The 288358-nt window shown below is 37.9% G+C and overlaps 1 protein-coding gene and 1 pseudogene across 4 annotated transcripts in view; one reads left to right on the plus strand and one right to left on the minus strand.

Moving 5' to 3' along the window:
- Positions 1-6334: 6334 nt before the first annotated feature.
- LOC118927642 (protein DEK-like) lies at positions 6335-135382 on the plus strand (annotated as a pseudogene).
- A 39929-nt stretch (positions 135383-175311) lies between these two features.
- Positions 175312-288358, minus strand: part of PRIM2 (DNA primase subunit 2) — a 343351-nt gene continuing 230304 nt past the window's right edge. For all 4 annotated transcript variants that reach the window (XM_057493690.1, XM_036916298.2, XM_036916299.2 and 1 more), the window contains 6 exons: positions 279395-279467; positions 274588-274773; positions 236336-236462; positions 222038-222120; positions 181884-181952; positions 175312-175882 (listed from right to left, as the gene is read on the minus strand). In XM_057493690.1, coding sequence (XP_057349673.1) covers positions 175658-175882; positions 181884-181952; positions 222038-222120; positions 236336-236462; positions 274588-274773; positions 279395-279467 — 763 coding nt within the window. In that variant the 3' untranslated portion in view covers positions 175312-175657. The remainder of the gene's footprint in view (positions 175883-181883; positions 181953-222037; positions 222121-236335; positions 236463-274587; positions 274774-279394; positions 279468-288358) is intronic.

Genomic DNA, 288358 nt, shown 5'->3' on the forward strand with positions numbered 1-288358 from the left:
GGCATATAATTTTTCATAGAGTTCTCTCTAGTAATTCTTTGTATTTCTTTGATGTCAGTTGTAACTTTTTTCATTTCTGATTTTGTGTCCTCTCTCTTTTTTTCTTGCTAAGTCTGGCTAGGGGTTTGTTTATTTTGTTTATATTTTTGAAGAACCAGCTCTTGGTTTCATTGATTTTTTTCTGTTGTTTTCTTATTCTGTATTTTATTTATTTATGCTCTGATTTTTATTATGTTCCTCCTTCTACTAACTTTGGGTTTTATTTTTTCTTCTCTCATTTCTTTAGTTGAAAGTTTAGACTGTTTATTTGGGATTGTTCTTGTCTCTTGGGGTAGGCCTGTATTGCTATGTACTTCCCTCTCAGAATGGCTTTTGTGTCATTCCACATATTTTGAACTGTTGTGTTTCTGTTTTCATTGGTCTCCTTGTATTGTTTGGTTTGTTTTAATTTGTTTATAGATCCATTGATTGATTTAGAAGCCTGTTGTTTAGCCTCCATGTGTTTGTAGGTGTTGCTGTTTTCTTTATGCAATTTATTTCTAGTTTCATAAAATTTGTGATCTGAAAAGAGGCATGGTACAATTTCAATCTTTCTGAATTTATTGAGGCTTTTTTTGTGTCCTAATATGTGATCTGTGCTGGAGAACATTCCATGTGCCCTTGAGAAAAATATGTATCCTACTGCTTTTGGGTGGGATGTTTTGTTATGTATCTCTTAAATCCATCTTGTCTAATGTGTAATTCAACCCCTCTGTCCTTATTTATTTTCTGTCTGGATGATCTGGCTATTGATGCAAGCGGGGTTTATTTCTCCCTTTAGAACTGTTACTATTTGTTTTATATATTTAGGTACTCCTGTGTTGGGTGCATAGGTATTTATGTCTGTTATATCCTCTTGTTGGACTCTTCCTTTATCATTATATAATGCCCTTTTTTGTCTTTTGTTACTTTGTTTGTTTTGAAATCTATTTTGTCTGATAGAAGAACTGCTACTCCTGTTTTTTTCTCCCTATTAGTTGCATGACTTATCTTTTTCCATTCCTTCACTTTCAGTCTGTGTATGTCTTTAGGTCTGAAATGAGTCTTTTGTAGTCAGCATATAGATGGGTCCCATTTCTTTATCTCTTCTGCTACCCTATGTCTTTTCGTTGGTGCATTATTTATAGGTATGTAGTTATTGGCATTTTATTAATTATTTTCTGGTTGTTTTTATAGTTCTTCTCTGTTCCTTTCTTCCTCTCTTATAATCTTCTCTTGTGATTTGATGGTTTTCTTTAGTGTTAGGCATGAATTTCTTTTTTCTGTGTGTGTATGTATCTATTATAGGCCTTAGGTTTGTTGTTACCATAAGATTCATAGTTTCCTAAATATATTATAATTTATATTCAGATGATGGCCACTCAATTTCAAACACAATCTAAAAATACTGCGTTTTTGTTCTTCCTCCTCCTCCACACTTCATGAGTAAAATATCATAATCTGCATGTTTTGTGTATCCTTTAACTGATTTTGTATATAGTTGATTTTACTACTTTTGTTTTCTTTAAACTTCATACTCACTTAGTAAGTAATTGTTTTACTACCTTTACAGTCAGTTTATTTTCACTGATAAAAAATATTTTGGCTTTCATATCGAATTTACCGAGTATCATAATTCTTCCAAGTGGTAAAGATACCTCAAGACAAATGCTGGGCATAGAAGCCACAGGGCATAAATATGCAAAGTAAAAAGCTAACCTTTTCAAACAATAAGGCTTCTCTCTCACTTACCAACTTTACATTTCCCTGTATGGCCCCGGAAGATGACTGGTTAGCAAGAGACGGGTAAGATTCCTCAAGGGAGGAACAACCTAAGACAGGCACAGTCACAGGGGGCTCATCAGGTGAGAAATTGGGGATCAACAGAGGTGAGGCTTAGAACCTCACCCCCCCTGTTCTGAGAGAAATCTTCTGCATCCGTGGATGTTTTATTGCCCTGGTCTAGCTTGGATTAACACATAGTCTACAGGCACACACCTGATCATCTACATTTGCTCTCTTACAACACTAAACTATGTTTTCTACCTTTATCTTGCATCTACCTACCACTTCAGCATTTTATTAAAAATAATAATAATAAAGAGAGAAATGTGGTATCCACATATAAATCAAGTATAAAAATCAAAGGAATATTCATATTTCAACTGATTGTTTATAGTTCATAATGCATGAGCAAAACCGAAAGTTTCTGTGATGACTGCCCTTGTACTGTTCACCATGTAACTTATTCATTATGTAAGAATTTGTTCTCCCTGTAAGAACTTGTTCGTTATGCTTCAGAAGATTGGAGATTGACGAAAATTAGGCTTGGGGTGGATTAATGATTGTGCATTGAGCATTGAGCATTGACCCCCCTATACAGAATTTTATTTTTATTGTTGTTAACAACCATTTGATCAATAAATATGAGAGATGCCCTCTCAAAAAAAAAAAAAAAAGTACAGACTTCCAATTGTAAAATAAACAAGTGACCGGGATGTAATGTATAGCATAAGGAATATAGTCAAAATATTGTAACAACTTTGTATGGTGATAGCTGGTAGCTAGAATTATCATGTATATAAATGTTGAATCACTGTGTTGTACATCTGAAACTAATGTAATACTGTGTGTCAACTACCCTTCAATAAAAAATAATTATCTAAAAAAAAATATATATATATATTTTGCCTTAAGAACATTTCCATCTACAAAAGTCTAACATATCCTATAAAGCTGGTTTAATGGTGGTGAATTTCTTCAGTGTTTGTTTATCTGGGGAACTTTTAATTTCTCCTTCAATTCTGAACGATAACCTTGCTGAGAGTAGAGGATTCTTGGTTGTAGGTTAATCTCTTTCAATACATTAAATATTTCATGGCAATCCCTTCTGGCCTGTAAAGGTTCTCCTAAGAAATCTGCTGATAACCTTATGGAGTTTCCCTTATAAGTAACTGTCTGCCTCTTTCTTGCTGCTTTTAAAATTCTCTCTTTATCTTTAGTCTTTGCCATTTTACTTACTATATATCTTGGTTTTGTATTCCTGGGGTTCCTTTTGTTGGAGGTTTCTATAATTCCAGGACCAGAGTATCTATTTCCTACCCAAGATTAGGGAAGTTTTTAGCTATTATTTCTTCCACAAGAGATTCTACTCCTTTGTTTCTCTTTTCTCTTTCTGGTCCCCCTATTAGGTGAATATTGTTTCATTTAGAGTTGCCACACAGCTCTCTTAGTATCTTCTCATTTTTAGATATTATTTTCTCTTTCTCTTCCTCATCTTGTTGTTTTCCTGTTCTTATCCTCCACCACTACCATCATCCACTTTCCTCTACTGCCAGCAGTCCAGTGTGCTCTTCATTCTCTCCACTGTGTTTTCCATTAAGTTACTGGATTCTTGAGCTCTGAGTGCTCTTTTTCAAGCTTTCCATCTCTTTTGAAGTTCTCACTCATCATCAGTTCTTTTCCCCAGGTCAGGGAGTATATTTATGACTGTTACTTTGAAATCTTTACCAAGAAGATTGCTATCTCTGTTTCATTTAGCCCCTTTTCTGGTATCTTGTTCTTTTGCTTGGAACATATGCCTTTGCCTCCTCATTTTGTCTGTGTTTCTGTATTTCTTCCTTTATGTTAGATAATTCAGCTATGCTTCCTGGTCTAGAAAGTAATGGCTTTATGAATTAGGCATCCTGTGGTGTCCAGAAGCTCAAGTCTCAGCTCACCAGTGCCTGGTTCTCCTTTGTGGTGGAGTCTCAGTTGCTTGGTGGCCTGTGGGCTGGCTACCTTTCTGTCTGTCTGCCCACAGCGACTGACTTCTGTCAGCACGGGCCCTTTGTTGAGCCATCTAGTAGCCCTTCTGTTGGGATTGTGTGGACAGGGCCACCCTCTGCTGCTGGCCAGCTGGGGTGGCTATGCAGGGGAGCACTGCTGTGGGTCTGGAGAGTTTGGAGCTGGCTCACGCAAGTGCCCCACAGAGAAAAGCCTACAATGTGTCCTCCATCCACCTGCCAGGCAGAGAAGTTGGACTACTCCTGGGCTGAGCAGGCTGGGCAGGGCAGGTACACAGGGAAGTACCACCACGGGGCTGAGCCAGCAGCAAGGGAGACGGAGTGCCTGGAGCTAGCTCCAGTGAGTGCCCAGCCGGACGAGCTGGGGGAGGGCCGGGGAAGCATCTCCACCTGTCCTTTCTCGTCTGGAGAGCGTTCCCGCTGACCCCCAACATACGGGCACACTTTCCAAGGTTAACAAATCTTTCAAACTGCTACCTCTGTGTTGTGTCTCAGAGGGAGTAACAAAACACACCAGCCCTCCACAAGTGACATCTCTCTGATCTTGTCTTTTTCACCAGTTGTAGACAGTCTGTCCTGCAGTCTTCAGGTTGTCTCAGAGTTAGTTGTATTAGAGGTAGTTGCTTCTTTGGTGTGTACATGGGAGGAGGTTATCACAATGACCTATTCTGCCATTTCCTCCACTCTTAAAATCACAACCTTTACCCTAACGCTTTATTTTTGTAGTTATAATATTGTACCAAACACACTAAAAACTAGGTGAACAAGAAGAAAACTATGTTTACATGCAATATGTATATTCACCAACATCACAAAAATGTTCATTTGGTTGGATGCACAGAAATCAACTTACTGAATCCATTAAAATAGAATTAACTCCAGGGAATGTCTGACAGGTGGATGGCGTGAAGGATATATTTCCAAGGAAAGAAGAATGACCTTTCTGACTTGGGAACTTTGGAGAAGGTGCTAAGCCAATGTCATAAGACTCTTCTGGGTTCTCTTTCCTAACTGGCTACCTACCGACAGGGTGAGTCTTGTGTTCTTCCTGCCATGCAGTTAGACCCCCCTCTTTGTGGAGTGTAGCCTGGGGCCGTCCAGCTCTTCGAGCCGTGGGCAACTAATCGGCCGACATCAGCAGTAAAATATTAAAATACAAGCAACCACACATTACTCATGTCATCTGATTGAGTTTCCAACAGCAGTAAAGCTGATATCCTCCCCAAGTGTCTGACTGCTATGTTTTCCTCTCAATACATTTGAATTTAGGAAGGGGAAAAACATGGTTACCCATTGGCCCCCTAAAAACCTGTCTACTTTTCCATCCAAGCTTTACCTGGGTCACAAGCTTATGTGTTCATAAGATTGTCAGTGCAACACTCAACAAATATAAGTTAATCCTCCAAAATTGTAGCTCCAACCCCACCTTCTTGAACTTGTCCTAACTCTTCTAGCTTTAGTAATTTTTTCTCTGCTACTCATTTGGAACCATCAACTTACTCCTGCTAAAGTTTATTTCCATTTCGTATACATACATGTATTTCTTACCTGTTACTATAAATACTTTAGGGAGAAAGATATGTTTTACATATCTGTTTTGTTCTTTGGCTGCTTTCTTAGTGCCATATACAGAGGAGGCAGTCAATAATTGTGGATGGCCGAGCAGTCCTTCTATAAGCAGTTCAGACATCCACAACTGAAATGGTCTGTGAGTCACATTACTCTCAGTCAACAAATAACTAACTTCTCCTCTTTTCCAGTTTGATCCATGGCAGGATATGAAGCTTATTGCTGGGAATTCCTGCCTCACTACAGGGCCACTTTGCTACTTTAATTTAGGTTCCAGTGTGCCCTTGAAGCATTTCTTTCTGTCCATTTCACTTACAATTACATCCCTTCAGTTCACCACACACCAAGGGCCCTGGCATCCTGTTGTCATCCATTCTCATTGCGTTATTGGCCAAGCGTCATGGAATTGTGATAAGCTTGGCATGAATGCCTATGGAAGATCTCTGTCTCCGAGCCTCTTTACTAAAGACCATTTGAAGTGAAATAAAGCAAGCAGGTGTGGCGACTAACTGTTTCCTGAATCCAGAAGAGTATTGGCTGCAAAAAAGTCCAGATGTCACACCCATGCCCTAAATAGAGCAAATTCTGCTTTGTGGACCTTTGCATTCTTTAAAGGCTGACCTCTCTTCTCTACTATAAAATCTGTTAGAAAATTGCCTCTTGGAGCCAACTTTAAAAACCAAATGTTTCTGTGCCATGTGGAGCCTAGGAAGAAAGTGTTAAATAATTCCAACTTTTTTATTCCTCCTAATACGTCCCTAATATTCTTCTTGTTTTGTTCGGGGAAGACGATTAGAGAGAGAAACTTCCAGCTGAACTGCAAAGGCATCAGGATGCAGTATATAATTTAAGACGTCCAATAAAGCTGACAAGCAAAGGCACTAATGGAGACTCGGGGTTCAATGAGCTGGTGGACACAGAAACATCAGGATCCAGCTGCCAAGTAAACATTCAAGGTCAGGATGCAGGTCGAGGATGATACAGCCTGTGGACTCACAGAGCACGGTCCACCGGCCACAGAGAAGTCAGGGTAATCAGAGGTTATGTCAGGACACAGTCTCTTTTTGGGGCTCAGAGCCTGCAAGAGAAAGGCAGGTCAGCAGGGGAGCCCCTCTCACCTCTACTACTCTTCTAGATAAAGCCAGCCTGAGATACCAACACCAGCATATACGTAGCAATGCTTCTTAAATGTTTAATGCCAGTAGGACTGTTGTAAAAATTCAGATGATGATGCTATAGATCTGCAACAGGGCCTAGGAATCTGCCTTTCTAATAAGCTGATGCTGATACCAGGGTCTCCAGACCACACTTTGAATTGAACTCATGCCAGATATTGCTTTTTGCTCCTTGAATATGTTTACTCATTTCATGCTCATTATAGATACCATGCTACCATCTTCCTCATCTCAGAGGACTCAGAGAGGTTGCAAATGTATGCAAATTCTCCTTGCTGGTAAATGACAGAGCAGGATTTGAACCCAGGTAGGCTGATCCCACAGTCTGTGCTGGGGTATCCATCAGGCCACACTGCTCTTCAAGGCTATGCCATGCATACTGCTCCTCAGTGTCCCTGGGTAGAGCTGGTGCTTAGCCAAATCTGGATGCCTTGACAGAGTTAAATCATTGTAAACATCACTCTAGTGTCCAACTTAATAGAACAGGAAGAGAAAGTGATTCTAATAATAGTCGTTTGGTTGAATAAGAGTCATATGATCTGTAGTATGCTGGCTACATGCTTGTTGCACAAAATGGTATATGTTTGCATATATTTTCTCCCATCATTTATTTATTGTATTATACCTAACTGAATCTGTCCTTGAAAATTGAAAATAGCAGATCAGCACAATGAACAATACACACAGATTTGCTTTCATGTTTTCCCCATAAGAGAATCTGGCTTAACTTCCTTCTCAAGACTGTATCTGACCAGCCTCTGTGTTTATACGAATTCCTTGTCTTTGTAAGGCAGAGAAATGCTGGCACCTCCTGTGGATTAAAATAACTGTAAAAACCCTGATTTGAAAGGGCCTCTGAGCCTGCTGCCTGGCTGTTCTGGGCAGCTAAAGATTTGAATTCTATTGAGTTACAGTTTACTGTGGTTGGAGGCAGCATCGGTGAGGAAGAGAGCGCCAGGCCGGCCACCTGATAGCGCAGCTGCCCGGAGCCTTTGCACAGGTTCCCAGCATCCCTCCAGCCTTCAGCAGCAGCCACATTAACCAGCCAAGCAAGGGCTCTGTCTCCGAATTGGCAACCCTCATCAAGGAGGCTTAGCTCGCTCCGTGGATTCCCAAATGCCCAGAGGGGGTCGTCTCAGTCAAATATATGCATGGTTGCAGAGGGATAAAGGGGGGCAGCAACAGTGAGATTATGCTGTGTGCTACCCTGGAAGGGGGAATAGAAAGGAATAAGATATGCCCTTATAGAATGAGGCTCTCCTCACCCTTATATGCGAATATTTCCCCTCTTTAATATTTATTGAATTTTTTTCTGAGAAATTTCCATCCTGGGCACAAAGTAATAACATGTAGAATAAGCAGAAATCCTAAGTGTGGAGAATAGCATGTGACTTCAGTCAATGTTAACTGCAAAAAATATACAGTGATTTGCCTTCTTCTGTGATACTATCAGTTGCCCATAAAAGAAAGCAATTTCCCTATAACAATATATTTTTTAAAGATATATTTGAATTTTTAAGGTAAATGAAACTATTATGTGTATGTTAAGTCAGCCTATGGAGTATATTATCAGAAAGCCTAGAGAACGTCAATTTATATCTCTGCCAAATGTTAAGATATAGTGCTTTTTACTTTATTTGATTGATTGCTTCAGGATAAGTGAATATAAATATATATACATGTTTGGATAATACAGATATTTTCCAATTAGCTGAGTTTGAAATGCAATAAAATTTTACGTGGTTTTCATTTTTTATTTTCTTTTCATTTTAATTAATTAGTCAGTGCAGCAGGATAGCAAAAATTTAATTCACAAATCAATTCAGATGTGTAGAGAAAATGTAATTTCTTGATTTGTTTATAATCAGCCTTCCCATCAAGCTAGTAAGCAAGAAAAAATAATCTACATGTCCAGTCTGTTTATTTAAGGTCTGATTCTATAGTTTAAATAGTACCTTAAAGTATTTCTCAGTGTCTCTTGGATGAAAATTCTTCTCAGAAGCATTTCTGATCTGCTTCTCTGCTTGAGTTTGCTTTTGGGTGTTTGCATAAAGGGAGATAAAGGGCCTGTTGGCTTTGGGGCTAGTTGTGGTCCTCGGATCCACACTGAGTCTTTCATTACATCGAACTCCGGTGCCTCTGACATGCCTTCTCTGGCTGGACATCACTGGCTCTTCTGTCGTTTAAAGCTGATCCTGTGGCAGGCGTAGCTGTAGTTTATTTCCTTGAGCTCAAGCCTGGCTGTTCCCTGGGTGATCCAGCCACTCCCCTGTCAGCACTAACGGTGTGGACTCGGACTCCTTTGAAGTCTGAACTGGACTTTGAGCTCAGACATTATGCTACATGAAATAAGCCAGCCACGGAAAGACAGATACTGCATGATTCCACTTACATAAAGTATCTAAAATAGTCAGACTCATAGAAGCAGAGAATGCAGTAGTCATTGCCAGGGTGTAGGGGGGAAAACAGGGAGCTGTTTATTCAATGGATATAAAGTTTCAGGTATGCAAGATGGGTAAGTTCTAAAGATCTGACATGCAACGCGGCCCCTGTATTTAGCAGTGCTGCATCATACACTTAAAATTTGTTAAGAGGGTAGAACTCATGTTGTTCTGACCACAACAAAAAAACAAAGACATAGAGACACAAGGAAACTTTTGACGGTGATAGGTTATTATCCTGACCGTGGTGATGGTTTCACGTGTATGTTCAAGCTTATTAAATTGTACACATTAAATATGTACAGATTTTTTTATATAAATAAAGGTTTTTAAAAATTACAATAATGGCCTCAGTTCGGGTGGTCCTTGCTATAGCCCTCCTTGGCATGGTGCATATTTCAACTGGACTTTTTTTAGCTACTTATGCATCTTAATTATGCCATACTAAAACCAAGAGTAAATTGGGAAATCAAAACAAGACAAATCTCCAGAGTACAAATACAAAAACCCAGAGGGGAGACATTACAGCACATACCTAACCAACTCCCATATTTCTTTCACCTTTCTCTTCCACAAATCCCCTAAGGTTTGCTTTGAAAAAATTTCCCCTTCCTCCTATCAAGCAACAAGACTTGTGGTTTTTCTGTCCTTGACAAAAATGGTAAATTATGACAGAATCCTATGCACATGGGTCGTTCGTGTTTGTTATTAGATATTTTATAACAAATGATAAATAAATTTTTTAAATAGCTTCATTCTGTAAATCCAAGATTGAAAGTTAATCATTACCTAATTCTTTCTCTTTGTATTCTCTCTGTAACAAATACTGTACTCATCATATAGGTAGCTTGGACTTGGGAGAAGGGCTAATCTTCAGAACTTAGGGGAAGGTCTAGTTCTCAGAAAGGCAAAAGAAAAGAGGACAGTAATAAAATGCTTTTTAAAATCCCATTTATGGCCCAAGACAAACTGAGATTGCATTTGAAAATCATTGGATTTATACTCTATATCTCTGCTGTTTTATGTGATTAGTATTGACTTATTAAGTTAATAAACACATTTATGAGCAGCCACTTTGTTTTAACCACTGAAAGAAAGAAAAAAATCGAGTTCTTTTTGGAGAAATAAAATGTACTCTTTGTCTTTAGAGACTCACCTATTATATGAAATAAAAATAATATAAACAGGATTCTTCAGCCCTATCCAAAAGCTACATGAGAGAAGGCTGCTGAGAACTAATCCTCCCCTAGGCCTCTGCTATAAATGGAATGTCTGTGTGCCCCCAAAATGTATATGTTGAAACCCTAACCCCCATATGATTGTATTATGAGGTAGTGCTTTTGTGAGGTGATTAGGTCGTGAGAGTAGACCCCTCATGGAAGGGATCAGTGCCCTTTATGCAAGGTACTCTAGAGATCTCACTCCCCACCTCCTCCATGTGAAGACACAGTGAAGAGACAGCTGTCTATCAACCAGGAAGTGGGTCCTCACCAGACAGTCTGCCAGCACCTTAACGTTGGATTTCCCAGCCTCCGTAACTCTGAAAATTAAATGTCTGTTGTTTGTAAGCCAGCCAGTCTATGGTATTCTGTAACAGCCACTCAAAATGACTAAAGCGGACTCTTCAGGTTGAGTTTCCCCTAAGAGCTGTGACTACGGAAGCTCTTCTGGCTCCACATCCAGCCACTGTGTATTAAGGCAGCACTCACTGATTTCTTTTAATTACAGGCAGACAAAAGCCACAGTAGAAAATACATGTAACTTTAATCTAACATCCTTGCCATAAAACTGAATCATTAGGAGCTTCTGGTTTGCTAATTCCTGGAAGCTGTTGAAAGTATAGCAGAGACTGCTTAGGGCCCATAATATCATTTTTGCCTCTTCTGGGCACCCATCTAAACTACATTTTCAACTCTTTTACAGTTAGACTAAGACCATATTTCCCGTGCAAGTGGTCAGCAAACTACAGCCTGGTAACTACACCCAGCCTACCACGTGTTTCTGTTTTAACTAAAGTTTTATTGGAACAAAGCTATAACTACAGCTGCTTTTCTGTTATGATGGTAGATTTGAGTAATTGCACAAAACCATGTGGTAAACAAAACCAAAAATATAAATTATCCAGCCCTTTATTTAAAACGTTTGCCAACCCCACTCTAGTCCCTCTCTCTTCCCATTATGTAATGATCTTAGAGGCCATATTTGAAGATGTTGTCCCCACAGTATGAAACAAATCTGAATTCTTGAATTAGAGCATGTAACAAAGCTCTTCTGATCCATTGGACCTCACGAGAGTGAAGATGAGTTTTTATTGTGCATTGCCACAGAAATTTTAGTATTGTCTGTTACAACAGCTAGCATCACTTTCCTGGAAGAGCCAAAAGCCATCATGAATATATATGGGTGCTTCTGATTAATCATTGTAGCTCTTAATTGGCTGGCAAACTGGAAATATGTCACTTTGTAATGGAATCTCTCTGAGAATATCTTCCTTATCAATGCCCATGACAGTACATTAACTCTCTCCTAACCTTCAGCTGTACAAAATCCAACCTAGCAGGTGATTCCAGAAAAGATACAGTCATCTCTGTGTACTCTGTCACTGTAAATGTCTGAAGTTCTACTGGTTTAAGATAGGACTAAGAGGACAGGTGACTCTCAAACTACAGCTGTCAGTGTGGACTCATAGTTTCCACACACTGAATGAAACTGTGGAAGTGCATATCTCTCAGCAGAAGCACTTCACAACACATTTACCAGAAAAGCTGTTGACCTGGAGGCCACATGGGAAAAATGTTGATGGCTGCTATCCACTATCTCCCACACAACACCCAAATGTGATAGGCAAGGAGAGAACCCTTGCAACTATTGCATATGGATTTCCCTAGTAGGAACAACACATGTTCTCCTTCAGCAAGGCAGAAATTTCCAAGATTTTTGGTTCTATCATCTGATGTACACTTTAAACACTACAATTTGGATCCTAAGAGTAGAAGAGAGAGCATCTTAATGAAGACCCAGAGGTTTCTTGACTTGGAGAACATGGAAAAGTAGACCATAAAATGACTCTTTAAAGACTTTCATTACCTCATTTCTGTTCAGCAGCTGTAGCCAGATAAACCACAAAATCACTCTCAAGGAAGCCAAGTAAATCTTCTGACAGTGGGGCACCAATAAGAAGTTAGCCTTGAGAATGTGTTCTCAATAGGACCCATGTGTCTTGATAATGAGAATAAACTTCCTTGTATAATCCAGGGCCAGGAAAGTCAGAAGGGTGAAACAAAGCAAGGAAGATAAACACATTCCAGTTTTAAGTTGTCCTTTGTTGGGTGGTTTTGGCAAAAAAAAAAAAAAAAAAAAAACAGGAAAGATGGCAAACAAATCTAAAATGGTGCAATACAAAAAAAGAAGGAAGAAGTTCCAGATGCTCCATAGCCTATGCTACTAAAAACCATTACATTATTTACAAACTCTCCCCAGGCCTGGTTTTCAGCAAGAATGGTATATTGGTATATGTTAGGTACACATCATTATCTTTGAATTGCAGTATAAATGCTAACCTAAGCAAATTGGTTTTTAACAAGAATTGTACTTATGAAAGGACATATGAACATTTATTCCCAGTACCAATGTCCTTATATGAAATGTCTTTAATATATATTTCTTTGTACAGAACATACATAAAGAACAGTAATAGTTTACCTGCAAAGTTTCCGGGTAATGATTCTCAAAAGAAACCATCAGTATCTTTTATTTTTTTATCAAGGTATAACTGACATACAACATATTAGTTTCAGGCATAAAACATAATGATTCACTATTTGTATATATTGTGAAATGATCACCACAATAAATCTAGTTAACCATTATCTTTTAAGCTTACTAGGACAATGGTCATAAAATCATGACAATGCAAAAAACAGATAAATAAGCACCTTATATCAAAGCATACCCCCACTGTTACCCTCCCCTCTTGCAAGCATCACCTCCCTCTGTTGTTGTATGGGGAGAAAAGAGGTGGGTTCTCTATAAGTCTTTCCTGTACTGTCTGCTCCACAGTCTCTATCACCAACAGGGGCTACCCCTGATACTTTAAGTTCCAGCATGGACCCTGAGATTGAGGTTGTTCCTTTGTTCCATTTCCTGAGAGCTGATATGGGACAAGTCACATTTCCCTTTACTCTCACTTTATTCTTAACAGCACCACCATACACAGCTATACAGAAGTATTCAACTTTGCTCAAGGGTTGGAGAAGTTAAGGAGAATTATGCATAGGAGAAAACTGAAACTGTAGAGCAAACATGACTTTCCTGATAGTCCAAAGGAAAAACATCCAGAGAAATAAACCTTCCCAGGACTCCCCACACAGTCACATCCCAGACATAACCTTTCCCTGCTGTCCTGAGCTTTGCACTTTTCTACATCCTTCCCATTCTGCTCCCAGCCCTGCATGTGGCTGGAGACCCACCTCATGGCAAATCCCACCGTATGCCCACAGACAGTTTTCAAACCAGATTCATCTCTTTCTCCCAATTAATACACTTCCCAAGATCGGATTAATTTGGCTTAGAATAAAGTGTGGAAGGGCTTGAGATGTTTACTTGTGCAGTCAGTGGTGGCATTTGGCATTCTGCATCTGAAGAACAAGCTTGAGGAAGGAGGCATAATATTCATACTTCGAAGTCCTCCAGGAGAAGACACTTCAAGCCTGGTGCCCATCAAAATGTCTGCACAGGTAACTTTCAACAATATCTTCTTATTTTCCCAACCACTGAAACACTTCCTCACCTACATACACAAATACATACACAATCACACACATACACAGTCCTCTTCACAAGACAAGCACTTAATTTTCTGATTAAGTACACACTAAACAGTATTGAGTCATTTTTCCTACCTTTAAAAAAAATTATCCTTGATATCAGATTATGTCTGCTCAGACCTGCTGAGAATATAAAGTAGTCATGGCTCAGCTATTCTTCCCTTAATAGCTGCTCCCTTAATAACACAGTGACTGGCACTGGATCCGTTTCCAAGTTGGACGCAGCAAGCTAGCTGGGCCTGATTCACCTTCACCAACCTTCCAGTTAAAAGACCCATGAAAACCGAACAAGATGTGAAGCTGCAAACAGAATTTAAATTAAGAATATCAGTGAAGGAATCTCTAGATACAAAACAAATTAATGGGCCTGAGAAATAATTAGCACCTAAATCCTGTCCAAAGCACTTCCCTATGTAGAGATAAGAAAAGGCCTCTGCTACTCCTAAATTATATTCAAGACATCTGAGAGTCACTAACTGACACCCATGTCCTACAAAGGAGCTCTTCACCCAAAGGAGCTTTTATTCATGCCTATTTATGTCTCCTAGCCATGCAGAGGACCACAGCTCCCAGTAAATAATACAGGTTAGTGGTGCAGCATATCCTCATTTTGTGACACCAAGAGAACAAATCTGTTAGTCAAGAACCATAATTCATTGCATTGGTGTTTCATTATGACAAAGGCAGTACAGCTTAAACAGTGAAGATTTTGAACACTAGACTCAGACGTGAATTCTAGTATTGACTCTTCTACTTCCTGGGAAAATAATTGAAACTTCCCGAGTCTTTTTTCATTTAATGAAACTACTACTTCATATGATTGTTTTGAAGATAAAATAAGTTAATTCAAGAACATGTCACAATGTCTAGCACGTGACAAGCACTTAATAAATAATATTCAAAAGCAGACAGCAAAAGAAAATAGTTTAGAACACCGAGTTGAGAGCTGGAGCTTCCCATTTAACTAGGTGTGATTAGATTTAGCTAGGTGTGACTAAGTTCAAGCCAATAAGGTGTGAACAGAAATAAAATGAGCAGCATGTGGATCATTTACTTAAATGGCAGTCCTTATTGTTCCCATTTCCTTACGGCTAAATAAAACACAGAAATGGTAGTAAGTCATTTTAGGCTCACAGATTGGGGTAGCACAACAATGAATCAACAAGACCTCTCTCCTGCTCTTAGACTGATTACTCTCGAGGCCTGTTCTACAGTTGTCATTCTGAGACTGCCTACATTTCTCTCCTTAGTTGCTTCCTTTTGTTACCAGATATCAGGTCCTTCTCTTTATTGTATTCCCTCATTTTGCTTCATTAAAGAAGAGTGCATGGGAGGTAAACCTCCTATGTCCCTACGTATATGAAAATGCATTTTCTCTAAATGTTGAGTGACAGTTTGGCTAGGTACAGAATTCTAGGTTGGAATTCATTCTCCATCATAATTTTTAACATGTTCAACTGCTTTCCAGAACCTAGTATTTCTCTAGAAAAGTCTGATATATTCTTTCAACTTATTTAGCACTTAGTAATCCTCCTCCACCTAAAGAATCATGTCATTCTTGTCATGAGAAACTACATGTTTTTATTCCTTTTATAACTTTGTTAGGTCTTTCTGTTCTCTTTCTGGAAGGATTATCATGTGTGAAATTTTTGAAATTCTTCTTTATGTCTCTGAACTTTAGCTCATATTTTCCCTACATTGTCTTATTTTATACGTCCTGAATGTTTTCTTCCAAATATTCTATGAAATTTTATGTTGATAAACCATAGTTACCAGAACTCTTTATTATCTAAAAGTGCTCTTTTTGATTGCATACTGTTCTTGTTTTATGAACTCAGTCCTTTCTTAAATTATCATATTTTGCCAAACTCTTTACAAAGATTATCTTATCTTATTATTTCCTGGAATCATTTTGGAATGAAGAATAATTACTGTTATTTTACAAATGAGAAAAAGAAGCTGTCTTGCCTGAGGGTTTCAGCCCCAGGAAAGTTCACTGAATTTGGTGACACCAAAAAATGACAACTGAATGTTGGGGGTAAAAGGGTTTGTACCCCGCTTTATTCTCCTGGTGGCAGGACAAGCAGCTAGCCTCCCATCTGCCTCAGGGCCAGTCTGCATGCAGCAAGCCAGTTCCTGCCCTAGGCCTCTCCCCTGCCTCGCAGCCCCTGTCTCCACCCCTGGCTCTCCTTGTCCTCCTCTCCAGGCTCTCCCTCTGCTCAGTCTGTGCCCTGTGCCCCAGGCTCTGACTTCAAGCACCGCTCTGCCCCAAGCACTTCCAGAGCTCTTTATATAGCAGCATAGGCAATATGGGCTCACTGTCAATGGTGTGTAAACATGAGCCTAGCAGTAGGCCAATTATATCATCAAGTAGATTTGGGAAGGTGAGCATCCGGCCATGGGAATTTCCATTTTCCCTACACTCCACACTGCCAGGATTCTTGACTCACAATCTGTGTGCCCTCAACCTTCGGCAGTGGTCCCTGTGCGAGAAAAGTGGGGCATTGAAACCAGATTCCACAATAGCAATAGAGACTACACCAACATACAGATAGCAAAAATTATAATACAGATAACAACAGAAATTATAATAATCTCCAAGACTGAGGAGATCAATGGCGACCAAGTGGTCATCCCGGCTGTATTCAAACTGGTTCTCAGATGAGTTAACCAAAAGGACCATGAGTGGGCCTTACAATACCCACCATCTCCAGCCACAGTTAAGTCAATGGAAATGGAGAGAAGGAGCCAGAGAGGTGCTAAGGGTTGAACTGACAGGAAATCCATGCCTTCAATTGGGCATAAGACAGATTCTGATCTGATCATTTGTACTGAAAACAGTTAGACTTATATCAGATAATGGTGATATAAAACTCAAAGTTACCATTAAAACAAAACAACCTTCTCCTCTGAAATATCTGGAGGCAGATAACCTCTGGTTTTATTAGGTATTCTCTTCCCCAGTAGACCTCAGTGTTAAAGCAGTGTCTCATTAGAGGTGCTATACAGGGAGGGGGAAATGGAGGGGAGAATGAGTCTTGGAGCCAGCAAACACAGAGCTGGAGAGGAAGACACCTGGGAAGAACCAGGTCTTCCTACACTCAACAATACCAACTCCTGGAAGCAAATTACTCCTCTTCTCCCCTCACCCCAAACAATCATCAGCCACCATATCATTTCTGAACTTCCCTAGGGAGGTAAGACTTTCCTTACTTCTTACTAAACCTCACTTAAGTTTATCCAAAACTTTGTCAGAGTTGCCATGTATAAAAATGGTGAGTTGCTCTTCATCTTTTGAGTACCCATTACTTTAAAAGCCAAAGATAAAGAACCCATCTCAATAACAAGAAGGATATCCAAGATAAGATAAATAATATGCATTGATTAAGGGGAGAGCGGGATTACAATTTGTTCCTTTTTGGGTCGTAACTCACCTGGTGGGAGATTGAGATAGATCAACCTCAACATGCAATCAGGGGTAACATGAGGGACTGAAAGGTTTGAATATAAAAGCTCTTGCGTTAGATTTTCCCTTGCCATGCTAAATTAAAAACTCACACACACAGTCTCTCACAGCCCCGTTTTAGTCTGCTCATGTTACCATAACAAAATTCCATAGACAGGATGGCTTAAACCACAGAAATTTATTTTTCACAGTTCTGGAGGCTGGGAAGTCCCAGATCAAGGTGCTGACAAGGTAGGTTTTGTTCCGAGGCTCCTCTTGTCTTACAGTGAGTGGGCCATCACCACAAGGTATGCTCATGTGACTCTTCTTTGTATGTAAAAGGAGAGAGAGAGAGAGAGAGAGAGAGAGAGACACAGCTGGCTCCCTGGTGTCGCATCTTACCAGGACACTAATCCCATCTTGGTGGCCCCAGTATTGACCTCATCTAACCTCCCACAGTCACCCTGTCCACACACCTTCACACTGAGGGTTAGGGCTTCAGCATGCAAATTTTGAACAAGACCTTCAGTCCCTAACAGCTCCCAGTCCACAAAATAGCATCGAATACCTTGCATGACTTGAGTTCTGACTCACAGATTCCTCACTGGAAAGTATACTGCTGTTACATACTACTATTTCAGTTTATGTTTATATAATAAAAGATTGCTATATTAGCCATAGTTCCTTTTATATCATACATTGTTTTTCCATTTACTGCTGTTTGCTAGATTTATCACACTGACACTAGTGTGGATGTTTCCTTCAAATTAAACACTACCACCTCTCATTTCTAGTTACCAGCAGACTCTGTCTACTGCCGTTTGTTCACAATTACCAACACGTCAGTTGAACTAGTTCAAATAATATCTCAGTGGATATTTATACCTTGAAAAAGAAAAGCCAGTATTTGAAGAAACTCTTCACGCAGATGTTAGGAAAAAAGTCCACCTGAGAGAATATGTTATCTTCCTGAGTATTATACAAATGCATAGTACTCTAAGCCATTAAAACAAAAGGCGTAAAAATATTCTTATATGGAACAAAATTGATTGTTACATAGATTCTACAGGGATATTTTTATTGTTATTTTAATGTACTTTTTTTAATACCTTGAAGCAGAAAGGTAATTTTTGTGGGGTTATTTCAGAAAGGGAAAACAATTCTTAACTCCTGTAACCACCCTGAAGAGACAGGATGGAAAGGAAACTGGTGAAAACAGGATGCACAGAAGTACAGCCCTTTGAACTAAGCAGAGGAACAAATCCCATAGTGCTGCAATATAAAAAGAAAAATCCATTATTGACAAAAGATACTAAGGACACTGGTCCCCTTTGAAAGTCTGCAGCTCAGAATAACAATGATGGCCATTGCAATGACTACAATTTATGCATTACGAATGATATGTTTTTAATAAGCTCTTACATTGATATATCTCTTTGTTAGAAAGATCTTATTTCTCCCCGGGTCATTTTTCATGTTATTCTCCCTGAACATAGCCTCCTTTTTCTAGCAAAACAGCAATGCCCATATTAATGGTATAAAATGAATCTGAGTAAAAAACAGACTGTGTTACATAGCCGTAATAGCTCTGTCCCTGTCAACCGAACTGCAGTTGACCTTGGAAGGAAGGGTAGGTGTTACATCCATAAGGACACTTTTTCAAGCTGAATAATGCCAACTATGGAGGTGACAACACACTTAGGGAGACAGAAGGAGTGACAGCTGTTCGTTCCACCAGTACAGATGCTGGGTAATTTGAGGTTCAAATAGTAATGTCAACTCCCCATGGCATGAGCCATGGAATGGTTTTTCCCCTTGACAACAAACCATCTCTCTTACACAAGGAGAGTAACCCATCTTTATTCCCCAAAAACTTTGTAAGTATGAGTCACTATGACTAGTACTTTCACATATCTATGATGTATATATCCAAATGTGCATTGTTTTTCTGAAGAGTCCTTCAAGTCCTTACTGTTTGTTCTATTACAGATACCATTATTCAAATCATTTCACAATAAAATGAAGCAAGGCATTCCAAGTAGAAGGGAGAATAAGTGAGCCCCATTATTTAGAGAGCACAAAGGCCAACATACGCAGAGTGAGGCTGGGCAGGCGCAGGCAGCGTGACGTAGTACACACCCTCTTGCACCTGATTGATCATGAAATAGAGTTCAGAATTTGTTTGATGAGAAGACATTACATTTTTTTAACCAAGGTAGTCTTAAGATACTGTGGAGTAAAATTGCAGAATTTCCAGAATCCCCCACTTGGCCTTAGTCCATTTGCATACCAATATGTGTTTCTTTCTGCAGCCTCTCGAGGCAAGGGCTGGAGAGAGAACGATTGTTCTCTCGCCGCTCTGTTCCTGGTACTCAGTTGGTCTGGTACCTGTCAGTCACTGGGGGACTCGCCTGTGGAATTCCTCCCGGAAAGGGCGGGCAGAGAGGTAGGCGTGCCCTGTGTCTGGAGAGACGGGGATAGCGAGCAGCAGCTGGAAGGGAAGAATGGAGCCTCATTGTGGGCAATAAACAGGTTTCTCCCAATCTGCCTTTCCTTAGATTGATTTCGGTCACACCAGTTTATCTGCCAAGGAACACCAACTCCCCCCAGGGCTACAGGTACATTTAAAAACTACTCCAGCAGAAGAGACGATAAGTGGGCAAGAGTAGACACAGGGAGACCATTTGCTGGAGTGTAAATGAGGTCATGATGGTTTCCAGTAGGGAGGCAGTGACGCAGGCAGTGGGAAGTGGTTACAGATCGTGTTTGTGATTTCTTTGTGAATGGGAAGAAAAGGAATAGTAGATACAAAAAAACATGTAAAGTGGGTAAAACAATAAATCCTTTATGACTCTTTTCAAACACTGAAGTTACAGGGAGGCTCTGATTCCTGCATTTCTTTATTTGCTCCTGCTTTACTTAAATAAATACTAAGAAAAATAATAAGTTAAGAAAAATAGTGCGGTTTTAATTTAAAGTTAGTATACCTTAGTTCCAATTCTTCTAAAATTCAGAGTATCCATTTGTGTTTTTATTTACCAATTACTACTTTACATGTAGTGCCATGCTAATACAAATTCAAGGGTGGATAAGACACAGTATTGTTCAATGTCAAGACCACAAAGTTTTACAGCTCAAAAGTATTAAACAGAGAAACTCTTGAGTGTCACTTCCAGGTCACAGTATATACTCAAATATGTATTCTTGCCATGTGATAAAGCTATATACATTGTAGTAAGGGAGATAAACATGTGAGCTATTCGTTTAGGTTCAGTGGACTTCTAGTTGTATGAGAAAGGAACAATTATGGGGCCTCAGGGAGGGTGTGGTCAACTCCACCCCAACATTGGGGAGGTATGTCTTTGAAGAATCCATTATTTTTCTCACAAGATTTGACGTCCTCATCTTTAAAATGGAGGTAATAATACCCATGCAAATACCTCAAGAGGTTGTTAGATGGCACATCTCCTCTTTTCTATTTCTGTATGATCATCCTACAATATTCTAATTATAGAAATTTGCATAATGTATCTCCTCTCATAAATCTCAATAATCATTCCTTTCATTATTATGTTGCAGCTTGACTATCTCACTTAAAGTCTCAAAATATGAAGATTAAAGTTCCAGCCTTGTACACTTCCACGTTAGCTATCCTTGCCCACCTACATTTTAATCTGATTTGAATTCCAATATTATGTGTCTTTTGTGCCATTAGATTTCAAGTTATCAAAGCAGGGATTTGATAAATTAAAATATAGCTATGGTGCATATACCTAGAAGGCTTAACCTATATTAAATAATAATCATTTCAATAACAGAACAAATTAAAGGATACCCAAACTATTAACATTGCACCTTATGGTAAATTATCTACATAAACAGAAATGTTAAACTGAACTGTCTCCTTATGTACATCTTAAAAATATTACTCATTCTTCTCTAAAAATAGAAAGCTTAGAAAGTTAGTTTTTGGAGACTTCCACCTCTAGCCAAGGTGAAGTAATGCCTCAAAACAACCAAAAAGCAAAAACAAATTAATAAATGAAGTAAGGTTTCAAGACGCCGGACAGAGGAACGAAGGACAGTCATCTCTGAGAGATGGGGAACAAATGCAGTAAGGCCCTACAATTGCCCCACCTTACTACTTGAAAGAGTTTCCAGGCCTTGATACAGGGAGAGTGAACCAAGACCGAGTCTAAAGGTCTCTCTGATTGGAGGAGACATGACAGAGAGTCCAGGGAGACCAAAGAGGGTGGAGTTCATAATAGGACATCAGATAGGAAAGAGCTACATAGAGAAATCCAGAAACCGGCAGAGGGTCTCCACTGATTATTCAGGTGAATATTGATCAGCACTTGTGTAGAGGAAACTACCCAAAGCTGGTGAAAGAACCGTCTGAAATGATTAGAAGGAACAATGCCAGACGTTTGCACAAGCCTGGGATTAGGGCCTATTCACAACAGCCAGACTCCAAAACCCCATTAATTCCTGGGGCACTGGGTAGACTACTCAGCAGGCTCTTGTCTCAGTGGTGGGCAATTAGTCCTACACTGAGCATTATTCCAGATCAACCTAACAAATCATAAAAATAAGACCTGAAAGGATCAAACTGATTCTAAGTAAATTAACTGCAGCCCAGAACAAAGCTTAAGAAGATTTTACAGAAACACATAAATATCCAACACTTAACAAGATAAAATTCACAATGGATGGCATCCAGCCCAAGATTACCAGTCATGAAAATCAGGAAAGTACGACCCATAACAGAGAATCAATTGACTCAGAATTGATATAGATGTTGGGATTATTAGACAAGGAAATTGGAATAGTAATTACAGTTATATTCCATATGGTCTGAAAGTTATATAGAAACATTGAAGATATAAAATAAGATCCAAATCAAACTTCCAGAGATGAAAACAACAGTGTTGGAGTTGAAAAATATACTGTATATGATTTAAAGCAGATTTACATTATAGTATAAAAGGTAAGTGAACTTGAAGATACAGCAATAGAAACTTTACAAAATGAAATACAGAAAGAAAAAAAAAAGTTTTTTAAAAATGCAAAGTTAATCAGTGACCTCAGAACAACTTCAAGTGGTCTAATATGTATGTTTAATTGGAGTCCCCAAAGGATAGAATAGTGAGTGGAAAAGGGAAAACATATTGAAAGAAATAATGGCTGTAATATTTCCAAATTTGATGAAAACTTTAAACCCACAGATGCAGAACCTCAAGAAACGTCAAACATAAGAAACATAAAAAACTACCATATGTTCATCACAATCAAATTGTTCAAAACCAATGATAAAGAGGAAATCTTAAAAGCAGCTAAAAGAAAAAATGTACATTACTTGTTGGGGAACAAAAATAAAGATAATAGCAGATTTCTCTTCTTAAATGACACAAGAAAATAAAAGGACAAACCAAAAACTAGGAGTACTTATTTGCAAAGCCTAAATCTGGTAAAGGGCTTGTATCCACAATATATTTTTTAAAAAAAGAAAGAGAAAAAAACCTCTTAAGTCAATAAGAAAACAAACAACTCAGTTTTAAAATGGCAAAAGACTTTTAATAGAAACTTTACCAAAGAAGATACATGGGTAGAAAATAAGTACATGCTAAGATACTCAACATCATTACTCGTAGGCAAATGCAAATTAAAACTACAATTGGATACAACAACCCACCTACTAGAATGTCTAAAATTAAAAAAAACTGACCATACCAAGTGTTGACAAGCATGTAAAGGAACTGAAACTCTCTATTATCCACACTACTAGGTAATATAAAATGGTATAGCCATTTTGGAAACAGTTTGGTCAATTATTATAAAGTTCAATATATATGCACCACATAGTTCAGCTATTTTTCTCTTAGATATTTTCCCAAGGGAAAAGAAAGCATATGTCCATACAAAGACTTGTACACAAATGTTTATAGCAGCTTCATTTGTAATTGCAAAAAACTGTAAACAACCAAATTTCCATAAACAGGTAACTAGGTAAACAAACGGTGGTACATCCATACGATGGAATACTACTCAGGAATAAAAAAGAAATATTGATAAATGCAACAACATGCATGGTTTTCAGAATAATTAATGCTGAGTGAAAGAAAACAAAAAGGTTAATACAATATGATTCCATTTATATAAACTTTACAAAGTGCCAGTTTGTCTATAGTGACAGAAAACAGAAGAGTGGTTATCTGGGAACTGCGACTGGGTAGGAGAGGAGAAGGGATTTCAAACGGGAATAAGGAAACTTCTGGAGGTAATGAAAATGCTCACTATCCAATTGTGTTGATACTTACACCAGTGCATCTGTATGTCAGAACTTACCAAAATCTACACTACAAATATGTGCACTTTATTCTATATCCAGTATACTCCAAAAGCTGTCAATATTTTAAATATAAAAAAGAAGAGAAAATATTTTTAAAATAGATTTTATTTTTTAGAGCAGTTTAGGTTCTTAGAAATGACTAGCAGAAGGTACAGAGATTTCCCAAATAGTCCTGCCCCAACACATACCCTGTCCCTCACTATCAATATCTGCCACCAGAGTGGTACATTTATTACAATCAGTGAACTTACAATCAGTATCACCCAAACTCCACAGTTTACATTACAGTTCACTATTGGTGTTGTGCATTTTATGGTTTTCAACAAACATATAATGACATGTACCCATCATTATATTATCATACAGAATAGTTTCAATGCCCTAAAAATCCTCTGTTCTCCATCTAGAAAGTGAGTTTTTTATTTAACTTCAGTACTTTAATTTTTTTGTGAATCTTATGTGATAATGATTATAAATAACATTTTTATCTCTTTTATTAACTGTCTTTTTGAAAATGAGTGATTGAAGAATATATATCTTGCTTCACTTGGAAAATTCATCTTTAAATGATATATATATATGTTTAATCACATTATTAGTAAAACTTTATAGGCAAGAGTTCAGAAGCTCATGTTTCTTTCTACAAATTTTGTGATTGCTTGGTTGATTCCTACATGCTTTAGGCTTTTTTGACTCAGTATTGAAATCATTCTTGATATGAAAAGATTTCATACTGAGACTCCCTGGTGGACACAATAATGAAAGTTGTTTAGTTGATATGTTTATTTTTTCAAACTTTACTACTGCACTGACCCCAAGCATTAAATCTCAGCATGAAGGTGTTTCTAAGTTACATTTATACAACATAGTCATCCGTAACACTTCAGGGTTTTTATATTATAGTGTCAAGGTTATCTTCTCTTAGCCACTGTAGTTTTTCATAATCATTGGGCCCTAACGTTATGGCTGCTGCTTATAAAAACAGTGCTTTTAAAGATTTTCCTTATCAAGGTTATGTCCAACATGAATATTCGTGCAAATTTTGTGTCATTATAAAGTAAAAATCCTTTTTTACCTCATTTTTCCCTGACTAGTTGGATATCTATAAATGCTGTGTATTATATAACTCACGGAGTTTTCCAAATACACCATTTACTGATTTGAGAATTTTAGAAAAAATTTAGAAAAATTGTCCCTTTGATCTTTTCATTGTATTTTGATCAATATTTTGCTAAACTGGTTTAATATACTGGATTTTATTATGTCATTTTATATATGTTAAACAATGATTCTTCATAATCCTCTACCCAATGAGAAAGGAATGAAGGTATTGTCTCACAAATATCATACAACAAATTTATAAGCACAAAACCTATTAAAATTCAAAGGATCCTAGGCTAACACTCAAAAGTAGAAAGTCACATGTTATGATAATTCATTTGATTTCTTGTTAGAAATAAGGCAACACAAGTTTTAAGACAGGAAAACTGTTTTGATTGCCTTTTCCTCAGTGTTCTTGTTCATGTTCCATTTTTCAAAGTTTTGGTAAAAGTCACAAAGGATAAATAACCCATGCCTTCTACTATTCGGGAGGGCAGGTGGAAACAGGAGGCTATACAAATGTTTGCATGATTAGGGCTGCAATAGCATCTGAGTGACATTATTTTATTCTTGCTATGAAGATTCTGTAGTTTGTGCAGTTAGAACTCATCCAATAAGCCAAAGAATGAATTTCAACAGGAAACTCTTGTTTCACTTTCCAGTAAAACCATAATGATCCAAATACATGGGTTTAGCATATAGGTAAATGTTTTTAAAGGGAGAGTCTAAAGAATTCCTGGGCTAAGATGAACTAAGAAACAGCACAATGGATTGATACCACTCTTTTACTTAGACCCAATTATATATCAAATCCTTGGTATTTTTAACCATATGGTAAAATGTATTGCTTCATGTTGCCATTCCTGGTTGGCACCAGCTGAAAGTAGGACAACATTAAATGGCACAATGCATACATTAGACAAATTTTATTGCATAAGAAATCCAGAAGTCAAAAGTAACTACCAACATTAACCTATAAACTTGCTTATTGGTCTGGTTAACTGACGGTGGTTTGTAGGAAACTTTACAGGGAAAGCATGCTAAGGATTCTAGGGAATAGAGGCTTTCTCTGGATGCTGGAAACTTCTGTGCTCACTGATAGTTAAAGGACAAAGCAGGAAATATCTGGGAAATAGACAACTTCATACAAAGAAGAAAACCTGGGGACTACAATTAAGGAAATAGATTTAATCCCTGATTTTATCAGCCAATGTTCAATACATTTAAGTTTTGGATTCCAGAGTAAGTGAGCAAAGACATAACTTAGGCAGCCAGGAACGACACGTACCTGGACTCCAGGAAGCAGCAACTTTTGGTATCAGAGCATGAGTGTCAGGAAGACCTTCGGGCCTTTGGGGAAACTCGGATGAAAACACTTCTTACATGTTCAGCCATCATAAACAGTTTAAAAGTGTTGGCAATATGCATTTCACTGTATCGCTCGTGATAGAGAAACAGATTGTAACAAAAATGAGATACCACAGGTCATGTCAACTTGGAAAAAATTTGAAAGTTTGATGCTTTGGGTTCACTGCTGATAGAAGTATACATTTCTACAACTTTTAGGAAGAGCAATTTGGCAATATGTGTCAAAATTACAAGTATTCATGCCCCTTGACAAAATGATTCCACTTCTAGTAATTTTTCCTACAAATCTACTCAAAAATGTGCAAAATTACTTAATCATTTAACAAGGACTTAGCACCAGATGCATACCAGCTGCCATTCTAGGCACGGGGGACAGAGCAACACAATGAGTCTCATGAAGCTTACATTGGTTGGGGAGATAGGCTGCGAATAAATAAATACATAGCATGTCAAGTGGTGGCATGGAGGAAAACAACAGGGTAAGAAGGATAGTAGATAATAAAGGAGTGATGCTATTTAAATAAGGTAAGTAAGGAGGTGACATTTAAACAGATCTAAATGAAATGAGGAAATGAGATCATACAGATACCTATGGGAAGAGTGTTCTAAATACACATTATTGCAATATGCTTATAAAATGTATATATAGTATATATGTTATAAATATGTGTGCATATATGTATATGCATAAAAACGTACGGAAGAAAGTGATAAAGTCATTTCAGAGGAATACTGCATGGCTTGGGGTACTGACTTGTTTCTGGTGAATCTCTCTTTGTGCCTTTCACATTTGTACCACATGCATGCACTCTCAGTTTCTCATGCAAAACACCATATGACATGGTTTCTGTTGAAAAAATAACTAAATTTGACTGACATAAAAATATCTATCCTGCTGAAAATATTTCTGTGAGTTCTGGAAATCCCAAAGATAATATTCTGCACCTTAAATGCCTGGGGAAATCTATATACAAATGCATGTCACATGTCACATGTATTACAGAAATATTTCTAGACTTTCTGAGAAAGCTTGGCCCTCAACAGTGGAAAAAAAATGTACCTTTGGAAAGAGCGCTATGAACAGTGTATAATCATCTATATCACCAAATGAGATGGAATCTCACAGATCCGTAGTATTTTGTCAAATTTTTAAGAATCATATTACCACTCTCTTACATGAAAAAAGATTCTGTATATTTTCTCTTCCCCATTTTAATGAAACAATGGTCATAAAGCAAAGGCCTAAAACTGAACACAAATTCAAGCCAAAAACCTAGCACCGGCGCACTGAATTCAGGGTCCTCATGAAAACCAATGCTCAAATAAACTCGATAAATTCAATTTATCAGGCTTTTCCTTGATTTTTTGGGAGGAATATGAATTTATTGGGAAGCCATAGATTGGCTTTAGACAGATAAGTTAAACAAGGTATTTTAATTATAGGACAAATTTCCACTATTTAACTGATAAATCTTCCTTCTGCTGACTTACTCTGACTGACCCAGTACACCACACCCTGACAGCTGTAATCTCTGCCACAATTGGTACCAGCAACCACTCAGGTGTGAGGGTGGCAGTGTGCGCAGAGGCTGAGCCCAGGAGAAGTACCAGAGGCACAGTAAACAAACATGGGGGTGGCTACACACCGGTGGACTTCGACGCTCCATTCTCCAGCTCCCTTCACCAGTACCTGATCTCATCCTTCCCCTATTGCCAGTAACCGGCCTGAAAAAACTGAATTTAACAGCTGTGGTAAGCAGAATTTCTAGGATTCCACTCATTTTACATGATTATATTCAAGTCCATGGCAAAGAATGATAAATTCTACAGATGATGTTGAGGCTCGGGTAGGTTTGGCAAGGGGGTCATTTCCCCAAAGTACGTTATTGCCGTTTGGGATAGCATTATCTCCTGAACTATTCCTTTGCGCTAGTCAATGACTGTATTAAGTTTTTTTGGAGGCAAGCTCAGAATTTTCTGCTTTTACCACTTCAATTTTTTTGTTATATACATGTTCATCTTTCTTGGTGTTTTAGCAAATGAAACATTCCTCCTGTGTCTTCAAATCAATATAACGACACATACAAGTAGCTACCTTTCACATGGCGTTCCCTGTAACTGACAGCAGTGTTGTTTATATTGGTCTCCTCATCTTAGAACATTCTCGGCTTCCCTCAGTGACCTCAAGCCCCACCAAAATAAACTACCAAAATCAGTCTGAGATATCTTAAAATAGCATCTTTTGTATCTGTTTTCAAGCACAAAGTATAGTTACATAATAATTATTTTCTCTAGCCTGGTAGCCGCAGGGTACAGACAAGGGAGTGATACGCTCTAGTACAGATCTAAGCCCAGATCCTTCTCAGATGCCAGAGAAATCCGTGAATCATCAATGTCATGTATAACTGCCAGCTTGTACATGTGATATACATTACTTCATCATAAAATTAGCTGAAACTGCTACAGTATTTTTATTGTATTACTACAGTAATATATAGCAATACAAGACTTGTGTATTGTATTGAACCGGGGTAGCAGACAGAAACTGACAGTGATTGGGAAGGGAGAAGTGGCTTGTCTGGAAGCAAATAGCTCAACATTAAAAAGGCTCTTCTAACAGCATCCCTTTGGGAGCCTTACAGTTTCAGTGATGGCACCAACATTGTGTTGAACATTTTACCCCCAAAATTCCTTCTCAGACTGTACTGCACAGCCAGCAGATCTGAACACAGGGGACCAAAGACAAGGGGACCCTCAGTCTTGCCTGTTGCTCCTGGAAATGACAGCCCAGAGAGCAGATCTAGCTGAATTGCAAGCACAGCATTGCTTCTGTGGAGTCCCACATACTGTTTCAGGATTTGGAAACTTGGGCTGTTCTGGGCCTTTTTGTTTCCTGCACAGATGTAAGTACATGTGGTGAATAATAGTAATCTATAAAACTGAAATTGTGGCTTTTTTCAGACTGCATTCTACACATTTGTTTCCATGGCAATTGGATTTTTATATCTCAAAACTCAAGAACATGTAGTAGAATCTTATTGATGGAGATTTTATCTTGGGTTCAAACTTTGAGGTCTTAAAAAGCACTATAGGATGTGTATTAATAAAAGATCAGGATAAGCTTATTGGGCAAAATTGAAACATATCTGTGGTTAAGATCTAAGCATGCTCTCTGTTTATACCAAAGAATTTATGATAGTGATACAGGGAAGGACAATTGAGGAAAAAAGAATGTAGAACTCTAAATAATTAAACTGTGGCTACTGGAGAGATGATCAACCAGGTAGTTGAAGCTTCTATGAATGTGGCTGTTACAGATTAAAACACTGGAAACAACAGACAGTTGCTCTCACAGACAGTTAACTATTAAGTGTATGCAAGGAATGCAATGAAAAATAGGTGCAGTTTCCAACTATAACACAGTAAATTCTGACCATATACCCAGCAGCCTGCTTTTACCAAGCAGAAATAACATGAGGCCAAGTGTAGAGAAGAAAAATACAGAGACCCTCTGTCAGAACCTAGTTGACATGGAGCCCATCATTTCAAATCAATTTATTTTTCTGTAAAATAAAAACTCTCCAGAATCTTTTTAACACTCTAAATTAAATTGGATTTAAATTAAACAGTGTATCTGAGGATGTGGATTATAGAACCAGAAGAACCTTAACTTATTTGTATATCATTATAGGAAAAGTAGCAGTCTATTCTTCTGGGTTATGATGCCTGGTTTGTGCCAGACAAACACAAAAATATTTTAAGAGTAATCAAAAGAGTAAATGCTGAGTACTTTACCTTTTACCTTCTCAGAGGACAACTTAACTTTCCAAATAAGATTTGCCTGCTCTTATTATCTCACACAAGGCCATCACTGCTTTAAGATTTTTCTGAACAGAGAAGCAAAAGAAAAGCATTCGTAGAGCAAGAGGAACCTTATTGTCCCCCCAGCACATTCTCTGGGCTTCTCACTTTCCCATCCATGAGATGTTTCCATTGATTTGTCACTGAGGGCTCCCTGGAGTCCCGTGAACGCATGGAAAATGTGACCATATGTTTCAGCTGTGCGCTTGGCCGGGGAGCTGCTGACACCTTCATTGTCCAGCCTTCAAGATTCTTTAGTACATCTTATGTCTTAGAGACAGGAGTTATTTTTAAGTGATTGACCGAAGCAAAGTTTGGGGAATTAGAACAGTTGTGATTTGCGTACACATCTGTTCGGTCATAAAACACTGGCAAGTAGGTGGGATATCCAGGTTTGCAGCCGCTTTCCAGAAGCCCCACACTGCAGGTGACACCCCTGTGCGACAGCACGAGTGAAGAATGAAATACTCTGTCGCTGTAAATAGCAAAAATTAAATGATCCATGTTTTGTGTTTAATTTATCCTATTTTTGAATTTTTTTATTATTGTCATCTGAATTCATTGACTCTAATACATTCCTTTCTTTTAAACTGCCCATTCTGTTTCTCATAGAACCCATACGCAAAGAAGTAAATATTTAATGAAACAAACTATTTGAACCACACATCAATGTTCCCATTTGCTTTCATTCCTTTAGAATAAACCTCTGAGAGTAAGTATAATCTTTCTTCTTAAGAGAGAAGACTGTCCCTAGAAAACACACACATGCACACACTTAGATCCAATTCGTCTGTTCCACTGATATTGTTTCTCTTCTTTCCTCTTTTGTAATGATATATTTTAATAATGTATTGACCAATTTTGAGATGGAGGTTTTAGGAATACTTTATTAATGTATTCAGAAAGTTAGACCTTTGCATTTTAGTAGTAATATATTATATACCCAGAGAAAATAAATTTTAGCTCTGCTTCTATAATTACCCTTACACATTTATATGCAAATATTTCCTCAGGCCAGGAAACAAACTACCAAAGGAAAAATCATCTTGACTTTCACATCCAAGATATAAGTTCTCCTTAGTTTCTCTCTCCACAATGCCAGTATTTCCATTGAGATAGTGTGCTTATGGCAAGTGTCATATTCATTAGAATCATGCCTTGAAGGTTATTTTCATATATTTGGCACCTTCAAGGGAACTCAGCCCATAAGCCGTTTGATTTTAAGTAGTTGAAGGCAAAGGAAAATACCTAGCTGTCACTATATACCTCAAATGTTATTCTTTCACTGTAAATGTTTGTTCCCCAACTGTCAGCCAACCCTAGCGGCCATCAAGACCCTGACTGAAATTATCAGATGCTTAACACTGTAATTCCCTAGCAGTTCTGAGATGAATATAAAGTACTTAGCACAGTGCCATATGTAAGTCAAGCTGGTCTAGTGCCCAAACAGAACTATTGAAAGATAAGGCCCTCCCTGCCCTCTCTCAAAGGTGACCTAATACGGCTGTCCACAAGAAGGAAAGAGGCTGGCAAAGGCCCACAGAGAAGAAGGCGGGAATAGGAATGTGTTAAAGAGAAGCTGATCTGCTCGAAAGCTCAGCTTGGGCCTCAGATGATAGAAGAATCAAGAAACCTCTGAAGATTGATTTCAGTAACTAAAACTCTCTCCTTCGTCAATTCAGTTTGAAGTGGACTGCATTAAAATTCATTATCCATGCTGTCACAAGGACACATTACTGAAATGTCCTGTAAGTCAAGTTGGATACCAAATCAGATGACAACCATCTCCCCTTGCTCCCTGGCCGACTGAGAAGATGCAACCTTACCTTTATGCCTGCTCCCATGCACCTGCCCCCTGAGCCAATCATTTGCTTTTGACTTCAACCCACTGAACCATGCCTGTTCACAGCTACAATACAGGGTGTGAGCGACTATAGTCAGCCTGCACCTCACCCTTCACTGGATTCAGTTACCCATAACCTCAAGCTCTGATTGTGGGACATTATGCCTGACACATAGCTGACCTTCAAAAGGTGGAGTTCCTTCCCCAACACACAACTTGGATGTGATCAAAAGTTTATCCACAAAAGCATGTGTGCTCCTCCACCAAACTTTCTGCTTCCACTGTATCCCCCATTGACCTGATGAATCCATAAATCACAAAGATTCTGTTGTCTTTCCATTTGAATATGGAATGTTCTTCATGATTATATATGCCCATTATATTTCCCCAAAAGGTTTGAAAAACACCATGCAGTGAAAACACTGAGAATGAACCTTTGAGAGTTACTTAGGCAGTACATTTAATACCTTATCAAATATTTTCCAATCCAGAGTCATTAGGCAGAATAGGTGACACTGTGGCTCTTCCCAGACCTGTGTCTGGCATTGGGCCTACCTAACAATACGAAACATCTTGAACATATAAAACACAAATACACACATTAAGGACATATTATGCTAGAATGAAGTCCTCTTAAATTTCATCACTACTTTTCTGTTGCCTTTCTTAGCTTTTTTCCTTGCCTGAATCAATCCTTAGGCTCCTGTTCTTAAGTTTTTAAACTCTTCACTATCACTAATGATAATGACTTAAAGTTCTGTCTCCAACCATGAGTTTCCGTGTGTGTGTTCTACTATTATGATAAATACAACGTGCCTGGTATGATCCTCCTCAGAAAAACTAAATGCCGGCCATATTTTTATCAGATGTTTCTGCTTCCAATTTCTTTTTCCTCATCCTTTCAATTACACCAATACATTTTAAATTCCATAGAATATTCTTCCATCAAGTTATCCCACAGCTGAACATCCTTTAAATCTTCCTCTTTCTTTTGAGCAAAATACATGTTATTTCTAGCTAAGATGCTCTATAATCTCATCTCCACACTCCCCATTTCTGACTTCTCCCCCAAGACCTACTCTATATTCTCCACTGCTTATTATTTTATTCTTTTGACATGTGAACCTCAGTCTCTATTCTAACCTTTTGGTCACATGGTACTTTACATAGAGAATGCCTTTCCCTTCCCTTCTATTTCAATTCCTGCCTATCTTTTAAAAAGTAACTCATTCAGCATAAATAGGGGGATCTTTCTGCTCACTCCTGACTTTAACTTTTATCTACTTACACCACTCATTTTGACCATTTATGTATTATTATCTATTTTAGATACATGTTTATGTGTATGATTTATATTTGTAATTATATTAGTTCTTCCTAGAGAACAGGTGCTATTCCTTGCATTTTCCCCTTAGCACTAGGCAAGCAGGCACTTGATAGAGACTTACAGAAGGATGAATAAATGAGCTAACGTGCAGTTGAATTTTACATTGAGTAAAGAGCTGGGAAGAGGTCGGAACAGGAGTCTAAGCCAACCCAAATCTATGTGATTTCCCGTGACCCATTAGTGCCATTGCTAAATACCCATGTTGACTCCAAATCCTTAAATACATTGTAAAAGCCAATTAAATGTCAAATTACTTCACAGGAAATCAGCCAGTTTCAATCAGCATGTTTGGAAAAAACAAACAAAACTAACTTTGGCTTATATGTGTCAGGGTAATATTTCCTGGTATTATATACAGGAGGGAAATATATATGAAACAATTGCATGTGACCAAAATAAAAATCCTGGAAGTGCAGCAGATACATAAATCATGTTGTTAAATGTATTTCTAGTTGAGTCATCTTAATATATAAATATGAAAAGAGAAAGGTCAGTAATACCTGTAAAGTATAAGTTACCTCAAACTCCTCAGTCATTTGAGAAAAATTTAATTGACAAGATAGCACTTGATAAAAAAAATGACTGTGTCTACTATGTACAAAGCCCTGTGCTATGAGATTCTCATTGAATCTTCTCAACAAATCTATGAATTAGATACTATTATTATTCCCATTTTATAGCTCAAGAAAAACTGAAGCCAGAGGGCTAAGTACCCAGTCCCAGGTCACACAGCCAGCCGGAAAGGAGAGCGATTTATGGCTCCAGGAGTCCAGCTGCACTTGGGGAACGATCCATGTGCCAGTTTCCTTTGTCCAGGCAGATGGTACTAATAACTATGTTTGACATCATCCACAATAATCCATGTTTGGAAGTGGAATCCCTGCTTAATGCAGAGGAACAGAAGATTTTGTCCATTTTTCAAAATACTAAATCTTTGGCTAGAATCTGTTTTAACACTCTTGCTTTATTGTTCATTTCAGCATCATTATCACCTTATTCAATAGCACTAATGACTTCCAACTGCTTCACCAGTCTATGAAGAACTTGGTTAAGAAACAGAAAGCATCCCTACTGATAGTTTAATCCCTGTTGAAATGTGAGAGAAAAGTATCAGATTAAAAAAAAAATCTTTGAAAGGTCTGTTCTCTCTGATAAAGTGTAATACAATGAACCTCCCTCAAGCCAACAGCCTGGAAAGAAAATTTCACATATTCAAAGGACCATATTTGATGTTAAGTTGCAATCTAAAGCATACAGAAATGGAATCTTACACACATTAGAGTATGACCTACGGGAGTTCATTTATGTCTTCATCTGTCCAATAAAGAGCTGTTTCTTTGGTTTCTACTTACATCATTTATTCCTCAATGTATTTGAATATTTATTTTTTGCATTTACTTTAATTACAAAGAATTTGAAATAATTGCATGATCCATAAATATTCCTTTATGCCTAAACAATGATTAAGTGACTTGAAGGTGAATTGTTTGTCTTTTATTCCTCTACTTCTTATTTTGAAAAAATGCAAGGCTATAAGAAACTGAAAGAACCGTTCAATCGACACCATATATCCTTCACCTAGAGCCACCAGTTAACGTCTTTCCACATTTGCTTTATCTAGCTGCCTCCCCTTCTCTCTCACACAGAGACATACACAGTATTTAACAAAATCATTTGAAAGTAAATTATAGATATCATGACACCTCAAAACTAACTACATCCCATACATCTCTAAAGAACAAGAACGTTCTCTTACAGAAACACACCATTATCATACCCAAGAAATTTAACACTGATACAATATTGTTTAATATACAGTCTACATTCAAATTTCTCTGATTGTCGACAAAGATGTCCTTTCTAGCTGTGTTTTTTAAATCCAAAATACAATCAAGGATTTCACATTTCATTCAGCGTCATGTTTCTTTAATCCCCTTTAACTCTTTATCTTGCCTTTTTGTTTTTCATAACATTGACATTTTTGCAAAGCCTAGATCAGTAGTCTTAGAAAATGTCCCTCAATCTGGATTTGTCTGATTGTTTGTTATCGTTTTTTTTAAACATTCAATGTGCTATAGTCCATTATCATTATTATTCTTTCTTAATGTTCATACTATCTCGGGTTTACCCAGTCCAGAGGTGGTCCCTGTGCTCCTTAGCCATGTTCCCCCTGCTCTTTCAGCACTTCCTTGCTTTCTGGCAGAAACTGTTACAGGTTTATCTTACGCTCTCAGTGTAAGACGTGGAGTCACCCAATACTCCAAAGAATCCTGGTCCCTTTTAGTAGAAGAGTTTAGAAACTAATATGTCAGTCCTTGCAAGATATCAGTGCATCTTGATCCCTTCAGTGGTCAGAGCTAGGAAAGAGAAATTATTAAAATCACAATTTCATTAAAATAGAGAATCCATTTGGAATTTATTATAATGTATGTTTTTAATATGAACTCTATTTTCTCCTTTTTCAAGATTATTCAATTGTTCCAACACCATTTATTTGAAAGTCCAGCTTTTCTACCATAATTTAAAATACAACTTTATCAATTACTTTCTGTATTTTCTTAGGTCTAATTTCTTATACATGCTTGGGTCGATTTCTGAACTTCCTATTCTTTTCCAGTGGTCTATCTACTCATGTACCAGTATCATAAACTTTATTTTATTGTGAAAAGAACTCTTAACATGAGCTCTACCCCTTAATAAATGTTTAAGTGTGTAATACATTGTTGTTGACTATAGGTACAATGTTGTAAATCAAATCTCTAGAATTTATCCACCTTGCTTAACTAGAAATTTATGTCTGCTGATTACTACCTGTTCATTTCTCCCTGCCAACAGGCCCTGACAACCACCATCCCACCATTTGAACCTATGAAATTGACTATTTTAGAAACCTCATATATGTTGAATCATGCAGCATTTTTCTTTCTATGACTGCTAATTTCACCTTGAATAATATCTCAAGGCTTATCCTTATTGTGGCATATTGCAGACTTCCCTTCTTTTTAAATGGTAATAGACCCAACAATATTCCATTATGTGCATATACTACATTGTCTTTATCCATTCATCTGTCATGAATATGCAGGGGGTTCTCACATCTCCACTATGGTGAACAGTGCTACAGTGAACATAAGAGTGCTAATAATATTCCTTCCAGATTTTGATGTCAATTCTTTTGGCTAAACACCCAGAAGTAAGATTGCTGGATCATATAGTAGTTCTATTTTTAATTTTTTGAGAAACTTCCATACTGTTTTCCAAAGCAGCTGTACTAACTTACATTCCCACTGACAATGTGCAAGGATTCCAATTTCTCCACATCCTTGACAACACTTGGTTTTTTTTGTTTTTTGTTTTTACTACTGTTGTATTAGCCATCTTGACAAGTATGAGTGCCACTATCATATTCTTTTTTCTTTTTTTTCTTTTTTTATTGAAGGGTAGTTGACACACAGTATACATTAGATTCAGGTGTACAACACAGTGATTCAACATTTATATACATGATAATTCTAGCTACCAGCTATCACCATACAAAGTTGTTACAATATTTGGACTATATTCCTTATGCCATACATTACATCCCGGTTACTTATTTATTTTACAATTGGAAGTCTGTACTTTTTTTTTTTTTTTGAGAGGGCATCTCTCATATTTATTGATCAAATGGTTGTTAACAACAATAAAATTCTGTATAGGGGACTCAATGCTCAATGCACAATCATTAATCCACCCCAAGCCTAATTTTCATCAGTCTCTAATCTTCTAAAGCATAGTGAACAAGTTCTTAAATGGAGAACAAATTCTTACATAGTGAATAAGTTACATGGTGTACAGTACAAGGGCAGTCATCACAGAAACTTTCAGTTTTGCTCATGCATTATGAACTATAAACAATCAGTTCAAATATGAATATTTGTTTGATTTTTATACTTGATTTATATGTGGATACCACATTTCTCTCTTTATTATTATTATTTTTAATAAAATGCTGAAGTGGTAGGTAGATACAAGATAAAGGTAGAAAACATAGTTTAGTGTTGTAACAGAGCACATGTAGATGATCAGGTGTGTGCCTGTAGACTATGTGTTAATCCAAGCTAGACAAGGGCAATAAAACATCCACAGATGCAGAAGATTTCTCTCAGAACAGGGTGGATGAGGATCTAAGCCTCACCTCTGTTGATCCCCAATTTCTCACCTGATGGCCCCCCTGCGACTGTGCCTGTCTTAGGTTGTTCCTCCCTTGAGGAATCTTACCCGTCTCTGGCTAACCAGTCATCTTCCGGGGCCATACAGGGAAATGTAAAGTTGGTAAGTGAGAGAGAAGCCTTATTGTTTGAAAAGGTTAGCTTTTTACTTCTTTGCATATTTATGCCCTGTGGCTTCTATGCCCAGCATTTGTCTTGAGGTATCTTTACCACTTGGAAGAATTATGATACTCGGTAAATTCGATATGAGGCACGAATTCCATATAACGGTTGTAATTAGGAAGGAAGAAGAAAAGCTATAGAGGTAGCAGACGGAAGAAAACATGGGAAGATTGGTTATTTCTTTGACATATCTTCTTGTAGAGTAACTTAAGCAAGTATAGGTTTTAAAATACTAATTAAATTGCACACACACATTAAAATAATAGGAATATAATTACATAACCAAAGCAGACCTACAATTACCAGCCATATCCAGTGAAACCAAGAAAACCAGTTAGGCACCCTAAGCATTTGTGAAAACTTATCTATGATATGGTGGATATTGTCCAACTGAACTTGAACAGTCTGAGAGAAATCAGACAAATTAAAACAACCCATTCCTGGGGACTGTTCACATCCCATATGTTCTTTTAACAGTAGATAGTCTGTAGTCGTAAGATTTTGGAGTGCTACAGTTTGCATTTCTCCTAATTCTTGGTTGAGTTCCAAAGGTATAGATTCAGTCAAATTTGTTGTTTTACTGTATGCACAGGCCAGCTTAGATATCTCCTTCTTCATTCCCATGGCAAGTCCAGGAACTGGTGGGATGAGTGCATCTACACCTGTAGCAGTGCTTGGATCTTTGTTGGGGTTTTTTGATGATCATCTTCTGGTATGACTCTTCCAGAGAGTGCTGATGGTGGAAGTTCTTTTTCATATCATATCTTAGTTCATTCTCTGGGTAGCCAAATTAGGCTTTGATCCTCTGTATAAATACAAACAGACCCTTTGCCTACACTTTTATATGCCCTTTATACCATTGTGAAGAACTCATTGGAGGTCACCAGACAGGAACTGCTTTTTTGTTGTTGTTGTTGTTATCATTAATCTACACTTATATGAAGAATATTATGTTTACTAGGCTCTCCCCTATACCAGGTCCCCCCTATAAACCCCTTTACAGTCACTGTCCATCAGCATAGCAAAAGGTTGTAGAATCACTACTTGCCTTCTCTGTGTTGTACAGCCCTCCCCTTTCTCCCACCCCCCCAAGCATGCTAATCTTAATACCCCCCTTCCTCTTCCACCCCTTATTCCTCCCTACCCATCCATCGTCCCCAGTCCCTTTCCCTTTGGTACCTGTTAGTCCATTCTTGAGTTCTGTGTTTCTGCTGCTGTTTTGTTCCTTCAGTTTTTCCTTTGTTCTTATACTCCACAGATGAGGGTAATCATTTGGTATTTCTCTTTCTCCGCTTGGCTTATTTCACTGAGCATAATACCCTCCAGCTCCATCCATGTTGCTGCAAATGGTAGGATTTGCCCTTTTCTTATGGCTGAGTAGTATTCCATTGTGTATATGTACCACATCTTCATTATCCATTCATCTATCGATGGACATTTAGGTTGCTTCCAATTCTTGGCTATTGTAAATAGTGCTGCGATAAACATGGGGGTGCATCTGTCCTTCTCAAACTTGATTGCTGCGTTCTTAGGGTAAATTCCTAGGAGTGGAATTCCTGGGTCAAATGGTAGGTCTGTTTTGAGCATTTTGATGTACCTCCATACTGATTTCCACAATGGTTGAACTAATTTACATTACCACCAGCAGTGTAGGAGGGTTCCCCTTTCTCCACAGCCTTGCCAACATTTGTTGTTGTTTGTCTTTTGGATGGCAGCCATCCTTACTGGTGTGAGGTGATACCTCATTGTAGTTTTAATTTGCATTTCTCTGATAGTTAGCGATGTGGAGCATCTTTTCATGTGTCTGTTGGCCATCTGTATTTCTTTTATGGAGAACTGTCTGTTCAGTTCCTCTGCCCATTTTTTAATTGGGTTATTTGCTTTTTGTTTGTTGAGGTGTGTGAGCTCTTTATATATTCTGGATGTCAAGCCTTTGTCAGATCTGTCATTTTCAAATATATATCCCATACTAAGGGTTCCTTTTTGTTCTATTGATGGTGTCTTTTGCTGTACAGAAGCTTTTCAGCTTAATATAGTCCCACTTGTTCATTTTTGCTGTTGTTTTCCTTGCCTGGGGAGATATGTTCACGAAGAGGTCACTCATGTTTATGTCTAAGAGGTTTTTGCCTATGTTTTTTTCCACGAGTTTAATGGTTTCATGACTTACATTCAGCTCTTTGATCCATTTTGAGTTTATTTTTGTATATGGGATTAGACAATGGTCCAGTTTCATTCTCCTACATGTAGCTGTCCAGTTTTGCCAGCACCATCTGTTGAAGAGACTGTCATTTCGCCATTGTATGTCCATGGCACCTTTATCAAATATTAATCGACCATATATGTCTGGGTTAATGTCTGGATTCTCTAGTTTGTTCTATTGGTCTGTGGCTCTGTTCTTGTGCCAGTACCAAATTGTCTTCATTATTATGGCTTTATAGTAGAGCTTGAAGTTGGGGAGTAAGATCCCCCCTACTTTATTCTTCTTTCTCAGGATTGCTTTGGCTATTCGGGGTCTTTGGTGGTTCCATATGAATTTTTGAATTATTTGTTCCAGTTCATTGAAGAGTATTGTTGGTAGTTTCATTGGGACTGCATCAAATATGTATATTGCTTTGGGCAGGATGGCCATTTTGACGATATCAATTCTTCCTAGCCACGAGCATGGGATGAGTTTCCATCTGTTAGTGTCCCCTTTAATTTCTCTTAAGAGTGACTTGTAGTTTTCAGAGTATAAGTCTTTCATTCTTTGGTTAGGTTTATTCCTGGTATTTTATTTTTTTTTATGCAATTGTGAATGGAGTCGTTTTCCTGATTTCTCTTTCTGTTGGTTCATTGTTAGTGTATAGGAAAGCCACAGGTTTCTGTGTATTAATTTTGTATCCTGCAACTTTGCTGTATTCCGATATCAGTTCTAGTAGTTTTGGGGTGGAGTCTTTAGGGTTTTTTATGTACAGTATCATGTCATCTGCAAATAGTGACAGTTTAACTTCTTCTTTACCAATCTGGATTCCTTGTATTTCTTTGTTTTGTCTGATTGCCGTGGCTAGGACCTCCAGTACTATGTTAAATAACAGTGGGGAGAGTGGGCATCCCTGTCTAGTTCCCGATCTCAGAGGAAATGCTTTCAGCTTCTCGCTGTGCAATATAATGTTGGCTGTGGGTTTATCATAGATGGCCTTTATTATGTTGAGGTACTTGCCCTCTATTCCCATTTTGCTGAGAGTTTTTATCATGAATGGATGTTGAATTTTTTCAAATGCTTTTTCAGCATCTATGGAGTTGATCATGTGGTTTTTGTCTTTCTTTTTGTTGATGTGGTGGGTGATGTTGATGGACTTTCGAATGTTGTACCATCCTTGCATCCCTGGGATGAATCCCACTTCGTCATGGTGTATGATCCTTTTGATGTATTTTTGAATTCAGTTTGCTAATATTTTGTTGAGTATTTTTGCAGCTACGTTCATCAGGGATATTGGTCTGTAGTTTTCTTTTTTGGTGGGGTCTTTGCCTGGTTTTGGTATTAGGGTGATGTTGGCTTCATAGAATGAGTTTGGGAGTATTCCCTCCTCTTCTATTTTTTGGAAAACTTTAAGGAGAATGGGTATTATGTCTTCCCTGTATGTCTGATAAAATTCTGAGGTGAATCCATCTGGCCTGGGGGTTTTGTTCTTTGGTAGTTTTTTTATTACCGCTTCAATTTCGTTGCTGGTAATTGGTCTGTTTAGATTTTCTGTTTCTCTCTGGGTCAATCTTGGAAGGTTGTATTTTTCTAGGAAGCTGTCCATTTCTCCTAGGTTTCCCAGCTTGTTAGCATATAGGTTTTCATAGTATTCTCTAATAATTCTTTGTATTTCTGCGGGGTCTGTCGTGATTTTTCCTTTCTCGTTTCTGATTCTGTTGATTTGTGTTGACTCTCTTTTCCTCTTAATAAGTCTGGCTAGAGGCTTATCTATTTTGTTTATTTTCTCCAAGAACCAGCTCTTGGTTTCATTGATTTTTGCTATTGTTTTATTCTTCTCAATTTTATTTATTTCTTCTCTGATCTTTATTATGTCCCTCCTTCTGCTGACCTTACGCCTCATTTGTTCTTCTTTTTCCAATTTCGATAATTGTGACATTAGACCATTCATTTGGGATTGTTCTTCCTTCTTTAAATATGCCTGGATTGCTATATACTTTCCTCTTAAGACTGCTTTTGCTGTGTCCCACAGAAGTTGGGGCTTTGTGTTGTTGTTGTCATTTGTTTCCATATATTGCTGGATCTCCATTTTGATTTGGTCATTGATCCATTGATTATTTAGGAGCGTGTTGTTAAGCCTCCATGTGTTTGTGAGCCTTTTTGCTTTCTTTGTACAGTTTATTTCTAGTTTTATGCCTTTGTGGTCTGAAAAGTTGGTTGGTAGGATTTCAATCTTTTGAAATTTACTGAGGCTCTTTTTGTGGCCTAGTATGTGGTCTATTCTGGAGAATGTTCCATGTGCACTTAAGAAGAATGTGTATCCTGTTGTTTTTGGATGTAGAGTTCTGTAGATGTCTATTAGGTCCATCTGTTCTAGTGTGTTGTTCAGTGCCTCTGTGTCCTTACTTATTTTCTGTCTGGTGGATCTGTCCTTTGGAGTGAGTGGTGTGTTGAAGTCTCCCAGAATGAATGCATTGCATTCTATTTCCTCCTTTAGTTCTGTTAGTATTTGTTTCAGGTATGTTGGTGCTCCTCTATTGGGTGCATATATATTTATAATGGTTATATCCTCTTGTTAGACTGAGCCCTTTATCATTATGTAATGTCCTTCATTTTTTTGTTACTTTATTTATTTTGAAGTCTGTTTTGTCTGACACCAGAATAGCAACACCTGCTTTCGTCTCTCTGTTATTTGCATGAAATATCTTTTTCCATCCCTTGACTTTAAGTCTGTGCGTGTCTTTGGGTTTGAGGTGAGTCTCTTGTAAGCAGCATATGGATGGATCTTGCTTTTTTATCCATTCTATTACTCTGTGTCTTTTGATTGGTGCATTCAGTCCATTTACATTTAGGGTGATTAGTGAAAGGTATGTACTTATTGCCATTGCAGGCTTTAAGTTTGTGGTTACCAAAGGTTCAAGGTTAGCTTCTTTACTATCTTACTGTCTAACTTAACTCGCTTGTTGAGCTATTATAAACGCGGTCTGATGATTCTTTATTTCTCTCCCTTCTTATTCCTCCTCCTCCCTTCTTCATATGTTGGGTGTTTTGTTCTGTGCTCTTTTTAGGAGTGCTCCCATCTAGAGCAGTCCCTGTAGGAAACCCTGTAGAGGTGGTCTGTGGGAGGCAAATTCCCTCAACTTTTGCTTCTCTGGGAATTGTTTAATCCCTCCTTCATATTTAAATGATATTCGTGCTGGATACAGTAGTCTTGGTTCAAGGCCCTTCTGTTTCATTGCATTAAGTATATCACGCCATTCTCTTCTGGCCTGTAGGGTTTCTGTTGAGAAGTCTGATGATAGCCTGATGGGTTTTCCTTTGTAGGTGACCTTTTTTTTCTCTCTGGCTGCCTTTAATACTTTGTCCTTGTCTTTGATCTTTGCCATTTTAATTATTATGTGTCTTGGTGTTGCCCTCCTTGGATCCCTTGTCATGGGAGTTCTGTGTACCTCTGTGGTCTGAGAGGCCATTTCTTCCCGTAGTTTGGGGAAGTTTTCAGCAATTATTTCTTCAAAGACACTTTCTATCCCTTTTTCTGTCTCTTCTTCTTCTGGTACCCCTATAATGTGGATATTGTTCCATTTCAATTGGTCGCTCAGCTCTCTTAGAATTCTTTCATTCCTGGAGATCCTTTTCTCTCTCTCTGCATGAGCTTCTCTGCGTTCCTTTTCTGTTTTCTAGTCCATTAATGGTCTCTTGCATCTCGTCCATTCTGTTTTGAAGTCCTTCCAGAGCTTGTTTTATTTCTGTATTCTCCCTCCTCCTTAGTTCTTGCATATTTCTGTGCAAGTCCATCAGCATGGTTATGACTTTTGTTTTGAATTCTTTTTCAGGAAGACTGGTTAAATCTATCTCCCCAGGTTCCTTCTCAGGGTAAGATGTAGCAGATGCTGAAGCTGTCTGGGTTAGTCTTGTCTGGGTCATATTTTTTTGCCTTTTCATGTTGACAGGTGCTATTGACTGTCAGCTGGGAGGGCCAAACTTTTCACTTGCTACTGGCCTTTCTTTACTGGGTCAACTGCGACCCCTAGTGGCTTGTGTTGTGTAATTGCGTGTAGACTGGTTCTTTGTGTCTTGCCCGTCTGATCTGGAGGGATCTCCCTTTCTGAGGCTGTGTTCTGCCTTTGGCTGCTTCTCTGCTTCCACAGTGCCCAGAGGGGTGATTGACGGGGGGGCTGTTTGGCTGTTTAACTCCGTGAGGGGTCTGAGAGCTGTTGCCCAAGGGGTTAGTGCGCCCGATTTTCCCTGTAATTTCCAGCCACTGGGCTGTGACCTGTGTTGTTTCCATCTCCTGTTAAATCCCTGTCCCTTTAAGACTTTCAAAAAGCACTCGCTTTTCTTTGTCACAGGGGCAACAGCTCCAGCACCCGCTCAGAGGTCTTGCTGCCCTGATTCCCTAGTTTCCCGCCCTCCATGCATGCACTGTGTCTGCGCTCTGGTGCAGGTGGCTTGGGCTGGGTGTTCAGCAGTCCTGGGCTCCGTCTCCCTCCCGCTCTGCCTATTGTTCTCCCGCCGGGAGCTGGGGGGAAGGGCGCTCGGGTCCCGCCGTGCCGGGGCTTGTATCTTACCCCTTTCACCAGGTGCTGGGCTCTCGCACATGTGGATGTAGTCTGGCTGTTGTCCTGTGTCTTCTGGTCTCTCTTTTAGGATTAGTTGTATTTGTTGTATTTTCAAAAATATATATGTTTTTGGGCGGAGATTCCCACTGTCCTACTCACGTCACCATGTTGGCTCTGCCTCTATCATATTATTTTAATACAGAAGTTTTGAACATGTTGTAATATACAATTCAATAATTCTCTCCTCCATGCTCTTATTTTTTAGAATCTTTGGTCCACATTTACTTTTTCCTCATGAATAGTTTACATTTTATTTTTAAATCATTTCATTTCATATGTAAGTTGCTGAAATCATACAATGCTCTGAGCTGTAAGGGTTCTGAATGATAGCTTATTCAGATTCTGATTGCATTATCAGATCAATACTCACAGACCATGGAGTTCTTACTATAATTTTTCAGTGAATGTGAAACACAATAAAAAACTGAGAATATGACATACCATCATTAAAGATAATTTTTAAATATTCATTGTCAGACTGCTTTAAACAGAAACATTATTTCCATTTTTGCATATTACTTTCAGTCCTTGCTCTTTTATTTTTCAATGTAACATAATATACCTCTAATTTGGACTATTTTTTCACTAATCATATCAAGGTCTTCCTCCAGATTGTATGTAATGTCTGTAATTGTTATTTTGGGAGACTGAAAATATTCTGAATTGTGTCAACATTTATTACATTATTACCTACCACCAAACACTAGTTTTGTACCATGTGTGTACCCCACAACAGTATCATCTCTTCACACCCCCAGAAAAAGTATTATTCTAAATTTGTGTCAATCATCCTCACACATTTCCTTTTTGCTATGAGTGTAGAAATGTATGTATGTATTGCTAGGTAGTGTTCAGTATTGTTTCAGATGTTTTTAAGTTTTATAGGAATGGTATATTGTATGAATGCCTCTACAACTTAACACTTTTCATTAAAAATTCTGTTGTAAGAATCACCTGGGTGAGCCACCATCCAAAAGACAAACAACAACAAATGTTGGCGAGGTTGTGGAGAAAAGGGAACCCTCCTACACTGCTGGTGGGAATGTAAATTAGTTCAACCATTGTGGAAAGCAATATGGAGTTTCCTCAAATAGCTCAAAATAGAAATACCATTTGACCCAGGAATTCCACTTCTAGGAATTTACCCTAGGAATGCAGCACTCCAGTTTGAAAAAGACAGATGCACCCCTATGTTTATCGCAGCACTATTTACAATAGCCAAGAAATGGAAGCAACCTAAGTGTCCATCAGTAGATGAATGGATAAAGAAGATGTGGTACATATGCACAATGGAATATTATTCAGCCATAAGAAGAAAACAAATCCTACCATTTGCAACAGGATGGATGGAGTTAGAGGGTATTATGCTCAGTGAAATAAGCCAGGCAGAGAAAGACAAGTACCAAATGATTTCACTCATATGTGGAGTATAAGAACAGAGAAAAACTGAAGGAACAAAACAGCAGCGGACTCACAGAACTCAAGAATGGACTAACAGTTAAAAAAGGGAAAGGGACTGGGAAGGATGGGTGGGAAGGGAGGGATAAGGTCGGGGGTAAAAGAAAGAGGGCATTATGATTAGCATGTGTAATGTGGGGGGGGGCACGGGGAGGGCTGTGCAACACAGAGAAGACAAGTAGTGACTCTACAGCATCTTACTACGCTGATGGACAGTGACTGTAATGGGGTTTGTTGGGGGGACTTGGTGAATGGGGGAGCCTAGTAAACATAATGCTCTTCATGTAATTTTAGATTAATGATACAAAAAAAAAAAGAAAAACCTAGGTGAATATGTATTGCTCTAATTCTGTAATTTTCACTGTAATGTAACATTCTACTATTTGATTCCACCATTATTTATACATTCTTCTCTTATTGCATATTTAGGTTGGTAATTTTTGCTATTACAAATCTATTATCATTCATGTAAATATTATCTCGATATGCCTGTATGGGAGCTCCTCTAAAGTGTGAATATAGAAGTGGACTGATGATCCCTAGGATATTTATCTTAGTTGTCTGGTTACTGCCATATTATTATCCAAAGTAGTTTTGTTCCATTTGTTCTCCCACATAGGTTCTGGTATTCTATTAATAGGTGCTGTGATCTGAATATTTGTGGACTCCCAGAATTCATATGTTGAAATCCTAAACCCCTACTTAAAGTGATGGTATTAGTAGGGAGCCTTGGGGGTTACTTAAATCATGAAGGTAGAGCCCTAGTGAATGCAATGAGTGCCTTACTCTAGAGAGCTCCCTTGCCCCTTACACCGGGTGAGGACAAGTCTGAGACCCGAAGAGCTCCGTGGACAACATTGTCATCCTGATCTAGGATGAAAGCCTCCAGAACTGTGAGCAATAAATTTCTGCTGTAATAAGCCTCCCGGTCTGTGGTATTTTGTTACAGCAACCGAAATAGACTAAGACAATAGCTTTCTTCTGACTCGTAATTTTTGCCAATCCAACAGATATTTCACCTTGGCTTTACATTACAATTTCCTAATCACTAGTGAAGTTAAGAACCTTTTTTTTTTTTGCATATTTATTAGCTACTTATGATTCCTCTTCTGCAAGTTGCATGTATTTTTCCCATTTTTCTGTTGGGATTGTTTTTGGCCTATGAAGGAATTCTCATGTTTTTCTCCCCAGAGCCCAGTTTGAGACCAGCAGTGGCTTTTTCACCTCGCTTTGCTATCAAATGGAGATTTCTAGCACACTCTTTTCTCACTGAATTTCTACCACACGAATTGCTCTATTCAGAAGCCTCAGTGACAGCTTCCCACTCTGTACAGGCCTAGGATCGTGTCCCCTATTTCCAGTTTCTACTAGAACCACATTCCCTTAGAGCTTTTTTGGGTTTGCTTGACATTCTTGTCTCCTAATTCTTACTTTCTTGCAAGTTAAACTATGCCTTCAAGTGGATGTTTGTAGCATTTTATCCAGGAAGGGGTTTTTCATTATTTCTAATTTTTCATTTGTCTGGAAGTTCAAGTCCTACCTCTTATATGGTATCCTGTAGAGTGGATGTACCATAACATAGTTAACCATTTCCCTGTTGATGCACATTTAGATTGTTTGTAGTTTTTCAATATTAACAGAAATGCCTCAATAAGCATTCCTGTGAACATAATATTGTGCCTGCTTGAAAGTATTTCTGTGTATAAAATAAAGTATAAATTTCTAGAAGGAAACTTGCTGTTTCAAAGGGTATATTGCATTTTAATTTACTCACCAAAAAGCTTCATAAATTAACATTTTCATGAACATTAGGTGACAGTGAAAGCGTTTCCATAGCTTAACAATACTAAGTCATCTCAACCTTTATCAGGCATTGTATTTCTTCTGAACTGGCTATTGACATGTTTTCTTTGTTTTTCTACTGTATTATATGTGTTTTGTTTTCCTATTACTTTGAAAATGTGATTTATCATTCAGTATTGGTCATTTTCTAGAATATGAATCATATTTTCTTCCAATCTATTTTGTTCTTCAACTTTATTCATAATGACCTTTTTCAAACAGAAGTTTGAAATATATGTCAATTCAAATATGACATTTTTACCTTTATTTCTTTTTATTCCAAGATTATAGAAATATCACATTGTATCATACACATTGAAAGAAATTTCAGTACTCTATAGAAACCGACTCAAATTTTTGTGTGATATGAGACAAGCAAATATCAAAGTTTTTTCATCAGTAACTAATTGTGCCAATATCGTTTAATTGTCCATGTTTCCCCCACTGACTTGAAATCTTATATATACATGAGTATGTGTATGTATATGATAGAGAATTTTTCACTGTATTCCTTTAAACTATCTGCTTTTTCCTAAGCCAATGCCATGCTGTTTTGGTTACTGTGAGTTTATAATATGTTTTGATACCTGGTCGGGAAAACCCCAATCAAAAGAGGAGCTGCCTTGCAAAACTCTCTTAGTTATTATTGTGCCTGACCAGATGAATTTTGGAATCATTATTTTGTCAAGAACCTTCTAAAGGGATATCATTTTCTTCTATACAGACACACACTTTCTTTAACCAAATTGGGAACTTAAAGGATCCTTTATGATTCAATTAGAAGTCCTGAAAATTGAAATCGAGGGAAGAAATAAAAAGTAGTAACAATAAAAACATCCAACACAATCACTTTTCTTTGAAATGTTTAATAAACATGATCTCATTTCTTCCTTTTAAGAACCCTGCTAGGGATTGTTAAGAAACTGAGGTGTAGGCAGCTTTATCAGCTGAGAGCTGCCTAAGTAGAAAGGTGCTAAAGCAGGGATTATAACTGACTCTCGAACTAGAACACTCGACCCTTTTAGTTCCTCTTACCTCTAGAGCAGCGGTTCCCAAAGTGCCCTGAACTAGCAGCAACAGAATTGCCTGGAAATTATTAGAAATGTGAATTCCCTGGCCTCACACCAAACCTATCAACTTTGGGGATGGAGTCTAACAATCTGAGTTATAAAAGCCCTCCAGATGTTCTGATGCAGGTAAACTTTGAGAACCACTGATCTACAATCTAAAGATTGAGGAGTAGTAAGAGGGTACAAGAAATACTATGTCAGGGGAGAAAAACAGACATGAACATCATTCACTAACATCAACGAGAAGAAATACTACAGACATTCCAGTTTTTTAGTAGATGACTATTGTGTGGGTGATAACAACCATCTATACATGACTCAGAGGACAAAAAGTAAAACAAAAAGTGCTTAGCTACAGGGGTCCCTTGTACTTTTCAGATCAGAAAAACTGAGAAACCGTTAAACTAGAGCACATAAACATCTAAGATGTATCATCCCCGTTCTCTGAGATCTGCATTTGAGAAATACATTAGTAACCTTTTGCCAATGCCTGTGTGCATTTATTTTAATCTCATTCAGAGGTCAGACCATAAACAAATCTGGGACCTGAGTGAGAAAGAAATTTGGAAAAACCCTAAGAACAGAAAACACTGACAAATAAACAGTAAGGGCACGCAGAGCAGCATGGAGCAGCAGTGAGGGCCGAGTGCAGGAGTGAAGACTGCCGGGGTGGCCAGTGGGGAGGCTGGGCCGGCAGCACCATCTGGGGTGGGGAGGTAAGCCATATGCCCTCCACACTGGGGGCCGTCCACAGCTGCCTCTGTCATTACAAAGGGAACACAAAAACCTTTTTCATTATTATTTTTGAGTTGGATACATTTACCATTATTTGCAACAGCGTACAGTTTGGCCAAATTCTCATTTAGTGAAATTAGCACATCCAACCAGCGGGATTTGCCCATGCAAAGGATTTGGTGGGTTCAGGTGTTTAGCCTCTTTGTAGGAATTACTATTAGTTAAGTGATTAAAGATAATTAGCCTTTCGCTGGGTATCCTGTCAGGATTAGGGATAAATTCTTGGAGAAAACTGATTATAAAAGAACAGGCTTGATTTGAATACACTTAAAATATTCCCTGGGTCTTTTAGCCAGTAGAGAGATGCCTGCTTGGCTCAGAAAAATTCAGGACACAAGGATTTCCAAATAAACCTATGAACAAGAAGACTGTTACTGTAGCATATCTTCACCACTCTCTTGGAATTTAAAGTAGCATTTTCAAGGTTTATTATTTGTATTTGTTTTAATAGGATCCTTTTATGAACCAGTTTAATGAGGAGTATTCAATTATTGCTTCCAGAAAACACTGCTGTAATATCATACTTCGTGCTGTGAGGCCTCTTTCGGGAAAAGTATGTGTGATCTGAATGGAAAATAAAAGAACTATTAAATAGCCATTGCTTTCCTTTACTGTATCAAGCTTTCTGCAGCCATTGCAGGTGAATGGTGGATATATGCAAACGTTCCATCTTTCTAGTTTGGTAAAGCCACTGCACTTAAAAAGAAAATGCATTTATATCTTAAAAGCCATATGATGTGACACTTATCTGATAAGGACTTTTTCAGATTAAGACCTGGGAGGATTAATTGGAGAGGGGGCCTCAGGCAAAGCTCAAGAATCCAAAAACAAACATGCACTTTTAAAATCTAAAGCTCAATCTGGAATTTTAAACAGAATCTAGCAACTTGGAGCATGTGCCCCCAGGCATGGCTCAGAGACTCAGCTAAAGAAATGAGACTGATAGCCCTGAAGGAAGAAACCCGAATTATTAATCCACGTTTAATCACCAATCAGGAGACCCTTGGCAAATGCTTGGTAAAATAAACAGGCAAGCAGCTTCAGCTGAAAGTGTTACTTGCCTTTTATGCATATTTAATTACAGCTATGAAAACTCGCAAGAGCTCATGTACATAGTAGATAATATTTCACTTTTAGGAATGATTACTGGGAATGTTCACAACCAGTTTAGGAGGTTCTAGAATAAGGCCATCATTGACGTAATGCTTGCACCAGGGAAAATATATTTATCCTGACCAAATAAGCACCATCTTTATCCAGCACCAATTACCAATGTGTAATAGTCAGATTTTGAACTTTCATGTAGATGAAAGAGTATTAACCCCTTGTCACTGAAACATCTGTTACTTGATATTAAACAATTTCATATATGATGTGAACCTTACAAAAAATTCTTATTAACTTCCATGGAGACCTTCCTTTGACATTTCAGTCTTAAACAGATTAACATCATCCTGTGAGAGGATTCTCTCATGATACATGAAATTACATTCATACAGATACATACGGACATGATACAGAAACTACAGAGCAAATAGCACTTGCTTTGAACAAACAAGGATTATATCTGCAACAGGTATATTGATGTGAACGAATCACTTTGAGTTCTGCAAAGGCAAAGCACATGCCTGAGCCAAGATCAAGAAGCAGCTTATGTGAAATGAACAGAGAGAAGAGACAGCTTGACCCCGCCCCACCCCTGGGATCTCTCCTCCCCACACCTGCCCCATCCCCACTCCGGGATAAAATTTTAACAGTTGTCATTCTGTCAATCTTAGGTGAAGTGCCCTACCAATACAACCTTACGGTAAGTCCCGTAGCCCCACCATCAACTTCCAGCTAGATTTCCCCTCTCATCCTACATAGAATGTCTAGCTCTCGTATAGTATATATGGTAAGTACTATTGGTTTTTTTGCTGTTATTATTGTTACTATGATTATTACTGTAATTGTTCCCAGGTGAGGTTGAGGAATCTCAGATCTTCCTGTTGTAGTTCTCTCCCTCCTGCTGAGCTGGAGATTACCAGCCCATTATGTCAAGTTTTTATTCATCACCAAAGGGATATATTGGTATGGGAATATTTTTATTAAAATATTTTTCATAACAGCCTGATGATTTGGTTAATATGATTATCCTACTTAACTGAACAGCAGGAAAAACAAGCAAAGAAATAGCAAGTACTTCCCTAAACTTAACATCAAGTTAGAATTTATATGCCCTGACTTTCTCCCTAGTAGTCAAGCCAGTTATAAAATAAAAAAGCACTGCCACTCAAGGAAGTGCTTATCATGGGGTAAAGCAAATTGATATAAATAAACTCACCTTGTTAGTTCACCAGAACACTACTGCACCTTAACATGCATTCATCAGCTTTTAGACAATTCTACTATTACTGAATAAACTTAACAGAGAGAAAAGTGTCCCATTGTGAGAGAGTGAAGGTTCCTATGGCCAGGATTCTCACTTGGCCCTTGACTGCTTGGTCACTACACATGGCGACAATATATTGTTACTGACTCTATATAAAGACCTCACTCAGCCCAGTGCTTTGGGCTGCTACACAGCTGCAGGGCTACAAGGCTTCAGAAGAGTAGAGACTGCTGAAGTGGTGGCAGCGCCAAGGACAGAGACTGAGGCTGTGGAGGCAGAGAGGCCCAGAGGCAGAGACCAGCTTGCTGCAGGTAGACTCACTCTGAGTGGATAGGATTCTAGTGACTGACCTGCCACCATGGGAATAAAGTTGGGTATATACCCATTTACCCCAAGAACATTCCACTGTGATTTTTTCAGGCTCATTGAATCCATAGTGAACTTGTTCAGGGCTGAAACCCATTGGCAAGACACCCATCATCAAGAATATGGCCTAATTTAACCAGCCTTTGTTATGTACACTCCAGTAAAAAGGTACAAAGCCCAGGAGCTGTGAGAAGTTCAGAGAGAAACAAAGCTTGCCCCTACCCTGAAAGACTCCCATATGGTCTCATGCTTTTTTCCCTTTATTGGAGCAATTCCCATTAATTACTGGGTGTGTTGATACCTGGTACAAACAGGTTCTAGGTTATGGGATTCTTACAATCCCCTGCTCAGTCTCTGGGACCCTGAACTTTATCAAATTTGATCCCTGAGCTCATCCTTTTCTTGATAGTGGATAGATAAGTAGGTAGGTGAGAAGGTAGATAGATTATAAGGAACTGGCTCATATGATTTTGGAAACTGACAAGTCCCAGATCTTCAGTCAGCAAGATGGTAATCCAAGAGAGCCAATGGTTCCAGTCCAAGTCCCAAGGCCTGAGGACCAGGAGAGCCAATGGTTCCAGTCCAAGTCCCAAGGCCTGAGGACCAGGAGAGCCAATGGTTCCAGCCCAAGTCCAGTTCTAAAGGCAGGAGAAGACCAATGGCCCAGCTCCAAGAGAGCCAGGCAGAGTGCTTTCTCTCTTACTCAGACTTTATTCTATTCACGTCTTCAGAAAATTGGATTATGGCTCAACCACACTGGGAAGGGCAATCGGTTTTACTCAGCCTACTAATGTTAATGCAGTCTTACCCAGAAACACCCTCACAGACACACTCCATTAATATTTAACAAAGTATCTTGGCACTCAGTGGCCTAGTCAAGTTGACACATGTAATTAACCATCACTAAGACTTTTAGGTTCATCCAGGTTTAGAGTTTACCAATTCTGCCCCATCTGTGTGTTCTGTTCTCTGAAGACCAGTACAGCAGAAAGTCCCCAAATGTTCACATTACAAAAAAATTTTACATTGAATTAAAATCAAGCATAAATAGCATCAAGATGTGTCTCTTCTAAGAAGTCTGCTCTGTCCTGTTAAACTCCACAAGTCTTCCCTTTGTATTCTGTGATGACTCTCTTCTTCACCATTCTAAAAATCTCAAGTGCCTTAATCTGTTTTAATAATCTTTAAAATCCAATATCCTAAACAGAGATTGGCATACACTATATGCTGCAACATTAGTTACACAACTTTTATGTATATAAAGTGTATGTGTATATATATATGTGTGTGTGTGTGTATATACATATACACATATACACACATGTATACCATTAAAATAGTTTTTCTCCTGTGGCATGTAACATCTCTCTTACACTTTAAAGACATGGCTTATATGTAGTATTAGATTATAAACTGCCTTGTAATTGCTTCCCTGGTTATTTTTATGGAATTGTTGTCTCTCCAGCAAGATAGTAAGTTCCTCAAATGTCAAGGATGATGACTTCCTCTTCTTTTGAATCATGTTTATGAGCTAAAAATACCTACTCAGTAAAAACAGGATGAATCATACAACTTTCCATTATTGAGTAAATGAAAGAGTAAATGACTGCCGAATCTTCTGACATATCTATCTTCTAAAAGTGTACTGTATCTGATCTTCTAAAAGTGAAAGATGGGGGAGGACATATCAGGACCAGCTATAAAGAAGCCACTCCACTTTACAGAGCTGAAAAGTAGAATATGGCGGCATGAGTAGGACAGTGGGAATCTCCTCCCAAAAACATATATATTTTTGAAAATACAACAAATACAACTAATCCTAAAAGAGAGACCAGAAGACACAGGACAACAGCCAGACCACATCCACACCTGCGAGAACCCAGCGCCTTGTGAAAGGGGTAAGATACAAGCCCCGGCCCGGCGGGACCCAAGCGCCCCTCACCCCAGCTCTGGGCGGGAGGAGAGGAGTCGGAGCGGGAGGGAGAGGGAGCCCAGGACTGCTGAACACCCAGCCCCAGCCATCCGGGCCAGAGCACAGACACAGTGCATGCGTGGGGTGCTGGATACTAGGGAAACAGGGCAGCAAGACCTTTGAGCGGGTCCCGAAGCAGCCGCCCCTGTGACAAAGAAAAGCGAGTGCTTTTTGAAAGTCTTAAAGGGACAGGGACCCCACAGCTGGATGGAAGCATCCCGGGTCACAGTCCAGTGGCTGGAAATTCCAGGGATCTCCGGGCACACTAACCCCCTGGGCAACACCTCTGAGACCCCTCATGGAGGTAAACAGCCAAATAGCCCCCTGTCCATTACCCCTCCAGGGCCCCGCCATAGCAGAGCAGCAGCCTGAGGCTGGCAATGCCCACAGCAAGGGAGCTTCCTCCATACCGGCCGGGCAAGATACAGAGACCCAGTCTACACACAATTGCCCAACACAAGCCACTAGGGGTCGCAGTTGTCCCAGTAAAGAAAGGCCAGGAGCAAGTGGAAAGCCTTGGCCCTCCCAGCTGACAGAAAGTCAATAGCTCACCATTGCACCTATCAACATGAAAAGGCAAAAAAATATGATCCAGACAAGACTAACCCAGACAGCTTCAGCATCTGCTACATCTTCCCCTGAGAAGGAACCTGGGGAGATAGATTTAACCAGTCTTCCTGAAAAAGAATTCAAAACAAAAGTCATAACCATGCTGATGGACTTGCAGAGAAATATGCAAGAACTAAGGAGGAGGGAGAATACAGAAATAAAACAAGCTCTGGAAGGACTTCAAAACAGAATGGACGAGATGCAAGAGACCATTAATGGACCAGAAAACAGAACAGGAACGCAGAGAAGCTCATGCAGAGAGAGATAAAAGGATCTCCAGGAATGAAAGAATTCTAAGAGAGCTGAGTGACCAATTTAAATGGAACAATATCTGCATTATAGGGGTACCAGAAGAAGAAGAGACAGAAAAAGGGATAAAAAGTGTCTTTGAAGAAATAATTGCTGAAAACTTCCCCAAACTACGGGAAGAAATGGCCTCTCAGACCACAGAGGTACACAGAACTCCCATGACAAGGGATCCAAGGAGGGCAACACCAAGACACATAATAATTAAAATGGCAAAGATCAAAGACAAGGACAAAGTATTAAAGGCAGCCAGAGAGAAAAAAAAGGTCACCTACAAAGGAAAACCCATCAGGCTATCATCAGACTTCTCAACAGAAACCCTACAGGCCAGAAGAGAATGGCATGATATACTTAATGCAATGAAACAGAAGGGCCTCGAACCAAGATTACTGTATCCAGCACTATTATCATTTAAATATGAAGGAGGGATTAAACAATTCCCAGACAAGCAAAAGTTGAGGGAATTTGCCTCCCACAAACCACCTCTGCAGGGCATCTTACAGGGACTGCTCTAGATGGGAGCACTCCTAAAAAGAGCACACAACAAAACACCCAAAGTATGAAGAAGGGAGGAAGAGGAATAAGAAGGGAGAGAAATAAAGAATCCTCAGACCATGTTTATAATAGCTCAATAAGTGAGTTAAGTTAGACAGTAAGATAGTAAAGAAGCTAACCCTGAACCTTTGGTAACCACAAACTTAAAGCCTGCAATGGCAATAAGTACATACCTTTCAATAATCACCCTAAATGTAAATGGACTGAATGCACCAATCAAAAGACATAGAGTCACTGAATGGATTAAAAAAAAGCAAGACCCATCCATATGCTGCTTACAAGAGACTCACCTCAAACCCAAAGACATGCACAGACTTAAAGTCAAGGGAAGGAAAAAGATATTTCATGCAAACAACAGAGAGAAAAAAGCAGGTGTTGCAATACTAGTATCAGACAAAATAGACTTCAAAATAAAGAAAGTAACAAAAGATAAAGAAGGACATTACATAATGATAAAGGGCTCAGTCCAACAAGAGAATATAACCATTATAAATATATATGCACCCAATACAGGAGCACCAATATGTGAAACAAATACTAACAGAATTAAAGGAGGAAATAGAATGCAATGCATTCATTCTGGGAGACTTCAACACACCACTCACTGCAAAGGACAGATCCACCAGACAGAAAATAAGTAAGGACACAGAGACACTGAACAACACACTAGAACAGATGGACGTAATAGACATCTACAGAACTCTACATCCAAAAGCAACAGGATACACATTCTTCTTAAGTGCACATGGAACATTCTCCAGAATAGACCACATACTAGGCCACAAAAAGAGCCTCAGTAAATTTCAAAAGATTGAAATCCTACCAACCAACTTTTCAGACCACAAAGGCATAAAACTAGAAATAAACTGTACAAAGAAAGCAAAAAGGCTCACAAACACATGGAGGCTTAACAACACGCTCCTAAATAATCAATGGATCAATGACCAAATCAAAATGGAGATCCAGCAATATATGGAAACAAATGACAACAACAACACTAAGCCCCAACTTCTGTGGGACACAGCAAAAGCAGTCTTAAGAGGAAAGTATATAGCAATCCAAGCATATTTAAAAAAGGAAGAGCAATCCCAAATGAATGGTCTAATGTCACAATTATCAAAATTGGGAAAAGAAGAACAGATGAGGCGTAAGGTCAGCAGAAGGAGGGACATAATAAAGATCAGAGAAGAAATAAATAAAATTGAGAAGAATAAAACAATAGCAAAAATCAATGAAACCAAGAGCTGGTTCTTGGAGAAAATAAACAAAATAGATAAGCCTCTAGCCAGACTTATTAAGAGGAAAAGAGAGTCAACACAAATCAACAGAATCAGAAACGAGAAAGGAAAAATCACGACAGAACCCACAGAAATACAAAGAATTATTAGAGAATACTATGAAAACCTATATGCTAACAAGCTGGGAAACCTAGGAGAAATGGACAGCTTCCTAGAAAAATACAACCTTCCACGACTGACCCAGAAAGAAACAGAAAATCTAAACAGACCAATTACCAGCAAAGAAATCAAAGCAGTAATCAAAAAACTACCAAAGAACAAAACCCCTGGGCCAGATGGATTTACCTCGGAATTTTATCAGACATACAGAGAAGACATAATACCCATTCTCCTTAAAGTTTTCCAAAAAATAGAAGAGGAGGGAATACTCCCAAACTCATTCTATGAAGCCAACATCACCCTAATACCAAAACCAGGCAAAGTCCCCACCAAAAAAGAAAACTACAGACCAATATCCCTGATGAACGTAGATGCAAAAATACTCAACAAAATATTAGCAAACCGAATTCAAAAATACATCAAAAGGATCATACACCATGACCAAGTGGGATTCATCCCAGGGATGCAAGGATGGCACAACATTCGAAAGTCCATCAACATTATCCACCACATCAACAAAAAGAAAGACAAAAACCACATGATCATCTCCATAGATGCTGAAAGAGCATTCGATAAAAATCAACATCCATTCATGATAAAAACTCTCAACAAAATAGGTATAGAGGGCAAGTACCTCAACATCATAAAGGCCATCTATGATAAACCCACAGCCAACATCATACTGAACAGCAAGAAGCTGAAAGCTTTTCCTCTGCGATTGGGAACAAGACAGGGATGCCCACTCTCCCCACTTTTATTCAACATAGTTCTGGAGGTCCTAGCCATGGCAATTAGACAAATAAAGAAATACAAGGAATCCAGATTGGTAAAGAAGAAGTTAAACTTTCCCTATTTGCAGATGACATGATATTGTACATAAAAAACCCTAAAGACTCCACTCCGAAACTACTAGAGCTAACATCGGAATTCAGCAAAGTTGCAGGATACAAAATTAACACACAGAAATCTGTGGCTTTCCTATACACTAACAATAAACTAATAGAAAGAGAAATCAGGAGACAATTCCATTCACAATAGCATCAAAAAGAATAAAATACCTAGGAATAAACCTAACCAAGGAAGTAAAAGACCTACACCCTGAAAACTATAAGACACTCTTAAGAGAAATTAAAGAGGTCACTAACAAATGGAAACTCATCCCATGATCTTGGCTAGGAAGAATTAATATCATCAAAATGGCCATCCTGCCCAAAGCAATATACAGATTCAATGCAATCCCTATCAAATTACCAACAGCTTTCTTTAATGAACTGGAACAAATAGTTCAAAAATTCATATGGAAACACCAAAGACCCTGAATAGCTAAAGCAATCCTGAGAAGGAAGAATAAAGTGGGGGTATCTCACTCCCCAACTTCAAGCTCTACTATAAAGCCATAGTAATCAAGACAATTTGGTACTGGCACAAGAACAGAGCCACAGACCAGTGGAACAGAATAGAGACTCCAAACATTAACCCAAACATATATGGTCAACTAATATTCGATAAAGGGGCCATGGACATACAATGGGGAAATGACAGTCTCTTCAACAGATGGTGCTGGCAAAACTGGACAGCTACATGTAAGAGAATGGAACTGGATCACTGTCTAACCCCATACACAAGAGTAAATTTGAAATGGATCAAAGACTTGAATGTAAAATCATGAAACCATAAAACTCTTAGAAAAAAACATAGGCAAAAATCTCTTAGACATAAACATGAGTGACCTCTTCTTGAACATATCTCCCCGGGCAAGGGAAACAAATGCAAAAATGAACAAATGGGACTATATCAAGCTGAAAAGCTTCCGTACAGCAAAGGACACCATCAATAGAACAAAAAGGTATCCTACAATATGGGAGAATATATTCAAAAATGACAGATCCGATAAAGGGTTGACATCCAAAATATATAAAGAGCTAACACACCTCAACAAACAAAAAGCAAATAATCCAATTAAAAAATGGGCAGAGGAGCTGAACAGACAGTTCTCTAAAGAAGAAATTCAGATGGCCAACAGACACATGAAAAGATGCTCCACATCACTTTTCATCAGAGAAATGCAAATTAAAACCACAATGAGATATCATCTCACACCAGTAAAGATGGCTACCATCCAAAAGACAAACAACAACAAACGTTAGTGAGGTTGTGGAGAAAGGGGAACCCTCCTACACTGCTGGTGGGAATGTAAATTAGTTCAACCATTGTGGAAAGCAATATGGAGGTTCCTCAAAATGCTCAAAATAGAAATACCATTTGACCCAGGAATTCCACTTCTAGGAATTTACCCTAGGAATGCAGCACTCCAGTTTGAAAAAGACAGATGCACCCCTATGTTTATCGCTGCACTATTTACAATAGCCAAGATATGGAAGTAACCTAAATGTCCATCAGTAGATGAATGGATAAAGAAGATGTGGTACATATACACAATGGAATATTATTCAGTCATAAGAAGAAAACAAATCCTACCATGTGCAACAACATGGATGGAGCTAGAGGGTATTATGCTCATTGAAATAAGCCAGGCGGAGAAAGACAAGTACCAAATGATTTCACTCATGTGGAGTATAAGAACAAAAGAAAACTGAAGGAACAAAACAGCAGCAGAATCACAGAACCCAAGAATGGACTAACAGTTACCAAAGGGAAAGGGACTGGGGAGGATGGGTGGGAAGGGAGGGATAAGGGCAGGGAAAAAGAAAGGGGGCATTACAATTAGCATGTATAGTGTTGGGGGGGCACGGGGAGGGCTGTGCAACACAGAGAAGACAAGTAGTGATTTTACAACATCTTACTATTTTGATGGACAGTGACTGTGAATGGGGATGTGTGGGGCACTTGGTAAAGGGGGGAGCCTAGTAAACATAATGTCCTTCATGCAATTGTAGATTAATGATACCAAAATTAAATAAATAAATAAATTTTTTAAAAAAATGAAAAAGCTGAAAAGTAATCTATTTTATTTAAGTAGATTTTATCCTTTTTTTTTATTTTGGGGGGTTTGATGATAAAGTTTTACTTTTTCATAATCTTTATTGAATATAGTTTATATACTATATTATATTGGTTTCAGATGAACTTAAAGATTCATCAGTTATATACATTATTTAATGCTTACCATAGTAAGTGTAGTTACCATCTGTTACCAAAGCTATTACAATATTATAAACTAAATTCCCTATGCTCTACTTCTATCCCTGTAACTAAATTATTTTGTAATTTGAAGTTTGTACCTCTTTATCCCCTTCACCTATTTCATCCACTCTTCACCCAGCTTCATGGTAACTAACCATCCATTCTGAGTCTTTGAGTCTATTTGTTTTATTTGTTTGTCCATTTTGTTTTTCATATTCTACATCTAAGTGAAACCATATGGTATTCATCTTTCTCTGACTGATTTATTTCACTTAGCTTTATGCCCTCTAAATCTATCCTTGTTGTTGCAAATGGCAAGATTTCTTTCTTTTCTTAAGGCTGAATAATATTCCATTATTTATAGGCAACCCATCTTCTTTATTCATCTATTAATGGATATTTTGGTTGCTTTCATACATTGGCTAATATAAATAATGGGGCAATAAACATACAGGTACATATATCTTTTTGAATTAATTATTTTGTTTTCTTTGGGTAGGTTCCCGAAAGTGGAACTGTTAGGTTGTATGGTATTTCTATTTTTACTTTTTTGAGGAACCTCCATACTGGATTCCATAGTGGCTGTACTAATTTGCAGATCTACCATCTGTGTACACATCTTCCCTTTCTCCACATCCACACCAACATTTGTTATTTCTTGTCTTTTGCATAATATCAAATCTGACTGGTGAGAAGTGGTATCTCATTGTAGTTTTGATTTGCATTTCCCTGATGATTAGTGATGTGCAGCATCTTTTCATGTGTCTATTGGCCATTTGTATGTGTTCTTTGGAAAAATGTCTATTTAGGTTTGTTGCCAATTTTTTAATCAGATCATTTTTCTGTGGGTTTTTTGGGTTTTTTTGGTGTTGAATTGTAGGAGTTACTAGTATTTTTTGGAAACTAGCTCCTTATCAGATATATCTTTTGCAAATATATTCCCCCATTCAGTGGGTTGCATTTTCATTTGCTGATGGTTTCCTTTACTGTGCAGAAGGTTTTAGTTTGATGTAGTCCACTTGTTAGTTTTGCTTTTGTTAACCTTGCCTATGGAGACATATCTAGAAAAAAATTTCTAATGTTGATGTATAAGAGTTTACTGCCAGTTTTCTCTGGATAGTTTTATGGTTTCAGGTCTATTTAGGTTTTTAAATCAATTTTTAGGTTTTTTTTGTGCATGGTGTAAGACAATGATCCAATTTCATTCTTCACATGTAGCTGTCCATTTTTCCCAGCACAACTTATTGAAGAGAGAGTCTTTCCCCCATTGTATATTTGTGGCTCCTTTGTCATATATTTGTTGACCATACAGGCATGGGGTTTATTTCAGGGTTTTCTATTCTGTTCCATTGATCCAAGTATCTATTCTTGTGCCAGTACCATACTGTTTTGATCACTGTAGCTTTGTAGTACAGTTTGAAATCAGGAAGCATGATACCTACCCCTAGCTTTGTTTTTCTTTCTAAAAATTGCTCCCACTACCTGGGGTCTTTCATGGTTCCATACAAATTTTAGGATTATTTCCTCTAGTTCAGTGAAAAATGTCATTGGAATTTTGAGAGGTATTGCACTGAATCTGTATGTTACTTTAGGTGTTAGGAACATTTTAACAATATTAGTTCTTCCAATCCATGAGTACAGAGTAGCTTTCCATTTATTTGTGTCTTCTTCAATTTCTTTCATCAGTGTCTCATAGTTTTCAGAGTATAGGTCTTTCACCTCCTTGGGTAGGTTTATTCCTAGGTCTCTTATTCTTTCTAATGGAATTGTAAATGGGACTGTTTTCTTAATTTATTTCTGATAGTTCATTATTTGTATATAGAAATGCAACATATTTCTGTATATTGATTTTGTATCTTGCAACTTTACTGATTTCATTTATTCTAATAGTTTCTTTGTGGAGTATTTAGGGTCTTCTATATATAGTATCAAGTCATCTGCAAATCTTGACAATTTTACTTCTTTCATAACAATTTAGATGTATTTTATATCTTTTTCTTATCTGACTGCTATGGCTACTACTTCTAGGACTATTTTGAATAAAAGTGGTGAGAGTGGGCATCCTTGTCTTATAACTGATCTTAAAAGAAAAGGTTTCAGCTTTTCATCACTGAGTATGATTTTAGCTGTGGGTTTGTCATATATAGACTTCATTATGTTGAGATATGTGCCCTTATACCCACTTTGTTGAGTTTTTATCATGAATAGATGTTGAGCTTTGTCAAATGATTTTTCACCATCTATTGAGATGGTCATATGTTTTTTATCTTTCCTTTTGTTAATGAGTATATCACATTGATTAATTTGCAGATATTGAGCCATCCTTGCATCCTTGGGATAAATCCTACTTGATCATGGTAAATGATCTTTTCAATGTATTTTTTAATTTGGTCAGCTAATAATATTTGTTGAGGATTTTTGCATTTATGTTCATAAGAGATATTGGTCTGTAATTTTCTTTTTTTGTAGTATCTTTGTCTGGTTTTGGTACCAGTGTAATGCTGCCCTCAGAATGAATTTAGAACTTTCCTTCTTAAGTGTTTTGAAATAGTTTGAGTAAGAGAGCTAGGAACTCTTCTTTATATGTTTGGTCAAATCCACCCATGAAGCCATCTCATTCTGGATTTTTATTTGTTGGGAGTTTTTTTATTGCTGATTCAATTTCATTATTAATAATTGCTCTGCTCAAATTTTCTATTTCTTCCTGGTTCAGTCTTGGAAAATTATATGTTTCTAAGAATTTATCCATTTCTTCTAAGTTGTCCAATTTGTTCATAATACCCTAAAAATAATTTGTATTTATGTGCTATTGGTTATTACTTCTGTTTCATTTCTTTTTTTATTTGAGTCCTCTTTTTTATTGATGAGCCTAGCTAAAGACTTATCAATTTTATTTTTCAAAGAACCAGCTCCTAGTTTCATTGATATTTCATATTTTTTTAGTCTCTACTTCATTTTTTTTTTAGTCTCTGAATCTTTCATATTTTTTTAGTCTCTAATTCCCTCTCTGATATTTGTTATTTCCTTTCTTCTACTAACTTTGGGCTTGCTTTGTTTTCTAGTTCCTTTAGGTGTTGAGTCAGACTGTTTATTTGAGAATGTTCTTGCTTCTTGATGTAGATCTGTATTACTATAAATTTTCCTCTTAGGACTGCCTTTCCTGTGCACCAAAGATTTTGAGCCAGTATATACCTATTTTCATTATTCTCCAAGTACTTTTTAAACTTTTTGATGACCTGCTGGTTCTTTAGTAGCATGTGGTTTAGCCTACACATGTTTGTGCTTTTTCCATTTTTTTTCTCTACTCAATTTCCAGTTTCATACTGATGTGGTCAGAAAAGATACTCAATACAACTGCAATCTTCTTAAATTTATTGAGACTTGTTTTGTGGCCTAACATGTGGTCTATTCTGGAGAATGTTCTATGTGGTCTTGAAAAGAATGGGTATTCTGCTGTTTTATGTAATGCTCTGTATATATCCTAATTCCACCTGGTCTTATCTGTCATTGAAAACCTATGTTTCCTTACTAATTTTCTGCCTGAATGAGCTCCATCCATTGATATAAGTGGAGTTTTAAAGTCCCTACTATTATTATAATACTACCAACCTCTCCCTGTAGGTCTGTTAATATTTGCTTTATATATTTAGGTGTTCCTCTGTTAGGTGTGTAGTAATTTACAATTGTGATACCCTCTTACTGAATTGTGCCCTTAATCATTATACAATGTCCTTCTTTGTCTCTTATTTCAGTCTTTGTTTTAAGATCTGTTTTGTCTGATAGAAGCATTGGTACTCCAACTTTGATTTTTCATTCCTTTTTGCATGGAATGTCTTTTCCATCTCTTCAATTTCAGTCAGAACATGCCATAAAGCAAGTAGGAAAATTGTGGGAATGCTGCCAAAGTTGTGCTTAGAGAACAGTTCCTGGTCATAAATGCTTTTATTATTTTAAGAATAGAAAAAAGTACCAAGAATTTGACTCTAGCCAAAAGAAGATTATAGATAAATTGTATAAAAATAGTAGAAGATTAAAAATAAATGCAGAATTAAATAATTATAAAACAAAAATAATATTCTAAGATGTAATAAGTTTACTTGAGATTAAATTCAGTAAATTTGAAATATTGTCAAAAAAATTTTAATAAAGTATCAGTATCTGAGTGGTAGACTTACAGGTGATTTCTACATTTTCCTTTGTGGTTTTGTTCTTTTTTACACCCTTCACAATAAATATGGACTACTTTTTCAAATAAAAAAAAATGAAACATAACTAATTTTCTATTTTCAGTATCATAGGGATTCTTTTCCCCCTCCGCAGGCTCAGATTTGCTCTGTCTGTGTCTAGATGGAAGGCAAGGTCATGAAGTCCCCAGCATCCTGTACAGCAGCAGAGTGCAGGGCTGAAGACACAGGCTCTAACGCCACAATGCCTGGCGTCGAGTGCTGGCTATGCCTCATCTCTGGACTACCCTAGGCCTAAATTTCCTTATCTATAAAATGAGAATAACAGTGGTGCCCATCTCATGAGATTCTTAAAATTAACCCATTTTATATAACTGTTAAAAGTATTAATTGAGTGTAATATAGGTAAAGTACTTGAAACAGTGCCTGGCTGTTCGTGAGCAATGTGGTTATTAGAAGGGTGCCTGGGAAATGTGGTCTTCATCTGGCTGACCATGGGCCAACTAACAACAAAGACCTTATTTTTTAAGGGAGGAAGGAGAGAATGCACATTAGTGTTCTGGCAGCAGTCCTGGCCTCAATCTACAAACCAGGTGAGATGTTGCTAGATAATCCAGAGTTATTTCTTCTGTGATGAAGGATTTTCTTCTCAAATTTGATTAATCCAGAATTGATGTTTACAATTCCCATTTTACATGTACAGTAATTTAGATTAAATAATTTACCATATATTACAGAGCCAGCGAGTAGGAGATGTGGAATTAGAATCTTCCTCTTTCAGATTCCTGTGGTGATGACAAGTGGAGGCATACTTTTTTTTTTTTGGTATCGTTAATGTACAATTACTTGAACAACATTATGGTTACTAGACTCCCCCTATTATCAAGTCCCCACCACATACCCCATTACAGTCACTGTCCATCAGTGTAGTAAGATGCTATAGAGTCACTACTTGTCTTCTCTGTGCTCTACTGCCTTCCCCGTGCCCCCATGCCCCTACATTATGTGCGCTAACAGTAATGCCCCATTTTCCCCCTTATCCCTCCCTTCCCACCCATCCTCCCCAGTCCCTTTCCCTTTGGTAACTGTTAGTCCATTCTTGGGTTCTGTGAGTCTGCTGCTGTTTTGTTCCTTCAGTTTTTTCTTTGTTCTTATGCTCCACAGATGAGTGAAATCATTTGATACTTGTCTTTCTCTGCCTGGCCTATTTCACTGAGCATAATACCCTCCAGCTCCATCCATGTTACTGCAATTGGTGGAGGCATACTCTTTAAAAGCCTGCTGGCAATGGCAGCATCAACACTGGCAAATGACATGTTCTGGAGAAGGCCATTTTTTCCCATAGGAAGTGAGCATTAACTAGTATAAACTAGTGTCTGTGCAGCTTTCAGAGGAAGAGGGAAGTGGTTTGGACAGATGCCCTAAAAATGCATCGTTAGAGTGGAATTTTTAAATTAAATACTGTAAAGTTAAAAAAATAGGTCAAATTCATATTCATTTTTATGAAGTAAATAAGTAAGACAGGGTTATTACCAAACTAAGGAATAATAATTTGCCTGAAGTTCTTTTTAAAAAAGAAAAAGGCCATAATACGAAGTGCAACACTAGGGGCTAAAAGGACTAAAGAGGCAAGTCTGGTATCCATAGTGATTTTCAACATCAGCAAGCTTCTTCAGTTGTGGAGAGCCAGCATGTAATTACAGGAAAAAGCCCAGGATCATACAAAGAAAGGAAAATAATTCTCATCTCTTTTTCTACTTTTTGACTTCTTTTTTTTTAATAGCACAACAGCTGCATTAAGCTAGAAAACCTTTTGTAGTATTCAATGTCTAGAAATAGAAACAGAGAAGAGCTTTTCAAAAAATAAGGGACCTTTCATAGCCTCTGAAAGGTATTTCCTACCCAATTTGTTATCAGTTTCTGGTTGTGATGAGTATGTTAGATTATTATCTTGACTGACTCTGGGAAATTGGGACAAATAAGAAGACTATCATGTCTACTGTCCACATGTGTTAGTGGAGGATTAATCAGATGGTCGCTAGGAATTGAAGTATGGTCCATAGAATGGGAAAAGATTCTGCCTTCATTATCCATAGATGACTTCACTCCCTAAAAGAGCTAGTAGGTTTTCTGAAATGAGATATAGCTTCCAACTTTTGTCTTAATTTATGAAAACTAGAGAAACACTTTAGTAGCTAACTGATATGTCATCTGTAGAGGTGGTACCAAAAAATGGTGTGGAATAATGTTGTACTTTACACTAGTCTCAGCCAATGGTACCTTACAAAGTAAGAACTGATAAGCACTGACAGCAAAGAAATGTATTATACGGTACAGTATATTTTCTGTAGCCCTTATTTTTGTAGCCATCTCCAGATTTTACAATTGTCAGAGAAAGCTCTTCTATTGGGAACCTTTTGTGGACCACTCTAATGGTTATTAAAAATGTCTGAGTAATAAGCCTTGCAACTTCCGTCCACAGGTCTGACATTATCCTCTGTGCAGTCATTATATTGAAACAAGACTCCTAAGGTGCAACAGAGAATAATTTTATTTTTCTTTCCCCCATTGCCCATTTAAGCCTGCACTGAGGGACTAGTTCTTTCTTTTTCCTGCCCCATAAATCCCCATGAGTTTTCTCTTTATATATAAATCTATATGTTTTTTTGTCCAGAATAAGCAGATACCAGCTATACAAGAAGCATGTCTAGCTCTCCATAGCAGTCCACTGAAACTCCTTTCCCTGGACTTGAGAAGAGAGCAAAGCCCCCTCTTTACTCCTGCCTCATGTCGCTAAGGGAAGGGAGACTCAAAGCACAAGAGGAGCCCTTACCAAAAAATCATCTTTAAGATTCCAACTCAACCCTTCTACACCCTTGATAAGGAAAAGGAGCTAACAGTTTCCTGGCTGGATCTTAGGGGTCTTTCACAATGATTTTCAAATGCACTGTAGCTGGCTGCCCATGTGTGGGGCTACAGCTGAAAGTGAAATTGATCAATTGACCAATGTAGGGGTTAAGGGCACTGACCACCTGTACCGTTAAAAATCCACATGTAATTGACTCCCCCAAAACTTAAGTACAGTACTAATAGTCTGTAGTTAACCAGAAGCCCTATAGATAACATAGAGTCCATTAACACATATTTTGTATGTTATATGTATTATATACTGTATTCTTACAATGAAGTAAGCTAGAGAAAAGGAGGTATTTTTTTTCAAATTGTAACAAATCTCCAAAAAGTTTTCCAATACATTTTTTTTAAATCCACATATAAGTGGGCCCATACAGTCCAAACCTTGTTCAAGGATCAACTATAGTTTCATTTTAAATTGTGCTACCCATGGGAATACAGACATGGATGATGTTTCTTCCATTAGAAAGCCTAGGAAAGGTCCTTTGAAAAGACCCTCAATGGTTAGACTTTTCAGGTACTTTACATCCATCTGGCAACTGAAAGGATGAACACTAAATGAGGCCCCCAAAGAGGTAGAAATAACTCATCCTGGAAAGTACTTCTGACCACAAATTCAGGGCCCAACCACGAGCCAAAAATATTTTGAAGCAGGTGGGATTGTCTGGTAAAATAGAATTGAAAGCCCAGTTGTTACCGAAAATACTGCCACCCTATCTACCAGACTATGAGGAGCTGTTGAAAAAAATAGCTTCCCTAACATGGTGATTCCTAGTGGGATGTTGTCTGTCTCCACCCGGAACACTCCCCAGGGAACACCAAGAGGTCTGAGGATCATGGTGGTGGTAAATTAAGGTAGTTAGCCAAAAACTAATTGAGATAAAACAGTATTTGCATTGCAACCCAGAAACAACTAGTTGCTTGGACCCATAGCCCAAATTCACCTGCTGATCTGTCAGCATTGCCCATCTATTAGGCTGGAAGATGTGTAAAGAATGGAGAACCAAAATAAAAAGGGTCAGAGTCCGTGGAGTGGCTATTTATCATGATATACTCAAGTATCAAGCACTCTATGAAGTATTGCATACACTCAACCAAAGATAAACTGGTAGATGCCTATGATCTTTCTCTTGTCCTTGTATTTAATTTGCTTTTGTTTTTCTCCTTCAAGTTTTTCCTGTTAAGTTGCAGCATAAAAGAGATTGAAGGAAGTAATCCTAGGAAATAATTTAGGTGTAAACAATTTTATTTTACTTAGGGATTGTTTCACGACATCAATCTTTTTTTTTTAATTAAAGTCTCATTGATATACAATCTTCTGACGGTTTCAAATACACAACACAGTGGTTCAGCATTCACCCATGTTATCAAGTCCTCACCCCCTCCACTGTGGTCCCTGTCTATCAATGTAGTAAGATGTTAGAGAGTCATTAATTGTAGTCTCCGTGCTGTACTACCATCCCCAAACAATGTAAATGTTAACTCAGAATATTCAGAAAGCATGATCACTGTAGCAGAAGACGCAGGAGAGAGAATGAAAAAGGCTGACTTTTTAATTTTTTGTGTGTGCAGTAGAGACCATATCAAATTTGGGGGGAGATAGGTAGGAGGGAATGATGTTGGTGATTATGCATTAAAAAGAAGATATATAAGAATCTAGTACCCGGAAGGGATGCTGCCCTAACACAAATGTAAAATATATGCCACTGGCGGTGGGAGTAGGTAACAAGCCAAAGCTCAAAGGGCTTAGGGAGACTGTTGGCGAGAGTTTGAAGGAGGTGAGGAAGATCATATAATGTAGTAGTGGAAAGTTTGGCAATGCGCTAATACCTGTGGTCATATGAAAAATAGAAAGAATACCTAATGAACACATGGATCTGGCTGGGAATATTGACAGAATGTATAAATTACTAATTGATTCTAGATACTTTATAACAATGTATTAGAAAAGATAGGTGAACTTTTAAAAGAGCTATTAAGTTTTGAGGCAGAATTCAAAGAAAAAAAATGAGGAAGCCAGGACCTGCTTGGTTTGAAAATAATTGTTTCAGCCTCTCCCAGCAAAATATTCTCAAAGAAATAGCTTCAAGGCAAAGATCACACCAGGGTCCATCAGTAAGGCATGACTTTACACTAGGATTTCAAGGCATAGCTGTAAGACTATTTGTTAAGACCTCAGAAATATTTAAGAGTGTGCCTAGGAGAACTACAAGAATTTTAAGTACATGCTTCCCAGACCTTCTCAGTTAAGCAGTAGGGCCTTTGGAATCCTGAGGGTATTCCCTCATAGCAGCCTCACAGGAAACCAAAGGGAGAGAAGGGCCTAAGAAAGAAATACTGGTGTGGCTTTTGTCTGAAGAAGTTTCTTATAAATTGATACCTAAGAAACCCAAAAAGTTTATAAAGAATTTCAAGTTTGAACTAAAAAGAGCATATACAGTTCAAAATGAAAAGATATCTTTGCATTCCAACCTTTTATGGTCAGTAAGCTGATAGAGAAAACTACTCAGCTTCAAACACGGGCTCCATAGAAAAGGAGGATAATTTTGGCAGAATCCAGATCTCAGAGGGTAGAGGCAAAAGCCGTGGAAGAGCTTTCCCGGGGAGCAAGGCTGGACCACAGTCAAGGAACTGGCAAAATGTGGTCACTAGATTGTGAAATTACAGTAGACTAGTGACTGCTCTGTGCCTCCCATGCCTTCTTTAATGGGAGTATTCGTGGGGGTTACCCCACCTCTGAGCCACCACTGTGTCTTACAGATGTGTGGGGGTGCTAACGTGTCTCTTGTGTTCATGCATCTTCAGATAGAACGTACCTGTACTTGAGGAACTGCACTTGTTAAAAAGCCTCATCTGCTTTTTGCCCTAATTTATAGATGAAGTCCTGGATTTTGAGCTAATAGCAAGGGTTGGCCAGGTAGTAAATATTTTAGGCTGCAGATCGTAAGACCTCCATCACAAATGGCTGTTGTAGTATGAGAGCAGCCATAGACAATATACAAATCAATGGACATGGCTATGTTCCAATAAAACTTTATTTATGAAACTAGGCAGTGGGCCATAACTGGACAAGCCCTGATATAATAGGATAAGACTTTGTGAACCTAGACAGGAATATATTGCATATAAGAGGAATATAAATTATGACCAAACTAGGGAAGGGGGGGAGATGGGACTGGGATTTGGGGGATACGGACTATAGCAGATTAAAGATGGCCACAAATTCTTTGATTCTCCTTCCTGAGAATCTGAATAGACTCTGTAACTGCTTTGACCAGTAGAATACAGCAGAAGTGACATTGTGCCAGTTTTCTCACCCCCTAAGACTAGCAACTTCCACTTCCTACCTCTGGGAATTTGCTCTTGGAGTTCTGAGCCACCGTTTAAGAATTCCACTTACCTGATGGAGAGACCAGTGTGGAAACCCTTAGACTGTCTGGTGAGGAAAAGGATCAGTGTAGCCATCGAGTTCCAAACTCCAGGCGTGGGAGTGAAAGTATCTTGGAACCTCCAGACAAGGCTAGATAATCCTAACCAAGTGACCTCAGTCAATAATACTACAAGGCACAGAAAAATCATTCTGCAAAGATCTGCCCAAATTCCTGACCCACAAAGTCATGAGATATGATAAAGTGGTTGTTTCTTTAAGCTAATAAATTTTAGGGTTTTTGTTGTTACACAGCAACAGATAGAAAACACACACACACACACACACACACACACACTCACAAACCAGTATTAGGAATATTATAGGGATTATGAGGAATTCAAGTTTGTAGTTTAATCTTGCTTTGTATTTCATGATTTATTTTTTGAGTTTTAAAAATAAGCCTGAAAGATTTCCCCTGACAAAAAAAAAAAGCAATGGAGAGGCAAATCCGGACTCAAATAAAGAGGAATGACCTCGTCAAAATGATGGTTAAGAGAGAACAATTATTGCTGTTGCTCCCAGAGAAAGGACATGCAGGAGCTGACACAAGGGCTTTCCCAGAGCCTAGAGGCAAGGTGACTGAGCTCTGCCCGTGAAAGTGGGGGGAAAGAGGGAGATAATTCTAAATGTTACCCTAGAGTAGATGCTCGCTCTTCTTACCCTTCTGCATTTACATTCGTAGACATGTGAAAAGGTCACAGGAATTGTGCCCAATAACAAACAGCAAGACTATCTCCATCTTTCTGTTTCCATTCTAAACTTTTCTAAGAAAATGAATCAGTGAATATAACAACTGGAACATTTTTTATTTCTATCAGACTTATGGGGACAATATTTGTGTTTTGTTTTGTTTTTTCAAACTAATTCCTTTATTCTAATACTCTTCGAACACTAGAGTGTCCTAAAAAAATAGGCCACCTGCTCTTGATCTACCACAGCTCTCACTTCCACTCCCATTTGGCCTTTGGATTCAAACACAGATGCCAAACTGAATTTTTTTTTTACAGTCACTTAAGTATTTCTGCCACATAATATCAAAGGTTACAGCCTGCCTTGTAATAGATATTTTAGGGACATATTGTCTCCAAGGTGTTTTTCTTTGGCGAGGGAAGCAAACTTATTTTCAGCAAAATGTCCAGGCAAGCTGTATTATATTCTAATAAGCCATCTAGGACACTTGTCAAGTAAGTCATTTGCATTCTAAGACATTAACTTTTAAAAGCAAATGTTTGACCCAGTTTGCAGCACCCCAATTTTTTCAAATGTTGCATCTCTTTTTTTTTCCAATCTGCCCTCACACAGCAACAGTTTGAAGAATCTGTACAACGGGTGGCTTAATTATGTGCCCTGGAAGTTTAAATTCTTGCTTTGATTCTCCAACGAGATCTGAGACATCTTAATGAAGAACTGTAGAACATACACATAGAGAAACTAATGAAAAGAACACAATGATGCCCCAAAGGTGCTAATACATTGTGAATTCCATTATAAATAAAACTGATGATTTTTAGTTTCTTATCAGGTGTTTCCTCTGAGCTTATCTTTCATCCCTGCTGCAAGAAATTCTTTATTGACACCGAATGGGAGAAGTGATTATTTTCTCCAACTCATAGCTTTGTGTGTCTGGAAAGATGACTTTCAACATGCAAATTGGATACATCAAAAATCATTCTAATGCAAGACCAGAGCCTCACAACTCTTTTTACAATTTCAAAATGAGTTTGCTGCCCAAAGGAACACATAAAACACATGAAAGTTAGGGAGAGAGAGCAACCACTCTAAATAGCTTAGAAATTTCTCCCTGCCTGATGAATTGCTTTTATTAGTTTAGTGTCTTTTTCCCAATTTTGAATGGATGTTTCTAAAACTGGATGAAAGGTGAGAAGGCAAAAGGGAAGAAGTTGACAAACGTGTAACCAGTGTAGTTTCCAGACTCAAACAACAAACAATGGAAAAATAAACGAGGAAAGATGCTATTGCCATACGATAGTGAGTAATTACATAGTGCTTCCTGTGTGCCAGGACTGTAAATCCTGTATGTAAACAATTCATCTAATCTTCATAACAGGAATAATTGTAATTTCCATTTTAACAGGTAGGGAAATTGATCCACAAGAAGGTTAAGCAAGTTGCCCAAGTGGTGGAGTCAGGACTTCAACAGAGGCAGCGATGACCCCAGATTCCAGGCCCCATCACCATGTGACACTGCCTAGAATATCCAGCTGAAGACATCTAACTTTTCCTGTGGGTCTGGAAAAAATTGCTGGACTATTTTCTCCAGACAGGAATGCTACAGCGAGAGGGAGAATAGAGACTTCATCCTTCTTTATCTCTTCAGAAGACTTCCCAGTTTCTTAAGAGAAGTGAAAGAAATGTTTCCCAGGGTAACCTGGTGCCAGAGGAACAATAAAAACAGCAACTAAAGCTCCATCAATCATCTCCCAGGAATCCCTTAGGAAAGCACAGCAATGGACTGGTGTCCACCATCCCTCCTGCCACTTTAACAAACCAGATGTTTATATATATATTTCTCTCAAGTTCTTAGCACCGCTGGGTTTATTAATCATTTTGCTGGCAGGGGTTGGGGGAATACCAACAAAAAAACAATCCTGTGTTTCAATTGTAATGCATTTTTAACTGATATGGGAATTTTTTTCATTAAGAGTCAGTAGAGAACCCATGAAAGTTATTCAATATCCAACAGGTCCACTGAGTCATCATATAAAGCTGCAAGACGTCAGGGCAGAGTAAATGTGCCTAACTGCGTACTGTGAGTTGGTTTTTTTGGTCGACATGATGAACTTAGAAAAATGTCTTCCTGAATAGATTTTGTTTTCAGGGCTGAATAGAAGTCACAAGTTACTGCAAAAGGAAAATATCTGTCTTTTCACATGGAAAATGTTTTTGCCAAGATTTCATTCATTTCAAATTACTACTTGTCTGAGAAAGAGGGATATGAAATCTGATACTATATTGTAGAAACAATGCTTTTTTCATTTTATTTAATTCACTCTATTCAAAAATTTTCAACCACTTACTTCTCTGCCTTAGGTTTATTATAAAATTTTAGTAACTTTTGAAATGAATAGGGAGTATTCATTCCCTCAGGACATTTTCATTAAGCATCCACCAGGTGTCTGGCAGAGTTCTAGGGGCCGGAGTCCAGTCTCCACCTCAGGGCTGGGGAAGTGAGAACCAGAGAGCGTGTCAGCTCCAGGTGGCAGCTGCAAGACTAGATTTCCAAGGCAGGTTTTCTCATTCTCCTGACACCGTCTCACAAGGGAACATTCTGCTACGTACTGTGTAAGACAGAGAGCATTCAATAGACCCTTTCCTCCAAAAATCTTCTAATGTAATTGCAGAGACAAAGGGACATTAAAAAAAGTAGTACCAGAGTCAACTGCCAGGCAAGGCAATAATATGGAGAAGAATTGTCATTTCACCAGGAGTTGACCTCACTCATTCTACTCATTCCGTCTGAAGCCTCCCAGGCATTAAGGAAGATGAAAATTTACATTTATTGAGCACCTACTCTGAACCAGGCACCATGGGAGATGTAACACTTATAAAATACTTTGTTCTCACAAGGATATTATTATTCTCAGCTTACATTTAGGAACAGACGTTCACAAGTAATAATCTTTTCCAAGGCCATAGAGGTGACAAGTGTCAGAACTGGAATCCAGTCCATGGTTCTCTGATAGCATAGCTCAAGCTCTTTCTACCACAGGACACTGCCTCCCTTTACACCACATAGAAACCAACTGGCATTCGCCTACCCTGGTCACAGCAGACAGGTTAGATGGAGGTTGCAGAGAAATTGGGAAATGGCGACTGCTATGCACTGGATCCTTGGCTTCCCCAGAACCAGGGCAGTCTGGGAAATAACACTAGGCACCATGTAATACTGTGGTTGGCACTGCTCTTCTCTGTGCTGTTTAAGCACAAAGCAAAGGTGAGTTTATTTATTTGTGATACTTTTGATTATTGTTCAGAGATATTCAGTCTCTTACCCCCCCACCACTTCCAGGGAGGTGTATTCTCAGTTAATGTTCCCCTTAGTCATGTGACTTCCTTTGACCAGTTTTCTTTGTTGGCACATTTGATGTCAGCGTGTTAGACACAGAGACCTCAAATGTGCTCACATGATTGGGTTTGTTCTCGTTGGCCTCCCTCATCACTCTGAGATGAACAGGACCCAGCTAGGGCATGAGAGACACATGACCCTCAACCTGGAGCCCAGATCAAGAGTAAACCATGTTATGTTGAGCTACTGAGATATGGGGATGGTTTTTATGCAGCAAAACCTGATTGACTCACCACATTAGGCTAACACTCTATCCTATTGAGAGTTACCTCTCAAAAACTTCCCTTGAACAGTCAGCATTTATGAAGTTGGATTTTCAGTTATAGGTTGATAGTCCAAGGTACCTTGGGCTCTGGGCCACTAATCTCAGATACTAACCCTGCTACAAAGGCTGTAAAAATAAACATAGTTTAGATAGGTAGATATGATAGAAAGAGACAATAATACAGTTGGAGGTGAGGTGGTAATGGGTTTTTTCTGTATGCTTGTGTGTGTGGTTTTAACAAAAGCTGTAGCATCTGTAAAAATAATGTCTGCCTCGCTTATGTGAATAGCACACTTCACTTGACCATTAGGAGCCACACTTGCTGATATTTAATATATTTATGATATTTCTGTGAAAGAAAATAATTATGATGTTTATGATATCTCCTGGGACATAGCTTTTTCTAATAGTATCTGATGAATTTTATTCCTTGCATTTGTACCAGAGAACTTCCCACCAGAGATCTCAGGTGCTGTTTTGGTTCTCTCTTGGTCCTTAGATGGATTTTAAAATAGAAAGCCACTTAGCAGTCAAAACATGATGTAGGCATATCCAGGGAACATTTGAGGCAATTATTTTCCTGTTTTGCATCATTTTATGTTATTTGCCAATCTGATGTCATTTCTCCATAATAGCTGGAGAAAATTCTACTTCCCTCACATAATGGTAAACAGGCTGAACCTCATAATGTTCACAATTACTTTGACTGCAGTTCTACTATGTCTTCAATCCATATTACAACTTTAAAAATCCATGAATAAGGAAGGTCATTACTTAGTCTCCCCACCCCCTCTCTCTTTTAGATAGAGAATTTACTGAAGCATTAGCCTATAGGAAATCATGGTTAGAGCCCATTATTGTGACTAAGAAGAATTTATTTAAAAAACATTTTGGGAATACTCTATTCTAATTACAGCTCGTTCATTCTCAGATATGCAGTTATAAGACAATATGAGAACAGGTAAAATAAAGAAAAACAAAGTTTAACTAAGATGATGACCATCTGGCCCTCTTGTCACCCAGGCTGCCAATTTCTACTCATTGAATTCTTCCTCGTCTCTTTTGTCAGCTATTTCTTGCCATCCATCCTTCTGTGATTGCCAGTATTTCACTCTAGGCTTTCAACCTTGCCAGGCAACATTTGTCAGTGTTTCAATGCTTACATTGTAAATGAGCAGCTCAAAAAGTCAACATTAGCCTGATTTTTACAGAGATAACTCCAGAGCAGTTATGATACAGCAAATCTGTATTTTCTAAAAACCATTGGTATCAAACTAAAGGGCAAAAAAGAATTTCTAAAACACTCCCTCCTTATTCTTTACTTTTCCCCCACTCGGATCAATATTTATCCTATTTAAAATACAATGACTGATTCAACATTAAAGCACTTTCTAAAGAAATTTTAAAATTCCAACTTTTTAAAGATTTATAAAATATTCATTAAAAGATTTTTTAAAAACAGAAGTTCTTTCTAAGAAGGCAGTTTATCACTATGAAGAAATGCAAAGAATACTTGCTTAGATGTCAAAAGACTGGCTGCTATCACTGCAGATCTGCTCAAAGTTGTGATTTTGAGTAAGGCACTTCCTTTTCTAAATGTCAGCTTTCTCTTTTATAGTGTAAAGTTAGTACCAGATATGTCACCATCTGGTACTGTCTTTACACTATAAAAGAGAATGCAAGCAGCAGCTGGTAGAGGAAGGGAGCGGAGTCTCCTTTAGAATACCCAGAGGGAACACCGCTCTGCTGACATCTTGATTTGGGCCAGTGAAACTGATTCTAGACTCCTGGCCTCCAGGATGGTGAGAGAATACCGTTCTGGTTTTTTAAGCCACAAAATGTATGGTAATTTCTTACATCAGGCTTAGGAGACTAATCAGGTACCTTAGCCCTACCTGTGTAGGGGGCAAGAAAGAGCTGCTTTATACAAAGCTATGCTTCATAATAAGTATGTCAAGCAGCAGGCAGAGAGTAGGTGCTCATTAAGTATGTCTTTGTTCACCCATTCTGTTGAAGAGTGTAACAACAAAGTTTGGTCAAATGGCTAGCTTTTACTGAGAATTTACCACATGCCAAGTACTATTTTAGATATTTATGTGCATTAACGTTCATCCTCAATATTATTACTCTAATCCAAGTTTTCGGATGAAGACTTCAAGACACGGACAGCTTATATACCTTGCCCAGGTCACACAGTGATTGGCAGGGCAGAGCTGTAAACCAGGCAGTCTGGCCCAGTCAGCTTTCTCTCCATTATAGGACACTGTGTCTCAGTGTAACAGAGCAAGTCACAAACGTGATTCTCAAGGGAGATGCAGTCAGAAAGGATCAAGAAATAAACAATGTAGTTGCTTCATCAATTTAGGTTATATAATATCCTCAGGTTTCTGCCCAAAAAAAGTGACATTTAGTCACCCTCTTTTCAGGAACTTACTCAGTCCAGAGCCATGTGGGTAGCAGTGCACTGACACATCCTGGCCACGTGATACAGTGACTGCATGTCCGCCCTACCTCTCCCAGGGGGTAAAGATGCAGAGATATTGGATCTGTCCACAACTCCACATGGCATATTTTACAGCCCTAATTAAGATGTCCTGAGGCTTGTCCCCTATCAATGCGGTCAGTAGTGTCTTTTGCTCATCCTTCAACAGGTAGTTATTGAGCACCAATCATACAGAGTACAGTCCTAGAACTCCTGCAGCTGATACGAAGGTGAACAATACATACCACCTGCCCTGCAGGAACTGACAATGTGGCAAGAAATCCAGGCTGTCATTCTGTGTTCCAAAGCACTGATGACCCAGCACCATGCATCTAAAATCCACTTGGTTCTCATTGCTTACCAAAGGCAAGATAAGCTGTATTTGGTGCTATTTAAATTACTCTTATTTGTAAGCATGGCCAGAAGTCTTACTTCCATCATAAACAGTTTTTCCTTGGAACATTGAGAATGATATTCTAAGGACCGCTGTTCCAGGGCATTCTGATCCTGTTTTGTATTCTACACCACAGGCACTGAACTATGAAGGTGACCCTGTGGAAACCAAGAATGCATGTCATCCTAGTCACATACCGGTGAGCATCTGAGTTCAGAATTCCGTGTTCCTCCTGAAAGTGTCAGGGACATTAGAAGCACCTAAAGCAGTTTTCTGCTGCACTGTCTGTGAGTCTACAGATCTTGAGATAACAAACCTAACCTTGTATCTTTTTCCACCTAAGAGAGAGAAAACTGGCATCACAATTTTTTCTCAAGATAGTCTGGTTTCCTCTTTCTCAAAGCAATGTCAGAAAACCTTGACCTGTTTTGTTGGAAGCGACTGCATCAATCAAGATCTTGTTTCACTTAATATGTGGAAACAGCCCACCCTGTACTGGAGAGAAGAAAAATGCATTTCACCTCTGCAGGTCATCTTTTATCCAACTTTACAAACAATACCAAAAAGTTCCAAAATGTTGTTAAGAGAAATAAAGGAAATCATTGCATGCAATATTCATGAAATTTGAGAAACTCTTCTCTCATGTATGGTTCCATTTTTCAAGATATTTAATCATATCAATTTTTGAACACCAATACAAACTTTTTCTTCTCACAAATATTGCACACACACAAAGCAGATTTTTTAATTGAGAGACTTTTTGTGACACTGTATTATAAACAAGGTCTAGAAGCAGCAGCCTTTCTTGATGGATCATTGGGAGTTTCTCGTACTGAAGGAGCGTTATTCACAGTTGTTTATTGTATGCCATGAAACGATACATGCAATATACAGAAAATGAATAAAATTCTATTTTTATATCTGTCCACAAAAATAAATATGGAGCACTATACATAGTACACTATGCTCAGTCCCTGCAACATGTAATAGTTTATTCTTAGGATAAACACCCAAACAGATATAAGCCTTTTTTCAAGCTCCTAGTATATGCCAGGCACTATTTTAGGAGCTTTAAGTACATTATTTCCAATTCCTCAACATTCCTAGAGGTAGATATTATCATTCCCAGTTTATAAATAAGATTCTGAAAGGTCACAGGGTCAGTATATTGCAGGATTAGAACTCCATTCTATGTTTCAAAATTCTTGCTGTTTCTCAGTATGAAAGCATGAAGGCAGTGTGTTACAAGAAGCTAGTGGGGACTACTGTATCTGTCTAGAGGTCTCTTCTAGACTCTTCTAATGAACTTCATAAAGTGGAAAGGAAAGCAGTAGAATTACAGAGGTATAATTGATTTGAACAAGATGGACCAGGTACTGTGTGTACTTTGATAATACCATTTCTAAAACTCCTTGGGACAGGTTAAAAGTCACTGTATTCATTTGGCCAGGACTCTCCAAATAGCAATTCACAAATTCATATACACACACATTCACATCCATACATATATTGCCTATATATGTGCATGCACACACACATACCTATTACATCCCATCCTTTTTCAGAACTAGACTAGCAATAACTAGCAATAAAGATAATAGAAATTACATTAAAGGAATCATAATAACCTTTCCCCATCCTAGGCTGTTTATCTTGGTAGAACCCCTTGGGACCTTGAACACAGAAGTATGGAAGTCCTAAGTTCCTAGTTCACCACAAAAATCTACCCTAAAAATGATACTGGCATTTTTCATGACCAGTAGGAAACACCTGGTAACTCTTCTCATATGAATGATATGAAAATGTGTTCATTTACAACTCATTTGATGCATTCATATAACCTCCTTCCATCTCATCTCTAAATGATATTATTTATATAAGAAGATAAATATGAACCTTTGCTGAGGTACTAATATACTCAAGAATGACAAGCCCAGTATCTCAGACATGAAAGATGCTCAATAAATTAAATATAATAGTACCTGCAATTACACTACTGCAAGTTCTTCCCAGTGACCCTCAGTATTTCCACCTATGTCTCAAAAGCCTATTCAGCCTTAAGAGAAAGTAGCAGTTTATTTAAATATCATTTTGGATGTACCTGAAAAGTACCATTACCTTTAATTCCCCCTAAAGATCCATTTCTTTGAGTTCTAAAACCTCTTTAGTCTTTAGAAGACTCCTATTAAAATGCACATAGGGCCTCTGTTGCCTGACAGAGGAGGGAATTCATACTAGTTGGTGTTTCTACTCAGACAGCTGGCAAAGAATAACATTCTCCAGAAATAAGGTGCAGACTTCTGCCCTGGGGTGACTGTATAGATCTTGGCATTGAGTGGTGTAGAGGGAGAGAAACAAAGACCAACCTTGTCTATTCCACAGTATTGCCCAAGGCCAGCCCTGGTAAGTGATTTTAACATAAAGATATTTTGCTTGACAATTTCAAATCCTTTGACATGCTGCTATGTAGTACTTAGTACAGCTTTCAGGCTACTAGTCAATTACTGCTTTAGTGCCCTGAGTGGTGTGCCAGTTGACTGAATAAAAACTGCAATTCATGAAGAACACTTCTCATTCCAAAGACATTGTTTTATACCCTAGTAGAGCCCAACTCAGTAAGTCTGTCTTTTACTGATCCACAGAAAGTTAAATACTAGTCAGTGTATTCCACATGTGGGTGCCAAAAATGACACGTGTTCTATCACTGTAATAACAACATGTTAATTACCTACAAAGCCAGGCATTTTACTTGCACACTTTAAATTCTAACAAAACTTACAAGTATTATAGTGCCCATTTGGAGATACTGAAATTGAGGCTAGAGAAACATAAGTCCAGGTCACAAAACTACTAAGAAATAGCTTAAACTTGATGACAGGTCCAAGCATGTTCTAACACACTACCTTGCCTATCAACAAAGGGGGAGCTTGCTTTCTCATTATTTAGTACTGCTGATTATCGTCACGTTATCATCAGACAAAAATTGAGGGCCTACTAGTCACCAACCAACCAGAGCACAGAGTAGTAGCTCCTTAGAGTACACACAACACTTGGACATAATAAAAGATGATTAACAACAGTTCAGGGCAACATGTACTGTTGCTTAAGAAACAATATAAAGAAGAGTTCCAAAAGTTTTTATCACTAAGAACTATGATGATCAGAATCAAAAACTTTAGAAGATGATTTTATTAGTGCCCACTAAAATTATTAGTACTGTATGAGTTATTTATATATTTTAGATATTAGCCCCATATCAGATGGTCACTAAATAATGTTGTAGAAGTTTTTTAACCTTGACACTGTTGGCGTTTCGGGTTGCATAATTCTTTGTTGGTTGGGAGCCGTCCTGCATATTGCAAGATGTTTAGCAGCATCCCTAGCCTCTACTCACTCAAAGCCTGTAGCACTCTACATTCACGACAAACAAAAATGTCCCCAGACATTTCCTAATGTCCCCCAAGAAAGCAAAATCACTCCAGTTCAAAACTTGTTGTAGAAAAATATTTAAGCATATGCAAAGTTTCATAATATATTGTTTTTAAATGAAAAATACTTATATGATCTAATTGTATTTTTAAAAAATATATGTGCATACAAGAAATTGGACTTTAAGAACATCAGTGTTAAAGTAATCAATCTGGTGTTGAAATAATAGGTAATTTTTGTTTTCTTCTTTGTGTATTTTCACAGCTTTCCACATTTATACAATAAATAAAAATTTCTTTTGTAGCATATTATCACAATGTAGGAGTTCTAGGCATTCAATGATTTTAAATCTACATAGTAAGACATCAGGGAAACTTGTCTAACTCTGAACTCAAATAGAGAAAAAAGGAAAGAAAAATATTCCCTGATTAATTTAAACTCCGTATTTGTAGGTCACACAGTTCTCTTATCTTAATTGCTTCTATCTTTGTGGTCTGGGGACTGCTAAACTGAGAAAGTACCACAAAAATCAGTCCTGGATCAGCTCCTCCCTGGATTATAGAACAAAGGGAAATACAAAACTGTTCTGCAGGAATTAATCCACATCCTAGACTTCAAAGAGGAATTTCCACCAAAAAAAAAAAAAATAGAAAAAACAAACAAACAAATCTCACATGAATTTAGTCACAATCACCTGGGACAAATCAACCATTAGAAAGAGTCGTTAGATACAAATTATAGGTCAAAGTTGCAAGACCATGAAATGGCTGATTTATCAGATGTATCATTTGCAAATATATTCTCCCATACAGTAGGTTGCCTTTTTGTTTTGTTGATGGTCAATAAAGTTCTTAATGGCATTTAGAAATGTGAACTCTTTCCAGAAGATTTTCAACTTACTTTTTCCAGCTCCATTAGGGAAATCATTACCTATGGTGCTATATCCTCATAGAGAACATTTCTCATTTCTTAAAGAATAAGACTTGAGAGTCAAAATTACTTCTTGATCCATGGGCTACAGAATGGATGTGCTAACAGTCATGAAAACAATGTGAAGCTTGTTCATCTCTAACAGAGCTCTTGGGTTACCAGGTGCATTCTTAATGAGCAGTAATATTTTGAAATATAGGAGCCTTTTTTCTAAGCATCAGGTTCCAACAGTGGGTTTAAAATATTCAGTAAACCAAGTTACCAGCTACATTAGCCCTTAACAAGAGAGTAAGCCTATCCTTTGAAGCTTTGAAGCCAGGCAATGACTTCTCCTCTCTAACTGTGAAAGTCCTTGATGGTATCTTCTTCTGATAGAAGACTGTTGCATCTATATCGAAAATCTGTTGCATAGCATAGCCACCTTCTTGAATTATCTTAGCTGGATCTTCTGGATATCTTGCTGCAGCTTCTACATAGGCACTTGCTGTTTCACCTGCATTTTCATGTAATGGAGATGGTTCTTTCCATAAACCTGATGAACCAACCTCTGTTAGCTGCAGACTTTTCTACTAACCTCTCTCAGCCTTCATAGAATTAAAATGAGGTAGGGCCTTGCTCTGGATTTGGTCTGACTTAAGGGAAATTGTGGCTTGTTTCATCTTCTATACAGCCCACAAAAACTTTCTCCTCAGCTATAGGGCTCTTTTGCTTTCTTATCATCTGTGTGTTCACTGGAGTAGGACTTTTCATTTCCTTCAAAAACTTACCCTTTGTATTCACATCTTGGCTGACTCTTTGGGACAAGAAGCCTAGTTTTCAGCCTAGCTTGGCTTTCAACACGCCTTCCTCACTTGTTTGACCATTTCTAGCTTTTGATTTAAAAGGAAAGACTTGGGAGGGGGCGGAAGATGGCGGCGTGAGTAGAGCAGCGGAAATCTCCTCCCAAAACAACATATATCTATGAAAATATAACAAAGACAACCCTTCCTAGAATAAAGACCAGAGGACACAGGACAATATCCAGACCACATCCGCACCTGAGAGAACCCAGCGCCTCGCGAAGGGGGTAAGATACAAGCCCCGGCCCCGCGGGAGCCGAGCGCCCCTCCCCCCAGCTCCCGGCGGGAGAAGAGCAGGCAGAGCGGGAGGGAGACGGAGCCCAGGACTGCCGAACACCCAGCCCCAGCCATCCGGGCCAGAGTGCAGGGCCCTCGATACTGGGAAAACAGGGCAGCAAGAACAGTGAGCAGGCACTGGAGGCTGGGCGACAGAGGACATAAGAAAAGCGCGCGACCATTTTTTTTTTTTGCTTTTTTGCTGCTTTGTTTTGGCGAGCGCTTTTTGGAAGTCTTAAAGGGACAGGGACCCCAATATTAGGGAAACAGGGCAGAAAGACCAGTGAGCAGAGGCCTGAGGCTGGCACCGGAGAATAAAGAAAAACGAACGACCACCTTTTTTTTTTTTTTAATTAAAAAATTTTTTTTTTTTTTTAATTAAAAAAATTTTTTTTCTTGTTTTTTTTGTGGTCGTTGTTTTGTTTTGGCGGGTGCTTTTTGGAAGTCTTAAAGGGGCAGGGCGGGCCACTTAATCCAGAGGTAGGGAATCCGGGATCTCTGGGCACCCTAACCCCTGGGCTGCAGGGAGCAGGGAGGCCCCTTACAGAGATAAATAGCCTCCCAGCAGCTCCTGCTCCAACGCGACTCCACCATTTTGGAGCAGCTGCCCGAGCCAGGCCACGCCCACAGCAACAGCGGAGATAAACTCCATAGCAGCAGGGCAGGAAGCAGAAACCCTGTCTGCGCGCAGCTGCGCAGCACAAGCCACTAGAGGCCGCTGTTCTCCCAGGAGAGGAGGGCCACAAACCAACAAGAAAGGAAGTCCTTCCAGCCGTCACTCGTCCCAGTTCTGCAGACTATTCCTATCACCATGAAAAGGCAAAGCTACAGGCAGACAAAGATCACAGAGACAACACCAGAGAAGGAGACAGACCTAACCAGTCTTCCTGACAAAGAATTCAAAATAAGAATCATAAACATGCTGACAGAGATGCAGAGAAATACGCAAGAAAAATGGGATGAAGTCCGGAAAGAGATCACAGATGCCAGAAAGGAGATCGCAGAAATGAAACAAACTCTGGAAGGGTTTATAAGCAGAATGGATAGAATGCAAGAGGCCATTGATGGAATTGAAATCAGAGAACAGGAACGCATGGAAGCTGACATAGAGAGAGACAAAAGGATCTCCAGGAATGAAACAATATTAAGAGAACTGTGTGACCAATCTAAAAGGAGCAATATCCGTATTATAGGGGTCCCAGAAGAAGAAGAGAGAGGAAAAGAGATGGAAAGTATCTTAGAAGAAATAATTGCTGAAAACTTCCCCACACTGGGGGAGGAAGTAATCAAACAGACCACAGAAATACACAGAACCCCCAACAGAAAGGATCCAAGAAGGGCAACACCAAGACACATAATAATTAAAATGGCAAAGATCAAGGACAAGGAAAGAGTGTTAAAGGCAGCTAGAGAGGAAAAGGTCACCTATAAAGGGAAACCCATCAGGCTAACGTCAGATTTCTCAACAGAAACCCTACAGGCCAGAAGAGAATGGCATGATATATTTAATACAATGAAACAGAAGGGCCTTGAACCAAGGATACTGTATCCAGCACAACTATCATTCAAATATGACGGTGGGATTAAACAATTCCCAGACAAAAAAAACTGAGGGAATTTGCTTTCCACAAACCACCTCTACAGAACATCTTACAGGGACTGCTCTAGATGGGAGCACTCCTAGAAAGAGCACAGCACAAAACACCCAACATATGAAGAATCGAGGAGGAGGAACAAGAAGGGAGAGAAGAAAAGAATCTCCAGATAGTGTATGTAACAGCTCAATAAGCGAGCTAAGTTAGGCAGTAAGATACTAAAGAGGCTAACCTTGAACCTTTGGTAACCACGAATTTAAAGCCTGCAATGGCAATAAGTACATATCTTTCAATAGTCACCCTAAATGTTAATGGGTTGAATGCACCAATCAAAAGACACAGAGTAACAGAATGGATAAAAAAGCAAGACCCATCTATATGCTGCTTACAAGAAACTCACCTCAAACCCAAAGACATGTACAGACTAAAAGTCAAGGGATGGAAAAACATATTTCAAGCAAACAACAGTGAGAAGAAAGCAGGGGTTGCAGTACTAATATCAGAAAAAATAGACTTCAAAACAAAGAAAGTAACAAGAGATAAAGAAGGACACTACATAATGATAAAGGGCTCAGTCAAACAAGAGGATATAACCATTCTAAATATATATGCACCCAACACAGGAGCACCAGCATATGTGAAACAAATACTAACAGAACTAAAAGGGGATATAGACTGCAATGCATTCATTCTAGGAGACTTCAACACACCACTCACCCCAAAGGATAGATCCACTGGGCAGAAAATAAGTAAGGACACGGAAGCACTGAACAACACAGTAGAGCAGATGGACATAATAGACATCTATAGAACTCTACATCCAAAAGCAGCGGGATATATATTCTTCTCAAGTGCACATGGAACATTCTCCAGAATAGACCACATACTAGGCCACAAAAAGAGCCTCAGAAAATTCCAAAAGATTGAAATCCTACCAACCAACTTTTCAGACCACAAAGGCATAAAACTAGAAATAAACTGTACAAAGAAAGCAAAGAGGCTCACGAACACATGGAGGCTTAACAACACGCTCCTAAATAATCAATGGATCAATGACCAAATCAAAATGGAGATCCAGCAATATATGGAAACAAATGACAACAACAACACTAAGCCCCAACTTCTGTGGGACACAGCAAAAGCAGTCTTAAGAGGAAAGTATATAGCAATCCAAGCATATTTAAAAAAGGAAGAGCAAACCCAAATGAATGGTCTAATGTCACAATTATCGAAATTGGAAAAAGAAGAACAGATGAGGCCTAAGGTCAGCAGAAGGAGGGACATAATAAAGATCAGAGAAGAAATAAATAAAATTGAGAAGAATAAAACAATAGCAAAAATCAATGAAACCAAGAGCTGGTTCTTCGAGAAAATAAAGAAAATAGATAAGCCTCTAGCCAGACTTATTAAGAAGAAAAGAGAGTCAACACAAATCAACAGTATCAGAAACGAGAAAGGAAAAATCACGACGGACCCCACGGAAATGCAAAGAATTATTGGAGAATACTATGAAAACCTATATGCTAACAAGCTGGGAAACCTAGGAGAAATGGACAACTTCCTAGAAAAATATAACCTTCCAAGATTGACCCAGGAAGAAACAGAAAATCTAAACAGACCAATTACCAGCAACGAAATTGAAGAGGTAATCAAAAAACTACCAAAGAACAAAACCCCCGGGCCAGATGGATTTACCTCGGAATTTTATCAGACATAAAGGGAAGACATAATACCCATTCTCCTTAAAGTTTTCCAAAAAATAGAGGAGGAGGGGATACTCCCAAACTCATTCTATGAAGCTAACATCACCCTAATACCAAAACCAGGCAAAGACCCCACCAAAAAAGAAAACTACAGACCAATATCCCTGATGAACGTAGATGCAAAAATACTCAACAAAATATTAGCAAACCGAATTCAAAAATACATCAAAAGGATCATACAACATGACCAAGTGGGATTCATTCCAGGGATGCAAGGATGGTACAACATTCGAAAGTCCATCAACATCATCCACCACATCAACAAAAAGAAAGACAAAAACCACATGATCATCTCCATAGATGCTGAAAAAGCATTTGACAAAGTTCAACATCCATTCATGTTAAAAACTCTCAGCAAAATGGGAATAGAGGGCAAGTACCTCAACATAATAAAGGCCATCTATGAAAAACCCACAGCCAACATTATATTGAACAGCGAGAAGCTGAAAGCATTTCCTCTGAGATCGGGAACTAGACAGGGATGCCCACTCTCTCCACTGTTATTTAACATAGTACTGGAGGTCCTAGCCACGGCAATCAGACAAAATAAAGAAATACAAGGAATCCAGATTGGTAAAGAAGAAGTTAAACTGTCACTATTTGCAGATGACATGATACTGTACATAAAAAACCCTAAAGACTCCACCCCAAAACTACTAGAACTGATATCGGAATACAGCAAAGTTGCAGGATACAAAATCAACACACAGAAATCTGTGGCTTTCCTATATACTAACAATGAACCAACAGAGAGAGAAATCAGGAAAACAACTCCATTCACAATTGCATCCAAAAAAATAAAATACCTAGGAATAAACCTAACCAAAGAAGTGAAAGACTTATACTCTGAAAACTACAAGTCACTCTTAAGAGAAATTAAAGGAGACACTAACAGATGGAAACTCATCCCATGCTCGTGGCTAAGAAGAATTAATATCATCAAAATGGCCATCCTGCCCAAAGCAATATACAGATTTGATGCAATCCCTATGAAACTACCAGCAACATTCTTCAATGAACTGGAACAAATAATTCAAAAATTCATATGGAAACACCAAAGACCCCGAATAGCCAAAGCAATCCTGAGAAAGAAGAATAGAGTAGGGGGGATCTCACTCCCCAACTTCAAGCTCTACTATAAAGCCATAGTAATCAAGACAATTTGGTACTGGCACAAGAGCAGAGCCACAGACCAATGGAACAGACTAGAGAATCCAGACATTAACCCAGACATATATGGTCAATTAATATTTGATAAAGGAGCCATGGACATACAATGGCGAAATGACAGTCTCTTCAACAGGTGGTGCTGGCAAAACTGGACAGCTACATGTAGGAGAATGAAACTGGACCATTGTCTAACCCCATATACAAAAGTAAACTCAAAATGGATCAAAGACCTGAATGTAAGCCATGAAACCATTAAACTCCTGGAAGAAAACAGAGGCGAAAACCTCTTAGACATAAACATGAGTGACCTCTTCTTGAACATATCTCCCCGGGCAAGGAAAACAACAGCAAAAATGAGTAAGTGGGACTATATTAAGCTGAAAAGCTTCTGTACAGCAAAAGACACCATCAATAGAACAAGAAGGATCCCTACAGTATGGGAGAATATATTTGAAAATGACACATCCGATAAAGGCTTGACGTCCAGAATATATAAGGAGCTCTCACGCCTCAACAAACAAAAAACAAATAACCCAATTAAAAAATGGGCAGAGGAACTGAACAGACAGTTCTCCAAAAAAGAAATACAGATGGCCAACAGACACATGAAAAGATGCTCCACATCGCTAATTATCAGAGAAATGCAAATTAAAACTACAATGAGGTATCACCTCACACCAGTAAGGATGGCTGCCATCCAAAAGACAAACAACAACAAATGTTGGCGAGGCTGTGGAGAAAGGGGAACCCTCCTACACTGCTGGTGGGAATGTAAGTTAGTTCAACCATTGTGGAAAGCAGTATGGAGGTACATCAAAATGCTCAAAACAGACTTACCATTTGACCCAGGAATTCCACTCCTAGGAATTTACCCTAAGAATGCAGCAATCAAGTTTGAGAAAGACAGATGCACCCCTATTTTTATTGCAGCACTATTTACAATAGCCAAGAATTGGAAGCAACCTAAATGTCCATCAGTAGATGAATGGATAAAGAAGATGTGGTACATATACACAATGGAATACTACTCAGCTATAAGAAAAGGGCAAATCCAATCATTTGCAGCAACATGGATGGAGCTGGAGGGTATTATGCTCAGTGAAACAAGCCAAGCGGAGAAAGAGAAATACCAAATGATTTCACTTATCTGTGGAATATAAGAACAAAGGAAAAACTGAAGGAACAAAACAGCAGCAGAATCACAGAACTCAAGAATGGACTAACAGGTACCAAAGGGAAAGGGACTGGGGAGGATGGGTGGGTAGGGAGGGATAAGGGGGGGAGAAGTAGGGGGGTATTAAGATTAACATGCATGGGGGGGTAGGTGAAAAGGGAGGGCTGTACAACACAGAGAAGGCAAGTAGTGATTCTACAACATTTTGCTATGCTGAAGGACAGTGACTGTAAAGGGGTTTATAGGGGAGACCTGGTATAGGGGAGAGCCTAGTAAACATAATATTCGTCATGTAAGTGTAGATTAGTGATAGCAAAAAAAAAAAAGGGCAGTTCCTGTGTGGTAACCTCCAACGAGTTCTACACAAGGGTATAAAGGGCATATAAAAGTGTAGGCAAAGGGTCTGTTTGTGTTTATACAGAGGATCAAAGCCTAATTGGGCTACCCCGAAAATGAACTAAGATACGATATGAAAAAGAACTTCCAACATCTGCACCCTCTGGAAGACTCATGCCAGAAGATGATCATCAAAAAACCCCAACAAAGATCCACGCACTGCTACAGCTGTAGATGCACTCATCCCACCAGTTCCTGGACCTGCCATGGGAATGAGGAAGGAGATATCTAAGCTGGCCTGTGCATACAGTAAAACAACAAAATTGGACTGGATCTATACTGTTGGAACTCAACCAAGAATTTGGAGAAGTGCAAATTGTAGCGCTCCAATGTCTTACAACTACAAACTATTTATTGTTAAAAGAACATATGGCATGTGAACAGTCCCCAGGAATGGGTTGTTTTAATTTGTCTGATTTCTCTCAGACTGTTCAAGTTCATTTGGACAATATCCACCATATCATAGATAAGTTTTCACAAATGCCTAAGGTGCCTAACTGGTTTTCTTGGTTTCACTGCAGATGGCTGGTAATTACAGATATGCTTTGGTTATGTAACTATACTCCTATTATGTTAATGTGTGTGTGCAATTTAAGTAGTAGCTTAAAACCTATACATGCTGAAGTTACTCTACAAGAAGATATGTCAAAGAAATTATCAATCTTCCCATGTTTTCTTCCGCCTGCTACTTCTATAGCTTTTCTTCTTCCTTCCTAATTACAACCCTTAAATAGAATTCGTGCCTCATATCAAATTTACCGAGTATCATAATTCTTCCAAGTGGCAAAGATACCTCAAGACAAATGCTGGGCATAGAAGCCACAGGGCATAAATATGCAAAGAAGTAAAAAGCTAACCTTTTCAAACAATAAGGCTTCCCTCTCACTTACCAACTTCACATTTCCCTGTATGGCCCCGGAAGATGACTGGTTAGCCAGAGACGGGTAAGATTCCTCAAGGGAGGAACAACCTAAGACAGGCACAGTCGCAGGGGGGCCATCAGGTGAGAAATTGGGGATCAACAGAGGTGAGGCTTAGAACCTCACCCCCCCGTTCTGAGAGAAATCTTCTGCATACGTGGATGTTTTATTGCCCTTGTCTAGCTTGGATTAACACATAGTCTACAGGCACACACCTGATCATCTACATGTGCTCTCTTACAACACTAAACTATGTTTTCTACCTTTATCTTGTATCTACCTACCACTTCAGCATTTTATTAAAAATAATAATAATAAAGAGAGAAATGTGGTATCCACATATAAATCAAGTATAAAAACCAAATCAGTATTCATATTTGAACTGACTGTTTATAGTTCATAATGCATGAGCAAAACCGAAAGTTTCTGTGATGACTGCCCTTGTACTGTTCACTATGTAACTTATTCATTATGTAAGAACTTGTTCTACATGTAAAAACTTGTTTGTTATGCCTCAGAAGATTGGAGACTGACAAAAATTAGGCTTGGGGTGGAATAATGATTGTGCATTGAGCATTGACTCCCCTATACAGAATTTTATTGTCGTTAACAAGCATTTGATCAATAAATATGAGAGATGCCCTCACAAAAAAAAAAAAAAAGGACAGACTTCCAATGGTAAAATAAATAAGTAACCAGGATGTAATGTATAGCATAAGGAATATAGTCAAGATATTGTAACAGCCTGGTAGGGTGATAGCTGGAACCTAGAATTATGTATATAAATGTTCTACCACTGTGTTGTACACTTGAAACTCATGTAATGTAATACTGTGTGTCAACTACCCTTCAATAAAAAATAATTATTAAAAAAAAAAAAAAAAAGAAGGAAAGACTTATAACTCTTCCTTTTACATGAACACTTAAAGGCCATCATAGGGTGATTAACTGACCTAATTTCAATATTGTTGTGTCTCAGAGATTTGGGAGGCCCACTGGTGGAGTAGTCAGAGCAAATATTTATCAATTAAGTTCTCAGTCTTATATGGGAACCATTCATGGCACCCCAAAACAAGTATAATAGTAACCTCAAAGATCCCTGATCACAGATCACCATAACAAATATAATAACAATGAAAAAGTTTGAAATATTGTGAGAATTACCAAAATGTGACACAGAAACACAAAGTGAGAAAATGCTGTTGTAAAAATGGCACTGACAGACTTGCTTAATGCAGAGTTGCCACAAACCTTCAATTTGTAAAAAGCGCAATGTCTGTGAAGTGCAATAAACTGAAGCAAAATAAAACTAGTTATAGCTGTGCTAAAAATATAGTTTAGGGAAAAGGGAACTGCAGCCAAAATGAATGAATGGCATGCAAAATGCAAAGATGAGCCATAGTATTGGTAAATGTGTGGGTAAGTCTAAACAGGTATTGCTGTGTAAAACTCAATAACAATAACTAACTTGAGGAATACAAATAAAAATGGAATTAAAATAATGGACCGTTTCTCTTTATGAGGACATATACATATATTTACACCTAAAAAGATATGATGTCTGGGATTTGCTTTAAAATATCCAGTGACAAGTCAAAGGGGTGAGAGGGAAATGAAGAGATATGGATGAAACATGGTGTATATACTGATAATTACTGAAACTGAGTGAAATGTACATGGAATTTATTATACTTTCCTCTCTGCTTTTGTGAATATGTAGAAAATTCCATTATGGAAAACTTTAAAATAAAATTCTGGAAACAGTATTTAAGATGGAAGGGAAGATTAGAGTCCAAGCATTTTCTGTCCTGATATGTTTTAGGAAGAATAGAGAAATACTGATTACCTATAGACTTTGTTAATTCACATAGGGTATATTACAGATATAAGGGTAACTACTAAAATATATATATATATGTAAAATACATTAATTTCCAAAATCGTAAAGAAAGATAAGGGAATAAAGTATTAAAACAGTAGATGGGAACAGAAACAAAAGAAAAACATGTTCTGCAGAAAGCACAAAATAAGATAAAAGAAATAAATAACACAAATAATTGTAAATGTAAATAGACTAACCTAGTAAAATTTAGGAGATCTAAGTCTGGATTAAAAAATTAATAAATCCAGCAATTGGCTGGTGAAAGAGGCCACCAAAGGTTAAAAATAAAAGGCAAATACTTAAGAGCACTAATTTATTTTATAGTAGACTTTATGGCAAAACAAATTATTGGAGCTACAAAGGGATATAACATAATTTTTTAAAATTGTTTTTTAGACCAAAAACCTGAAGACATCCTTGACATTTTGTTCTTTTACAATACAAATCCACACCACCAGCAAATTCTTTTGACTCTTTCTAATAAAGAAATCTCTGGAGTCGTAGCACTTGCTCACTACCTCCACCTCTCATCTTAGTCCAAGCGACCGTCTTTCCCCTCTATTAGACAATAGCTCCCCAATGCTCTCCTGCAAAGCCTTTGCGCTTCAGGCACCAGAGTACACCTGTGAAAACAGAATATATCATTCTGCTGCTCAGTGAATTCGCATTTCACTCAGAAATCCAAAGGCATCAGGATGTCTGTCCAGGCATTTCTCAGGCTCTTGGCCCTGCTCCTGACTCGTCTCTAACAGCTTTCTCTCCCAGCCCCACTCTAACCACAGGGGCCTCCTTGCTGTTCCTTGGAACACGCCATCTAAGGCTCTGCCCTTACTGTGTCTTCTGCTTAGAATCTTCTTCCTCCAGATAACTGCATGGCTTACACTCTTGCCAGTTTCAAATCTTCGCTGAAATGTCACTTCCTAAGTGATGCCTTCACTGATCTTTAAAATCGCAAACATCCCCCTCCAAAATATCTTGCCACCACCCTTCCTAGAAATTTTTTCTCTAAAGTATACTTAACACTACCTAACAAATGCCTACGTATATACATTTACATAAGTAAACATATGTGCCAATATACATATATGTATATGTGACCTATATGTATATAAACACATATACAGGTATTTAGTATATATGTGTGTGTATATATATATACATACAAGTACACATATTACTTTATATTATTTATTGTCTTTCTCTGTCAGTAGAATGTAAGCTCCATGTAAATAATTTCTTTTCCTTTTGTTCACTGCTATATCTCTAATCCCTTAATCTCTGATATTGAATAAAATGTGTTAAGTGAATTAAGGAATTAGTTCACCTAACTGTTCCTCATTAGAAGAATTAATTAATCCTGGCATGTTTTTATAATGGAATAGTGCACAGCTATTTAAGGAATGCAGTATCTATATGGATAAATCTTTTAAAACAATGTTAAAGGAAAAAAAGCAAATTGCAAAAAATATATATACAATATGGTGCTGTTTATGTCAACTTTCAAAAACATGCAGAGTAAAGCAAATATTGTTTTAAGCAATATTAGCATGAATAGGAATGCTATCCAAATTCAGGAACAAGACTAGTTCTGGGAAGAGAAGAAGTGGGATGGCTGGGCTTTAGTTGTATATGAAAAAATGTATTTGTTTATAAAAGAATGAGAAATATTAAATTGGCAAAAAAAAGATCTATGTAATCTCAGTGATGATTATGTGGATATCTGTATAATTTTCTATAGATTTCTATTATGTTTGAAATGTTTCAAAATAAATTCCAAAAAGAGGGTTTGGATTAGAAAACACTGAATAAAAGATCCAAATCTGATCAACTATAAGTGACTCTCTCAAGAGGTGCCAGTATATATGTAAAGTTCCATCCTAGTTTTTATGTGACAGAGAAGTCAGTTTAGCAGTTAACATAATCAGTAGGGGTAAAGAATTGGTAAAGATATAAAAACTGGCACATTGAACCTAACTTTCTCATTACATAAACTTGAAATTTATTTAAATTGTGTCTGCATTCTGCAACCAAATCGATAGTTTAATTGGACATCTTAAGAGCTGGTTAAATACTTAGATTAACCAGTTTTGTGCATTGGATTCCCAAAGTTTTCTTTCTCTTTCTGCTTTTAAACTCTAAATATTGAATAGATCAAATTGACACTACAGGTGGATAAAACATTAGTCTTTGTATGAGACTGACACAGTATGCATGACTTATATTTACTTATGTTCTCCACTGAAAAAGTTCAAGCAGGTGCATTTTTGCATGAAATTCTCATATTACAATTTCTCTTCTTGTACTACATAACTTCTGAAAAACTTGCACGACCCATCAAATAACAACACCCTTCATAAGAACTCAACTTATGGAAAAACAATGACAAAGCCTTCAGCAATCACCTCTTAGACTTCTGTCAGAATAAAAACTTGGCCCTTAAAAGTCTGTTGTCCATGTTTCTGCCTAAACCTGAGTAATGCCCAAATCACATTTTTTTTAAAGCAATAATCCATGTAGAAGATTGGGAAAAGGCAAGAGTTATTATAGCAAGAACAGGAGCTGCTTTAAAACAAAGCTTTCTGAGTTAAGTGAAATACTGTTTGTTGTTTAATATGTGTGGAAAAAATTTCAGGAAGTAATTACATTTTCTAATAGTTTCAATTTGTATTTGCACTTAGGAATCAATAACAGCTACTGAGTATGTTTCAACATTGTGCTGGTGTGACTTTTTAAAATCCCTTCATAATTGCTAGTGAAACTTACACATGAAATTGGTGGGGAGCAGAATACTTGACCCCAGAATCTGCCACTTCAGCATGTGCTTTACTTTGAGCTGAAGTCAGTCAAGGCCTAAAAGACTCAGGAAGATTTTTTTTCACCTCTGCCTGAATCCTGTGCCGGCAGCTGCACCTGGGAGGCCTAGCCCCGTGCACCAGGTGAAACCTCAACCGAGACGGGGACAGGTTCTTGACTGTGCTCGAGAATTCTCAGCTGTTTGCTGAGACTCATTTATAGATGCTTAGTATACTTCCTACCTCTATTCCTTCATCTTCATCTCTCTTTTATTTCCTCTGATTTAGAACTGGGTAAAGTTATAAGAAAATCAGCAAGCATTTGGCCAGGAAATTAGGCTACAGGTGAGGGAAATTTTCTCAGAGCTATAAAAGATTCTCTACAAATTGTTGGACAAAAACACACATAATGAGACAACTAGAAAAACAAGGCAGTTAATGATAGGAATCAAATGACGAGATACATATTTGTATATCAGAATTAAATGAAAGTTTTCATATAAAACGCTCAGCCTTTTTACATAATGAATGCTCAATAAATAGCTTTAAAATGGAGCCCAATTCAGAGATCTGGTCTAGAGAGGTCAATTTGGTACTTAAACTTAAAAACTTGAAAATCTCCTAAGTCCTCACCAAAGAGGCTACAGAGATTCTAGCAATGTTGTGATTACCATACCCATTTTCAGTATGAGCAAACAACTTCAGAGGGGTTCAGTAACTTTCCCAAGGACACACAGCTAATTTTAACAAGAGGATTTGAACTCAGGTCTGTTCGACTTGAGAGCCTGTGCATTTTTCCCATCATCCTGCACTAACTCCTTTTTATCTCCCACTCCCCTCCTCTCTGTTTTCACAGCATTAGTCTAGGATTTCATCCTTTCTTGCCTAAGCAGTACTCACAGCATATTAACGTGGCTCCCTGTTCTAGCCACAGAATGACACAGCAATCGTTCTAACTTGTAAGTTGGATCGTGTCATTCCTCTGAGTAGAAGTTTGCGATGACTCCACATCACCCAGGATGAAGTCTAGCCTTCTTAGATTACACATCGTTTACTCTAGGCATTTCAATCAATCATAATTTCCCCAACAAGTAGGTCTTTTTTGTTTCCATGTTTACCCCGGTTGTCCCCTGACGGCATGTCTCACCTCATTCCTTCTCTTTACCTAACTAATCCCCGCAGTCCCACCGAACCCAAGCTCATGACGCCTCCTGACAAAAGCCTTCTCTGACTCCCAGTCCCTCTCCATACTCACTGCCGGTCTCCCCTAAACCACACCTTCAGGAAGCCTCTGCCATGATCCCAGCTCATTTGTCCTCTGGAACCCTAACTGCCATAAAAATTCACAACCAGTTTTCACTATACCCGTGGTTCACGTCTGGTGGGTAATCAGAATCTCCCTTGGAAAGCTAAGCAAAACCACAGACTTGTTGACGTGGAGCAGATCTGGGGCCTTTGTATTTCTACCAATTTTTCCCCAGGAAATTCTGATACTGACCAAAGTTTAAGAACTACTATACTCTGCAGTCTCTTTGACTTGTTCACTAATGGTCCCATACAAGTGAGCGTTGTACATGCTTTATTCTTCATGTACAACAATGTATTGTTTAGCTATTAAATTATGATTGGGTCCCACTATAGATGAATAAACAATTTTTATGGTAAAAAACAGAACAAAAAGCTTGATGGACTGCTGCATACCATGCAGGCACACAAATCTTTGTGGAACTGAATAACCTACACAAGGTGGTCTGTGTCTAATCATGAGACTGCGTAGAGGGTAGTAAACAGAAATCATTTAGTCAGTCCAGCCTCGAGAGGAAACTGCATCTAAAAAATTCCCATCATGTTACATATCCAATGCTTAAGTTCTCCAGGAAGACAAGAATCAACACGTTGCCTTGATAGCTGGTCCCAGTCCCCCAAAACACCACTGTTGGTGTATTTCTCCTGTCAGAATCCAGGCTCTGGCTACTCAAAAAGTGGTCCTTAATCAGCAGCATGGGCAACATCTGGGGGCTTCTCAGAAATGCAGAATTTTAGGGCCCACCTGAGACCTACTGAATCAGAACCTGCATTTTAATGAAACCCCTAGGTAAGTTACGTGCACCTTAAAGTCTGAGATGCTGTGCCCTGGTGCATTGGGCTAAGTATCTAAATAGGAAACAAGGGTTTACAAATCATGAACTAGCCTTAGTAAGCTAAGGTCAGCATTGGTCCAAAATGCAAAATATAACCAAAGTGTTCTTCTGACTACATTAGAGGTTTTAAGAATAATCAATCAAGCCACAGGATTTGTCGGTGTTTATTCTGCTATCAATCATAGGCAGTAGGTTCTGACTAAAAATACCAAAGGCCGAAAGGCAGGCCAACCCATGGAAGACGGGATCGTGAATTGGTTTGCAGGAGGAGGAAGCAGTTTCTGCAACGTTTAGCCATAAATTAAACAAAAGTGGATGTGGTGAAACACGGAATTATATACTACAGGTGCTCACTATACCAAATAAAGTGTTTCTCAGAAAATGTCAAATTTCTGTAGTCAATACCATTTCTTAAGTTTTTAATAATCCCTTCAAAAATGTTTACTTTCAGTTCTTACTGCTTTTCAGGGATCATTGTTTTATTAATATTGTAGCTTTACATTTGTTTTTCCAAAATATTTCCTCTCAGGTATTGACAAAGCTATAAGCAAGAACATAACCAACAGCCAAAAGTGTATCTTCCATCAACAGGTGATCGTAACAACTTCTAATACATAGAACACTTACTATGTACCAAGCATTAGGTAAATTAAATCATTTGTCTAACAACAAAGGTATGAGGTAAATGCTACGGCTGCCCCATTGTGCCAATACTAAGATCATGAGGATATTTAACATTGGTCAGGCCTCTTATCATTAGTCATCCCTCCACAGGGGTCCCTTCTACATTATTCTGCACCCACCTATGTGGTCCTATCAGATTCCCTGCTCTGCTGATTCCGAGTCCCTCAAGAACCTGGGAAGTGTGTACATAGCCTCCCGCATGCCCCATGGGGCCATGTCCTCTGGCTCTCCGTGAGGTGGCCTCCCTGTGTCCTGCCACGCCTTGGGCACGATAAAAGTGCAGAGAGTAATCACACAACCTTCCTCGCACTGGCCGTCCCGTCCTACTCGCTTTACACTTTAGAAAAGCAAAACAGGAACCCTCTGAAATAAATTTTCTCTGAGGAAAGGAAAAGTAAGGTGTATTATCTGCTTGAATTAGTTAAGGAAACATAAAGAAATAATTGAGACTATTATACAGCCACATTTGAATTCTAGCCAAAAAGTAACATCAAGAGGGAAGAAAGTTTGGTTTCATTAGAGTGAAAACACAAGGCTAGCTAGATTGACCCTGTGTGCCAAGGGGCTGAAATAAGCATGGCTTCTTCTGGGCTGGCATGGAGTGGCAAAGGCTAAGCAAGAGGAAGCAGAGGTCCTCTTTTGCAGACATTCTGCTCAAGGTCATCAAGAACAGGCCAGGACCCAAACCTGAAGGAAGGAAACATGTTTCCTGTATGGTTGGTGAGTCACCTTGGAGTGGGAACTGTGAACTTGCCTATAATCACATGGCCTCTCCATCCCTCCAGAGTGGTTGGTCTACATTTTGGCAAGGATAGAGGAAGAAATGCCTGGCCAGACGAGATGATGAAAGGACCTATAACATAGGACCTAAGCTTCCTCTCAACATACAAGGACCAAATTTCTGGCCATAAAATGTCATAACAGAGCCATCTTTGATTTGTCTTCACAACCATAAGAAGCTAAAGAAAATGCCCAACTGTACATTGCTGCTCATGTAACTCTCCACCAAATATAGAATCCCCCCTAAAGCAAAAAATATATTGAGGCTACCTACTGTTGTATAAAACAGAAAATAAAGTCCTGCATTTAGACATTCTGCTTGATTTCCTCATCGTGTGATGATAATGAGGGTTGGTACGAGTATTGCTTCAAATAAGTAACAACTAGAAACGACTGTCTCCCCTGCAGAGAGAGGAGGGAGATCCTCAGAAATAGCAAAAATATATTCAAGTATAGCTCAGTTCAATTGCATAGCTTACTGATATACCCCAAGAACTTAAAGCAATGCCTGCTCCATAGTGTAAATGGAAAAATATTTCAGGTCTCAATGAATGAATGAATAAACCAAATAATAAACTGGCACTCTGACTTGGGCTTGGGTATAGAAAAAAAATCACAGACTCTTTGGCCTCTGTAGAGCTGAAGCCTGATCACTGCATTGGGCTTATGAGTCTCAGAGGAAAACACATGTCAGCATCACTACTTCATAGGGCTTGAGAAGAAGGTATGGAGATTCTTGCTCCTTTGATGTATAGGACAGAGCTGTATTCACTAAGATTTAGTTTGGGTTGCAAATAAAACTTCTTAGGACATTGGCTTGAACAAGACAGAAATTTTTTTCTCTCTGATATCAAAACTGGGAGGGAAACAGTCTAGAGTTATAAAGCAGTTGTGCTCCATGGAGTAAGTATTTTACCTAAAAAGGCCTTGGGAACTTAGGCTCTACCTTGCAGCTCTGCATTGCATGCCCTCCATTCCCACAGTCACCTTATTGTCCAAGATGGCAGCTTGGGGTACAGCCATCATTCCAGCGTTCCAACCAAAAGATAGAAAGGGAAAATAAAAAGAGCAGGGGGAATACACCAGCTGTCTCTTGGAGAACATTCCCAGAGCTGCCTCAAACTGTCCCATCAGCCAGAACTTAGTCAAATGGACACACCCAGGCACAAGGCGGCTAGTAAATGTAGACTTTCTTCTGGGCAGTGCATGTCCTTAAAAATTCTATTATTACAGGAAAGAATGGATATTGGGGGACAATAGCAATCTCTGCCCCAAAGGCAATCCTTCTGAGTGGAAGTAGAGCCCCAAATACTAAGAATAACACTTGCGATTTCTGAAGTCCTTTTCCCCAAGGAACCCTTCCTTTGCATATAACTCACAACAAGAAAGACCCTGTACTGTCACTTTATGGGACTAGACAGAGGCCATGTTGAGCAATAGTGATATATTGTTGTTATTGCAGCTATCACTTAAGAGTTTAGTCACTACGCTAAGAGGTCTTTGTCATTGTTTCATTAAATCCTTGCAAAGACCTTTTGATACTGGTGCCAAATCTAAGGAACTCAGAGGGTGAATAACTTTCAAATAAAAGGAGGAGATCGAATTGCTTCTTAGGTGTAGTCAATGCAAAAGCCTGTGCTCTCAAACATCATTAGTGTATGTGGCCAACCCAAGATCGGATTAGCAAGTGAAGGGTCCACTCTGTAAGACCCAATCTGTACATTTGTTCAAGCAATAAATTTCTGATTACTTTTTATCCATGAAGTATGCTAGCCTCTGGGGCTACAGTGAGCAGAAGTCTCATGGAGTGTAAAGACTTGCAGGGGTTAATCATTAATCAATTAATTATAAGAATATCCATGACGACTGCCACAAAAGAAAACTTCATGGCACCATGAAAGCAGAGAATTCAAGGATATGACCTACTGCGGTGGATCTTGGAAGGTTTCCTTAAAGAAGAAACATTTGAACTGAGATCTGAGGGCTGATGATGGGTGGTGGAGGCTGAAAGTATTCTGGGCAAAAAGTACAACATGTACAAAGGCCCTGAAGTTGCAGGGAAGATGGCATGATTAAGGGATAGAAACAAGGCCACATGGTTAGAGTGATGTGAATGTTGACAAAGGGTGAGGCTATAGGGATGGTGACCTGATTAGGAAGGACATTGAAAGGATTATGCTTTTTAATCTAAGAACAACTAGAAATCTTTTGAAATGTTTTAATGACATGGTGTGGAGTAGGGACTTTGGAGTCTGACACAACTTTTTTGCATTTCTTTGAGGGAAAAACTTTACCTTATTCCCTACTGTATCCCTTACACATAGTAGGCACTAAAAACATATTTTATGATATGAAGTGATACATTAATAGATAACTTTCAGATTACCACTCTGGCTATAATGTAGAGAATACTGAGTGGGGGTGGGGAGCAAGAGGATGCAAGGGAAGCCACTTAATGCTCCATTCCAAAACCAAAAGCAAGGACTTCGTGATGGATTGAAGAGAGCCATGGGGTGTAAAGGGATCAAGACAGCTCCTAGGTTTCTGGCACGAGCCGCTGGGCAGATGACAGCCCCATTCACTGAGCCTGGGAAAAGGGCCAGGTTGGAAAAGGAAGGTCACATTATGTCACCAGAAGTAATTTCCATTTATATAACCACAAGCTGTGAATTCTGTCTACGAAAGCAGCAGGAAATAATGAAAATACATCCAAATAAGCCCAAAGTGCAAATCCAGAATGAGAAGTAGTCCTAGGTCTCTTGACCCTGTCCAGTCCCTCCATTTCTGAGAGTCATCACTATAAGTTAAAATAAAATCTCCCTGTGGACACTTACTCTCAACATTTATGATACAGGGCTGAAATTAGTCTGAAAAGTCCATCTGTATTGACGGGCTATATACGGGAGATGAAGCTGTTCAAAGTGCATTGACGTGGTTATAGTGGAGGTGGTGTGGAGATAGGTTGTATAATAGTTTCAGGCCTCTTGAAAAAAATGAATCAGCAACTAATATATTTACCACCTCATGGAACTGGTGGCCTTTCTGAGAAGCTGCTGAGCCGCCAGCGGGGTCATGGCTCATTATATCCCTTTCCACCAGCTCTCAGTGTCCACCACATCCACAACTACCAAAAATAGAGAACACACAGAGTGACCAAACAGTGGCGTGGACAATTTATTATATCCCAATGACACTTCAGTGTCATTCGGTCTGTGGATCTTGACTGTCAGACTTGGCGATTCAATCTGTCCTGGGAAGGAAAACTTATGACCTAATGATCCAGTAGTCATCAAATGAACTGTTTTCATAGGCTGGAAGATAGTTCATGTACTTTAAAATCCTAAGTATACTACCTATATATCCAAGAATCTATCTAAAGTAAGACATGTTGTTGAAATATCTTTACCACTGGCATCTTGCTTTATCCTTCTACAGGACAGTAATTTTCTGAAACTAAAACTGGTCTCCCTGAAGTGAGGATGACTGACAACATTTTACACTACAGATGACTAAGCAAAGGTGTGTAGGTATGATACTTCACTGCAAATAAGCTGTCCAATCAGAGAGAAGCTGAGGATTGTACTCTGAAGCAATTACAAATTCTATCCAGGGAGATTAGAGATCCAACATGTATGTATGGTCCCATTTTCAACCATGGTTGTGGTTATATAAATGGAATGACAATTAATGCAGAATTAGGCTATCCTTGAGCCTAATCAAGTATTGCCCACATCAACAACTGATATCCCCATTCCTATGAGTTACACAGCAAGTCAACAATTCATGAATACCCTTGGCTTCAACAATATTCGGGATTAATATCACGATCCTTGGAGACAAACAGACCTGATGCTGAATCCCTGCTCTGCCTGGGAAATGAGCTGAATTTCCTAGCCCCTCTAAAACTCAGATGCTTCACCTAGAATATCATGTGCTATTGCCTACTTTGTAGGAAGGTTTTAAGTATAAATAAGACAAAGTGATAAGCACAGTGTTTTGGTATATAGCAACAACCAAAAGAGTATTAGTAATTCTTAGGATTGCATAAACAGTGTCCACAAATCATGGCATTACAGTTGCTTCCCTGAATCAGAAGTAATAAGATACAGCATAATGGATTGTGAGAATTCTTATGAAAACAGAGGATGTAACTTGATGATTTTGGAGTTATGTTCCAAAATAAACAGCTGCAAGAATATTTCTTTGAATTCTCCAGTTATATATTTTAATATGCAAATTATTTGCAATAATCCATAGTATATAATGCATATTTTGAGATTTAAATTAACTGCCTTTTAATAAAATGTCCTCTAGGAAGATATGACATATTAATCATATATTCCTTGGTGCGATGCTCTGCTTGCCTCTAAGAGGCACAGTAAGGAAGGAGCAAGAACACCGACTGGACCCAGATATGACTTGGGAGCTGGAATTTTGGCTCTGCCTCTTACATGGGCAAGTAACTTACATCTCTAGGTATTAGTTTTCCTGTATGCAGAACTCTAACAAAAAATATTTGCTTCTCAAGGCTTGCTTCCACTCCCTGTCTCTCACACACGCAGCCTCATTCCACCACTTATCCAGTCCCTAGAGTTATAACAAGATCTAGTTTTTAAAAGTATTTAAAACATATTTATAGATTCTGGTGCTATGACCATGGTAAATGCTGAATTACTGAAAGATAAACTTAACGTCAAATTTTTAAAAGATAATGTCAATAATGAGCTCTGGTCTTTTTTGACCTAGCATGCAAAATCACACAGCATTACTTCTGCTACATTCTATTGGTTACAGCCGAATCACTAAGGCCAGCCCAGATTCAAGTGAAGGGAACATATTCCCCATGCTTGCTGAAAGGAAAGCTAAGAACATATGGACATGTTTTAAAACCTGTGTGTAGGCAAACTACTCTTAGAGGGTTTGAAAGAAAGAAAAATATGTGCAAGACTTCTATACAGAAAACTACAAAACATTATCAAGACTCATAAATTGGAGAACTCATTATTGTAAAGATACTGATATTCCTTATTTTGTTAAGATGTGCTACAATCCCAATCAAAATCATAGCAGGCAAAATTCATTCAATGTAATTGAACACATTAACATACTAAAAGAGAAAAACCACATGGTTATTTCAATAAAGAAAAACATTTTTTTAAAAATCCAGTATCCCTGATTAAAAAGAAAATTTAAGAAAATTAGGAATAGAAGAGAATCTCCTCAACCTGATAAAAAGCATCTACAAAATACATACAGCTAACATCATGCTTAATGGTGAAAGACTAAATACTTTCTTCCTATCATAAAAAAAGAAATGATGTCCATTCTCACCACCTCTATTCAAAACTGTAGTGGAGAATCTAGCCAGTGCAATAAGTCAAGAAAAAGAAATATAAGGCATCCAGATTTTAGAGGAAGAAGTAAGTCTTCATATGTGTAAACTACATGATTTTCTATGTAGAAAATCCCAAGGACTCTACAGAAAGGCTATCAGAACTAATAAGTGTTTAACAATGTTACTGGAAAAATCAGTATGCAAAATAAATTATATTTCTAGTAAACTAACAACAAACAGGTGGAAATTATAATTAATAAAATAACATTTGCAATAACATAAAAAATATAAAATAATTATGGATGTCTGTCAGAAGGTGTGCAAGACTTTCACATTGAAAATAACAAAATATTGCCAAAATACTTTCAAGGATACATAAGCAAATGGAGAGATACATATTTATGTATCAGAAGACTTATTTTTGTTCTGATATCAATTCTCCGTAAATTTATCTATACACTCAATTTAGTGTATAGATCAAGCTTATTCTAAAATTCATATTCTAAAATCCATGTTGAAAGATCCTAGAATAGCTAAGACAACTTTGAAAAAGAACAAAGTTTAAGGGTTAAACTTATGTGACTTTAGGACTTATTAACAAGCTGTGGTAATCAAGAGAGTCTAGTATTCGCATCAAGATAGACAAACTGGATAACCATTTGTATAAAAAATCAACTTTGACGCATACCCCACCCTATATACAAATATTATGTCAAATGGATGATGGACCTAGATGTAAGACTGAAAACTATAAAAGTTGTAGAAGAACTCATAAAAGAAAATCTCTGTGATTGTGGATTGGATAAATATTTCTTAGATACAAGATACCAAAAGCATGACTGATAATAGAAAAACATGATGTTGAACTTCACCAAAATTAAGAGATTCTGCTCTTAAAAAGAAATTTTTAGAATAAATAAGCCACCAACAGTGAGAAATAATTGCCAAGCATATATCTGATAAGGCCTTCTATCCATAATACATAAAGAACTCTCAAAACTCATCAATAAGAAAATAAACCAGTGAAAACAAGACAAAGTATTTAATAGGCACTTTACCAAATAAGGTATACAGATGGCAAATAAGCTCATGAAAAGACGCTCAACATTATTACTCATTAGAAATGCAAATTAAAATCAATTAACATTTATTAGAATACCTAAAATTCAAAATATTGACTACATCATGTTCTGGTGATGTCGAGTAGTTGAAATCTCCTACATTATTGGTAGAGATACAAAATGGTTGGAAAACAGTTGGGCTATTTCCTAAGTTCAACATATACCTACTAATGACCCAACCATTCCACACCTAGGTATTTACTCAAGAGAAATAAAAGCATATGCCTAAAGGACAACTTGCACATGAACATTCTTAGTAGTTTTATTTATAATAGCCCCAAACTGGAAACAACCCAAATGCCTATCAACAGGTGAGTAAATAAACAAATTCATTCAATGGAATGCCATTCAACAATAAAAATGGATGGATTACTGAAAAGTAACAATGGAATAGGTGAATCATAAATATGGGGAATGAAATAATTTAGAAAAATGGTTAACAGGAGTTCTCTTTAAAGAATAGAATTGGATGAGAGGAGAGACTGAAATGGGGTATTCAGGTTTTATGCTATATAATTTAAATAACAAAAGTATTTTCAAGAATTCCTTGCATATTTTTTAAAGACTAGTTTTACTCATCACAGGGAGATCCCGGCTAAAGTAGTATAATATAAGCACCGTTAGAATTCAAATGAAAGCTGCCTGCCACATGAGGAAGAAGGGGATAAGATTGCTGACCCACAAAATTCACTTTAGAGAAAACATGGTAAGAACAACGGCTCCACCTCCCACCGAGATGAAAAAAGCTCTTCATGGAATAGTTCCAGCTGTTGTGGGGTCTAAACTTAAGTAATTGTTTTTTAAGAAAAAGAATACAAAATCACAGTAACAAAATTAGGAATAGGATCTTAGAAGGGCCAGTGCAAGCAAGGTGCCCTAGAGCTTAAACTTCATCAGGTCGTGGCAAACTTACTTCAACGTGGAACATAATAAATATCACAGAGATTTTGGATGGAATAATCCACGCATTTTCAAATGGAGAAGACAGAAAGTAATATAACTAACAAATAATCAAGTGTCATCTGTCAAAGGATTTTATGTTACCAGTGATTTTCTTTTTATTTATAGCCTTAAAAACTTATATATTGAAACCATAAATTCTTCAAAATTCACATACATGTTTTACAGTGAACTTCAAGAACAATGGAGGAATACAGTGAATATTTTTTCAATTGAAAAAGTATTAGTTGAAAAAATATTCACTGTATTTTCCTGCTTTACTGAAATTCCTTGTGATAGATTCATTTTTATTTAAGCCTTTAACAACTGTTCATCTTTGGAAGTTTTATTATAAGAGCATAATAATGCATTCATTCAAAAATGAGTGTCTTAGAGCCTACGTAGCAGGCACATGGGACTAGGGAATCTAAGCTGAGGTGGAAGCAAAAGGCTTACAATTTTCATGAGATCAGAAATCTTGCCTTGTTTACCACTGAATCCCCAGCGTTACTGCCTGTCAGACAACACGACAAACCACAGTGATGACTACCATGTTCCAAGCCAGATTCTGTGGTAAGTGCCTCGTGGACAGTATTCCTCTCAACATTCCTCTTGGGAAGCTGTTATTCCCTTTATTAATGAGTAAAATGGGGCTTAGATGAGTTCACTTACCCAAAGTCACACAATTCTTAAGTGCTAGAACCTTAGAATACTGTTTCCCAGTCAGATCACAATAAATTTCAGTGTGGGACTAATTGATTAACTGGAAGTAAGAAAGGAAAGTGAGGAAAGAGGGAGGGAGTAAGGGGGAACACACGTGGCTGAGATCCTGTGGCATTCACGTTCTTCCTGAGGGCATGACAGGCGAAGCCCACCAGCATTCCTGCTGCAAGCAGCCTGCATGCGGAGCGGTTCTCAGGACGGACCCGGTCACCACGTCTCCAGTTTACTGTGTGCTGCCCCCCACTGGCTCTCCCCCAGCACTGTGTCAAGCAGCCCTTCTCCTGGTTCAGTGGCTGTCCACTCTGGTTGACATTGAGCTGTCCGTGGTTCTGATCTCCATCATCCTTTTAGCTTCCACAGCATGACTAGTTCCAGGTCCCAGGAACCTTTGGTGAGGATGAATGCAGTCTCACTAGGGACATGCAGTCATTCTCCTAAGAGCCACCTCCTAGGACACTGCCACAGAAATGCCACACAAGTCCCCTGTAGAGACTTCTCTCCTCCCTTCTCTCTCCTTGCCCTCAAAACCCTTCCCCTTCTCAGCTCCTCTCTGCAACTGGCCTAAGCCATTTCCAAAGACCAGCCTTGGACAGCAGGCCATTCTACATCAGGCCCAGCCCAAATCCTTAAGACTGGAAGTCACACTAAGAGACTCTCACTGTTTTTAAAGGAATGGGAAAGGAAAAACAGGGAGAAAAAGCACAGTCCAACATTTCATACATTATTCCACCACATCTTACTGGATGAAGGGAGATACCATTCACTGAGGAAGGAACATAATTAAATAATGAGGTTTGAAACAGGAGATCACAAGTCTGTTTCCTGATGTGATGAGCTGTGGTGCCTTTGAGAAATCCAACAGGAGACATGCAAAAGTCATTGGATATGCAAGTCTGGAGCTTTTTGGCTAATTTCTAATAAAGCCTAGGGCAAAAGCCCACTGTTTTCCCTCTTAGCCACTTACAATATGGACAACTATGTTTTCTTACCATGAAGTAGATTGAGGACCAAGCCTATTTATTTCTCGCACTCTATTTGGTTCCTTAGTTTCACCAGTACTCTGAAAATCACATAATTTCATTTTAGAAGAAAAGAAAAAGAACATAGATTCAATAAAATATTTTTTCTCTAGGAGTAGTTAAGGCCCATGAACTTATTTAGAAGCTCTTTGACTTTAAATTCCTGCAGGTGAAGAAAATTATGTCCTTGGAGATCAATGTCTCACTTTCAACTGACCACAATCTCCTTTTGGTTTTACCTAATTCCTACAAGGCATTGTTAGACAAAAAAAAAAAGTTTTATGAAATTCTAAGAAATTTTCATTCAAAAAACTAGTGAGTCAATCCCTAGGTATTACCAGCTGGTTAAACCTGGTCCCCAAGTCCTATGATTATTATGTACTTCTGAAGGGACAATGTTCCAAATAGGGAAGAAACCCAAAATATGGTTAATGTGTAAAAAGTTTAAGTTCTAAACCTTTGAGATATTAACAAATCCATGCAATGAATACTCAGGACTTGAATTTTTCTGTGACACTGATGGATTTTTATCCATATCATTTATATCACAGTGGGATAAATTGTGAAACCAGGCTACAGCTCCAACAAAAGGACACATCAAGTGAGAAATGACATGGAGCTTATTGCAAATAAACAAGGTAACACAAGAGCAGCATCACATGGAAATGGCACAGTGATGCCACTACTGAAGAACTGGATACAGAACTTGTAACTCCACCCAAGGATCCTTCTCTTCCCCTCATCAGGGTAGAGCAAATTCACCTGGTGAACCCAATCTGCTCTCCTTCATTGGCAATGAACGTGGAAAGAAATGCCACCATGAGAAGTTTATGTCATTGGAATGTCCTTTCACTGTATGAATCTCAAAATGTGGCCCAAACCTGCCCTGAGGCTCTGGAGCCAGCAAACAGTACTTCCTACATTAACATTAATGAAATTGGGTAATTTTTCACAATGTTCTGAAATCTGGAATAATTACAGAAAACATAGGGCCTATGTAATAAACAGAATGAGGTCAATTTCCCATTGTAATTCCGTGTGATGTTTAAGTTAGAGGTAAGATTTTGGAAAAATTCTGATAGCATAATGGGCAGAGACTTAGAAGTCACCAGTTCTTGCCATGTTCACACACACACCCTGAGAAAACCTGGGCTGAGGGGGTTACATGCAAAATATAATAAAAGACTGGCAATCAAAACTTAAGAGCTGGGGAGACATCCAATACCCTCAGTACAATGACTCACTGGTAAACCTGGATTGGAGAACACAGGTTAGACTTAAAGACCCAAGAGGGCCCCCACTTTCTCTACCTACCACTCACCTGTCCCCTCCACAATCTAGGATGGTGGACTCCCCAGAGTAGAGATTGATTACAGCCTTAATAAATAGTTATTATAGTGAAGAGTGGCTTTTTATAAAACAAATCTGTATTAATTCAAACAAAGTGTTATCGATCATCTTGTGTACTCAAAATATTGCCACAAGTGATTTTTTTCCTTAAGTGCTTACCATGTGACATATTAAATAATTAGCTAATTAGAATATGATAAAGTAGGATATTATGAGCAAGAAGCTAGGATGGGTGCTGAAAAGAATATGACAATAAATAAACAAATAAGTACTCTCCTCAAAGGATTTACAACCTGGAAGATAAGTAATTTATTTGATAAGTGTGTCTATGCTAATGGTAAACAGAATGTGGTAAACAAAGAGGAGGCAATGAAAATTCAGGTCAGGAGCTCCCTTTGGACTGAAAACATCAGGGGAGTCTTCAAGAAGGTGTTTGAATGGAGCATGAAAAGATTGGTAAATGTTTAAAATAAATATTATATTTTTTCCCATACTCATAACATAAATGGTAGCTATTCTAGGGAGTACAATTTTAATGAAGGAAAATAAATAGCCCATAGCACCCCCAGATCCCAACTTCTTTGACAGAGAGTGAAAGAAAGGGGGTCACTTGAGGAGAAAAGCCAGCCAGCACACCCCAAGGCAGAGAGGTGGGAAGGCACAAGGAGAGGCGAGAAAACATCAAGAGATCCAGGTTTGTTGGGATTTAGGGGTTTTGTGAGGGAAAATCAAATGGTCTCTGTCTCCCCATAGACCTGAGAGAATCATCAAATGGCCTAAAAATCTTGACGGAACCCAGCTGAGTTAAGATGTCGCCAGAGAGAGTGGATGACAACCCTCCTCCCACTACTCCAAGCCCCATTTGTCCTTAAGGGTTGATTCTTCTCAGCGCTGCAGCCAGGCAGCACCCCATTTCTACGTATCTAGTAGTATCTTCTAATTTCCTAAGTACCTAAAGATTCTACTTAAGTTAGGGGGCCAGAAACTCTGATTCCCTTCAAAGCCAAAAATAACACAGCATGTCACATGGACTACAGTGAACTTGACCAAGTTTAAATTACAGAAAGGATGACAGGATCCCTGCACACAGCTCACATGTCAACTAGGGATCCGTGAACCCCAAATCCAGTGGGCTCAAGTGTAAATAGAGAAGCACAAGTTTAAAAAAAAAATACCTGGTTTACTATATAGTTCATTACAATTAGCCTCCTTCATAATCTTTTGAACTTTATATTATGCATTTAAATACATTATCCTGAGAAAGGTCCACAGGCTTTAGACTGCTGAAGAGGTCCATGGGCCTAAAAAATTAAGAGTTCTGGTAATATAGGAGCAAGGGATTTGGTCTAAGTCACACATAGCACCAAATCTGATAAATAGATAGGAGTTTGTTTTGCATACAGCAAAGTAGTCCAGAAGGTAACTGGGGTAGGAGATAAAGGACAATAGATGCTCTCTAAGCACAGTCTCCAAAAGTGACACCACTTTTTAAGGTAACATGTTAATGTTAATCCTTTTTTAAGACTGTGATGAAAAAGCATGAAAGGAATCAATAGGAATACAGGATTTTGAGATATGGAGAGAAGTTAATCAAAGGTATTTTTATAATTGCAATAAAGTTGATATACAATATTGGTTTCAGATATACAACATAGTGATTCAACAATTATATACATTACTAGACAATGTAGTTTTCCCATTACCATACCAAGATATTACAATATTATTGGTTATATTCTCTATGTTGTACTTCCATTCCTATGACTTAACTTATTTTATAATTTGCATTTGTACTCTTTATCCCCTTCACCTATTACACCCATTCCCCCAACCTCCTGCCTATGATAACCAACAGTCTGTTGTCAATATTTATGGGTCTATTAATTTTTTTGTTTGTTTTATTTTTTAGATTCCACATGTAAGTGAAATCATGGTATTTGTCTTTCTCAGCCTGGCTTATTTCACTTAGCATGATACACTGTAGGTCTATCAGTGTTGTCACAAATGGCAAGATTTCCTTTTCTTATGGCTGAGTAGTATTCCCTTGTGCATATATACCAACTCTTCTTTACCGATTCTATTGATGAGCATTTGGGTTCCTTCCATGGCTTGGCTGTTCTAATAACACTGTAACATACAGAGGATAATAAGTCTTTTTGAATTAGTGACTGTTTTCTTCAGGTAAGTTCCCAAAAGTAAAATGGCATGGTATTTCTTTTTTTTTTTATTTTTATTAAGGTGTCATTGAAATACATTGTTATGAAGGTTTCACAAAAAACCAATGTGGTTACTACATTTACCCCTATTATCGAGTCCCTCCCATACCCCATTGCAGTCACTGTCCATCAGTGTAGTAAGAAGCCACAGAGTCCCTACTTGTCTTCTCTGTGCTAAACTGTCTTTCCCGTGACCCCACACATACCGTGTGCACTAATCATAATACCCCTCAATCCCCTTCTCCCTCCCTCCCCACTCGCCCTCCCCCACCCCTCCCCCTTGGTAACCACTAGTCCCTTCTTGGAGCCTGTCAGTCTGCTGCTATTTTGTTCCTTCAGTTTTTCTTCATTGTTATACTCCACAAATGAGGGAAATCATTTGGTATTTGTCTTTCTCTGCCTGACTTATTTCACTGAGCATAATACCCTCTAGCTCCATCCATGTTGTTGCAAATGATAGGATTTGTTTGTTTCTTATGGCTGAATAGTATTCCATTGTGTATATGTACCACATCTTCTTTATCCATTCATCTATTGATGGACACTTAGTTTGCTTTTATACCTTGGTTATTGTAAATAGTGCTGCAGTGAAAATAGGGGCACATATGTCTTTTTGAATCTGAGAACTTGTATTCCTTGGGTAAATTCCTAGGAGTAGAATTCCCACGTCAAATGGCATTTCTATTTTTAGTTTTTTGAGGAACCTCCATACTCCTTTCCACAATGGTTGAACTAGTTTGCATTCCCACCAGCAGTGTAGGAGGGTTCCCCTTTCTCCACATCCTCGCCAGCATTTGTTGCTGCTTGTCTTTTGGATGTTGGCCATCTTAACTGGTGTGAGGTGATATCTCATTGTAGTTTTAATTTGCATTTCCCTGATGATTAGTGATGTGGAGCATCTTTTCATGAGCCTGTTGGCCATCTGAATTTCTTCTTTAGAGAATTGTTCATATTCTCCGCCCATTTTTCAATTGGGTTATTTGTTTTTTGGGTGTTGAGATATGTAAGTTCTTTATATATTTTGGATGTTAACCCTTTGTTGGATATGTCATTTACAAATATATTCTCAAATTGCATAGCATTTCTATGTTTAGTTTTTTGAGGAGCCTCCATACTGCTTTCCACAGTTTCCACTGGCTGCACCAGTTTACATTCTCACCAACAACATAGGAGGGTTCCAGTTTCTCTGCATCTTTGGCCAACATTTGTTATTCCTGTGTTTTTGATACCAGCCATCCTAACTGATGTAAGGTGATATCTCATGTGGTTTTGAATTGCATTTCCCTGATGAATAGTGATGTTGAGCATGTTTTCATGTGCCTGTTGGCCATCCATTTGTCTTCTTTGGAAAAATGTTTATTTAGGTCTTCTGACCACTTTTTAATTGGACTATTCATTTTTTGGGTGTGGAATTGTATGAGTTATTTATATATTTTGGATATTAGCCCCTTTTTAGATATATCATTTTTAAATATAATCTTAGAGAAGGTTGCCTTTTTGTTTTGTTGAGGGTTTCCTTTGCTGTGCAGATATTTAGTTTGATGTAGTCCTACTTGTTTATTTTTGCTTTGATTTCCCTTGCCCAAAGAGATGTATCCGGAAAGAAATTTCTCATACTGGGGTTGCATAATGTGGAACTGCTAGTTCTACAGTTTAGAAAATAGTAACATGGCAGACAACACAGACTGCCTCTTCTTACAGCTTCCTCAAGAGGTAAACTGAGGGAAATGGTTCAGAGGATGATGAAACCATGTAACGCAAGGTTCGTAAACCATACAGGTACATCTGTACCTACCTCCATATTACTAAAATGTCTCTTCCTGGTTTGTCTAGGGGAAAGAAAGTTACATCATCAAAGCTAAAAGGGAGTACTCAGGGAAAAAAAGTTCTTGTTACTGAATAAATAAATAATTTGAAAATAAAATAATTTGGCTCTAAAATTGTCCAGCTGAAGTCATAGCTTTTAAAGATATCAAAGCTGGACATCCTGAAAGTGAACTTTAAAAAGAGAATTATCCTATGGAGTAGTAAAAGAATAATGACAAGATTAGGTTAATAGAAACCAAATTAAGTTCTTTATAGCTCTTACTAAAGGTCCTCATTTGTGGCACTATCTAGTTGAGTAAATACTCACTTAACACCCAAAACAAAGCAGGTGGGTGTTAAGTTGGTGGACATGAAGACCAGGGCAAACCTGAAGCCCAGAAGTCCTCTTTCCATCTGAAGACTCCAGGCTTTATGAGAAGCGGTAAGAGCACGGCGTACGGAGTGCGAGGAATAAACACTGTAAGATAATTTAACATTTTCTTTAGCAATTGCTTATTCCTTTTCAAAGAGAAGAAAGCTGAGGCCTCAATACTGAGAAAAGTTAATTTGAGGTCATTCTTTTTTCAATAGAAATTCTCCCTATATTTATTACCAAAAACTGCTGCTTGAAAATTTAATTGAATGTTTTCAGTACCTAGGGAGTTGTAAATAATGGCAACAAGGATGGTAAATAATAAATCAAGGTCCTTTGAAAATACTAGCTTTCACGTAAACAGTAACACTCCCAATATTTCCAAATTGAAAATGACAAATTTAAATTGTCTAGTATTTTCAATAAACATAATCTAACATCATACTGCTAGGTACAGCATGTGGGGGAAAGGGCTATGGATAAGAAGGGAGGAGTCTCATTCTTTGTTGTCTTTCCCCTTTATTGCTCAAGGACAAAGAGAGCTATTATTGTCAGGGTCTTTTCCATGATAGAGAGAAAGGCCGTGACAGACGAGAGAGTCATGCCCCCCGTGTCTGTGCAGGCCTCTCATCTGACTGGCCGGCCCCTGGCCATCTCCATTTTAGGACTTCCGTCCTGTCCAGGATAAGTCCCATCTTAGGACACAGACTTTCACACTGGATCAAGGAGAAGCTTTTAATTATATGGCACAGTGAGAAAAATACTAGGTATCTGGAGGTCTGTGATCCAACCCACATTCTGCCGCTAACAGCTGTGTGACTGGGCCGTGACCAGTTTTCTCATCTGTCAAATGAAGAGGATGGACTAGATCAGGGTTGGCAAACTTGTTCTGTAAGAGTCAAATAATAGATATTTTGGGCTTTGAGGGCCACATGGTCTTTGTCCAGCTACTCACCTGTGCCATTCATTGCATTGTAGCATAAAAGCAACCACAGATATTATGTAATCAAAGAAGTATGCCTACGTCCCAATCAAAATTCATATACAAAAACAAGTAGCAGGCCAGTTTTGGCCCAAGGGCTATAGTTGCCACCTCCTGGACTAGATGTCCTCATATCCCTTCCAGCTCTAAAATTCTATGAGTCTATAATTCTAAAAATAAGGTAGGCAGAGTAAGACCTCTCAGACAGGCTTGAACTGGCCACGAAGAGCCTGCAGATAGATCCAGGAAGACTTCAGGGCAGCTCAGAATGTACTGGTCATCTCTGGAGCCTATAAATCAGCCTGCATCTAGCAGTGCAGTAAAGCGAGAAAAATGGAAGTTGCAAGGATTGAAAAAGAAATAATAAAACTGTCATTAATAGTGGGAGATATGGTTGTATATATTCAAAGAAGGAGAAATTATCAGAATAAGTAACACATAAGCTGTTCAGCTATCTCTTCATCTCAGATTTATCCCATTTGCCCCCTGACCTGAACAGTATTGAAAGGAACACAATTTTGCAATCTCTTCAGCCCTCTTGGCTTCTGCATAAATTCAGCCAAAAAGGGCACTGGCTGAATATTAGTAGAGGCAGGAAAAAAATCCAGGGTATTTCTCTCTCTCCCTCCCTCCCTCCTATGGCATCTCAAGTAACTCCTGATTCTTTCTAGCCCCTGCTTCGTCTTGAGCTTTCTGGGGTTCTGTTTCTGCTGAATGATGCTGGTCTCTGGGCTTCAGTAATACTGCCTCTGTTATTCCTGCCCCCTGGAAGTGGAAGGAACTTACTGCTCTTTTATAATTTGGATTCCCCATTACTTCTCCTCTTTTGATTCTCAATTCGTCTATCATTTGTGTTACACAACCCCTTTTATTAAATTCCTTCTGTAAAAATACTTAGAATAGTTTTTGTTTTCCTGATTGGAAAACAAGTTGCTATATTCAATATATAAAAATTAATTTTGCTTCTCTGTATAACAGCAAGAAACAGAAAATGAACTTTTAAAAAGACACTATTTGTGATAGTGTCAGAAATATAAAATACCTAGGAAAAAATAATAAAAGACATGGGAGTCTTCTACACAGAAACCTATAAAACACTATTAAGAGAAACCGGAAAAAAGAAACTAAATAAATTAAGAGAGAATTAGTTTTTATATAGAACATGTAAGCACTAACTATAAAAGAAAACATGGATAAATTAGGCTTAATAAGTGTAAATGCTTTTAGCCATAAAAAATACATGATTAAGACAAGGGAAGAACAAACCATAAAGTAGGAAGATCAATATATTTGGAGGAAGGCCTCCAAAATCTCTAAAACCTTCCTACATATAAAAAAATAAGGAAAAACAGACAATGCAGTGTAAAATGGGCAAGATCCAAACCTCAAAAACAAGAGTAAGAAGTCATAAAATACTTTAAAAGCGAATTGTAGTATACTAAAACATAAACAAAACATATTGCAGTACTTCTAAGAGGAAAATGAATCTCTGAACAGGCTTTTTGAACATATATATATAGAAATTATGTTGAATGGGTTTCCATATTACTGAGTAAAAATATTCATATTAGGAAACTTTCAGGAGAAATGTCTTTATGTTAATCTTCAAAGAGAAAGAATTACAGAAAAAGTTATTGGTAGAGAAGAAAATAAAATTGGACAAGAAGCTAAAACATAAAGACTTTCCAAATAGCCAGTGAAAGTATAAAATCGGTGACCTTATTATTAATGTAAAAAATGCAAATTGAATAACACTACACCATACACCAGTATGGCTAAAATTAAAAAGATTGATAATACCTAAGATTTGCAACTCTGTGGAACAACAGAACTCTTCATTAAGTGCTGGAGGGAGTGTAAATCATTGCAACAACTCTGGAAAGCACTTTGGCATTGTTTACTGAAGCTGAATATATACATATTTTCCAGCAATCTGCTCCTTGTTATACACCCAATAGAAAACATACTTACATGCCTCAATACACAGACATGTTAGGATAGCCAAAGACATGATATAACCCAAATGTCCATTGACAATAAAATGGATAAGTAATAATATATTCCCATAATGGAGCACTATACAGCAACAACAACAAAAAATACAGATATATATAACAATTTGAATAACTGTCTCAAAATACAGTTAAGCAAAAGAAGCCTGTTCTGGACACACACTCCATTTGCCCCACCAGATCTGTGCTTCGCTGTTCTGTGCCCATCTCTGTGTCTAAGAGCCCAGCCAGTACAGATTTCTTCAAGTGGGCTACATGACTTAGGTTTCTGCTCAGATCGTACCACTCAGACGCCAATGAGAAGGCAGGAGGAGAAAGGTCAGCATATTTGTATCTTTGGACCTCTGCCAGGGCTGGGTGGCAGTGGCTACATTCCTCTGCTGCAGGCCACATGGCTACTGAGCAGCCCTCTCCTAGCAGTAGGAAGCACGGGGATCCTATACCTGCTTGCCAATGAAGTTGGCCTGGGGTATAAAGGATCCCTACATCCCCACTATCAGTGACCCCGGCGTACTGCAACATCCCTTGTCAGTTTCCTTCTACCTTGCACACAGCTTGTATATAGTCTCTTTATGAAACTTGAAAATCCTCCTTTTGAATATGCTACTTGTTTCCTGCCAGAAACCTGACCCATACAAAGCCAGACCCAATATTATGTTTAGTACACATGGTGTTGGGGGGTCACAGGGAGAACAGTGTAGCACAGAGAAGACAAACAGTGACTGTGTGGCATCTTACTGCACTGATGGACAATGACTGCAGTGGGATATTGGGGGGGACTTGATAATATGGGTGAATGTAGTAACCACATTGTTTTTTCATGTGAAACATTCATAAGAGTGTGTATCAATAACACCTAAATAAAAAATTTTTTTAAAAAGCCAGACCCAAGAGGCTTACAAACTACATTCATATAAAGTTTAAAAATAGACAAACTGAAGTTTGAAAGAATGCATACATAGGTGGGAAAAAATAGAGAAACGGAAGGAAGTAATTTCCATACAAGTCAGGAGAGTGGTTAATTTGTGGGAAGGGAAGGAGATGTGACTGGGAAAGAACACATAGGAGGAGTCTGGGGTCCTGGCAATGTTCTATTTATTTACCTGGGTGATAGTTAAATACTCTTTTGCCTTATAATATTTTATTAAGCTGTATATTTAGGCATTTTTACTGTATGTTTGCCATTATCCACCATAAACATAGCTCAGAAAAAAGTAAAATAAGGGGGAAATTTTGATTTCTGCATCCAAGTGAAAGTGCTATTGTTTTAAGAACATAGATGTCAAGTGAATAATTGAATCAGCCTCACACAGTTTGGAGAGAAAAGCAGAAATCACGAGTGTTGAAAACGGTTTCCTCTAATGGTACTGAGGTTTAACCAGGGATATGTGTTGATAAGCCTCTGGTCGATGTCTTTGGCCCAGAGGAGACTAGAACAAAAGGCAAGAACACAGAGACCGAATGCTGGGGCAAGAGGGGCACAGTAATAATGAATAGAAAGAGATCAAAAAAGATTTCAGAAACACACAAAACCAAGTTATTGTTAGTATTGGAAAGGCATGTGTATAGAAAAAGATTATGCAACAAATGTATGCTTACATCTGGGCTTGGTTATTAATATGAAAACCATTTTATCTGATATGTTTTTTAGTTATGAACTTCTGGATAATCTTCACGATATCTCAGTAATTAATAGGGAGGTAGAAAATTCAAAATGTTTACTTGCCCAGAGCTATAAAGTAAGTTTCTAAACAAAGAAAAGTTAATAGTCTGTTACAATATTATAATACAAACTATATAAATAGTCTATAATAATATAGTCTATGTTAAATGTGTTTCCTAGAAAGCAAGTTCATTCCCTGCCCAAATTAAAAGTAAAATGCAAAATATTTGGAAAATAAATATAGGTTGTCAGATGAATGCAGACTATTTATTGTAGTCACATTAAGGCCTTGTTAAGTAATAGTGTAACCTACTATGTGAAAGAACTACAGACTCCAACCTAGTACTATTAGTTGCATGCATTCAAATCATACAAAAAGATTACATAAATTACGTATTTGTGTAGTAAGTGACATTCCAAAGGTTATTGTGTGCATAGCCTCATGAATCAAGAGACAAGCTATCTCTCAAGAGTCTCAAAAATTGCCCATTAGCCCAAAAACTCATTAGACATTTAAAAAATAACAAAACATTGTTTGATTAGAAAACTTGTCTGTTGTGAAGATGACACAGAACACATTTTACTCAAAGGACGAAGGCTTAGTTCATAACTGACTTGGCAGACCCCCTTCTGTACTCCTTGGTGGATTTAGTTAGAGTGATGAGTCCCATGGCCACAGCACCTATACTGGAATACAACCTACTATAAAAGTGACATCTCTGGAATTTCTTTATGAATCTGGGATATTATAGGAAGTAGCATTTTCCACATGTAAATATTTTGTCGTATTCTTTTGAGAACTAAGAGAACTAAATTGCATACAGGATTTAAAAATCCTACATAGCAATTTAACCTCCACATGAAATGCCAGATTTTTTATTTTTTTATTTTTATTTCTTTTATTGCCACTTGTATTTTTAAATTTTTCATCATGTTACATTATGTTTGTGTTTGGAATAGCTGATCCTTGTACATGGCATAAAACTCAAATGCACAAGGAGGTATTCTATGTAAAATTTCCCTCCCATGCTTCCTCCAGGCAACTCCCCATCGGTGGGCAGTCGGTCAGTGCAACGGAGAGGAGCCACCTCAGAGACACAGGCTCGGTCTCTCCCTCCCCTCTCTTAGGTAGTGATAATGAAGAACCCTCCCCTCTGTCTTCAAAGACCCTTACAACCAAACTGATCTAGAGGGGCCCTCTTAAGTCCCTGGGCACACTAGGAGGTAGTGTACCCTATGAAGACAATACAGGCTTAAATGGATTGACCAGCCCTGGAGTGGCCACTGGGTCACCACGGTCATCACTGGCTGGCTTATGCAGCACCACACAGAGCTCAGTCTCTCCCAGTCCTTGAACCCAGCTTACGAGGGTTTTTCCATCAACAGAGGCTCTTGTTCTACTCCTTCCTGGGTTGTCCCATTAGCAAGTGGTGTTCTCCCATCCACTGCTGACTGAGAGCCCTTTACAGCCATTCACAAGGTCCTACAAGATCAATATTTGCCATTATGGTTGCCCTAATTATATACACAAAGTTTTGACATTTTACCTACTTTGTATGGAACAAATGAACAGTTTTGTGATGTAACATAAACTCTATTTCTTATACTAGTTTTTCTGATCTTTTGGTTTTATTGAACTTAACTTACTTCAGAAAGAAAGGGAGGAGTACTAGACTGAAATGTAGTGAAATTTGATGGAATTTTCAATGTTCATCAGTCATTGCTAAAGGATGGCTCTTGAAATTTAGGATGCAAAGAAGATAATCCAGAGATCTCAAAGGACACACACCAAAGATAATTAATCACTTCCTCTGGGCTGGGAAAGGAGGATTGAGGATGTATTTGCGTTCTTCTTGCCAATCTGCATTTTTTTCCTGAATATATGTACTTCTATAATACGAAGAAACTATAAGCTATTAAACTATGTAAGAGGCTATTGTTCCCATTTACAGATGGCAAAACTGAAGCAGGGATGTCCTAAGTGACTGCTACTGTACCTCGGAGATTCAGTAGGGAAATGGAATTTGAAATGAGGTCCCTCCAGTTCCTAGCCTATCTGTTAGCCCACTGACGCTTCTGCCTTCTTTCATAAGAGTGCTGTTTCTTGAAAGCATCTCTCGAAGACACCTCTGAGGTTAATGCCTTAGAAAAACCTATCAAACATAATGACTTTGATAGACCATTTCACATTACTTCGACCAATCTATTTTTCTTGGTTCACGCACTCAAAAATGTCTAACTTTTCCCAATGACAAACTGTTCACACTGATTCCAGTTTTTAACAACATAGGCAAAGATTTAAGCTGACTGTCTATGAAGTGAAAAGAAAATGACAGTAGAATTCAATTCTCCAGAATAGATAGGGAATGTGCAATACATCTCCATATAAGGAACCATCAGTATTGCATTACCCAGACACCACTATGGCAGCTAAAGAGGACGGTCCTGGAGGCTTCATGAGATCCCTGGAGAAATCTCTCTCCTCCTCCACCCACCCCCACCCCCACTCATTCCCAGACCATTCCTTACAGCTATCAGCTATCAATACTGCCAGGATAGGTGGCTCCAGAGCCCTGAAATGAGAATTTTGTAGTAGAGAGAAATACAAAATATGAACTATGGAATTTCTAGAGAACAGAGGATTCTGATGACATATATTTAGTCCAATCCCCTCACAGAACATAACAAAGGTCAAACCTGCGACTCCATTAACAACTGGTAAGCTCTGCTTCTTTAGGATTTGCAACCCCGTGAAGAAATGAAGCTGTTTGTCTAGTTTCCTGAATACATTTTCTAGAAAAAAGGAGTTGGAGTAGAACTAGGGGGTCCTTCTCAAGGAGAATAGAGGAAACGGGACCCGTAAGTGACAGGTGCCTTACTGCTCTCTCCCACCCCCTTTCATTAGGCCTGCTATCTCCCCTCAAATGTAAATGTTCTATCTCCTCCAGATCATTAAAAAATACAACTTTTCACTTCTCCGTGTAGCAACTGGCATACCTTGTGAACCAAGAGAAATGGAGTAAAATGGATTAAGCTGAGCTAGGCAGGTCCAACCTTTAACCTGTCAAGCTATCTGGAGCAAGGGATTAGGTCCTAAGGGGTTAATCAGCAGTCTAAGTCAGGTGTGATGAGTCAGAGAGATCTCTCTGGGTCCCCTTCCTCATGGGTGAGATGCAAGTCACCAGGGAGTAGATCATACAGGTGTAACTATGGAATAGAGCCAAGAATCAGGAGAAGGAAAAGAATGGAACAGAGATGGTTAGAGAAGAAAGTATGGAGTATCTATGCAATTTTGGATTGGGGAACCAGTCTACTGTTTGTGTTTAATTTAGCAATGGACAGAACACTCAGGGCTGCATGTGACTGACCTAAAACAGATACTATTATTTGTAAGAAGTCTTCTACATCTCTATCTGAGAGTAGGAATTGTCAGATCAATGTCCCATGTAAAAATAAAGTGCAGCTAATGAACTGGAATTCTACTTTGTTTCTCCTTAGTATGTATATCGGTCAGGCTCTTGGTTGTAAGCAACAGAAGTTGACACTGGCTGATAAAGCATAAAAACGTATAATAATCTGTAGATGTTTAGAAGTGTTGGCCAAGTTGGCCTAGAGCACAAGGCCCAAAGATGGAGCTTGGGTATAATGTCAAAAACCATGGTGCAGCTGGCCTGCTAAAGAACCACCACCACTGCTCTGGCTCCTCCGGAGCCTAGAGGAAGCCATGTGGCCCACTGCTGCTACTGCACCTGCAAGCCCGAGGCTGCAGGCAGGCCTGTTTGATCATAGCCCTCCCTTCTCTGTCAGTCTCTCCTGGGTGTATCTGATGGCTGAGCCCTAAGACACATGCTACATTATAGCTGCAAGAGAGGCTGTCAACCTGAGGTTTGACCCTACACTGAGGATGTGGGACTCAAAAATGGAAACCTCTCCAAGTAAAGAAAAACTACTAGATAATAAGCAAATTTTGACAGTAATGCCAAGATCATTCAATGGGGAAAAATACACTTTTCAGCAAATGGTGCTGAACAACTAGATATCTACATGCAAAAGAATGAAGTTGGAACCCTTCCTTCTACCACATACAAAAATTTACTCCAAATGGAGCATAGATTTCAGTATAAGAGCTAAAACTGAAAACTCTTATAAGAAAACATAGGAGTAAATCTTTGTGACCTTGGGTTAAGTAAAGCCTTCTTAGATACGGCACCAAAAAGCATAAGTGACCAAAACAAAACAAAGCAATAAATAGGATTCATCAAATTAAAAACTTTGTCCTCCAAATGATACCATCAAGAACGTGAAGGATGATACACAGGAAAGGAAGAAATATTTACACATCATATATATGCTTTGATTTCTTCCTCTTCACCTCATTGGTGAAGGAAGCATTCCTGTCCCAAAGTCATGGAGATGGCTGGACTCCCACATGAAGCAGATGAAATCAACAGCAGTTTGTTAGTCCCATCGACTCCCAGCCCAGGAGGGTACCATGGCAGGCAGGGCCGTGTGGCTGCTGCACTCAGGAACATAGCAGAACACTAGGAGCGCAGAGGCCACCTCATAGTATCAAGAGGGCAGGATGCTCCCTGGTTGCGAAAAGGTGTGGTTGGCTTATTTAAATAATCCCATCATTTAGCAGGAGGTTGAAACCTGCTACTCAAGAATAAACAGGAACTACATTTGATCCCTTTGATGAGGAGAGCTGTTTGGTTACCGGACCTCACACAGGAAGCAGAGTGGGGAGTTGGAGACTAGAAATTAGGTCATTCAGGGCCCTCCCAAGGTTTCCAGATGTCAAGGGAGCACATAATACTGAACCTTAATTTTATGCCCTATTCCATCATAAGACATCAAATCTTATACGGGACTTTAATCAAAGATATATAAATAACTCTTACAACTGAATAATGAAAATACAAATAACCCAATCTAAAAGTGGGTAAAGGATTTCAATAGACATTTCTCTAAAGAAAATGTACAAATGATGACAAGCCCATGAAAAGATGCTCAACATTATTAGGCATTAAGAAAATGCAGTGAGATACCACTTCACATCCACCAAAATAACTAATAAAAATGACAGACAAAAACAGTTGGCCAGGATACAGAGAAACTGGAACCCTCATGTATTGCTGGGAGGATGCAAAATGATGCAGCTGCTTTAGAAAACAGTTTGGCAGATCCTCAAATTGCTAAACATAGAGCTACCATATGAACCAGCAATTTTACTCCTAAGTATATACCCAGAAGAAATGAAAACATATGTCCACACAAAAATTTGAACATGAATGTTCATAGTAGCATTATTCATAACAGCCAAAAAGTGGAAACAACCCACATGTCTATCAGCTGTTGAATGGATCAGTAAAATGTGGTATATTTATGGAATGGAATATTATTCAGCAATAAAAAGAATTAAATATTGATACTACAAAATGGATGAATCTTGAAAACATACTGAAAGAAAATTGTTACAAAAGAACACCAATTGTATGATTCAATTTAGAAATGTCCAGAATAGGCATATCTATAAAAACAGAAAGTAGATTACTGGTTATCTATGACTAGAGGGTGGTAGATGATGTGTGATTGCTAACGGTTATGAGGTTTCTTTTTGGAAGATGAAAACATTTCAAAATTGATTGTGATGACAGTTGCACAACTCTGTGAACATACTAAAAATAATTAAATTGTACATTTTCAATGGGTAAATCACATGGCATGTGAATTATTGAGATATAAAGCTGTTATTTTTTAAAAAGGTAATGAGTAGCCTGAATATGACTGATTCTATACTAGCTGTTCTCAAATATCTATTTGAATCTTCTATTTTATAATATTTTCACAAACTTTGGAAACTCCTCTCTGTAGCTAATTGACTAGTATTATATATGTGTGTGTGTGTGTGTGTATAAATCTCCTATAATATTGCCAATGGTGGTGTTGATGGCAACAGTGAAAAATACAGTAATTAAGAAAGTAGATGAAAACTGAAATTTCATTTGTTAACCATCTTTGCAAACAAGGTTTAGTGAACAGACTGATAATTTTTTTTAGAGAAGGAATAGGTTGATAGAGACCTACCAGATGAGAAAATTACATCTAAAAACTGTTAGCTAATTTTTCCAAGGTCACACAGCCAAGTGATAAAGATATTGTATATTATGGAAACCTAACAGACCATCTGAGATGGTCAGCCTCCATGATGGCCACCGATGATCCCTGCCTCCTGGTATTTACATCCCCCTCTCTTTCCCACCACTCGTTCTGGGGAAAGCTAGCTGTATGATACGATGACTTCCAGGCAGTCTCTGGAGAGGTCCATCTGTCGAGGAACTGAGGCCTGCTAACAATCACATGAGTGAACCTAGAAGCAGATCCTCCCCTAGATGAGCTTTCAGATGAGACTGCGGCCCCATCAGAGACCATTAGCCACGACCATTCAGCCGAGCCACTGCTGAACTCCTGCCCCAAAGAAACAGTGAGATAATACATTTGTTTAAGCCACCAGGTGAGGGGGAAGTTTGCTACATGGTAATAAATAAATAATACACCATTTATGCCCTTCTACTCTAAAAGCTGCTTATCTGGGAACTGTTAAATATTTATAATGAATTCTCAGGCTGCACAACTTAAAACTCAAATTGTAATTATGCTGCTTAGGTAGAATTTGATTTACATTTCTACATTTAAAGAGAAGAAAATGAAATATCACAGTACTTATGCAATTTCTAAAGATTTTATTAGCAGTTTTTTGCTACTCTGATTGAATAAGATATAACACTTTAAATTAGGATAACTTCCCAGGTAAACTGTTTTTGCCTTTGCTACCAAGGTACTTAAGTCTAATCACATCAAGTTCCTTCTGGTGCATGGTCCCTCTGGTGGGGCCTCCAAAGGTTCATTGGAACAGACCAGTATTGTGGGTTCTACCTCCTGCCCTCCATCTGTGCTACCTGTAAACAATTCCACCCGTGTTTCTAAATCCACTCTGAACACATTTTCCAAGAGCCTCCCAATGTTACTAACAGAACTAGACAGGTGAGAAACTATGGAGAAAGAAATCAGCCTATTTTATCTTCTACATTGTGGAAACAAAATATGCAAGAAGAGAAATATATGCACAGTAAAATTTATTATTGACATCCACAGCCCTCCTGGCCTCTTCCCCTCATTTACTGAAGACCCCAGCACCCGGCTCTCAGTCTTCTCCCCTTTATTCACATCATCATTTTCAGCGACCTCACTAAGAAAGTAGAAACAATCAATCAGACAAAACTTCCTCACTTAACATGTCTAAAGCAGAATCTTCATTCCCAGATGACTCTCCCAGTCATCCTCATCCACCTAAATACTGAAGCCTGAAACTCAACTGCAGTATATCCACAATTTCTCCCTCTCCCTTAACCTCTATCCATGTTCAAGCCAACAAGTCCTCTAGCGACGACCTCCAGGATGTGTCCTGAATCCCCATCCATCGGGTTGACTGCCACCAACCTAGGACAGGCTGCCTCTCTCACCTGTAATTTTGCAGCCCTCTCTTTAGTATTTTTTCCCTCCAATATACTCCCACATGGTAGCCAGAAAAATCATCTGAGAAGATGACACTTAGGAAACTCAGTAACAGACTCACAACTCCTTACCTACTTCTTGAGCCTCATCTAGTGCCACACCCTCCTCACACATGAACTATAGTCACATGGATCTTTCACTTCCCAGTGCAGATCATGGTCTTCCCTGCCTAGGACCTCTAAAATTATCATTATAAATTGTAAATATTTAACCCCTTCCAGATAAGAGCCAGCTTTTACTATAAGTACAAATAGTATAATGGCATATTGGTTAACCTATTGCTACATAACAAATTTCCCCCTGTCCCATCCACCATCCTCTTTACCTGACTAGTTTCTAATTATCTTATGTATTGTAGATTAAACATCATACAATTTCCTGACCAGATCCCCCCTTATTCCTTCTTTTTATAATTTTTTACAGATTATAACTGTGAATGTACTCACTCATCTATAACATCCCTACCCCTAGTAGACTGTAGTAAACCATGTCTTTCTCATTCTTCATTCTGAACTTAGTGTCTAGGACAGTGTTCTGAATATACTAAGACTTTATTAATATTTATTGAATTAATAATAATGATAATGGTATGAGATTCATAGAATCAAAGAATATTCAGTTTAAGAACTATAAAATCGAAAGACCTTTATAAGAACATTGGCCATTCTTTTGTAAAAGGTCCATGCGTTATCATTTTGCCTTGCATTTAAGAAGTTTATTAATGACAATAATGAGAAAGTACTACATTCTCATTTCTGCCAGCTGCATATTTGTGTATACATGTATATGAGGTTATGTTTTTTTCTTAAAAGTCCTTTTCTATGCTTCTAATTTCTGTTTCCAACCTTTTGATTCAGATTGAATGGGAACTGTCCCCCACCCCAACAAAATACTCTTGATTCCTCCTAGAGAATTTGACCTTAAAAGGCCACCTATCAGAAGCCTAAAAATGTCAGCATTTCCCCAGATGCTGCGGCTTGTCTCATTTCTTTAACCACTAAACTAAATGATAAATCAAAAATACTCTGAGGGAGGAAAAAACTATCAGAAGTCTTACTTGTAAAGCAGAATTGAAGTTGAAAAGAAACTAGGAATGAAACACACTATATGGGCATCAGCAGCCACGGGGGATTCCTGCCAAAGAGTCAGAAATAGCTTCTCAAGGGTAACCACGTTCAATCTATTTTATTTCTTTTTATTACTCTTCCCAGGTAACACAAAACTTCAAGCCTTTTAACAAACGTGGCTTGTGATATGGTCTACTTATATTCTTATTTTATTTGATTCAATTATTCTCCAATAATTCTCCCGATATTAAAAGTCTTTTTTACAGTTGTTCTATTTTCCATTTCCAAAGTCATTGACCTCCTTCCCTAAGGTAAGGGGAACGCTCTGTGAGTGACAGCCTCGTTTATAGACAGCAGGAGAGGACTTGGCAGCTGTTTGAAAGTGTCAAATGAGATAGCCTGAAGAATGCCACAGAAAAGTGTCACCAAATGGGGAAGCAACGTCACGTTGACCAGACGGCCTCCTTGTCGTCCGCTAACAGAATTCTCTGACGTGTGCCTCTGGAGAAAGATTTGCTAGATGGTAGAAATTTCTTTTTATACCACCTTTCATATGACCTTCACAGTCCCCAAACTCTCACAAGCATAGAGATTGCCTTAAAAAATGCAAATAATGAGAGGAAACAAGAATGTTTCATTTGAATTAAAACATAGTGCCCTTTTGGGAAACATTTCATTTTTTACATCTCAAAGTGCCTCTAATGCACCAAACTTTTATAACAAAATTGATGTTTTATCCATTTCAATAGGCACATCTGCGAGTATGCCAAATTATTCATTTGAACTGATTATTTAAAAAGCATGTGATCAGGTAGTAATTGGCCAAAATTCTCTAAAGTATTTAAATATTTAATTCTCTGTGCCTTTGGCACATTCATTCTCTTGATGGGTCCAATTTGTTCATTTAACAGGCATTTCTTAAACACCTACTGTGAGCAGGCACAATTCCAAGCACTTAAAATCAAATGAAATTAGAAATTCAGTTTCTCAATTGCACTAACCACATCTAGGAGACATTAAATAGTTCAAGTCTGGTAGGAAAGAGAAGAGAAGTTAAGTGCTGTATTAGGCATCAGAATGTCCACAAGGCTTTGCTTTTTTCTTTCTTCCCCTTGCTTTCTCTGGGCCAGTCTTTCACCAGAATCCTAATCTATTTCTTCTAATCCATGGGCTCTCCTATCTTTATCTCAAAGTCAGTATGTTCAAGACAGATTTTGTCATTCTTTCCAACCCCAGCCTGGTTGCAACACCCAGTTCCCTAACTGTCAAAATAATAACCAACAATGAGCACACACTATGTATAAGGCACTGCCCTAAGGTTATCTGATTTAATGGGTTATTGATTTAACCTTCAAAATATTCTTAGGAACTAGATTATATTTTTGGTCTATTTTAAAAATAAGGAAACCAAAACCGAAATTTTAGGGAACATGCCCAAATAACTAGAAAGTAATAAGTGTAGGCAGGTTTTGAGAATCTTACTCTAGAGCTCACTGTCTAATAACCATATGTGCCCACTGAGCATTTGAAATTTAACTAATACAACAGAGAAACTAAATTTTTAATTTTATTAAATTTTGAAGACTAATACTTAATTCTGTTACTGGATATGTGGATTTAATTTTTCAACTGTAATCTTATGAAATCTAAATACAGATCAAGTACTTCTGAAGAAAATTTAGCTTCCAAGTTGATGTGTGCTGTAAGTGTGAATTATACATCAGATTCTGAAAAACCTAGTATGAAAACAAGGGTATAAAATACATCATTGACACTTTTTTATATTGACTACATGTTGAGATGGTATTTTGGATACACAGTAGTCCCCTCTTATCTGCAAGGGATACATTCCAAGCCCCCCCCACAACCCCTGCCAATGGATAGTGCCAATGGATATATACTGTTTCTTCCTATACTTCCTTACTTATCATAAAGTTTAATTTGTGAATTGGGCACAATAAGAGATTAACAGCAATAACTAAAAATAGAACAATTATAATATACTTAATGAAAGCTATGTGAATGTGGTCTCTCTCAAAATATCTTATTGTACTATACTCACCTTCTCCTTGTGATGATGTTAGATGATAAAATCTAACATGATGAGAAGAAAAGAGGGAATGATGTAGGCATTGTGACATAGCATTACTCTACCACTGACCTTCTGATCCTATGTGAGGAGGATTATCTGCTTCCAGACCACAGCTGACCATAGGTAACTGAAATGGCAGAAAACAAACCACACATACGGGGAGACTACTGTATTACATTCAGTAAAAATAAATTATTATGATTAATTTCACCTGTTTCCTTTCGCTTTTTTTATGTGGCTATTAGAAATGTCTTAATGGACTCTTACTTCCACTGCCCAGCACTGGTCTAGGGCCTATCTGCTGAGCCACTACATTACCACAGCTCTCAGGAAAGTTTTCATCCCAGCTTATGCAGAAACAAGGACCTATTACTCAAACTGGCTGTTCTAAATTCAGTTTCCCTGCCTTTTCCCCCACTGTCTGCCATTTGTCTTGAAATATCTTATCTCCTTCACTCTCTAGCTTTCCTCTCAATGATTCTTTAAGAATTAACTCAAGCCCCAACATTATGGCTTTTCTTGACATCTATTCCAAAATACTATTTTATCCTCTCACTTCAACATCAAAACATAGAAACGATCAAACTAAACAATCCGATCTATTATTCTATTACAAAAATGGCTCCAAGCTGAAACTTGTGGGAGAGAGAGCATATTCATATACTCGTATTCATATTCCAGCTTTTTCTAGTACCCTGTATCCTGCCATTCATAATTCATTCAAATAATTCTTGAATTCATTTACATTACAACTGCCACAAGTTTCACACATCTTTCACAACTACTTTCATTTGTATGAATTTCTTCACTCAAAGTTTAAAGAATGCCATAGTATTCCTTCACAGTTTGATGAAGATTATACGTCACCTTATCCATTGTTTAATTGATAAATTTAGTCATGTCCAATTTCAGCTTTAACTTGCTAGATTAAAGTTTCCAATAATCCTTTATATGGTAGTTTTTACCACCAAGAACCAACAATATAACTTGGGTCATTGGATCCTAATCTACCATATCTTTATTAAGACACATTAGAATTGACCATGGTCTTCAAGATTTCAGCTGAAAATACTATAAGAGAGCAATAGAATGTTTTCTGTTTAGTTTCTAGTTTCCTTTATAAAATGCCAAGTATTTTAACTTTTAGCCATACATTAATCTGATATCATCAAGAAACATTCTATAACAATTCTTTGTTTTGGGGTAATAGCCACAGACTTTCCTATTCAAAAAAGGTATATAACTATTTTATAATTCTATTTTGGTATTCAAATTCACTTGCCACATTTCTATTTGTCTGTACTGATGTGTAAGTTTTTACTCCTACCTCTCCCTGTCTTCTTGCTGTTGCAGAATTAAGTCTTGGGAGATAATAATAGTCATGGAGATTCCACCACCTATATCCTCCTTTTCATCATTTATACCACCGATTCTCAAATTTTAGCATGTATAAGAACCACCAGGGTTTTACAGAGCCTAACATGAAAATGAAGAGAGTAAAAACATGCTAAAGCCTTTGTCTTACTTAATAATTCTGCACACTCACTGAATAATATTACTTTAAACATGTGAAATTGTTTATCTGGAAGTTTCTGGCAAAATGGTAGGTAAGATATCCAGGAAAAATTCCTGATGAAAACACATATATTCTATATATATATATATATATATATATATATATATATATATATATATATATATAACATAATGAATATTCTAATGATTACCTAGCTGATGTCCTAAGGAAAAAAAAAAAAAGAATATTCTTAGAGAACAACCAAAAGGTAAAGAATCCATAACCACAGAGAGACCTCACATTGTCTTTGACTTAGAACAATGTTTTATCTAGGAAACCCTAAGATAAGAAATTAAAGTTGCCTAAGGCCTGCAATATCTTTGGACTGCCTAGAAGAAACAAATGCAAATCCTCAATCCAGGGCATGCAGGATTTCCACAGATAAAGTTTTAGTAAATATGGGCTCATGTCCAAAAAAGGAAAAAATTACAGAAAAAAAGTTAGAGGAAGTAACAAATAGAATAATTATACACCAAAATTTCAACTAATAAAGAAATTATAACTATACTCATTAAAATAATGAATTTAGCAGATAGGTAGAAGGGGAAATTGGATACAGCTGAAGAGAGAATTAGTTAACTGGAAAATGAGTCTGATGAGTGCAACAAGGAAAAAAGTGATGTACAAAATGAAGTTTTTAATTTATATTTAACTCTTCTTCCAAGAGGAGATAATAAAGAAGGAATGGTAATACATATAGAAATAATAGTTAAGAATTTCCCAGAATTGTTAAAAAATATAAATTCAAAGATACAGTCAGAACAACTTCTAAAATACTACCTAAGTAAAACTAGAAAACAATAACAGTGGCAAACATAAAGAGATGATCTTAAAAGCTCCAGAAAGAAAAGACAGCTGGCCTTCAAAGAAATAATAACTATGCTGACAACAGACATTTCAATAGACACAATGGAAGCCATAAGATATTAGGATATTTCAAGGTATTTTTAAAATAACCATCATTCTACAATTATGTACACTACAAAAAATAAAAGCAAAGTATTTTTTTCCAGGCAAGCAAAAACTGAACGAAATGACCTTCACTTCAAAAGATCTTCACTTAATGAACTTCTATAAGAAATACTTAAAAAATAAAATAAAATAAAAAGCCTGAGATACAAGAATGGAGAGCCAGGATATTGATAACATAATAAATCTAAAGTAATAATAATATCTAATTTTTAGGGTTCAAAATAATACAAGCCTAAAATATTGGACAAAAATTAGATGTAAGGTACAAGAGTATGATTGGAATTAAAGTATTCTAAGGCTTTCCTATAGTTCAGGAAGAGGTTAGGATTTCAATTAACTTTAGGCTTTTAAGTAGATTATATAATAATTCCAAGTGTAATTACTAAAAGAATGGAAATAGAGAGCATGACTTCCAAACCAGGTTGGAGGGAAAGGTGGAATTAAAAAAACAAAACAAAACAAAACTGCAATATCCAACTTAAAAGCTTCTTTACAGCAAAGGAAACAACAGAGTGAAGAGAGAACCAAAAGAATGGGAGAATGTACTTGCAAACCACACTTGTGATAAGGGGTTAATATCCAAAATATATAAGAAACCCAAATAAATCAATAGCAATAAAACAAATCACTGATGAGAAAATGAGCAAGGGCCTGAATAGATATTTCTCAAAAGAAGACATACAAATGGCCAACAGGTGTATGTACAGAAAGTGCTCATCACTAATCATCAGGGAAGAACAAATCAAAAAGAACAAAAGAAAGCAAGTGTTGGTGAGGCTGCAGAGAAAAGGGAACCCAGTACACTACTGTGGGAATGTAACTTGGTGCAGCCATTATGGAAAGCAGAACGGAAGGCTCTCTCAAAAAATTAAACATAGAACTACCATATGCTCCAATAATTCCATTTCTGCATATATATCCAAAGGAAATGAAATCAGAATATCAAAGAGATATCTGCACTCCCATGTTCATTGTAAAATTATTTGTAATAGCCAAGATAGGGAATCAACCTAAGTGTCCATTCACAGATGAATGGATAAAGAAAATGTGAGATATATATACATATTCAGCCTCCCAAAAAGAAGGACTTTTTTCTTGGGAGAATTTGCAACAACATGGATGAACCTAGAAGACATTATGCTAAGTTAAATAAGTCAGACAGAAAAAGACAAATGATTTCTGTTCTCACATGTGGAATCCAAAAAAGTCAACTCAGAGAAGCAGAGAGTAGAATGGTGGTTTCCAGGGGCTGAAGGGAGAGGGAAATGGGGAGATGTTGGTCAAAAGGTACAAAGTTTCAGTTATGCAAGAGGAGTAAGTTCTGAAGATCTAATGTACAGCATGGTGATTGTTGTTATAATACTATATTGTGAACTGGACGTCTGCTAAGGGAGTAGATCTTCAATGCTCTTCAAAAAAAGCTATGTGAGGTGATGGATGTGTTAATTTGCTTGATTGTGGTAATCACTTCACAACTATATTGTAATTACAGTTAATATATTTAATGTTAACAATATCTTATATACCATAAATATATAAAATTTTGATTTATAAAATGTAACTCAAAAAGCTAGGAAAAATTATAAACTAATTAAAATCAAAATTTAAAAAGTGCAATAAATTCAGAAGATAGAAATTTGGAATGGAGTAAAAGGGGACATAGACAAATGTGTCCAGTAAAAGTACTAAATAAGGTAGTAGAAATAAATCTGAAATATTAGCAATATCAATAAAAGTACACTGGACTAAACTTGACAGTGTAAAAAAGCAGACATTTTCAAAATGGTGATTAAAAAAAAAAGCAGCTCTTTGCAATTTACAAAAACAATGTTAAAGTGAAAAGGACAGAAAAAGAAAGTTAACGCATGGAAAAACTATCCAGGTTTTATTTTCATTTTGATAAGTTGGGGAAAATTAACCAAATGAAAATAAATATAACTATTAATATCAGAAAAGGGGGAAGAAAGACTAAGTTAGTAGCTCCTAAATCTAGTTGCACTTTAGAATAATATGGGACACCTTTAAAAATTACTAGTATGCCTCATCTACACCAATTAACTTAGAATTTCTGGAGGTTGATTCTAGGCATGGATGTTTTTAAAAGTCCCCTAGGTGATTATGATGGAAATCAGGATTAATAACTTCTACTTTAAGGCAAAAAGTATTTTTAGGGATGAAGAGATTCACAGTATGTTAATAAACAGGTATTAACAAAAATATTTCACCAGGAAGAAATAAAAACCCTAAGTCAATATGCCAAGAATGATATATCTTCAGCATATCAAAATAAAGCAAAAAAAATGACATATTTGGAAGAATATTCATAGCATAGGTTTTTGAACACTTTTCTTGTAAAAGAGCTCAAGTAGAACAAAAACTAGAGGGGAAAAATTTCTTGGAAAATTTGAACTACTGCTATACCTAGAACTCAGTACTCAATAATCAGCAACTACGTAAAGAAAGCACATATGAAATAGTTACAACAGTTTATTATCTACTAGGCTTTAAACCAGGTGTCAACAAGACAACAGATCCTGGGGAGCTGAGAGCCTGCTGGAGTGGCCCAGAGAGGGGTCCACACGTCCTCTCCGGTGCCTCGCGGTACCTCCTCTAGCCGAGTCACGGAGGCTGGGCCCGGCGGCGGGCAGCATGTCCCCCTCGGACCCTGCTGTCAAGGCACAGGGACCCCACACACACCCCCGGCCACCCACAGCACGTCCAGCAAGGAACCCCAAATGCACAACCTGAGAGAGGAAAGTAAGAGAAAGACGAGGCTGAGGACGGGGAGGGGCAGGAGCAAGAGAAGAGCGGCATCACGGAAGGCAAGAGGGAAAAGGAGAAAGGAGAGAGGTTGGAAATGCAAGTCTCCTCTTTGCAAAGAGCCATTTACCGCTGCACAAAGAAAGGGGCAGAGACTTTGTGCAGCTGACAGGATACATTTCTTTCTGAGTAAAAAGAAAACGGACGAACTTAGAAATCTACACGAACTGCTTTACAACAGATCAGGTACAGTGTCCTCATTAAAGAAGAATGTGGATCAGATGCTTAGCTTTCCATTTGAAAAATAAAATATTCAATGTAAAAAGAAGGAAGAAATGTTGAAAAATTTTCGAAATGCCATGTTCAAGAGCACCTAGGAGGTTTTGATTTGGAGAGATCAGGAAGAAACAGTGAACTGGTGAAGAGGATCTTGAATTTCCTAATGCATCCCAAGCCTTCTGGTAAACCACTGACAAAAATCTTTAAAAACTTCTGGCAAAGACAACACAAAAGGAACAGAATAATTCTGAAATGGCAGGGAAAGCAAAGAGAATCAAATTCCTGAAATTCTGTCAGATAATCTAGCAGTGATGAAGATGAAAAAAACAAGGAATCGTCTTTAGATGATGAAGAAAGTGAAAAGCAGCAACCATCAAAAAAGACATCTAAGCTAAAAACCTAAACAGAAAGCTATTTTGAAAGGTAAAAAAAAAAATCTATAAAAAGTTCTGATGTTAAGAAGGCAGATAGCAGGACTACCAAGAAGAATCAAAACAGTTCTGAAAGGAAAATAAATCTGAAAATAGTTCATATGATGAACATTTAAGAAATTGAAGAAACCTCCGACAGATGAAGAGTTAAAGGAAACAGAAAGGAAATTATTGGCCAATGCTAACTTGGAGGAAGTCGCAATGAAGCAGATTTGCAAAAAGCTGTATGAAAATTATCCTGCTTATGATTTAATGGAAAGAAAAGATGTCCTTAAAAACAACTGTTAGAGTGCTAATTTCGGGAGACAGGGGACTAGTTCCCACAGATTTAAAGATCTGATTTATGCCTTTATCCCAGCAAAGAGAATGTATTTCCTTTCCTAAATCTTTGCAAGCATTGTGTTGGTAGACCTTACTCCTGACCTTTTCATCTTGAGTGTTACATAAATGAGTTGTTGTTTTTTAAATTGCACTTCTATGCAGTTTTTAGCTTAAAATTTTGCATGACCGTAATTGTTTCTTGCTTTTATAGTTGTATTTTGTACATTTTGGATTTCTTTATAGAGGGTCATAGATTCTTGAACTGTTGTAATTTTTAGTTCACTCCATGTTAGCTTGTTTCGGACATACTTTTAATCAAGTAGAACAGAAACTATTATAACTGGCATTGATACATGCAGAGACTATTGCAGTATTAAGAATATGAAATATTTTGAATACCCATCTCTCTGTTAGTGTAAAAACTCAGCGGCAGTGTGTGAATCATATTAAAAATATACAAGTTTCAGCTGTCCAGATGACTAAATCAGAAATTTTCTTCTGCATGTGTGTATATGTCAAATTGTCAGGACGACAGAAATGACAGATGTTATTTTTGTATTTTTTGAAACAAATTTATTGTATATAAAGTTTTTTATTTCTTCTGTGCAGATCAATTCTTAAACTCATATAGGTAGGTGTCTTTACAGGCATAAACTATGACATGTCAGAGTTCAGCCAGATGGTCTGATGGAGCATTGATAGTCAGAATTTATTGAAGAAAACATTGAAAGAACAGATAGTTCTCTGCTTTGCCTCAGAAGTGTCATCAATTTGCAATTTTAGTGTTAACTCTGCAACAATAGATACATTTTATGTTAAGGATGGACCAAAATCAGCACATCAAAACTTTGAGTACAAGCACAATGAACTGATTTTTATTGTTTTGCCCATAATATGCAAAAAATATCTTTGCATCCACAGGACAGAAATATGTAAAAATTATACATGTTAACTGTTAAAGATATTTTCACAGGTTTGACTTGTTTTTGATAAAATTATTAAGACATTAGAGAGTGCCATAGTTAATGCAAATGAATGGAATAAACAACAAAGTGAGAACTAAAAAACAAAAAAAATAACAAAAATGTGTTACCATGTAAATGATGTCCTTTTATCAAACTAAAATTGAACTACAAATAAAAAGAATTTTAACCCTTATATTTGGTAATTTTAAAACCAACTTATGTAATTTGTTACTCCAATAGAATGTTAATGAAAATTAGAAAATAGTCAAACTAAATAATAGGGGAAATACTATATATCCAAATTTGGAAAATGCTGCTAAGTAGTTCTTAGACAGGAATTTCTAAACTTAAATGATTACATTTTAAAAACAATGTTTAAAACGCCCTGAAATAAGAATTCTTCTGAAATAGTTTATAAAAATTAAATAAATGTATGGTAGAAAATGATAATAATATCTAACCAATAGCCCTAAAATACTGGACAAAAGTTGGATACAAGATGCAATAGGTAAGAGAAAGCAATTAAAGGCATAAGGCATTCAAAAAAAGAAATGAAGGTATCTGTATTTGTAGATGACATAATTGAATATCTGAAAAAACCAAGAGAATCAATGGAAAAACCACTACAAACAATAAGAAAATTTAGCAGTAAAACTCTAATATGAATACACAGAAATCAATAGCTTTCATATGCACAAAAATAACCAGTTGAAAAATAAATGAGAGAAAACACTCAATTTATAGCAACAAACAACAGTGAAAACAAAAATGGTTATAAGGTCAACAGAGATAATGTATATAAACTTAAATGAGAAAAATTTTATATTATTTCTGAAATATAAAATAGCACATGTGAATGAATGAAAAGACAAACTATTTTAGGATAGGAAGACTGAACATAACATAAAGGTACCAATTCTCCCTATTTATGAATTTATAAATTTGCTTCAGTCTCCCAGAAAATGCCAATAAATTTTTCCTCAGATACAAATAAGTTGGTTATAAAATTAAGATTGAAAAATAAGCAAGACAGAAAAGTTCTGGAGATCCATTGCATCATAATGTGAATATAATTAACACCATTGTACTGTACACTTAAAAATTGTTAAGACTATATAAATTTTATGTCTTTTATCATAATTCTCTTTAATTACCAGAAGTGTGGGACAAGCCCTCCATACTGGTCACCTCTCAAGCATTCTTATCAAACATTACAGATAAGCTATTCTTAAAGAGTATCTATCTGGTGAACTAGAAATACCGATTGTGCTGAATTTCCGTACATTCCCTCAAGTGTGATGCTCTTGTGCTTAGTTAAATGCCTGGCATATAGTGAGTGATCAATAAATATAAATTATAGGTAATCTCCAACTTTCCCTGTAAATGTATTGAGTTATAGATATATCTACATAGGCATTGCCAAATAGTATAAACAAGGGAAAAACACCAACAAAACCTGAAAAAGAAGAAAAAATGAAGGATGCTAACTAAAATATTGAAATATTATTATAAAAAGCCTATATTTAAAATTGTGTGGTATCTGGAAAAGCAATGTACAATATCAGGAAAACAATGAGACAAAAGAAACTATCCAGAAATTGACCTTAGTGCACATGTGAATTTGTCATGTGATAAAAATGGTATCTCAAATCAGTGGGGGGTATATGAAAAATTACTAAGTGGTACTGAGAAAAGTGAGTAGTCATTTGGAAGGTATCACTGGATCTATACTTCACAACATACACCAGGATAAACTCCAAATGAATTAGGTATCTAAATGCAGACAGTTAGATAGGTAGATAGGAAGAAAGAGAAGGAAGAAAGGAAATGATAGAAGTACTATAATAAGTCATGAGTAAATTCCTCTATTACCTGGGAGAGGGTAAGAAGTTCCTAATCATGACTCATGACTCAGTGTTCAGAAGCAATAAAAGAAAAATGGATAATTTTGAAAAATTGAAAATAAGCTTTGTAAAGCAAAAACAATAACACTATAAGCAAAATCAAAAGACAAGTGATGGTGACAAACCAGGAAAACATATTTGCAATTCATGTTACAGCAGAGCTAATATCCCTAAGTTGTAGAGTTTCTAAAAATCAAGAAGAAAAAAAAAATAAATAGAAAAATAGGATACTATAAACGTGTTAGAATGACCAAAATCCAAAACATTCACCACAGGGAATGCTGGCGAGTATGTGAAGCAAGAAGAACTCTCATTCATTGCTGGTAGGAATACAAAATGGCAAGGTACACCCACTTTGGGGGACAGTTTGGCAGTTTATAAAACTAAACATAGTCATAGAATATTACCCAACGCTGTACTCCTTGGTATTTACCCATATGAGTAAAAAACATGTTCACAGAAGAACTTGCATATGGGTGTTTGTAGCAGCTTTATTCATAATTGCCAAAATTGTAAGTAACCAAGATGTCCTTCAGTATGTGACTGGAAAAATAAACTGTAGTACATCCAGACAATAGAATATTCTTTAGCACTAAAAACAAATGAACTATCAAGCCATGAGAAGACATGGAAGAATTTTTTAAATTGAAGTATACTTGATATACACTATTATATTTGTTTCAAGTATACAACATATTTGACAATTGTCTACATTATTAGCTTAGTAAGCGTTACTATCAACATAAGAAGATATTACAGTATTACTGTCTATATTCTGTATGCTATACTTTCATCTCTGTAATTTATATTATAATTGAGATTTTGTGCTTTATCTCCCTCACCTATTTCACCTGCCCACCCTAACACCTCCCCATTAAAAACCACCAGTCTCTTCTCTATGTCTGTAAGTCTATTTGTTTTGTTCATTTGTTTTGCTTTTCAAATTCCATGTAAAGTGAAATCATGTTATTTATCTTTCTCTGCCCAGCTTATTTCACTTAGTATAATACTCTCTGGATCCTTCCACGTTGTTGCAAATGGCAGGATTTCTTTCTTTTTTATGGATGAATAATATTCCATTATATATGTGGATCACATCTTTTTTTATCCATTCATCTGTTGATGGACACTTTCAGTGCTTCCATATCTTCGCTATTATAAATAATGCAGCAATAAACCTAGGGGTGCATGTATCTTTTCAAGTGAGTGATTTTGGTTTTTTTCAGGTAAATTTCCAGAAATGGAATTACTGGATCATACGGTATTTCTTTTTTAGTTTTTGAGGAACCTCCATCTGCTTTCCATAATGGCTGGACCACTTTACATTCCCACCAGCAGTGGAGGAGAGTTGACATGGAGGAATCCTAAATCTATATTACTAAGTAAAAGAAGCTGATCTGAAAAGGCTACATATTTACCCTCAGGAGTTACTGACATGTTTTTCACTTTCCTCATTAAAAATCCCATCCTTCAAGACCTGTTTTCTGGCCTAAACATTAGTGGTATCAATAGCATAAGATAATATCCACTATTAGAAAAAATACATGGGAATACAATAGATTTATCATGGTTTAGCCCAAATGCTGAAGTGGAAATACCTAATAAAAGTGAAAAGAATATTTAGCTAACTTGTGATGTACGCTGGAAGTAGGTAACTGTTTTTTCCACTCAAGGACTCCCTGAGGGCAACTGGATGAAAATAGAAATAGCTTCCACAGTCCCCACAGAGCAATGGTTTAGTTATATTCCCCCTACTAGATCCACTCATAAAAATCTTTTAAGTTAAATTAGTTTATTTCAAATAACAAATGAATTTATAATCATTCTACATGGCTTTTCACCATAAATAAGCTAGAGCTTTATCCCAGGGCATCACTAAAATATAGCAGGCATGTATCTCTGTAGAAGTATACCAGAGTGACGTGCTACATCCTTTGACCTTTCCAAATCATCTTGCTTTGTGAGCAAAAGGCAATGTTAATTTCCTCAAGAGTAAGAGCTGATACGGTTGTCAAAGATAAAAGAAAAAGGACACAATAGCAGCAAACTTCAAATGTGCTCTGGATACTGACATAATGATGGCAAGGAGATCGGTGACCTCGACAATGACCGTGAACTAATGTGGGATTTAGAGGTCCCCAAGCATAATGTATTCACTGACACTTTTTATTTCAAATGGACAAGCAATGGAGCAGAATTAATGGTCTATGGAACTCATGGCTGTGCATCGAAATCCACCAAGCTACCAAGATGCATGGGCCTTCCAATCAGCCCAGGTGAAGGTGGCACTCTTCACAGTGTGCCTGGCCAGCAGATTGCAGATTAGATTTTCCCACCCTTGAGAAAAATACAAAGCTGTCACTTTGAGCTAATACTTCAAATTACAGCTGTGGCTCAGCTTAGATTTCCTTTTGTAGAAAACTTGCTGACTAAGGCCATAAGATTTTATTTATCTTTCCTTTTAATGGTGTTTATCAGAATAGAATTGGTCTCTTGTTACCATGCTGAATACATTGGGCTTTGCTAGATACCTAGCTTGGCACATTTATTCTAACCTCATTGTGGCTATCAGAAAACTAATTTGCTAATTAATAGTAGGAACCAAAAAATAAACAGAGAATAAATGTAAAAGGAGAATATTCTTTACAAATAGTGTCGATTTGTATTTCAGACAACTCCCTCTTGACCAAATAACACACAAAACAAAGCCCACGGGGTCTTCCAGCCATGAAGCGGCAGAGAAAAAAAAAGAATGCAGGTCGAATACAGAAATAATCTGTCATCTTGAAAGACTAAAGACTTGGGAATCCAGTTGAAATGATTCTGGGAATGAAATAACATCAGGCCTTGGTGAAGGCACATTAGGAAAACACATTTGCTTGAGTGAAAAACTATCAGAGTCCTCGATCTGGCTTAATGGTGCCCGGGGAAAAGGCACCTCCCGAGGTCACTCACTTCAGCACCACCAAAGTGACAGAACACACTGAAGACGCTGGGCAGGCCCCTCGGTCGTGTACACTGGTGAGGTCCCCTCTGAATTCAGCTGAAGTACCTGTGATAACATCAGAAACAGGGCTTTGCCAAACTCTCCCTAAGAATCCCATTTGGGGCTCCCGAGGATAAACAGTGTTGCTCCTTCCCCTACAGGTATAATACAGCACGCTGTTACCCCTTGGAAATGGAAGGGAAGGCCTGAACCCTACCTTTCTTTTCAAAAAAAATTCATTTCAGTTCAACCAATATCAACGGAACATTACTGAGTATTATACTTAGCACTGGGGACCCTACAAGCCACAACACTTTTTTTTCATGAAGTCACTGCCTGGTGAGGGATCAATTATAACACTACAATGTGGTTATACTAAAAACATGCAAGTCCAGAATGATTTTTTCCGTCTAAAAATTCACACAAGCAGAGATACCCGAATGTGATGTTGAAGGAGAGTATGAGGTCACCATGCAGGTAGGGCAGAGAAGGCCTAATCCACCTGACACTGAGCATAAAGTCATTGGGGGGAAATTCAGAACTGCTATTGCCAAGGAACAGTGAAGGGCATTGTGCAGCGAGGGTCAACTTGCTGTCCCAACTGCAGGTGCCATTTTAACTGTAGACCCTAAGCATTACCAGAGACTTTCCAATAAAATCTTCCCTTGACAGAGCTGTTTTCTTTTTTCCCAGTTCTTCTCTTTATGTTTTCTCCTGAACCTACTCTGCTAAAAGAGCTTTTGCGAAACTCACTAATAATCTTTATGTTGCTGAATCCAAAGTTAATTTTTAATCCTTAAAAACCTGTTCTATCAACATATAATAGAATGTACTACATTCTCTTTCTGGAAACATTTTCTTCCTTTGACTTCCGGACGCCAATCTCGCTGCTCTCCTCCTATTGAGTTTTTGCGGTTCCTCCCTCATCCCAGCACTCTAAATACCGGAGAGCCCCAGGACTCAGCCCTCAGCTGTCTTCTTTGCTCTATTCAACTGACTTCTTAGGATATCTTACCTGGTGTCACATTTTTAAAGAGCATCTACATACTGATTACACCCACACTTACACCTCTGGCCTAGATCTCAGCCATGAACTCCAAGTTCATGTATCTCACTGCCTACTAAATACATATACTTGAAGCCTCATGGGAATCTCAGCCTTAGCACATCCCAAAAGAGACTTACTCCTCTCCCACTGGTTCCTACTCGACTCTTACCCACCCATGTATTTCTGTCTCCGTTTTTCTTCGTTCATGCCGGTAACCTTGATTTTACCCATGACTCTTCTGTTTCTCTGACATCTGACATCCAATACAACAACCAATCTCTTTCACAATACATACAAAAGCTGACCCTTTCTCAGCACCTCTACAGCCAAAATCTTAGTCCAAGTCACAGTCATCTCTCACTGAGAATATTGGAGCAATGGGTCTCCTTGCTTCTATTCTTGTAATCAGCGAGATCGTTCAAAAACTTAGATCACAGCATTCCTCAGCTCCAACCCTTCCAGTGGCTTCTCTCCCAAGTCAGAGTAAAGGCAACAGTTCCCTCCCAACACTGCCCCCCCCGACCTCACCCTTACCACGTTTGCCCACCCCCTACTTGGTTAATCTCAGTCACCCTAGCCTCCTTGTTCGTCCTTGAATGTGCAGTGAGGTCTCCCGCTTCTGAGCCTTTGTAGTCCCCCTTCCCTCTGCTTCTAAAGCTCTTCCCTCGTGGAATTGCATGGCTCCCTTTCTCACTTTCTTTAGTGAGAAATCGATATCAGTATCTATTTCAAACCTATTTCAATATCACCTTTGCAGCAAAGCCATTCATGACCACTTTTTATATAAGAGCAACTCTTCCTCCTTAATCCAGCATTTCTTAGTTCGCTTTCCTCCTTTTCTAAATTACCCTTATTACCAGCTGACATATTATGTTTTTGTGTGCGTTTATTTGTCTGCCTACCCCCATCCGCGTGTAAGTTCTGTGAGGGCCAAGTCTTTGTTCCTGTGTTCACCGGTACACCTCCAGCTCTCAGACTGGTGCCACCTGTGTATAGCAGACACCCAGTAAAAGTTTACTAACCAACTGCATGAATGAACAAAAATGGTTCCTAGTACCTGAGCACTCAGAAGAAAGCCATTTCTTTAGAACACCATAAATACCAGTTCCTCCAGAGAGGAGATAGAGGCTGATCCCAGGACCATATAATTTCTTTCTTGCTTACACAAACAGGACACGCACACATATATTAGCTACTGAGATTCTCATAACTGAATACAGATGCAATGATTTATAAGGTCTTCTTATAAACTTACAGTTGTTAGTTTAAGTGTCTGATCTTAAGTATGGTTTTTGTATTTGGACTAGCTTTGCACTTGGACTAGTAGAGTCAAGGTTCTATTGCCTTTGGAGAAAAATTGACACTAACATTTTTTGAAGAAAGAAAGTAAAGTTTAAGATGTACATAATCTTCTACTAGGAATTCGATCCTAGGTATATAACCTAGGAAAACCCTCCCATATATACATAAGCTGAGATGTATGCAAAATATTTATTGCAGCATTAAATGTAATAGGGGAGAATTAGAAACAACCTAATATCCATCAGTAAGAGAATGGATTAATAAACTGTGGTATATTCATACAGTGGAATACTAAATAGCCCTTCAGAATTAGAGCCTCTTTTATCAACTGAAAACATCTCAAAGCATTGTTGAGCAAATAAGCAAGGTGCATAATACGTATCATGCAATACCACTTACATAAAGCCTAAAAGTGTGCAATACAATACTGTATAGAATTTATGGGGATATAAGCAACATAGTAAAAGTATAAAATGATAAATACCAAATGCATTAGGGTGGCTACTCTGAACAGGGAAGGATGGCAGGAGGGGATGAGGGTCTCAACTGTATCTACAATGACTTATTTCTTAAGAAAATATATCTCAAGGAAATGTGTCAAGGTTTTAAGATTTGAAAAAGCTTACTACTTTGTTTTTTGGTATTTCTCTGCTTTCCTATGTGCTTTAAATATTTCGTGATAGAAAAGATTCTGTTCCCCAGAGTAGGGAAAACCAGTTAAACAGCCTTCTTACCACAGTGTGATATTAATGAAGCTCAATTATATATACAAAGGCATTCCAGGTGGAGAAAACTGTATTTGTATAACTGCTTATTTTTGGTAATATAAGTAGTCAGAGTTAAATCATGAAAGACTTTATAAGTCATGCCAAGCAGCTGGAATTTTATCCTTTTGGCAATGGAAGTTCATTGAATTTTAAGCAAGAGAGTAACCTGATTTGATTTACATTTGAGTGAGATCACTACTGGGGAGCAATTTCGGGAACAGAATGGAGGAATGAAGTGATGGAGGTAGTAAGACCAGTTGGTAGGCTTTTGCAATTATCCAGGCAAAAAGTAACGAAGTCCTGAGTTAAAATAGTGGCATGGAGATGGAGAAAAGCAATGAATGTAAAAGTATTTAGGAAATAATATCAGCAGGACTCATATGCAAAGTGCAGAAGTAAGTCCAGGGTGCCTTTCAATGTCTAGCTTGTTGGAATGAGTGGCTAATAATCACTATCAGTAGGATAGGGAATTGGGGGGCCGGGGTACAGATTTGAGAGGGACAGGGAAGACAAAGAATTCCAGCTGCCTGTGAGACATGACTGGGGAGGAAACTCAGGAAGCAGGTGGGTTAATAGATCTGCATCTGGCAGAAAATTCAGAGCTAAAGATAAATAATTTGTGTTCACCCATGTATATTTGGCAATTAAAACCATGGAGGCAAATGAAATCTGCCTGGAGAGCATGGAGACTGGAGATCAAGGTGAGAAGAGAACCAAGGAGGGGACTCTGGGGCCAGCACAGCAAATGGGAGACACCGAAAAAGGATCCCACGAAAAAGCCTCAACAGAAGTGGGTGGCAACGTGGAGGAAGAATCCAGAGATTATGGAAGGCAACTTTGTGCCATTAAGCGAGAGCTTGAATGGGTCAGCACAAACCCTCTGCCCTCCCCTGTACTGAAGTGATTGACAGTTGCCTCCTCCTCCTCCTGAAGGCTGATTTCTCCATCTGGATGATGGATGACTTCAAAAGTGGTATGTAAGCCCATGAAAAACAGTGAAAATGTTGCCAAGAAAGTTTTAAGGGGATCAATTCCAGATGCTCAAATTCCTTATGATCTCTCCCAAAACTGACCTGCCTGAGAATACACTTTCCCACCTTCCCTGTAACAATCTGTCTTGCCAATGGGTTTCAGCCCCGGGCAAGTTGGCTATGGATTCAAGGTGACCAGAGAAATTGACAGCAAAACGTTTTTTGGGGTGAAAGGGTTTATTACCTGGCTTGTTCTCCTGGCGTTGGGTTGAGCACTAGCATCCCTGCCTCCACCCAGAGGGCGGAGCTCTCTATATAGCGCAATAATGGCTTATTGCCTAAAGGTGTGGAGGCGGTAGCCTAGCAACAGGCCAGTTACATCATCAGGTGGGTTAAGTTCAGTGAGGATCCTGGCCATAGGAACCCCAACTTCCCCACACAATAATTTTCTTTTCTCTTCACAAAAGAAAGGCCTTCTCCTCACCCATTCTTAATTATACTTGGACACGTTTCACTAAGGTATAAAAACCTCCAAATGGTCAAGAGAACAATTCAAAATTTTAGTCTTGGCAAAGCCTTCTTGAATCAATTAGGCACCTGAAGCACACTGTAAGCCTTGAGTCTTTCCCTATCTTAATACATTTCTGTTGAGGGCTCAGCATGGCTCTAGAATCCTGGGTTCTGTGTCCACCTTCTGTGACCTCTGCTGGTCTCCATGTCCCCTCTATTCCCATGTCCAGCTCTGCACAGGCTTATGCAGGTACAACCTAGAGGCTTCTGGCCCCAGTGCCTCCTGTGCTGTGGGGGGGGGGGTGTGTGGGGACTCACACAGGTGCAGTCCTGCGGCACGAGGAGGCTGACTCCCTGCAGGGCAAGCCCGGAGTCACGACGCAGGGGAGTAAAGCTTCTCCTTGTAGTCACAGAGAGGTGGTCCTGGGACGCATTTTATTTGGTTCCTCAGAGGATCCTGTGGCTTCCCACAGCCGGTTTTCCATAGCAGCGGCCATGTAAACAGTGCTGCCTTCGTCGGCTGCTCTCTTCTTCCTCCTACCCTCCTGTCTCACTGCTGCCTGCATGCAAGCCTTTGATCGCAGGCTCTGCTTTTGAGGGAACCCAGGCTAAGAGAGGTGGGATGTTCTGAAGTCGGATCTGTTGTAAGATGGGGCAGAAGGAGTGATGACAATTCATTTAACAACATCCCTTCTTCCACCCCTGGGCTACTGCAAAAGATACGTCCCCTTAGGGGGAGTGCTAAGGGAGAAAACAGAAAGCATTTCAAAGGTAGCAGGGCCTTATTTTACCCAGGGGACAAACTCAACACAAGGCTTTGGAGACGCCCTCTCCTAGAATGAGCATATTTGGGATGTGTGGAAAGCACGCTGGAAAATCCAGTTTGCTATGAGGCCCACCTGCTCTGCATTTTTTTAAGGAAAGGCATTTGGTAAGAACTCGGTCCAGCTGTGTCTTGATGTAGGCCTCACTCGCCGTATTCGTGCTCTCGAGGAGAAAGTGAGAAAGTTCTTCAACCAGTCAGTGTCAAGCAAAAGGAACATATGCAAAGGTAAGTCAGCATTTTATAGTATCTTGGACGTTCATTCAGATGTGTAGGAGCCACAGTTTTATTAACTTGTACTAAACTGTTATTGAATCCATATTCACTTTTTTCTTAGAAGCAAGTCTGTTTTCTGCCCCTTATCAACCACTTCTCTGCTCATTTATTCATTGCTATTATATGTATATTAAGTTTACATTAACTTCTTAGAAATTTGTTATTGATCTGTAAATAATGTTAAAAAATCATCAAGTCCCAAATTTACTGGTGGTGCAGTACCTTCTTCTCTTTCTGCTATGAATTTCCAGAAGGCAGGTTAATCTCCCTTAAGCAAAACATTCCTTTGTGTATGGGAATAGGATAAAATGCTCTGAAATTTGGAAGAATTTTCTAATTATTAATATATCCATCTCAGAGGTACATATACTGTTTAATTTTCTCAAATGTATTGAGAAAAAACAATTTATAAAATGAAATCACCAATGTATACATCATAATATTCAAATGTGTGACTCTCTGACTCCCATATATGTTTAAGGCAGTTTGAGATGATGTAGAAAATCAAAATGTAGTTGAATATATAGGTCTCCATTCACAGATAAGGGAAAAAGTATTAAAATACATGATTTTCAATTTTGTAGGTTTCATTTGTGCTCAATTGGCATATATTCTCAGCTTAATACACAAGGAATCTCTAAGATGACAGAATAGCAGCTATAAGTCAGAGGCTTTTGATAAGCCTTGATAAAGGCTTCAAGGTGTATTTCCCAGAAAATGAGAAAGTTAATCATTCTAAGGGCTAGGTAAAATGTATTTTGGTGATTTGGCACTTTTCTGTGTTTTTTCCTTCATCAGAATTAGAAGTAGTTATAGCAGTGGTTAACAGCTAAATTTTAAAATATAATTTTTGATGTATTACTGTGAATTTGAGTATATAACTTGGAAGAATTTGTAAGAATTGAGTGATATCCAAGTTATTTTCTTCCAATTGTTACATAAGTGATATTTCTCATTTAACATACATAAAATGGGAATATAGTTGATGCTGAATCCTGTCTTATTCTAGCAATAAGTCATATTTATCTATGGATACATGTCTTAATTAGAAAAAAAGAAAGCTATCCATTTCACAAAGCAATACAGTTCCATAAAATTTGACTTTCTAGATTTAATGATTATCCTTATATGTATTACATATGTATTGATTTGATAAACATGTATTAAAATAATTATAACATACTAAAATAAACAACTTTATCTTTGAGGAAAATATTAAAATTTTCATTTATATATGTATTTTTATTTCAGGGAAGTTTGATAGAGTAAGACATAAGACTTTTAAGGAAAATTAGAAGAAAGGGTAATGATGGATGGAACTTTTTCCTCCATTAAAGAGCTCATATATGTATTTTAAAGATAGGCAATGACGAATATGAAATCATTGTGAAATTTAGATTTCCTTCTTTACATTTAAAAGTGATATAACAACTCTTTACACATGAAACATTTACATGCAGCAGAAATATTTTTTCCAACTTAAACTTATCATGAAACATTTTAGATATATGCATGAAAATATGTGAAGGGATATATAGTCTTTAAAACTTGTTTAGGAATTATGGGGGCAAAAATATTTGAAGACCACTACATTCATTTCCTTTTCCAACTATGACAAATTATCACAAACTTATAGTGACTTAAAACAATACACATTTATTCTCATCTAGTTCTCCAGGTCAGAATTCTGACGTGGGTCTCTGAGTTTAAAGCAGGGTGTTGGCAGAGCTATTTCTTCATGGAGGATCTAGGAGAGATGCACTTCCTAGTCTTTCTAGCTCTCTAGAGCCACCCAGATTCCTCAACGCATCGCCTTGTTGCTCCATGTTCAAAGCAGCAATGTCAGATCAGGTGCCTCTCACCCTGTCATCTCTCTGTTCTCTCTCTGCCTCTCTCTTCCACTTACAAATGCTGTTTTGATTGCCTTGGGCCCACCGGGATAGGCCAGGATAGTATCATCTCAATTTCAGCTGATTAGCAATTTAATTCCACCTGCAACTTTAACGCCCTTTTGCCATAATATAACTAACCTAGCACATTCACAGGGTCACAGGTTAGGATGTGGACACCTTTGGAAGGCTGTTTTTCTGCCTAACACAACTACCGCTCTAATTCTCATGCATTTCCTCAGTTTCTGGTACCAGATACTATCCCTTATTCTCTTTCTCACTTTATGTCATCAGTTCCTTTCTACTTGTTTCCTCCTAAAGAGTAGAGAATACATCTATCTTATTCATCATGTGGCCCATCATGTTGTGTGTAAATGAATAAATAACAAAAACCATTTAAACAAAGACCTCTCCAGTTTGAACTCCCCATACTGTGCTGACCTCTCCCTACCCCTTCACAGCCAAACAGCTTGAAATAGCTTTTGTGTTTTCAGTTGCCTTCTCTACTTCTGACCCTCAAACTATAACCCAGCTTTCATTCATGAAAACGTTCCTCCCTCAATGGTAAACAGTGGACTTTGTCATGAAATCTAAAGGCCATGTGACAGAATATGATGCAGTGTTGACAAGTTTCTCCACCCTAAAACTCTCAATTCTCTTGGGTTTTTGGGGCCGCACATTCTTGCACACTCTCTCAGGCAGGCCCACAGCTTAATCACTATCTATAGGCACATGGCTCCCAAATCCGTATGTCCAGTCAGACCTGTCCCCAGATCCACTTATTCTACTATTGATTAAATTTCTGATTTAATTAAATTATCTGATATTCCACAGGTACCTCAATTTTAACACACTAGAAGCTGAATTTATCATTTGCTACTATGGTTTCAGGTTTTAAGTTTAAGTGAGCACATGGAGGTGCTGGGAGAGTAGTGTATGGGAGCCTCATGGTAACCACAAAGCACAAGCTTGTAATAGATATATAAAAGATAAAAAGAAAGGAGTCTAAGCAGACTATTACAGAAAATCATCAAATCACAGAGGAAGAAAGAGAAAGGAAGGACTGAAGAAATACAAAACAGCCAGAAAACAATGAACAAAATGACAATTGTAAGCCCATACCATTAATTACTTTAATGTAAATGGACTAAATCTCCAAACAAAAGTCACAGAATAGCTGAATGGAGTTTTAAAAAATGAGGTCCATCTATATGCAGCCGACCAGAGATTCACTTGAGATGTAAGGACACACATAGAATGAAAGTGAAGAGAGAGAAGAACTATCCCACACATACAGGAATCAAAGAAAGCTGGGGAATCAAAACTAATGTCAGGCAAATTACACTTTAAGACAAATACTGTAATAAGGGACAAAGAAAGGCATTACATAATGATAAACGGTCAGTCCAACAAAGTGATACAATGTTTGTAAATATTTATGCACATAAAGATATAAAGGAAATATTAATAGACCTGAAGAGAGAAAAAGACAGTATGGGGTCTTCAATACCCCACTTTCAAAAAGGATAGATCACCCAGACAAAAAACCAATTAGGAGACATGGGCCGTAAATGACACAGTAGCTGAGAAGGACTTAATACACATACACAGAACATCTCAACCAACATCAGCAGCATACACATTTTTCTCAAGCACACATAGAACGTTCTTCAGGATAGATCATATACTGGGTCACACAACAAATCTTAATAAATTTAAGAAGACTGAAATCATCTCAAGCATCTTTTCTGAACATAATGGTATGAAACTAGGAGTCAATTACAAGAAAAAACCTGGAAAATTCACAAATATATGGAGATCAAACAGCATGCTACTGTACGACCACTGGGTCAGAGAAGAAATCAAAGATTCTCATTAAAGGCCTTTATAACACGCTAACAAATAACCATAGGGTGAAACTATGAGGGATGAGAGAGAGCCTGGCATGGCCTTGGCACTGTCCCACATGCACTGACGGGCACCCAAAGCCCATGCACTCAAAAAACTTAAATGTGATTGGCTTGGTTTGTTTTTTCTTCATAGGTAAAAGGAAATACAATCGAACAGCTCTAGTGGAAACTCTTGAGCTGTTCGCACTGGTTTCCATCACTTCAAAGAATCGCAGTATTCTTCCCTGGAAATGTCTTCAGTGACCATCTGGGTCAACACCGCCCCCTTCCTGGTGTTACTTTATACTCCATTTCCCCATTTGCTGGCATACACAAATGCTTCTGGTTTTATCCTATGCATATAAACATTTATGCATGACTATCCGATGTGAAAGTTACACAAGACTGTGCTTCTTATAGATTATGTGATTTCCTTTGCATCTTTCTTCCTCAAAGCTCTAATGCAAATTACCTTTCCTGCCTAAGCATTTAAAAAAGCACATTCAGCACCTGAATGTGAGATGCCTAAATGCTAAAGGAGCAAGGAGTGGTGTAGAGTGGAGGAAAGGCAAAACCACTGAAGGCACTTGTGAGAACCAAGAGTCACAGGAGGTGTGAGAGAAAGGACAGGCCCTCATTCTAAGCAGAGTGTCAGAGCGACTCGCCAAACAGAGGCAGAAAAGGACTCCAGCTTCTGTCATAGGCCCTCAGCTTGGAAAAAATAACAGTCGGTTTTCCTTCCGTGTCCAATTGCTCTCATTTGAAGCAAGAATTTGAACATCTGTCCCCTGTGCCTGCCACGGTCGTCCTGCTGAGCAGTAGAGAAAGTGCCATGGAAGAACGAGGGCTGGGTATACCGAGCAGTGGGCGGTGGGCACCGGGCGTGGAGGGCCAAGGGCGGGGCCAGATTTCAGTGCTGATACTAGCATGTTGTGTTCCTTGGATCACTGCCCAAATTGTCCTAGCCTCCGTTTCCTCATGTGGTTGATTGAGATGAGACTGCTGTCCTCTGTGAGATCCCATCTGGCTCTGACACCCTGTAAGTACAAGTGCTGAGCTCCTCCTACCAAGGGCCTTGCCTTAGCATAAACTGCTTCAGATGGGCTTCAGTGGGGACTTGACTCCAGTGGCCCATCTGAGGGTGGCAGAAGGACCTTCTGAGAGCCCAGTGTCTCCTCTAAAACTATCACCTAAAATAAGGACCCCTCAGGCTGTTTTAAAAGCTGCACCTTCTATAAGATTTAACAGTATGCCTGTGAACTGCAAACCTGAGATACAGTTCATTCAGCCAGTAAGTACGAATGCCAGGCTCTAGGGTTGCAACAGGGGGTAAGAAGATGAAAGGCATAGTCCTGACCCTGGGAAGAGATGACTTTTACTCTGTAAATGACAGAAGATGGTACCCAGAGGGTTGAGGAGGCCAGAGGCATTGATGAACTCCGCAAGGAGGGTGCGACATTCCAGGGAAGGCCTCACAGCCTTTAAACAGGGTGTACAAATATGAGCATTTGAAAGATAGTAGTGGGCAAAGAGCATTTTCACACACACACACACACACACACACACACAAATAGTTTGGATAAAAGCTGAATGAAGGGCATTGCTGTTTAAAGAAATGCTGAAAATGTACTAAAGCTAGGATGCAGGGCATAGGATTACAGTGGCCAGAAAGAAAGCAGGGAATTAAGGTGAGGACAAATTGTAAATAACCTTGAATGCCTGTCAAAGTAATTTGGAATTATTCCTGTGGGAAACATCTGGAAGTTGAGAGGTTTTTCAAGCAAGATGTAGACTCAGATTTGTTTCTAGAAGGAAAATGTGCTGACAGCAGCATGGAGAATCGAGGAGGCTAAGGAAAGGAAACCAGAAAGGGGGCTCCTGCAGAACAGAGAGCAAGCCCAGCCTGGCTCACATCCCTTGCCATTTGCAGGATAGAGTCTGAATTATATTTACACATCTGCTCTGACTGGTTAGCAGTACATACAGAGGTGCAGCGGGTCATAATCAGAATAAGCCACATGTCTAGACCAACAGTGACAGTGCTTTTCAGAAGACCATCATGTTTCTTATTACACATTTATTACACAGTGTATTGTAGAAATACACAGTAGGTTACTGCCCCTGTTATAATAACCCACATCCATAAGGAAGGTTTCCAGGATAGATTTCCCTGTTGTCATCCCCCTCTTCCCTGTACTACTAGCCTTGTCTGAACTGTGGATGCCTGGGTGCTGATACATGCTTTGTTGGAAATGCAACAGATAACATTTCCAGGCATTTTGTTTTTGTTTCTACAGGAAATAACCAGCTAATCAATTTCACAGAATCACACATATACATAGAAAACTCAGGACTGGAGCAAATATGAAAATGTAACTCAAGATTCCTAGTTTCTTCCTACTAAGTACAACTTCTTATTCTGAACAATAATTCATAAAGCTGATGGTGTGAGACTACTGTCGCCCTGAGAGAATACCTTTGAAACAGCAAAAGTAGTGGCACATTTAGATTCCTATAGCAGGCCATCACCTTCCAGCACCCTTGCTTCAGGATTCACAGTGCTTTGCAGAAGCAAAATTCATTAAGACTCCCCTTGTAAGTGGGCAGCATTATTGTTCTCATTTCTCATACTGACAAAGAAAAGTAGAGATGTTTTTCAGTTGCCTGCCCAAGGTCAATTCTAGTGGCAAAAGTAGAAACACAGCTCTGTATGTGCCCTCAACGATTATTAAGCAGCTTTGGACTTTCAAGTGAAGCTGAAGTAACTTGCCTAAAACCAGAGTAAATTGCATTTCATAATAGAAAGGAGAATGTGGGCTACTGCCAGCTCTTGCATATTACTTGTATCTTCTCTACTGAGCACCAACTGTCCTTCCCTGGAAGGATACAGGGTGATTACTACCTTAATAGACACATTTCAGATCACATCAGCCCTACAAAATGGTATCTGAGTGAGTCAACACATAAATAAAGCATGCCTACCCCTGAGACAGAAGTGAGGTGGGGAGGGCGAGGACTTGAATAAAAGAATGAGCACTAGAGGGAAAATGCAACAACTGAAAATGAAGTTATAATTATGTGTGTGTTTAAAGCATGTATATATATAACATATATATATCCTAATGTATTTGTAATATATATGTGTATAAGTATATATGATGTATATGTATTTATATATTTATATATACATTAATGTATAGATAACATGATGTTTGTATATTTTAGGTATTACATTTATGCATAAATATATGTGTTACACACATATTTATGTAAGCTGTATATCATTATATATTATATATGTTTTGTGTATATGAAAAATAATGAACTTAAAGTACAAAATAAGATGGCTATTTATAAGTAACCCCACTGAAAATCTAGCATGGAATTCAATAATACACCACATGATATGTAATACACAAGAGATTTAATGTCATAGTAGTAGACTGGCTTTCTGTAAGGAAAAAAGTATGTATATATTTTTGAAAGTTTCAATGCTATAATTATGAAATATGTGCTTTAAAATGTATATCTAAAATATATGTCATGTTGAAAAATGATAGTTGCATTGCTCAGATAATAGAAAAATACATTTTGGAAAGGAAAGCTAATTTCTTCAAATTAGCAAACATCTACTTACAATTGGAAATCTAAGAAGAGACAGTAACATATGTTTAAGTAGCAATGGTCTATGAAATTTATGTACTAGGATAGCTGCAATATGACATTATGGAACTATTTATTCCATGACTGAAAAAGAAAAATGGTTTAGAATTTTAAGAACTAAGCTGGAGGTTACTTTTTCAAACCAGAAGACAAAGTAGAAAGATGAATGACACATGACTAACACAGACCAGTAAAATTTACAATTTAATGAAGTTTAACTAAAATTATCACACATAGATATACATATATTTTTCATCTGTACAAAATAGTTTCACAGCCTAATAGAATTTGAATAAAGAGAAAAGTCAACTTCTTAAATATATACATCATACCATCTCTAAGTAACTACACAACTGTTTTCATCTCTAATGTGTAGGTAATTGACTTTGGTCATCTTCTAGTCTTATCATATTTGAACTCAATTCATCTCATGAGTTTATTGTCTAAGGTAAGGTTAGCGGAAGGAGCACTGTACCTGGCCTCGTACTGGGCGCTCCGTCAAGGTCCCTTAGTCTGCGTTTAATGAATGGATCAAGGCCGCCCAAACACAGCTGGGGCTCCTCGCTCCCCACGACCTGCCCTCAGCCCTGTGAATGGGAACACAGGGTACCCGGGAGGGGGTTCTTCTGTCACTCCACCCAGACAACAGTCCCCATTCTGTCACAAAGAGCAGGCAGCCTTGGCTGGTGCCAGCACTGCCACCAGGCAGCTCCTGCCCCAGGCAGGTGCCCAGCTCTAGCCACCAGTGTGTCTCCCAGTCTTGACCAGGCAGAACAGGGGGCTTTGCAGCCCAGAGGGGACAGCCCTGGAATGCCTGGTTCTGGTGAGGAAGGGAAGTTGTGCTTTTAGGCCCACATGAGACATTTTATATAGATCCACTCTTTTAAGATTGGGAGAAATAGCTGATCTACTTATGCGTAGAAATAAACAGAGAATCAAGTAAAATAAGGAGACAGAGGAATATGTTCCAAATAAAAGAATAAGACAAAGCCTCAGAAAGCAAAACAAAATACAAATAAGCAATGTACTTAATAAAGCATTCAAAGTAATGGTCATAAAGATGGTCACCAAACTTAGGAGAAGAATGGAGAACACAGAACTTCAAAAAAGAGAAAATATAAAAAAGAACCAATCAGAGCAAGAATACAAAAATATGAATTTAAAAATACACTAGAGGGCATCACCAGCCAGTGAAATGATGCAGAAGAATGGATCGGCAATAAGGAGGACAGGGTGGTTGGAAAAGCACCCAAGCTGTACAGCAAAAGAAAAAAAATTTAAGGATAGTTTAAGGGACCTCTGGGACAATATCAAGCACACTAGCACAGGTAGTATAGGGGGACAAGAGCAACAGAAAGGACAGAAAACTTATTTGAAGAAATAAGAACTGAAAACTTCCCTAACAAGAGGGAGGAAAGAGACATCCCGGTCCAGGAATCACAGCCCCAAACAAGATACACCCAAACATGTCCAAACCAAGACACATAATAATGAAAATGTAAAAAAAATAAAGAGAGAACCTTAAAAATAACAAAAGGGAAAATAAAAAAACAAGACAGTAACAGAAAAAAAAGTGCAACTAGTTACATACAAGGGAACCCCCATGATTATACAGGATTTTTCAGCACAAACTATGCAGGCCATGAGGCATGATTCAGTCTCAGTGTTGAAAAATCTATAACCAAGAATACTGTAAATAACAAGGTTATCATTTAGAATTGAAGGAGAGAGAAAGTGTTTCCCAGACAGACAAAAGTTAAAGGAATGCATCACCACTAAACTGGCCTAACAAGAAATGCCAAGGGACTTATTTAAGGAGAAAAGGTCATAACTAGAAGTAACAATCTCACTGGCAAAAGCAAACATACAGTAAATGTAATGGACAAACCACTCTTAAAAAGATAGTATGAAGGCTAAAAGACAAAGCAGAACCACAGCTATATCTACAATAATTACTTAAGGGATAAAAAAATAAAAAGATGTAAAATATGACATCAAAACCATAAAGCAAGTGGAGTGGAGTGAAAATTTGGTGCTTTTAGAATATGTTTGAATTAAGCAACCAGCAACTTAAAATAAATATATAGATAGTTGTATATGAGCTTCACGGTAGTATAACAAAGACCTAAACTAGAAGCACAAAAAATAAACAGAAAGGAATCCAAGCACATCACTATAGAAAGTCATCAAATCACAAGGGAAAAGAGCAAGAGAAGAAATGAACAGAAAAGAACTACAAAAACTACTAGAAAACAGTTAACAAAATGGAAATAAGTACATACCTATCAACAATGACTTTAAATGGACTAAATCCTCTAATTAAAAGACATAGGGTAACTGAATGGGTAAAAAAAAAAAGACCCATCTATAGGCTGTCTACAGAAGACCCACATCAGACCTAAAGACACATACAAACTGAAAGTGAAGGGATGGGAAAGATATTCCACACAAATGGAAACAAAAAACTTTTTGCATAATACTATATAGAAAACCCTAAAGATTCCACCAAAAATACTATGAGAACTAATTAATTCATTAAAGTTGTTCACTAAAGATACAAAATTAATATACAGAAATCTGTTGCATTCTATGCTAATAATGAACTATCAGAAAGTGGGATTAAGAAAATAACCCTATTTACAACTACATCAAAAAGAATAAGATACCTAGAAATCAGTTTAACCAATTATGTGAAAGAGAAGTACTCTTGAAACTGTAACACTGATGAAAGAAATTGAAGACAAATATCTGGAAAGATATACTGTACCCATGGACTGGAAGAATTCATATTCTTAAAATGTCCATACTATCCAAAGCAATCTACAGATGCAATATAATCCCTATCAAAATATCAATGGCATTTTACATGGAACTAGATAGAACAAATCATCCTAAAATCTGTATGGAACCACAAAAGACCCCAATAGCCAAAGCAGTCTTAAGAAAAGCAGAAGAAACTGGAGGTATCACAGTCCCTGACTTCAAACTGTAAGGCTATAGTAATAAACAATAAAAAGTATAGTAGTGGCAAAAAAAAAAAAAAGAACATAGATCAATGGAACACAAAGCCCAAAAATAAACCCATGTTTATATTAACCTATGACAAAAGAGGCAAGAATATACAATTGGAAAAGACAGTCTTTTCAGTACTGCTAGGGAAAACAACTGGGTAGCAACATGCAAATGGATGAAACTGAACCACACTATCTTACATCTTATACAAAAATAACCTGTAATAAAGATCTAAATGTAAAATCAGAAACCATAAAACTCTTAAAGCATAGACAGTAAACTGAGACATCAGTGTTAGCAATATTCTTTAGGATCTGTCTCCTCAGCAAGAGCAAAGCAAAAGTAAACAATTGCAAATACATTAAAGGTTTTTTTCACAGCAAAGGAAACCATCAAAAAAAAATCAGTGTGATATACTACAATAACAAAATTAAGGTAAAACTCATATCATCTCAATAGATGCAGAAAAAGATGCAGATGTTTTATTTGATAATACAAAAAGACAACCTACTGAACAGGAAAAGATATTTGTAAGTGATATTTCCATAAGGAGTTAATATTCAAAATATATAAAGAACATGCAACTCACAACCAAAAAAAACCCAAATGATCTGATAAAACAAAATGGGCAGAGGAACTCGATAGATGTTTTTCCAAGGAAGGCATAAAGATGACCAACAGATCATGAAAAGATTCTCATCATCACTATTCATCAGGGACATGCAAATCAAAATCACAATGAGATATCTGATACCTGTCAGAATGGCTATTATCAAAAAGAGGTGAATAACAAGTGTTGGTGAGGATGTGGAGAAAAGGGAACACTAGTGCATTATTTTTGGGAATGTAAATCGGTATAGCCCCTATGGAAAACAGTACATAAGTTCCTCAAAAATTAAAAATTAAAAAAAACCAAATGATCCAGTAAAGTCACTTCTGTATATTTATCTGAAGAAAATGAAAACACTAGTATAAAAAATGCACTCCTATGTGCATTGCAATATTCTTTACCATAGCTGAGACATGAAAGCAACATAAGTGCCTATTAATAGATAAATGGATAAGAATATACACACATAACACACACACACACACACACACAGAGTGGAATATTACTTAGCCATAAAAATGAAACCTTGGCTTTTATCACAACACAGGTGTTCATAGAAGATATTATGCTAAGTGAAATAGAGAAAGACATATACCATATGATTTCACTTACATGTGGAATCTAAAAAATAAAACAAATAGACTAATACAGAGAACAAACTGGTGGTTGCCAAAGGGGATTAAGAGGTGCAAACTTCAGGTTATAAAATAAGTTGTGGATCTAAAAGTACAGCATAGGGAATATAGTCAAAATATTTTAATAGCTTTGTATGGTGACACATGGTAACTAGACCTATCATGTTGGTCATTTAGTAGCATATATAAATGTTGAATCAGTACACTGTACACCAAAACTAATACAATATTGTATGTCAACTATACTTCAATAAAAATATTAAAAACTAAACAAAAAAAATTTTTTTTAAACTTTCTCCTACCCTTTGGCCAATTAAACCTCAGCCTTTTTACACTCTCACTGTGAAAGAATAGCTAACAGTCAAAAACTTAATTTCATACATCAAATTTGCAAGTGCTCCAGAGTTTGGAATATAGAAGTAGTTTACTATCTATGGTCCTACATCCTCAGGTACATGTGAGATGCAAATATAACCCTTCTTATTATTAACACAAATCTAGTTCATTTCTGAGTCCAAGAAATACCTGTGGTTCAATTTTAACATCTTACAGCACTAGTGGTCTTTTTATAAATTTCTCATAAGCGGTATAAGTGATGCTAAAGCTTAGTGATTGGAAGCCATCATACGTGAATGTCCACTGTGTGTGACTTCAGGAAACTCAGTGTCAGTATTAAAATACCGTGACAACATGAACTCATTTTTTGCTGTGAGAATTCAGTAAGACAATGTATATAAAGGATTTAACACAGAATCTGGAACACAGTTAAGTGCCAATTCATTCATTCAAAAACTATGTACTCCTGCGTACTAAGCACTGCTCTAGGTACTGGGTTTACAGCAGTGAACCAAGTCCCTATTCTGAGACCCTGGAAATGAAAGAGTATATATGAAGGAGTGGTAGGTGATAGAAACAAGGGCAAGGACGTGTGGAGAGATGGTGGGGCCAAAGTGCTGCTTTACAAGGTGGTCAGTACGGGCCTTTTTTTGATAACGTGATATTTGAGCAGAGACCTGAGGTAAGTGAGGGAGTGAGCTATGTGGATATCTGGGGAAAGCTTGTTTGGCAGAGAGAAGAGAACATTCAAAGGGGGAATGTGCCCAGAATAACAAAGAGGTCTTGCAGCCACAGCAGAGAAGACAAGGAGGGGAGTAAGATGAGGCCACAGAGGTCACAGGGACCTAGACCTTCTGGCCACAGTAGGGACTTCCGATTTGAGAGAGTCAGGACGCCATCAGAGGGCTTTGAGCAGAGGAAAGACATGGTCAGACTTTAGCTTCAGCAAGACCTCTCTGGCTGCTGTGTTTGGGACAGACCGGAGGGGCAGGAGCCGAAGTGGGAGCCCGGCCAGAGGCTATTGCAGTGATCTAGGTAGGAGATGGCGGCGCTCGGGCGGTGACTGACGGAGAGGGTGAGAAGTGCATGACTCTGGATATTCTTTGAAGCTTAAGGATAGGTTGTCTGTTAGCTTGGATATAGAATATGAGGAAGATGAGTCCAAGGATGAGGCCAAGTTGTTTAGCCTGAAAGACTAGAAGAATGGAGTTGTCATAACTAGCTCGGGCCACTGAAGTGAAGCAGATTTGGTGGGCGGGGAGAGGGGGTGGCTGAGAGTTGAGTTTTGGAAAACATAAGATGCCAAGAAATGTCAAGGGAGCAGAATGGAGTGGTATAAAGGCCCATGAGAATATATAGTTTATATATGATACTGAAAAGCCTTGGGACTGGATAGAAAAACAGTAGTAATGTAGATAGCCCATTAATAAGAGCATCTGAAGTTATGCAATAAGTGAACATGTGCCTTACAAGAAGTTTCTAGAATAGAATGATGTTCTTCCAAAAACTGGTCCATTGTCATGAAAAAAAGGATCTAATCCAACTCACAAATGCAACAGAAAATAGAGCCATGTAGAATACTTGTTTCACTTTGACCAGAGCACTAATTTTATTTTGTGGTGGCCTGAGGACTTTAATCACTTCAATTGACAGTACATTGGTTTCCACATCCCTGGGACTGAGCTTCTTGGAAACACTAGGGTTGTGTTAGGGGAGGCACCTTTGTCTGGGTTTGGCTTTTGATGAAATGTCTTTATATAGGTATTCTGGAAGTTTAAGAATGCTTCTAGAAATTCACTGGCTAGATTTAAGGAAAGTAAACATGTTTTTTAAAAATGGCTTTACAAGAGCATGAGATCTATCCTGTAGCTCAGGAATTGGCAAGCTTTTTCATTAAAGGTCAAATAGTAAATATTTTTCCAGTTGTATTGTGAAATAATTGACACACATCAGTATAAGTGTATGGTACATGGCATGATAGTTTGATTTACATATATTGTGAAATGATTACTATAATAGGTTCAGATAACATCTGACATTTCATAGAGATACAATCAAAAGATAAGAAAAAAATTTCTTGTAATGAGAGCTCTTAGGATCTACAATCTTAACAACTTTCCTACAAGTATTACACGGCAGCGTGAGCTCTAGTCATCATGTTGTACATTGCCTCCCTAGAACTTATTTATCTTATAACTAGAAGTTTGTACCTTTTGACCACCTTCCTGCAATACCCCCTCCTCATACCCCAACCACCTCTGGTAACCACAAATATGATCTCTTTTTCCCTGAGTTTGGTGTGTGTGTGTATGTGGGTTTTTTCCCCAAAATAAACATTTTAAGTTTTGCAGGTCATATGTTCTCTGTTTGAACTATTCTGCGGAACTCCACCATTGTACTGCAAGCAGACATATATGTTACAACATTAATGGGCATGGTTATGTTCCAATAAAACTTTATTTACAAAAACGTGCAGTAAAGATTTGGCTGCCTGGCCATGGTCTGCCTCTCCCCAGTCCCTACCACCAATAGCTTTTCCCCTCACCATTTAAAAGCTTAGAAAAATAGCTTATTTTTCAACTTATTTATAAATAAGAATACATAGTCTTTGCTAAAGCTGTCATTAAATGTTCAACAAATTTAGGAATAGGTTATACCAGTTAAAGTCTACTGCAATAATTCAGGCAAGATTTGATAAGATCTTGAAACAGAGTGGGAACAGTAGCGGTGGGAAACAGTCACATTCTGGATATATTTTGATGACAGCAGAAATGGGATTTTCAAAATACATGAGTGTAGAGTACAAGAGAAAGGACTTGAATGGCTCCAAGGATTTGGGTTCACCCAACAAATAGCAGCTATTATTATCATGTTTATATAATTATGCTTTTATACCATACTTTCTTAACCTGGTTTCCGTAAGTACTCAATAGATACATAATAGATACATGTTTTGCCTACCTTCAGACCCCTGTGACCCCACTCTATGGCTAAGATACTCGCCACTGTACTGAAAAAAATGTATCCCAGGGAAATTGTATTGGGGGAATCATATCTTATTATTTACTGTCAAGGATGTGCTTCATAAGGAAAAATACAATAGTAGCATAATCCTTCTCCCAAAACCAGACTCCAATTCTGGTTTTCATTTTTTCCTTAGAGCCTCTTTGGCTGTGAAGAGCTCTCAGAGATGCAGCACTAATGAGAATCTTTGCCGCAGCTGAGCTTCCTGGTGCACGGCCTCTTCCTTTGAGCTCATCAACAGTCCACAGCCCTGGTACACTCACTGGACAAAGTGACTCATAATCATTTGCATTTTGCTTTGACAGACTGGTCATTAACATAAAGCCGCGCCTGCATGACTTTCTGAAGGACATACAAAGTTGTTCCCGGACAGTTGAACTGTAAATTTCATAGAGAATTTAAATTATTCTGTTATAGTGTCTAGGTCTTGCAATGTGCTTGTTAGCTTAACTGCAAAAAAAACAATTGGCCAAGTGAGCCCTCTTAAATGACTAAATTTAAATCTACTGGAGAGCAGGGGGCGCAAATAGGTAGGGAGTCATATACTGTGGCATAACTTGCAGTAAGGTCTTGATTGGAAATGCAACTTAGTAGGAGACATTCATTCATTTCTTCATTCAACAAGTATTTCTCTGGGAACTACCAATTGCAGGAAATGTTCTAGATACTATGTATGTGGAAGCAAACCAGATGGACAAAATCCCTGCTATTAAGAAGCTTATATCCCTGAATATATGCTTATGCTTAGATGAGATTATAAGCAAGCAAGAGACTGAAAGCAGGGTTAGCAGCACCTATTATTTATGAGGAGGGTGGAGCTGCACTTATAAGTGGTGATTTTAAATGTGCCCTGGGAGAAGCAAAGCAGCAACTTGTAGTAGAAATCCTAAAGTCAGGTCTTTATCCAAATGTCTGGACTCTGGATGTGAGTGGGGCTGTCACACTGCGAATGCCTCAAAAACAGCTCAATATAGTTGTTTTCTCATCACACAGACAAATATCCAGAAGTGGAAGTGCTGGATCATATGGTAGTCCTCTTTTTCACTTTTGAGGAAACGCCATACTGTTTTCCACAAAGGCTGCACCAATTTATATTCTTACCAACGGTGCACAGGTTCCTTACTCCAAATCCTTATAAGCACTTGTTATTTCTTATCTTTTTGATGATAGCTATTCAAAAGGTGTGCAGTGAGGTCTCACTGTGGTTTTGATTTGCATTTTTCTGATGCTTAGTGATGTGAATACCTGTTTATGGTCCTGTTGGCCATCTGTATGTCTTCTTTAGAAAAATATCAATTGAGATCATTTTCCCATTTTTTTAAATTGGATTTTCTTGTTGTTGTTGCTATTGAGTTGTATGAGTTCTTTACTTACTTTTCTTGTTAACCCCTTACCAGATAAATGATTTACAAATATTTTCTCCCACTTGGTTGGTAGACTTTTCAGTTTGTTAATGGTTTCCTTTGTTATACAGAGGCATTTTAGTTTGATGTAACCCCTTGTTTATTTATTTTTATTATTGTTTTTGTTGCCTTTACTTTTGATATCAAATCCAAAATATCATCTCAAAGACCAATATCAAGGAGTTTACCACCTATGTTTTCTTCTAAGAGCTTTATGGTTTCAGATTTTACATTCAAGTCTGTAATCCTTTTGAGCTAATTTTTGTGAATGGTGTAAAATAGTGGTTTCAGTGTCATTCTTTCATTCTTCTGCATGTGGTAGTCCAATATTCACAATACCATTTATTGAAGAAACTTATCTGTCCTTTTTTCATTGTGTATTATTGCCCACCTTGTCATGAATTAACTGGTGATAAACTTATGGGTTTATTTCTGGGCTCCCTATTCCATTCCTTTGAGATATATGTCTGTTTTTGTATCACTGCCATGCTTTTTGATTAATACAGTTTCTAATATGGTTTGAAATCAGGAGCTGTGATGCCTCCAGTTTTGTTCTTTCTCAAGATAGCTTTGGCTATTCAGGGTCTTCTGTGGTTTCATACAAATTATGGGATTTTTCTATTTGTGTGAAAAATGACATTGGGATTTACAGATTGCATTGAATCTGTAGATTGCTTTGGTTAGCATGTATATTTTAGCAATAGTAATTCTTCCAATCCAAATGTCCAAAGGCATAGACTTCCAGAACTATGCTGAATAAAAGTGGTGAGAGTGGGCATCTTTGTCTAGTTCCTGATCTTAGAGGAAAAGCTTTCAGCTTTTGCCATTGAGTGTGATGTCAGCTATGGGTTTGTCAGGCAGAGCCTTTATTATGTTGAGATATGTTCCCTCTCTACCATTTTTTGAGAGTTGTTATCATGAGTGGATGTTGAATTTTGTCTGATGCATTTTCAGCATCTAGTGTTATGTGGTATTATATCACCATGATTGATTTGCAGATATTGAACCATCTTTGCATCCCTAGAATAAATCCCATTTGGTTTTGGTGAATGATTGTTTTATGCATTTTTGAATTTCATTTACTAATACTCTATTCAGGATTTTAGCATCTATGTTCATCAGGGATCTTGGTCTGTAATTTTCTTCCTCTGTAGTGTCTTTTGTTTTCATATTAGAGTGATTCTGTCCCCATAAAATGAGTTTAGAAATATTACTTCTCTTCCACTTTTTGGAATATTCTAAGAAGAGTTGGTATTAGCTCTTCTTTAAATGTTTGATAGAATTCACCCATGAAGCCATACAGTTCTGGAGTTTTGTTTGTTGGGAATTTGTTTTAAATTACTGATTCTACTTCATTACTAGTAATCAGTCTGCTCAGATTTTCTATTTCTTCGTGGTTCAATCTTGTAAGATTGCATGTTTCTAGAAATTTATACATTTCTTGTACATTGTCCTATTTGTTGGCTTATAGTTTTTCATAGCAATCTCTTATGATCAGCTGTATTTCTATGGTGTTAGTTGCAACTTCTTTCATTTCTTCTTATTTATGAGTCCTCTCTTTTTTTCTTGATAAGCCTAGCTAAAGGTTTATCTATATTGTGTATCTTTTCAAAGAACCAGCTCTTAGTTTCTTTGATCTTTTGTATAGGTTTTGTTTTTGTTTTTTTAGTATCTGTTTCATTTATTTCTGCTCTGATTTTTATTATATCCTTCATTATCTTACTTTTGGGCTTTGTTCTTTTTCTAGTTCTTCTAGGGGTAGGGTTATATTGTTTATTTGTGATATTTCTTGTTTCTTCAGGTATGCCTGTATAATTATAAACTTACTTCTTAGACATTCTTCCCCTATGACCTGAAGATTTTGAAGTGTTGTTTTTCTGTTTTCATTATTCTTCAAGTATTTTTTGATTTCCTCTTTGATTTCTTCATTGACCAGTAGTATGTTGCTTAGCGTCCATGTGTTTGTGGGTTTTTTCCAATTTTTTTCTTGTAACTCATTTCTAGTTTCATACCACTGTGGTCAGAAAAGATGCACGGTACTATTTCTGTCTTCTTAGATTTACTGAGACTTTATATACAGCCTAGCATGTGATCTATCCTGGACATGTTACATGTTCACTTGAAAATAATGTGCATTCTGCAGTTTTGGGATGTAATGTTCTCTATGTAAGTCCATTTGGTTTAATATGTCATTCACAGCCACTGTTATCTTCTTTCTGTATGATCCACCCACTGATATCCATGGTGTATTAAAGTCCAAAACTATTATTGCATTACTGTCAGTTGCTCTCTTATGTCTGTTAGTATTTGTTTTATATATCTGCATGTGTCTAAACTGGGTGCACAGATATTTCCAAATGTTATTTCTTATTGCTAGATTGAGCCCTTCATCATTATGTAATGTTCTTTTTTGTCTCTTGTCACAGTGTTTATTTTAAAGTCTCTTTTATCTAAGTACTACTACTCCAACTTTTTATTCATTTCCATTTGCATGGAATGTCTTATCTCGTCCCTAGCTTCAGTCTGCATGTGGCTTAGGTCTGAAGAGAGTCTCTGGTAGGTGACATATAGATGGTTCTCATTTTTTAATCCACTTCATGTCTTTTGCTTGGAGCATTTAGTACCTTTACACTTAAAGTAATTATTGATAGGCATGTACTTACTGCCATTTTGTTAAATATTTTCTGGCTGTTTTTGTCATTCTTTTCTGATCCTTTATTGTTCTCTTCCCTCTTTGTGATAACTTTATTATTGTGGTTGGATTCTTTTATTTTTATTTTTTGTAAATTTATTAATTTTGGTTTTTGGTTACCATGTGGTTTATATGTGACATTTGCTGTGTGTGTGTGTGTATATATATATATATATATATATATATATATATACATATATATATATATGTATGTATATGACATTATATATACATAAAGCAGTCTATGTGGTCACTTATGTTTGAATGCATTCTAACAGCAGTACATTTTTAACACCTCCCTCCCTGTTTTATGTGTATGATGACTTCTTTTATACCTTTTTATTTAGTGAGTCCCTTAGCTAACTTTTAGATGTAATTGAGTTTACTATTTTTGTCTTTTAACCTTCATGCTAGCTTTAGGTGATCGATGTAGTATGTTTTGTAATGTTTGCTTTTACCAGTGAAATTTTTCCTTTCCTAAGTTTCTTCTATTTTTGGACTTTTTTTTCTTTTCCTCTCGAAGAAGTTCCTTTAGCATGTCTTGTAAATCTGATTAAGTGATGGTGAACTCCTTTAACTTTGAATATATCATGCCACTCCCTTCTGGCCTGTAAAGTTTCTGCTGAAAAATAAGCTGGTATGTACAAGGGTTTCCCTTATACGTACCTTGATACCTGTCTCTTAGGTATTTTTCTGAAGTTTTTTTCTTGTTCTGTCATTTGGAGCATATTCCTCTGTCTCCTCATTTTGTTTCACTTTTTGTGTTTCTATGAATTAGGCAAAAGGGCTCTCTTTTGCAGTCTTGAAGGAGTGGCTTGTGTAGGAAGGTCCCCCAGTTAGACTACACGTGCCTGGCAGTTTTTGCTGGCCGGTGGGGGCTCAGTGAGCATTAGCTGGGAGTGTCCTGATGCTGAGGCTCCTGGGCATGGCCTGGCAAGCTCAGTGTGAAGGGCTCCCAGGCTGGGGCAAGAGATGGATGCTATCTGGGGGTCTCCTGAGAAGTGCTGGCTGGGGCCATGCTGGCCAGGTGCTTGGGGCCAGGGATATGGCCAAGGTAGCTCCTGGGTGGGCTCTGGCTAGGGTCACAGTGGTAGCATGTCTGGGGTCGGAGGATGCACAGGTGGGAGGGGTCTGGGTGAGCTCCGTGCTGGTGCTGCCTCAGAGAGACCGCTGGGTGTGTCTGGGCACAGTAAAGGCCCAGAAGGATGCCTCTGTTAGGTCTGGAGCTGGTACGTGTGCCTGGACTCTGCTCCTGCTCATGCTGTCACTGTGCAGGGAGTTCACTGGCACCTCTGATCCTGGTGAGTTCCAGCTGTTCCTCGGCTGTTGGTGGGTGCTTGAGTTCTGAAACTCCGCTTTCCTTATAGTCTAGTTGCCCTTTGAACTATGTTTGTCTGTTTTTCTGTGCCTCAGGGTCATGAGTATGTATTCTGGTCGCTCAGTGACATCCCTCCCTACTGTAGGTCACCACTTTGGGTGTGGCATTTCTGCTGTTACCATGTTTCCATCTTTCCTGCCATTTTTTATGTGTAAATGTGCACAAGCTGTTCACTCAGCCCTCAGTTCTTTTCCAGAGGAACTGTCTGTATGTAGGTGTAGATGAGGTGTCTGTGTGGAGCAGGTGGGTTCGGGCTCTTTCTGCACCACCACTTTGGACCTTCGTTCTGATGATCTGGTTTGGGTATCACAGTAGTGCTAACCTCAACACAAGTTGGGAAATATTCTGTCCTCCTTTAGTTTCTGAAAACATGTATGTAGGATTGGTATTATTTTTCTCAATACTTGAGAGAATGTATCAGTGAAGCCATCTGGGGTCTAGAATTTTTTTGTGGAACAATTCTGTTACTAATTTTATTTTTAGTTGATAGAGGGTTCCCGTGTTCCATTTCTTTCTGAGTCAGTTTTGATAATTTGTACCCTTCAAAGATTTTGCCCCATTCATCTAGGTCAAAGGTTGTCAGTAAACCCTGGCTTGCTGGTCATATCTGGCCCATTTCAGGCCAAATCTAGTTCATGTATTGCTTATGGTTGCTTTTGCACTATAATAACAGAGTTGAGTAATTTCAACAGACTGTAGTGACCACAGCTGAAAATACTTACTATATTGGTTTAGAGGTTGAATTAGGATATCTCTAAAGTGGCTGCTCGTTATATAGGCTTAAAAGGAGGAACACACACAAGTGGATTGGGGGCAAGCTGTATTCTCCCAGTTTAAATGGCAGAATCTGCAGATAAGCTTTCTCATTGACTTTGTTCTCCTAAACAGTGGATAACACCTTCAACAAGTAGGCTATTTTTTTAACGTAAGAATAATGCTACCCAGAGGCTGCATTTCCTTTTTGCCTTGTTGCCTTTTCCAGCCTACGATTTGAGTATGGGGAGAAGTAGTCTGTGATTCCGGTGCTTATTTTGACATACAGATCCAGTTATATGGGTTTAAGGGGTAAGGTTCGTACTAAGCAATTGGGTGTGCCCTGAAGTTTTTACCTTCTTACTGGAAATATTGACAGGGTACATCCGCCACAATAACACAGTCCTGGATGGGGCACCAAAGGAGAAAATCCCAAAGCCTCTCTTTGATTTCTATGTTGAACCACCCGGATCACTTCTCACAGGAGATGCAGGTTATTAAGTACAGGGAGGGACTTGAGCAGACAGGGCAGATGCTGTGGGACAGACAAAGGGATGAAAGTGTAGTCCTTCGACCACGGCCTGAAAAGATAGGCTTGAGAAGCTGATTGACAACACAAGGTGGATAAAATGTCCCATAATTTTGTGTGCAAGTTCTGGCTGTACTTTTTCTGGATTATTCCATGATACTAAGGAAGTCACCGTTAGGAAAAGTCCTGATAGTTAGAAACTCTGTAATTTTGAGTCTGTAGTTTGCTTTTATCTGAAGAGCTCAGTGTTCTGGAATTTTTATTCCATAGAGCAAAATTAAGATATAATTATTATCCTTATATAGAAAATACATTCCATTAGTATCATTTTCAAATTTATTGTGGGCAAATGCTTTCTTCAAACAAAATGTACTAGAACCCTTAGGTAATAATTGTTAAGGATTATTTAAAGCTTACCATGTGTCACACCATGTACAAAGCATTTGACAAAAAGTCACCTCCGTCTCACACCAGTCCTAAAATGTAGGGAATATTATTATTCCAATTGTACAAACTGAAGCAAGAGGGCTAATTTAATTTGTCCAACACAGTAGAAGAGAGTTGGTCTAGTTAAGGCCCGCAGTTTGGGCTGCTTATGCACAAGGAAAGCCAATGACGGAGAAGGAAGTGCGCAGGCCAGAGTCACAGTGCCTCATTTCACCAGGGAGCTTGGCTCAGCTCGGGGGATTTAACTCCTCCCTATTTTCTCTTTTAGAGGAAACACAAGATGATTGCTTTTTTTTAAATGCACTTCCAGAGGTGACATGGTGGCACCTGATCTGATCTGCATGAAAGTACTTCAGAAGTGCTTGGGGACCAGGCAACACAGGCACCATTGTCATTGGAAATCACATGCAGGCCCACTGAAATATCAGAACCCCGACAGGACACTGGAGGGTATTTTCTGTATATTGAAGTCCAGGCTACAGTTCTGGCCTTTGAAAGGACAAGCAGTTTTCAGTGACACCACTTAGCAGTTTTTCATACCGCAGTGTCTGCCACACGCAGAAAATGTGCAGGAAGTCCTCCAGCCCCCCAGTTACCGGTAAGCCTGCCTGGCCACCAAGGTGTCCAAGGTGAGGCAGTCACAGGGTGGAGCCGCTCACATCAGGGCCTTTTACTAAGAAGGATTTGACTGATGCTTCCCACAGCCCACCTCCCGCCCCGCCGCCACCACCAACACCTACCTGCGTCTGGTGCTCACAGCAGGCGCTCTCTTGCTAAAGGCTCTTCAGAACAGATGCCCTTCCAACAGGGAGGACCCACAGACAACATCTGTTGGAAGGGTTGACCGTCAAATAGCATCATCGTATTTACTGAGTGTTACCATGAGCTGCGCAGTGTTCCGAGTGCTGCAGACGTGAAAGCAGCATTCTGGCAGATAGTCCATTCTAGGAGAGTAACTCTCAGAGTGCATGCAATTACTGTCTTCATTTCATAGGTGAAGCAGAGCAAACACAGGGAGATTAAGGAACTTGCACAAGGTTACATAGGAAGAGGACTTTGTAGCTGTGAGTCCGTTCTATCCCTAATTTATAGGTTTGGGAAACACTAAGGTTAAGGTTCAGTAAGATAAAAATAATCATTCATTCACAATACACACATTTACTGAGTGTCCTACACTGTCATGCATCATACTAAAAACTGGAGACAATGCTAATTATTAGGAATCCCAACATGAAAGTAATATAGTTCCTACCTCAAGAACTTTAGTCCAGTGAAGGGGAGCATAAGTAAATGGGACGAGTACTTTGACAGAAATGTTAGATGGCCTAAAAGGGACAATGAGCCTGTTACACTGGGGTCATCAGAGAATGCTGAAAGAATGTGCACCTGATTTGAACCTTAGAAGAGAAGTAGGAGGAATGGAAGGGTGTCCCAGGCAAGAGTGACGAGGATGAGAGGGATGAGAGAGCAGTGAATGTACAGGGCAAGCTTGTCTGGAACGGCTCATTCACAGGATCGTGGGTTAAATGCAATAGATGGGGCTGGGCAGGCAGGCAGGGGTCAGAGCATGGGGGGCCCGCCTCGTACATAAAATCACAGGCAGTTGGACTTCATGATACAGGGGAAGGGACAGCAGGTTTAAGAAGACAACCACTAGAGGAAAAAAGTACTCAGGTTATATTCTGAAAAAGGACGTGGGAATAGGGACAGGGTGGGCAAATGGAGACTAGGATGGAAGTTACAAGGTCACCGTGGCGCAAAGAGCTTGCAGCGGTAAGAGTGACCCAACAGCACAAGCAGGGACGCGAGGAGTGGAGACTCTCAGCCTCGGCACTACTGACATTTGGGGCCAGATATTTTTGTGGTGAGGGGCTGCCCTGTGCTTTGTAAACCCTTGGGCAGCATCCTTGGCCACCACCCGCAAGACGCAAGCAACAGGCCCATCCAGTTGCGACAACCAAAATGTCTCCAGACGTTACCAGATGTCTCCTGTGAGCAACTGACTGTGCAGCCAAGTGATCGCCAGCTGGAATCCACTGGTTTAGACATGCTGATATTAACACAGAATCAACTGGACCTGGGTGCGTGGGTAAAGTGAGGGAGAGAATAATCAAGGTTAAGTTCAGAGTTTCTACAATGACAAACTTCTGGGAAGAATGAGGTCAGAAAGAAAGAATACCTAGAAAATTTGACTTTGGACACATTCAAGATATTTGTGGGATATCCTCTTGGAGAGGTTCAAGAGCAGCTGGATGGATGGATCTGTGCTCAGAGGAGAGATCTCAGTTGGAGACATAGATTTGGGAATATCTGCATAAAGTGGACAAGATCACGCAGGGAGACTCATGGAGTGAAAATAGTACCAGGCAGGAAATCTAGGAGAACTGAGAGTTAAGGGTGGTAGAGAATTACTAAATTACCATTTTAATTCTCTGCAATGGAAGGACAGTTTAAAGAGAAGATCTTAGCATCCTCGGTGTCCTAAGCAGAAGCTAAAATTTTTTAAAAAGGAGGCTAGGGAAATTGCATGAGATGGTGGGTGTGCTTATTACATAGTCTTGAATACCTCATCTGCTAAATTTATTTTCTTTCTGTGCTTTTCATGCCAAACAACCCCACCCCCCCAACCCCTTAAAGAGCCTCACAGTTCTATAATGGTGAAAGAATACCTAGAAACAGGGCTGAATTGAAAAATCCATCATGCATTTATTAGCAATGTGGTTTCCCTACCTTGTCATCAGTGTTCAAAAACAGTACCGCAACTGAAGGCTCAGGGGAAATGAGGAAGCTTTATATACAGACATATTCGATAGATTTTGGTAAGCTTCTACCGTGATAATTCTTGGAAAAAATAAAATGTCATGAGGCAATGGACAAAAAGAGCTTATGGGATAGAAAGCAAATGTAGTAAGAGGAAATAGTATCACTTTTGGCAGGAAAGTCAGATGAAGTGGGCAGATAATTTCCTAGAGATGACAAGATTTCCATAGAGTCACAAAGCTAATTGCCTACAATGCCAGTTATGATGAAAAGCCTTAGACTAGGGCAATAGCTGCTTGTCAAAAAGGAACTCAGTATTGAAAAGGCGGCCAGACACCTTGGGTAAATAAGTGATTACCTGAGTGTAAGTCAGATACCCTTGTGAGCAACAGCGACTCTTCGGGCCAGCGATGTGTTTGGGAGGCCCACTCACAAATAATGCTGCGCGTCTTCCGGGGGGCCAGACACCCACATGAGCACACCCTTCAGGCTGAAACTCTCCCACGCTGGGGGTCTGTGTTGAAAGGGAGACAAACCAGAGTTCTGGAAATAACCTCCCCATCTCACTCATATGTCAGAGGGGATGTCTGCTATTTTTCTTTGCAAGAAGAGCCCTGCTTGCTCAGTTTTTATTGGGAGCACTGGACTGCCCTTCCAGTCCCAGCCCTTCCAAAACCTTCTCTCCCCCTCCCTTTGCAACTTTAGAAAAGAAGTTAACAAACGGATCTAATTACCACAGTGGTTTGAGGCTTCTCAACCTTTTTTTTCCCTTCCAGCTGTAAAGATGTCCTTAGACTGAACTTCACATTCAGAACTGCTGTCAAACTCTCACTTTAATGGGCACTTAAATTTAATGTCAAGCTGATGCCAGTGGAAGACCTTGATTAAATTTGCAAATAGTAGATTCTAACCAAACCAGAACTTTAGAGTTGTCTATTTTATCTTTCAAGCTTAAATCCCAGAAGTTTTCTTTTCTTCTTTGCAAAGAATTGTAGAAGTTTGCTTGCAAAGACTCTGAGTATCAGTAAGACAATAAAGTGTAACAAACAAACACACTGAATGCTTCTAGAGAGAGAAGAAATCCCTTGGCTTATTAAAATTCTGTGTGAATTAAAGATCTTCCCCATTGCTTTATTTTGCTCCCTCTCATTCAAAATCTGTAAGTATTCACTTTTATGACTCTATAATATTATAAGCAGTCCTAAAAAGTTTATTTAAAATCTTCATAGTGTTCTTTTATGCACGTTGCAATTTGGAGTTTTGTACGGTATGGGCAGAGCGAGCAGCATCACGGCGGACCGACATGAAAGAAACACGATAGAATCTCCAGTGACAATGTCACTGCTTCTACCAGCTACACAGTTCCAACTGGTCTCTTTCTTCTGTTGCTTTTTTTTTTGCCTCTGATAATCATACAGCCTCTCCTCCTTGAAGAGGTAATAAAAGACCAGAAGTTTAAAGAACTGAGACATATTCTTTTTCATTGGCTCCTGTTTTGAAAAGAGGCTGCTGGCTTTTGATTTGTCTTTGGAGTTCTTCCTGTATCATTGGATTCAAACAGGTCTGCTTTCAAAGAAAACAAATCAAAATTGTCAAGACCTGTGAAGCATGAAAAATAAATTGCTTTTTCCAACTCCAAAAAGCATCGGAAAGGCATTAATTTCTGTCTCCTTATATAAACCTCTAACTCCTCTCCTCTAATCTGTAGACTTTACAAAAGATATATTCTGCTGTATATTAGATGACAGGAGATCAAACCTTATTACAAAGAAACTGGACTTATAATACAACTAATATTTAAACCAGTGTTATTTCGGAGTTTGACTAGACACATATAAAACATTTAAATAGGATGACAAATTTTTGGAGCTGCTAGTATAAAACAGCTAAGACACCTCCACTCTGCTGTTAGTGGCTCTGTCCTTTGAGCTGGGGTGAGCACAGGCTTCATAAAGAAAGAAGATGAGGCAGTAGAAAAAGCCTTGCAAAATGGTACCAAATATGAAAGATTTCATATTTATCCTGTCAAGATTTCTCATTGAAATACAGTAGTGAAACTGCTCCTAATAGTTCTCTTTGTTTAATACAACAGAGGTGTACATTTCTATGCTTGGCTTTCTAAAGCTAACTTAATTCTTTGGTTAAAATAGCTCCATGTATCACTTGTTCTTAACATAAAAAAAAAAAGGCTTGTGGTTTTGCAGTTCAGGAATAAAGTGGTAGGCAGTAATCAGATTCCTGTTGAGAACCACAAAATGATAGAAGGAATAGCAGATGGTTTCAGAAGGGAGAGATTTAGATGGTGATTTGTAGTGGAATAATACCATCTTCTAAACGAGGTAATAATAATTCAAAAAGACAAGTGAAGGTTCAGATAGTATCTCATTTAATGATATGTTAATTATTCACAGAAATCTGCTCAGCAGCTTTATGTAAAAACCCAGTCAGGTGTCATTTTTAGGTTCTAATGATCTGATCCTGCTTAAATCCTTTTCATACTGCTGTGGTTTTTCACAGGATTTAAAATGTGATGCTTCTGACAGTTCAGTTTTCTGAATACAATGTCCTCTTCTCAATTTTGTTAGTCTGTGATCTGATTCAAGAAGATAAAGTACTTTCCTCTTGACCAGGAAAAGAGGACTGAAAGAGAGTATTTTTACATAATCCAAAGTAATAGGTGAGAAAGGGTTACACGTCAACCTGGGTCACCTCTCCCTTCAAAGAGCCCCAAATACTCTGCAGGAGTGAGTAGAGACCACAGGGAGGAACTAAGTTAGTTAGATGGGGGCTCCACGGGGACACTGCTCCACAAGGCATACAGGGCACCACACTTGCTAGAGGCAGGTAGAGGGAGCGGGCATCACTCTACTTTGTCGGTGGTCAACCACAGCATGTACCAAAGCCCTTTGCTGGCACTGAGGGGAGGGGGCTGCTCTCAACAGCAGCATATTCTGTGAATGAATTTGCCAAGCCAATCTGACAGTTCGCAGCAGCTGCAGAAGCAATAAGGTACGGAGGTTGGAGGGTGGAATGAAGATGCAAGAAGGTCGCAAAGAAAGTCTGAAGGGTTTTAGTAACTGTCTATTCTTTGTGCACCTGCCCCCAAAATAATGGAAAATGACAGCAGCTAAGCGGTACCATCATTTTACATAATAACACACTTCCGTGTTTTAATCATACAACTGACTATACAAATGCTGACTCATTCTCCTAATTCTTGTCACAATGCATTTCAGTAAACTCTGCTGCCAGTCAAGGCAAAAGTGCTCCTTGCTGATGTGGAATGACCATACACAGTCAACAAAAAAAGTTTAAAGTCACTGGTGACTGGCAGTGTGCTCGATGCTCCAAAACACCACTTGACAGACACACTCATGCCCATTTTGATATTTATTAACCAAAGTGGTCCAGAAAAGGGTTGGGTTAAAAGTTTCGAGTTGCATTCTTCCTGGGGGGCTGTAACCAGTCTAGAAAGCTGTTTTATCTCCTAACACAGGACTTACATCACACTACCCAAGAGTTAGACGTCAAGAGAAATTGTTCCTCTACCCTTATGTGAAAGCAAAATATAGTGGAGGTCTTTGTTTTTACCTGCAAGCCTGTTTTCCTAAGAAGCATGTGTACGTGTGGAGGGAGAAGCTTGACACCAGGGTGAAAAAAGGGGGAAAATCTTAAAAGTAGGAAATGAAAGCTAGGGAGGAGAAGATTACTGAATGCCAAGAATCAGTCACTGAAGTAATCCTCTAGTCCCTCCACAGCCATGTCCGGAGAGGGATTTAGAGAGGCCAGGGCAGGGGACTCTTCCTTGGCTTTCTGGACACTGGGCTTGGGTTGTGGAGTCTCAGGTGGGACAGGCTCCTTCTTGACGTCTTTACCACCATTTAGGATCCGCTGGCTCTCAACAAAGAATTGATTAGGGTGATTCAAAGAAAAGCCACAATCATTCACCTGTATGGGGAAGAAAAGGTGTATCACATTAATACTTAGCAAAGGTATATGGGGCTTCAAAAACTGTCCCAGACCTCATTTGAAACCTATTTAATACCTGAAACATGTTTCCTAGCAGTTCTTGTTCATTCCACTCACTTCACTACCTACATGACTGCATTCAGAAGGAGCATCAACGCCTACCTAAACATTAATGGCTCCTGCACCTCTGTCTACAGTCCAGATCTCTGCACTTAGCTCCAGTTTTCTCTGCAACTCAGCATCTCAGATGGCTCCAAAGCAGTTCCAAGCTAAATGCCTGACATATTGTTGGTCAATATTTATTAAAAAAAAGACGGAATCTTCAAACAGGGAATGGCTAACACAGACACCACTTTGATCAACTGGTCCCTCCCTGATACCACTCATATTTTGGAGCTTATAAGTCTGGCATAAGTAATCCCATTTAGTATAATACAAGCTCTGAAAAAAAAAACCTAATACAATTTTTTTCATTCCAATCTTGGGCTTTCCCTGGTCTTTTTATTGCAAATCTTTTTGTAATTTTCACTGTGACTTAATGCAAACACAACCAGGTTCACAGTTTTATGTTATTTCTTTTCTCAAATACTATCACTAAACTTAAAATTGTATTTTGACTATCATTTCAAATCACCCATTCCTCTGTGCCTTTCATACTCAATGAGCCTCTATGAGGATTTGAATATATGCTGTAGTTGAGATTCAGCAAACACGACTTTTTCTACATTTGATTCCAATATCAATGGTGAAGAAAACGATATTCCTTAATAGTTATCAAGTGCTTACTTAATGCCTATTATGTGGCAGACATTGTTCTAAGTGGCAAATATACACACTTACACATGCATATATTCAGTTAGCTCCATAAGAGCCTTCTGAAGGTAGAATGTCAATATTTTCAGTTTTTTATGATGAGGCATCTGAGAAAGGTTAAGTAACTGCTCAAGATCACTCACAGGCAGGGCTGGAGCGAGGCTACGAATTAGCAGGGTCCGTGATTGCAGCCGGGGTGCTGATGCTGCAGCTTGATGCTAAGCTCAGTAATTTTATATTCATTCCTTAAAATGTGTAACTCTTTACTAACTCTTGGTGCTTTCTACTGGGGTGGGACGTATGAGCAAGAGAGCCCTGTAAGTGTGAACTTCTCGCATGATCACTTTCTTCACATTCAACCACAGTTGCAGTCAGACTGAACTGATCACATGTAACCCTAAACCTGACTCAGATCCCTGCTTTTCACAGTCGCAGCTGATGACAAACAGAACGCCCCGTTTCTTGCATTCCTTGTTGGGCCTTTCTGTTAGGGGTTATTTTTACTTCACATATTTTTATAAACTGAGAAGCCATTACACTTCCTTTGCTCACCTGTCCTGTATTTATCAACCTTCTTAGTCTCACTCTGTACTGAAGTGACAGTACAGAGCTAATAAATATTTGGTGAGGTTAGCCCACAACAAACCAGTGTACACCAGTTTTATATTTCACACTGAAGACTATGTACAAGGCCATGTTATAAGCTGGTAGTTTTTCATAGGAGAAAGCATTTGACTAAGTCTAACTGTGAAGAAATTTCCAGCCTAGCAAGTCATATACTTAAGGGTCACAGACAAGGTTTATATACTTAACATTAGAGAGAGATTCTGGCTACGGAGATCAAGGGAGGCTTAGTGAGGGAAAGGCTATAGTAGTTGGGAGTGAAAACCTAGGACAGTGAGGTGAAGGGCAAGACAAACAGCAAGAGCACAGGAGCACCACGAGAGGGAAAGCAGGTGGTTCGGATGGCCTTGTGTGAAAGGCACATAAAGGAGAATAATAGGAAATGAGGTCGGGAGACAGGCCAGACCTCAGAAAGCCTTGAAAACCAGGATAAGTAGTCTAGACCTAATTTTGTAGGCATCAGAGAGTCACTAAAAATCCTTAAGAAGGGGGGTGAAGTGATTAGGGCTATGTGTAACCTTATGGTAGATTAAAATGAGTTAGCAGGGGGTTAAAAGAGGTGCTGTTATGGTCCAGAACTAACCCTCCTCACAAGTGAACCCATAAACAGAAACAAGGTCTTTTCTGGTAATCCACATTGGGACAATAATTTTATAGTAACTTTAATGTATAACAGACTAAGAGTTATCACCCAAATCACTAAGAACAAATTCTTATCTGCTATTTTGCTGCTTAATTTCAAAATGTTTCCTGAATGATTTATGTTACATCTGTATTTATTATTAATAATGGACTCATTTGTGAACTTATTATATTTGATTTTTCACCCATTCATTAAGAACTGGAAGATCTAATATAAAGTGTGCATTTTACAAGGATTCCAATGAAAAGTAAGCATAATGCCTGCCACATTTCAATCATAAGGCTTTGTTTTATAAACAGAGAACATTAGAGACTAGAAAGACTTGAGGACCCTTTAAGTTGAATAGCCTCCATGTACAATCTAGGGAAATGAGGCTAAAAGAGATAACTTGGTTTACATAGTTACAGAACTAGTAATCAATTTTGTGTGAATTAGAATTCAAGCATTTTGATTAGATCACTTAGTTGCTCTGAAATCTGTTCTAAGAGGTTTTATGAAAAATCAAACTTACAATCATTATTTCTAAAGCTAAATTTGGCTGTAAAGATTATAAAAAAACATTTCATACTGGATTAAACTAAATTATTAGACTTCAATGTGGACAAAATGAAATACAGTCATCTTTATAAGTCTCCATTTCTTCATCAATGAAATGGAGATAATAGTGGCTACATCACAGGGTTGCTATGGGGAAAACCAAAGAAATGAGTCAGTGGCTGTTTGCTCCTTTTTTAAAAAGGAACACTGCTTCATTCTAGATTTGGAAACAGAATTTTCATGCCTTTTTTCTTGTTGGATTGATGGGTTTTTATTGTGTTTCGTACAGTCCATTAAGTATTGGGATAGGGAAATTCTGTGATCCATTTTCATTTTGCCACATTCTCTTGGACTACAAAGGATCTAGAAAAGGGAATGGGGGAAAGCCTTTTAAAGTTTTTGTTTTAATCAGATTCTCCTACTTTAAAGAAAGAGCACCCTAGCAGTTGTGTGGAAGAGGGAGCACTGAAATGGTGCGTGTGCTGCAGATGCTAGGAACTGATTTAGGAAGCTACTGCAGTGATGCACGTAAGAGAGGATATTGGCTTCCAGCCCAGCGTTCTGATATCCATAATAAAGACCTGAGTTATTATTTTAAAAAATCATATTTGGTATGTTCTGTTTAAAACTCCAGGAAAATGTGTGAACAAGATCTCTGTAATGACTGATACAGTGGGAAAAAATACGCTCAGCTTTTTGGCACTGAGTCATTCTGGATACTCAGGAATAATCTACAGAGGCCTAGTTTTTTCATTTTCACATGGACTATGGCATAAGAAAAAAAAATACAGTATAAAACACTGCTTTCTAAAATACTGAGGATAAAAGGTTTTAGGCAGGGCAGCTTTTGACATCTACTAAGCGACTCTCAAGCATCTGCTTGCAATCAACATGTTTTGCACACAGTGGCCTTCACAAAACACAGGTCTCATATTTCTGGCACTGCAAATGTAGATTTTGAAGAAATGGAAGCAATATTGTTTTACCTATGGGATGTTTGGTTTTTAATCAAGAGGTTTTGCAATGACGGCTTATAATGAGGCAGCTGGCATCACCAGAAAGCCATATGGAACTATTATAGTGCTGCTGTAAATGGGATCAATTAAGTGGTTCATTTTCAGAACTTTCACTAAAGTGAGTTTGATCACAGAAGTCTCAGGAAAATAAACATAGGGTTTTTTGTTGGGGGAGGGCAGGATGGCAGAAACCTGACAATAGAGTAAAAAATAGTAACTATTTTCCTAATTAAAATAGAGAGTCATTCACAATTAAGAATCTATAATGAGACATCTAGCGAATACAACAGCTTTTTTATTCTATTGATTTATATGTGGTTTAAGTTGGACTTTCTGTGATCTTTTCATATATCTTTTCAATATCTTCACATCTTTTCAATATCTTCATTAATCTAAGGCAAGTTTTAACAACTGACAATAGAAATACTCTTGAATAATCAATAGGACAGATGCTGCAAAGGCAGATTGGAGAAAAAAAAAACTCCTTACTTTTATGTCACTAAAACTCAATGTTTAAATATAATTTTCGTATCTTTTTTTTAAAAAAAGAGAGGTTGAATAATAGACCTTAATTTGTGAAAGTTCTGAGGCCTCTTAATTAGAAGGGTCCACAAATAATTAAGAATATACATGAAATTAGAACTCTCAAGCTGAGCAAGTAAATTAAGGAATACAATCTTCAAGGGAAAGAATCAGGCAAAACTGGGCTGAAGTTACCAGGCATAGCTGGCTTATCTGGTGAGTTTTCTTTCTGAGAAAATGAATGAGAATTTGTGTTTATTCCTTTAAATTTTGTAAAAATAACTTTTTATGTCTTTAAATAATATTTAAAACAAGCCTAGTAGAGGACTAGACCCACAGCAGACTAGTTCTAGCTCCATGTCTCCCATTAACCAGTTGTGGTACCTTAGTCATGTAGAACTGCTAGGCCTCAGGGTTGTTGTTGTTTTTCTTTTAATGTAAGTTATGAAGATTGGATTATGAATCTAGACAGAAAAATGCTACTGACCTCAACAGCTATTATTACAGATACAGTACGAGATTCTGTCGAATAGCTCATAAGCTTCAGACAGGCCACTCAACAGCCTGGTTAGAAGCCAAGTTCCACCCCTTATACACGGTACTACACTGGTTGCTCAGTGTGCCTAAGCCTTATTCATAAATGGGGGTAAGAACAGTACTAGCTGCAGTCCTATAGTGTGGATCAAAAGGGTTAATGTGGTAAAGTGCGTAGGGCTGTGCCTGGCATGTGTTAAGGGTTACAGATGATATTGTTAGGAAGTAAATAACAGCAGAATTTACTTGATAAAAGTAACTACAATAGGAAGATTATTTCATGAAAACTACATAGAAAGGACAGCAAAACAGCTGATGACGAACTCAATAAGCGCAACATCTTTTTTGGGAGGATCATAGATCCTTTTGAAACCTGATACATACCAGACTCCGAACAAAATGTTGCAAGATTTGTCCTAGGTTAGGAAACCATGATCAGTGCTTGAAGACTGGGAGTCAGTGGGCTGGACTGGACCTACAGAGGTGTTCCGTTGGCCTACACAGGGTAGTGAAACTCCTCACTGTGCTTGCCTCTAACAGGGTGGGAATTCTTCAGTGGGCTACACTTCTTACAATACTGTCTGGTATTAATTTCAGCCCAGTTCACTTTTTTGGCTTATTTGCCTGACCTCTGTAGGTCCTTGAGTTTGTGACTCTTGGTTAAACTTTTCAGAACCTATTAGCAGGCCTTTTCGTACTGAAGAGGCTACCAAAATAAAAATCACACACATTTCACTGACTCCTTCGCCTTTAAGGGTATACCTGGTAAACTAAGTTCTTCCATACAGATAAACATCAGACTTGAGAAGTGAAGTAACACAGGGTGGCAGCCACAAGCAAAAGAAGTCTGATTTTCTGCATGAAGGCCTGTGGGTCAAAAATGGCCCACCACTGGTTTTTGTAAATAAAGTCCTACTAGAACATCATTTACACATCGTCTGTGGCTACTTTTTGAACTACAACAGTAGAACCGAGCAGCTGTGACAGAGACCTAAAGTTTTTACAAGCTTACTCTCAACCCTAGATGTGGAGTGGTGGGTGGCAGCTCTAGTAAAAGGCAGGCTCTCTCATGGTGTGGCTTCTCCTAGTTATAACATTCCTAGTTATGTAACATCTAAGCTTTATTCTCTGGACCTTCTACAGACTTTTATAAACTACCTAATATTGTGTAATTTATTTCTTTCTGCTTAAAATACCTGGAGTGGTTTCTACCGCTGAAGCTAAAAGCCCTGAATGAAACAGAATAACAGAAGACAAAGAATTAGGCTATAAAGTTTAAAAAGTTACTTACATTATGTATCATCTCGAAATACTTCTGACAGGCTACTTGGTAATGTGTCTCTTTTACTAAAGCCAGAATCTAAAATGAACAAGAAAACAGAGAATAATAAATTTCTTCTAAAATCACTGTTGCTCAGGGTTGTTGGCCTTTTCAAAATCTTCATTCCAAACAGGAAATGCATTAAATCATGTAGCAATGTTGTACTTCTGCAGCCTGGACACTGTGATGATTGTGACATTATATAGTAGCTGTTTAGGTCAGCATTAAATCACAGATGACGAGATAGTAAGTGATCTTTCTGACTTACCAACTGTGAAATTTCAGTAACTTTACCTTGACAAGATGAAAATAGATCCTAGTATTATGACTTCGACAGTTATTGTCAGAAAATCATATTGGAACATTTCTTCCAAAATTGTAGATATAAATCTAGTAATGTAAATGGCTGGTGCATGAAGCTATGAAGTATACTATTTAGATTTTTATTTTTCACATTACTAGTTTATATAGATACGGCATAAAATAGAGCTGTGTGCCCATCAGGAAAATTTAATGTAAACTCTTTGAACAAGTGTCTGTGAGAGGGAATGCTCCCCCCTTCAATCAGATTTGTTCTTTTTAGAAATGAAGTTATTTCTGCTAAAGCTCAGCAGAATAGGAGAGTGAATAGTCTATTCTGAACACCTATTAGGAACATTATCCTATCTTTTGTAAATACAATTTGCTTTCCCATTCCACAGCCTGTAATCTCTTCAGAGTGGTGCAAACGCCCATTCTTATCAGCAGACTGCAATGCCAGTTGAAATTTGTAAAGTTTCATCACCTTCTCTGCCAAATAAATAAAATGTATATTTGGCATGTTTATCAAACACAGTAAAATCCTGGAATCAAGAGACAGACTCAAATGAAGGGAAAAATAATTCTAGAGAAATGTTAATTTCTATCCCTTTCAAAAGGCTGACCTCCTTCCGATGACAGAAAGAAAAGTACATGAAGCCTCAAATTCCTGCTATATTCATTACTAAATATAGCTTATATCTTTTGACAGATACACAAAATTATTACAGTTGCAAGAATGGGCATCATACAATACTGACAATATTGTCCTTAAAATAATTGGTTTTCTCTGATTGTCTTATACACTTCTGGTCACCTTCCATTAAATCCTATATGAAAGACCTATGTAAGAAAGACCTATGTAATGCCAGCCAGTCACAGCACCCAGGATCCTGCCTGTTCGATCTGTCCATTTTTCTTGAATTACTACAACAAAAATGAATAAAGCCACAAAGCTTTCCAAGTAACTTTAACACTCAGAGGTCATATTCTCCAATGTTTTTATACAGATACTCCTATTGAGATGAACTTGATTATTGAGTACCTGTGAATTACAATTCTGGAGAAGCAAAGACTTCAAACAAATTTAAATGTTGCCATAAACTATCTGAAGAGGAAATGAATTCACAGAAATAAAAAACCGTGTGGTAAAGGTTCTTTTTATGTAAAACAATGAATCCAACATCATATTCTATATACATGCATGTATATATGTATATTCATAGATATGTATATAAAAAACTTTTCCTTGCAAAGTAAATATATAACATTATATACATACAACCTAATAGATATATGTTTGGGAAACATGTTATAAAGAAATCCTTTTAAGAAACACCTGTTAAGGAAAATAGGAAAACAGATCTATGGAGAGGGGAAAAAAGATGGCAGAATAGGAAGGGAAGGCAGAAACCTCCTCCCATACACAGCTAGGAAGCAACTACAGCAAATACAACTAACCCTGAAAATGACCGGAACCCTGCAGAACCGACCACCTGCACCTGGTGAGGAGAAGGCCACACAGAGAAGGGCGAAGGGTCAGAGCCACGATCAGGTGGGACCTAAGCCCTTCTCCCAGCCCAGCCCACAATCCCAAGGAAGAGGAAAGGAGCAGGGAGAGGACAGTGCTCAGGAACTCTGCACACCCAGCCTGGAGGACAGGCAGTCCTTTGGTGTCACTGAGACCCAAAATAGAGGCAGCAGTTTGAAGGATTTACAAGCAACAGGAAAGGTGTCAGAAGGGTGGGATTTGCACTGAGCTTTCTCCTCAGGAGAAAGGGCAGGTAGGTGGACATCACTACCTGAGTCCTCCCTTATCCCAAGTGGTAGGTTGCTCATGAGAGCCCAAAAATCTCCATCCCCTCACTGGCAGCCTGTCCCCCTTGGCCCAGCAGCATCAAACTCTGCTGTCTGGCAGGCAGAGGGGAGGCTCTTCCAGCTTCCTGTGCACTCTCTCAGCCCATCTGGGACAGGGTCTGCAGGAGTCAGCTATGAATGCTCCTTCCTCCTTTTAGATGGTGCAGCTGGTGTCACAGGCCCCCGAGCTTCAACTGTCCCCCTACCTCCAACAGCACCACCACAGCTGCAGGGGAGGCAGAGGGTGGCCCTGCCCACAATAATCCAGGCAGAAGCACCCCTGCTCTGATCACAAAGGGACAGCTGAGGTGAGCTGCCACCCACAGCTGACTGAGCTAGACCACTGTCAGCAGACAGAAAAGTGACCCTGCCCACAGCCCACCATAGAAACCAGGGCTCCACTGCAAAGGAGACCCAGGCACTGGACAGAAGAGTCGTGAGCCTTGGGGCACCACAGGGCACCTTCTCCATGAAGCCATTACTCTCTAGACCACGAAGCATAGCAGATCCATGTAATACAAAGGAAGAAACACAGAAACCATGACAAAAAGAGGAGGCAGAGGAATATGTTCCAAACAAAACTACAGGATAAGACACCAGAAAGAGGACTAAATGAAACAGAGATTACCAGTCTTCTTGATAAGGACTTCAAAGTAACAATCATAAATATGCTCACTGATGTGCAGAAAAGTATTGATTTCAGGGAGGACTTCATTAAAGAGATAGAAGAGCTGAAAAAGAGCCAGTCAGAGCTGAAGAATACAGTAAATGAAACGAAATATACAATGGAGAAAATAATAGATGGCTGCAAGTGGAGACAATCAATGAGATGGAAATTAGTTCCTCAGCTTCACTGTTTTCCTGTTCTCTAAGAGAAAAAAAGAATCTAGAAATGAGAGGATGCTAAGAGAGCTGTAGGACCATTCCAAACGAAACAATACTCACATAATAGGGGTATGAGAAAAAGAGAGACAAAGGGGTAGAAAGTCTCTTTGAAGAAACAATTGCTGAAAACTTCTCCAAATTGGGGATAGAATAGATACATGGAAGCACAGAGAGTCCCTAACAAATGGAACTACAGAAAGACAGCCCCAAGATTAAAAATAAGGAAAGCATACTGAAAGCAGCCAGAGAGTGAAAAAAGATTACTTATAAAGGAAAAACCCATCAGGCTATTAGCAGACTTCTTAGCAGAAACTTGACATGCCAGCAGGGAGTGGCATGAAATATTAAATGTATTGAAACAGAAGGACCTTCAGCCAAGAATCCTCTACACAGCAAGATTACCATTCAAATTTGAAAGATATCAAAAATTTCCCAGATCAACAAAGGCTGAAGGAATTTATAACCACTAAACCAGCATTACAAAGAATGTTAAAGGGACTTCTGTATATGGAAATGTTCCTAAGGCTAAATAGCTTTCATCAGTGAAAATAAACCCTCTGTAAAGATAGTAGACCAATTATTTACCAACCAAGTATGAAATTAAAACAAAAGAAGTAAAATCAACTATACACAAAATCAGTCAAGGGATATATAAAAAATGCAGATTATGACATCTAATAGACAAAAGTGTGGAGGAGGAAGAAGAATAAAATAAATGTACTTCAGATTGTGTTTGAAATAGACTGCTCATCAATTTAATATAGTTAGGAAGCTATCCATGAACCTTATGGTAACCATAAACCCAAAGCCTCTAATAAATACATAAAAAATTTAAAAGCTACATCAAAAGTATCATCCATCACAACCAAGTGGATGTATACTAGGGATGCAAGGATTGAACAACATTCATAAATCAATGTGACATACTACATTAACAAAAAAGAAGGATAAAACCACATGATCATCTCAACAGATGCTGAAAAAGCATCTGACAGAGTTCAACATCCATTCATAACAAAACTCTCAACAAAATGGGTATAGAGAGTACAAACCCACAGCTAACATCATACTTACTGGCAAAAAGCTGAAAGTTCTTCCTCTACAATCAGGAATAAGACAAGGATGCCCACTCTCCTCACTTTTATTCAACATACTACAGGATGTCCTAGTCATGGCAATCAGACAACACAAAGAGATAAAAGGCATCCAAATCTGTAAGGGAGAAGTTAAACTGTGACTGTTTGTAGGTGACATGATATATACAGAAAACGCTAAAGACTCCACCAAAAAAAATATCAGAATAAACGGATTCAGCAGAGTTGCAGGATACAAAATTAATACACAGAAATCTGTCGCATTCTTATATCCTAACAATGAATTAGCAGAAAGAGAAATCGAGAAAACAGCTCTATTTAGAACTGCATCAAAAGAATAAAACACTTAGGAATAAACCTAACCAAGGAGGTAAAGATCTTTGCTCTAAAAACTACATGACACTCATAAGAAATATTAAAGAAGACACCAATAAATGGAAATCTCTTCTGTCCTCATGGATAGGAAGAACTACTAGCAGCAGAAACTCAGGAAAATAATTCCATTCACAGTTGGCATCAAAAAGAATAAAATACCTAGGAATAAACCTAACCAAGGAGGTGAAAGACCTATACTCTGAAAATTACAAGACACTCATGAGAGAAATTAAAGAAGACACCAATGAATGGAAATACATCCTGTGCTCATGGATAGAAAGAATTAATATTGTCAAAATGGCCATCCTGCCTAAATAATCTACAGATTCAATGCAATCCCTATCAAAATACCAACAGCATTCTTCAACAAACTAGAACAAATACTTCTAAAATTCATATGGAACCACAAAAGACCTAAATAGACAAAGCAATCCTGAGAAAGAAGAACACAGCTTGGGGGATTACACTCCCTAGCTCCAAGCTCTACTACAAAGCCACAGTAATCAAAACAATATGGTACTGGCACAAGAACAGACCCATAGATCAATGGAACAGAATTGAGAGCCAAAATAGAAACCCACACATATATGGCAAATTAATGCAATGTATGATAAGGGAGCCCTGAATATACAATGGGGAAAAGACAGCCTCTTCAACTGGTTCTGGGAAAACTGAACAGCTACATCTAAGAGAATTAAACTGGATTATTGTCTAACTCCATACACAAAACTAAAGTCAAAATGGATCAAAGACTTGAATGTAAATCATGGAACCATAAAACTCATAGAAGAAAACATAGGCAAAAATCTCTTGAATATAAACATGAGCAACTTTTCCTGAACACATCTCCTCAGGAAAGGGAAACAAAATTAAAAATCAACAAGTGGGACTACATTAAACTAAAAAGTTTCTGTATAGCAAAGTACACCATCACCAGAATAAAAAGATATCCTACAGTATGGAAGAATATATTCATAAGTGATTTATCTGACAAGGGGTTAACATCCAAAATATATAAAGAACTCACATGCCTCAACACCAAAAAACAAATAACCCTATTAAAAAGTGGCCAGAGGATTTGAACAGACACTGCTCCAAAGAAGAAATATGGATGGCTAACAGGTATATGAAAAGATGCGCCACACTGCTAATTATCAGGGAAATTCAAATTAAAACCACAGTGATATATCACCTCATACCAGTTAGGATGCCCAACATCCAAAATCAATGAACAACAAATTCCAGCAAGGATGTGGTGAAAGGGGAACCCTCCTACACTGTTGGTGGGAATGTAAATTGGTTCAGCCATTGTGGAGAGCAATATGAAGGTTCCTCAAAAAACTAAAAATAGAAATACCATTTGACCCAGGAATTCCACTCTTAGGAATTGATCCAAAGAGAACAAGATCACTGATTCCAAAAGACATATGCACCCCTATGTTTATCGCAGCACTATTTACAATAGCCAAGAAATGGAAGCAACCTAAGTGTCCATCAGGAGGTGAATGGATAAAGAAGAGATGATACACATACACAATGGAATATTATTCGGCCATAAAAAGAAAACAAATCCTCCCATTTGCAACAACATGGATGGAACTAGAGGGTATTATGCTCAGTGAAATAAGCCAGGCGGAGAAAGACAAGTACCAAATGATTTCACTCATTTGTGGAGTATAACAACAAAGCAAAACTGAAAGAACAAAACAGCAGCAGAATCACAGACTTGAGAAGGGACTAGCAGTTACCAAAGGGGAGGGATTGAGGAGGATGGTGAGCAGAGAGGCAGAAGGGGATTAAGGGGCACTATAATTAGCAATCACAACATAGGTACATCACAGGGAAGGCAGTACAGCATGGAGAAGACTATTAATTACTCTATAACATCTTACTATGCTGATTAAGATAGTGACCCCAATAGAGGGGGTGAGGACTTGATAATATGGGTGAACGTTGAAACCACTGTGTTGTTATGTGAAACCATCATAAGATTGTATATCAATGATACTTTAATAAATATATATATATATCTTCTATTAAAATAGGTATGTCTATCTGTTTAATGAGGGCCCTTTACTGTGGAAATAACCAAAAACTCATTTATGATCTTGTTTTCCTTAAGCAAATATAAAAAATGTACATACTTTTAAAATTAAGATAGAAAATGTTAAATATTACTAAAAAAACCAACTAATAAAAATACATGTACTTGAATTTCATGTTCTGATCTACATTGTAAGAATACAGGAAAAAAGAGAAAAAAGGATCTTCTTCTGGATCAATGAATGAAGTTGGGCTTTTTCCCTGAGTAAAATGGGGAGTTATTACAGTGACGTGGAGTTATTCTGCCTGCTATGTAGCAAACAGTCTAGAGGCAGCCAGCATAGAAACAGGGGCTCATTACAAGAATCCAGGAAAAATGATGACGATCAGGCCATGGTAGTAAGAGTAGCAGTGAGAAGTGGTCAGATTTGAAGATAGATGCATTTCCCACTCAATGGGCAATATACTATTTTTGAAAACAGCTATTCTACATGAAAATGGTCAACAGGAACCTGTTCTCCAGTGTTTTAGAGCACTGCATTACCTACTACTCAACCATTCCCTCGTCCAACTGATCTCCTAAATAAAACGAACTAGTTTTAAAACTCAGTAAAATGCAATATGTAAGTAACAAAGTATTGTGTAAAGTGAGTATGGAATTCCGAAACTGCCACTTACTAGTCACCAAACAGTACGATTAGCAAATAGATGCTTTTTATGCAGGTACCTGAGTATGACACCTAAAACCTCCCAGTGACGGCAGCATCTTTGACGCACACCCCCTCTACTGACTTCAAAACTTTCACAGGTGATTCTGATGTGCCATCGTTTGTATATGAAGTGCAGCTTGAGACTTTTTTCTGAAATAAACATCACTAGCAAATGTCATTATTAAAATAGTCTACAAGAATGTCCACTTTGAGGATGGTGCTGGTATAATCTGCCTGTGGGCTGGGTAACACCAAGGCAAAAAATAGAAAGCTAAAAAATCAAGGGAAGGGGAAAGAGAATTGAGGTTTGAGCAACAACACTAGAATTCAGTTTGTGAATTAGGTGCAAAAATAGAAACCTGACAAAAAAAAACACCAAAATCCAAGGACACATGCCTGAGGGAGACTCTAAACAGAACTTGGGGTCAAAAGCTAAGTCTCACAGTCTGTTTTACATATCCCTGGAAAGACTCTGCTTTTCCCAAGATGAACCACTTTTTTGCTAACTTGGAGATGCTGAGAATGCTCACTGCTAACTCAGTAAGAATGAACAGGGATGGTTCTCCAGGGATGGTTCACATGCATGTTAATTATGATTACTAAGCCATCCTTACTTCCTGAAATTCAGGGTCTTAGCCATACTTGGGCTTATTTGGAATTTAAATTTGTGGGTCATCATAATTCAAGTAACCTCTCTCAAAAGTGTTAAGTTTCAACAGAGAAATCCATGTCCTAGGCCAGTGGACAAATAATGTTGGACTTACAGCCAGACTACTGTGAACCTGAAAAATATGTTAGGGTTTGACCAAAAGTGGTGTACTTTTCTTTGAATCTGAAATCTTTCTTTGATGTTTTCTCAAGAATGAAAAAATAATGGATGTAGTAATATGTTATAATGTGTTAATTTTGAACTTACCTACCTAATCTTCTTCTTGTCTGTTTTCTAAAATTATGCTTTTTGCTGTGTGAGGAGGTGGGGTGCACAAGGAGTTAGTTCATAGTGTGCTTGTTCACATATATGCCTTAGGTATTTTTGTGTGTGTGTTCAAATCATATGTTGAATAAGACACTACAATTTTTTAAAGAACAAAATTCTGTAGAGAAACCAGAATGAAGATATAGTTAGGCAACAGTACTTCTTGACAGTTTTTGTTTTGCCAGACAGATTCTGAAGGGCCAGCCCTCCATACCCACAAACTGGTCTTTGCCCTTCTTAGAGGACAGCTGCCCAGGCTGGGAGGCAGAGACGGGTCAGAATGAGGGTTAGAAATAGAACAGACGAGGAGAACTCCAACTACACAGAGGTGGAAACGCATAAGAGGAAGCAATATTGAGGAGTCAAAAGGAACAACTTAGAAGGTGCAAAAACCAGTGGAAGAAAACTGTTTGAAAGTTTAGAGAAATGGGGTAAGTGCAGAGGAGTCCACAGCTTGCTACTCACATAGCCTGTAAGCATCACAGTGCAATCCACAGCTCACAAGATAATTTCACCAAGTAATGACATGACTACAGTTTTTGTTTGCCATCCTGGAAAAGCAGAGCATACTGCAATTTCCTCTTGTATAAAGCATTAATAACAAAAGAATAATTCTCTAAGGGTCAGAGTAAACCAAATCAAGGGCCAGTTCTGATTCTAGACTAGAATTTTCCTAATTCTGCTTTAAAAAAAAAGAGTCAAACAATATGAACAATCAAATCAAATAAAAACTTGCTTGAAAACACAAACTTAGATCTTCTAAGAATAATGCTCAAACAGCTATTTGACTTTTGGTTTTTATGACAGTATTTCCAGATTGAAGTACAAAATGTCAAGTGTAACAATCCATTTATTGTTCTAATCTAAGTCATCAGTAATCAAAAGGCTAAGAAAAATTAAGATGAGTAATGATTTCAAATACTAAATTTTGATAATTAATACTCTTAACTTTATTCATACTTTATTCTTCATCGGCTTACTTCTGTCCACCAAGAATAGAAGTTTTTTTTTTAATGCAGTTTGTCATCTTCAAAAGAAAACTTTCATCATATTTTTACTTGCTAAGTTTGGTAAAAGCATTCATTACACTTCATCTACTACTTCATCCTCAAGGCAAATTATTGTTTTGGTCTTGAATTCTAATAGAGCAGCTAACCAAGGCAGCCTTGCAGTGGATGAAGAAAGAACAAAGGTGACACCTGTCTCGTGTGACTGGAGATAGAATCCCAGTTGATTAATATATATGATGCCAAATACTGGCGGGAAATATTCATGTCTATACACACATGTATAAAATACAGACACCATCTATAACTTTGAGCCACACTTCGTTCTCTCTTCGTAATGCTAATGGTCCCTGCCATCTGCAGCCTCCTCTGCGCCTTCCGCGTCAGTGCCTGCCGATGCACGCAGAGGACTGTCTGGCGGCGGATGCAGCCACCTGCCCGTGCTTGGCTTTGGTGAGCAGAGCGCTGTACAGCTAGGTATGCGCCCCTACGATTCATCTGTCTCTCGTTCAAGGTCATGTTCTGTTTTATTTAAAAGTGGTAACAAGCTTGTTTCTTCCTGGAAAGCTCAACCTTTCAAAAGCAGACTGCGCCAATATTTTTCCACTTCCTTTCTAACGTTCCTTTATTTCAAAGATGAAGAAAAATGTGGTAGAGATGCAGGGCCTGGAACACTTTTAATAAGTTATTTTGTTCCCATTTCTCACATACTCAGCATAGTTTAGCCCGCTGCTGCCTTCCCATTCTGGCTGTGACCTTCATTCATGGGCGGATCAGGTGCAAATTTCCCTCTTGAAGATAAACTTGCTTTTGTTTAAAACATTATACGCTGAGAATTTTTCGGACTCACTCTTCATAGTCTATACACACAGTTACTGACGGAATCAAATTCCACCTCCAAATGCCTCCCGGCATACCTTTTCCTCCTCCGTGTTCAGGCCCACGTCATTCATTTCCTCTTGCCAAGCTTCTTACCCTTTCTCATGCAAGGCAGCTTCCGACCGCCACCGTAGCTTCTCCTCTAAAACAAATCGAATCTGGGGGTACCTGGCTCCCAGCCGTGCATGGCACAAACTCTTCAGTATGGTTCAAAAGGCCCTCTTCATCAGGCCTGTCTTCCTCTCTGGGCTCTTGTCCTGCCCCACGTGGCCACCGGGGTCCTTACAGGCTAGTCCGGCTTTTCCCACAGTGTGTTCCTTGGAGTTTTAGCTCACAAAATCCTAGTGATCACCCAGAGAGTTTTCTCACCTTAATACATTGTATGATTTGGTTTAATCCAGAATTACCTACATCTCTTATGGCAGAACTTACCAGGCTGGTTTTTCTCAAACTAATTTGTCTCTGAACATGTTTTCATACCTATCCCAGAACTAGGGTTTCTCAAAACACACCTGACAACCTTACCTACAAAGGCCCCTCCCCACCAAGTCTCATTCTATTATCGTATCTAGTTTTCTCTCACCACATTGGGTTTGCTTACTGTCTGTCTTCCCCACCAGAATGTCTGCTCCACGAAGGCAGGTGTCGTGTTAATTCTGTTCATCACTACATTCCCAGTGTCCAGAATAGTAACTGGAAATGCAGTCGTCACCCAATTATTATTTGTTGATGTTGAGTGAATGTTCCTTTTTGCCTGAGAAGCCTCACTTCCCTCCGCTTTGGAAATTGCTACTCAACTTTCAAACCTGATTCAATTTTCACTTCCTATGTGAGGTATTCCCTGATATCACACCTCTCCATCCTCAACAGATCTTTACCTCCAAGTCAGACTAGCACTTTGAATATATTTTTATTAAAGCACTTGTCATACTTTATTATAGTCTTGCCTTTTGACTCCACTAGACTAAAACTGTTTCTTAATCACTGTTTCCAGATTTGAACATACCAAAAACTCAGCAACATGTCAAGTGCCCAGTTACTGAGCAAAAAAAAATGTCTTCACTCACCAAAGTAACCTACTTCTGCTTGAGGCAGAGCACTTTTACCAAAACCTTTTCAGTCGGACAGTTGCTATTTTTTTCTTTTCATGTGGCACCACAGGAAAGAAATTAATTGAATTTAGTTCTTCTACTAGGCTTTTAAAAGGGCTTGAGAGGTTTCTCTAGTCATACCTGAGGATGCTTTGGAGAAGAGAATGAAAATACTCTATCAAATTACCTTGAATCCAAATGCAGAAAGCAGCCATTGCTATAGTTTCATACAGACAGGCAAACATACTAATACCTACGCAAACACCAGGCAACCTCTGCCAATACGTCTCACGTAAGCTTTCTGACTATGCACGTACTGAGTCAGTCAGTCAGTCAGTCAGTCAGTCAGTCAGTCATCTGCTTACTCGTTCACGCAGCCCATGTTCACTAAGCTCCAATAGCGAACTCCAGGTGCCACAGTTAGGGACTGGGCTTACACAGATGAAAGATACCATTTCTGCCCTTAGGGAGGATAAGGCCACAATGACAGTCTGGAGCAGAGGAAAGACAAGAAAATAAACAGTACAAAACAGATGATGAGTGACCTAATACCAGAACACAAGACACTGCACGGCGGGTGAAGAGGACAAGTGCCCGGTAAAACCTTCCAGGCGGAGTACCCGACTGAGCCCAACCATAATGAGTGAGTAAGGTATCGAGATAAAGGAAGGGCTAAGGGCAGCCCTGTCACAGGGAGCGACACAGAACTTCACAGCAATGGATCTGGGGATGGGAAGAAATTAGAAGTATATTAGAAAGATAACTTTGGCATAGATGTAAAGGATTTCTCAGGGGAAGAGAGACTGTGGTATTAGAAATTAAAGTAACACGTAATACCCTGAGGTGTGGAAGACTAAAGCACACAGAGACAGGAAAGACTGGAATATTTTCCTGATTTCTGGCTTGAGCACCTCGTGTCCCAAACACTCCCTGGAGGCACTGTGCAGTGGACTCTGGGGCTTGCTGTCTCCATCCCTTCCCCTCAGGACAAGGGGGCACCTTTCTCCAGGGTCCTCCCCGCTTTAGAGCTCCCTGCGGGAATCAGCTAAAGACCAACATCTCCTCGTGTCCAGTCTGACCTTTACTCCCTGACACATGCTGATCCCAAGAGCACTTCCCAATGAACACCTGGCACTCAAATCGCCACAGCAAACCAGATGCTGACACAGTGTTAAGTGGTCAGTGGTTTTTACAGGAAGAGGGATGGGAAGGTGAATAACCACAACGAAAACATCCTATATACCTACTGTGTATCAGATACTATTCTAGTTATTACAATGTCTCTAAATCTGCTCCTCACATGTGTATATTAATGCATTTGAAAAAGAATGCTTATAGCAACTTTTTAGACCTTTAAGAAACCTTGGAGAATCTGATTATAACCGTGAACCTCCCCATTTAGAAAAATGCACTACACCACAACTCAAATCCTGACTATTCTCACAAATCAACCAGATGCTAAACAGGAGCGCGGCTTTCTGGACGGTTTTTGACACTCAAATTTGATAATAATATTATATTACTCCCTTACTATTTCTTTTTCATAATATAGAAACCCTAATATTAGAAATTTCTTGTTACCTTTTCATTTACTACATTTAAATAAGGTCTTGAATCACTAAAAATAGGTACCCAGAAAACAGTTTTGAGGAACAATTTCAACTGCCACCCAAAATATGGAATTCCTCAGTGAAAGTTAATACCAACATTTGGATTAAAAGATTTAAGTTTTAAGGGATCAATAACTAAGTAAACTTGTTATAGGGGAAGGGAGGGAAAGAGAAGAGGAAGAAGGGAGGACAAACGAGAATAGATGTGTAATGTGTGCTTAGAGATACGGAGAAAAACATTCCCAAACCTTAATCCCATGGTTGACTTGGTAATTATAACTGTTTTGAGCATTCTATGTTTTTGCCTAATGTGAAAGTCAGTTCAGAATCACTATGCCCTATGATCTTTATGGAAATGATGAAAAATATTTATTACCAAAGGTCTTACTTATAAAAAAATGTGTATCAGAAATGCCATTGAAAATAGAAACTAAACTTAAAATCACAAGTTTTCCCAAGGACTGGAGGGTTAGGAGATAAATATTTCTATATACATACATCTATTTAAGTGTGTGTGTGTGTGTATATATATATATATATATACACACACACACACACACATAAATATGTATAATATTTATATTTGATATAAATTTAGAAATAGAAACTTTGTAAATTGATAGTAAACAATACCAAGATGTCTACAATGGCTTAAAGCTAAAGAGACTAAGAATCTCCAACACTTGCTTTATGAAATAGAAATAAGGTTAGATGCTTATTAATTTTCTTGATACTTTAAAATTTGCTTCTCAAAAAAAAAGGTCAGGGAAAGAGAATAGTCTATAAAACCAATCATGAAGTAGAAAAAGGGTAGAATAGGTTTCTGTCTACCGGTAGGCTGGATTTTATTACAAGTATCAGAAGTGACAATATCATGTGCTGCTGAATGAAATTCCTCTGTAGATGTAATTTCTCATATAATTAATAAATAATACAGAAAGATACATAACTATAAACAGTACTAAATGTTCTCTTAAGAAAGGCTATGTTTTTCATTTAATGCAATTTTAATAAAAGTACATTTTAAGAGGTTTGGCTAACAACAGCATATGTTATTTGACTTTCAAAGTGATTTTTCTTTGAACCACCCTGAAGAGTATTAATCTTCAAATGACCACTGAGCCCATGAAGGAGGAGGGACATACACAGAAATCAAATTAGATATTCAGTGATTTTTGTGATTAAAGCCAAAAACACAACTATATTCTCCTGACACCAATTCTAATGGTCAACTTGCACCTTTTCCTTAACGCAGCTCTAGGATTTACCAAGAACAATGTACACATTTTCAACTACAACACTAAGAAAAGGAAAGTTAAGTGCAGCAATCTAAGTACTGTTCTCATAAATCAGTAGAGATGCTCTTAAATGCAGTTACTGTTCACGAAGTAATGGACAGACTGAATACCATCTATGGATAAGTACTTCTTACCTAAGAAAAATCATAAGAGTTTTAGGTAGTTCAGATTTATATGAACACTGAGTAAGGAGTCATTGAGATTTATCTTTGCCATAAAATCTTCTTGACACAGTATTACTTTTAAGTCTTTTAAACTGTCTGTTTTGAAAGATTTCTTCATTAAAAGAGATTTACCAGGTTTATATTTAATATGGTCACTAACTTCTTGAAAATTTTGGACTGTGAAAAAGAGGTGAACCAACCTCTAAAAAAGTATAAAGAGCATACTTTTTTTCAAATTTCATAGTTTTAATATCAGCTTTAGGTTTCTTGGAAGCACCAGATTTGCTTTTAAAATAATCACTAATGGTTATGCTGAGTCAAAATCCTAAAACACATTTACTTCCTCTCTGAATATTTCAAAAAAACCACTAAAGTGAAAAATGAATTTCAAAAATATTAGTACAGAAATACATTTGTAAATAATGCATCATTTCAATTAAGAGAAAAACTTGAGTATCCTTATTTATACATTGGAAAAGTATAAGTTAACATGCAATAATAAATATTGGTTGTACTAGGTCAAACACAATTGTATGCTAGAAACAAATATCAAAATACGATACAGAAATAGAACCTAATCACTGTAATATAATACTCAATGGTCACATGTAACTATTTAGGTCAGTGTGCTCCAATAGTAACATAATGAGTGACATCTGTAATTTTAAATTTCTCTGGCTACAATTAAAAAGGAACATGACATTAATTTTAATATATTTATTTAAATCCGTATTGTTTATTGTCATTTCAACATGTAACCAACATAATAAAATCATTACTGAGCTATTTTACAATGCTCCTTCCTTCATACTAATCCTCTGAGACCTGTCATGTATCTTAAACTTATAGCAGGTAGTATGTTGGAGCTGACTCCAACTGGTCTGTGAAAGTTGGTCATGCACATCTCTAAGTCAGGGTTTGTAACATCTCACTGATAGTCTGACATTGGCCACAAGAGAATTTACATAACAGAAATAAGAAAATTACATAAATTAGGGATTTTTTTTTTTCTCTCCCAAACTGCTTCTATTTACCAACATACCACATGGCCTTCACCAACATCTCAATTTGGACCAGCCACATTTCAAATGCTAAACAGTCAACAAAGACCAAGCATAAAAAAAGAATTAGGCATCCAGAGTTGGTAATTAATATTCGAAATGTTCAGTTTTCTACAAATTATTATAAAGCATGGAAAGAAACAAAGGGCCCATTCCCAGGAGAAATTAATGCATACTGTCCCCAAGGAAGCACAGATATTGGATTTAACAAAGACTTTAAATCACCTATTTTAAATATGCTGAAAGAGCTAAGAAAAACTACAGACAAAAAGCTCAAGGAAACCAGAAGAATGATGTCTTTGCAATAAAGAGAATGAAACTATAAAAAGGAAACAAATTCGAGAGATGAAAATTATAACTAAAATGAAAAAATGTTGAAAAACTGCAGCAGGCAGAAAAAATCTGCTGACTGATCAGTTGAGAAAATCCAATCTGAAGAGCAGAAAGAATCGGGGAACATGAATAGAGTCAAAGGGACATCATCCGTGTGCCCACAGGTGAATGATGGGAAGGAGCAGAGACAGAATGGGGTGGGAAGAAGAGCTGAAGAAGTTATGGCTGAAAAAGGTCCCAAATCTCTTACAAGACATATATCTATATACCCAAGGAGCTGAACAAACTCCAAGAAGGATGAAGACAAAGGGAGCCACACAGAAACACACTATAAACAAACCACTGAAAGACAAAGAGAATATTTAAAGGGGCAAGACAAACCCCTTTTCACATACCAGAGATAATCAGTTCAAGATAATATCTGATTTCTCAGCAGGAAGCATGGAGAACAGAAGGTGTGGGGTAATATATTTTGCTGAAAGAATAAAACTCAACCAAGTTACATATGTCTGACAAAACTGTCCAATCACTCAGAAATTAAGGAGATAAACAAAAGCAGCTAGTTGACCAGCCCTACAAAAAACACTAGAGGGAGTTCTTCAGGCAAAAATGAAAGGTCACTAGATAGTAACTCAAAGCCACAGAAAAGTAAAGAAAAACTGGTGAAGATATAGGCACAGTAAAGTCCATATTATCATGTTTTGGTATATAACCCCTCCTTTTCTTCCAATATGTTCTAAAAGACAAATGCATAAAACAGCAATAAATTTGTTATTGGGCACACTATGCATAAAGATGTAATTTGTGAAAGCAGCCACATAAAGGAGAAGGGAGAGGGCTATATAGAAGCAGAGTTTTGTATACTAAAAAGGTTAATTTGGGATTGTTATAAATTTAAGAGATTAAATGCAATCCCCAGGTAACCACTAAGAAAATAACTAAAAACATATATACAGAAAAGGAAATGAGAATCAAAAAAAAATTGCAAAAGATGGCGGTAATGGAGGAATTGAGAGAGAAAAAGGATGAGATAGAGAAAACAGAGCAAAGTGACAAAGTGAATCTTTTCTTATCAGTAATTATTTTAACCATAAATTGATTCAACTCTCCAATCTCAGAGACTGTAAAAATAGATAAAATAATGATCAAACTCTATGTTCTCTATGAGATTCACTTTAGATTAAAGACAAAAATAGGTTGAAAGTAAAAAGACAGAAAAATACACCCCATGACAATAGTATCCAAAAGAGCTGAAGTGGCTATACTATCAGTCAAAACTGATTTTAAGTTAAAAAGTATTACAAGAGCCACAGACCAGTGGAACAGAATAGAGACTCCAGACATTAGCCCAAACATATATGGTCAATTAATATTTGATAAAGGAGCCATGGACATACAATGGCGAAATGACAGTCTCTTCAACAGATGGTGCTGGCAAAACTGGACAGCTACATGTAGGAGAATGAAACTGGACCATTGTCTAACCCCATATACAAAAGTAAATTCAAAATGGATCAAAAACCTGAATGTAAGCCATGAAACCATTAAACTCGTGGAAAAAAACATAGGCAAAAACCTCATAGACATAAACATGAGCGACCTCTTCTTGAACATATCTCCCCGGGCAAGGAAAACAACAGGAAAAATGAACAAGTGGGACTATATTAAGCTGAAAAGCTTCTGTACAGCAAAAGACACCATCAATAGAACAAAAAGGAACCCTACAGTATGGGAGAATATATTTGTAAATGACAGATCCGATAAAGGCTTGACGTCCAAAATATATAAAGAGCTCACATGCCTCAACAAACAAAAATCAAATAATCCAATTAAAAAATGGGCAGAGGAACTGAACAGACAGTTCTCCAAAAAAGAAATACAGATGGCCATCAAACACATGAAAAGATGCTCCACATCACTAATTATCAGAGAAATGCAAATTAAAACTACAATGAGGTATCACCTCACACCAGTAAGGATGGCTGCCATCCAAAAGACAAACAACAAATGTTGGCGAGGCTGTGGAGAAAGCGGAACCCTCCTACATTGCTGGTGGGAATGTAAACTAGTTCAACCATTGTGGAAAGCAGTATGGAGGTACATCAAAATGCTCAAAACAGACTTACCATTTGACCCAGGAATTCCACTCCTAGGAATTTACCCTAAGAACGCAGCAATCAAGTTTGAGAAACACCAATGCACCCCTATGTTTATCACAGCACTATTTACAATAGCCAAGAATTGGAAACAACCTAAGTGTCCATCAGTAGATGAATGGATAAAGAAGATGTGGTACATATACACAATGGAATACTACTCAGCCATAAGAAAAGGGCAAATCCTACCATTTGCAGCAACATGGATGGAGCTGGAGGGTATTATGCTCAGTGAAATAAGCCAAGCGGAGAAAGAGAAATACCAAATGATTTCACTCATCTGTGGAGTATAAGAACAAAGGAAAAACTGAAGGAACAAAACAGCAGCGGAATCACAGAACCCAAGAATGGACTAACAGGTACCAAAGGGAAAGGGACTGGGGAGGATGGGTGGGTAGGGAGGGATAAGGGGGGGGAGAAGAAGGGGGGTATTAAGATTAGCATGCATGGGGGGGTAGGAGAAAAGGGAGGGCTGTACAACACAGAGAATACAAGTAGTGATTCTACAACATTTAGCTATGCTGATGGACAGTGACTGTAAACGGGTTTATAGGGGGGACCTGGTATAGGGGAGAGCCTAGTAAACATAATGTTCTTCATGTAAGTGTAGATTAAAGATAACAAAAAAAAAAAAAAAAAAAGCAGTTCCTGTGTGGTGACCTCCAATGAGTTCTACACAATGGTATAAAGGGCATATCAAAGAGTGGGCAAAGGGTCTGTTTGTGTTTATACAGAGGATCAAAGCCTAATTTGGCTACCCAGAAAATGAACTAAGATACGATGTGAAGAAGAACTTCCAACATCAGCACTCTCTGGAAGACTCATGCCAGAAGATGATCAGCAAAAAACCCCAACAAAGATCCAGGCGATGCTGCAGTTGTAGCTGCACTCATCCCACCAGTTCCTGGACTTGCCACTGGAATGAAGAAGGAAATATCTAAGCTGGCCTGTGCATACAGTAAAAAAACAAATTTGACTGGATCTATACTGTCGGAACTCAACCAAGAATTAGGAGAAGTGCAAGTTGCAGCGCTCCAAAATCTTACAACTACAGACTATCTACTGTTAAAAGAACATATGGGATGTGAACAGTCCCCAGGAATGGGCTGTCTTAATTTGTCTTGATTTCTCTCAGACTGTTCAAGTACAGTTGGACAATATCCACCATATCATAGATAAGTTTTCACAAATGCCTAAGGTGCCTAACTGGTTTTCTTGGCCTCACTGGAGATGGCTGGTAATTATAAATCTGCTTTGGTTATGTAACTGTATTCCTATTATGTTAATGTGTGTGTGCAATTTAATTAGTAGTTTAAAACCTATACATGCTTAAATTACTCTACAAGAAGATATGTCAAAGAAATAATCAATCTTCCCATGTTTTCTTCTGTCTGTTACTTCTATAGCTTTTCTTCTTCCTTCCTAATTACAACCCTTTAGTAGAATTCGTGCCTCATATCGAATTTACCGAGTATCATAATTCCTCCAAGTGCTAAAGATACCTCAAGACAAATGCTGGGCATAGAAGCCACAGGGCATAAATCTGCAAAGAAGTAAAAAGCTAACCTTTTCAAACAATATGGCTTCTCTCTCACTTACCAACTTTACATCTCCCTGTATGGCCCCGGAAGATGACTGGTTAGCCAGAGACGGGTAAGATTCCTCAAGGGAGGAACAACCTAAGACAGGCACAGTCGCAGGGGGGCCATCAGGTGAGAAATTGGGGATCAACAGAGGTGAGGCTTAGAACCTCTCCCCCCCCTGTTTTGAGAGAAATCTTCTGCATCCGTGGATGTTTTATTGCCCTTGTCTAGCTTGGATTAACACATAGTCTACAGGCACACACCTGATCATCTACATTTGCTCTCTTACAACACTAAACTAAGTTTTCTACCTCTATCTTACATCTACCTACCACTTCAGCATTTTATTTAAAATAATAATAATAATAATAATAAAGGGAGAAATGTGGGATCCACATATAAATCAAGTATAAAAATCAAATGAATATTAATATTTGACCTGATTGTTTATGGTTCATAATGCGTGATCAAAACCGAAAGTTTCTGTGATGACTGCCCTTGCACTCTTCACCATGTAAGAACTTATTCACTATGTAAGAATTTGTTCACCATGTAAGAACTTGTTCATTATACTTTAGAAGATTGGAGACTGTTGAGAATTAGACTTGGGGTTGATTAATGATTGTGCATTGAGTCCCCTATACAGAATTTTATTGTTGTTAACAACCATTTGATCAATAAATATAAGATATGCCTTCTCAAAAAAAAAAAAAAATAGCCCCAAACTGAAGGCAGTGGACTGGGTAAATAAATTATAGTATATTTACACAATGAAATACTATAAAGCTGGGAGAATAAATTACAACTATACACACACCCAAAAAAAAAAAGTATTACAAGAGACCAAAAAAGGACATTATATATTGAAAAAAGGGTCAATCCATCAAAAAGATTTAACAATTATAAACACATGCACACCAAAAGCATATCTAAAATATATAAATAGACAGTTCTACAATAATAGCTGGAAACATTATTTACCTCACTTTCAATAATGGGTAGAACAACTAGATAGATGATCTACAAGGAAACAGAACCTGACTAACACTATAGCCAACTAGATAAAACAGACATACAGAATATTCCAGACAAAACAGTAGAATACATATTTTCAAGTGAACATGGAACATTCTCCAGGAGAAACCATGTGTTAGGAAACAAAACAAGTCTTAATAAATGTTAAAATACTGAAATTATATTAATATCTCTGGCCCCAATGGGATAAAATGAGAAATACTCATAAAATTAGAAAATTTAAAGATATGTGAAAATTAATACATTCATAAACAATCAGTGGGTAAAGAAAAAAATCACTGGGAAATACTTTGAGAAAAATGAAAATAAAAATACAACATACCAAACCTTATAGAATATAGTGAAGGCAGTGTTCACAGGGAAATTTCAAGCTATAAATACTAGAATAGAAAAGAAGATCTGAAATCAATAACCTACCTTTAAATAAACAGCAAAGGAAGAACAAACTAATTTCAAAGCCAAAAGAAAGAAGAACATAAGATTAGAGTGGAGCTTTAAAAAAAAAAGAAAAAATTTCAAAAGCTCAAGTTGGTTCCTTGAAAGGATCCACAAGGGTAACAAAGCTTCAGCAAGACTGACTAATCAAAAAATGAGACTCAAATTACTAAAATCTGACATGAAAGTAGGGACATTACTACCAACTTCACTGAAATGAAAGGATTACATTAACTATGAACAACCACACACCAACAAATTAGATAACCTAGAAACACATCAACTACCAAAACTGATCCAAGAAGGGTGTACACACGATGGTGGAACAGGTCAGCGCGGTCACCTGTGATCGCCTCCCACGTACACACGGGGTGAGCACCTACAAGTCATGCGGCTCACTCTGGAAGGACCTGAAGGCCGGCAGAGCAGACCTGCCACAGCCCAGGACAAAGGGAAGGCCGCCCGAGAAGGGTGGAAGGGGTGAGACAGGACTGATCAGGATCCAACCCTCCCCCTGCCCCAGCCCATAAATGGGAGGGAGCAAGGTGAGGATGAGTAAGGGATAAAGCCCTGCACCCAGCATGATGCCTGACCTTGGGGATCTGCAACAGAAACCTGAGCTTCCTTGACATCTGGCTTTGAAAATCAGCAGCACTTAACTCCCGGAGAGCTGGGGGGCTGTGGGAAGCTAAGTCTCTGCCCTTAGAGGGTAGGTGCGCTGTGTGGATAAGAGACACAAAATTGAAGCATCAGTTTGAAAAGTGCTTTGGTTATACATGGAGGAGATTTAGTGATTGACACTGGATGTATGCCAGAGTGGTGGGTATCTGTGGGAGCTCTCTCAAGTAAGGGATGGCAGATGCCAATTTTCTTCCCAACCTTCAGCTTTGCTGGCTGGACACTTGGGGGAGCCAGTTCTGACACTCTACATCTACAGTACACTTGTAATAGTCTGGTCAGGCATTGCTGACGGCCAGGCATCAGTCTGTTCACAGTAGTAGTGGCTCAGCCACACAGCAGGGCACACGCAGCCCTCAGGGGGATACCCCTGGCATGTCTGGTTCTGGTGACCAGGAGGTATTGTGCTTCTGGGAACCACAGGATGCCTACCACAGAAGGCAATTGCTTTCAAGACCAGGAAACATAGATGACCTACCTAATACACAGAAACAAACACAGCCAGACAAAATGAGGTAGAGGAATATGTTCCAAATGAAAGAGCAAAACAAAACATGAGAAAATTTGGAATACAAATTGAGATAAGCAATCTGTCTGATAAAGAGTTCAAAGTAATGGTCACAATATACTCCTGGACTGGAGAGAAGAGTGGCTGACCTCAGGGAAGATTTCAAAGAGATAGAAAAAAATAAAAAAAGAACCAATCAGAGCTAAATAATACAATAATTGAAAGGGAAAATACTAAAAGGAATCGACAGAAGGATAGAGGGTGCAGAGCAGATCAGTGATCTGGAAGGTTATTGGAAAGCAACCAAGCTGACAGCAGAAAAAAAAAAAGAAGATGCTGAGAGATCTCTGTGCCAACTTCAAGTGAAACAACATTCACATAATAGGGGTCCCAGAGGAGAAGAAAAAGAGAAAGAGGCAGAAAACTTACTTAAAGAAGTAACAGCTGAAAACTTGCCTAACCTGGGGAAGGAAGCAGATATCCAGGTCCAGGAAGCAAAGAGAGTCCCAAACAAGAGGAGCCCCAGTATATTTCACACCAAGACAATTATTAATTGCAATGGCATGAATTAAAGAGAGATTCTCAAAAGCAACAAGAAAAGCTAAGTTACATACAAGGGAAATCCCTACAGTATAGATGACCCTCTGAAGCCTGACTAAAACCAATTTGGTTAAGTAGCCATTTTAAAGGACAAACTGCTGGGCTGCATTCCAAGGGAGGGGAAGTGGGACTACCCCGCCTGCCTCAACCTGCAGGCTCAGACAGAAGGACTGCAAGATGTTCACCAAGTCCATCAAAACTCAAGCAGCAGCAGTTCTGTGTTTATCAACTTACCTGCATGCACCCTTTTCACCATTACCTGATAAAAAGCTAGCTTAACAGGCACAAGTGACAACTTGGTGGAGCAACTGCCCGAATGTTGTCCATTGTTCCATGTTGTCCACTGCTCTGTAAGTAACCCCTTAATAAAATTCATTTACTCACAAGCTGTGTTTGTCCAAGTTGCTTTTTGGCCTGTCAGTTCCCTTACAACTTTGGGGAAGGCATTTCTTTTACATCTCTCTGGAAAATTCATGTAACAGTCCCATAAGGCAATCAGCTGATTTTTCAATAGAAACTTTACAGACCAGGAAGGAGTGGCATGATATATTCAAAGTGCTGAGAGGAAAAAAACCTAAAAGCAAAAAATATTCTACCCTGTAAGGTTATCATTCAAAGTTGAAGGAGAGATAAAAGAGTTTACTAGACAAAAGTTAAAGGAATTTAGACCACTAAACCAGCCTTATAAGAAATGATAAAAGGACTTCCTCATCAGGTAGAAAAGGCTGTAACTAGAAAAAAGAAAATATTAAAAATATATAAATATATATTAAAAAAACATACAGGTAAAAACAAACATACAGTAAAGGTAGCAGACCATTTATAAAGCTAGTATGAAATTCAAAAGACAAAGATGCTGTTGATGTGTTGATAGGGATTGCACTGAATCTGTAGGCTGCTTTGGGTAGTGTGGACATTTTAACCAAGAGGTCTTCCTACCCATGAACACAGTATGTCTTTCCATTTAGTCATGTCACCTTTGGTTTCCTTCATCAAGGTCTTAAGGTTTTCAGTGTACAGGTCTTTTCACCTCCTTGGTTAAATTTATTCTTATTTTAATGTAGTTGTAAATGGGATTTTTTCTTAATTTCTCTTTCTGATACTTTATTATTAGTGTATAGAAATGCAATGGATTTCTGTGTATTGATTTTGCATCCTGCAACCTTACTGAATTCACTTATTCTAACAGTGTTTGGTGTAGTCTTTGGGGCTTTCCACATATGCTATCATGTCATCTGCAAACTTGTTCCTTACCAGTTTGGATATCCTGTATTTCTTTTTCTTATCTGATTGCTGTGGCTAGGACTTCCAGTATATGTAGAATAAAAGAGGTAAGAATGGACATCCCTGTATTGTTCCTGATCTTGGAGGAAATGTTTCCAGCTTTCCATCATTGAGTCTGATGTTAGCTGGGGTGTGTCATATGGCCGTCATTGTGTTTAGGTGGTTTCCTCTATACTTTGTTGAGAGTTTTTATCACAAATGAATATTTAATTTTGTCAAGTGCTTTTCCAGCACATAATGATAAGATCATATGGTTTTTATCCATTTGTTAATGTAATGTGGAAGAGTTTGGCAATTCCCTAATAAGTTAAACATAGGATTACTTTATGAAGCAGCCAGCAATTTTATATTTAAGTACACACCAAAAGAACTGAAGTAAGCACTCATACAAATACCTGTATGTGAATGTCCACAGCAGCACCACTGTACTGCACAGTCAAAAGGAACTAACAACTTAATGCTCACCGATGAATGAACAGATAAACCAAATGTGGTATAGACACACCCTGGAAAGTTATTCATCCATGAAAAGGAAAAAAGTTCTGATCCATGCTACAACTTGGATGAACCTCAAAAGCATGCTGTGTGAAAGAAGCCAGACACAAAAAGTCGCACATTGTGTGATTCCATTTCTATGAACTATCCAGAACGGGCAAGTCCATAGAGATGATTAATTGCTAGGGGCTGGGTAGTGATTGCTTAATAGTCCCAGGTTTTCTTTTGGGGTGATGAAATGTTTGCAACTTGACAGAGACAGTAGTTATACAACATTAGTACACTGAATTATCCACTTGCAAATAGTTAATTGTATATTATATGAATTTCACCTCAATTTTTAAAAAAGTAACCAGGACTTTTGAAACCCTGCTACCACTTGCAATTTATAATCTGTGAATTATTCTCATCTTATTTGCCAGGGTTTAAATAATAAACATATTCCTAAACCCAGGTACATAAATATCATTGTTTACCTCATAGTAATGGCTTTACCTAAAAGAAACCAATAATAATTTTAACTGAATTTAAAGTAAAAAGAAAAAAATTATAAAAAGTAAAAATACTAGGGGGCAGCAGAACGATGCAGTGGAAGGAAGTGGAGTATCAGGGCCGGGTGAGATGTGCGTCCCGGCTTCCTCCTGGATTAGCCATATGGTTTTGAGCAGCCTCCTTCCCAAACCTCACCTTTCCCTTCTAAAACACATGGATAATACGGTGCCAAGAATCAAATGAGATACAATTTATTTGGGTAAAGTACCCATCACAGTGCTTGGCACAGAGTAAGCCAAAATATAAACATAAAAAAAAAGTACTATGGCTTCAAATTGTTCTGCATCCAGTGACAGATCAAGCACACCACTCATTACTACATAGTAGGAAAGAAAAACTATTAAGAAGCAAAAGTGTCTATATATTATAACAAAAGATGTTCAGTCTACCCTGGCATGTATTACAATGAACTCTCACCTTTAAATTAATCTCTTAGCAGTAATTAATATTGTTTATTGATTAAGATTTATGAGAATTACAGATGTGCCCTATGTGATTAAGTATTGGAAAGACAACTTTCTTCCTAAGAAAGGATACAGACACTATTACGGGCATCAGTGAAAAAAAACTGCAGTGTGAAAATTTCATCTGTAGCTTTTCACAATAGGGAAAAATAAATCTCTTCAGAGAAATAAAGTATTTAAGATCAGAGATTTTTATTCTCAATATTTTGAAGGCATATTCTTAAAATTTCTATTTCTCAAGGTATTAATACTGTCATAAAACTGCAGATTTTTTAAAGCAAAATGAAACCTAAAAACCAAGAACCAAGGTATGTAAACTAGACAGGAACTACTGAGACACACGGTTAACTGAATAAACTAACAAAGCATTGAAAGGATTTATTACTTCACTGGAAAATGTTAAAAGAAGTAAACTGAGCTTAAAATACATACCAATATCTTTAGGAGAAAAAGGGAAGATGCCAATATACCTTACAGACATGTAGTATTTATCACTTTGTTCTCCTGCTATGTACTGTTGAGAGATAATTTTCCAGAGGGTTCCAGGTTTCTGAACATTTTGCAACAAGAGAAAATAATGACCTTTGTTTCAAACCACTTTTTCAAGGATGTCTATAACCAATGGCCTTGGAACACATATAGTACCTTCCATAAATGAAAGTACAGACATGCTTACTGTCCATTTTAAGATTCCCTACACTCAGAGTCTCTTTCCTCCAGCACAGCCCACTGCACATGATGGTACTTGGCCTTCTCCATGTCTGTCTGTAAGAATTGGGGCTCAGGGAACAGGTGCAGGAAAAGGTTGATATGCAGCTATTGTTACAATCTTTGTGTCTTCTCCCACCATCTGTGAAATTGTGGCAGCTACGTTCTTAGCTTGCATGTAAGGCAAAGTCTCAGACCCTCCACAGTTCTTAACATGGACCAGATACTGTGGTAGTGCTGGGAGGCCAGAGGATAAAGGCTAAAAATCTCACACCTAAGATACCGTAGTCATCTGCTACCCCCACTATTACCATCTATCCATTATGCACATGACCACTTAACTTCACATATAACATGAAACTGTTATTTTCAAACTTCAATCGAGGAATGCATGTGGAAGTGAAAATAATTTTTGCAAGTATACAGTATGACATTATTAATATCAACAGCTCCCACATCATGTTTCTTCCCTGCCTGAGCTGCTCCCAAGAGGATTACTTTTAATCATTTCTATACTGGGCCATATATAAGATGTTGCCTACATAATTCTAAATTACATGCTGATATTCTGAGTTCTTTATTAATTAATCTACTGAATCCCTGCAAATGAGTATTTGGCTCATTTATGCTAATTCCTACTTACCCTCTTATTTTTTTCCCCATTAAAAAAATTAAGGTATAATTTGCATGCAGTAAAATACACCCCTTATAGTGTATAGTTCTGCAAAATTGACAAACTCAGTCATGGCAGCACCACCACAATCAAGATAGAACATGTTCGTTAACCCAAAAACATTTCCCCATCCCTTTGTTACTAATACCTCCCCGGCTCCCAGCAATCGGTTTTCTATAGTTACAGATTTGTCTTTTCCAGAATGTCGTATGAAAGGAATCATACAGTAGGGCTTCTTTCACTTAGCATGATGCATGCTGCTAAGTATGTCAGCAGTTTATTCCTTCTTTCCTGCTGAGTAACAGCCCACTCACTGTATAACTACAGCACAGTTTGTTTATACAACCACACACTGATGGACATTGGCTTTTTCCAGTTTTTGAAAATTAGAATAAAGCTACTATAGACAGGTATATACATGTTTTTGCATGTACAACCTAATATAAACATGTACAAACATTTTGAGAGGACTTATGTTTTTATTTCAATGGCATAAATACCTGGTAGTGGTAATAACAAGGTTTACACAGTATGTGTAAGTTTACAAGGAACTGCCCAACTGCCAATGGCTCTTACCACTTGGATTTCCTCCAGCAACGTATCAAACTACGGTCACTCTACATCCTCTCTAGCTGTAGGGGCCGGCCTACGGCCGAGGCTGAGTCCCACTATGGCTGAACACCGCCCTTCCACTGTAGCTGACCAACGCCCTAAGATGGCGCCCGCTTCCTGGGCGCCACCCTTCCTGGTTTGGTGGCATTAGCATAAGGAAGTTGCTCCTATAGGCTTGCCCCATGCTTCCGCGCTCGTGCTCAACTCCTGCAGAAGGCATGCTACCAATCAGCTTAAAGGTCACACATGATCTTGATCACCATAGGCCAGCTTCCTTTATATAAGGCATAAGCAGGAAAGAGAGAGTCTCTCTCCTCTCATTCTTCCTCTCACTCGCTCTTGCTTCTTCTCACTCACCTTCTCCCGACCTTCTGAGCAACAATAAAGAACTGAAGTGAACCAGGTCTGTGTACATATCACTGTCGTCACCACCACAAGGAGCGAACGTGATATCTAGCACTTGGTATTGCGGAATTTTTTTTTAATTAGGCTGATTCCAATTGATATATGGTGGTGCTCACTGTAGTTTTAAATTGCATTTCCCTAATACCTAATGATGAACATTTTTTCATGTGCTTATTTCTCATTCATATATTAGGTGAAATGTCTGTTTAAATTTTTTACTCATATAAAAGATTGTTTTCTGATTATTGAGTTTTGAGAGTTCTTTGTATGTTCTAGAATACAAGTATTTTACAAAATACAGGATTTGCAAATATTTTCTACTAGTTTATGGCTTACTTCATCATTCTGTAATGTCTTTCAAAATCAAAAGTTTTAATTTTGATAAAGTCTAATTTATCAATATTTTCTTTCATTGAACATGCAAACCCAAGGTCATTCAGATTTTCAGATTTTCTTCTGGAAGGTTTATATTTTACACTTAGGACTACGGTCCATTTTGAATTAATTTTTATATAATGTGTCTAAGTTCTTATTTTTACATATGGACATTCAGTTGTTCTAGAACTCCCTCTTGAAAAGACTATCATTTCCTATGGAATTGCTCTGGCACCCTTATTTAAAAATCAGTTGCCTATTTATAAGTGAGTTTATTTCTGGACTTTTTATCTTTTTATTCTTTCCAGTTTTTCTCCACATTTATCATTTCCCTAATACCACACTATCTTGATTACAGTAGCTTTACACTAAGTCTTGAAATCAAATAGTATATACCTCCAGCTTTGTTCTTTCATTGTTTTCATCTGTGTATCGTCATAAATATCTTGCACATATTTTGCTAAATACATCAAAAACCATTTATGTTGTTTGGTACTATTACAGATACAACTTCAAAAAATTTTTTGAAATTGGCAGTTGTTCATTGGAAGAAATGTAATTGATTATTGTATACTGATTAATATCAAGCAATCATTAGTTACGATAACATTTGATAGGTTCTTTGATATTTTTTTCATAGACAATCACATGGAGAATAGAGGAATGTTTTCCCTCTAATCAGGCTATTGTTTCTTTTTCTTGCCTTATCGTACTGGTTATAGTAAAAAAAATATAACACTGTATGATTTTTTTTTTTTAGTTAAAAAACTGAAATGTATTTGGACAGGAGTAAACACATATAATTTTTTTAATTACTGTAAAATTGTTCAACAAAAACCTTTAAATTAAAAGAGCACTGGAGACTCTAAAAATCACAAAATCAGAGAAGTATTCTTTTTTTTTTTTTTGAGAGGACATCTCTCATATTTATTGATCAGATGGTTGTTAACAACAATAAAATTCTGTATAGGGGACTCAATGCACAATCATTAATCAACCCCAAGCCTAATTCTCAACAGTCTCCAATCTTCTGAAGCATAACGAACAAGTTCTTACATGGTGAACAAATTCTTACATAGTGAATAAGTTACATGGTGAACAGTACAAGGGCAGTCATCACAGAAACTTTCAGTTTTGATCACGCATCATGAACTATAAGCAATCAACACTGTATGATTTTAATTCATTTAAATTTTTAATGGATTAACATCCAGAATATGATCTATCTCGGTTCATTTTTCATGTACACATGAAAAAATATGTATTCACCTGCTATTGGGTGGTATGTTCTACAGATGTCAGTTAGGTGGAGATGGTTGAGGGTTGTTCAAGTCTTCTGTAATCTTACTGATTTTCTACTTGTATTAATTACTGAAAGAGGAGTGCCAAAGTCTCTAAATACAGTTAGGGATTTCTCTAGTTCTCTTTTTCTTTCTCCATGTTTTTTTTTCATGTATTTTTAAGCTGTGTTGTTGGGGTACAGACATTTAGAATTTTGTTGTCTTGTTGGTGAAGTGACCTCCACGTGTTTCTCTCAGGGAGGGCTGAGGAAGAAATGCACGACGGCCCATTCCCCTTGGCTTTATTTTGCTATTCAACCATCATCTTAAACTGCATATTAAGCTTACTGAAAAGGGAAGATGAAATGTGCTCTTTTAAATATGCTTTTTAAAAGGCAGCTGATGCTGGTTAGGTCAAATTTATCTCTCTTCTGCTTAACATCTAAGTTTTTCTTAAAGTTGAAGGTATCTTTTTCAAATAGTTTTTCTCTGAAAGCAACTACATTGGGTTTTTCCTTGCATGCATTTTAATGTTTTTCTTGACTTTCTTTCAATATTTGATGTATACCTGTTAAGTTCTTAAGATCTAAGTTGAATTTATACCAGTTTGGACTAAGTATTTACCAAAATGGTTTACATGGATTTTCTGCCCTTAAAAACACAGTTCCCACTTGGTGAGCCAAGATGGCGGCGTGAGTAGAGCAGCGGAAAACTCCTCCAAAAACCACACATATTTTTGAAAATACAACAAAGACAACTCTTCCTAGAATAGAGACCAGAAGACACAGGACAACAGCCAGACCACATCCGCACCCATGAGAACCCAGCGCCTCCTGAAGGGGGTAAGATACAAGCCCCAGCCCCGCGGGAGCCGAGCGCCCCTCCCCCCAACTCTCAGTGGGAGAAGAGCAGGCAGAGCGGGAGGGAGACGGAGCCCAGGACTGCTGAACACCCAGCCCCAGCCATCCGGGCCAGAGTGCAGACACAGTGCATGAGCGGGGCCCTGATACTAGGGAAACAGGACAGTAGGACCTGTTACCAGGTCCCCACAGCCAGCGCACTGGGGACAAAGAAAAGCGAGTGCTTTTTGGAAGACTTAAAGGGACAGGGACCACCCCGCCGGACGGAAGCGTCCTGGGACAATTAGTCTAGCAGCAGTGAACCCCGGGCACCCTAAACTCCTGGATAGCACGGCAGCTCAGAGGCCCCTCAAGGAGATAAATAGCCTCCCAGCCGCTCCTGCTCCAACGCGACTCCACCATTTTGGAGTAGCTGCCCGAGCCAGGCCACGCCCACAGCAACAGCGGAGATTAACTCCATAGCAGCCGGGCAGGAAGCAGAAACCCTGTCTGCGCGCAGCTGCCCAGCACAAGCCACTAGAGGCCGCTGTTCTCCCAGGAGAGGAGGGCCACAAACCAACAAGAAGGGAAGTTCTTCCAGCCGTCACTCGTCCCAGTTCTGCAAACTATTCCTATCACCATGAAAAGGTAAAGTTACAGGCAGACAAACATCACAGAGACAACACCAGAGAAGGAGACAGACCTAACCAGTCTTCCTGACAAAGAATTCAAAATAAGAATCATAAACATGCTGACAGAGATGCAGAGAAATACGCAAGAGATATGGGATGAAGTCTGGAGGGAGATCACAGATGCCAGAAAGGAGTATACAGAAATGAAACAAACTCTGGAAGGGTTTATAAGCAGAATGGATAGGATGCAAGAGGCCATTGATGGAACTGAAACCAGAGAACAGGCACGCATAGAAGCTGACATAGAGAGAGATAAAAGGAATGAAACAATATTAAGAGAACTGTGTGACCAATCCAAAAGGAACAATATCCATATTATAGGGGTACCAGAAGAAGAAGAGAGAGGAAAAGAGATGGAAAGTATCTTAGAAGAAATAATTGCTGAAAACTTCCCCAAACTGGGGGAGGAAATAATCGAACAGACCACGGAAATACACAGAACCCCCAACAGAAAGGACCCAAGGAGGACAACACCAAGACACATAATAATTAAAATGGGAAAGATCAAGGATAAGGAAAGAGTTTTAAAGGCAGCTAGAGAGAAAAAGGTCACCTATAAAGGAAAACCCATCAGGCTATCATCTGACTTCTCAAAAGAAACCTTACAGGCCAGAAGACAATGGCATGATATATTTAATGCAATGAAACAGAAGGGCCTTGAACCAAGGATACTGTATCCAGCACAATTATCATTTAAATATGAAGGAGGGATTAAACAATTCCCAGACAAGCAAAAGTTGAGGGAATTTGCATCCCACAAACCACCTCTACAGGGTATTTTAGAGGGACTGTTCTAGACGGGAGCACTCCTAAGACTAAATAGATGTCACCAGAGAAAATAAAATCACAGCACAGAAAGCAGACCAACCAAATACTAACTAAAGGCAAAAAATAAAATCAACTACCCACTAAAAACAGTTAAAGGAAACATGAAAGAGCACAGAATAAAACAACCAACATACAAAGAATGGAAGAGGAGGAATAAGAAGGGAGAGAAGAAAAGAATCTCCAGACAGTGTATATAACAGCTCAATCAGCAAGCTAAGTTAGGCAGTAAGATACTAAAGAAGCTAACCTTGAACATTTGGTAACCACGAATCTAAAGCCTGCAATGGCAATAAGTACATATCTTTCAATAGTAACCATAAATGTAAATGGACTGAATTCACCAATCAAAAGACACAGAGTAATAGAATGGATAAAAAAGCAAGACCCATCTATATGCTGCTTACAAGAAAGTCACCTGAAACCCAAAGACATGCAAAGACTAAAAGTCAAGGGATGGAAAAACAAATTTCAGGCAAACAAGAGACAAGAAAGCAGGGGTTGCAGTACTGGTATCAGACAAAATAGACTTCAAAACAAAGAAAGTAACAAGAGATAAAGAAGGACATTACATAATGACAAAGGGCTCAGTCCAACAAGAGGATATAACCATTCTAAATACATATGCACCCAATACAGGAGCACCAGCATATGTGAAACAAATACTAACAGAACTAAAAGGGGAAATACAATGCAATGCATTCATTTTAGGAGACTTCAACACGCCACTCACCCCAAAGGATAGATCCACTGGGCAGAAAATAAGTAACGACATGGAGGAACTAAACAACACACTAGAACAGAAGGACCTAATGGACACCTATAGAACTCTACATCCAAAAACAACAGGATATACATTCTTCTCAAGTGCACATGGAACATTCTCCAGAATACACCACATACTAGCTCACAAAAAGAACCTCAGTAAATTCCAAAAGATTGAAATCCTACCAACCAACTTTTCAGACCACAAAGGTATAAAACTAGAAATAAATTCTACAAAGAAAACAAAAAGGCTCACAAACACATGGAGGATTAACAACATGCTCCTAAATAATCAATGGATCAACGAACAAATTAAAATAGAGTTCAAGGAATATATGGAAACAAATGACAACAACAACACAAAGCCCCAACTTCTGTGGGACGCAGCGAAAGCAGTCTTAGGAGGAAAGTATACAGCGATCCAGGCACACTTAAAAAAGAAGAACAATCCCAAATGAATAGTCTAACACCACAATTATCGAAACTGGAAAAAGAAGAAGAAATGAGGCCTAAAGTCAGGAGAAGGACGGACATAATGAAGATCAGAGAAGAAACAAACAAAATTGAGAAGAATAAAACAATAGAAAAAATCAATGAAACCAAGAGCTGGTTCTTCGAGAAAATAAACAAAATAGATAAGCCTCTAGCCAGACTTATTAAGAGGAAAAGAGAGTCAACACAAATCAACAGAATCAGAAACAAGAAAGGAAAAATCATGACGGACCCCACAGAAATACAAAGAATTATTAGAGAATACTATGAAAACCTATATGCTAACAAGCTGGGAAACCTAGGAGAAATGGAAAAGTTCCTAGAAAAATACAACCTTCCAAGACTGACCCAGAAAGAAACAGAAAATCTAAACAGACCAATTACCAGCAACGAAATCGAAGCGGTAATCAAAAAACTACCAAAGAACAAAACCCCGGGCCAGATGGATTTACCTCAGAATTTTATAAGACATACAGAGAAGACATAATACCCATTCTCCTTAAAGATTTCCAAAGAAGAGAAAAGGAGGGAATACTCCCAAACTCATTCTATGAAGCCAACATCACCCTAATACCAAAACCAGGCAAAGACACCACAAAAAAATAAAACTACAGACCAATATCCCTGATGAACATAGATGCAAAAATACTCAACAAAATATTAGCAAATCCAATTCAAAAATACATCAAAAGGATCATACACCATTACCAAGTGGGATTTATCCATGGGATGCAAGGATGGTAAAACATTTGAAAATCCATCAACATCATCCACCACATCAACAAAAAGAAAGACAAAAACCACATGATCATCTCCATAGATGCTGAAAAAGCATTTGATAAAATTCAACATCCATTCATGATAAAAACTCTCAACAAAATGGGTACAGAGGGCAAGTACCTCAACATAATAAAGGCCATATATGATCAACCCACAGCTAACGTCATACTGAATAGCGAGAGGCTGAAACCTTTTCCTCTGAGATAGGGAACAACACAGGGATGCCCACTCTCCCCACTGTTATTTAACATAGTACTGGAGATCCTAGCCATGGCAATTAGACAAAACAAAGAAATACAAGGAATCCAGATTGGTAAAGAAGAAGTTAAACTGTCACTATTTGCAGATGACATGATATTGTACATAAAAAGCCCTAAGACTCCACTCCAAAACTACTAGAACTGATATCGGAATACAGCAAAGTTGCAGGATACAAAATCAACACACAGAAATCTGTGGCTTTCCTATACACTAACAATGAATCAATGGAAAGAGAAATCAGGAAAATAACTCCATTCACAATTGCATCAAAAAGAATAAAATACCTAGGAATAAACCTAACCAAAGAAGTGAAAGACCTATACCCTGAAAACTACAAGACACTCTTAAGAGAAATTAAAGGGGACACTAACAAATGGAAACTCATCCCATGCTCGTGGCTAGGAAGAATTGATATCGTCAAAATGGCCATCCTGCCCAAAGCAATATACAGATTTGATGCAATCCCTATGAAACTACCAGCAACATTCTTCAATGAACTGGAACAAATAATTCAAAAATTCATATGGAAACACCAAAGATCCCGAATAGCCAAAGCAATCCTGAGAAAGAAGAATAAAGTAGGGGGGATCTCACTCCCCAACTTCAAGCTCTACTACAAAGCCATAATAATCAAGACCATTTGTTACTGGCACAAGAACAGAGCCACAGACAAGTGGAACAGACTAGAGACTCCAGACATTAATCCAAACATATATGGCCAATTAATATTTGATAAAGGAGCCATGGACATACAATGGCGAAATGACAGTCTCTTCAACAGATGGTGCTGGCAAAACTGGACAGCTACATGTAGGAGAATGAAACTTGACTATTGTCTAACCCTGTACACAAAAGTAAATTCAAAATGGATCAAAGACCTGAATGTAAGCCATGAAACCATAAAACTCTTAGAAAAAAACATAGGCAAAAACCTCTTAGACATAAACATGAGTGACCTCTTCTTGAACATATCTCCCCAGGCAAGGAAAACAACAGCAAAAATGAGTAAGTGGGACTATATTAAGCTGTAAAGCTTCTGTACAGCAAAAGACACCATCAATAGAACAAAAAGGAACCCTACAGTATGGGAGAATATATTTGTAAATGACAGATCTGATAAAGGCTTGACGACCAAATTATATAAAGAGCTCACCCGCCACAACAAACAAAAAACAAATAATCCAATTAAAAAATGGGCAGAGGAACTGAACAGACAGTTCTCCAAAAAAGAAATACAGATGGTCAACCGACACATGAAAAGATGCTCCACATTGCTAATTATCAGAGAAATGCAAATTAAAACCACAATGAGGTATCACCTCACACCAGTAAGGATGGCTACCATTCAAAAGACAAACAACAAATGTTGGTGAGGTTGTGGAGAAAGGGGAATCCTCCTAACTGCTGGTGGGAATGTAAATTAGTTCAACCATTGTGGAAAGCAGTATGGAGGTTCCTCAAAATGCTCAAAAGAGACTTACCATTTGATCCAGGAATTCCACTCCTAGGAATTTACCCTAAGAACGCAGCACTCCAGTTTGAAAAAGACAGATGCACCCCTATGTTTATCGCAGCACTATTCACAATAGCCAAGAATTGGAAACAACCTAAGTGTCCATCAGTAGATGAATGGATAAAGAAGATGTGGTACATATACACAATGGAATATTACTCAGCCATAAGAAGAAAACAAATCCTACCATTTGCAACAACATGGATGGAGCTAGAGGGTATTCTGCTCAGTGAAATAAGCCAAGTGAAGAAAGACAAATACCAAATCATTTCACTCATCTGTGGAGTATAAGAACAAAGGAAAAACTGAAGGAACAAAACAGCAGCAGAATCACAGAACCCATGAATGGACTAACAGGTACCAAAGGGAACAGGAGTGGGGTGGATGGGTCGGTAGGGAGGGATAAGGGGGGGGAAGAAGAAAGGGGGTATTATGATTAGCATGCATAATGTGGGGGGTGGGAGAAAGGGGAGGGTTGTGCAACACAGAGAAGACAAGTAGTGATTCTACAACATTTTGCTATGCTGATGGACAGTGACTGTAATGGGGTTTGTGGGGAGGACCTGGTATAGGGGAGATCCTAGTAAACATAATATTGTTCATGTAACTGTAGAATAGTGATATGATAACAAAAAAAAAAAAAAAAAAGAGAAAGAAAAGGGGGATTACTCCCTGATAGGATAAAATTAACTGCAACTCATTGAGTAATGCATGCTTTACATATCCTTAATTTTGATCTTTTAAAAGGTGTCAGATGATCAGCTATGGAAGTACATTTTTCTGATAATATTCCTTTCTCTTAAAAAAAAAGCAGTTCCTGTGTGGTGATCTCCAATAGGTTCCTCACAATGGTATAAAGGTCATATCAAAGTGTGGGCAAAAGGTTTGTTTGTGTTTATACAAAGGATGAAAGCCTAATTTGGCTACACAGAAAACAAAGAAAGATACGATATGAAGAAGAACTTCCAACATCAACATCCTCTGGAAGAGTCATTCCAGAAGACGATCATCAAAAAACTTCAAGGAAGATCCTGGTGCTGCTGCAGTTGTAGCTGCATTCATCCCAATGGTTCCTGGACTTGCCATTGGAATGAAGAAGGAGATATCTAAGCTGGCCTGTGCATACAGTAAAACAACAAATTTGACTGGATCTATACTGTCGGAACTCAACCAAGAATTAGGAGAAGTGCAAGTTGCAGTGCTCCAAAATCGTGCGACTATAGACTATCTACTGTTAAAAGAACATATGGGATGTGAACAGTTTCCAGGAATGTGTTGTTTTAATTTGTCTGATTTTTCTCAAACTATTCAAATTCAGTTACACAATATCCATCATATCATTGATAAGTTTTCACAAATGCCTTGGGTACCTAACTGGTTTTCTTGGTTTCACTGGATATGGCTGGTAATTGTAGGTCTGCTTTGGTTATGTAGCTGTATTCCTATTATGTTAATGTGTGTGCACAATTTAATTAGTAGTTTAAAACCTATACATGCTTATGTTACTCTACAAGAAGATATGTCAAAGAAATAATCTATCTTCCCATGTTTTCTTCCATCTGCTACTTCTATAGCTTTTCTTCTTCCTTCCTAATTACAACCCTTTAGTAGAATTCGTGCCTTTTATCGAAAATTCCCGAGTATCATAATTCTTCCAAGTGGTAAAGATACCTCAAGACAAATGCTGGGCATAGAAGCCACAGGGCATAAATCTGCAAAGAAGTAAAAAGCTAACCTTTTCAAACAATATGGCTTCTCTCTCACTGACCAACTTTACATTTCCCTGTATGGCCCCGGAAGATGACTGGTTAGCCAGAGACGGGTAAGATTCCTCAAGGGAGGAACAACCTAAGACAGGAACAGTCACAGGGGGGCCGTCAGGTGAGAAATTGGGGACCAACAGAGGTGATGCTTAGTACCTCACCCCCCGTTTTGAGAGAAATCGTCTATATCCATGGATTTTTTGTTGCCCTTGTCTAGCTTGGATTAATACTTAGTCTATAGGCACAGACCTGATCATCTACATTTGCCCTCTTATAGCACTAAATTATGTTTTCTACCTTTATCTTGCATCTACCTACCACTTCAACATTTTATTTTAAAATAATAATAATAATAATAATAATAAGGGAGAAATGTGGAATTCACATATAAATCAAGTATAAAAATCAAACAAATAATCATACTGACCTGACTGTTTATAGTTCATGATGCGTGATCAAAACCGAAAGTTTCTGTGATAAGACTGCCCTTGCACTGTTCACCATGTAAGAACTTATTCACTACGTAAGAACTTGTTCACCATGTAAGAACTTATTCATTATGCTTCAGAAGATTGGAGACTGTTGAGAATTAGGCTTGGGGTTGATTAATGACTGTGCATTGAGTCCCCTATACAGAATTTTATTGTTGTTAACAACCATTTGATCAATAAATATGAGAGATGCCCTCTCAAAAAAAAAAAGGGAAAAAAAAAATAAAAATAAAAACACAGTCCCCCAGTTGCTTCACTCTACTGAGATCCACTCAACAAAGTCATAAAATGGAAGCAAAATATTATTTGCAGCTTACCCGCCTGCACTACACACTTGTGCTCATCTCAGATGAAAGGTCCAAAGGATCACATGGAGGTTACTAACCAGCTGCGATGAAAGGGATCTACTTTGGGACTGAGGGTGACTGGAGGAGTGCAATGAGTCAGAGGCAAAGAGCATCCAGATAGTCACGGCTACTGAAAACATCAACCTTCTAAACAGCCCTGGTAACAGCCTATAGTTTTAAAAAAAATGATTCTTTACAATTGCTGAAAAAGCCTTTAGTTCTCTTCTTCTGGATTCCCTATCATATAATTTATCTACAGTTCTTAACCTTTGCTACACCCAAAACACCATTCTTAACCTCTTTAAGCTAATTATCAGACCTCTTACTTTACAAGGAAGAGTGAGGCCAAGTAATATACTTCATCAGCTTCCCTTTGCTCTACCTCTTAAGTTTTTTCTTCAGACAAGGTCTTCACTTGTGTCACTGGGTTCCCATTTGCCTCTTTCTGTTCCCCACTGAGCACACTTTAGCGTCCACCTCATAATGTCAATATGCCCACTTACTTTTACAACATTTTTTCAGCACCCACGAAGAGCAACTCACTGAATTACTATTAGACAGAAAGTTAAATAAAAATACAGTCTTTCTTTCAGGAAAGTCTCAAACTAATGGGAAAGATGAATATAAACCAACTGCTTCTTTTAAGCTGTCTCTTAGTGTTTGTATACTAATGCCACCAATATCTTAAGCTTGAAATTCTAATAATCTTACACACTTACTCCTTTTTATTCATGCACTCTGTCTTCCTAACTCCCAGTCCCCCACTCAAGGCCTAATTCAAACAGCATGTCTTTCAGAAAGTGTTCCTTGGCCTCCTCATCTTTATAGTTCTCCCTCTTCAGAAAAGCCAAGACACTATGTGCATGTATCTCGTGACATTTAGTTTGTTTCCCTCCACACTCTGGTTCTATATAGAAGCAGGATTTATATCGGATTCTTCTTTGCATCCCCAAACAGCACTGCAAGCAATGTCTTACCCAGAGTATTGAAAACTGTCAGATTTGAACTGAATGAACTAAACTCCACCTGAACTTTGGACACAGTAGAAGCAAAAGAGTTTTTCTAGAGTAACCATTTTCTTCAAGAAAAAATAATTAAGGCTACATAATAATTTAGGTGTTCCAGCTCAAGAAAATACATTGTTCTTCTTAAGCTAAGGAAGATCCTCTTAATCTCCTTCAAAATCCAAGTCAACTCAAAAGCACACTATAGACAGTAGTCTTTGCAATGTCACATTATTTTTTTAAAGCATATTTAAAAGATAGAGTCTTAAATATTCAGGTTTACATTTGGGAATTTCTTTATCTAAACTGTTTACAAGACAAAAGGTATTTTGACAAACTATTTGACCTGATGAAATGTTATTACAAGTGTATTTGTAACACAGCAACAATTGATGCCTATCAGAATATTTAGTCAGCATACACTACATTATCTTCTGCTTTAATCTATATGCAGCATAGAAAACAATTTCACAAAATGAAATATGTCATTAAGTTTCAGCTTCATTAATAAGCTTCAGTGCATTCCTCTAAAAATTCATTTTCTTAAATGTCTTCAATTGACATAGTAAAACAAAATGAGAGAAAAAAGGTTTCCAAGTTTCCTTCATTACCAAGAAAAATAAAAATGCAGCCTAGCAGACAGAAGAGCTAGAATTTCCAAGGCATCTAAACCAAAAAAGTCAAGGCTTTAGCTTAATTCACCTAGAAGAAAGGACAGCTGGTGGAGGCCTGACACGTGGTACACAGCACTGCTGCAAGAATGCTGAATGAACAGAGAGGAACTGTCCGTCGCGTCATTACTGAGGTTGCACAGCAGAATCTGACCTACCTGGCTTATCCTTTCTGAAGAGACCCTGTATGACTGCAACTTCTGCTTCAGCAGCTCTGGATCACTGTGGCGGAATGGGCACCCTGACAACAAAACAACAAGCCAGGTTATATGAAATAACCACAAGGTTATTTACCAGGACTGAGTACAATACCAACTTGGGAGACTGTCTAAGCTCCCTTTAACTGTCTAACAGCTTATTAATAAAAAAGTTAATTGCCCATGGGTGCAACTGCTTTCCTCTCTTTATCTAAATGACGACTTACTGTACAGTTATCAGGGCACAACAGGCTCAAGAGTTATATAAAAATGTCACGGCACTCTCAGGCTCAGCTGCCGTTCCCTGAGAAGGGGAAAGAGTTTTAATCATGCCACTTGCTAACAAGCAGAAATAACAATCACAAGCTATAAAACAGTTTACCTAAAAACTTTAAACAATCTCACATTTTTTATAGTTAAAAATGTATATTTTTTTCTAGTCAAAAAATGTACATTAAAGGCACATGAGAGAAGGAAGATGATGTAAACAAAAAGAAAAATGTGAAAACTCTAAGAAATATAAAAACACATCATTTTCAGATGTAAACTTTATGACTATTTCCCATAGAGCAGAATCCACATAAATTTAGAAGAATCATAGATGGGAGTAAGATAGACAAACAGGAAAGTGTTTGTAGAAAAACAACTTACAGTAGATACATGTCATCTTCATATTATTTCATGAGAAAATTAAGATGGACTATTACAAATCTTTGCATTAATGAGAACAAAGAATTGAAATGTAAAAGCTCAATTATACTAAAATCTAGAAAATTTTAGATATTTTGATAGTTAGCTACAACGACAAGTCAAAATACTTATTTTCAAATTTAATACAGGAAGCCAGATTACTTTTTCAGTCATAAAGATGACAGATCTGTCAGTTAGTAAGAAACAAATGTCCATTTGAATGAAGTCAATAAAATGTATGTTGGAAAAAAAATAATGGCAAAGAGCCTAGATGACAAACCAATGTGTTTACAAAAATCTTAATAAAAAAAAACCATGATAATATTATGTATCTTACAAATTATGAAATTCATAGTATATACTTTATTCAGGTCAAAACTGTAATAATTTTTACTACAAGGAAATATATTGAAAAAAAATACATATATAGCACATGGTTAAGAGTTTGGAGCTATACTACCTAGGTTTGAATCTCAGTTTACCACTGACAACTTGGAAGACCTTTGGCAAATTTCTTGTCTCAGCTACACTTTCTGTCAAGTGTGGGAAATAATCACTCACAGAGCTCTTGTGAGAATGTAGTATGAAGCTCGTACATGCTCCTGGCGCACAGTAATAAACACTCAACATTGTTAGCTATTATTATTATTCTCAAAAACATCTGATAATGAAATTGCAAAGGATCCCAATGAGAAAGAAATGAGGCTGCACAGGGAATTCTTGGTAAGCCAAGAATTAAGACCAATTATTAAAGGACATGGAAAAAGAGACCAGTTACTTTAATTATCAACGTTACATTTGAATTAATGGCTATACCTGAATGACAAAGGTCAGACAGGGCAAGCTGGAGAGTACCAAAGTACCCAGGAGCAAAAAAAGCCTTTTAAATCTACCTTCACAGTTAGAAGAAAAAAGAAGAAACAGACTAGTGCTAAGAGAAGCTGGTGCTATTTTAACAGATGTCAGAAAGAAAACGGAACTCAGCAGCCCCTGCTTTGCATCTATGTCCCACAGCAAAGAGAGGCTAACCAGGTAACTATGAAGTGAATGCCTATGCAGTGAAGTGTTCGAAAGAGTTTCCCAACATACATTTGTGGAAGAGATGGATAAACACAGTCTAGAATATAGTCATATCGACACAGACTCTTAACTGGTGAACAACCATTCCAGGCAATGCTCGTTCATGAAATGATGTCAATCTAGGGGACTAAATAGTTATGCAAATTAACATAAAACTAAAAAGCACAGGCTTCCAGTCTGGCACTTAAGGAGCTTAGAAGTTGCTACTCCATCCTAACATGTAAAAAGCTGAACAAACTGAAAAATCAACAATTTTTAAATCTTTCAGAGAAATAAGGTCACAGAGCAATGGCCCCACCCAAAATTGGAGAGAGAGGCAGATACAAAGAGTAAGAATACACTAAGCAGAAATTCCTGTAGGAACCAGTGCTGGGGTAGGAAAACCTAACCTGCAGTTGACAAATTCCTTGAGGCTCAGTGTGGACAAGTCTGGGAGTTGAAAACCCTAAAGGGACCCAGTCATGGTGGGGCCTCGCACTGTAAGCTGAACCCCCAGGAGCTCCACTGGGCGCTCACAGTGGGTAACAGAGCAAACCTCCCATGCTTCCAGGAGGGGAAAAGTAACCACTTTGTAAATACTCCAGAGCAATATGTTCTTCTTAACAAGGCTTGCCCCCGGGACAGACCATCCAAACAGAGCCTAAAGTGCTGGGGTCCTACCTAGAGGGAAGGGAAATACGCAGATTCAGCATCCTGTAGCCGTCCTGCCCCCACTAAAGACGAGGAAGAAACTGAGGATGCCACTGAGGTTCACAGCCCAGGGCCACAGGCTCACGGAAGACTGAGACCTACAGGATCACAGGAGACCCCTGCTCACATTCAGCGCATTACCAAAGGCCCATTTACTGGTGTCCTTTTCTCCCGTATGTCACATATACCTTTTAAACAAAAATACAGGTATATGAAAAGGCAAAATCTACAGTTTGAAGAAAACTGAACAAGCACCAGAACTAGAGCCAGATATGGCAGGAGTGTTAGAATTATCAGGCTGGGAATTTCAAACAACTATGATTATTGTGCTAAGGGCTCTAATGGAAAAAGCAGACAATATGCAAGAACAGATGGGTAATATAAGTGGAGAGTTGGAAATTCCGAGAAAGAATCAAAAATAATTGCTAGAGATAAAAACACTAACAGTAGTGAAGAATGCCCTTCATGGGCTTATTAGCAGACAAAGCTAAAGAAATCTCTGAGTCAAAAGGAGATGTCAACAAGAACTTCCAAAACTGAAAAACAAAGAGAAAAAGGGCTGAAAAAAAAAATAGAATATCCAAAAACTGTGAGACAACCATGAAAGGTGTAACTATCATATAATGGGAATACCAGAAGGAGAAGAATGAAAGGGAAAAAAGCTATCTTTGAAGCAATAATGACAAAGAATTTCCCCCCAATTTATGTCAGACACCAAACCAAAGATGCAGGAACCTTAGAAAGCACCTACCTGGATGTATGAAGGGGTGGAGATGGATGGATGGAGCAAGCTAGATATATCATATTCATAATTCAGAAATCAAGAATAAAGAAAAACTCTTCAAAGAAATCAGAGGGGAAAAGCACCATATTTACAGAAGAGCAAAGATAACAATTATACCTAACTTATCATCCGAAACCATGAAAGCAAAAAGAGAGTGGAGTGAAATATTTAGTGTTGAAAGAGGGGGGAAAAACCCACAAACCAAGAATTCTTTACCATGCAAAATTATTCTTCCAAAGAAAAAAAGAAATAAAACTTTCTCAAACAAAACTTGAGGTAATTTGTTGCCAATAAACCTGCAAGGCAGGAAACGTTAGAAGTTCTTCAAAGAGAGGGGCAATAATATAGGGCAGAAACTCAAGTCTACCTTAAAGATAAGAACAACAACAGAGAATGATGACAGGTAATATAAAAACCTCTATTTGTCTTATTCTTACATGATCTAACAGATGATAGTTCAAAATAACAGTGGAAACACTGTATTCTATGTGGGTGCTTACATATGTATTTCTGTGTGTTTGTGTATTCCTATGACTAAATGAAATGAATGACAGAATCATTCAACAATATTTCCTTATTTATAAGGTACTTGTACTACCCGTGATGTGGTGATTTGTAAGGGGCTTGGATTAATTGTGAGTGTATAATAAAAGCTCGTAAAAAGTAAAACCAGAAGAGGGGTGGAAGATGGCGGCGTGAGTAGAGCAGCGGAAATCTCCTCCGAAAACAACATATATCTATGAAAATATAACAAAGACAACCCTTCCTAGAATAAAGACCAGAGGACACAGGACAATATCCTGACCACATCCGCACCTGAGAGAACCCAGCGCCTCGCGAAGGGGGTAAGATACAAGCCCCGGCCCGCGGGAGCCGAGCGCCCCTCCCCCCAACTCCCAGCGGGAAAAGAGCAGGCAGAGCGGGAGGGAGACGGAGCCCAGGACTGCCGAACACCCAGCCCCAGCCATCCGGGCCAGAGTGCAGGGCGCTCGATACTGGGAAAACAGGGCAGCAAGAACAGTGAGCGGGCACTGGAGGCTGGGCGCCAGAGGACATAAGAAAAGCACGCGACCATTTTTTTTTTGCTTTTTTGCTGTTTTGTTTTGGCGAGCGCTTTTTGGAAGTCTTAAAGGGATAGGGACCCCAATACTAGGGAAACAGGGCAGCAAGACCGGTGAGCAGAGGCCTGAGGCTGGCACCGGAAAATAAAGAAAAACGAGCGACCACCTTTTTTTTTTTTTAATTAAAAACTTTTTTTTTTTTTTAATTAAAAAATTTTTTTTTCTTTTTTTTTTTTTTGGTGGTCGTTGTTTTGTTTTGGCGGGTGCTTTTTGGAAGTCTTAAAGGGGAAGGGCGGGTCACTTAATACAGAGGTAGGGAATCCGGGATCTCTGGGCACCCTAACCCCTGGGCTGCAGGGAGCAGGGAGGCCCCTTAGGGAGATAAATAGCCTCACAGCAGCTCCTGCTCCAACGCAACTCCACCATTTTGGAGTAGCTGCCCGAGCCAGGCCACGCCCACAGCAACAGCGGAGATTAACTCCATAGCAGCCGGGCAGGAAGCAGAAACCCTGTCTGCGCGCAGCTGCGCAGCACAAGCCACTAGAGGCCGCTGTTCTCCCAGGAGAGGAGGGCCACAAACCAACAAGAAAGGAAGTCCTTCCAGCCGTCACTCGTCCCAGTTCTGCAGACTATTCCTATCACCATGAAAAGGCAAAGCTACAGGCAGACAAAGATCACAGAGACAACACCAGAGAAGGAGACAGACCTAACCAGTCTTCCTGACAAAGAATTCAAAATAAGAATCATAAACATGCTGACAGAGATGCAGAGAAATACGCAAGAGAAATGGGATGAAGTCCGGAGGGAGATCACAGATGCCAGAAAGGAGATCGCAGAAATGAAACAAACTCTGGAAGGGTTTATAAGCAGAATGGATAGAATGCAAGAGGCCATTGATGGAATTGAAATCAGAGAACAGGAACGCATAGAAGCTGACATAGAGAGAGACAAAAGGATCTCCAGGAATGAAACAATATTAAGAGAACTGTGTGACCAATCCAAAAGGAACAATATCCGTATTATAGGGGTCCCAGAAGAAGAAGAGAGAGGAAAAGAGATGGAAAGTATCTTAGAAGAAATAATTGCTGAAAACTTCCCCACACTGGGGGAGGAAGTAATCGAACAGACCACGGAAATACACAGAACCCCCAACAGAAAGGATCCAAGAAGGGCAACACCAAGACACATAATAATTAAAATGGCAAAGATCAAGGACAAGGAAAGAGTGTTAAAGGCAGCTAGAGAGGAAAAGGTCACCTATAAAGGGAAACCCATCAGGCTAACGTCAGATTTCTCAACAGAAACCCTACAGGCCAGAAGAGAATGGCATGATATATTTAATACAATGAAACAGAAGGGCCTTGAACCAAGGATACTGTATCCAGCACAACTATCATTAAAATATGACGGTGGGATTAAACAATTCCCAGACAAACAAAAGCTGAGGGAATTTGCTTCCCACAAACCACCTCTACAGAACATCTTACAGGGACTGCTCTAGATGGAAGCACTCCTAGAAAGAGCACAGCACAAAACACCCAACATATGAAGAATCGAGGAGGAGGAACAAGAAGGGAGAGAAGAAAAGAATCTCCAGACAGTGTCTATAACAGCTCAATAAGCGAGCTAAGTTAGGCAGTAAGATACTAAAGAGGCTAACTTTGAACCTTTGGTAACCACGAATTTAAAGCCTGCAATGGCAATAAGTACATATCTTTCAATAGTCACCCTAAATGTTAATGGATTGAATGCACCAATCAAAAGACACAGAGTAACAGAATGGATAAAAAAGCAAGACCCATCTATATGCTGCTTACAAGAAACTCACCTCAAACCCAAAGACATGTACAGACTAAAAGTCAAGGGATGGAAAAACATATTTCAAGCAAACAACAGTGAGAAGAAAGCAGGGGTTGCAGTACTAATATCAGACAAAATAGACTTCAAAACAAAGAAAGTAACAAGAGATAAAGAAGGACACTACATAATGATAAAGGGCTCAGTCAAACAAGAGGATATAACCATTCTAAATATATATGCACCCAACACAGGAGCACCAGCATATGTGAAACAAATACTAACAGAACTAAAGGGGGATATAGACTGCAATGCATTCATTCTAGGAGACTTCAACACACCACTCACCCCAAAGGATAGATCCACTGGGCAGAAAATAAGTAAGGACACGGAAGCACTGAACAACACAGTAGAGCAGATGGACCTAATAGACATCTATAGAACTCTACATCCAAAAGCAGCGGGATATACATTCTTCTCAAGTGCACATGGAACATTCTCCAGAATAGACCACATACTAGGCCACAAAAAGAGTCTCAGAAAATTCCAAAAGATTGAAATCCTACCAACCAACTTTTCAGACCACAAAGGCATAAAACTAGAAATAAACTGTACAAAGAAAGCAAAGAGGCTCACAAACACATGGAGGCTTAACAACACGCTCCTAAATAATCAATGGATCAATGACCAAATCAAAATGGAGATCCAGCAATATATGGAAACAAATGACAACAACAACACTAAGCCCCAACTTCTGTGGGACACAGCAAAAGCAGTCTTAAGAGGAAAGTATATAGCAATCCAAGCATATTTAAAAAAGGAAGAGCAATCCCAAATGAATGGTCTAATGTCACAATTATCGAAATTGGAAAAAGAAGAACAGATGAGGCCTAAGGTCAGCAGAAGGAGGGACATAATAAAGATCAGAGAAGAAATAAATAAAATTGAGAAGAATAAAACAACAGCAAAAATCAATGAAACCAAGAGCTGGTTCTTCGAGAAAATAAACAAAATAGATAAGCCTCTAGCCAGACTTATTAAGAAGAAAAGAGAGTCAACACAAATCAACAGTATCAGAAACGAGAAAGGAAAAATCAAAACGGACCCCACGGAAATGCAAAGAATTATTGGAGAATATTATAAAAACCTATATGCTAACAAGCTGGGAAACCTAGGAGAAATGGACAACTTCCTAGAAAAACATAACCTTCAAGATTGACCCAGGAAGAAACAGAAAATCTAAACAAACCAATTACCAGCAACGAAATTGAAGCGGTAATCAAAAAACTACCAAAGAACAAAACCCCCGGGCCAGATGGATTTACCTCGGAATTTTATCAGACATACAGGGAAGACATAATACCCGTTCTCCTTAAAGTTTTCCAAAAAATAGAGGAGGAGGGGATACTCCCAAACTCATTCTATGAAGCTAATATCACCCTAATACCAAAACCAGGCAAAGACCCCACCAAAAAAGAAAACTACAGATGAATATCCCTGATGAACGTAGATGCAAAAATACTCAACAAAATATTAGCAAACCGAATTCAAAAATACATCAAAAGGATCATACACCATGACCAAGTGGGATTCATCCCAGGGATGCAAGGATGGTACAACATTCGAAAGTCCATCAACATCATCCACCACATCAACAAAAAGAAAGACAAAAACCACATGATCATCTCCATAGATGCTGAAAAAGCATTTGACAAAGTTCAACATCCATTCATGATAAAAACTCTCAGCAAAATGGGAATAGAGGGCAAGTACCTCAACATAATAAAGGCCATCTATGATAAACCCACAGCCAACATTATATTGAACAGCGAGAAGCTGAAAGCATTTCCGCTGAGATCGGGAACTAGACAGGGATGCCCACTCTCTCCACTGTTATTTAACATAGTACTGGAGGTCCTAGCCACGGCAATCAGACAAAACAAAGAAATACAAGGAATCCAGATTGGTAAAGAAGAAGTTAAACTGTCACTATTTGCAGATGACATGATACTGTACATAAAAAACCCTAAAGACTCCACCCCAAAACTACTAGAACTGATATCGGAATACAGCAAAGTTGCAGGATACAAAATCAACACACAGAAATCTGTGGCTTTCCTATATACTAACAATGAAGCAACAGAAAGAGAAATCAGGAAAACAACCCCATTCACAATTGCATCAAAAAAAAATAAAATACCTAGGAATAAACCTAACCAAAGAAGTGAAAGACTTATACTCTGAAAACTACAAGTCACTCTTAAGAGAAATTAAAGGGGACACTAATAGATGGAAACTCATCCCATGCTCGTGGCTAGGAAGAATTAATATCGTCAAAATGGCCATCCTGCCCAAAGCAATATACAGATTTGATGCAATCCCTATGAAACTACCAGCAACATTCTTCAATGAACTGGAACAAATAGTTCAAAAATTCATATGGAAACACCAAAGGCCCCGAATAGCCAAAGCAATCCTGAGAAAGAAGAATAAAGTAGGGGGGATCTCACTCCCCAACTTCAAGCTCTACTATAAAGCCATAGTAATCAAGACAATTTGGTACTGGCACAAGAGCAGAGCCACAGACCAATGGAACAGACTAGAGAATCCAGACATTAACCCAGACATATATGGTCAATTAATATTTGATAAAGGAGCCATGGACATACAATGGCGAAATGACAGTCTCTTCAACAGGTGGTGCTGGCAAAACTGGACAGCTACATGTAGGAGAATGAAACAGGACCACTGTCTAACCCCATATACAAAAGTAAACTCAAAATGGATCAAAGACCTGAATGTAAGCCATGAAACCATTAAACTCTTGGAAGAAAACATAGGCAAAAACCTCTTAGACATAAACATGAGTGACCTCTTCTTGAACATATCTCCCCGGGCAAGGAAAACAACAGCAAAAATGAACAAGTGGGACTATATTAAGCTGAAAAGCTTCTGTACAGCAAAAGACACCATCAATAGAACAAGAAGGATCCCTACAGTATGGGAGAATATATTTGAAAATGACACATCCGATAAAGGCTTGACGTCCAGAATATATAAGGAGCTCACACGCTTCAACAAACAAAAAACAAATAACCCAATTAAAAAATGGGCAGAGGAACTGAACAGACGGTTCTCCAAAAAAGAAATACAGATGGCCAACAGACACATGAAAAGATGCTCCACATTGCTAATTATCAGAGAAATGCAAATTAAAACTACAATGAGGTATCACCTCACACCAGTAAGGATGGCTGCCATCCAAAAGACAAACAACAAATGTTGGTGAGGCTGTGGAGAAAGGGGAACCCTCCTACACTGCTGGTGGGAATGTAAGTTAGTTCAACCATTGTGGAAAGCAGTATGGAGGTACATCAAAATGCTCAAAACAGACTTACCATTTGACCCAGGAATTCCACTCCTAGGAATTTACCCTAAGAACACAGCAATCAAGTTTGAGAAAGACAGATGCACCCCTATGTTTATTGCAGCACTATTTACAATAGCCAAGAATTGGAAGAAACCTAAATGTCCATCAATAGATGACTGGATAAAGAAGATGTGGTACATATACACAATGGAATACTACTCAGCCATAAGAAAAGGGCAAATCCAATCATTTGCAGCAACATGGATGGAGCTGGAGGGTATTATGCTCAGTGAAACAAGCCAAATGGAGAAAGAGAAATACCAAATGATCTCACTTATCTGTGGAATATAAGAACAAAGGAAGAACTGAAGGAACAAAACAGCAGCAGAATCACAGAACTCAAGAATGGACTAACAGGTACCAAAGGGAAAGGGACTGGGGAGGATGGGTGGGTAGGGAGGGATAAGGGGGGGAGAAGTAGGGGGGTATTAAGATTAACATGCATGGGGGGGTAGGAGAAAAAGGAGGGCTATACAACACAGAGAAGGCAAGTAGTGATTCTACAACATTTTGCTATGCTGATGGACAGTGACTGTAAAGGGGTTTATAGGGGAGACCTGGTATAGGGGAGAGCCTAGTAAACATAATATTCGTCATGTAAGTGTAGATTAGTGATACCAAAAACAAAGCAAAAAAAAAAAAAAAGGGCAGTTCCTGTGTGGTAACCTCCAACAAGTTCTACACAAGGGTATAAAGGGCATATAAAAGTGTAGGCAAAAGGTCTGTTTGTGTTTATACAGAGGATCAAAGCCTAATTGGGCTACCCCGAAAATGAACTAAGATACGATATGAAAAAGAACTTCCAACATCAGCACTCTCGGGAAGACTCATGCCAGAAGATGATCATCAAAAAACCCCAACAAAGATCCACGCACTGCTACAGCTGTAGATGCACTCATCCCACCAGTTCCTGGACTTGCCATGGGAATGAGGAAGGAGATATCTAAGCTGACCTGTGCATACAGTAAAACAACAAATTTGACTGGATCTCTACTGTTGGCACTCAACCAAGAATTTGGAGAAGTGCAAATTGTAGCGCTCCAAAGTCTTACAACTACAGACTATTTACTGTTAAAAGAACATATGGCATGTGAACAGTCCCCAGGAATGGGTTGTTTTAATTTGTCTGATTTCTCTCAGACTTTTCAAGTTCAGTTGGACAATATCCACCATATCATAGATAAGTTTTCACAAATGCCTAAGGTGCCTAACTGGTTTTCTTGGTTTCACTGGAGATGGCTGGTAATTACAGATATGCTTTGGTTATGTAACTATACTCCTATTATGTTAATGTGTGTGCGCAATTTAAGTAGTAGCTTAAAACCTATATAGGCTGAAGTTACTCTACAAGAAGATATGTCAAAGAAATAATCAATCTTCCCATGTTTTCTTCCGCCTGCTACTTCTATAGCTTTTCTTCTTCCTTCCTAATTACAACCCTTAAATAGAATTCGTGCCTCATATCAAATTTACCGAGTATCATAATTCTTCCAAGTGGTAAAGATACCTCAAGACAAATGTTGGGCATAGAAGCTACAGGGCATAAATATGCAAAGAAATAAAAAGCTAGCCATTTCAAACAATAAGGCTTCTCTCTCACTTACCAACTTTACATTTCCCTGTATGGCCCCGGAAGATGACTGGTTAGCCAGAGACGGGTAAGATTCCTCAAGGGAGGAACAACCTAAGACAGGCACAGTCGCAGGGGACCATCAGGTGAGAAATTGGGGATCAACAGAGGTGAGGCTTAGAACCTCACCCCCCCGTTCTGAGAGAAATCTTCTGCATACGTGGATGTTTTATTGCCCTTGTCTAGCTTGGATTAACACATAGTCTACAGGCACACACCTGATCATCTACATTTGCTCTCTTACAACACTAAACTATGTTTTCTACCTTTATCTTGTATCTACCTACCACTTCAGCATTTTATTAAAAATAATAATAATAAAGAGAGAAATGTGGTATCCACATATAAATCAAGTATAAAAACCAAATGAGTATTCATATTTGAACTGACTGTTTAGAGTTCATAATGCATGAGCAAAACCGAAAGTTTCTGTGATGACTGCCCTTGTACTGTTCACTATGTAACTTATTCATTATGTCAGAATTTGTTCTCCATGTAAGAACTTGTTTGTTATGCCTCAGAAGATTGGAGACTGACGAAAATTAGGCTTGGGGTGGATTAATGATTGTGCATTGAGCATTGACTCCCCTATACAGAATTTTATTGTCGTTAACAACCATTTGATCAATAAATATGAGAGATGCCCTCACAAAAAAAAAAAAAAAAATGGACAGACTTCCAATGGTAAAATAAATAAGTAACCGGGATGTAATGTATAGCATAAGGAATATAATCAAGATATTGTAACAGCCTGGTAGGGTGATAGCTGGAACCTAGAATTATGTATATAAATGTTTTACCACTGTGTTGTACACTTGAAACTAATGTAATGTAATACTGTGCGTCAACTACCCTTCAATAAAAAATAATTATTAAAAAAAAAAAAAAAAGTAAAACTACTTAAAAGAGTAACAAAGAAGTTTAACAGATTTGCTAAGAAAGGAGAAAAATGGAATCATATAAAATGCTCAGTTAATCCACAAAAGGCAGAAAAGGTGTGGGAGACAAAACAGAAACAAAAAATAAGGGCAACAAATAGAAAAAATGTAGTAACAAATACAGTAGCTATTAATCTAACTATATCGATAATCACTTTAAGCATCAGTGGTCCAATTACACCAATAGAAACAGATTGTCAGAGTGGGTCAAAAAGTAAGACCCAATTGCATGTTGTGTAAAAAGAAAGCTGCTTTAAATATAAAGACACAAACAGATAAAAGTGCAGGGATGGAGAAAAGTGAGGGAGGAGTAACGACACCATGACAACACAAATCACAGAAAGTGAGAGTGGTTATCTTAGTTTCGGACAGAGCCGACATTAGAGCAAGAAAATCTATTAGGGATATTACAGAATATCAAGGGGGTGAATACTCCAAGGAGACGTAACAATCCTTAATGTGTATGCACCTAACAACAGAGTATGAAAATACATGAGGCAAAAGCTGACTGCAAAGAGAAACAGGGGAATTATTAGATACTGCAACACCCCTCCATCAGAAATGGACACATCCATCAGGCAGAAAATCAGCAACAACACAGTTGAACTCAACAGCACCACCAATCAACTGGATATAACTGATACCCATGAAAGGGCTACATCCTCCAACAGCCGATTCCTCACTCTTCTCGGCTCACATGCAACACACCTTCTGGTACAGGAGGTCAATAGTGGGCGAGGTTGTGTATGTGTGGGCAGCAAGACGCCATGTGGGAACTCTGTACTTCCTGCTCACTTTTGCTGGGAACCTAAAACTGCTCTAAAAATATAGCTTGCTCATTAAAAAAAAGTAAGATTGACGTGTCTAATAAATAATATGAACTGAGTGTTTGATAAGTGTATTACTTTTTAACTGATAGAGTTTAAATTAAAAACAAAGTAAAACAAACAGAATGACTGAAATAAGTAAGATATGACTTAACAGGAATAAGAAATATAAAGTCCTGTATTTAAGCTAATAAAAAGTCAACAAGAGCAAGCAAGGAAAGCTAGGGCCTGGGAACTGACGGAAGAACGCCTGAAGACTCAGTGTAAGTTAACTGCCTCATATGGCTGCTTAAAAAAGCTGTAGACTTTCTTAACAGAAGTATCTGGTCAATGGTTTTCAAAGTTTAGAAATCATAAAAATCATCCAGGGAGCTTGTACATAAATCTGATTTTATAAGTCTGAGGGTGGAGCCTGAGAATCTGCATTTCTCAAAGGCACCTGATGCGACTGACACAGGTGATCAGAACCACTCACCGTGTATACCGTACTGCCCACCTTTTCACCAATTACATATGAATGCACAGGAATTTTTTTTTAAATCTCTGGACACCTGAAGCATCTCTCTTAAAATTCTGTTTGTAATGATTTCATCTTTAACAGCCTAAAAGTATGTGATCTTTTGAAAAAGAATTTTATTTACAATGCTAAGACAAAAAAAGTTTTGACACATACTATAGTAAGCTTTGGTAATCTAAGAAATTACTGATATGGACCATTAAATCATTCTCTGACATACCAGATAAATGAGGAACTTTTCAAGGTGTGCTCAGATATTTTAGAAATAAGTTGATGAACTCAGAAATTTACAGAAAAGAGTTCAACCTTTTTTGTTTTTCAACCTAGAGCTTAGGCAAACTGACAAATGGTTGATACCATGACTTGTAAAACCCCTCACTTAATCTTTGTTAATTAGATGATGATAATGAGAATAAAACAAAACAACTTTTCCTCGGTAGTCTTTTGAAAAATCAATGAATCAACTATTTTAAAATTTGGTATTGAATTTCAAACGGCTTTGAAGAACTTGTATCGGTCTCCTAAGACACTTGCAGAACACAAGGAAGATCAGAGCAGGTCAAAGGGGGGACTGAGAACTAAAGAGCCTGCTTCAGCACAAACTGAGGAGCAGCTGAGGGGATTTCGCTTGTTGACCCAGTTCAGTAACAAGACAAATCACAAGAGTAATGGAGCTCTAGCTTGACCCTGATGGCTGACATAAGCTACAAACTAGATCCTGTCAGTAATGCAAAAAGCCATTGCACAGTTTAAATGTTTTCTACTGAGCTGCTGGGTTTCTCGACTTTCCAAACACACCCAGTGGAAGCACTTACCATGATAATCTCCTTGGCCTGGTGGACTAGTCAGAATAATCTTCAGACAACTGAAAGGTGTGTAGTCTGTCCTCTTGCCTTCCTTTCCGAAGCTATGACGGATATTGTAGGAGTAGCCTTTGTCAAACTGATCGGAAGAAAAAGAAAGAAGAGACAATATGGCATTAGTGGTGTAATCAGTGTCAGCTAGAATCAAAGAGTACAAAGTGATATTTTTAAAAATAAATTCAGCATTCATATAATATACTCATTTGGGCCTTTTATGATATAAATCATTTTTTAAAGGTGCAAAACTTACAAGAAACAAATTTCTCAGGTAGACACAGCTGTTTGTATTTACAATGTTTAAAGATGAAGATAATCCCTTCCTGAGAAGAATAACTGATTCGCCCGTTTCTTGGTTTGAGTCCAAAGATTATACCAGATTAGCCTCTTCTCTACCTCCAAACCTAGTTCTCCCTGATTCCCACATCCTATTCTGAAATGCCCCTTAACATCATTCCCCTCTCCTGCATTTTTTCACCATCCTAAGGAAGCAGTCAGCAAATGCCTGATGAATGAATGAACTACTGCGATTGCCTCCTACCTGGAATTCCTGACTCCGTATTTGTAAAGCAAGCTCATGGGACAGAAAGGACTTTGAAATGGGTGGGATAGGAAGAAAAAAAAGGAATTGACATTTAATGAAAGGCTCAGTACAGTGGGATTAAGCTGTCCAATGCTTTATGGAAGGTAAGGAAGAAAATTAGAATTAAGATATAAGAAAATACTGTTATTTTTTTGGTGAGATTTTTAAATTTGAGGTTACAATTTACATATAGTTAAGTGCACAGATCTCAAGCCTACAGTCTGATCAGTTTTGACAAATCACTGTACCTATGTAATCCGTACCCTATCAGGAGAGAGAACATTTTCACCAATCCAGAGGCCCTTGTGCCCCTTTTCGCAGGCAACAGTCTTCCCCTCCCTCCATATCCAGGAGCAACTACTGATCTGACTTTTGTTACCAAAGTTTAAGCTATTCTACAACTTTATATAAATGGAATCACAAATAAAGTGTTTTGTGTCTGATTCTTTCATGTCTTTTTATATTGAGATTTGCCCATGCCGTTCACTACACGTACCAGCAGTGTGTTCCTTTTATTGTTGTGTTCCACTGTATGCATATAACAAATAGTTTATCTAGTCCCCTACTGATGGACACATGGGCTCTTCTAGTGTGCGGCTATTATCAATGAAGCTACCATGAACATTCTTACAGGTGACTTTTGTGGACGTTTACTTTCATTTCTCGCAGATAAATTTTACACAGAATTGCTCCCAATGTTTTTCCGGAGTGGCTGTATGATTTTATACCCAACTAGCAATGCAGGAGAGTTCCACATTGTCCCCAAAATTTGGTTGTGCCCATTTTGTTCACTTTAGCCATTCCAGCGGGCAGGCAGCAGCATCTCATCTTGCATTTCCTTGATGACTGCTACTGTTGGGCACATTTCATATGCTTCTTGGCTGATGAAATGCCTTATTTTGTGAAGTGTCTGTTCAAATCTTTTGCCATTTAAACATCCATTATGTTTACATATGAATTCTTTACATATTCTGGATTTAAACCTATTGTTAGATACAGATTCTTCTCGCCTTACTATGGGGTTCTGTCCTGATAAACCCATCATAAAAAATATTGTTAAGTCAAAAACACATTTAATACACGTAACCTGAACATTATAGCTTAGACTACCCACATTAAATATGCTCAGAACACTTACATTAGCCTACATTGTGCAAGATCATCTAACACAAAGCCTATTTTACAATGAAGTGTTGAATATCTCGAAATTTACTGAATACTGTACTGAAAGTGAAAAACAGAATGGCTGTATGAGTGCAGAATGGTCGTTAAGTATTGGTGGTTTAACCTTGTCATCGTGTGGCTGACTGGGAGTTGCAGCTCACTGAAGCTACCCAACATCACAAGAGTGTCCTAATGAACATTAATAGCCCAGAAAAAGATCAAAATTCAAAATTCCAAGTACTGAGTACATCTCTACTGAGTATGTATCATTTTTGCACCATCATAAAGTTGAAAAATCCTAAGTCAAAACACGGTAAGGTCAGGGACTACCTGTGTGGATGTTATGAATATTTTCTTACTGTCTGTGGATTGTCTATTTATTCTCTTGATATTATCTTCTGATAAAATGAGCTTTATACAATTTTTGAATGAAGGTATTATTGAAATACAGTCTTATGAAGGTTTCACATGAAAAACAATGTGGTCACTACAATCACCCATATTATCGAGTCCCCCCCCCAAACCCCACTGCAGTCACTGTCCATCAGTGTAGTAAGATGCCACAGAGTCACTACTTGTCATCACTGTGCTACACAGTCTTCCCCATGATCCCCCCCACACCATGTATGTCAATCATAATACCCCTCAATGCCCTTCTCCCTCTCTCCCCACCGCCCTCCACCATCATCCCTCACCTTTGGTAACTGCTAGTCCTTTCTTGGAGTTTGTGAGTCTGCTGCTGTTTTGTTCCTTCAGTTTTGCTTTGTTGTTATACTCCACAAATGAGGGAAATAATTTGGTACTTGTCTTTCTCTGCCTGGCTTATTTCACTGAGCATAATATCCTCGGGGTCCATCCATGTTGTTGCAAATGGTAGGATTTGTTTCTTTCTTATGGCTGAATAGTATTCCATTGTGTATATGTACATCTTCTTGATCCACTCATGTACTGATGGACACTTAGTTTGCTTGCATATCTTAGCTATTGTAAATAGTGCTGCAATAAACATAGGGGTGCATATGTCTTTTTGAATCTGAGAACTTGTATTCTTTGGGTAAATTCCTAGTTGTAGAATTCCCATGTCAAATGGTATTTCTATTTTTAGTTTTTTGAGGAACCTCCATATTGCTTTCCACAATGGCTGAACTAGTTTACATTCCCACCAGCAGTGTAGGAGGGTTCCCCTTTCTCCACATCCTCACAAATATGTATTGTTCTTAGTTTTTTCAATACTGGCCATTCTAACTAGTATGAGGTGATATCTCATTGTGGTTTTAATTTGCAGTTCCCTGATAATTAGCAATGTGGAGCATTTTTTCATGTGCCTGTTGGCCATCTGAATTTCTTCTTTGGAGAAGTGTCTGTTCATATCCTCTGCCCATTTTTTAATAGGGTTACTTGCTTTTTGGTTGTTGAGGCATGTGGAGATTTTTTTTGATGAACACTAATTTATCAACATTTTTATGGTAGTGAGGTGTCCTAAAGATAGGTTGCAAAGATATTCTTCTATGTTGTCCTTTAGAAGCTGTAATGTTTTCATTTTTTAAATCTAGGTACTGATTCATTGTATTTTGTGTGTGTGATGTGAGGTAAGAGTCCAGGTTCTTTTTTATCCTCTATAGGGGAGGAAATACCTTATTCCCTCTACCCTCCTAGATTCAGTGTCTGGAGCCCATGAATCAAACCGACAAAAGAGAGATGAACACAAATAAAAAAGTTTGATTACTTATCTACGTAAGTACACACATCATTGTGGCAGTCTTACAAAGTAGTGCGACTCAAGGAGATGGGCAGTTAAGTGGGGTTGATATACCACCATAGGCTAAACAGAGAAAAAGAGGCTTTGGGATTCTGGGGTGGGGCAGACTATGAGAAGGGCAGGGGAGGAAATGTCTGGGAAACAACGGCTGTCTTGTAGTACCCATGAGAGTCTCTTGGGTGATGAGAGTTGTCTGGGGTAGCTCTCTTCCTGGCACAGAGACATCTTTACAAATATTAATTTCCTTTATAAATGGGAAAATTTATACCTTATTTTTAGATGGTTAGGGAGAGGTAGAACTTTTCTTGCTTCTGCTGGTTCTCAATTGCCTATAGCTCAAAATATTTCTTATGCCAAAGTGGCATATTTTGGGAGGCATATTCTGGTACCCTTTACCCCCATGTGGATAAACACTTTTTCCAACACCATTAGTTGAAGATATTTTCTGTTCCTTATTAAATCATTTTGGTACCCTGATCAACTTTGACATAAATGTGTGGACTTGAGGGACGCTGTCCTATTCCACTAACCTATGTGTCTATCCTTTGGCGGTGCCACCCTGTGTTGATTACAAAGTCTTTACAGTAAGTTTCAAATTCAGATAATTTAAGTTCTCCTTTTTTTTAATTTGTTTTGTTTTTCAATATTACTTTGGCTAGTTTATACCCTATATTTCCATGTAAATTTTAGAATCAGTTTATCAATTTCCATTTTTAAAAAAAGGCTGCCAGAATTTTCATCAGTAACTTATAGCTTCACAAACAGCTATTTGCCCACAAGTGATCTACAACCAGGAAAACATGGCATTTCAAAGAAAAGAGAACTTTAAAGAAAGAAGAAAAACTTACAAATCATCATTGAATTTCATTTGTTAAAAGTTCCAGCAAACATCTTTTACAAACAAGTTCCATTTGTTTTGTTAGTTATAAACATTAACTATAATCAATCTCTTTGTGCAAACTTTTAGGAATGAATTGAATTTAATTAGATATAAGATTTCTGTATGTTTCTTAGAAAACACTGAAAGAACTTTTTATTCAACTATTCCGTTAAAATATTAGCTATTCTCTCTAAAGGTAGAAAAGCTAAAATTAGTATCCTTCACTTTCCTCTTCTTTTGAGTTTACTTATCACCTGAGTGTATGTCTGTCTCAACTTTAGACCTCGGTAAGCTAGTTCACTTCTTTATTTTACTATTCATATATTTATCACACAAATTGTCTTCTGTAGTTCTCAGACTGGCAAATTCTTCAAATATTATACAAAGGGTACACTGATTGGGAGATGTGCTTTAGAGAATACTTTCTAGGTGTCCATATCCACAGCTCAGAGGAACACCTGTCAGTATTCATAGGAGAAGAGGTAAGAGAACCAAGAAAACACTTTTCTGTTGTGGCCCCACTATCCCTCTCCACAGTGATGGGAAATGCCAGGTTATCAACAGTGGTCTGAAGGTGGGTGACAGCAATTTGTGACCTTCCAAATTAGTCCTGACACCCCAGCTGTGCACTGGCACCAGACCAACCTGCATTTCTGCCAAAGACAGCAACAAATATTTTCAGGGGCAGACTGTTACCAATCGAACACAAGAAAAATGGTTAAAGCAGGCACATCTCTATCCTGCCTCTGCCCCAACTCTACCCCAGTCCCACTCAGAGTCTAGTGACCCTATCTTATTATAGTTTTTAAGGTATTTATATCCAAATCTACTCAGAAACCATGAGTGTATATACTCAGAGACCATGGTGTAAACATCTGATTGCCCAGGACAGTACATGGTCTTCCTCTGAAAGTCTTTCCTACCAAGAAAAGCCCCAAGACACCATTATTCCTACTATCCAAGGAACAAAAGCTGCCCTTCATTATGTGAAGGCTCAGCTTGCACAGAAAGGGGGATGGTTAAAAAGCAGGTGGCCTTCAGAGAGAAATGTATACTCAAAATGGAAAATCCTGACTAAGAGGCAAAACGTGCACACATATGTGGGCAGCTAACAGGGTACAGATGTGGCAACATTCAACAAACATTTCCAACCCCTTTTTTAGTGACAGTTGTTTCCTACCAGCAAGAATTTGGAACTCTAACCACTGAAATGAAAAAACACTAAGAGGTGTTTCAGCGTGCTCTCAGAGACACCAAGAGGGTTGCAAGGCATACTTGGAATCCTCCTCCTATCATGTAGCTGGGGAAATGACAAGGAGCTGGAGTACAAGATCAGACAGAAGGGAGTCTGAAAATGGGGAGGGATGGATGCAGAACACACCATTGCTTATTTAACTGAAAACCTGGTCTGGAGCTTTCTATGACTTCATCAGTTACATTCAGAATTCCAGAGCTGGAACCAGCTCCAGATATCAGCTAGGGCGGCCATTATCACAGAAAAGCAGGGAACAGAGGCTCTAACCCTACGTAGCATGCGTCAGGAAAGAACCTCAGTCCCTGCATTGCCTGTTCATACACCTCCCTCTCACTTCTGTGAACCCCAAGCCTAGCACAAAGCCTTGCACACCTGACTTGCTCACTAAATGTTTACTAGGCTAAATGGTTAAGAATCTTTTATGTTCATTGGGCCTTCCTTACCAGAGGACTGAAAGCTAGCCTTATATTTATTACTAACTTTCAGCAACAAGAGATTTAGCAAATTCCTATTGCTAAGTACTGTAACTTAACAGTATTTAAATAAGAGACCCCACTAATTCAACCTGGAGATGGTCTGGGGAGTTGTATGATAGGCAATTTTAATTGGTTATCTGTTCCACCAAGCATCTGACATTAGGGAAAGTACATGATGATGGAGTTTTCAGCATCTCACTATTTATTTTTAGAAAGTCTCCTTTATTCACTGAAATGAATGCTACTAGCATAACTGAATGAGATGTATTAAGATTCCAAACATAATTTCTCACAGTTTGAAGGCAGAAACCATGGACAACCCTTCATTCATTAAAGTAAAAGCATTCACTGCATCACATACTTACAGTCCAAAAGACTAAATTTACTGACACTTAAGAGGTAATCAATTTAGTCTCTATCTCACAGGTAGAAAAAGAGCCAACATAAAACAAATACCACTGGAAAACCACAGGAGCTGGCTGACGATGGAGAGTGCCCTTGTCCAAGAGGAGCTGCTCAGCTTGAATTAACTGCTCTTTTCAGACACTGGAAACATGGGAAGCAACCTGAAAACATCACCCAAGCCTGTAATCAAAGACTGCGTAAAAGTTGACTGAGGAGAGCTTTTCATCTCCAAGAGAAAGGCTCCCTTTCCTTCACAGATAGAGGAACCAATTTTTATAAACATTTGGGTAAAAAATCAAATGTAAATTTATTTAACTTCTGCTAGATTAATTTCATCCTATTTATTCTCCCAGATTTTTGTCAATTTTTTTTTTCAGTTTGCCTTTCTAGATTTCCTTACTTGGCAACTTTAATCCACAGTGAGTATTTTCTAGAATTAAATTGTTATGATGATGGAATTTTAAAGATCTAGCTTATTAAAAAGATGTTTCAAGATACTACTCATAATCTAAAATCTATATTATAGGTAATTAAGTATAAGGTTTTGAAGAGCTAGCAGGATGACTGAAAAAGCATACTTCCCTAGTCCCACACACGTTAAGAAATAGCTAAATATTTTTTATCTAAACATTTAAATATTTACATGTGTATTGTTAAATTTCAACGATATGTTCTGGGTGCATGCAGGTTCAAAATCATCATATATGCACAGTGAAGCACACCTTTTATCAACATGCATTTGTCCTTTTTAATACAGTTTCTCTTTGTACTGCATTTGTGTGATATTAAAATTGTCACTTCAGGGTTTTTTAAAAATTCTACTTGTGGATATTCACCCATACCCTCAAACTCTATTCAATCTTTCAGTGTCAGAATTGTCTTGAATAAGTAGCAAATGAGTAACTGGTTACCCATGACCACCCTCTAGTGGCTACTCATAGCATATTAAAATGCGTATTTCTATCCATGTCAAAAATGAATCACACATTCTCTACAAAAGACTTTTAGCACACTTTCACTTCCATCATAATTATAAGACTAGGTCCAAAATAACTCTAAAGATGAGCTGCTAAAAGGATTAAATGATTCTCCCAAAGTCACAACAATAGAGTGAAATATTTCACTTATTAGATTACATGTCATCCCCTAGTCATCTAAGTTTAGCTATATAACAGATGGCCAAAAGAAAAAATTACATTACATTTAAAAAGCTAGCAGTAAATGACAGAAGAATATATCATGCCCTGGGATGACAAATAGCATGAGATAAAATTTTAATTTGTAGTGACAAACCAGATCATTCCTCTACAAGTTCAGGGACAAAGACATCTGCTGGCTCCTGTTGCAGGCAAGTGTTTTGTTTCTCTTCTAAAGGTTAGGAACCAACAGTTCCCACTTGGTGAGACTAAATTCCCTAAGGCTGCATCTGAAGGAGATCAAAGAAACAAGAAATATACAAAATACTATATCAAGAATTAGGAAGTGGGAAGTGTAAGTTGGGTGACAGATGGCTAACTTATTTTTTAAGGGAATTTACAAGGCTTTTTGGAACTGGTTGATTTTGGGACTGAGGCAGAGGAAACACAACACAAGCCTGCAGCATCTTGTGGCACAAGAGAGACTACACTCGAGAAGAGGATGCACGTGCAGAAAGGGCAATGCGGCCAGCCTGGGAGGGCTCCTGGCGGCCACACTGAGGACTACCTGAGCAACAACATAAACAGCAGCGGCACCGGATTATAGCCCACAGAATGAAATGTGTACTTCACACAATATTCATGAATGCATGGTGACAGAAATAACTGAATAAATAACTAAGTGGCAAGAAGGGGCAGCTTTTCTTTACAGAAGAATTACAATTAATAAATGTAGGAGAGGGAAGGAGAAAACCCTCAGATCACCATGCTAAGATAGTTGTAGGCAAGATCACCCACGGTTGCTTTGAAATTAGTGGGGAAACGATATTCACAGTCTAAAGTACTTCACCCAAGATACTTAGAGGAGAAAATAGTAACTTTACAGTGGAGAAACTCAGCAGATACCACCTTTATCATGCGATCAAGGTTAATATCACCAGTAATGTTGCACTGATGTCATATGCCCCTGATATGAGGCAATCAGAAGGGCGCATCACTGCACGGTATTCTTGCCAAAACTCTTGAACTTCAACCTACTCCTAAGAAAACAGTAAATAAACCCAAGTGAGAGTCTGCAGAAACTGACCAGCACCCTTGTAAAGTACCAAGGTCATGGAAGACTGAGGAACTGTCGCAGACTGAAGAGATTAGGGAGCTATGACAACTAAATGCCATGTGTAATTTTTTAGATTAAATCCTGGAAGAGCAAAAGGACAGTAGTGAGAAAACTGGTGAAGCCTGAATAAAGTCTCTAGTTAATAGCTTTGTACCAACATTAAATGGTCTATTTTGAAAAGATAAGTTAAGATGTTACAATTAAGGGAATCTGGCTGAAGTATACATGTAACTCTTGGTACTATTTCTGCAACTTTTCTGTAAGCCTAAAATTTTTTCAAATTTTAAAAGTTTATATATCAAGTAACAGACTAGGCATAACATAGATTATCCCGTTTTATTCTCTAAACAACCCTGCAAAATTGGTGTGATTATCCTATTTTACAGCCTGGAAAACTGGAAGTTGGAATGATTAAGAGAAATGCTCAAATGCTCACAGAAACATGTATCAGAAATCATTTTGACTTGCTCAAAGTCCATTTTCTTTCTACCATGTTATGGCAAACACCTGTAAATGAATGCATTTAGCCACACAGGGAACACAGGTGACCTCTTTTGCAATAGATTAAAATTTTTAAGTGGAAACAATTTTTTAGAATTTTTTTAAAGTTTTTAGATTTTTTTTGTTTCTAGAACTTAGTCGTAATTTTCAGTTTGTTTAAAATACATGGTACTAGGTAAACAAAAAAGGTTTTCTATCATAATTGTGAAAGGCAAATTACTATGTACTTAAGCCATCTGAATTTACTGTAACATCTAGCAAGTCTTGCTGAACTCTACCAAGTACAACACACTGCTGTGTTTCCCAGTATGAAGTATAAGAAAGGCTGATTTGTTACAAGGGTCGTTCAACTTCAACAGGCACAGGTGCGTTCTCGAATAGTTCAAAGCTATCTAGTATGGAAAGCATAAGTGAACTATCAAATTTATCTTACTGGGTTTTTTTTTCTTGCAACATTATATAACCAACATGTAAGTATTGTTTAATACTGAAGAGCAGCATATCAAACCCCCGGATTTGAGAACAAATGGAATATTCATGACAGAAATACTTCCCCCTTTCTCCTTTTGTTGACCTGTTACTTACAGGCACCACAGTAATGACTGTTACCTCATCTTGTGAATTATGAAAAGAATCAGAATTAAGTCTCAAAGTGGCTGCTTTCTTACAACTAAATGTAAACTAAAACTGCATTATTGATGGTGGTCTCAGCAACGCAGGAAGACGGCTCTACCAAGGGAAGCAGACTTACTGTACGACTTTAGGTTATCTGTCTGCCTCTCAGTTGTGATGTGTTATCTCATTAAGAAACTGAATTTACTTTGCCATGCTATTCTTCCGAATGAACTGTACATCAGGGACATGCTAGCAGAAAAAGATGTCAAGACAAGCCGGGAAAATGCGCTTTTTTCCCCATTCTATCAACTCAACAATTTCCAAAGCACTTATTTTTAAATGTTTGAAGATGCTTTAAATAGCTTAACAAATCTCTTATATATTCATTCACAGAATTTAATTTTAAAATTAATATAACAATGATATGATGAACATAATCAAAAGAACTGTTGGGGAGAACAATCTGCTGCTGAGCAAAGACTAAATCAAACAGTTTAATATATTTAAAACAAAGTTTTGAAGTCTGTAGTACCTTGAAAAACAAATACAAAATACATGCAGATTGCATTAACCTAAGAATATGAAAATTGTTTTTATCTGTATTTTATATAGCAATTCTCACCCTCAAAAAGTGAGTTTTGAAATCACTTTTTAATTATTAACCTCATTTATTTTTACCACATCATTGAAGTACATAAAAAGTTAACTTGTATTTCCTGATGGATACCTAAGTAACAGAGTTCCTCAATAGCAAATCTCAAACTCCAATCTAGTTCTGCTGATTCTCTATCTACAGCTCATTCACTGAGTCATAGCACATCGCAGCTATTTACCATGTGTAGTGAAGGATACAGAATAGCTTGTCGCAATGTATTAGAAAGAGCAAATACATCATACTTGTGTTTAGCAGTCAACCAGGCTTCATTTTCTTGTCTGGGTACATTTTAAAATTCAATAGATAAAAAATCACCACTTGTTGCTACAGAAATTACCGTCTTATTTATTGGCTCATTATCTTGAGAGAAAAAAAGAGATCGGTCTTGAGTAAGTCATACACTCATGATCCTTCCTAGTCATGATTTCTATTTACAGAGCCAGCAAAAACCTACGTCACTCACCAGGAGCTTGGTTTCGAACATGTCAGATGCCTATGCAGCACCCAAGCGGAGACGAGGAGGAGGCAGTCGGAAATGCTAGCCTAGGAGAGGTCTGGCTGGAGAACCCATGGGGAAGCAAACCCCAGAAGACAGGGATTTCCTCTGTTTTGCTAACGTCTGTGCCTTTAGCTCCTACAATAACGCCTGGCACATGCCAGTGGTTCTGTACATATTAAATAGGACCAAATGCAGTTGGCCTGACATTACATATTTTAATCTACATGAATGACAATTTCATATGGTTCCACATAATACTTAATGAATAAATGATAGACTGTATTTTTCATTTCAGTCTTTCCCGTGGGCGTAAGTTAGCAAAATTACTGCCTTTCCAGAACAAGAGCAAAGCGTGTAGAGAAGCCTGAGGTCGGTCACTGCTCCTTCTCAGGCTCTGGGCTGTCATGTTTCTCCTGCTGCCCAGTGCAGTGTAGGCACTAGATAAATATTTCCAGTTGGTGGTGATGATGCCAGTAATCACTGGTATTTCCTACAAGTAATTATTAGAAAATTAAAGATAGCCACTTGTAAATTACATAAGCAGCTAACTTTGAATATATTTGCAATACCTTCCTCAGTATTATAATCACCATTTTATAGCTAAATTACCAAGTAACATGACTATTTCTCCAAGCCATAGCAGAATAGTAGGGAAATAAAGTCAAAAGTCCCCAGGTCTACTTTTGTGCTCAATGCATTACAAAGTGTCTCTATCACCAACTATACGTGTGTGTGTGTGTGTGTGTGTATGTGTGTGTATACACACACATACACACACACAAATATACAGGAATGCTCATGGTATTTAATTACATTAAGGGATTCTGTCCCCACTACCATGATTTGACCTTTTTCTATGCTATGTCACATTTAGAAACTTTTGAAAGAAGAGCCAGTTGCTTATAATTTTACCTGGATAATTACCTGGATAGGTTATCCTGGAGAACACCTTCCCTCCTGAAACACACACACACATCCACATATAATCTTCAAAATATATATGTAAATAATGCTTCAAATTACCATATTAGCTATCTTTTTCAGTTTATCATATAATAAATCAGGCACTTACTAGAAATTATCATTTTTCATTCTGTTTTATAAGGAAAAGCTGTTCCTGAAATAAGCACTTTTATTTTATGGGTATTAACAAATAAATAAAGCTGTGAAAATCTAAGCATGGTGCTCTGATATGACAATTTCTAGGATTTCCAGTCTACTAGGCACTTAACGTGTAGTTCATTTTCTTTAAAATTCGAAAGCTGCCTCTAGTGTCCTATATAGCATACAAATGAGAAGAACAGTAATGAGAAACACAACTCACATAAAATTACAGGAATAACAATATTTTGATGTGTGGCTTTAAAGAGTAATTTGGTGAATATTAATAATCCCCAAATCAAGTTGATAAACTTAATTTGTTTCTAAAGAAATAAAAGCACAACACAATTTTGAAACTGTAGTAGCAGGTTAGAACCCTTACACCAAGCAGCTCATTATACGATCTACATAAATGATAAAGAATGTGCTTTATCTTAGAATGCCAAACCATTCATAATTCACAAAACTTGTTGTTCTGACTTGTGTTAAGCATGAAAGTACACCATCACATAACTTGGCTTTCTATTCTTTGACTATATCAAATCCAGTTCAGAGAGTGAACTGTCACAGCAGGGATTTCTAGCTCCTTAAAGCCCTCTCCCATATACCCACTATCCCTGATAGTGAGGATCTTTAAAAATTATAAATTAAATTTTATACATATGCACATAAAATTGCATAGAAATGTATAATGAACTGTTAAATCTCAATTTCTTAAAGGTTCAGAGGATTATTATCTACTCTTCCCTTCTGTTGTGAAAACATCATGTCCCACAAACCTGCAAAATTAAGCTACCCAACCAACAAGCACAAGCTGTTTAGCTCCTAAATTGAGGTGACAGCGTGTGCAAGGGAATGTCACCTTAATTCCACTAAGGGAAGAAAATGCACTAAAACCCATCGCTCTCAGCTGAGTCTTCATTCAATATTGAAACAAGTAATCTCAAAGTCCATGGTTTTCGCTGCTGCTCAACACCATTCCTTTCAACCAGGGAGTGAACAAAGCAAAATAAAAAGGAGCTTTAATCTGCCCTTTTCTTCTCTTTCTGCTATACTACACTGACAGCATCTTGTTCATTAATTAAACTTTTTCTCCTTAAAGAAATAAGCCGCAGACTACTACACTGGACACTGGAGCAAGAAGCAGAAAATAAATGATATGGTCTTAAAAACAACTGTTTTAAAAATTTGGTTAGAGATGCAAAATGTTCATAAATGGTATAAGACAGAGAAACATCTCAACAGTTACAGAGTGATATGTGAAGAAGTCAGCACAAACAGGAGTGACCAGAGGCAGGCCGGGCAGCTGGGGGTCCTCTCACAGATTACACGAGTCAACAGGGCTTCACCGTGGTGCTTCAGACCATTCACGGGCACTGCCCATCACTGCTCATCCCTTAAGATGAGCTTATAAACATAAATGTTCAGAAACTAAGAATCTGGTTAATAATGACCATAATTCTCCAAATTTGCTGGAATCCTCAAAAAACAATTTTTGGTTTAGTAAGTCTGAGTTTCATTGTGTTTCCTATTTAAGAGAATACATTCACTGCTGTTTGCTTTAATAATAGGATAGGGAAATCATGGGGAAAAAGAACCCCATAATTCTTATTCATCACCTTGTTTTGATAACAATTTAAAGAAGACATGTCATTTCTAATTCCACAATCTTAAAACTCTAAAGAAGTAGTGTAATAGCTAAGTTCATGCAAAATCTTTTGACAGAAATGACAGGTGTTCTAAAGGGGAATGACTGAAAGATTAAAAAATGCTTTTCATGTATTTTTTATTCGAGTTTTTGACACCTCAATACAAAACTAAAGGAACCCTGGCATTCCTTATTGCTTTATCATTATGTAAATCAAATAGACTTTCTTTTTCAATAAAAGTCTATGTATAAATTGCCAGTGTGAATATCTTGGAAGCAAAAAATAACAGGAATGATGCCAATTTGATGGTAACTTCAATAAAAAAAATGCTCCTCGGTTTCCAACCTAAAAATTTAGAAACGTCACAATTTCCTGAAGTCTCTCACTAAAAGCTTTAATGACCCAGTGTGAACTATACCTTCTCCTGGCTCATGAAGCAGTGACTCCAAAACTCAAATACTCTTGAATTCATATTCCAACATTTGTGATTTACTTTATAGCAAAGAAATGTTTTCTCTTTTTAACTATTTATCTACATTATTAAATGCTCATCCTAACCAGTGTGGTTACTTTTAACACAGAAAGATGTTACAAAACTACTGACTATACTTTCTCTGCTGTACTTTCATCCCCGTAACTAATGTATGGTATAATTAAGATTCTGTACCTCTTTATCCCCTTCACCTATTTCACCCATCCACCTCAACCCTTTCCCATGGTAACCACTTTGCAGTGTCTATGGGTCTATTGCTGTTTTGTTCATTTGTTTTGTTTTGCTTTTAGATGCTACATATCAGTGACATCATATGGCACTTGTGTTTCTCCACCTGGCTTACCTTCACTGAGCACAGTACTCCCAGGTCCAACCATACTGTCGTAAATGGCAGGATTTCTTTCTTTTTATGGCGGAATAATATTCCATTGTGTATATTTACCACTGCTTTATCCATTCATCTACTGATGGACACTTATGTTGCTTCCATATCTTGGGGCTATTGTAAATAATATAGCAACATATATAGGCATGCGTATATCTTTTCAAATCAAGAGATTTTGTTTTCTTTGGGTAAATTCCTAGAAGTCAAATTACTGGGTCATATGATATTTCTATTTTTAGTTTTTTGGAGCCTCCATACTGCTTTCCACAGTGGCTGCACCAGTTTACATTCCCACCAACGGCGCAGGAGGTTCCCTTTTATCCACATCCTTGCCTAATTGTTTCTTGTCTTTTGGATAGTGGCTGTTCTAACTGGTGTGAGGTGAAATCTCATGTGGTTTGATTTGCATGTCCTTGATGGTTAGTGCGCCTGTTGACCATGTGTATGTCTTCTCTGGAAAAATGTCTATCCAGTTCCTCCACCCATTTTTTTATTGGGTTTTTTGGTTGCTCTTGGTGTTGAGTTATTTATATATTTTGGATGTTAGCTCCTTGAAAAGTTATTTTCTAACAACAGTAATAGTTAATATCTTTTATTGAGTGCTTACTCTGTTCTGGATACTGTTTTATATTTTATTATTTCATATTTCTTACATATTTTACACTTTACATATTTTATTTGCTTATTAAGTCCTAACAACAGCATGAAAAAAGTGTGAATACCATTTTATAAATATGGGAACAGAGACTCAGAAAAAATAAGATGACTTGCTTAATGAAGGTTACCTGTAAGGCTATATATTATTCAATGGTGGAACTGAGACCTGAACCCAATCTGAGTAAGTTTCAAACACCCACACTGAAAATTTTTTTTAATCAAATTAATGTGTTACAAATCTGAAATATAAAATTCAGTCAGCATCTAGCAATATTTTCAAAGTAAGATTATTATTCCTCCTATTTTCCCAGATTGAAAAGCATATTTTTTCTAGATCATTCTATTATGTCTTAAGTATCCATTATATATGACGCAAAGAATACCAATTTATATCTGTTTAGTTATAAGATTAGATCCACTTTATATGAATAAAAAGTTGAATCAGTTTGCTGACAAACACCTACAACATTTTAACAATAGTCTTCAAAAACTGTCATGAAATTTGACATTCTGAGGACATAATAAGTGATTACGTGAATTACAGCATATGTAATACAGTCATAGTGGCACACCTAGTTCTTAATTATCACGTAGGGTAAAATACTGCACTTTTCCAACAAAAATCTCAATGCTTTAATTTCAATCACGCGGTCAGTTCAATTTAAAAGACACTGAAGAGCATGATTTACTTTGCCCCTAACTGCACTGTAGTTTTTATAGGCAAAAGACTGACAAGAATCTTTACAGTTCATCTAGGACATCCTGGAAAGCTACTTAATACCTTTTCACCACATCCCCAGGAAGCAACCAATCCTTTCACTGTTAAACACCTAAGTCCCTAATAATTAGAAAAATTATCTTAGTGTTAGAGAAACAATGCTGTTTATAGATACTAAGAGAAAGCCCTCAAAATAGAGCTGTGATGGCCAAGATTACTGAGAGTGGGACAACATGAGCAAGTCCATTAATTCTAAAAGGAAATTAAAGACTTTGTTAAGAAATCATTTTCCCCTCCACAATACTGACAAGGGATCAAAACAAAAAGTTGAAGCAAAAGAATCTGGCTTGTACTATAATCCTATATAAAAGTGTAAAATAAAAGAAAAAGGGCTTATACACAGTTGCTTCTCAGCAGTTAGCTTGGTTTCCTAACATTTTCCCAGACAAGTGTTTCCATTACCTTTCTTAAAGATGTCATCATGGCTCAGCAGCCACCACAATGAGTTAACGAGCTAAAAAGATGGTTTCTCATGCACACACAATTCATTTCCACAGCCACGAGAAAATAATGGGCAAGAGTAACTAACAGAGTTAGCCAAAGCACCGAGTGAGAACGGAAATGAAGCCGGGGCTTTATGAACTCATCTTAGAATTCACAGGCAGAAGGTGAACTTGAATATAAGTTCCTCCTGCTTGATTATACTTTTATTTCTACAACTTTATGTCCTATTTTTTAAGAAGTTTGAGTAATGAACCCAGTAGAAGAGACATTCAGGGCAAAAGGTAAGATCTTCAGTACAAATCAAATCTAAGCTTAGAATTTCCTTACTTACTTTAATTATTGAAGTTTTGGTTTGAAGAAAAATCAATACTGTTTACTTAATTTTGCAACATTGATTTTAAATTAATCCTATTATCTTAAAGAAGAAAATTATTAGAAATGACCCTTTCCACAATTGTCACATGTTGTCAATATTTACAACTTCCTTCTACCAAAAGGGCTCAGTTACCTTCTTTCACATTAATATGCACAAAATGAGTAGCTGTTGACTGGCAGTGACTTTGGAAAAGCAAACAACGACAGCAGCAGCTCCCATGCATGGACCACCTGCTTGTGGCTGGCAGCAAGCTGGGACCGACAGACATGGTGCTCCTTGTAAAAACCAGCGCGAAACAGGGATTATTCCCACTTATAGATGAGGGTACAAGACAGGCCTTGGGAATCACAGGTATCTTGACCAAGATCATGAAATGAACCAAGACAAATCTTAACAGATGCAATCACTCTACGCTGTGCTCCCTCATAACCAAGACAGCTTAGCTTAAACTTTGACGGACTGACAACCCACACTTCAGAAAAAGCTTTCACTTCAGGAAACTTCATCTTTGATCCCCACACAAAGAAGCAGTTATTATTTCCTTCCTTTTGTAGAGGAGACAACAGAGGCCCAAGGATGGTAAATAGTTTTTCAGAGCTCCCAGGGCAGGGCAAGGGCCTCTTGACCTTTGGCCTTCAGATCCCTTGTTCTTTCCAACCCGCAGGCCCTGCCAGTAGTTGAAAAGACAGGCATCTGCATCAAAGTACCTGGGTACCTGAACAGGTGCACCCCCAGGAAGACTCTGAGAGGTCTCCTCCAATCTTCACATTCAATCACATACTTGTTCACCATTAGTATTATTCCCTTAAGATCTTTATAGGAAGAGAAATTTACATATATTTTTCTATATCTAAAAATCAAAACTGTTACAATTAAAAAGCTATAATTACTGCTCCTAGTTTTACTCTTTATTCAATCAGAACTTTCTACAATGGTGTTTCATTTGCAAATACAGAAAGTCTGGGGCATACAGTAAACAAATCCTGAAAAGCTGGTTCAGGGAATAAACAATGTTTTCTTTCATAAAATATTAACACAGGCCTCCAAGCATGCAGTTCTGAACATAGTATCTCTTCATAACTCCGGGTGATGCAACCTCACATAAATAATGAGCGGGGGAAGGCCTGATAAAAACTGATCTTTACAGTAACAAAATCAAATTACATTCTGCATTTGGACCACACCATCAGAAATCACCTTATTGGTCACTGGCAAATATATCTGCTACATATACATCTAGAAAATTGGACCAAGTGTACCCATCCTGATTCAAATAGCCAAATACAAAGCACTTTCAAATACCCAGAAGAATTTTAAATGAGGTATAACATCTATCTATAGCACAACTGTCCTTTCAAATATGGCTCAAAAGATACTTGACAACTCAAATAAATAATAGAAAACCTTTCATAACATTGTATGACAAATCCGAAAAGAAATGCTTGTGAGCAAACAGCAATAGTCCATGATCAAACCAAATGCACACATAACTTTGGCACAGACATAAAACATCAATCATAAGAAAATAATGCAAAATGGTAAAGTTATAAGCAGATATCACTGCACTACATCTTGAAAAATGTAATTATGATTTCTCTTGCCTTAAAGATGATGAAAAGCACTCTGTTAAAAAGATCTCTTAAATCTGGTCTTTAAACACCCACCCCACCCACATGACTAAGATAAAATCATATACATAACACAACTTAAACATAGTGATACCATCCATACCTCCAGCAAGTAGGTAATGGAAAAGGAGGAAAAGAGGCAGAGTGCATTTTACTTTTCCCACATACCAGACAATAAATATTTTACATCCTGTTGAAAATATGACAATTTATTTGACAGCTTTTCCTTCTGTGCTTAGGGAAAAGCTTTAAGACTCCAGAAAGAAGTATTCTTCATGTTAAGAAATTTGAACATAAAAAAATTTAAAATATGAAACAGATTACATAAATCTTTTCAATCCCTATTCACAAGTTCACTAAGTAACTAATCCTATGCATGTAACTAAAAATGTAATGCAATGTTTCTCTGCAATTACACCTATTACAGAAATGCAGCATCCACAGCTTCCATTCTTTAGATCCAATTCATGTTATTTCTTAGGCTTCAAAAAAGACCACCTGAATACTGACCTACCATCACTTTCAGCATTAACAGCACAACACAGTGTTGTTTTTCTAACAATTACTATACTATTTACAATGCCTGGTTTAGATGGCCAGTGGAATTAAAGGTATAGTAGCTATGGGATAGTATTATTTCTGAAAAGCTAAATGGTATTGAGTGCTTATTATATGCAAGGCAGTATTCTAAGCCCTTTCCTTGTATCAACTTCATTTAATCCTTACAACAACCCTTTAAGACTGATAGTATTAGGATTTTACAGACAAGGAAAACTAGAGCATGGAAAGTTTAAGTAATCTGTCAGCAGTCAGGTTATAGCTGCTAAGTGGTAGAACAGGAATATGAATTCAAGCAATCAGATTTCCAAGCACTCAATTACTCTAGAAAACCATCTACTCTTTACTGAACTTACTCAGGAAAAAGAAAAAGAGAGAGAGAGGACAGGAGAATTATCCTAAAATCACCCTATTTCTCCCTTTAGTTTATGAACCAAGAATTTGTTATGTCAGTCCACTGGTGCGCATCGGTGTTGCATCTGAGGTAACTAAAACTGATACCAAAAACTTCAGTTTGATTCTCAGCTATGTAGGTTACTAGGTTTATGACTTTAGGCAATTCATTTAACCTTTTTGAGACTCAATCTCAGTCTACAAAATGAGATTCAAAAATATTGCTTTCCTTATGAACAGTATTTCAAGATAACCAAATACCCAAGATGGCCAGGGAACATTCTTTACAGAAGAAATCCAGCAAAAGAAATGCAGAAATGAAAATGATGCCTGATGTGATAAATATCAAAAACAAAGTACCATTTATGAAGGTTTCTTGCCAAAAAGAATGAACCCAAATCTACCTAAGTCTTTAGAGCTAACTCCATTTACAAATGGTAAATATGACATTAAATGATACCACAGGAAGCAAACAAACACATCTAGAATGCAAAACATTTTGTAGAACTCATTCCTTCAACAAGTTATATAGACTAAAAAAACAAAAAAGAAAAAGAAAACGGGAGGTAAGTAAATGATTACTAAAAGATTTATGAGACAACAGCCAAATATAACATATGACCTGATATAGATCCGATTCAAACAAATCAGATATTAAATATTTTTTTAGGCAATTGGGGAAATTTGAACTTGGCTTGGATATTAGATGTTATTAAAAAACTGTTTTTGCCAAGTAGGAAAACCTACAAAATGGCATTACAATTATGTAAGAATATTTCCTTATTTTCTAGAGATACACATTAAAGTATGTAGGTTATCACATGGCATAGTCTGGAATTTGCTTTAAAATACTTCAGCTAAAATACAAAGAATAAAAAAAGATAAATAAATGAAATATGGAAAATAATCATTGTTTGATATAGTAATGGGTATACGGGAATGTATGTTTTCAAATTTTCATAATGTAAAAATTTTAACAAGTATTCCTCTATTTCATGTTGTGATGATTGTTAGTTAAAAGTATGAAAAAGTAGCTAAAAATAACCAGATAGTTGATGAATGTCAGTTTGAAAAAGGAATAAAGATAAACATTAAGGAATCCATGTTCCAAATTAGGAGTCTGCAAACTATGCCCTGATCTCAGGCTAAATCCAGACAGGTGCCTGTTTTGTTGATAACAACACAATCTTGTCCGTTCGCTTAGACACCGTCCACGGCTGCGTTCTCGCTACGGCAGCAGAGTAAGCGCAACGGAAACCATATGGTCCGTAAAGCCAAAAATATTTACTATCTCTCCCTTCAGAGAAAGTTAACTTACTCCTGCTCTAAATTCTGTATTTTCACTGTTTCTTTGGGAGGAAAGTTAGCTTCAAAAGACTTCGGAGGCTTTCTCCTCAAAATTTACCGAGGCTTTCCCTATTCTAGCTTCTCACAAATAAAAACAAAATCACGTATCAAGGAGGGTTCAGGTAGCCTTTTTCTCAAGTGAGTAAGTCATTTCACGGCGTCAAGCCGGTTGCCGCCTTCACAGATTCAGCAGTCGGCTACATCCAGACGCTTCTAGTGAAAGTAAAAAGCCTAAGAACAGGCGAAAAAAAACCTGAAAAAAATGTATAGTTATTAGTATTATTTCACTGCAAGTTCCTTAGGTTTAATAAGTAGCCTAAGGGAAACAATTTGTTACATGTTTCAACACATTACAAGCAAAGGGTGTTTTTTATTTAGGGAGCAGGAGGGAGGGAAGACATAAACACATGCAATGCGGGAACTTCCTCCTTATGAATCCAGCGACCACCACTAGAAAACCCACGGGCCATTTTTCTAACGATAAACTTCTGTATATTTTGTATTAATGATTTAAACACATTCTTTGGCCATCTTCAACTAGCTTACATAACCTTCAGGTACACCCATGAGCTGAATAGTAATTTAAGGCCTGAGAAAAGCAACGTTTCAGAGGGAAATACAGGGACATGAGTGAGTTTAATATGCAAGTACATTAGCTAAAGGGCATAATTAAAACTACATCACTCCTTTAAATCTACATAATTATATCCCAAAGACATTCTCATTAATATCTTTTACTTTGCCACTAAACCAGAAAGGGCCTCAGGTCTACACAGTTGGAAAATAAATATAAAATGAAAAAGTTAAGGCACATATAAGGCAAATAAAACACCTGAAAAATTCAATTATTGAACTTTCCTTTTTTAATATATAAAATCTACCAGTCAACCATCATTGTTAGTGAGTCTAATAAAATATACCACCATGATCATGGTATCTGCACATGATCTTATGCCTCAAATTTCAGAGGGGAAAATAATCAAAAAGGCCAAAAAGGTAAGCTACTTTTAATTTTAGAAGACAGAAACCTGCTTTTTCTGATACTAACTCAACTGGAACTCTCTACTAAACAGCACTTCCTTTACTATGCAATGATAACTGACGTTCCTAACGATCAGCCTGCAGCAGTTCCAATTCTTGAAGTTCATTATAAATCATTAAAAAGATGAAATTATGTTCACTATACTTTTGGTAGTGAGTGCACTTCATAATATTCTCATTATTTTAAGATTAGAAATACATTTAAGATATATAGGGCAACTGTCCATCAAGAAACTGTTCAGCTCAAAGTCAGACATCACAGCGGCCATACTGAGCAGCTCTTATATTATGACTGACAACACACAGAGGAAAGAGAATCACTCCTCTCAAAATTTGGGGCATGAAACTCTGTGGGGTACTAAGAGAAATTGTGTATAAGGGCTTGAAGGAATTTTAAATTCCTTTCAGGGAAAATGCTGGCCTAAACAGTGGCCCTTCTTTCCTCTCCTTCTACTGACACTGATCAAATCTTCTGAGACAGAAGCTGGGAAAGCAATTAGGAAGCTACTGTAATAATCCAGAGGAGAGATGGTGATGCAGTGGACCAGAGTGGTGGCAGCAGGGATGATGAAAACTGATATACTTTCAAGACTGAGCCAAAATGATTGCTGAGAGCATAAAAATGAGAGAAAGAAAGGAGTCCAAGACTGTATGCACCAAAGGTTTTGATCTGAACAACTGAAAGATGGAGCTGTCATTATCTGAGATGGAAAAGACTGTAGGAGGAGTTGGTTTGAAACACGCTGGTGGACCAAGAGCTCAATTCTGGAGACTTTAAGTTTGAGATGCTTCAAACATTACTGTGTTTGTATAATCTAGAGTCTAGATCATAAGTAGGGACTTGGGTGTCAGGGTCTAGAGCTCAGGGAGAAGGCTAGGTTGGAAATATACATTAGAAGCCTTAAAAAAAGGATGAGCTCATTGAGGGTATCAGTGTAATGTGTTCTTTTTTTAAGGGACTGTGCTGTTTCCTGGGGCACTAAACTGTAGAAAAAAATGTAATACTGCCTTAAGAATGTTGAATATCTATTACATCTATGTTGTCTAGGATCTAGCCCATCAAGTATCCTATGACCTCTTCTGAACCAGTTCTTCATTTTGACCAAAGGCTAAATTTATGTTTGCTACAATTGAAGAAAGATGTGATATTGTGGCATTATAATCAGATGGGATCCTCAGCAGAGTAGGTCCTCAAATACAATTTTGAGAAAGGCACAACTTGCGGTAGGTAAGACATAAAGGTAAAGCTAAGGAAAGACAGTGTGAATTCACTAGAACAAGTGAAACACTGAAGTCAGTCAACAGTTCTTCTGAGATGATGTACTGAAGGGAGATCCAAGCAATTTCTGCAATGATAAATTGCACAAACTCAACTTAAATCCTTTACATGTGCCACCAAAAATTCAGCTATCCAAAAATGTGTGAAAGACATAAAAAATTTGAGAGACATTGATCTAAATCATTTTTGTATCACCTTTCAAAGCCTAAAAATGGCTACCTATAAGTTAGCATTTTGGTGCTCATTAGAAAAATGGACTCTAAGTAGATCTCATCTTCGCACAGGACACCAATTTTCTTTGGACATGCAACATTTTAAAGGAAAATCCAAATACATGTATCAAGTAATCATTCACTCAGATTTTCTAATCTTTCTCTGTATTAGGATCACCAGACAGCAGTTAAACCAGGCCGTAATTTCTCAGCACGCAGCACGAATACTTTCACTGAGATTTAATAACCTGCTCTGAGCTTTCACAAAGGTTCAGTGTGAGACTCATCCACTTAAGTAATGGGTCTGTGTCTTAAGCTAAACTAGTTTAAAAGGTGCTCTGTTATGTTACCAACAGCCTTTAAATACTTCATGGATCATAAAATACTCATGTGTCCCAATTCTGTATGTCCAAATCCTATCACCTTTCAAGGTTCAATTCCAATATCAATTTCCCTATGACGCCCTCTCCAAGTCCCCTGGGTGGATGTAATATCCCACTCTTAAACTTGCCATCATACTGTAATGATCACTTTCAATCTCTCATTAAATGAAAACTAAGGGGAGGATGTTTTATTGATTATCTACTACACATTACACAGTGTGCAAATAAGGAGTATACAAAGAGTATTGTATATAACCCCCACACCAATTACATTACTATCCTTATTTGAGGGATGAAAATAGAAGTCGAGGGAGGCTGACTTCTCCAAGCCAAAGAGCCAATAATCAGCAGATGAGGTCTGAGCTCTGGTCTGAGTCCAGTGTCTACATTCTCCCTATCAGACCACACTGCCTTCTGAAACAAGCTGAACTCCTTTGCTCAGGCAGTTAGTGTTTTATTTATTAAGTTGTGTGGAAGATTTCCAAGTATTCAATAAATGTCGCTTATATTTAAACCTGATAATGACATGGTTCCACCCTTCAAAAAAGCTTTTCATTAATTCGAAGGTAATTCAAATAGTTGAATTATAAGACAGAAATTACATCAGTCTAGAATAGACAATACCCCTTAAGACCATGAGTCACATCTTACATATATTTTTTTCACTTACAGTCCTTAAGACATTGCTATATATAAAGATAATTTAATTAATATGAATAGCTCTTCTAATCCAATAAAATTATACTTCTTTCCAATAATGAAAATCATTGAGATCTTCCACCTTAGCTAAATTTAGGGCTCTAGTAAAGTTACCTGGGTTTTCAGTAAGGCCTGTTTCTGTTTTCTTCAAAATTGTTTTTATGTTTCATTTTTCTAAATGAACATGACAATGCCATCAAAGTGTATCTGGTGTTTGTGTGCAGCCTATTCAGAAGACAGAACAAGCATGTGAACACTGGAGCTCCTACTGACTAGGAAACTCATTGAGCTTCAGGGTACCTCTTCACAAAATTCACATGGTAATAATACTCACCCTCATAGGATGCACTCCTGAACATTCAAGATGAATGTTTACGCTAAGTGCCAGGCACACTGCCGGACTTGATAAATGCTAGCATTCCCTGTTCTAACAAATTACTAGGCATCCTCAGAGGTAGACAGGGTCAGCTTCAGACACTGCAATAAAGCGAGTTATCACAAGAAAGTGAGTCAAGTGGGTTTTCTTGTATCTCAGTGCACATAAAAGTTCTGTTTATACTATACCACAATCTACTAACTGTGCCATGCATTATGTCTAAAAAAATAATGTACTTACCTTAACTTTAAAATGCTTGTTAAAAAATGCTAACCATCATCTGTGAGTCATAATTACTGATTACAGATCATCAAACAAATACTGAACAAGTCTGAATGGTGAGAATTACCAAATGTGACACAAAGACACAAAGTGAACAAATGACGTTGGGAAAAAAAAAAAGAACTGTTCAATACAGGGTTGCCATAAACCTTCAGTTTGTAAAAAACACAGTATTTGCAAGTGCAAAGACAAGATATGTCTGCACCAAATGGTCTGGTCTGCCACAGGACAGCAAGTTTACTCTAAATTGGTTATCTTTTCTAAGATTCACTTAGATATTAAATACGTTTCCAAGAAAAAGAGTGACAATTTTTTTACTTCATCTGCCTCTATTAAATACCTCAAGTACTATATCCCCTATTGATAACCATTTTTTCCTTCACTGTAGATAAACCCTACAGTGTAGAAAGTACTCTCTGTTAGCACTGTGGTTTGTTTTTATAAAGAGCCACTCACTCTGCCTCTCAGGGCTCACTTGCTCTAAGGATAAGCCACAGGAGTCAAAAAAGCAAATCACCTAATGGGACAGGTTCCCAGAAAGTGACACCACGATCCTGATCAATTATACTTTTTAAATGAAAAAATGGCTTTATTACTATAGCTTAATTCAAATATGAAGAAAAAGAAAAACAGCATGTCCTGGAATGTTTAATGAGGAAAACAAATACCTTGACACACTAAGCACCATTTTCAACCAGTAAGTACCTATTCAGAAAAGACTAGGTACACAGCATTGTGTCCAGTGAGGTAAGGCAGGTGGGGAGTATGAAAATGTTAAGATAGAATCTCTGCTACTCAGACACTTAAAATCTAGTTGAGCTTAAAAAGGATCCTGGGGGTAGTCGGGCCTGGCTCGGATGCTCTGGAGATTGACATGAGGCTACGCTGCAGGCGATTAACAGGGAGGACTTGGGCTCTCGCTACCAGGTGGTTAAACTAAACCTAATTCACCCTCCACTGTACTGACATTAATCCCTCCAGCTGTCTGTTAATTATTCAGAATTCTTCCTCCTGCTCACATCAGAAACTGTCATCTCTCTCTTTTCTTTTGGTAATAAACTTATCCATACTAAAGATGGATTAAAATTACCTTTAAAAAAGCACATGAAGTTTTGAGAGATCTTGAATATAAACATCTAAATCTAACAAACATACAGCTTTTAAAACAATACTTACATGTGAACCATATGTGCCAGAGTCCATAGAAAGGAATGGCTGGCATTAAACATAATGCAGTTGTAAACAGACATTAAATGGCCTTACCACAGCATTATTCAAATTGCACCCTTTGTGTAAAAGGCCTCAAGGTGCAATCAATAAGTTAATAATTAAAATACATAAAACTGTAGCAGATAATACTCACCATAAAGTGTATTAAAATAATGTTGAAGTGTTGACTAATCAGAAAAGACAACTGGTTTTTTTCTACTATTCCTAGAAGGCCCATACATCGGAGAACAACAGTAAGAAATGGAGAATGCCATCTGTTTTTTTTTTCTTTAATCATCTTGGCTCTAGTTCTTTGCAGTAAGAGTTTGGGAACTGCAGAAACACACTGCCTGAACTCATGGGTGACCCAGGCAAAGCTTCGCAGGAAATAAGGAAGCAAGAACAGGGGACAGGAGTAGCCTGAAGTGTTGGGACATCTTCGAAACCCCAAGGATCAAGCTAGAGTGTTTTGTAGGTACAACATCATAAGCATGAGGATACCCAGACCTCAAAGCAAGTAGGAGAACCAAGGCTTTCACAGGGAGGTCATGTCAGGTCCACCAGGGAGCAAAAAAGAAAGGGCAACCGAGGCACGTGCAGTATTAGCGAAAAAGAGGCACCATGCCCACCTTTAAAGAGACAAAGAATGGGACGTTTCCTGGAAAAGCAGTAAAAAAAACCTCATGAGCTCTTCTTGAATTACCTAGAGTGATCATTTTTGTTAGTGAATGTTATATTCAGATATACTGATAAAGTGGCTATGTCCCAAGATTTATGTTTTTCTAAATAAATATTTTCAAAGGGAATTTTAAATGGTTCCAAACTGAAGGTAGAAATAAAAGCATAATGGTGATAAAGCTCATATCCAAGAGAATTAATCCACATACAGTTTTTTCCTCTGTAGGTAGAGAAACATCACAGCAGTGAGAAAATCTAAACCCATCAAAGGGGAAAGCACAACACATCTTTAAATGGGTTATCATTATATCTAAATGATAAAGTATTATCATTATATCTAAATTACCATATTTATACAAATAAAAATGTCTTATATTCACCCATTTCCAATGAAACAGCACTTCTTATCAAACTATCTTTGATATACATTAACTGAGCATTCCTTAGCCACCCCCTAAGCTGATGACAATGAGGCATTGTTCCACAGTCACTCTGACAAGTGCTTTGTTTTCCACTGCACTATCTAAATAAATCTAATAGGATAAAATACAATTTATTTGCAGAGTTTTAATATTACAACAGACAATATCTGACATGTTTTTTCATCATGCAGTTTCTCTTCAAAGAACATGGGAAATAAGGGTCTATTTATACAAAGAACTTCTCACTAGAAACTGCCCAAGGAGGGGGCAGAAAAGACATCTGGGCAGAGGGAAAAGTGGCCTCTGCACGGTGATGGCAACGCTGAACTGCCAGAGGCAGGGCTGGGTCTTCAACTGCTATTTACTTTTTTGAGGTTTATGTGAAAATCCAGAGGGTGAGGAAGGCATACAGGAATCTTATCCGGAGAGCTGAGGAAGTGTAAGGGACAGTCAGTCTGAATCAATGCAAAGGAAAAAGAGAAAAGGAAGGCTAAAATAAAAGGTCTTTAGGTACAAAGATGTGAAGAAAAATTAAATGATATAGTAACTACAAGGACCTTAATGTACCTCAAGACTCACAGACCAGGTTGTAGACACCAGTCATTTCTCTTTTGGGTGTCTTTCCAGTGTGGGATAAAAAGACAGCCAGAAAATCACCCTTCCTACTCTCAAACTTTGGGATTTTAACTAAATCATAGGATCCTCAGGTCTAGGTGTGATGAACAGAGTTTTGCTTTACTCATCCTACTAGGCTCTGGAGAACAAAGGCCTGAGAAAAAGAAAACCCCAGTCAGTCCTAGAGTGAGCACAAGGCTAGGACCCATTCAAACCCTCCAAAATGAAGGGTCTGAACCTACCTTCTTCCCTGAAACCTGAGCTGCAGTGAGCTTAGCGTAGGCCTCAGAATATGCTTAGGCTCACCAAGACATGGCTTCTTGCCTTTCCTCTGCTAGGTTTGCCCAGGCCTTATGACTGAGAGTCAGCCTCAGTCCCCAAGGGCACTCCAGTATCTCCTGCTGGCCTTTCCTGAACTTCTGGTTTTGAGCTGGATCTGGCTGCACTGCAGCTCAACTTCCAGCTAAGTTCCAGCTCAACTCAGAACCCTTTACAATACCCAAGGGGTCTAAGATCTAGTATCTGCTGTTTCAGGGGTGCACTTGAACAGCGGTTCCTTTTTAAGTTTTTTCACTGTAAAACAGTAAACAAGGACATTTGGTCACTCATATCCCACTGAGATATGAAAAATTACAATACCAAGCCTAGAGCTCTCATGCAAAACTCAAGCTGTGGTTTAGTTATCTTTTAAGTCTTCCCTGACTATCCTCTTCAAAATTACATTCCTCACCTTTTCCCTGAAAATGTTCCCCACAGCATTTTATCACCAACAAATAGAAAATTTACTTCGTGTTTACTGTATCTCCCTACCAGAATGTGAACTCCAAAGGGCTGATATTTTTGTCTGTTTTATTCACCACCGAACCTCTAGTACCTAGAAGAGTGGGACATAATAAATACTCAATAAATATTTGTTGAGTGTATGAATAAAGTACAGTCTTAACATAGCTGCCTAGGAAGTGACAGATTAGCTTTGGCATATTTAAGACAGTACAAAAGAAAATGACAAGCTCATGCTAAGGATCCTAAGTCAAAGGCAATCTACTTCCTAGGGAGGGTGCCTCATCAGTATGACCCTTGTCATCACAACATTAACTACGGAGACCTCCTCTTGAGTAAACACCCCTCCTTCCTTACCTGGTTAGGATTCCTACTTCTCTGACTGAGCTCTGTGCCACAGTACTTGTACCATCAAAGCACAACCATTCCCTGAGTCCCCACAACTGCGAACGTTTATAACCTCTTACCACACAGAGAAATCCACATCTACAGCTGTTTGGTTATTTTTAAAATAAAATACAATCCTACTTTAGACAGATGATGGTGCCGAGTAATTTTTCATTAAAAAACAAAAACAAGAAAATATTACATCAAAGATTTATAAGAATGTAATGGATGATAAAGACATAATGGGTGGTAAAGAAAGCCAACAACAATACACCTTCTCCACACCTCAAGCCCTCAATATTCTTACCCTTAATAAACCTTCCAAAGAAAAACAGTCCCTAGTATCAGAAGTCTGATCTGTTCTGGAATTTATACACACCCAATTTATCTGGGGACAATTTACTATCAGTACATGGAAATTAAGACACACTGTGTGAAACCTTAAACCTTAAGACATACCTGTGAAACTTACTGTCATTTCTCCTTAAAGCACTGTATGTATTAACAAAAATTTAACTTACCTTTTAAAGTGTGGGATAAAATGTCATCTTAATACAACATGATTCATAATGTATCACTGAGAAGATAATAGTTATAAATGAATCATTAAATTTGACGTCTCCTACTTTTTATCCCATTTTCATGACTTAAGAATTGAAAAGCATTTGGAGTGTAACACCAAAAGCAATTAGATTTACTAAAGCTGATTTTTACCAGAAGAGTGTTGGGGGAGGGATAATAATACTTGTTTTGTTGTTACGATAGACTTAACACAACACATAATTTAATTGAAAATTTGACTACCTACCCTCTTGACAATTCATGAAAGCAAGTCCAACTGATGCTAGTCAGTGTTTAAATATTCTTATACTGTGGTACCTAGAGTTTGTATTCCAAATGCAAAGGCAGGCATGGAGGTAATAAGTAAACCCTTGATGTGTATACATCTTTATTATACACTAAAATATTTAGGAGAGAGAATATAATAGAACTTTACATAATAAAACTTTAAAATATATATTCTAGATGACTTGGTTAACTGCCTAGAGTATCTTTAAAACTGCTACCCAAGGACAACAGTGACAAAGATTAGACAACTTTTGCAGGAAACTACTTTTTTTCTTACATTCAAATTACATTCCCAGGACATTGCTAATGTGAATATTCAAGCAAAACAAAGTTTTCTTTAAAATAAAAACAAAAACATAACCAATTATTATAATTAACATAACCAGCTAGTAAACTAATAAAGTTGTGAGTCTACAAGTTAACAGGTTTATAACTATATTGAGAAAGCATGTGAATGATTATAAAAAAAGCAATTTACCAACATTTAAAAATTATTAACTAATACTGGCTTAGTATTTTACAGATTACACAGCATTTCATATACATACTCATTTCTTTGCAACATTTTAGCAGGCATTACGGTTGTCCCTATTTTAATGATGATGGGATTGAAGCCCTGGTGAGTAAAGAGAACAGAAAACCTCTATTCTAAATTGTGTCCTCTTAAGTTTACATGGTTGGTCATACCAATGCCAACCTAAACATGCCTTTTCTTCTTGGAAGTATTGGGCAAAGCACAGGGTTTAGAATAAAACAGACCTGAGTTCTAAGTGGTCTGACAGGTACCATCTGCCACCTGGGGAAAACTCATTAAACTCTCCATAAAAGGAGGATAATATTTACCTTGCAATGTTGTTGTGAGATTAAATAAGGAACATAGGAAGGATTTAATAACAGCATGCCTGTTTTGCCAGTTGCTAAACCTGAATAAATTTTACCATATGCCCTCTCTGCTTCTGCTGTAAGGCCACAGGACACTGCTAGAGAAAGCAGTCCAACAGTGCTGACCTAGCTGAGTACAAATGGATGGCCTAGTACAGTTTTCTCATTAGTAAACTAGACATAAATAATACCTACTCCTAGGATTGTTTTAAGGATTCCATAAGATAGTGTATGTAAAGTATTAATTGTAATGTCCGGCATATGCTAAGCACTTAGAAAATGGTCAAATTGTAATCATTCTGTAGTTTAGCAATCTTTTTTATTTACTGTAGGTAAATCCTTCCATCCAGAAGGTGTTAGTCTACACTTCTTCAGCTACCCCTAACTGCACCAGATCCTTCTAGAAGCGCTCCGCCTAGCTACCTTATTGATAAGCTCTTCTTTCTTCCTTCAAACACTTCCTTTTCACCAAACTAAAATTTCTCATACATCCTTCAGGTCTCACAGATAGGGATCTTCACTGAACACCTTGCGCAATTCATTCATTCATTCAACAAATTTTATTCAACTATGAGCTTTCACGCACCATGCCAAGTGCTGGGTCTGTGGTGGTAAAAAAAGGCAGAAGTGGTCCTACTCTGAGGAAGCATCATTTGGAAGGGGAGATTCACACTATATAATAATCTATAAGTACATGATTACAAATTATCTGCCCATCTCTGCAGACCTGTTTCCTCCATCATTCCCAGCACATCCTCCATTTCCGTGAGCTTCACTGCTTCTTCCTACCTCAGCATGAAAACAATCTTCATTTGCCAGTCATCCTCTACAGCTAATATGCTCTATTTCTTCCTGACTTCTCAAACTTCTAGAACAAATACTCTATTTCCATTGCCACACATGGTCAATAAGACCAGGAAATAAGTCTCCTGATCCTGTACTTTTCTTAGAAATGACTTCCTAAAAACAACATCTGTGCTGAAAGTAGCCAAGTACACCTTACTTCTGAAATCTTCTTCTTTCTTGACGCCAGGGACCCCAAACTGCTTTCTCTCTTCTACTTTTCTGGAAACTCTTTCACTTTATGTTCCTTTATTTCCATGCCAAACAATGAGTGCTAAATGTTCCCTGACCCAATTAAAACAACATGTAGTAGAGAAACAGGAATTTCAGCTATATAAAATGTACATGATCTATGCTGTGCTTAATATCCAGTAGAGCCAGGTCAGAGCAATTCAGAACAACACTATTAGTGATATGTTTTTCATGCTTTAAAGAGAGGTCTGATTAATTTCATCTGTTGCACATAAGGTGCGGCTTTCCCTCAGGTAGACTGGCCAGTAAGTTGTAATTACAACTAAGAAAAACTTGCATGAAACTATACTGTGATTAAATCTGTGTGAAGCATGGTCAACTATTTCAGGAATCTAAGGAATAATATATTTAAAGTGCTAGATGCCTCTTGCAGAACCACATACAAATCCAAAGCATCCTATTTGACACCTTAACTGTAATTTTCAAATGTTCCTACTCTCTTCTGACAAGGATAAGTTAAAAGGCTTTATTTAAAATTGTTCAATGTATCATAAATATTCATATTTGATACAATTAAGAATAAAACTGTAATACAACTAAGAATAAAAACCCTATGCTATGATACTAATATTTTGCAAGTAAGGTGTACCCTAAAGCAACAAGTTTGAAAAGTATGAAAGTAGAAATTTTAAATGCCAATAACCAAAAATCACAACACCCTTAAGCCAGCTGACCAAAAAAACCCTCAGTGAATAACATCAAATAATGGAAGAAAAACAACGAGCAATGCTAGAGTGAAAGTGCTTTGCCTCTGTTCCCCTCGGCCCCTGCTCACTGTCCATTCTAGTCCTTACCCATCTTTTTACTAATCCGTGTCACTGACCTTCAAATCCCAACTCCAGACTGATCTTCAAGAAGCCTTCACTAACACGACCCAGTTGAATAACTTCCTCACTGCACATCACCTCAACAATACTTCCCTTCTCACCATCAAGTTTTGTAATTATTTTTAGTTACATCTATCTCTCAATTCACCCTATGACTAAGTAGATTAAAATATTAAATGGATTAAAATTCTAAGTTGATTAAAACAAAAGCTTTTTTTAAATCAATGTTGGCTTATATAATCAGAAATCCATATTTAAAGGGCCCAAATTCATTTGAAACAAGTGGAAATTTAAGTGGAAACTTCATTCATGCTATTTTCTTTTTGTTAGTAAACTTTCATAACATCCCAGATACATTATACAATTTTAGTAAATATTCAAAGTTATGAAATCATGCATATTTAACTGAATTAGAGTTATTCATCTGACCCTACAGCTGACCTGATGTCATCTGGCAGTTACCTACCTATCTAGCAAGACGACTCCCTATTGGCCTACAATCCACCTATTTTTGGTAATTACATTTTAAAAAAAAGCTTTGTCTACAGACTCATCTCTAGCCACAATTACACTTTCACAGCTCAAATTTCCTCCTCCTGAAGATGGGCTACACTCTCATTGCAGGTCCTTTGAAATCGCTGCCCCCTCAACACGGAATTCCTCCTCTAACTCCCTCACCTTACCTGGCAAATGCAACATCCCCACGCAGGATCTCCTCTTTCCATCAGCTCGCTCCTCTCTTCCACTACAAAACCTTATGACCACCTTTACCACAGCAATTATCATACTGAGTTTGTATATTTGTATTGATGTTTTATTTCTCCAGGAGACTGTAAAGTCCCCCCAAAATAAGGGCTATGTCTTTTATTGCAGTATCTCCAGTCAGCACCTATTCACGGTGATCAAGATGTGTTGAATGATCAATGCAAAGTAGCTGTTTATATACACACAAGCATATTTCCTTGTACTTTTAATAAGAATCATAATTTGACTCCAGGATTTTTTTAAACATTTGTAATTGCGTATATACTCCATTTCTGGACATCACATACTAATTGGTTAAGAATATCATCATATTATAATGATGATAATTGGTTACCACTTCCTTTACAGTCATATACTCTTCCAACCTTTTGATTTAGAAAAATACATGGATGACTACAAATTTGGCTAGCTACCTACAATGGGTATTAATATTTAATAACCCATTAGAAACATATATCTATCTAAAAAGAAACAAAACCATTTATTTTCCTAGCCTGAAAGCCATCTTTTAAATTTGGCAAAGTTAACCATGTATTCAGCAAATATTTGTACCTGCCAGGTCTTGTGCTAATAAGCCCTTGAGCTCAAAAGTGGAAAAGTCACAGTCCCTGCATTCAAGTAACCCCAAATCTAGTCTAGTCACAAGACACATGTGCACACAAAGACACTGCAACTCGCTAACAGCTATAAGGATAGTGTCAATGAGGACAGATCAGTATAGGTAGTCTGTTTCTGACACAGCAGGGAAAAAACGGAAAGTGCAATTGCTGAACAGCCAACTAAGTATAAGACAGTAAGGCAGAAACCCTACCTCTGCCATGACACCTTTAAGGGTTCTAAAACTTTTTTACGCCATGGACTCCCTTTGGCAAGTCCAAAATGAGAAATTCCTTCTAATTTATAAAATCGATAGATCCTCTTGCAAATTTCAGGTTCTATTAAAATTCATGGTTTTATTGAGCTTCAAGCCCACTATAAAATGGAATAACAGCACATTAACAGACAATTGCATAGGACAGTGCTCTGCTATGTGTGAAGACATTTTTGGGAAAAAGACCAAATGTTCTACTTTTCTGTGTGTTTATTTCTATGGGGACTTGTTCTTCAGTTCATTCAATAAAAGTCATTGTGTGTCTGCCGAGTCAGGGGCTGTTCTAAGTGCCTGAACATGCAGCAGTGAAAGAGAGAGACAAGATACCTGGTTTTATAAAGTTTTTATTCTAATTGTAAGATGTAGGTAAAAATGAATAAATAAGCAGTAAATATGAGGTAGTGATGAGTCCACAATTATAAGAGCATAACCTGTAGCAAGTAACAGGGAGCTATGTAAGTGGGTACCCCAAAAGCTATTAATACTACCTACTGTAATGTGCACACTAGTCTGAAAAGAATTTTAAAAGAATAGAAAAATAATCAATCCAAACTAACAACTCTGAATACGCATTTTATTGACATACGGCTACTTTTTACATACACAGAATTTAGTGCATATAATTCCTAACGAAAATAACTGAGCATCAGAAGCAACCTTAAGTGCTCCCATAATCACACTACTACTCAAAAATGTTTATAAGAGAAAATGAGAATTTGTAGACTCTAATACAATAATTGCTTAACCTTAATGAAAAGTATCCAGGGACCTGCTACTTTAGTATTTACACTCTGGATGACAGTTACAAAAACCAATACATAACCGTTTTAGATTCTTTTACAATATAGACAACAAATTCCCCTCCCAACATTATGTATAACCTCAGACAAAACTTTTCAAAGCTTTTTTCTTTTTTTAACCAAGTAAATAAATGCCTGCAATAAACACAAGCAAGGGAAGATGGGGGAGAGATCTACTGATCAGGCAGTCATTTCACAAAGAGCACAGCTTAATTTTGAGAAAAGGGTTAGGGAAAAGGAATTTTTAGTTTTCGGCAGGGCAACCAGGGAAGGCAGCCGTGGCAACAGAGTTACAGCAAACAGTGCTGCAGGTACTGATGCTTCTCTGCTGCCTCAAAGTGATGCTAAATAAGTACCCATTATTTTTGCTCAGGTGCACAAAGCAACATAACTCAAATAAGTTACGATGAGACATGAACATACAGAGAAAGAAATCAGATATATGGTCATTTGGGAAACAACAGTTTCCCAAACTGACTATAACTCCACAACATTCTTCTTGACTGTCTGAGCTGTTCAACTAAGTGACTATTCCAAGTCCTTCCTACATTTAACAGCAAAGCCCTTTAACTGGGTCTGACACACATCCTCCATAATCATTCTCTAGAAACAGTATTTTAAGCCATTACTTCCTGCATTTAAGATTATTTTTAATTGTATCACTTAATAGGTCCAATTATTAAACTGAAGACAATACTTAATAAACCAAGGAATATTAGCACACATGTCATTGCAAAAACATGTAAGAGGAAGTATAATTGAGAAAAAATGAACTTTTATTCACAAATACATACTCCGCAACAACAGAACACTAGACATGGTAAATCATAAGTATAGCTTATAATCTTAGTCAAAATAATGTATTTGCTGTAGTTAATAAGCTAATGAAAATAAAGACTGCTATATATTACCTAGAAAGGCAAAAATTATTTATTGATTTTCTTTTACAGTAATTTTTTGAAGAAAACTATTTTATGTTGTAAAATAAAAATCCCATTTGAAAGTTTTTTCCAACACAGATTTAGAAATAACTAAACACCGATGGCATTGATAACAGGCCATCCCAGGTACACATAAAAGAAGGCGAGTCCGTGAACAGGTATAAAGCCAAAGGCCTAGTACTCGGATCAAGTTTTCTCTTCTTTCACTCTCCTCTTTCTCCTCACAGTTAATAGCACAAATTGAGGTAAAATGCTAGCTCAATTTCTCTATTTTTTTCACTTCAAACCCACGGCATAATTTTCTCCACAGCTTATAAATATTTTTATCTACTATAATGGCTAATTTTATGTGTCAACTTGACTAGACCAAACGGTGCCCAGGCAATCTGGTTAAACATTATTCTGGCTTTGCCTGTGAGGGGTTTCTGGATGAGATTAGCATCTGTACTGCATGCTGAATAAAGCAGACTGCCCTTCCCAGTGCTGGTGGGCCTCATCCAGACCTTTGAAGGTGAACACAACAAAAAGGCTGACATTCCTGAGAGCAAGAGAAAATTTCCTCCTGCCTGATGCCCAGAGCTAGACAATGAGTTTATTGCCTGCCTTCAGACTCACACTGAAACAGTGACTTTTCCTGGATCTCAGCCTGACAGTCTCTGGTCTGGAACTACACCATCACTGCCCTGGGTCTCCAGCATGCCGACGGTGGATCTCAGGGCTTGTCAGCCTCCATGATCACATAAGCCATTCCACACATAATAAATCACTTTTACACACATATACACACACACACAAAAAAAAAAACAACTGGTTTTATTTTTCTGGAAGAAGCAAACCAGGAAACAACATAAAATTTACTTCATGCCACAGTGTATGGCAGAAGGAATAAGAAACCATAAAAATATTAGTACTATTAAAGAGAAATGAGGAATAGGAGTAGGAATCTGAGTACTATGGATAGAGTTAAAAGCAGTTCTCAGCTTTATAGTGATTGGTGTCTATTTTTAAATGTTCCATGAAAGATTCTACATAACACAATAGAAAACATTTCAAATTGTTTTCACTTTATTTGTTCTCAGTACCTCCTAGTCCTGAAAATAATGTATGTGCATGTGAATATGTATATGTCTACTCATATTACATATACATATGCATTCCTATAGAAATAACCTGAGAAGCAAGATCAGTCTTGTAACAACTACTGACAGTACAGGTACCCCTAACTTCTCAAAAGTCTGCATTATGCCATTTGGCTTTTATCAAAGTCCTACATTAGTACCCATTTTCACTAACCAAAAGAAATCCAAAGAAGATTTCTGCTTTTACGAAAAATGGTGAAAATAGCATTTACTGTTTGTTTTGCAGCAAGATTATATAGGCAGCACGCACCCCCAGCAGTGACAGTGGCCCCTTGCCGGGAACCACACTCCGATCTCAGCATCAAGCCACCAGGGCTCCGAACTGTGCCTGTGAGCATCTGTGCTTTATCTCAATGTATTGTGAGCATCTGTTAGCAAGATGTGTCCTATAGTATCAGAAAAGTCTAAGACAGATTATTTTTTGGGCCTGGGAACACTCAGTAATTTTTCCATATAAATTAACGGCAACTGCTTCTTCCCTTATGCCATTCTGGCTTAGGAAAGGTTTCATAGGAATGCTCTGCTTTCAGAGTGGGAAAACCTACATGCCTACAAAGAAGACTCTCCCTTTAAACATTATTTTACATCCTACACTGCTGTTTCAATCTTACTCTCTGAATTAAGTTAACCTCCCCAATCCTTTGTTTGGCATCTACTAGATTAACATAAGAGTTTCTTTTTACCTAAATGAAACTGCAGGCTCATTTATCTTTTAGAATTTTCAACTACACTTCAGGGGCATATTCAAAAAAGAAAAACGGACCTTTCAGTTTTCAAGCCAAATTAAAATTTCAGTTACTGCTGTGATTTTTCAAAATTACCTTGTCTGGATCCATCTTCCCTTTGATAAATTCTTGCTTCCAGAACTGCAAAGCCTGTTCCAGTGTTAAACCAATGCCCTTCAGAAAGAGGCCATACTGCATTCGGCCTCCATGACGAAGATGATGATTTTCCCGCAAGGCTTTATGTAACTGACGCATGCAAGGTGGGAAGGATTTGATAGAAAGCTATAAGAAAAAAGAGTTTTGTTATGTGGAAGATTTACCAGATCCCTCACAGTATTTGTTGCAAATTCAATCTCATTTTCAAATTCCTGATTCAATCTAACTGGAATAAAAAGAAAAGCTTTAAGGAAGTATTACTGTCTTGCTACGAACAGATGAATTCTTACTAATATTTCTATGTTGATTAAAACTTGAAAGGATAATATTTTGGATATATTAGGTTAAATAAGGTATTGAAATTTATTTCACCTACTTTTCTCTAACTGAAATGTGTCCTCCTAAAATTCTTACGTTGAGGCCATAAAATTTATTTCACCTACTTTTTTTCATTTTTAATTAAACTTTTCCTTTGGACATAACTGTAGTCACATGCAGTTCCACGAAATAATACAAAGAGATACCATGTACTTAGCTTCCCCCACAGGTAGTATCTTGCAAAACTTTATCACAACCAAAATAGTGACACTGATATAATCCAGTAGTGTTAAATTTTCTAAGTTGTACCTACGTGCTCATTTCTGTGTGTACATGTATTTAGTTTATGCAGTTTATATGTATATGTATAGGTTTACATGCAGTTTATATATACATATAGGCTCAGGCATCCATCAGCACAAGTCAGTCTGTACAACAGTTCCATCACCACAAGGATCCTTTTCCCTTTCATAACCACCCCTACCTACCTTCTGTACCCTGCCCCCCCCCCCCAATTCCCTAGGCCTTGGCAACCACTAACATGTCCTCCATCTCTACAGTGCGTCATTTCAAAAGTGTTATAGAAATAGAATCATACAGTATTAATGTTTTGAGATTGGCCTTTTTACTCTAAAAGTTCCCACAAGATTCACCTAAGTTGTTGCAGGTTCAGTAGCTTGTTTGTTGCCAGTATATTCCATGGTACAGATGTACCAGCATTTATTTTACCATTCACTCAGTGAAGGGTATTCAGTTGTTTCCAGTTTGGCGCTATTTCAACTAAATGAATATACAAGTTTCTGAGCGCACATAAGATTTCATTTCCCTGGGATAACTGTTCAAAAGCACAGTTGCTGAAAATCAAAGATGAACTCAGATAACACAAACACAAAACAGAACAAAAACAAAAGAGATGGTTCTCAAAAGGAGATTTCAAATAAACATATTAAAAAATCAATAGTCAAAAACCTTTTCATTTATGATTTCAATTGCATTTTCTCTAATTCCCTCAAATATCCTCCTCCCAAGACAAATTCTTATGCTCTCCTGTATTCCTTGCTAAGTTCAACTCCGCCTGCAAACAGGAGCAGGCCTCACTCTGCGTGACTGCACTGCTCCCTCCGGTGACCACCCAGTTCCTTCCTCCTGTCCCAGTTTTTCCACTCCTAGCTTAGTTCAGGCAAGGCCTCTATCCTCCTTTGACAGGACTACTGGAAAGACTTCCAGCTCACCTGTATGTGTCCATCTTGTTCCTTCACACTATCACCAAATTATTACTTCTTAAACATTGCTCTAATCCAAAAACATCAATGAATGTCCAACATCTCAGTATGAAACTACAAAGTTCCCTCAATGTCTGTAACTACTTTTCTATTATACATAACAGAACAAATATTAATTGGGTGTTTTGGGAAACAAGAAGATTAATAAAATACCATTTTTCCTTTTAATTCAGTTAAATGAAGGAAAAACAAACAGTCACTGTAAGTTAAATTCATATAATAAATCATATAATAAGGGCTCTGACAAGGGCATAAATCAAGTGTCATGGAAGCAATGTACAGAGAGAGGGGAAAAAAAGCCAGTTTGGTACTATACCAATCTGAACCCTCTGTCCAGCCCGCTGGGGTATTCCATGGTCAGTCATGTTTTACACCTTCTCATTTTTCTCACTCCACTGGTCCTGCTTCCCATGCCGTCTAGCCAAAACCGAACCATTCGTCAAGACCCAGCTCAACTCAGCTTCCTTTGGCACAATTCCTTGAATTTCTTTTACTTGTTCAATCCTAAAAATCTACTGAACCCTACCACATACAGCCTTGGGGAACCAGTAGTGAACAAAGTCAAAACACCCTGTCCTCAAAGAACTTACATTCTAATGAGAGGAAATAGGTGATAAACACAGACATAAGTAAAAAGGACAATGCCTAATTTCAAAAGTACCGGAAATAATATCGAGTGATGGGATCCTTAATAGGAGAGGAGTATTTTAACTTGGGTGACCAGTCAAGCCTCCTGATGAGACGACACTGCAGCTAAGACATACATTTCAATTAAGTAGGATTCCAGTCAAATGAAGATCTGACAATACTGTTCCAGGTAAAGGAAACAAAGGTAAAGATCCTGCGAAGGAATGAGTGTGGGGTGCTCCAGAGACAGCAAGAAGGCTAGTGCGGCTCGAGCACAGCGAGCGAGCCAGAGAGGGGAAGCCAGAGCGGGAGCGACAGCACACGTGGCATCATCAGCCCCAGTAATGCACTTGGACTTCAGTCTAAAAGTGATGAAACCCGGCTTACCAGGGTTTTGACCAGAAGACTGACATGATCTGATGCACAAAGAGAACTCTGGCTGTTACACAGTGAACAGACTGTACAGAAGCAAGAATGGAAGCAGGAAGACTACTTAGACTTTGGTCATCAGCCAAACAAGAGAAGTGGAAAAGATAGAGTCTCGGGTGGGCCACAGTGTGATCAAAAAATGGTGGTGGATACTGAACAAAGGAATTTTAAGGCCAAGGTGTGGGACAGATTATCAACATGGATGTTGCAGAGTCCAAGAACAATAAATAACAGGAGTAGTGCTAGTGCAAAAACCATGACTGGGGTATAGTCATCAGTGAATGGGTGCAGGGAGTGGGGACACCAGCAACAAGGGGAGCTGTCGGGTGGCATAATGGGACCACAGGGCATTAAAGGAGCTGGAGCTCTGCCAACGGGAGGCAGAGAATTTGGAAGTGACAATATGGACCCAGGGAGAACTTCACCCATACCTGCAGAGGGTGTGTGGGGGAAAAAGCAGCCTCTACGTGAAGAGAGCCACAGGGGAAACAGTGTCACTCAGGGAGGCAGATTCCAGTTAGAAAAAAAATTTAATGGGAGTATCTGGAGAAGAAACTGAAGACATGGAGGAGTGTGCCAATGACATGCTATTGTGAGGATGTGAGATATAGATACAGAGTTAGGAAAAGATCCGGATAAAGTTGTATCTTTATCATTTAGCACAGGGCCTCAGGCATAGGCCCACAGATGTTATTATCATAGCATTTAACACAATTTATCATTTTAGTGCTTATTTACTATGTTATCTACATCCCTCAAGTAAGGCTTATGAAGGTAGGGGCATTTTCTGTTTTATTCACGTCTGTATCCATAGAACAGAAGCTGGTAGGTAACTATGGGCTCAATAATATCACTAAATGAATTAATGATAATACTTCTATGTCTTCTCACAGTATTCAACCAAGTTCATATTTGCTTGTGAATGGGAAAACATCCTGATAGAATTAGGAATTGAATTAACCTCCAACCATTCACATAATATAGAGTAAACACAAATCATATAGAAGTGTTACAAACGAAATAACTGCTTGAAACAGGTAAAGGATGGGGCATCCCAGACAAATTATAAATCAACTGTATAAGGTGGGCAATCCTATTGTTATTTCTAAGCTTATCAAACTGCAAGTACTTGATTATAATTTTTTAAATAGCAAGATGACCAATGACTCATGGTCTCTTTCCTATTCACCTTCATGTTTCCAAGTATTAAAATCTCAGTGTATTTTTATTGTAAATAACTTGGTGATTGTCTAAACAAAGATTATTTTTGGCTAGTCTAGTCTCACTCTTTTGGACAGAGCAGAAATTCTCTGACATATTAAACAGAAATACTTCAAATTAAAGTATGCTACTCTTTCATTCTACGACTGAATCGCAAAGTGAAGTTGAAATAAGCTGTCCATTAATCTAGTGGCAACCCAAAGATGGGAACCTGTACTTAGTGTTATGGAATGAATTGTATCCTCCCCAAATCCAGAGGTTGAAGCCCTAATCCCAAGATCTCAGAATGTGACTGTATTTGAAGATGGGGCCTTTAAAGAGGTTAATTAAGGTTAAATGAGTTCACAGGGTGGGTGTCTGATGCATGTGACTGGTGTACGAGGAGGAGACACCAGGGATGCACTAGTGCAGTGAAGGGCCACATGAGAACACAGGGAGAAGCCAGAGAGCGAGGTCTCGGAATAAATCAATTTCCAGCACCCTGATCTTGGAATTCTAGCCTCCAGAACTGAGAGAAAATAAATTTCCATTGTTAAAGGCACCCAGTCTGTGGTATTTCATTACAGCAATCCTAGCAAACTAGTGAAGTTAGTATTTTCCATGTCACCTTTTCTAAATGAGTATGGTATTTAAATATAAACACATAAACACCATTTAGCTGTCATCACTTAAGAGAATTTCCCTTTGAAAAACCGATTAAATTCTGTTTTTATCAGATTACAGGTATTTTCTGATTAAGTTTGGTTTTCCTGTTTTTTTTTAATCCTATGAATAGTACATGGGATTTCCTTAATAACAATCTTTAGTTGAAGAAAATCTATGCCTTATCCACTGACAAAGGTATAAGTTTCAGAGAATGCGATGCTTACCGAATCGATCTGATCTAAAGAAATCTTCCCAACATTTCCCTGTGTGTTGTAATCTTGACCAGTGTAGGAATGACTAAAAATAAAAAGAACAAACTATTAAAATAGAATTGATAAAACATTTTGATCACTTCAAAGGAAATTTTTTATTCTGATATAAAGTCACAGTGAGAAAATATTTTCCATATAAACCTTAGCAGAAACATAGCCAAGTGTTTTAAAGGTATTTAATGGAATAAATTTAAGTATCTTACCCCAAAATAATGCAAAAATATAGTGACCATCTAGATTTCCTGATTCCTAGTCTAGCATGCCATTTTCATTTCTTAGAAGCATAATGCAAATTGTTGTTCAAGTTCAAACCTCTATTATTGATCCCTTATTAACAGCACAGCAGCGTAGCAAAGAATAAACTAGAGTTTAAATCAGGAACCATCACTAACTAATGGCAGGTCCTGGAGCAATTTACTTAGACTCTGTATCTCAGGCTCCGTATCTGTCAAGTGGAAACACTAATGCCTGCTTTGCAGTGTTGATAGATCATAACTGAAATAATTTTTGAAGGACCTGACATATAGTAATCACTATTTATTAAAATAAATAACATCTGGATAACACTTTACATGTGCAGAGTCCTTATCTATAGGCTCTAATTACATCCTCAAGACAACCCTGAGAGAGCATTTTTATTTTACATTTGACAACAAGGAAATGTAGGGTCAGAGGAGTTAGGAACTCGTTAGATCAGAAAGCAAGGCAGCAGTACAAACGTTTTGACTCACAATTCCCTGCTTCTTCACTATACCATGCCATCCTCTTCCCTATAATGCACCGCCCTGTAGTATTATTCAGAAATTAGGAAATAAAATATGGCATGTACTACCTAAAGCCATCCACATTTGTAATCTCCCTGACACAACACCTTACCCACGCAGACATTAACATACAACATTGCGAAAAACAGCTGCTAGGTTACATAGAAAACCCCAGTCAAATCATGGTTTATGCAGACTCAACACTAAAGGGAAATTCTGGAGTGAGGTATCACTATGACCATAATGAATGCCAGATTCTCTCATTTCTACTTGCTCAGTATGAATTTTTGCTGAACAATATACACTCAAAAGATACTGTATAGAAAAGCTGCTGTTCCTAGTCAATCAACTAATTAAACAATGGATGTGGGTTATGTAGCAAAACTAGTTTTGGGGGTATGCCAATATCATGGGATGCCACAGCCACCAGCTAGGAGACTGTTAGAAATTTAGATTTCCCCTCTCTATAGTACTCCTTCCGTCAGCTAAGAATGGCCTGAGAATTGTTCATGGCATCCAAAACTCAGCTAAGTTAAATCAAAGAGAAAAAATATGCAATGTGCTAATTGAAATTTATAAAGTATATTCCAGTACACACAGCAACTGCAGTCTTGACCAGTAAGTACAGAAAAAAAAGAGGATGTGGGGGGAGGCAGCATGATCCTACAGAGAACCACCCAGTTGGGAGGCACTAGGCCATTCCACTGACCCCTGTGTCAGCTTCTTAGTCTGTTAAGTTGATTATAGTTATCTCATACAATTGTTCAGTTCAAATAAATTAACAAATACTGAAGTCCTCTATAAATGATAAAATGATGTACAAACATGATTATAGTTAATGAGTAAATAGAGCTAAATGGTTACTAAACCTAAGGAAGTTTTTCTCAGTTCAGAATGATGTAATAAATTAAGTATATAGAGAAGATATATAAAGAGGACACACACATTTGCTTGAATTGCAATATAAAATGCTTGTTCCTCAACACTTTGACAGAATATACAAAATGGCCAAATTCCAAGAGATAAAGGTAAAGAGAATGGGAACAGTGATTAATGATGCAAAGACTCTATTCAGCATTAATAACTACCAAGAGAACATAAGGCAACTGTATGGACACTACACTTCTAAAATTATTACTAAGAGGCAGGAAGATGATTACCAGGCAACCCAGTAAGAGCCCTCATGAAACTCATGGGAAGAAAAATTAAAGAAATAAGATCTTAAGTGTCTGAATTAGGAATGAGCTTTCTCCTCTACTCATTCGTAATCAGAAGAAGTAACATGTCATGGTTAGAGGAGTTGGTACATCACAACTAATTAATACATAGTTGAACCAGTGATGGACAGAGGAGGCTGAAGCGGGGTGGGGTGGTGGGGAGTTTTGGATACAACACAAGAGAGGCAAGTCATGGGAAGCACTATATGGAAAGTGTAGGCAAGAATTGACAAAACCAGGTTTACATTTGAGAAAGAAAGCAGTGTGGAAAAATGACTAGAAAGGGGAGCGACTGGACAACAGAAAAGCAGTTGAAAGAACTACTCTAGGCAAGAGAAGATGAAAGCCTGACAAAGCAGTGGCAACAGATGGAGAAAGGAGGCAGTCAGGGTAGAAGAAAATGCAACAAATAATACTGCCATGAAAGACTCAAGATCCTAAACAACAATTCACTTTAGCTCATGAAACCGGACCTTTGACTTTTACTTGGAAGTGCTAAAAGATGTTAATAAATGAAATGCATAGCAGGTCCCCAGGAAAGGTTAAGCCCCCTTCCTCCACACTGAGAGCTCAGTGTCAGCTTTGTATCAATGCTTCCAAATGAATGCATCTGCTACCCTAATGAATGAAGACATATATAGTGAACTATCAGAATATATTATTTTCATGATTTTTTTTTTAAAAATGGACCAATTTTATGAATGAACATTTCTTAATCATTGTTCTGGGGAAACACAGAAATAATACTCATAATTTTTAACAATTGCTGATTGGTTCAGGATACACACACACACACAAACACAGAAATTCTGTCTTCTGTCCATTTTAAATAACCACAGCTTTATTTGGAGAAACTCATTGTCACGTATAGTTTGTAACAAGAGGAATTGAGTAGGCATAAAAAAAGCTTTCCTGAGTCTAACCTTTCATAAAAGAATTGAGATGTACCACAAATTCCATTTTGTTTCAATACAGCAGACCAAAAAACATTTTAATGGGCCACAAAATTCAGATTATGTCAATAATCACTATTTCACCAATTATAAAGAGGAATTTTTGATTAATAAGAGAATCTTAAAAAATCAACATGTGATTTAATCCCCAATTTAGCCAGTAATTTGCCACAAATAAAAAGGAAAAAAGACAAGCAAAACCATGCACTTTGTTGAACTATAAATATGGGAGCTAAGGGATTAGGAATTTCAGTGACTTTCTTGCATTTGCTATTGAAAGCTTGTCTAATGTGCTAGCACATCAGGTAAAAGACACTAACGGTGAAATGTTAGTTTTCTCAAGTTACCAAAAAAAAAAACCAGAAAAGTAGTGAAAACAATACAGATGTGGTTCAGTGAGTATTCAATTACATTAGAATACTGTCTGAAGATACTGTGTTGTAAAAGGATAAAGCATACTTTTCCTAAAATGGAGCAGTCCTACACGGTTCCAGCACAAACACCTTCACAACTCAAACAGACCATAAAAAGGCATAAACCTAGGATGAACTTTTTTTAATGCCATTAGACTCTGTAACAGACATTTTTCCACATCCCAGTTGTTATCCTTATCTGGATATAAGATTCTAATTACCAAATAAAAAAATTGCTTTCAAGAGTGTTTGTATAGGCCCTCAATCACTCAATAAGCACTTTTGTGACCGAGGAAAAGTCACAAAGGAGTGAAGGGATCCCGAGATGATCCAGAGCCAGAGCGTATGCCGTGGTGAGGGCCGCAGCGATGCTCAAAACAAATGTGCCCGAGCCTGCGGAGGGTGGGTGTCTTCTCAGAGAAGGCTGGTCACAGAAATAAGCAAGTGCAGCACCCAACGTTGAGCAAGGAAATGGCACTGAGCAGCCAGTTTGATCCAGAAACAGAGACTGCGGGAGCGGCGGCCTGGGCCTGGGACTGGCACAGAAGGCAGAGACGAGAGGAAGATGACAGTCAGTGAGAACGAGGGACTGGGGGGTAAAGCAGAAGAGTAAGAGATTATAGTCAGAAAGTAATTTGAGTTTGGAGGCTTAGAAGTGGGATGTGATGACTACATAAAAGTCAAAGGCCTGGCTGCTTTAGAATTTTTATCATTTGTAGTTTAACAATTTCATATGCACTAAAACATTCCTAAATTGTGACCAAGTTCATAAAAGTATGTGATTTGAGTTTATTTAGGTTGTTGGAGGATTTAAAAGAAATCATGTGACAAGGAGGTGGCATTCTGCAATAACAAGAAAGTCTGTTTTTTCTCAGGATCTGGAAAGTTAGCATGTAGCAGAGAGACAGGAGAGATCAGCAAAGCCAAGGAAATCTCTGAACCACAGTTCACAGATGAAGGTCTTGGCTGAGGCGGCAAAAAAGACAAGCAGAGGCAAGGGGGGAAAATGCTGAAATTGGGCAGACCAGTCATGAAATGCAGGTCTCTACACAAAAACCGTTAAAAATAAAAAGCAAACTTTAAATCCTGTCTTCTTTTGCAGTAACATAGTGTTAAGTGTACATTTTAACGAAAATTTAAGGTTTTGTCAAGTATAAAACCTTTAAAAACTTACATGTATGTACTATGTATAAAATGGTATTTTCTAAGAAAACAGAATTTGCAATTGTATATAAGGAAACTTCTGCTTACACAGAAGTAATTCAGAGTTTGTCCTTATTTTCGTTTTGTTTTAAGGTGATGGTCCTAAGTTATCTAATCTACTATAAGAGAACTAATAGCATACAAAATATATAAAAGCACCTCATACTATGGCGTTTGTTCAGTAAACTTACATGCAACTTAATTAAAACTCAGTCACATTTGAGGAACTTTTTCCTCCCATATTATCTTACTCATTAAACAGTAAGAGGTAAGCACAGATAGTTTTCTAATATAGCTCAAAATCACAGTAAATAGAAAATTGTAAAGCTAACAGTTTCAACAAATTGAAAGCTGAAAGGAGAGAAGACTTTAAAAATATCAATAACATATGTCTGTAACCAATTTAAAATGATCCTATTTAAAATCCAATTGTATCAATCTGGTGGGGGTGGAGTACGGTCTGCTGGATAAGTGAGACAGGAAGGTATAAGTATCATAGTCACACAGAACTAGTTTTCCCCAAAAAATGACTACACAAACATCTAATTTACAGAATAAAAATACAGTGTCTATATATAAAAAGGAAAATGTGAAGCAGATACATATTCACACATGACTTGTGATTCGTAAGTGAAAGGCAGACCTATGCCTGGTCTTTGTAGAATGGAGAAATTTAAGTCCTGTTCAACGTACCACAAATATCAATATGAGCACTTAGGCACTCAACAGGGAATTCTTTTTGAGTATTGAAACTGAAAGCTGAAAACAAAAAAGAAGAAATTAAAGTGGGTTTGTGGATCTCATGGCAAGATTAGCTGGTTAAGAAAAAAAAATACTCTTTTCATGCTGTGACATTGATTGTTAAGAGAAGATGGATCATCACACCTTGGCTCTAGGAATGGCATTCACAGCTCCACTACCAGGACATGAATGCCACAGTGCATAACTGACAAAATGAGACAGCAAAAGTCAGGTTTTCAAAGGTGATTACTTCCCCAATCATTTCCTTCTTTTCCAACTTGTGAGGAAACCTTGAGGGAGTAAACAAGGAATAGATTTCAGTTTAGGAATTAGCTGCAACTCCCCTTTATTTGCATAATTTCTCCAAATCCAATTTGCCCAAGGCAATTATGGAGGCAAAACTGAGTCAGGGAGTCGGCAGAGCAGAGTGATGGGGAGTCTAGGTACCAATCCACTGTCTCGGGTGTGTATGCATTTACTATCTGAGCGACTTTGCAAAAACCTCCTAATCTCTTTCAGTTTCCTCACTAGTAAACAGGGGTCATAAAAGGGAACACAAAAGTAACTCCTTCAAAGGGTGTTGTGAGGATAAAATGAGATGTTTGTCAAAGAGATTCTCTCAGTATTTTTCACTACAATTGTAATCATCACCATCCAGGCCTAAATTTATTACAGTTAAAGGTTTTGGTTGTTGTTTTGGTCTCTTCTTAACATTCATCAGTTTCTTCTTTTGAATATTAGGAAAAAGCATATTTCTCTCCTAACTTTGTTATACTATCACATAAAATATTTAATCTTAAAGTAGGAGAATCTAGATGTCCTTGAATAACCTGATGATCTATAAAGTCCAGTCTACACTTACACTCTTATGAAGTTTCCAAGGTGCAAAAATTCAAATTCAAAGACTGGAGAGTCCCACAGAATCCAGTTCTATGCAGCAGCCAACGTGACTACTGAGCACTTGAAAGGTGTTGTCTGAATTGAGATGTTCAGTAAGTGGGAAGAAATGCACTGGATTTCAAATTCAAAGACTTGGTTTGAAAACATAACATAAAACATGTCAATATTTTTCAAATAGATTACGTGTTGAAATGGTATTTTGGGTTATGAGTTTAATAAGATTATTCAAATTAATTTCACATAAGTAACTTCAAATAATATATGTGGCTCACACTTGGTTTGTGTGGGTCTATGTTTTTACTAGAAAGCACTACTGCAGAATGAGGAGCACATGACAACAGGAGGCAAGGAAATGATTCTCTTAAGAAGCGAGGATACCTACAGAATAACCAACAGACAGGCTGTAACTTCTACTTGCCAACTTAAGATCAGTTTCTGGGGTGGTAAACAGAATATAAGCTGCAAATGGGCCCACTCAAGAAAGGGCTTCAAGTCTACTGCAAATGCGCATATTTTTGCAACATTTTATTTGTGAATCAAGTTTTTACACTTTAGCCAGTTTGCCACTCAGACTGTTAGGAAAGCAATCTTGAATTCTAATTAGTTCAGAGGTAACCTGAAATGTTTCTCTGTGAAAAATAAAGCAACAGCATATTTCTATTTGGGAATTCTGAGGTCTGCTTGGCCCACTTCAACACCTAATTACAACTGCTCGTTCTTCTCTCATTTGTGTGAAGCCATGCCAGATGGGGTACGAATATGGAAAACAGCAAAAACCCAGGGCCAGACCGGAATGAATTCCTCTCCCACCTTCAGGGGGTGTCTCTCTAGAGCCCTCCTTCCCCACCAACAGACAGATTCTGAGTTTCCTAAGACAATAACATATAAAACATGATCTCCTTTCTCTGTCAAACATTTCCCAGTACTCTTGAACCTAAAGAGGTTAACACTACTTACTCCTTCCTACCTGGCAGGCTACAGTTCATCATATTTTAAAAACTGGTGAAAAATAAAAGAAGAGTGAAAAGCATCACAAGCAATCACACCTGATCTCTGCATTAGGGATGCATATTTATTTGGACCATTAAAAAGTAAGCTAATACATCTTTCAAAATGAACTATAATTACCTACATCTGCCGGAGTCCAGCTCCAGTGAGTCCAGGGGTCCCTGAAGGATGGATGACGTCAGCAACTGACGGAATGAATGAGTACACAGACACTAGCAAAAGCTGAAACTGGCCTCTTTTTTCTGAAGTTTAGCAAGGTTATGTATGTTTTGAGTATGCAGTATCACAAAGATTAGATCATGATTCTTTCAGAAAAAATGTTCACATAAAGGTCAATCTTTAAAGATTAGAGATTGCTGGCGCCTTAGCAATCTTCAATTTTTTGTACTAATGCCTGCTTGGCTTCCCTGGAGGTCTTGAAACAAACATGACTTGTTCCCTCACGCCTGGTTGGCCTGGGCCCTACTTGCAGTTTCCTTATTTTTTATTCTAAAATAGCCATGGTTACTATTCATCTGATTAACAAATATAGCTAAGTCTATTTTTCTAGATCTAGAGCATTACATGCAGATTTAAAGAAAAACATCACAACAGTGTATCATTAAAGCAGTGTAGCAAGACTAAGCTAATTGACTGTACTCTTGGTAGGTGCCCAGTTTCACGGAGACAAAAGCGTTGCCCCTGGGGGGACAACGTAAGGGAATAATGACCACTGAATCAGAAGGCACAGGGGCCCAGTCGGGCCACCTCTCTTCCTAGGGGGGGACGCAGGGGCATGTCTGTCTTAGTTCCCTTAAACCATTTACAATAATATCTGTGGCAGTGATCTTTTCTGTTGGGAGAGTCTCTGTAACCATGCCAGGCCCTTTGACACGCCATCATTCACGCTGACTGTCCTTTATTGTTCTGTTACTCCACGAGACCCAACAGGTCTAGGAGTCATTTAGAAATTCCTCATGGGCCGAATTGGGTAGGGAGAGGGAACTGGAACCCACTCAAACAATTCTTATTTATTATAATTTGATACTTGTTTCCAATATCTTCTCCACATCCCCCCTCTTATTATTTTTTAATAAAATGTTGAAATAGTAGGTAAAAGTAATAAAGATCACAGTTTCTAATAGAAAGCTGTTTAACACAGTTTACCTTTTCATAAAAGATATTTAAATCTAGATGTAAAATAAAGATCGAGAGTAGAGTTTAGTGCAGTAGGAAAGCAAGTGTAGACTGTCAGATCCATGCCTATAAGCTGGGTACTGATCCGAGCGAGACAAGGGCAACAACAGTCATGGGCACAGAAGATTTCTCTCAAAACTGGGGGGGGTGAGGTTCTGAGCCTCACCTCTTTTGACCCCCAATTGTTCACCTGATGGCCCCCCTGTGACTGTGCCTGTCTTAGGTTGTTCCTCCCTTGAGGAATCTTACCCGTCTCTGGCTAACCAGTCATCTTCCAGGGCCATACAGGGAGATGAAAGTTGGTAAGTGAGAGAGAAGCAATGTTCTTTGAAAAGGTTAGCTTTTTACTTCTTTGCAGATTTATGCTCCATGGCTTCTATGCCCAGCAGTTGTCTTGAGGTATCTTTACCACCTGGAAGAATTAAGGGGGTCTTGCCTCTAACATTTCTCCCAAAGTATTTTAAATTTGGTTTTCCAAGTTAGGTGTTTAAGTGGCCAATAACAACATTTCCAAACACCATAATAGTAAGGGGAGATAACA

This window comes from Manis pentadactyla, chromosome 16 (assembly GCF_030020395.1).
Source record: "Manis pentadactyla isolate mManPen7 chromosome 16, mManPen7.hap1, whole genome shotgun sequence".
Lineage (NCBI taxonomy): Eukaryota > Metazoa > Chordata > Mammalia > Pholidota > Manidae > Manis > Manis pentadactyla.